Source organism: Girardinichthys multiradiatus, chromosome 15, assembly GCF_021462225.1.
Source record: "Girardinichthys multiradiatus isolate DD_20200921_A chromosome 15, DD_fGirMul_XY1, whole genome shotgun sequence".
NCBI classification, from domain to species: Eukaryota; Metazoa; Chordata; class Actinopteri; order Cyprinodontiformes; family Goodeidae; genus Girardinichthys; species Girardinichthys multiradiatus.
The window spans coordinates 16422638-16710995 of NC_061808.1; the positions used below are offsets into that span (position 1 = coordinate 16422638).

General features: G+C 38.3%; 2 protein-coding genes and 1 long non-coding RNA gene across 8 annotated transcripts in view; 2 read left to right on the top strand and 1 right to left on the bottom strand.

The window, feature by feature from the left end:
- Positions 1 to 12030: 12030 nt before the first annotated feature.
- Positions 12031 to 233878, top strand: sash1a (SAM and SH3 domain containing 1a). Of its 6 annotated transcripts, none has more exons than XM_047387678.1 (20): positions 12031 to 13578; positions 179561 to 179689; positions 190218 to 190268; positions 190457 to 190506; positions 198149 to 198189; positions 198403 to 198492; positions 199653 to 199765; positions 203267 to 203365; positions 209396 to 209531; positions 209659 to 210632; positions 215711 to 215785; positions 215954 to 216097; positions 217955 to 218087; positions 218704 to 218873; positions 220094 to 220303; positions 221481 to 221631; positions 223229 to 223357; positions 227568 to 228604; positions 232650 to 232781; positions 233042 to 233878. In XM_047387678.1, exons 1-20 carry the CDS (start codon positions 13084 to 13086, stop codon positions 233300 to 233302), a joined length of 4620 nt encoding a protein of 1539 aa, XP_047243634.1. In that variant the 5' UTR covers positions 12031 to 13083; the 3' UTR covers positions 233303 to 233878. The 6 variants fall into 6 exon arrangements, with proteins under 6 accessions (XP_047243634.1, XP_047243635.1, XP_047243637.1 ...); XM_047387681.1 differs by having other exon boundaries at positions 12049 to 13578; positions 209659 to 210077; XM_047387682.1 differs by lacking the exon at positions 12031 to 13578 and adding an exon at positions 142347 to 142591.
- Positions 233879 to 248563: 14685 nt separating this feature from the next.
- On the bottom strand, positions 248564 to 249585 carry LOC124882461. The gene is made up of 3 exons (XR_007041909.1): positions 249220 to 249585; positions 248916 to 249125; positions 248564 to 248848 (listed from the first exon to the last, which is right to left on the bottom strand). It is a non-coding gene; the product is annotated as an uncharacterized LOC124882461 (long non-coding RNA).
- A 15826-nt stretch (positions 249586 to 265411) lies between these two features.
- Positions 265412 to 288358, top strand: part of usta (uronyl 2-sulfotransferase a) — an 86300-nt gene continuing 63353 nt past the window's right edge. The window contains exon 1 of the mRNA XM_047388049.1: positions 265412 to 265958. Within this exon, the coding sequence (XP_047244005.1) occupies positions 265715 to 265958 (244 nt within the window). The 5' untranslated portion in view covers positions 265412 to 265714. The remainder of the gene's footprint in view (positions 265959 to 288358) is intronic.

Below are 288358 nucleotides of genomic sequence, written 5' to 3' on the forward strand. Positions count from 1 at the left end.
CCAGCTTCAGCAACTACAACAGACTTGGTCTGAAAAAATATCTGGCTGGTTTCATCCATATCTGCAAAACAAACTGTTTTTTAGTCTGTTTATCAAATTCTGCTTAAAAGCATTTTATCACAACTTCAACAACATGATACAAGATAATCTCCTTCCCGGCAATATTTCTGAGCGAAAACAGAAAATTTTAGATTTTGCTCTGATTATATAGAAATTTATTGTCCATATCGCTTTAGTAGGAAATATGCAGAAAACTAAAGGGTATGAACAAAAGCTAAAATAATCAGGAATGTACTATTCAGATATAAGTAAAGTGATTGGCTCTTATTTCAGAAACAACTAACAATGTACTCAGTGTCCCATTACAGATGAGTTGATCATCCTGCAGCCAACCCTACAGTGCCGGTAATGGATCCTTTTGATTTGTAATTGTTCAGTTTATGATGGAATCATCATCCACAACCATCATTGTACTTTATAATGACTGCTGGACCTTTATTTTTTCCATCTATACTGATGACACTGCTGAGATAAATACAGAAACAAAAGCCACTGTTCGATAACCCATTTACTTTTGCCTCATTTTTCACCTCCTTTCTCATACGTCATTAATGGGATTTGTACGGCAAAAAGGAAAGATGACTTGTTAAGGTTGTTCAAATTATGTACATTTACAACCTTTCTTATATGATATACTGTAGTTTTTGTTCCATCAGTTTATATTCCACTACTTACTTTGTAAACACGGAGAATAGGCCAAATGCTTGGAGCCTTCTTCATTAATATTACATTTTAACAATCCTGGGCTTAGAGCCATCTTTTATCATCTTCTCATCCATTTGAGCTCTGATTTATTGTAGTAGGACCTATGTGGCAGCTGTGGCTAATAGCTCTTTGTCTTCTGCTCTCATGTGGTACAGACTCCAAGAAAGGGTGGGCCCACTGATTTGAAAGAAATCCTTTTATCCTAATCCCCAAAACTCATTTTAGACTGTTTTTAAATATATTTCCTTATTAAAACCCATGATGTCTGCAATCTTATGATGTCTCTGTCATCAAAAAAGAGGTAATTCTATTAACATGCATTGTATAGGCAAAGTTGAAAAAGAATGTTTGCTTCCCTTTTTGTGCCGTCAGTCATTTTTGATGAGTTACTTGTTACATTTATAAGTTCTTCATATTTCTGCATAATGATTTATTCACTTTCAGTCACCTTATTTTAATTAAGAAAGGAAAAGAAGGTTATGTGAGGGTGAAAATAGCTAATCTTTATTAATTAAGCTTTCTGCATCACTGCATTGCTGAAGGCCTGTTATAAGACATTCTCTAAAGTCAGACAAGGATTCATTTATCAACAGCTAGAAACCTTCCCTTTTAGCTGATGCGTCCAAAACATGCAGAGATGTCTTTTACATTTTCCAGCATTTTAATACAATCCATCCACATTCAAGCAATCTCTGAGTAATATCTTGAAATCTCAGGTCAGGAAATTCTGAGATTAAACCCAGCTCCTCTGGGTGCCATTATGCTCCAAGGTTAGCTGCGGATCATGAGGTGATGTTGGTCACTGAAATTCATCTCTAATCGATAAATGTCAGAGATCGTCATGCTTGTTTCCATCCAGACCTTGACCTCTCAATATGATTGCGTCTGCAAATAGGCAGAGCCTATAGTGTCATTCCCAATTTATGACATAAGGGCACTATAGGCCAAACACTGGGCTTGCATTATACCCCTTCTACACATTATGTAGTTACAAATCCTCTGTGGTCTGATATAAATTTTGACTTTTTCTACAACAACACATCCAGGTGGATTTTGCATGCAAGTACTTCTGCATCATAGTTACGTGATTCATTAATGGGATTTAACATAGCCAAAGGTGACATGGTGCAGATTTCAAATGTTCTGGTTTTAACAAAATGCAACAGTTTGACACACTCAGAATGAGCGTGGATTGCACCCCTATTTCATCACCCCTAATTTCTTCATATGTTCCTCCCAAGCAGTGAGACATTCTTTTCAAAACGTTCTTGTTGAATACTTTTTCAGGCTTTCTGAAAAACAATGTTTCTTCCCACTCATTTTTAGTCAAGTACTTTTAGGATGATGCCTTTTTACTTGTTAAACCACTTAACTATGAGTGCTAGACTCTGGACTAAATATGGGTGCACCTCAATAAATTACCACTGAAAGTTGATTTATTTTAGTAATTTAGTTGAAAAAATTAAACTCATTATATGTAGATTGTTTACACCCAGGGTGATATATCCAAGCATTTATTCAGTTTCTCTAAAAATTACAAGGTTGTAAAAAGCCCTTTAAAAAGATTTTCAATAAATTAATATATTATAACTGCAGAGCCACCCCACACTAAAGTCATGGCATGGGCTACAACTGTTGTATTTCTTGATTTAAACCAGTGCTGAACCAGAGAAAAGTTAGAAGCAACTTATTTAGGGTAAGGAGAAAAAGGACTGGACTGATGCTCAGAGGTTCAAAGTTCTCTGTTCACATGAATGCAAAGTTTGCATTTTATTTGGAAATCAAGGTCCCCGAGTCTGGAGGAATAGTAGAGAGGCATAGAATCCAAGTTGCTTGAGGTTCAGTGTGATGTTTCCACTGTCAGTGATGACTTGGTGAGCCATATTTTATCCTGGTGTTGGGCCACTCTGTTTACTGATTTCCCATAGCCCCACAGAGAATCTAGGGGTCATTGTCAAAAGAAAGATGACAAACACCAGACTTGGCAATGCAGAAGAGCTGAAGACTCCTATTCACACAACCTGTGGTTCCTTAACACCTCAGCAAAGTCACAGGCAGATCTCCTCTATGTACCACGTACATGCAGAAATGTATCAAATAAATATTGACTGTATGTTGGCTGTATGCAGTATACCCAATTTCTGAGAACTTGAGCTCTGGATTTTAATGATCTGTAATCCATACTAATAGAAATTAAATCTTCAAATAAATCAGCCTATGTGAAATAAATCTGTATAATATATTTGAATGAAGTCACTGAAATTAACTTTTTAATGATTTTCTAATGTATTAAATACACCTGTACATTTTATTATATCCCACTTAAACTTTGATATATGATCAAATGGCTGCCTATGCTTGACAGAACAGGAATGCAAATTATGCGGACATGTTTGTTCCCTTTAAGCCACCAAAATGACCTTAGATCCACCTTTCCAGCTGCAAACCTGGCTGTTATTAAAGTAAGACCAAAGGCAATAAGAGTCACTCTGACTGATTATTTTCTTTCATAAAGCCGTATTTCACACGATAGAGGCTTAATGTCATAAAGCAGCAGCTTCATTTCTTCCACTGCTTGGTGTGTGTTCTGGTGGGATTTAGCTTATTTTTCTGTTTTTCCATGAGGCACCTAATGTTTTAAGATAGTCTGACCTATTTGTTGAAAACATTCTACTACCTGTTGTGAAAGAGGTTTATTTTTTTGAATGCCAAAAATGTTCTCAGCTCATTAACTTGTGGGGGTTTGATTTTTGCACAAAAAAACAATTAATTTTAACTGCTCATTTATAACAAGAGCCATTTTAATTAGCGCTTTATTGCTGTGGGTATCTCCACCTACTCTGCACAAACTTCATCCTTTTTTAAGTGCCTTCCTTTTCACTCACTGGCAGAGGCTTACGACTATAAATGTGTATCTCTAATTTATAATGTGTAGGGACAGAGAATAAGACAGCAACAACAATTTCTTTCTTTGAGTAAATAACAAAAAAAGAACAGTACCAGAGCTATGCAAAAAATTTTTTGACTTTCCTTAAATTTATTTTGCTTAGATTTTCTTCAGTCTTGATATTGAGCTGAAACACTGCACGGTCCAAGCTGCAGAAGAAGGTGATGTTGATAAAAAAAAACAGGAATGAACTTCCTCCTTCTGCTTCACTCCACTCAGAGAAATCACTTCAGTTGTCTAAGATCTGTCCATCACAAGCTGCAGCCGTTATTGGACTAAACCCCCAGAAGATCTTAAGAGGTTACCTCCAGCAGCAGGTCAAAGATGTGTTTGACTGACCATATCAGTTTTATATCTTGAGTGAGAATGCTAACGGACAACTGACATGTTTCTTTTACTAACATATTGTGATTGGCAGGTGTAGCTGACATTTAGAAAGACAACCTTTCTGCTCTATGTGAGATTTGGGAATATTTAGATGGATTGTGTTGTTTTAGAAGCAGAATGGCAGCTTTCCTTGACTTCCTTGCTTCACCTCAGCAACCTAAAGACTGAGTATATTACACGAGTATATGGAGATCTTTTTATCTCTCCTGATTTAAAATACCAAAAAAAAAAAACAGAACAGGGTTAAGCAGGTGCTCCAGACCAAAGACATCAAGGAAGAGTATATTTAGCTTTAAAGCTGCATAAGGATGTCCTAAATATATTCATATTGTTTCTCAACAAAGAAAAAATGGTAAAGTTATCACTGATTTTTTTCCCATTTCCTCCAAAATGGTTTTTTCTTCAAAATATCTGTGGTTTGACTTGTATTTTTCTAGTTTTTATTACATTTATTATGAGTAAAGTTTTGACATTAACAATGGAACATTAGAAAACTACTTATCATTATTATTTAAACCTTAAACAACCAACAATTACATGAGGGATGCCTGATATAGACCAATGTACAAATCATCACAAAAGTCCAAATAAAAAGCATAGATAACCCATGAAAATAAAGCATTACTCTTGCAATGCATGGAAAGTTAGATTTTCTAAATCAGCTGTCTAGTATTACAAACATAATCCTCAGAGCAAAGTGACAAACAAGGGAACCAGAGACATTTACTCAACTAAGGAGAGGGTCTGATCCCAAACCAGATATTTTATAACAGTTTAAAACAACTAACTTCAAAGTTTTAAGTTCATTCCGGCAGTTGCTATTAATGTAATTGGATTAATGCTGTTAAACCTGACCGACACATAGGCCTTAATGTTGTCAAAGCAACGAAAGGGAACATGGGGTATCCCAATGATACAGTGGATAATATAGATCATTTCAGAACACCCTTTAATGTTATCTAAAACCTGTACAACTTAACTGCAAAACAAACTGATTAAATAATTTGGTTGCACATCCTCCTATATCTGGGGATGCGGCTGTATTCTACATTAAGTACCACACTGAAGCTCATTTTCACAATTTACAATAAAACCCAAGTTCCATAGAGAGTTTCCAACAGGCAACTGTGACTTTACTGGGATTTGGACATCTCTCCAAAACTGCTTATAAATCAAAAGAAAAACTAGTCAGAGAGCCTAGATGCCAACTGCTATATTAATGGAGCTACAGGAATTTCTGGCAAATACTAGCTGTGTAGTACATGTGACAACAATATTCAGCATTATCCATATGTCTGAGCTATAGAGTACCAAGATGGAAGACTTTATTTGCCTTTGTCCTCACACATGTGAGAAAATGTGTTATATAATCTGATGAAACCAAGGTTCGTTTTTTTGCCCATTATTTAAAAGATTTGTTTGGCACAAAGCAACAGTGCATATGACTAAAATCAGAGTGGTAAATAACTAAAACCATGTTTTGGGGGTGTTTTTCTTCAGCTGGACCTCGGGCCTCTGTCAAGGTGAAGGGATTTAACTTTAACTGTAATTTTATTTTGACTGCCACCAATTATAGGATATCTGGAGTGCTCAGAATATAGAATTATTCAGATGTCTACTGAAAACTCATCTGTTGTCCTTGGCCTTTGTCTGAGTAGGTCATGCGTTATTCAGTTGTTTTTATCATTATAATTTTATTTTACAGTTGTTTAATTTTCCCCTTATTGCTTGCTCTTTAATTCTGTATTTCTCTAAGTGTTTGTCTACATTGCAAAGCACTTTTGTCAGGTTTTGTTCTTAATAAATGTATTATACAAATACAATTTAAAATTAGATAATGGAGCAGTCAGTGCAAATAGATTCCCAAACAATGCTGATCTTCTATTAATGCCGAGTGAATAGGATCTAGAAGAATTGTGTCTTTGCATTCCTTAAATTATGAAAAGAAATCAAAGAGAATGGGACGTGAAGAAAATTATTAATGCTTAGACAATGAAAAAGAATTGTACAGTATAAGATTTTGAAAAAATATATATCTTGTCTGTCTTTGCTTAAATAAGAGTTCAAAACAGCTGATATGTTTCACTGTATCAATTTCAGGACCAGTTACGATATTTTTTTATATTTTTGTTGAACTGTCAGCAGAGGAGTTAGCTCATCTATCTTATCCTGGAAAAAGCATCTCTAAAAGCTTCGCCTGAGATCTCACATTTATGACCTCCATAGTGCCTCTGCATTTAGGTGGACAGAAGTCATTCTCTAGTTCAAAGGATTTCAAAATTGAGGTCTGGAGAGATGCAACCTCACCAACTGAGGCCAAAGAGATTCACCACAAATACATCTTAAATTTATGATCAAGTCTTTTCTGTCAAGAAGCACAAAGGCAGATGTACAAGCTGTCAACTATCTGCATAGACAAAGCTGATGTCTTTCTTGTGTCCATCCTCTCACACTATTTCTTTCAGTTTACCTTCTGGAGGTTTTTTCACTTCGCCCTGCTGAATGTTTCAATCAACTCAGACAAAGCAGCCTATAAAAACTATTACTATCACCACCACACATTTACCAACAGCCCTGCTCAGTATATCAAAAGATGATTATTGAGTGATTATTGATGTTGCTGCAGATTTCTTGCTACAGGCAAAGACCGCTACATTCAGTAGGAAGAGTAACTGAGCTCAAAATGCCCACAAACAGCCTTTTTATTATGGTCCTATAAAACAGAGAGATTTTACACAGAGATACAATGGAAGATAGTTGTTGAAATAAAATATGATGCCTTTTTTCTCCAGAATAGTGAACCAAAAAAAGCACTTTTTAAAAATTGCGCTGGTGGAATTTTGTTAATAGAAAAGCTTAAAGCTTACAGCACTTTCCACAGTAGTAAAACTTGTGAAAGGCTTTCAAATACATTGATCTTTTGTTGAAAAACTAAAAAACTAATAAAAATCCAGCCTTTGATTTCAGTAAATTTATTCAAAGGGGGAAAAAGACATATGTCATGAAAATGTTATTTTAAATAAATCCTCAGTTCCACAGTTATGGTCCTGCCATACATTTTATACAGGATTTAGATGAAGCATTTTTAAATGTTCAGCCAATCAGAGTGTCCAGGTACTAGTAATCAATGACGTCCCGTTTACTGGGGGTACACATATATAGTTGCACATGGGCTGATTTTTCTAAACTGCTGGCCACTAAGCCGGACAAGGACCCATATTTATCTTACCATCACACATAGTCAGAAGGATCAAAAGGGTAAGAATCTCAAATGCTCACTGTTAACAAACTGCAGCAACAAGTGATAACTAGTATTACCAAGTCTCCATAAAAACAATCAGACGCTATCTACATTGGGAGCCATGGAACTGAAAAAACCTTTTCTGTCCTACAATCACAAACGTAAACATGTAGAGCTTGCCAAATGCTACTGGGACTTTAAATCTGTGTGCTCTGGTCAAATGGGACTAGAAGTGAACTTTTTGTTGGACCACTGAGCCACAGTCCTGTGCTGCTTCTCTGTAGTCCAGGTCAAGCGCTTCTGCTGCTGTTTCTGGTTCAAAAGTGGCTTGACCTGGGGAATGCAGCACCTGTAGCCCATTTCCTGCACACGACTGTGCACGGTTGGCTCTGGATGTTTCTACTCCAGACTCAGTCCACTGCTTCCGCAGGTCCCCAAAGGTCTGGAATCGCCCTTCTCCACAATCTTCCTCAGGGTCCGGTCACCTCTTCTCATTGTGCAGCGTTTTCTGCCACACTTTTTCCTTCCACAGACTTCCCACTGAGGTACCTTGATACAGCACTCTGGGAACTGCCTATTCGTTCAGAAATTTTTTCTGTGTCTTACCTCTTGCTTGAGGGTGTCAATAGTGGCCTTCTGGACAGCAGTCAGGTCGGCAGTCTTACCCATGATTGGGGTTTTGAGTGATGAACCAGGCTGGGAGTTTTAAAGGCCTCAAGAATCTTTTACAGGCGTTTAGAGTTAACTCGTTGATTCAGATGATTAGGTTCATAGCTCGTTTAGAGACCCTTTTAATGATATGCTAATTTTGTGAGATAGGAATTTTGGGTTTTCATGAGCTGTATGCCAAAATCATCCGTATTAAGACAATAAAAGACCTGAAATATTTCAGTTAGAGTGCAATGAATCTAAAATATATGAATGTTAAATTTTCATCATGACATTATGGAAATAATTAACTTTATCACAATATGCTAATATTTTGAGAAGGACCTGTAAATACTGCAAAAAGATCAATTTCTCTGTATACTTCAACATTGTGAAATGTTATAGGGGTGGGGTATACTATATACTGTTCTATTGGCAATAGAGGGTTGCACAAAGCATAGAAACCAGTGCTATTGTTGAGTGTCCCAAAAATTGTGGTAAACCAATTATTTCTTAACATGGGGTATATTCTAGACTTTTTTTTTTTTGACTCAGCATCTGTTTGCTTTATTTTTTTTAAAGATTTGTTTTGCGCCACTAGTAACCTTTATTTTGTCATTTTTCTTTGAAAGTAAGAAGATTGAAATAGGCTTAAGAGAAGGGGAAGACATACAACACATGTCGCCATGGATGGGACTCGAACCAAAGGACCGAGCCTCTCTGTACATAGGCCCTGTGCTCTATCCTCGCCAGCGCCTCGCCCTGTTTGCTTTCATTTTACACTCAGTTTTACATTATTGTAGACGTGTGTGAATGCTGCTGTTGCAATGGCTGGTGGTGGCTCACCATAATTGGAGACAGCGGGGGTGCAATCCTGGCACTGTCAGTATGCACTCAGAGTCCATTTACCGCAGAGCACTCTCTGATTTCCATCTGTCAGTATGTGCTCATATTCTTTTGCTACTGTAACTAATCTAACAACATAGATTTATAATTAACATGTAATCTGTTTACATTCCAAGTGGGTTTTAACAATGGAATATAAAGTTTTATCTTTAATAACGATCTCTATCTGCTACAAAAAAATGTAGCTATTTGTAATATTACAAGTCATACAGACATCATAGTACAAACAGTACAAATTGTGTTCTTGAATAGCTGCAGGAGATCATAACTGAAACCAAACGTTTGCCAAAAAGCTGGGGATACATGTTAGGTATTTTATATAATAAATGCACAGATGTGAAAATGATTAAAACCTTTGTTTTTACCCAAATAGTACAAAGTTAGGAAATCTAATAATTTTCCTTTTATATTTGGATTATTTTTATTTCTTCACCCACAATAACAAATTTATATCACAAATCTACATCATCAACTGTTTTGTACATTTTAGTGCATACCTTCAATCACTCTAAACCTGAATGTTCTGCAAAATGTGTGACATTCTTTTCAGATATGGTATTACAGATATTAGCAGCTGGCATGTTTATCACTTCATAATGTGCCACATGTTTTCACTGGTTGACAGCTCTGGACTGTTGATGGGCAATTTTAGCACTGAGTGTCTTACTGCAGACAGCCACCCATGCTGTTGTAATACATTAAGAATGTGGGTTTGGCAAGCCCAGTGCTGAAAAAGACGGCATCTGGACAGCAAATTTAGCAAGCACAGCATGTGTAGTGGTCCGTCTCCCATGTCATTGGTGATTATGACTTTTAATGATGAGGGCACAAGCTGGTTGGTTCTGCTATTTATTAGACAGGGAATCAGTATCCCGGATTTCAGAAGATTTGAATGATTAACTATTTTCTCTTTTCTAGTTTTGTTGCTTTGTAGCTGTGCCACATTCTGTGAGATGTTCAAAGCTTGTAATATTGCTTAATGACCTAACCCTTTAAACTATACAACTTTATCTTTTTTCTTTGTAGTGTCTTTCTTGATTTTCATGTTGTTTGTTCACTGATGTACTCCAATATCCTCAGAGGCTTTCACAGAACATTTGAATTTATACCGAGCTTAAGTTACACTCGGGTGAACTGTATTTACTAATAAAATTACTTCTGAAGTAGATTGGTAAAGTTAGAATTAATTTTGCGGTATTAGATTAATTACAAATGCACACAACACTTTTGAGATGTTTATTTGTATTAACCAGATACCATTTTCCTTCCACTTCACAATTATGCAAAACTTTTTGTTGGTCTATCACAGAAAATTCCAATAAAATACATACAAGTTTGTAGTTGTAGTGTGACAAAAAGATCAGGGGTATAAATACTTTTGCAGGACATTGTATTAGCAAATTCTAATGTGTGTGGAGTAATTACGCTGACACCAAACAGCTGGATAAACCACAGCAAAGTCAACTCACTCATGTCTTGGATCAACAGTAGAGTGAATATCTAAACTGCCACTCACCTCTCTCTCTCAGACAAGTGCTTCTGGCTTATTTCTTATGTTGTTTTCCCCCCATTATAAAAATCTGTGATACAGCTCCCTTCCCCCTTTTTACTGACTGGTGCGATGGTTCTCTAGTACTGCCACATGTCATAATGGGATGAGGCAAATCACTTCCAGCTTAGAGCTGAGATGGTGACTGTATCAAACTGACCCCTAACAAGCTGTCAGCTCACATTTGATGAAGCATGCGTCAGCCCTGACCAGTTTGACATCCATTTGGATGGGGCAGACAGGTCTTTTTCAAGCAATGTTTCTCCCCAGTTCAACCGTTTGACTTTTCTCCTGCTAATAAAGATGGCATCTAAGATGCAGCAATTTGATGGTGACAGCCAGATTCTATTACAATCAGAGCAGGAATTTTTGAGATGTTAGTTTATTTTACTGATGGATCAGAAAGATAGAATTTGTCTCTAATCAACTGTTTGTGCCTTTTTGTGGTGCCTTGTAAAATTTTTCAAATTCTTACTGTAAATACAGCAGCCTCCGAGATTTGTTAAAGGTTTCTGAACAGACAGCATCATGGAGACCTAGGAACACACCTGACAGTTTCAGGGATACTGTTCTAAAGCAATTTAAAGCAGAGTTAGGTTGTAAAATAATATCTCAAGCTTAGAACATTTCAAGAGGCACTCTTCAGTCCATCATCAGACAATGAAAAGGGTACGCAAACCTACCAAAACATGCCCCTCAAACTGAACTGACATGCTAAGGAGAGTAGTCAGAGAAGCAGACAAGAGGCTCAGGGTAACTCAGGAGGAAAAAAAGTCACTGTTAAAAGAAATTCATAAGAATGCCCATTAGCTGTGTACCGTAAAACATGTAGGGGACACAGCAAACGTGTAGAAGGAGGTACTCTGGTTAGACAAGACCAAAACAGAATTTTCTGGCCTACATGTAAAAAAAAAATTTGTGAGGTGGGAACCTAACAGTGCACATCACTCTAAAGACCTTGAAACATGGTGGTGGCAGTATCCTGTTGTGAGGCTGCTTTACTTTAGCAGGGACAGGGACGCTGGTCAGCCTAACCCGAGGGGCTAAACATACAGTCAAATAAAAGAGAATAGTTTAGATCAAAGCAAATTCCTGTGGTACATATTCCCAGCTACAATCCAGATTCAAATTTAAATTACAATCCATGGTAAGACTTGAAAACTGCTGTTTACAGCTGCTGTCCACCCAGTCTTTTTGAGCTTGAGCCGTTTGAGCTGTCAGCATCTAGACTGGTGCAGAGCTGGCAGACATGCCCCATAAGCCTTGCAGCTGTAACTGTATGACGTTTTAAGTGTGCCACCAGCCTGAGCGCGCATTACCATATAACTGCATCTACTGGTGCTTCTACAAAGTGTCACCTCAGGGGGCTGAAGACATACAGACTTTTACACCACACTTTCCATTTTATTTTTTTTATTGTAAAAGCATTTTTTTGAAACCATTTATCCTATTCCTCCCACTTCACGATCATGCACTGCTTTGGTGTTGCTTTATCGCATAAAATACCAATGAAAGACCCTGCAGTTTGTGGTTTAGAAAATGTGAAAAAGTTCAAAGGATGGTGGTAATTTTTTCATTGCGCTGTTTTAGAGGCTGCAGTGCCGCTGTTCCACAGTTACCACATAGAGGGAGCTCATGCGTGTGGATAAACCAAAGCATGGAAACGCTGAATGAGTAAGTGTGTGTGTGTGTGTGTGTGTGCACAAGCAAGAGAAGAGAAGGGGAGAGGTGCAGTCAGTAGACGAAATCACATCTTTGGGGAGTAATAATGTCAAACATAGCAGCAGAGGGAGTGATCTGTGCGGGCCGTTTCACCAGACTATTCTGTTTCGGACTAACTTCAGACAAGTCAGTGGGAAGCTGGTGACCCAGAGGAAGCCACGAGGGCAGCGCGACAAGTTCAGAGAGGGGAGAGGAGAATAAAAAAAGATTTTGGTCACTATTTTTAAATGGGAGATTCGGAAAAGGGGGCGTGGACGCCATTGGAGCGGCAGCAGCAGAAAGCGTGCTGGTTCTTGGCCGCGGCAGCTCCAGAATACAGTGAAGTGCCGGCCGGAGGAGGAACTGGACAGAGCGTAGACTCGGCGGTTTAGACGCAGATCCTCTGTAGGTTTTTTTTTTGTTTTTGTTTTGTTTTGTTTGTGTATTATTGAAGAATCCCATTCGGTTCATTAGTGGATTTATATCTCCTGTCGTATGTTGTGGTCGACACAGAGAAAGGACTCGAGAAAGACAGTAGGAGCAGTTGAAGCAGTGCTTCGCCATGCGTAACGGATGAAATCTGATTTTACAGCAGTTTGAATGACAGCAGTTGGAGACATCTGACTGTTGAAGGGAGCCTTGTTGCGCACAACAAACCAAACTGGAGGAGAAGAAATTAATCTCTAAATAAAACGAGTGGAATTTGAAAGCGGTCCCGTATGAATGTATTTCTGAAAACTGAAAAGTAGCTACAGCTGTTTTTGATGGTTTTAACGTGCTAATGCAAGCCTTTGGTATGGATTATTCACAAAGTGTTTAATCCAATTCTTTACGCCCCTAGTCTCAACGTTAAAGCCACTGTATGTCCCTGACTGAGAATGCGTTTGAGACGCAGAACGGGAAATTAAGGGCCACCTGAGTTTCCTTAATACAGCCAAAATGACAAGCAACGGACCTGTCATTGTCTTCGAGTGGCTGAAGACTCTCCAGCTATCCCAGTATGTCGAGTCCTTCGTGGATAACGGATATGATGATCTAGAAGTTTGCAAACAAATAGGAGACCCTGACTTGGATGCCATCGGGGTCTACATCCCTCACCACAGACAGAGGATCCACGACGCGGTGAGAAGGTTGAAGGAGGAAGCCAAAGAGACGGCCAGCGGACTGTACTTCACCCTTGAGCCGATGCCGACCGCGGCAGAGATTTACACGGGTCACACGGTGGAGCAGGAGTCCAAGCTGCGGGGATCCAGGTCCTGGACAGAGCCCGACCGAATCGGGCGTAACGGGGGCTACATTGGCACGCAAAGAAATCTGACGCTGGGCAACAGGAGGGAGTTGGTGATGTACCCTAAGTTGAAGCTGAAGATCATGATCAGGGATAAACTCATCAGAGATGGCATCAATCTTGCAAGACCGCCCTACTCTAATAAGGTAACTGGTCACGATTCCCTATCATCCCCTAAGCACACGCACAAAGCATGATGCCAACTCTAATCTATTTTTTATTCAGGTAGCTTTAATTGTTGGCCAACACAGGTAAAACAATAATAATAATAATAATAATAAACAATAAAATAAATGAGTATACTGAAAGTATAGATGCACCACTTTATCAGCCAGAGATTAGAATTGCAATTTTATTTCCTTGAGTCCCTCTGATCAGTGATCAGCAGGTCAAACAATGTTTTTTTTTGTTTTTCATATTGATTAAATGTTTCAAACCAAGAATTCCTATAATTTTCAGTCAGTGAAGGCATCTCAGCATGTACGTTGATGCACTTGTTTGAGCTCAATACAAATTAGATAAATGTTTGCAACATAGGGTTTCTTTCCTGTCTGCTCTCACCACATGCTTGTTCACTAGAAGAGGTTTGTGCAGAGTTAATGCCACGATACCATCAGATGGGCTTCCATAGATAGATTACTTTTTATCATTTGGCATTGTAAACCGAAATTGACTGAGATTAAATTGGAAGGCGTGTAATTGAATTTGAATCTGTTGGTTCTGATTACATTTCTGGATACGAACTGGACCCATTTATCTTGGAGCCTTGAGATGACATTCCTTGACATTTTTTGACAGACTGAGAACTATTATCAGTATCAAGGAACCTGTAGTACATTTGTTCTATTTATTGTGATGTAGTCTTTAGAGAGAAACCCCCCCCCCCCCCCAGTAAAAATCAGAATGGTAGATCAAATTTTGTATCAGCCTGTTTGGTGCATCTCTAAATATAAAAGGCATAAAAGCGTAACTTGAATGAACAGCAGGAAAGGGCAAACAACATAGTTTAAGTGCAAATTAGGTCTGCACAATATGAGTGCTTGCCATACTGCAACTGTAGTGGACTGCTTGGACGCAATTTTTGGTAGAATATTGTAATTTAAGTACCATGTATTCACGTTATTTGCCAATAATATATGTGGCCAATCTGAGAGTCGCTAAATGCCCTTGATGCCAACATGAAATATATGTTTTTTATAACCGAGATAACAAAACTCACAGAAAATACGGACACTGTAAACATGGATAATAAACAAAAGAATTAGGAAAATATATGGTGTCATTATAGTCACTGCAAAGGTGTCACAATTAAAAGTCTTTTCTGATGTCAAGTAGCACTAGTTAATTTAAGAATTATGCAAACTGATTGCAGTGATTGTATGTTGAATAAAGGATGTCTTTCGAGTTCTGGTTCTAAGGAACTGTACAGGTCCTTCTCAAAATATTAGCATATTGTGATAAAGTTCATTATTTTCCATAATGTAATGATGAAAATTTAACATTCATATATTTTAGATTCATTGCACACTAACTGAAATATTTCAGGTCTTTTATTGTCTTAATACGGATGATTTTGGCATACAGCTCATGAAAACCCAAAATTCCTATCTCACAAAATTAGCATATTTCATCCGACCAATAAAAGAAAAGTGTTTTTAATACAAAAAACGTCAACCTTCAAATAATCATGTACAGTTATGCACTCAATACTTGGTCGGGAATCCTTTGGCAGAAATAACTGCTTCAATGCGGCGTGGCATGGAGGCAATCAGCCTGTGGCACTGCTGAGGTCTTATGGAGGCCCAGGATGCTTCGATAGCGGCCTTTAGCTCATCCAGAGTGTTGGGTCTTGAGTCTCTCAACGTTCTCTTCACAATATCCCACAGATTCTCTATGGGGTTCAGGTCAGGAGAGTTGGCAGGCCAATTGAGCACAGTGATACCATGGTCAGTAAACCATTTACCAGTGGTTTTGGCACTGTGAGCAGGTGCCAGGTCGTGCTGAAAAATGAAATCTTCATCTCCATAAAGCTTTTCAGCAGATGGAAGCATGAAGTCCTCCAAAATCTCCTGATAGCTAGCTGCATTGACCCTGCCCTTGATAAAACACAGTGGACCAACACCAGCAGCTGACACGGCAGCCCAGACCATCACTGACTGTGGGTACTTGACACTGGACTTCTGGCATTTTGGCATTTCCTTCTCCCCAGTCCTCCTCCAGACTCTGGCACCTTGATTTCCGAATGACATGCAGAATTTGCTTTCATCCAAAAAAGTACTTTGGACCACTGAGCAACAGTCCAGTGCTGCTTCTCTGTAGCCCAGGTCAGGCGCTTCTGCCGCTGTTTCTGGTTCAAAAGTGGCTTGACCTGAGGAATGCCCATTTCCTGCACACGCCTGTGCATGGTGGCTCTGGATGTTTCTACTCCAGACTCAGTCCACTGCTTCCGCAGGTCCCCCAAGGTCTGGAATCGGCCCTTCTCCACAATCTTCCTCAGGGTCCGGTCACCTCTTCTCGTTGTGCAGCGTTTTCTGCCACACTTTTTCCTTCCCACAGACTTCCCACTGAGGTGCCTTGATACAGCACTCTGGGAACAGCCTATTCGTTCAGAAATTTCTTTCTGTGTCTTACCCTCTTGCTTGAGGGTGTCAATAGTGGCCTTCTGGACAGCAGTCAGGTCGGCAGTCTTACCCATGATTGGGGTTTTGAGTGATGAACCAGGCTGGGAGTTTTAAAGGCCTCAGGAATCTTTTGCAGGTGTTTAGAGTTAACTCGTTGATTCAGATGATTAGGTTCATAGCTCGTTTAGAGGCCCTTTTAATGATATGCTAATTTTGTGAGATAGGAATTTTGGGTTTTCATGAGCTGTATGCCAAAATCATCCGTATTAAGACAATAAAAGACCTGAAATATTTCAGTTAGAGTGCAATGAATCTAAAATATATGAATGTTAAATTTTCATCATTACATTATGGAAAATAATGAACTTTATCACAATATGCTAATATTTTGAGAAGGACCTGTATATCCTTCCTGGAAGTAAGAAAAATAAAATCCACAAAAAGTGTTGATCCGAGCTGAAAAGTATTTGTAAACCTTTCTGTTGATTTCCCTGTCAGAGATTTTAAATGCTATTATATGCCAGCTACTTTTCTGTTAACTTTACTAATTTTGAACTGGTAATTTTTATTTTGTACAGAAAGTTTAGAGTAAAAGAACATTGCACAAAATGTTAAAATACACTCAATATCTGTAGTACATAGTTTATGCAGAAAGAAACATTCCCTCTAGGACCTTTTTAAAGATTAAGGTGTTTGTTCATCACAATTCTGAGTTACTTATAAGTAACAAACACATCTGATCCAGTTTACATTGGAACAAGGAGTCTGGCAACTTTTAAAATCAGTGATCATGTCCTTAGTTTTTTGGACATTAGGCTGAAGGAAGTCTCTGTCCACCGTCCCTCAGCATCGATCAGAACTGTCCCATTATTAACTTCTCCATCCTGCAGCAAGCTGACTATAACAGCTTCATCAGGAAATTTTAGATAATGTCTGAGAGTATGGTTCTTGCACTCACAAACATAACATTTATAGAAGTGTAATTTTTTATCTTATAATAAGAAAGTCATCAACTATACAGCTAATAATGATATGAAAAAAAGTGCTGCTTATTTAAAGCATCTAATGTGAATTTTCTAAATTGCAAATAGAGATACACCAATCAGGCTAGGGGGAGGCAGCATCATGTTATGGCCATGCTCGTATTCAGCACGGACATGGAAGCTGCTCACAGTTGATGAAAGATGAATTAAGCTAAAACACGACAGGATAACCTGTTAGGGATTGCAACAGATTTGAGATTGTGGTGAAGGTCTGCCTTCCAGCAAGTTATTTTGACCAATTCAATTTTTTTTTCTTAAGGACTTTAAAATAAAAAATGTGCTGCAGGCTATTTGATGGAGGTATAACTTTTAAGTCCGACAAAAAATTGAGGAGTTAAAAGATCATTCTTATGTATCCACTCATTTATCATCAAAGTATTTTCCCCAACTTTTATAATATTTTGTGTTGAACCCCCCCAAAAAAAGCATCAGTGTACATGCTGTTTGTTGATGTGTTTATAGACCAAACATGGTGGGAGTTCTTAGTTTTAATGCATATAATGAACAGGAAAACCAGTTCCCATTTTTGGTATTTCACCATTAAGAGTCAATAAAGGGGATCTGGCCAATTGATCGTTACATGTCTTAAAAGCAAATTTTTTTCAGTCTAGTTCTTTTTGTGTGGATTGAATTATTTTCATGGGCAAATGTTTTCAGTTGCATCAAAAAAGATTATCCTTTACCTTCTCAGCATCAACATCATCAGTTGGATTACAGCATATTTTTTAGTCAGCTAAAGAAAATCATGTGTGAAAAGCACATTTCAGAAAATGCTCACCGTCAAACTAGCGCTAACCTGCAGGTAAAAATCTGATACCTTGAAACATTTTCAGGGCCACTGCACTTTGCAAAAGTGGTTGCTGTCAGGGTGAATGATGGGAGTGGAGTTGCTGCAGATCAATAAGTTAGAGGAGACTGGAGATTCTAAGACGCTTTCACTTTGACAGTGATTCTCTGTTGGGCAAAAAGATTTACACATTGATTATTAATCTACTCTGACCTCACATGTCCCCCCCTGGTTTATTCTCATGCCTCTGCATTCAGTGAGGATGGATCAAGCAGACCAGGCGGCATGTAAGCCCTGGCTCTATAACATAATGAATGGGCAACAGGCTTGTTGAACGCAGGGGCAGGGGATGAAGTGTGGCCAGCTGGGTCGGCTGTTGCAGTCTTGCAAGGAGGCAGACTGAGAGGGCCTTCTTGTATTCTCAGACTGATAGTGAATGCTCCTCAAGCATCTGAATCATATGTTTTACCAGCTGAGGAAAGCCTTGCTATGTTACTGTTGTGTACACACAGAGAGGTTTTTGATCTGAACCTCCTCAGGCACCCGAATAAGCAGATGTTGTGTCCTCTGCCTTTTTTGTTCTGGCTAGCTAAAACATGCTCATTTGTGCTGAAGCAGATAAAAACATCAATGCTTCTTAGGATGTGGAATAAAAACTGGAGCAGTAGTAGGTTTGTTACATATACAGAGTAAAAAACCTAGCCCTTAGTCATGATGGTATAACATGCTGCTGCTAAACAAATGGCTATTAAATGTTTATCTTTTGCTGTCTTCAAGAACCTAAACTCTCCTACCAATTGATTTAGTCCTGGTTTAAATATTTTTATAAAGTGAATAACACAAATGTCCTGAGCAATTATGTATAGATTTCATAGTGGTTCTGCATGTTTCTCTAATTTGTATAATGAAAATAGTATTGAGTTTGTAACATTTAGCATGTTTCTGTATGTGAAATGTTCTTTTAAACTGTTTACTTAGCTTTAGCTCATAATATTTACTACAGTAAAGTTTTAGTCATCTAATACGACACGTAATTCCCCACCAAATCAAATTAATGCATTGTGACTTCATTGTAAAGCAAATAGTGTACACCAAAATTTGTTTCTCTAGAATCCTTCAACAAATTCATGTTAAAATTATTAATAATAAAGCACAAATGCATGAATACACAAAACAGGTAATACATATGAAATTGTCTTATAAACCATCAACAAGATTTTCCATCATATCCTTATATGTATCCTAAAAACAGGGAACCAATGCAGTGATTTGTCAGTGGCTGATTTAATCATTTATGTAATTATTGTAGTTTTTCAGGGATCCATATAGAAATCATTATAACAATGTAACCTACTAAAATAAAAATGTGCACGTCTTTTTATTTCATCTGTTTTATTAGGAAATCCTTTATTCTAGCAATGATTTTAAGATGGCAGTAGGCTGATTTAGTAAGTTGTTAAAATTAAGTCAACTGAGTCTAGTTAAGGGCTGATTTCTAACCTTGCATTTGGGACCAGAAAATCTATGGATTCACCTATATGAAAATTTGCCCAACCAAATGACATAAAGTATAGAAAGTAAGGAGTTTCTGACCATGTTTAGAACTACAGCGGTTCTGAAACAGATCCTGTGCAGATGGTAGGGGTCTCCTTAGGTTTGTCTCAAAATGAGCATGATTAAAGAAGTTAGGAACAAATAGATATGTATGGTTTCCAATATATAGTACATTTTGAGCATTTTTCTTCTCTGTATACTAAAAATTTTTGTCCAGGACCTGACTTTTTGCATATCTTGTATAATAACAGCTTTTTAGATTCGCTTTCAGCTCCATCTTTTATTTCTCAAATGCAGAGATTTTCCCCATCTATGTACTAGCTTTTGTTATTGCTTATAATATTCAAAGTTTCCTTAACAATGACTTTGGAGTATTTGAATGATTTATAATCTTCTTTCCTCTGGGTATTTCTTGCTACTTTGGCTTACCATGAGTCCCGCAGAGGTTTGGTATTTGTGAAGGATTAACCGTCAGACTGAGGGTGAAACAAAGCATTGGTTTCAGAGAGTTAAACTATCTTTCATTTTAAAGGCTGTATTTAGTTAGAGTCAGAGCTTTGGCATTGAAGGTTGGATAGATTGGAAAGAGCAGGTTGATGTCTTTCAGTTTCTTTTGGTCAGCATGTGAGTCACCTGCAGTTTTCAACTGGCTTCAGTCCAGTGTTTTTTTCTCCTCCCCCAGGGTGATGGAGAGTGTGGGAGATAGAGCTATGACCAGCTGATAGAGTTTGACTAACTGGCCTGTGATTGGTCTGTTGAATGTTTTGCCCCTCTGTTCCCTTGAGAGAGATGTCATCCCCAGCAGAGGCCTAGGATGGAGACTCAAGACTCCAGGCAATGACAGGAAGTGAAATGGCACTTGCATTGAATGGTCATCAGGATCATGCAGAGGAAATATTAGCATCCTATTTGCTTCCTGTTCATCTGTGCAGAACTCTGTTTGTCTCCAAGAAAACTGAATGAGTAAGTGTGTGTGTGAAAAACCTTAGCTAAAACAAACACCAAAACGTAAAAAAAATCTGCTCCTGTGTTTGCTCAATGTCTTCTGGTGGGACAACCCATTATCAAGCAATTCGCTGAAAAGGCTCTACTGGGTGTAATAAATAACTGTGATCCTTATCAAAGCCACTGAGACCCCTTGTCTGAGAGGGGGTATTATTTCTTCTGATGTAAACAAACACCCGTGCTGAGGGTTGCACATTTTATGATCACTCATCGGGGAGCAATATATGCTGGAAAGACGCGGTGGCCAGTTAGTTTGATGATATAATACACTGCACTCACTAAATTATTGTTGTCTTGTTTTGAAAAGCCTCATCAACCCATTTACCTAGCAGCTCTGCCGATCTGACTTTTAAAATTTTATCATTTCAATTCCTCTTTGTCTTTGCTTCTAGTGACAGTTGTAGGACAAGGAATCTAGAAATGTTGGCTGCTGGAAAAACGGACTCATTTTGTTTTTGTAGAAAACAGCACACTTTCATTTAGAAAATTTGCATTTCAAGAACATATGTAGACTTAATGACTTAAAAATGAAAAACAAAAAAACCTCCCTGCTCAGCTCAAACCCACATGATGGTAAAATTTCTGGTAAAATATCTGTTTTTTAATGTTGAAATGTTATCAGTATAATTAAATATGTAGCTATAAATTTGCTGGATAACAAGAACAAGCTACATGTGCCCTATGGTCTGTGAATTATTGCTGAATGACATATTTTCTGTCATGAAATTTGTGAGTAGGAAAACAATTAACTGTTTGTGCTTACTTCTCAGATTAAATGAGTTACCCCAGGATAGGTTTTAGAAAGTAATTATATCTAAAAAACAGTCTGTGTTATGAACAGCTGTTTAAAATGAAGTGATCAACAAGATCTCGAAGAACTGGAACATTCCATCTCTATGCAATATCTTCAGCTATGTCGTCTAGCTATGTTTACATGCACAAAATTTCCTTATCGGATTCAAATAAATAAATCCAAGTACATCATTAATATGGATGCAAAATTAAATAATCTAATCACAATGTGTGTTTACATGCACCGCTTTATTCATAATAGAAACACTTTGACATGCGCGAAGTTGTCGGAATTCCTTAAACCAGCTGCAGAAGAAGATGCTGTACTTCTGCCTGTGCTGAAAAAGAAAAAAAAAGAAAACGGACGCAGAAGTGTGTTGGTTTCTAAGCTTCCAGAATGGAGCCTCAGCAGGTTCTGAGAGCGGTTGAGGTATTATTGCTGACCATATATAAGCTACAGGCTTAATGTGGCAGCAGACCAGTTGGTTTCCCACGATTATGTGTCCTGGCACTAAACGTGGGAATGTGTCGTGTTGGCATAGGACACACATGCACATGTCACGTCAGTTTGCCACAGTCAAAAATACATGGTACGAACAAGTGTTTACATGCCCGCTGTTTGGAATGACAATCGCCATAAACCACCCCTCTCATTCGGAATTTCATCCCAAATGAGATGAATCCGAACCAGATTCTGAATGGCGCGTTAACTTGATGTATTTTTTCTGATCGGCCATTTATTTAGAATACTTGCCTAATGTGTCTTCTTTTCTTGCTCACTGTTCATATGTCCAACTTTTTGGGTCAGGCATTGTGATTTACACTTTGAGGTTACAGTCAAGTATGTTCAAAATGATGTAGAATGTTTATCAGGTTCTTCTGGCCCGGGAGAAAAGTGACTGTGAACCATCAAGCAGTACTGGGACCTTGAGCCACAGCCTATATGTTACTTTACTTGGGCATGACACCAAGCCACATTTGCTCCAGTGCCATTCTCAAAAGCCTCTGCAACATGAATAATAACTATTTTCTTTTTAGGAAAAATGACAATAGTCATTATTCACATTTAGTTGATGCCATCTGCCTATCTGCTCCTCATTATTGATTTTCTGCCTCACTGATTTCTTAGAATAGAATTCATTTAATCTTCTCAGAGAAATTGATCACTTAATTTCAGCTCTTTGAATCAGGTCAAGCCCAAAAAATGTGAGGATGTGTTCCCATCCTGGTTTCATTTTGGATCTGGACACAGCAGTGTCAGTCATAAGGTTTTATTGTTGGCCCTGTGTGTCTGGAGGAAGTGTAGGCCAAACAGGAGCAGATTCTCCATTGTTTGTTTGGAATCTGATGTTGCTGCATGTCCTTTCACTACTGGTCTGTTTTGCATTTCCAATTTCCGTCTATTGAAATGGGTTATGGAGGCAAGTGTCCAGCATTGTGCCGATGGGTGGGTGATTACAACCTGGGTATCATGCAGAGGGAGAGAGTCGTAAATAGATGGGCATATTGTTTATTAAAGCTGGAAGGGAGTTAATGGGTGTTTAGATGGTTGGGACACACTGTCAAGCAGCTGAGGACGGTTTGTTCCTCAGGGCCTTTTTATGACCTCACAAAGCAACTGACCAAATGTAGTAGAGGACAATCTAGAGAAGGCTTGCAGTTCCTAAAAATGTAAGCAATGCAATGTAAGTCAAAGAGGTGCTGCGTCTGTCAGGGTTGGATTAGCAGAAACAAAAAAATAGCCTTTATCTAGTTATGTTTTTAGCTTCCTTTAGCCCACAGAAGTTCACAACCTAACATGACAAGGATTCACTCTGCTTCCTCTTCTAGTCCTCTTATCTTAAGTAATATCCTAACACTCGCTAAGCAGGAAATTAGAGTTTAGCTTAAGATGAACCTCCGTTGGCCTGCTGTGGTTGTTGAAGTGCCTCAAGCTGCTTCTGAATTGCTGCCAAGACTTGAAAAGACAAATAATAATTCATCAAATGCTGTGTGATTTTACTTCCAGTTTTTTTTTAAACATCTAGGCAACATCACTGAAGTTCAGATGATTTCAAAAGTTGAATTTGAAAAAGCAGTCATTTTTTCCATTTGATATTCATGCTAAGCTGTCTGGTTAACTGTTTCAGAAAGCTATTATTTCAATTTATACACTGAATGTTTATAGTGCAAATGTCTTCATTGTCTAGTTCCATTCCTATTGTTCTGGCATTTAGCCACAAGCACCAAGAAAGCCTCTTACACCATCCTCCAGGTTTTCCATGTGTTCTTCTGAGAGCACTATTTGCTTGGTTCCTATTAAAGGTCCTTAAAGGCATAAGGAAAGTTGTAAAAAAGTCAAGAACCAGTCCCATTGTCCTGAGAGGACATATACGGTCTGTGTGATAGTAGGATGCTCATATTGCGATTTGAAACTGGGTTGTAAGGAGCAATACACACAGAAAGATCTCAGATATGACATTTTAAACTACCTTCAACAATCTATGATAGCAATTAGCTTGCATAAATGAAACCTTAGTCTCACAGTGTATTCTGTTGAGTGTAATCAGTTAACCTTTGCTGAGCAAATTCAGGGTAGAAATAGCACAACTTTGTTGTAATCCATCAGCCTTCCTGATATCTGCTGAATATCTTGTTCTTTCTCACTCTCATAAATTAAATAAACCGCAGGCAGGTCTCAACGTGTATTGGAAAATAGTTTCATTTTAAATAGTGTCTTACTTCGCTTTATTACCTCTGGTTCAGGTTTTAAACACCTTATTGGTACTGAAAGAAGCCAACATTAGCCCCTTTTATGGAACACTTCAAGGAGAAAGCAAGGCACCTTTTCACCCCCTTCGTATTCTTTGTGATAGAAACTTTGAGGCAATGGGTTAAGGTTGAATTCAGACCGCCTTTGTTACAACCCTGACTCGTCAGACAGAGCACTAAATTGCCCTGTCTTTGACAAAAATATTTTTTAAAGAGTCTGTTGCCTCTTATTCCTGCAGGTACAACTCCACAATCAGTGTTATTAGCTTAGTAACATGTTTTCATGGACCAGAGAAAATATCTAACATTTTCATTTCCAACCAGCTCGTCACCCATCAAGATGCTGAAAACATTCAATAGTCTCCACATGTCTGATAGTAACATTACTTAATCTCATGCTACACTATACAGAGAATCTGTATTAAGTAACAAGATGGCAGTCTGTCGTGTTTTAAAAATATTTTAGCTAATTATTAATTGACCCCTTTACGATGTTTAGATTTAGGTATAGAGCATTTAACTTTCAGTAAAAGAAAAACAAACAGACAGTGATGGCAAAAGTATCTTAATTTGTCCTGACGCAGCAGCACACTGTACATTTCATGCACTTGGTAGATGTAAATAAGAATGTAGACCATTTAATTGGCAACTCAGACACATGGAATAAGGTGCTGTGGTCAAACTATAGGTTTTTGCCTTACATGCAATTGCTATAAGTAGTGAAAAAATGTGAAACATGGATGTGGTGGAAGCAGCTTAGGGGATGCAGCAGCAGGGATGGTGAAGCTGTTCAGAGTTCATGAGAACATGAATGGAGCTAAATACAGGGAAATTCTGAATGGCATTTAGGTTGCTAAAGACTTGAAAATGGGGTGGAGCTTCTCCTTTTAAGCTGAACAACAACCTGAAGCTAACAGCCAGAACTACCATGGAATGGTTTAGATCAACTCACTACACAAACTATACTGCATTACTTAAAGAGGACATGCATCCTAAACAATACCAAATGTCTTAAACATGACAGGGTTTGCTGTTTCACAAAATGCTCATAATTCCCTCAAGTGTAGACCAAAAAAAGCACACTTGTACATGTGCCAAAATACCTGGGAGGTTCGGAAACACTGTGACCGAAGCTTTACGATTAGCTTAGTCTCAGACTTGATGACCTAAGCATTGGCAGTACAATGTGGAGTATTTCATGAGTAATATTTCAAATCTTTGCTCTGTGAAAAAGAGTCCCTGCAGAGCTTCATCTTCTAGATGATGCTTGTATCGTGAGTCCGAGAGTTTTTGTCTCTCCCTTTGTGAAAAAAGAATGAACCGCCCATCTCCTGTGCAAATGTGGGAAGGCAGAGATTATGCTATATATACAGCCGGCCTTCTCTTTTTTACCTTAACCTTTATATATATATATATATATAAACTGACTGACTGACTGACTATATATACATATATATATAGGCCCTCATGTCTTCTGAAATGTGTTGCTTCTGTGAGACTGTATATGTCTGGATCACTTAAACATGCGCAGTCATGGTAACTGCTTTAAATAAAACAGACTAGCAAATCATGAAGGCAGTTTAATTTTCCAGTGTGCTGAGGAACAGGTTCTGATGACACATTCATGACAGATGCATTATCAGTGCTATTTCAGTCCAAGGTTTAGAGCTTCCAGACAGCCTGTCTGCATTACAAACATACTGTAGTATCACACAAGAAAGTCGGCCACATTATCAAGACAAGCTTGTCTTTATTTCTGCTACGTGCTCATTCTTTCACCCTGTAATCTTGTTTATTTAGTAAACTTTGCTTTGGTTTAAGTAATCTTTGAACTGGTGTTATGCCATGATTTCCTTTTCAGTTGGCTCTTACAGAAACACAGTACTGTTCATTTAAGGTGAACGTGGGTTTTATTTAAGTTACTTAAAAAAAATCCTCTTAGTCCCTTTGAAGTCATGTTTGTAGGCTTACAGCAATAGCTATATATTTCATAGTTGAGAAGAAGGTGTATTTCTTGTCACGGATTGCAAACAGAGACAAGAGTTGTGGCAGTAACCATGTTTGTTTTTTTGTATTTTGTTTCTCTGCATACTGTATGTGCTTGCAAATGCAGCATGCATAAACAGGAGCTTACTTTTATGTTTGAAAATACATAGAATTGTAAATATCTTGTTAGAAAAGCAACCTTTGGTACATGTCCACATTAATGGCCCCTTTGTCCTGACAAAAAATAAAAAATGTCAAGTGTTTCAAACAGTATGGATAGACAAGAAAGATGACAAGAGAGCAGGCGTTACTATTTGTTTCAGGGCCCAGATTGCAAACAGCTATGCAACACAGCATGTTCACTTATGTGTGTTTGTGTACAACTCTGCTTTTTTTAATACTTGTCATTGCACCCACACCACGTTTTCTTCTCAGACAGATTTTTCTAGAAATACTCAAATTGCAGAGTGAATACGGGATAGCAAAAAAGGTTCTGTGCAAAAGTTTTTTTCTCTTGGTTCTGCTGCCTTGTCTGAGGTGATTGTGTGTGACCTATATAGTCCAAGAGGTCTAATTATGTTTGATTCCTGTGTAGCTATGTGCCAAGAGGTCACACTCTAAAGGAGCCTTGTTAAACGCAGCCATAAAGACAAACAATGACATTAAACAATCAACCTGCGCTTTAATTCACAAGCAGATTGTTTTGTGTGTTAAACCTCCCAGGCAATGCAGTTATGATTACTACTAAATTGTAGCATTCTGCAGATTTAAATATTGTTCAAGCATTTGATTAAGCAGCTCTCTATTTCACCATTACATATAGTGTTTAATTTCACTAAAAGCGTAAGTTCAGCAATGAGCAAATTTATTCTCTGATGTAAAAGATAATGCACAGATATACTGTAGGGATCCTAGTACAGATAATTGTTATAATCTGCTCATCTTTTGTTTTTTTGTTTTGTGGCATTTTTGGCTGTTTTGCTGTTAGTTTTCATTTGCTATTATCAACTGCAGTATTCTGTGAAACTTGGATAAGTAGCTTCTGAGTCACATTTATTTCAGTAAAAAATAATTATGTAACACTTAATAATTATGGTGTGGTTAAACAATTAGCATATTTTGTGGCTAATTATATAATCAGATAAATGAAATTTTGATTGATATTTCAGAAAATTTAAACTGAGATTCTATTTAAAGATTATATGCGGTTATTATGTTACCTGCGCTACTGCATATTCATTTAGTGTAAATCCACATTACTTGTACCCTTTGGTTGATGCTGACAGTTGGTCCTATAATAGCCCAGTCCAAAGCAGACTTTAACCTTCAAACAGTCCTGTGTGCATTGACCAAAAGACCATTAAAGAGTAATTTATTTATTTTTTGCTACTGGATACAGTTAAAACCAGTAATTTGCATTTACTGTGTTAAGAGACACAAACCCTTTACAACTAATTTGGCAGTAAACTTGAAACGTCCATTGTCAAGACCCATTTGTGCCCAAGTTTTAACTTCCTGGATGATATTTTGAGATGTTGATTCAATATTTCCACATGATGTTCTTTCCTTATGATGTGATTTATCTTCTGAAGTGCACCAGTCCACTCTGTCACAAAACACACACACACATGAAGAAGCCACTACTATATTTTGCAGTTGGGATGGTGTTTTCAGGGTTGCAAGCTTCCCGCTTTTTTCTCCAAATGTAATGATGGGCATTGGGGCCTCTTCAGTTTTAGTTTCATCAGACAACATGACATGTCTCCAGAAATTAAGACTTACTTCCTGAGATTGTTTGCAGACTGCAAAATGGCTTCTGTGTTGCTTCTGGAGTAATGGCTTCTTCCTCTCTGTCTGGTCTTTCAGCTCATGTCGGTGCAGGACTAATTTAACTCCGGATAATGAGACTCTATTACCAGCTTTAGTCAGCATCCTCTTTTCTTTTACGTTTGTTCTTGGGTTGCAGTAAAACACATTCATGTTTGGGAAATGGGGCCCAACTCTTTCCTGAAAAGTGTTCTCTGTTTCGGGGTGGTAAAGCCATAACATGAAGTTGATCCATCAATGACAGACTACAAAGAGCCACGAATGCAAATGTACCATTTTAAAATGATGTAATAATGAAGATGTTTTTCTTGTTCTCTGCTTGTGTTACACCGAGAAAGAGATGGGTGTAACCTCAGGGTGGACATTACGGCAAATTAACAAATGAAAGTTAATTATTTGAAATGTTAATCAAACTTGAATGAACCAAAAGACAAAAAATGTACCATTCTAATTTGTGAAAAGTGGACCAACTGAATCGTAAAGTAAAAGGCAGTCCAACCCTTCAAGATCTTGTTTACAAACTGTTGTTTAACAAAGGCGCTCCACAAAAAGTGTGTGCCTGGTTTGGGGAAGCAAAGGATGAATGTTGGGTGGTCCGCAGCTGCTTTATGTTATGCATCATTTCCTCTCAGGTAACTAGTTGGCATCCATCAGTCTTATGGCTCCACCAGCAAATGGATAGGCCCTTGCACACTGAAATTGCTATACATTATAAGCAGCAATTTGTCTGCACAACAGTCGCACTAACGGTATGATGGCTGGACATTCCCATGCTGTTTACATGGAAGCTGGAAATTATACCCAGGAATTAATCTGATTCACAGAGGTTCACGATTCACTTCTTAATATGTTGGCTGTTCTTTTTTGTTTTTTCATGATGTCACATATGTTTGACATGTTGCTATAATGTTACCTCCATTCAGCTCAAATGTTGTAAATCATTAAGAAGCTTAAAAGGACATCTGGTATTTAAAATGTTTTGAAAGCATAGCAATTTTAGTGTACGTGAACATCTGACTGAAAGAAAAGTTCTCATTACCATGTCCCTTACAAATAGAAGTCATTTTGATAATCCTAACCGACTTCAAACAAGAAAGCTTTAGTCTGATTTAATGTCAGACTGTGACGGAAAAAAGGTGATGTGCCTTTTTACACCCAGTATGTAAGTATTTCCCCAACATGGATGAAATGATATTTTTTAATAGAAATTGCTGTTAATAATGAATTATCGCAGTATACCCTGTACTGTAAAACAAGGGCTGGGGTCACGTGATGTGCGCTACAAGATAGACGCATGGTTGCTGGTCTCCTCATGTTATGTAAAATATTATATTCTAGCCTAGAACCTTGCAGAAATAGAGTGGAGACGGTTTATAATTGTGTGGTGACGCTGGAGATGTCTTTGGAAATGTCTTCAGCATGCCCAAGAAGAGAGAAGTCCAAAGGAAGGGAAGCGTAATTCATGCTAACACTATGCAAGGTAGCCACGACAACATGGCAGCACCAGCATGTGAAGGAAACGCAGACCAGGAGTCGGACATCATGCAGGATCAAGAAGATACAATCAGTGGCCCATGTCGAGATAACTTGCTGGTTCAACAAGTGACTGACAATATCGCCAAAATACTGGGTGCTAAGTTGGAGAATGTTATTAAGCCAGTTACTGAGAAGTCTGAGAATTTCGACTCGATTATGGAACGACTGGAGACGGTTGAACAACGAATGTCCGACTTGGAGGACACAGCAGCGGTGAACGATACGAAGATAAACGCGATGGAGACAGCACTCAAAAAAGCACTGGAGAGGATGGATAATTATGAAAATCAGAGTCGCCGGCAAAACGTAAGAAAACTCGGACTGAGAGACGGCACTGAGGGCAAAGATCCGGTCACCTTTTTTGAGAAATGGATTCCTGAGGTCCTGAGAATACGAGAGGAGCAGATGAAGATTGAATGGGCATACTGCATTGGTCCTCCAACTAGACCCGGTGGGGAGCAGCGCATACGAGCAGTGTTGGTGAGGCTACATAATTATGTGGATAAACAGAAATCTTGTACGCAGCAAGAAACAAAGGCATTGTTAAGCTGGCTGACCATTAGGGGGCCTTCTATAAGGACTTCTTAGCTGAGGTTATGAAGCAAAGGTAGGCATTGGCAAATGCAAGCAGGAGGCTGCATGATGCAGGGATTCAATACACGTTCTTGTATCCTGCAGTGATAAAAGTTTTTCCTCCAAACAGAAGACCGATGTCTCTCTCTCCAATGAAAGAAGTTAATGACTACATTGGGACGCTCCCTGCTTTTCAGTGACTAGTCTCAGATCACCTTAGCATTCAGGTAATCTGCGATTACAATGCAGGATGCAGATGTTCTATTTGACTGAAGGCGTATTACCCAAAGTGTACTATTATTATAACTCTTGGTTCATATTTGAAGAGGATTGGAAAAACAGACTTCATTTAAATTGTATTCTGCTTATTGTGACTGTTATAGTTATGGCATTATTCTAATGTAATGATCTATATGGGGAGACAGGTCATGGTGTTCTTGACCTCTCTAAGCTTTAGAGCTCAGCTAGATGATAAGGTTTGTGTTTTACTTTTTTACTCTGGTTAGAGCAGGTTTGTTCTGGAATCCAATCCTTTGGTTGATTTTTTTGCTTGGATTATATTGTCTTGTTTTTTGTCCAGCTTGGTTTTATGATAAATGTCAGGTCCAGACTGTTGGATGAGGTAACATTTAGTACATGGCACACACTAAATCATAAATATGAATGAATATCAAGTTTTGCATGTGGAATATTGAGGGCTCAAATAATGTTGAGTGATGAGGAAAGTATCTTAGAGAATGGGTTGGCCAGAATTATTTTTCATCATATTTGACAAACAAAAGGGGGGTAATTACTTTAATACACAAATCAGTGCCCTTTGATTTGAAACACTGTTATAGCGACACATAGGTAGAATTATTTTTAGTAAAACGTGATTTGGAGAAGCAATTTTTGCTTGGAAATATTTATGCATCCAACGCCCATGACGAGATATTTTTTGCCTTCCTTCTCGATAAAATTGCAGACATGGACTGTTCTAATATGTTAATAGTGGGGGATTTTAACTGCAGCCTTCTCTTTATTGACAGGAACCCGCCCCATAATTATGAGTCAAGAACAAATAGGGTCGTATTAAATAAGATTGATGTGTTTGATCTCTTGGACACCTGGAGGCAAATACTGAGAACCCCAATACTAAAAATTACACATTCTACTCTCGCCCCTACCTCTTATCATCATCGACTATATTTTTGTATCTAAACATCTAGCTTACTTAATAGAACAATCTGATATTGGCTCTATTGCCCTCTCCAACCATGCCCTTGTTACTCTGACAATGCAACCTTTTAGGCCTACTGAGCAATCATTCTTTTGGAGACTGAACTCATTATTATTTCAGGACCATAATTTCATAAAATTTTTGGAAGATCAGACTGATTTATTCCTGGAATTTAGTGATAACAATGATACTCATCTGAGATCAGTGTGGGAAGCATGTAAAACAAGGGCTTCAGACTTGCTCCATATATCAGAATGAAGAAGATGGAGACATACAGAGGGACGCTGGTAGTACTAGCATTAACATCAGCTTAATGGCAAATTTCTGAAGGCAGCAAGTAGCTTTGGAATGGCTTATTCTCTACAACAGAGATTAATTGCCCCCACATGTAGCTACAGTTCGATTCATGTCAACCCATATCATATTGGCCCATGTTAGAGGGATGTAATGCTGTGGTGCTGAGAGATGAGTGAGCCATAATACCAAAAGGGTGAGTGTTAGTGAGACAGACAGGTGAGTGTGTATAATTACCTTGTCTGAAGCTGCTGCCAACTAGGTGTAGGGCATGCAGCGCAAGCAACTCTCAACCCACCCTTACTGTTAATTGGCGAATTTTCCAAGGCATGAGGGCAGGGCGATGCTGAAAGCTTTGATCACAGAGACCACACCAGTGTCGATATGTCCCTACCTGAGTGCTTTTGTAGTGGCTTTGCCTGGCAGCGGATTAAGCTAAACTAAACCCACAGAGTGTCTATCTTTCTGCCTGTCTTACCCTGGCTTCCCTGCGGCTCTGCATACCTGAATCTGAACTCTAATTACCAGGCAGTTACTACATTCCTCAAACACACCCACGCAAATACACACACAGTACAAAGTGCAGTGTGTTGCACATGATTTTTCACAAATGCACTGTATCATTTCATAGGTATGCTTTTGGTTTTTGGGGTTTGTAAGACTTCTAACTGAAAATGGTGTGATTCAGTTTTATACCCACTAGTAAAGGTTTACTACATATTTCCTTGAACAGTAAATGGAATATGTAAAGCAAGACATTTTAAAAAGCATAGAGATAAATTATTTATACATTCTATTTGTCTACAGCACTAGCTATACTAGACTGCTAAATTCATTGTGAAATTAAACCAGTCTGCTGTTCTAATTCATAAACATTTTGAATTATAGCTAATTGTCATATTTTATGCATAATTTCTCCAACGGGAGTCATTGTGTGTTCCAGTGGTTTTTCATAGCAACACTTTTTGCAGGATCTGTGTTGGTTATGAAAATTTTATGAATGAAATGGGGAGAGCATCATGCAAAATGTGAGGTTTTGTTTTTGTTTGTTTTTTTTGCTAAGGTTTCTGTGCAGCTCCAAAAAGCCACTGCCAGTTTGAACTTCAACAAGATTTTTTGCCGAAGTTTAAACTAAGCACCAGCGTGGGCAAGAAATTGGATTTAAATGGGATGGTTGTATACCAGACTAGTTGGGGAGTATTTCCGAAACTGGAATTTTCACACTCCACAACTGGCTCTTAGCTTTGCAGCGAATGATCTAAAAAAGAGAAAATATTCAGTGAGCAGCTGTTGTGAACAAAAATGCCACAGCATTTTGAACCTTGAAGCAGATGGACTTATGCTGCTGAAGACCGTGCCGGATGCTATTCCTGTCAACAATAAACAGAAAACGGAGGCTACAGATTGTACAGGTTCCCAAAAATTGGACAATGACATTTTGGATGAACATTGTCTTGTCCAATGACTCTTTAATTTAGCTTTTATATTTGGATGGTATGGTCAGATAAATGGATCTATCCTGCCTTGTATCAACAGCTTACACTGGTGGTGGTGTAGTGGTGTGGGGGGTATTTCCTTGGAACACGTTGGTCTCCTTAGTTCCAGCAAAGCATTGTTTAAACACCACGGCCTACCTGAGTATTATTGCTGACCATGCCCATCCCTGTATGACCACAGTGCAACCATCTTCTGATGGTTACTTCCAGCAGGATAATGCACAGTGTCACAAAGCTCAAACTATCCCAAACTGTTGTCTTGAACATGACAATATATTGTATGCCAATGGCCACTGCATTCACCAGTTCTGAAAGCAGTAGACTTTAGGATGTGGTGGAAAGTGAGAGGTACATCATGGATGTGCAACTGGCAAATCTGCAGGAACTGCAGGATGCTGTCATTTCAAAAGTCTAAAGTCTCAGAGGACAGCTTTTACGAGTATCTACTCAAGGCCTGGCTTGTATCCGACAAGACCGACGAGAAAGGTAAGAAGATGTACTATAATGCCCTCCAGGTGAGGCACAAACACACATGTGGTGGGAGGGTCTTCATTGGATTAACTGCTCAAGAAAAAGGGCAGCGATAGGTCAAAAACACGTATTATGCCTTTATTCAAAACTTTGGTTTAACTTTAAGCTGTCAAACTGAATACAAGGTTGGCTCAAGATGCTTTTTTGTTTTTCCTAATATTCATTTAATTTACCTGTAACTGGAATCTGTGAAATAATGTGCTGCTGTTTTATCTCCTGTACCTAAGGTAGAAATTATTTAGTCGATGTTGCAAAAATTTATACCAGGAAGCTACACAACCCTCCACATTGATCGGGATGATAAATGTGTCACAGGTACAGAAAGTGGGAGAACCACCAGTACACATGGCATGACTGTGTTGCAGCAGTCATAAAACACAATTGCTCGACATGTCCAAAGAAAATCTCTGAATATTATTCAATTATGGACAAATAATAACTCTGTGATCAGAACAGTGGATGGTCTCTCAATGTGGCCGGGGAAGAGTTTTCCAAACTCTGTCATCAATCAAACAACCCAGGACTGATGTTAGTACCATTAAGAACTTATGGCAGTTCTAACTGAATATGGGATCCAACCCAATAATATCTAGATGTATTTAATAGTTTATTAAGGCAAATATGAAGATTGTATTTTAGTTAGTGGCTTTAAGAACAGTTGGCTGCAAGAGCAGTTGCCTCACAGCAAGAATGTTCTCTGAAACATGGCTGGGGCCTTCATATGTGGAGCTTTAATGTTCTCTCTGTTCATGCTTGGGTTTTCTCCTTTTCACTAGCTTCCTCTCACAGTCCAAAAAAATGCATATCAGTTTTTGACACTATCAATTGGCCTTACTTGTAGATGTAAAGTATTTATACATGTTGCCCTGTGATGGAGTGGCAACCTGTCCAGGGTTATCCCGCTTCTCACCTACCAACCAATGTAGCTAGACACCTGCCCGCCTGTTAAAGAATATATGTCGACAAACGTCTGGTATGTGTTTCTCTGTCTGAATCTTGACAGCTCATAACCTTTTTTTCTGAAATGTATATATAACCATTTAAGGTCACTTTTTGTTAAAGCCTAATTGTTTTTTTCCAGTCCGCTCATCTTCTTTGGGTCAGACATCAATCTAAGGTTTTTGAATGAGTTTTGTGGCTAAACTAACCACTGGCAAACCAACAGTTGTTTATTTACTTACATTTAGACAAAAGCCAACTTTACAAAACACTTCAAGTGCCTTTCATTGCGCCTGACTTGCCAAGCGAGGTAGTCACAGCCCCACATCAGCTGACTTGTATAGGGGCTAGCTGGCTTGGTTGATTGATGAAGTCATATAGTGATGACATTTGGTTTGTGTCGCCAGCAAATCACTAATTGAAAGCGTTATAAGTCAGAAATCGTTTTCAACATGAAGAGTAAAAAGGTCAGCCAGTCAATCATTTTCTACCGCTTATTCCATAGTGGGTCACGGGGAAGCTGGTGCCTATCTCCAGTAGTCTATGGGCGAGAGGCGGGGTGCACCCTGGACAGGTCGCCAGTCCATCGCAGGGCAACACACAAACAACCATGTACACACTCATTCATACACCTAAGGGCAATTTAGAGAGACCAATTAACCTAACAGGCATGTCTTTGGACTGTGGGAGGAAGCCAGAGTACCCGGTGAGAACCCATGGGGAGAACAACAGAAAGACCCCCGGCCGGGAATTGAACCCAGGACCTTCTTGCTGCAAGGCAACAGTGCTACCAACTGCGCCACCATGCAGCACGAGTAAAAATGTGAGATATATCTGCTAAAATATGCTGGAGGTAAGTTTGGTCGTTGGTCGTTCACCAGTTCCGTTAAATCCCCCCATGGCAGGTATGAATTTACATTCTGTTGCAGGGAGCTACTGTTCATGCCAAAAGGTGTACACAATCTCCAAAACTGCAGTAGTACGAAATGATGAAGGAGCAAAATGACCTGCACACATCAATGTTTTAAAAGTTTCTCACAGCTTTTTTGCTTCCTCTGTCCTCATTAACAAACACCTCACTAATACTGAAAATAGTTGGTTTAGATTCTTCTTTCCACTAAAGAGCTTTTTTGTTGAATGTTTTGTTGAAAGATCAGTAAAAGATTTAAATTTGGATTTTTCCTTCCAGTCTTTCACCGGTCCAGTCCAGTCAAGCTAAAAATCATCCGGTTCTGCACTGTGTCCATCTCTAGTGATTGGCTCCTCTTTTCATTATCACCATGCAGTCCAACTTCAATTCAGCTTTGGTGTTGATATTGCACATTCAGCTGTCTCTGCTTGAGATGTATGTGTGAACAAACTAATCTAGGACTTATGTGAATGTTGCCTTTTGCATGCATTTGCTATGGCCTTGTTTGACTTCTGGTGAAAGCTGGTGGCTTGTGTAATCAGTCTTGTTACAGTTTACTTTGTGTTTCAAAGACGATTACTCTAAGTCCAATATGTTTTTCGACACGGGAGTCTTTAAAGAACCAAGCTTACAATAAGCTTTTGAAAATTCTATTTATATGATGAAGCAACAGTACTGTTCTCATGAGAAAGTGAACCACCAGACGCTCAATATCATCATAACTGATTGACAAGGAAGTGTCAGTAATTTGGTAAATTATGCCTGCATCCCAGAGAAGATCTCATAAACAAAAGCTTTGCACCGAAGACGGCAACAGGGTGCTTGCTGTCTGTCTAGGTCATGCATCACAGGGTTTCTCTGCTCTACAAAACATCCTAAGCCAGGGCTCATTCTCTACAACATACAGACAGGGAAGGCAAGTTGAAGTACAAATTGACAGACAGGCAGACCTGACAAGCTGACAGAGACCAAGAGATAAAGACTGACAGCTGGCAAGGCAGGCAGACAAACAAACAGTCTTAGACAGACAGGAAAAAAAAGCAGGAATACCAAAAGAGAGCAGCATGACTGATGGAAAGGTAAAATATGTTATTAGCATTTTCAGGCTGTTTTTAGTCATTTGCAGTATTTTATAATTGAAGATTTTTCAACAGAATTTTGATAGCCATCATTTCTGTTAAATTGACTGCTTTCATCTGCATGTAAAAGCTTGTTTTTAAGATGGACATGCAGCATACACTCCAAAGCATTTAGAAGCAGAATAATAAACCTAAGTAATTAGATTACGCATCAGTCCATGAACTGTGCAAGAATGTTGGCTTAAGTTACTATAGTGACTGCCGCTAGTCATGAATTAGCCTCTACAAAGTGAATCACCGTTATGAGATTTATCCATTCAAACTGAAATATACCACCATCTAATGTTAGCTGGTTGCATTTCCTCTCACATGTTCTTGTAAAAGCAGTGGTAGCAGTGAAGGAAATGAATGTGTTCTGCATGTGAATGCCTGGCAGTGTCTGTCTTTTGGGCGGACTGCATTGTTGTGGTGCCTTCGCCCTGTCTAAAGCCTAGAGAAGAGATTGTTTTATTTCCTTTCTGAAGAGAATACACTGGCAAACTAGAACAATAGGCCACAGGGCAGGGCTTCTTCTTTCAGCTTCCCCTGCAGCCATGGTCCCTGTCCCCTCAATGGCTTAAGAGCTAAATGCTACTTACCCTTCTGCAACTGCACTCTGAGTCACCCTCCCAGAGCAGCCAGTGCCAGCTTTATCCAAATCAGGTGAACGGCACATTGTTGGAATAGTTTTGTACTCCAAAATAGCAAGCTCCTAACAAGCAAATCTAAGTCAGACATTGAGATTATTTGAAGGATTTCAAGAAGATGACTAAAGATCTTTACTGACTCCAGTGGCAGCCATGTTTAGACTTGCTTTGGAAGCAGATTATGGTGCAGAAGTAGTAATTTAGGGTAGCGATTATGTGTAGAGACACTTTATCATTGCCATGCAGGAATTCCCTGCCTCGGCCTATATCAATTGTTATGTAAAGCAGTCATTCATTTTGTACGGTTCGCCTGGAATCCAGTTTCTGCAGTAGACTTTGTGTGCAAATGCTTTCAAGAATAGAAGAAGTGGGAAATATGTTGTTTTTTTAATCCTGCCTGGGTACAACACACCTGCCTACAAATGCACAAACCCTCATTTTGTCTCTTTTCCCCAAGATCAAAAATATATGCTGCTTTTGAGTCTGTAAAAATACATTCAGTTGACAAAACGCTATATACTGTTCATGAAAGCAAGACAAGCTGGATTTCAGCAATATATTTGGGAGAAGAAGAATTTAATTTAAATGTGTTTTCACAAAAAAGGGGAAAGGTTTAAAAGAATCACAAACTTTGTCCAAAATATCTTTTAACCAGCGTTGAATTTTCCAGCCTACTTTTAGCTAGTCCTGGGCTAGTTTTACAACCACTTACACCATATATTGGCATTTTTAGGTGACTTGTTTGGATTGTCCAAATTAAGAGTGGGCCAGTCACTCGTGTGACTTTATTCACCCTATTAGTGACCTCACTGGCCCATTAGTGTGATTTTTCTGACTAGAGCTTAGTAGCCAGACAACTCCAACACATGTTCAGAACTGAAGATTTTGGGATAAATGAAATATCTGTGAATTTATACCAATATATTTCAGCTTTCAAATGTAGAGTATATGTTTCTGGAATCTCAACTTGTATTTTCAAAAATCCATCCATCCATCCATCCATCCATCCATTCATTTTGGTCGAGACTCATCAAAAAGAGTGCCCAATGGTCTGCCAGCAAATTGTTGCTAATCGCGGGCTGATGGGTGCTTAAACAACGTGCTTTCATGAGAAACTTGTAAATTAGCCCATTGAGCCTGCCAGGTATGTTGTTTATGCTTTTGTGTAGTTGAATAACTATTAATGTGGTACATTAACATACCTGACATCTATTCAGCCTGTTGTTCAGTGTGCTGTTGTCTAGTTGCATAACTTGGCTTTCCACAAATTTCTGTTCTTTGATTTTGTGAAATTAATATCTAAATAGTCTTTCTTGTAGTTTTTCTCGTAGTCCAGTGCGACTTATGCTTTTTTCCTCTTCATGACATATTTTCTGACTGAAGCGATTTATACTCCAGAAATCACGGTATTTGTATCTTCTCTCATCAGTACCCAAAATAGTGCACAAAAATAGTTTAAAATTGATAGAGGCATCTTCAGTAGTTTGAAACAGAGTGTTTGGTCAAGCCAAAAATATTGTGACGTTTTAATATTGTGTTTTATACACTCCTTGAGCCTTCTTGTTTAGCCTCTTATTCCATCATATAAACTCAGGGCAAACAGATCATTTTAGGTCATAAATATGTTTGTCTCAAAATCAAAGTCTCTCCCTGATAGTGTGATCATTACCTTGCAATAGCACAGCAGAGTAAAAGGAGCTCAAGTGTTCTTATTGTTGATTATGAGGTGGTTTATCCTGTAATCCTAATCGGAATATTGATGATCATCCCTCTCCACCTGCAAAGTTTGAGGATGTTTTTGGTTTTAAAGCAGCACCAATCCTCAGAGGTTGAGCCTTAAATGACGTGTGTTTTAGTCACATTAACAATGCTGTTATCACAACATAGTAGCATATCCAGAGAATTTTCTAGCAGTTTTGCCTCTGAATAGTTTGAAATGTTACCATCTAGGTAAATTCAGTTAAAACTAAGCAATGCAGTTTCTTTCTTGCTATATTGTAGTTACTCTCACTGTAGATCTGAATAATCCGAGAGAAATGCTGCTTCTCACTTTAACAAGGCACTAAAGTCTGCTGTGTGAGGACAAGGAAAAGTTTCCAGTAATTGCAAAAACAAATTAAGTATTCTCTTGCATTGGTTTTTGTGTTGTTTCAGAAGACAATTTAAGCTCCTTTCAGGGATAACAAAAAAATCTTTGCCAAGTCAGATGCTAAATATGTCTGACTAAATAACCACCAGTTTTTGCTCCTGGTCAAAATACAGTAAGCTAATGTAACTGACTGGCATCTTACCAGAGTTAGCATAAAATATTATGATAGTTGAAAGTATTTCCCGCTGATGAATTATGTTTTCTTATGGATGCATCCTTGTTGAACTCAGGTAAAGTCACAGCATCTTTAATGGTAAAGGTTATATTAGTTACAATTTGTAATTGGGTGCTGAAGTCCACACTTTCGTACATCGTTATATCATTGTGTCATCCAAAACTTTCAGGCTGAGGTGTGTTGGTTTAAGCCAGATGTATTTTGTAAGGTTTAATTTCAAGAGAGTCTGTCTTAAAGGCCATTCATGCCCCTTTTACGTATGTTAATGGGTCCACTAAATTCTAAGACTGTCAAGCATAACTGCCCTCAAACTTGTAATGTGTTTATTAAGTTAGCATGGGTGTTAGACACAATATCCACTACAGGCGATTTTTGAGTTACTTTCCGAATTCAGAGGTGAGTTTCAGACAATAGCAAATATGGCAACGGTGGAAGAAATGGTGATAATGAACATTCTTTAAGGGAGACATTAAAAGTCGCACTGCTCTAGATAGAGGTGGTCTGTGTGTCCATTAAATACATTGCAGCATGTGGATGGAGGACTTCTGCCATTTCTATTTCATATTTTTGCTCATTGCACGTGAGTTATACTGTACCACACTCCCCCCACATCCACCAGTGGTTTTGCTTTGTTTGTTGCGTTTGGGAATGTTTCCACAAACTCCATTTTGACTGACTAAAATATGCATGAAATGGATGCAGAAGATTGATGGAAAGCTCATTCCATATGTGTCTACATATTTAATGATGAGCATAAATGGCCCTTTAGTGTCCCTCTGAATACCATTCTTAATCAGGCTTTTCCCTGAACCTTTTGTTATCCAAGAACTGCTGACATTGTTATGCGGTTTATGTTCTAGAGTGGCTGCATGCAAGAATGTAACATTTCCTCAGACGTTCTTAAGTGATAATGAAGCAGGTGGTTGCTCAGAGAGTTTATGGTGAAGTAGTAAGAGTCAAAATAAGAATTATTGCTTAATACATTTTTTATGCCTTCATATTATAGAGTGGTATTGATATTGACATCAACAGGGTAGGTAAGAAGCTTTCTAATTTGAGATGCACACATGAATTATAGCTGGGAGGGAATGTCTGGAGCTAATTTACTGTTTTTCAATGTTAGGTTTATGGTTTACTCATGAAACTGAGATCCACAAGTATTTTTTACTTTCTTCATTGTGTTTTTAAGATGTCCTTTAGGATTATTATGACCTGGATGGCTTGGAATCTACACAAACACTTTCTTTTAGGATCGTATGTCCTCATTTGGATAATTATTACCTCAAATGTCCTGCAAGCGTTGCATCTTGGTAATGTTATAAGTAGTTTTGAATCCATATTTACCCCAAGGATTCTGTTTTTAGTACAGCAAACTGTTGGTATATGCTTATTTTTAGGCAGGGGTATCACTGAAAACCACACTCGCAATCTTCTTAGTTGGAACACATGATGGCAAGTAGCTTTGTGATGTTTTGTTAGCAGAGGATAAAAGACTTTTCTTGTCTGGTATGTGAGCAAGTACTGAGTGTGTGTTTAGGAAATATACAAAAATACAAACAGGGTGTGCTATTAATCAGAGTATCTATTTTGATGCTAATTTGGACCGCATTTTCTGTGCAATATATAAATTCAGAACAGAAGTATTCTGTTGCTCCTGAAAGCATACAATCTTGCAACTGCATGTGTTTGCAATTACTTTAAGAAGCAGAAAATAACTTCAGAAGATCGGATGCTAAAAAGAGCCACAAGACATTCCTATGAAGTTAAGGCAAGTACTATTAAAAAATGTCCACTTTTCTCGACAACAAATTACTTGTTTATTCAATTGGAGCCTCAGCAAAACATTTTTAAATGACTTCAAATACAACAGAACACATTAACCTCTAAAACAGAAAGGATTTCTTTTGAGGAAAATCTTCTTCCAGGAACTATAAAAACCACCCAGATAATAACAGTTTAATAGCTGTTTGGTCGCTACAAACAACCCAAATGGGATAGTTAGAGGTACTGAACTAATGCACAACAACACACAAAGGTTCAAGTCTTGTGGATCCCAATTGTCTTTAAGATTTAAGTTTAAAATAGAGAAGCCTATATATGCAAACATGTTACCAATGCAAAATAAATGTAATTAGGAACTGTAAAAAAATAACAAATTGGATTAAATGTTCCATTATTGCAACTTTTCAGCTTTTATTTTCACATATTCCATTCAGTCAAAATCCTTTTCATTATAGTTGCAACAATTGCAGCTTTCATGGCCTATTTCAGTTTCTAGTTTATACTGATTAAACATTTGTACAGCTAAAATTCAACTGAAAATAATTGTTCTGTATCTTCGTTGTAGACCAGATAATAATTTGCCTTGTCAATATTATTTTGAAAAGCCAATAAAGTATTTGGGGAAAACTTCCATAAAGTGATATGTTTGTTTATGAAATGATGTATTGAATGCATCTACATCTAATAATTGTTAACATTTTACATCTTTATCTAAAACTTTCCATTTGCATTTCAGTCTCACAATGTAAGCTGATGTTGTTATATGAGCTGCTTAGGTGGCAGCTTGTGCAATAAACTTACACCTTAGCTTATATGTTACTAAATTGTAAACATGGCAGCAGACGTAGCTCCCTAAAACAATGCATTTTCTTTTGTTGCCATAGTCACTCTTAAAGTTGAAAATAGTTCAATACCAGTCACATATAGAGCAATCGGTACATTGCCACTTTGTCTTTAAGAAAATCACCATAAAATATGATGAGAATTTTGTGGCTGGTTTCAAAATAAACTCACTGAATCTTTCTCCCAGAGTCAAAGCTTCCACTCTGCAGAGTATTGTTGTCAACGTGAACTGGTAGCACATACGTATGATCTATTAACTGATCTGAAAAAGGTCAGATTTTTGAATTTCTGAGTTGGTGATCACCTAACAGGGACAATCAAGCTGAAAATCATCTGGTTCTGATCACCAGCTGATTTCTCAGCGAGTCTCTTATAATAACTTTTTGAGCGAACAAGGTTTCATCCAAACAATTTCTTTTCACTTTTGTCTCCTCATAACAGTTTTATTTGACATTTCTCTTTACATCCACCCACTGCCTGCTACTAAACTGATTTTTTTTTTTACAATAGACTCACTTGACTTAGACTGCTGCATTTTTAAACGGACATGTATCTTCATCCTTGTTGGCATCTCACAGGGCCACAGGGGTTTGGAAAATTGGCTTGTATAATTCACTCTGTGTATAAGACTCAGAGGTTTTTTAAGCAGAAAGTTGTCATATTTAGCTCCTGTGTGGGTGTTGCTGTGCATTTCATACTGAACTGAGATTAAGTGAAACAAGCCAGATGATGTTGTCTTCAGCTTGTCTCATTAAATTAGATGTTTGAAAGTTCCTGCTAAAAGTTGGATAATTTAAGTAAATCTGCTGTTCTTGGGTTTGCAGTTTATTCTCTGATGATATTTAGCCTTTTAGTCTCTCCTAACCTACCATATGTGGTTGAGTGAGTAAAAGCCTTTGCCAGGGACTGTTTCAATCACATCAGAACTCTGACTTCCTGGAGGATGGAGACTGCAAGAGTTTAGAAGCCACAAGTAAAAGTCTGATTAATCTCCCTTTTTCTTTGGGTCTCTGAGCTGAGGGTGTATTCGTGTGTGCTCTGAGATGACTCATTCTGCTCTCTGCCTTTAAACATCATAAACAGCAGAAGATTTTGATGCTGTGAAATCTCCTCTTTTTCCCTTTTCCTGTGTGACAAATTCTCATTGGTTATTTATCCTTACTGAAAGAGGGCACAAGGCTTGTGTATTTATGTTGATAGTACCGCCGGCGCTGGGCAAAGCCCCCCGCTGTACCCCATTCAGTCGGCTCATTATGGAATGTCAGGTTTGCTATCCTTTTTCTTTTTTCTATGTCCTGAAAGTAGTTTTTTTTTTTTTTTACTGCAATTGGTTGCCAAGGCAACATGAAGGAGCACCACTGTGGGATTTTTTTGCTCTGCTCTCCTGTGATCCTGTGGACAATAAGCACAATGACAGGCACCAGTGATATGCTTGCTGCAGCACAGCAATCATAATAACTGGGATTAGGTATTGCTTCTCACTTAATGCTGCCAGGGTGTCATTTATTAACAGATGTCAGGTGACATACAGTAGGTCCAAAAGAATTCATTGGAATGCTTTTTTTACTTTGCTTTTAGTTTGCTTGTCACTTCACAGATGTGCATGTTAAGCTAAGAAAGTAGGTCATTAACTGGTTGAAGACTGTGGTGTAACATGTCCTTATAAGTTTCTGTCAGCAAAATCTTTCTCCTAAATACCAAGCCCTCTGAGGACAGGATCACTCTATCTACAAAGACCTTTGGTTATTCAACCCCATAGACTTGGAGCAAGGCATGTCCTGTAGGAAATATATCCTGACTCAGCCAGTCTTGGCTTGCCCGCAGGCTCTCAGCTGCTAATGTGCCACTAACAGCGTGTCACATATCACCCTACTGAAGGTCAGAGGTTGAGTTGAATGATTCATCTAGTCTCCGTAGTGGACAAAATGCAGTAGCTAGGGGAGAAGCATGGCTGGTAGACAAGGGCCGCCTGGGGCTTGGAACATGCAAAGCTCCCATTTCCACACTTGTGAAAGGTTTTCATTATTAACACTCTGCTTATCCAGGGAAAGTGAAGCGGATGCTAGTTAGAATGGAATGGTGTTTCTAATCTTGGATTTTTTATTTAATGCAAGTAGGAGATTCCTGCCATGCTTTGATTTATTGTTTGCATACTGCCGGTTGTTTACATTGTAAGAAAGTAAGATGAAAAAAATGTTTTTAGATTACGTGTTGTAAGTATGAAGAAACTTTTTCATTAATGAATAAATTACATTATCATCTATTTACATTTTATGTATAAAACAAGAAAGAAATCAAGATTATTGAAATGGTTGTGGATCTTTCAATCCACACATTGTCAAAACCATACAGACAACCTCAAATATAAATGGAACACACCCACCAATATTGGATTTGATGTCCCTTTGCCAACTACACCTTGACCACGCACTTTGTGTTGCCATCAGCAGCTTTCTTTCGCTGTTCTTAGCAGAATTTGCAGTTAATTTGAATTGTTTGGTTTTTTGACCCAAAATCAGATTTTAAGCATAGTCCACAATTCCTCAAAAGAGTTAAGGTAGGGGCTTTGGAAAGGCCTTTTCAGAAGCTTAAAGTTGGTCTGCTTTGTTCATTCCAAAATCAATTTAACTTTGTCTATGATCATTGTTTTTGTGGAACACTAAATGATCTCCAGGTGTTGATTTGAGTTAAAGTTCATAATTGGAGATAGTTCTCCTTTTTTATTACTCCATTCACTTTGTGCGATGCACCTGTACCACTTTATGCAAAACTGCCCCACAGCATGATGCAGCCATCACTATGCTTAACAGTTGCTGCAGTGTTTAGAGTTTAATTGAGCATGTTGATGGCTTTGATAAGCATGCAGTCTTGTTACAACTTGCTAAAGAACATTATCTAAATAATACTAGTGATGTATGCACAATATTGAGCCTGTATTTACAATTTAAACCCTATTTGGTTTAGAAAAAATCCAGTATACTGTAACTTCAAAGTTTTGCTCCAAATTCATGCTTTCATTAAACGTGTTTGTTGTATAATCATTATACCTGTAAAAATGGTTTGTGACCTTTTTGCCTTCTAATCTGGCTTTTCTTTTTTCTCTTTGGGTGCATTCCATGATGGGCAATATTTAATCACACAGGTAAGACACATTTTCAGTTGTGTTAAATGGCTATGTGATCATTAATTACAGTAAATATTCTGGTTTGAATAGGTGTACATCTGACTCATTTTGCTTCAGGATTGTGATGAGTAGCAGTTAGTCTGGTACATCAATTGACATCTCATAGTGTCTTTTAATAAGATTTCCATAAGAGTGTGGCTTAAGAAGCACAAATGTAAAGTTGGTTGAGATTTTTTCACATAAAGTTTAATACAGTTATTGTGGAAAAATCATTTGATGTAATGAATGAATAACTGAAAATAAGTAACAGCCTTGGAGTCCTCCTATAAATGTCAATTTATGCAGCCAGGTGTCATCTACTGAGATGCAGCTTTACATTTTGGGTCTAAAATACATCAGTTATAAAACTCTTTGGTATTTCTTATCTGAATCAGTAACCTGTTTATTTACTTTTAAAACTTCTTACTCCATTATAATTTAAGCAAAGCTCACTGAAAACAGTTGAAACCAGGCTTATTTATTCATCTCTTTTTCTCTGTGAGGCATTCGTCCAGTGTGTGTGTGTGTGTGTCTGCCCTGTCTCCGTCTCCCTCAGTGTGCTCTGTCTCTCAGCAGAGTGAGACTCGCTGACAGAGGCTCTTTGTTAAAAGGAGGGGAGAGAGCGAGAGATGAGACTAGGTCATACCAGCAGATTATTTAGTGCTCATTGAAATCCTATAGGAGCGGTCATTTACATAGTGCAGCTTAAATCCACTCATGACCTCACCAGTGAACCTTTCCGCTATCCGTGTCATCCCCTTCACTCGTGTCTGACAGTGTTTTGTAAACAAATGTCGAGCGTCCTTTTCAGGGGCCATTTTTCAGGACACTCTGTGCTTCAAATGCGACGTTTTCAGCCACCCTGGAGTACCCTAGCGATAAAGTTTCACTCTGCTGTGATGTTTGCTTTATAGCACTTTGGCTGAGACTAGCACATTTTTTTTTCAGTGAATGCTCTGTATTGTCAGGTTCTTCAGCTTGCTGAGACTTGATGACAGAACTGACACAGAGTTAGGGTGGTAATGTTATTTTCTTTAGATAATAAAGGAATGTGATAACGCCACTAAGATGCTATGTACATGGACTAAATATAATTTCTTATTTTACTCATTCCTTTTTGGCAAATGTACCAAAGCACTGAGCATAAGCTCATAAATATGGATTACTCTAATACAATCACAGATTTTACTAGAACAAAGCAAACAACCCAGACTTGCCTTTCTATGTGTGTAAGGTTGTAAGCTTATAACCAGATTGTTTTGTTGCATGAGTGTATACAAAGCTCCCACACTTAGGCAACCACGACTAAATATCTACTTCATTTTCATTTTGCTAACTTTGGAATCAGCTTGGTCTTGTTTGGTTAAATAAACAATAAAACATGGTGAACAAAAGCTAAAAAATTTAAAAAATGAAATGTTTGTGGTAGAGTGACTAAAAAAATATATATAGTTTTTTTTTTTTTTTTTTTTTTTACTGGGTCCTATTAAGGACTAGTAAAGAGAGGTCCATGAGTTATTGGTGAGTGAATGGCTTCAGCTTTTGCCATGGCAACACTGGTGATTTTATAGAGAGATTTCTGCCAAAGACCTTTTGTTAAAATGTTAATACTTCTTTTTTACCCTTTGTACATTATATCACAGACAAAATGTTAGGTTAGACTGTTTTAGACTTGTCAAAAGCATTTGTCCTTTCATGCTCAAGTGCTTTTAGAGATAGTTCTTTCAAATTGAGCCATCAGCAAATTTTTCAAATAATCTTTTTGGTCATAAGGAGTGTACTTAACTTCATGTTCTATTTTATTTGATAAAAAACCCAGATTGTTAGCCAGGTGTTTATTTATTCTAAATAACTATCTACAATGTGGTTTGGTGGTACAAAATCAAACTTCCACAATTTAAGTTTGATTGTTGATGGGAAGTGTATTTCACCCAATGTGATTTTCCTGGTTTAGTCAATCATGTCAAAAGGAATCTGACTGGGTTTTAAGGAACTTCTGCGCTGCAGCTGCTGTTTACTTTACATAAGACAGTGGCTCTGTATGCCCTTATCACATACTAACATGCAAATTCTGTGACTGATTTGAAACAGATAAAATACAGAAGAAAATAAAGCTCTCTGAAGCTGGGATAATTTTTCTTGATGTTAAAAAAATGCATGTGACGAAAACAAATCCCCAGGATTTCTTTCCACATGTGGATAGGTGCACATAAGTACTTATGCACAATTTAATGTGCAGCTCATATAAGCCAGTCTATTTTCCTATGGGCTGCTGAGAGCCATCACTCCTGCAAGGTTTGCCTGTTTTGCATGGACGCCTCTTATTTTGGTTTTTTAATGATGCCATAATAACTCTCGATGATTGATGATGTCAGGCTAACTGCACCCATAATTCGTCCAAGTCTAACAACAACGCCGGTTGTTTTTTAAGCAACGTGCAGGGGTTATTGATGATTATCTTGCAAATAAGCTCATGCCATTCTGACTCTAATTTTCACTAAACGGTTTGGGCATGGAACAGTGTCAGTCAGGAGATTAATTCGTCTCTGCTTATGCTGGAATTGTTGATGAAGTTCCATGTAATAATAATTTAAGTAGTTTCTGCTTGATGGAAAAAAAATAAACAAAGTTATTTTAATCTTGAGTCACTGAACCATCTGATGGGAATAAAGAAGTCGCATAATAAAACTATAAATTTGAAGATGTTGCTTGTACTAAATTCAGAATACAGCGGATCTAAAGTTATGACACTGACACAGTGTGACTCAGGATCGGACAGTCTTGCTGCATTTCAAAGAAGCTGTCCTTATTTGAACATTTGTAGACTGGTAATATAATAAATGTGAGTTAAACACCTGGAGTAACAATGAACAACTGCATTTGCCTTGCATGCTAGAAAAGTACACAGAATAGTTAATTTATTCTAGAACTGTTGAAGGCCACAGAAAAATCATATTTGCTACATGAAGTTTCACTAAAACATTATTTTAGGGGAGCACAAATTAATCAATCAATATCTGCCTATTACCATACATATTAGTGGCAAATTAACTCTTAATAAATCATTAATAAGACCTTATTTTTTACTCACTGTAACTGTCTCATCTTTAGAAGTAACAAGCCACGATTTAAGAGTTTTCCCAAAGTAGTCAGCTGGTTGTCTTTTAATAATAAGTAAAGAAGCTGATTCATATTAACTCTGCTCTTAATAAGCTCTGCTTAATATGTATATCTGACTAATAAGGGAGTATTACAAGAATTGTTTTTCTTCCCCCCTATCACCTGAAAAATATGTTCTATTAATTAACAGAACACCAAACTAGAAGTGTTAAAACCACCCAAACAACAATCAACCCTTTATATGTGAAAGTTATGTTCCCCATTTTGAAGTGAGGTTTTTCTTTTTATTGATTAATTAGAAGTATGATATGTATTTTTCCACAGAGCTATTAAATTATGAAGCCCATTCTTCTTTACTCTTTGTGAAGTGATTTCTGAGTATGCAGCTTATGCAATTAAGAGATGGCTTGCACCTTTGGAAAAAATAAGTTGTTTGTGGTATTAGAGATAATATACCAGTAATAAGCATAATAAAATGCTTTTAATTAATGGGTAATTGTTTTCTCTAGAATAAAGTGATACCAAATTTACTTAATTCAAAACCCTGAAAATTGGTGTTATGGGTAGTTGTACTTGCAGTTTTGAAATGCTTTTGTTCTCTCCTTTAATGAAAACCTACAGTGACTTTAAACTCACCTCGATCACTCACTAATCTACAGTCAGTAATGAGACCATTTAGCGGACTTGACATTTACACTTGTTCCAATTTTAGTTGACAGACAGAATAACAAATGTGTTAAAACTTTTAATATTTTTCCATTTCAAATCCTCTATTAAGAGGTGTCAGATAGCATGATGTATCAACCAAATATAGGGCTATTATGGTTTTTAATTATGTTACATAAAAAGTAATTTACCACACATTATGAAAGTCTTGTTTAGATGTATAGTGTTACATAATAGCATAATTGCCTAAATCATAATTTGTCTTAGTGTTGCAATATCAATAAAAAACATAATGCGGTTGCTGAAAAATTTGTTTTTTCTTGTTTTCCAAAAACATTCAAATATGACTTAGGTGATTATGCTATGAGCTAACAATAACAGTTTAATTGTTTATATAGTTCCAGAAAAGATTGCAAAACCATTGTTTTTGAATGAAATGTCCTAACTTTCAATGTCTCCGAGTTTTTAAACTTGGAGAATTTACTGCATTGTGAATATGTTAAAAATAAACATATTACCATTTAATATACAAAACAATTTCACAAATGTTTGATTGTAACCACAGCTGTGCAGATGATGTAAATAAGTATTCACTGCAATCCCATTTCAAGTAATTACTTTAGACAGCAGTTCGTTTAGTTGGCGGTGCACGTGACATCTGCAGGTCAACTCTAGCTGAAAGGTTAATGAGCTTTCGTTTACTGGATCATAGGTCACAAGACATTTGTGACATCTTAATGAAATATGCCTCTAGAATAAAATGTTTACACATTACATTTCTTTGGGTGACATTTGTAATCTTTTTGTTCTTGAAGCATCCAAAACATCTGCATTTGTTAAGGAATGTTTAGGTATGTATAGGGTTATACTTGAACTTGGGTGATAAATACCTAACAAGATTTTGTGCCTAAAATAAATGACATGAGCAACAGTTAGTTATCTCTGGGTCACTTTGCACCTCCATACCCATGGTACCATTTTGTCCTGTCCAACTTCAATCTTGCACCCATGAACAAAACAGAAAATGAACTGGAGGTGCATGGTCGGTACAAAACATCTCATGGCAGGCCATTCCATTTTGTTCATGGAAAAAATTAGGTGTGAAAAGAACAAAACTGCATAGTACAAAATGAAGAGAAGACAAAGGAACCAGTATCCAGTTATGTAGAATTTGTACCTTTTACTACATGGGAAAGGTAAGATACTCATTAACTCATTAACTTGAATTTTGCTTTACTGCAACGCCTTCTTCTTTTCGCTTAAAACCATATTTTCCTCATAATCCAGATTAAGATGGGTTTTATCAGTATTTCCATGTCCTATGTACACAGACAAAAGAGAGATGAGCCCATCAAGCAGATTATTCTATGACCTTTGTGAGTTTGGTTATTTAAGGACCGTGTTTACGCAGATGGGTTCATTAATGTGGTATGATTCAATTCAAATTCAATTCAAAGATACTTTATTGATCCCCAAGGGGAAGTTAGAATTCCAGTACAACCCATCCAAACAGACATCATGACACAAGACAAGGGGGGGGGGTGGGCGTTGCCCTTGCTAGATGAGAAAGGAGACCACATTAGGTAAGTAGATGGAAAAAATCATATTTCACACTTTATCCTTAGCAGGATACAGTTTGAGATTGCAAAAAAACCTCAGCACAAAGAAGCAACACTTATGCAAAACAACATCATGCCGGGATCAGTGAAGGCGGTGTAAGTGGGTGCATATGTTTTTCTTGAGCATGTGTGTGTGTGCAAGTGAGTGTGTGCAAGTAAGTCCATGAAGCACTGTCACAGAGACCATTGTCCTTGATGGTATGTTGGAATGTTCATCAACCGGCCACACAGTTCTGAGCAGGTCCACAGATGTCCTCAGGGAAGGGAGGTGGCAGAGGGAGCAGAGCGTCATGTTTACATAACTTCCAAGAGAAGTGGAAGATAGCCAGCCATCAAGGCCGTGCAGGGGAGCCAGATTCAGAAAAACAATAATTATTTGGGTTAGGCTGACTCTTCCATCAGCCTTGAGAGTCTCGCTGGTGCTTCTCAAAGGCGAATCCAAAAAGCCAAATTCCTGGTCTTTCGCCAGATCCGAGTGAACAACTTTCTCCAAGATTTATCCCATTTCACCCCTGAGTCCAGGAACCACCGCAACCTGCCTGCGATTCTGTGTAAGGATGACATCCAGTCTGCGATTCAGCTCACGTAACATCTCAGTCTGAGTGCTGATCGCCCTGAAGATCCCATCACACATGCCAGGCAGCCTCACAATTGCCAGAACAGCTGCTGACATTCTCCGAATTTCTCAATATGCCAGGTAACCGCTGACTCCAAAAAGCAGAAATCCTGATATCAAACATCCAATTATATACATATCTTCCACATCCTCGACTGACATTATCAACAAACACACAATCCTCCACTTCTGCCAGGAGTCCATTGTGTATCCAGAGAAAAACGTCCCGTCCGGACAAGAGGGTTCTCCTCCACCCTGTCTTCTCGTCGAGAAAATTTGATCAATTGCTTTGAGAGACCAGTTGACCAAATCCATAACTCAGAATTTGGAAGATATGCAAAAAGAGGCTCCAAAAAGAAGACAAGACACAGAGCTGAAGCAGGGCAGATATGGGAGGGGTGCAGGAGACAGAGAAAAAGCGTCCTCCTCCACTGAGAGCAGAATGTAGCTTGGGTAGCTTGGCCAACAGAGGTGGTGCAGCTTCATTGTAACGCTTGTTAGTCAGATACACTAAAGGCAGACATTGAGAGATGAGAGGCTAAAGGAAGGTAATTCCAAGTAACATTGGACCGCTGAAGAAAATTCAGACCAGACCTGCCCAATGAGTCAGAAGAGATTCAATAACTCGAGGTAAGTTGTGTATACTGAACCTGGCTGAGGGTTTCATAGGAAAAGGAGCAGTAAATATAGAAAATGTTTTTGTTATAGTGAAAAGCTTCAGTGCTACAGGACAATGAAAACAGCATTGTTATGGTAATTCACACCAAATGCTTTAGTTTAGAATATATGTAAGTTCACTCTTTGTAAAAGGCAATGCCACTTTTCAGTGAATTTTTCATCAAAGCACCACACCAGTTACTTATCCCTATATGTTCTTTAATATTTAGTATGTTTAATCTCAGAAATGTTTGACAGCATTTTTATTTTAATCTTTTTTATCATTTTCAAGCTTTTGCATGTAGGGCAAAACAGGAATATACTGTTTATCAGGAACGGTTTTCTAATACATGTTACTTCACCCATTCAATGAAATTATTGGAAGCATATTTGATAAACATAGCACACAGTGCATCAACCAATAAATATAAAAGTTTTAAAACATTCAAAATCACTTTTTGGTTTATTTAAATAAATGGCAAAATGATTCAGCATTTATGTAACGCAACGTGAAATATTATTAAAACATTGAGTGCAAAATAAACCATAGACCATTGATTTAGCTTAAAAATCTGTATCTATGTTTTAGACTCTTATTTACAAGAAATAAAGGATGTAGTTTTTGATTTGCTCTGGTATATTGACACAGGCAATGAAAACTGCATCCTGGTTACAAAAGCATTGAAAAGCCATCCTCCAATTTCTTTTGTGTATTTCAGATATTCCATTAAAACAGTGTGATAGAGGAGATGCAAATGATTTGTAAGCAATTTGAGTAAACTGTGGCTGGCTAAACATTAGCCTAAACTAGATAATTATACACCGAATATAGATTCTTTAAAACGCTGTTTGTATTTTATAAATCCTTTATATAGCCTTTACTCTTCTGCTATTTGCACCAGCTTATAATAAAATAATCACAATTTATGGAACCGTTAAACCTGATCAAATAACCTTTTTAAACATAGTTTGATTTTAGAAACCTTTGCTCTACTCATGAAAACAAAAATGGGGATTGCTAGTTTTCAGGCTTTGCTTTAGGATACTGAATGTCATAGCAAATAATTTTATTGTCCAACGCATTAAAGGGAACTTTTAAATAAAAGAAAATCATGTGTGTAGGTGGTAAATGCTGACCGCTAAAATGTTTTAAAAGCTGAAATTATGTGGTATTTTACGTGAAGGGTTGTCATCCTGACTGACTGTCAGAAAAGTGAGCACAAGTGTACAGTAAAACAAAAACACATTTGTGCAGACTGGCAGAGTTCTGACTGACTGACTGACTGAAGGGTGTCATCCTAAATTACAAAAATAAATTTAATCTTTTTTTATAGATATATATTTTTTCAGAATTTTTTTAACACCTATTTTTTCAAATAAAATTTTGTACTTCATTCCTGAAATTAAGCTCTAAATTATTTTCGATTAAAATATGTACTTGCATATCAAATTACTTCACTTTTGGAATATAGTTTCAAGTAAGTGTAGCACATGCTTTCTGTTAGAATCTGTTGGTAAAAGGTTGCCAGGCTGCTAGAAGAAACTCAGAAATGTATCCCTTCTTGTCCTTCTGTTCTGTTTTATGAGACATTTTTAAGGAAGCTGCAGACTGCTCAGATACAGTGGTAAGCATGAGAAATGGATTGCTAGGCTGCAACCGGGAGATTTTGCTCAGCTGCTGCCTTCCTTGTATGTACTGCAAAGATTCATAATTAGTCTATTAGAGCAGGGGCGTAGTGATGGGTTATGTGATACAGAGCAATTAGAGCACTTAAAGCCAGCATGTCTCCTTCACTTTTATCCCTGCTGAGCAGTTATACTGGATGATCTTGCATGGGCACGTTATCAAGCTGTCTCAGTGGAGCAGATGTGGCAACAAAATATGCTGTTACATGGTTGACTTGGTGTGTTGCATGATATGTTTTCCATGTGTGTAATGGGCACAGTTTTAACTATAATCTGGTTCAAACAGTGCTGTTTGTCCGAAAGTGATTCAAGCCCAAATCTTAACTCCTCTGTCTGATTAATTATAAAGCAGACTGGTGTAATTTAGAATTACAGTAGTAGTAATAGATTTTGTTTAATTCAAATTTCACATACGTTTGAGTAGTATGAAAAAGCTTACCACTGTTTATCAGTTTTCATGGTGTATCTAAATGATTCATATCTATGGTGATTCAATCAGCAGTTTAGCTGTCACTCAAACCCACCAACTTTGATGGTAATTACCTTCCAGCAATTCTGTTAGCCCTGTCTGCAGGAAAAGCAGACAGCTTTAGCTGTATTTCAAAACAGACAGCTCTCGTGCAGATTATGTTGGGTACATCTAATCAGAGGGAGTAATAATGGCTGGTTTACCGGCAGTGACACATGGGTAAAGAGGTTTGGGGTTGTGATGCGGGATACTGGCAAACACTAGCGGAATCACTAAGCAGTCTGGGTAATTATTTCTAAATCAATATTGTGACAAGCAAAGCTCTGGAGTGCCAAATCCCAGCCCATCAGAGTTGAGCAAACTTATCCCTGTGGAATCTCCAGAGCTCAAATGCTGCTGTCTGTGATTGATTTTCAAATGATACCCTTCAAATGATGGCCATCTGCAATGCTAACACAGTGGTGCTGATCGATCAGGTGCTCTGAAGCATATGTGTAGTCGCTTTCTGGGGAGCAGGCTGTAAAGTGTATATTTGAATATTTCAGCTGCCAAGTGATGATCTGAGAAGCTCTAGTCTTAGTCAGTCTTATTTTCAAAAAACCAGGAACCAGGAATTAATCAGGGATTTGTTTAACTTTACAGATGCAATCCGCATTTTGTGTCTTTGACCGGCTAAGACCGGTTTATCCAATTCTGATTTGTCTTTAAGCACTAAGATACAAGAAGAGATAGGATCAGCATTCAGAGAATTTTGAATTAGATCATTCAAAATATGTCTACAATTTTGAACAATACAATTACAGGGTTCACATTCTAAATTGAATAAACTTATATTAGTGACTAGCACAGTTATAGCACAGTCATTAATCCTTTTACACTACCGATGACATGTTCAGTGTTAATGGGTTAACAAAAGAGCAGTCTGTGTACTGGAGAATGCAGATCCTTACCTTTCCAAAATGCTGTCAACATTTCAAACTCCAATATGTTAAATGATTTACAGAGATGCATTCGGCCTTCCTGTTACCTACTGAAAGTCTTGCTGTCTCTCACACTCTTGCAGCCTGAATTGAACTGTAGACATGTACTACACATGGTGCATTCATTGGTCAGAAAAAGATCCGGTTTTTCATTTTCCAACCAGCCATCCACCGTACAGGGCGGATCATGCTGACAATAGGCCCATTCTAGCCACCAGCTAATTTCTTTACTTATTTTAAATGTTTCTGTCAAGGTGATGTTAAGTCAAAAATGTTGAATACCTATAGATTTACACATATATATTGTAAAGGTCTTGAATTATTCTTCATGACTTTATATTTTGCTTTAAAGCACAATGCTTCTCAAAACTATTTCAAAAGACTTTCACTGCTTTTAGCCTTTTAATGTCTTACTTTCAAGTCCATGATGGTGTCAGAAGATGTTATTTTTGTGTGTTTTATTAAGACATTCAATTCTGTTCTATGAGTCATTCAGGCAAAAAAGGCTTCTGAACTCAGTTTTTGAATGAATCTTTAAACAGTTAGTTTTTCCCAGTAATTCACAAGGGCAAAATGTATAACCATTTAGCTGAATATTTCTCAAACACTTATCCTGTGTTCAGTTTGCCAGTTGGATCTAGGTTCTGGGATTGATGCTGCGCCCTAGAAGAGTTTGGAAAGAGCTTGGAAAGACGTCACACCTGAGTTGTTCTGGTTGCTTTATTGTGTTACTGTTAGCAATACACAACAATAGTAATATATTTCTCTCCTTTTATGTGTTAAAAGACAAAAGTAACATGATCACAAATCAGTATTTAAAAACAATATTTGTGCCACTGTTTTAATGTGATAAAAGCCATCAGAAGTACTAATAATTTATGTAGGCCACTATATTCTATTTGGGCATCAGCCATATTGGATACTGAAACATGGAGCTGCTCAGCAAGCTCTGACATTCCCGGTTGGGGAAATTTCAGTGGGACTTGGGGATGTATTTATGACTAGGAACTTATGAAATGTGCCCTTCAAGTAATGCTTAGAGTTGTGGATGACACATGACCATATACACACTTCGCATATACATTTCAAACAGAAAATAGTGTTCATCAGGGGAATTACAGGTCGGTTCAGTGTTAGTGTTTGACCCTCGTTTCGCACTGCCCAAGGGCTCTGTCTTACAGTATCAAACTTACCAAACTGTTTTACCGTTTGGTGTAAATTCTTTCTCCCAAGACAAGTGCTTGGCTGTTTATTGGTTGTTCTCAATTGCAGTTTTCTTATTGTATTACAAGTAGAATTGATTAATGTAAAGATGATATACTTACAGATTTTGTGACTGTGTGTTTGAAGTGTAACCATAAGGGTCTTTTTTCACTTAGGTTTAAGTTTAACAAGCAGCTATCCGACAGCTGAAACATACATAATATATGGATATACTCTTGATAATTTATAAATGTGCGGCCCAAATTGTCACACATTTGCCTCCCCTCTGCTTCCTTCTCCCTTCATTTTCCAGCACTGTCTTTTAGTGCGAGACAATTTCCTCCCACCTATCAGTTTGACCTCACAACTCCTGACAAACTGTATTACAGTTTCTCTCAGCTGCCTGCTTTAGTGCGGCATCCTATTTTCCCAGCTCTTTCCACAACATGCATAAACAGAGCACCCTCTCTGAGATGCAGACAGTCACATGGCAACAGTGAATCTCTTACTCAAAGGTGACAAAATGGACTTGGAGAAATCACCTCTGAAACTGCCACATCTTATAAATAGGTGTACTATTTAGGGGAAGATATATTGTCTCAATTTCAAAAGGTGTTTTTATTAATCACACCATGATGCTGCAGTAGTTATAGTACTTTCTCTGTGCAGCTGATCACTTAATCATGGCATTTTGATTGCTTTTTTCCTAGAAAGAGACCAGCTCAAAATGCATACACACAATGCACTTTATCAAGGTGCTTTTGTGACTGCAGCCATGAGGACAAAAAATAGGTTAAAATACCAGGTGTATCTCAATAAATTAAAATACCATCAAAAAGTCTGTCTAATTTAATAACTAAATCCATTAAAAATGTGCACAAAACTTGTCGATATTTTGCCAATGTCAAAAAAACACAATTTTGCAATTGCAGTGTTTCTATTAAATACAAAATAGAATTAAAATCACACGTGAATAAGTTTGTGCGTGCGATAACTAATTAAAAACATGCCGACGACGGATGTAAGAAATTGCAAACACTTGTATATGCTCGCATTTCTTTGGTTTTTGGAATCTAAAGTGCGGGTAATGCCCCAGTCGTGAACTAAATTTAAAAAACACTTCGCCTCCATGCCACGCCATCATCCTCCTACATCTTCTTTTTCATCTTTTTTGCAACTAATACTATCCGGTTGTTGATCACCTGACTTGGGTGATGGGAAAAAAAGTGTTTCCATTGCAGTTTTGCGAAAAACACCAATTGCGATACGGCCAGCAAACCACCTCATCCTAGCACCGAAACGTTTTCCGAAAAACGGGAGTTTTTTTTCAAAATTACCAGGTTTCCGTAAAGCAATTACAATTTGAGCAATTTGATGGTCAATGGAAACACAGCTACTGATTTTTTTTATGCATTTAATTGTTCATTTTGAAAGCTAAATATAAACCCAAACCTCATTTCATAAGAAAAGTCAAATAATATTTAAAACCAACACAAAGGATTTTCAATCCAGAAATATGGATCTGCTGATACATATGTCAACATGCTGTTCAGTATATGCACTACTTGGTCAAGCCTCCTTTTGAATGAATTATTGTTGATGCAGCATGACATGTGGCTCTGTGGAGGTGTTAATGAAGCCAGGTTGCTATAATAGTGACCTTCAGCTTGTTTGCATTGTTGGGTCGGGGGTCTCCTGTCTTCCTTTCGACTATACCTCATAAATTATGGGGTTTAGGTCAGGGCATTTTCCTGACCAATCAAGTACAGTGATACCATGGCCATTAACGCAGGTATTGGTCCTAATTTTATATCAAATGTTAACCGATTGTCTTGGTCCTAAAAAATATTCTAATTTTCTAAGAAACTGAATTTTGTGTTTTCACTAACTGTAAGCTATGATCATCAAAATTCATACAAATAAACACTCGAAATACAGCACTCTGAGGGCCTGATTTTCAAAATGTTTGCGTGTACAAAAACATGCCAACTGGTTTGCATGGGCAAAACTAATGTACAATTCAGGTGCAAATTGAATTGCATGTGTAAATAGGGCAGTCTGCATCACCTTTGCACCTGTTATCCACTGCACATGCAATCTTTGAAGATCGTGAGTAACACAACCACTTATTGCATGTACAATTTTTTTTCTGCACAAGCAATTTAGCCCTCCTTATTTGGAAACTTTGAAGATCAGGCCCTGTGTGTAATGAATCTACAGGTCCTTCTCAAAATATTAGCATATTGTGATAAAGTTCATTATTTTCCATAATGTCATGATGAAAATTTAACATTCATATATTTTAGATTCATTGCACACTAACTGTGCACGGTGGCTCTGGATGTTTCTACTCCAGACTAAGTCCACTACTTCCGCAGGTCCCCCAAGATCTGGAATCGGCCCTTCTCCACAATCTTTCTCAGGGTCCGGTCACCTCTTCTCGTTGTGCAGCGTTTTCTGCCACACTTTTTCCTTCCCACAGACTTCCCACTGAGGTGCCTTGATACAGCACTCTGGGAACAGCCTATTCGTTCAGAAATTTCTTTCTGTGTCTTACCCTCTTGCTTGAGGGTGTCAATAGTGGCCTTCTGGACAGCAGTCAGGTCGGCAGTCTTACCCATGATTGGGGTTTTGAGTGATGAACCAGGCTGGGAGTTTTAAAGGCCTCAGGAATCTTTTGCAGGTGTTTAGAGTTAACTCGTTGATTCAGATGATTAGGTTCATAGCTCGTTTAGAGACCCTTTTAATGATATGCTAATTTTGTGATATAGGAATTTTGGGTTTTCATGAGCTGTATGCCACAATCATCCGTATTAAGACAATAAAAGACCTGAAATATTTCAGTTGGTGTGCAATGAATCTAAAATATATGAATGTTAAATTTTCATCATGACATTATGGAAAATAATGAACTTTATCACAATATGCTAATATTTTGAGAAGGACCTGTATGTATTATGAGTTTGACATTTTACATTTAATTACTGAATTAAATTACATTTTGATGATATTTGATCAAATTTATTGAGTTACTCATGTACAGTAGAATCATATGTTTTAGGATCTCTTATTTGTTCAGACAGACTCAAACAACCAACAGTGGCAGAATAACAATATGTAGGCTACCTGTGTCCTTTCTAAATGACTCCCATTTTAAGGTCAGTGTTTATCTCTATTATATCTGAATTGTCCTGTACTTGAGTGAGTTTAAGTATTATACATTAACTAACTGGGGTTTGGAACACCCTAGTGAAATCATCAACAGATCAAGTTTAGCCCATTTTTCTATCAAAAGAAAATAAAGATAAATAAACAAAGGTAACCAAATGGCCTTATAATATGTGATCAAGATGAGATTAAGGTTTCAGAATAAATATAGAGATCTGTTGTAGAAAACAATCCAGTACCAATTAGGTAGAACTGCTAAAGCTATCCAGACTTCTCTCTTTGATGTTTAGACATGTTTAGGCCAAAGGTCTCCTATTATCTTACCAAATACTTGACTTTGTTAAAAAGGTCGTTTTACAGGATGGCTGTGGGCAGAGCTTGCTTCACATGTAAATAATAAAAGATACATGGGAATGGGGAAAATATTTAACCTTGAATTTAAATTCCAAAATAATCATGCGAAAGCTACAGCTCACTTCTGTCTCATTGTCATTCCCCCACCACCCTCCCTCTCTGGGTTCTCCTTTGCATTAAGCATAACAAATGTGACTGTTCCTTGCTGTTTGAACAGATTGTGTATTCTGGTCGGATGTCAGGTGAGTTAGCATGCAGAGCACATTGAATTAGGTGTTTCAGAGCTGTAATTTTTCTCATCAGGAGTTGGCAGTAACAAAAAAGCGAGCGTCTACTTTGAAACATTGGTCCTTGTCCTTCCTTGTTTGTCACAGTTCAGTTGTTTTTTTTTTAAACATTCTTTATTAGTTGTTTTACTGTATATTTAGACATCTTTACACAGGGAGTTGTTGCTATATATATTTATTTGTTTTGTTATACTACCCCCAAGATCATTTGTATTTTTATAAATTTTATTATTTGGTACATAGAAGTAAGCAAAATACAGATTAAATACCCGCTAGTTGAAGTAGAGGTTTTCAAGTGCTTGTCATGCATATTATTATGTCTTTTTAACATTCCACTCCTTACTACAACATGAACTGATTTAAAGTATGGTTTCAGTTTCAGTTTGCCACAAACATTTAATGCACACACCGCACATTAAAAATGAGCTCTGGATTTTGGTCTTCATGCAGAATGCCATTCTGATGGTTAAACATTGTATTGTCAGCATCTTGCTAAGAGATGCCTTTCTTCAGCACATTTAGGGAAAGACTGGTCAAAAAGAGGGATTTGTTGTGCTTTTTTCTCTTGCTCTTGGTGGAAGACACATGTGTTTTCTCTCCCTCCCTGCTGATCCCTGCTTCTGCTTTTTGTCTGTATTTTTCTCAGAGCCTCGCTTTGCATATCCTCCAAACTTTTAAATTATGGATTTGGTCAGCTGGACTCTCAACGTAATTGATAAAAAAAAAAATATTTTCGACGGGAAGACAGGGTAAAGGAGACCCTCTTGTCCAGACAGGATGTTCTTCTCTGGATACACAATGGATTCTTGGCAGCAGTGGAAGATTGTGTGCCTGACTATGATGTCGGTGGAGGACATAGAAAATGTGTACATATTTGGACTTTTGATAACAGGATTTCTGCTTTTTGGAGTTGGTGGTTACCTGGCTTATCGAGTGATTCGCAAAACGTGGGCAGCTGTTCATAGCATTCCAAAGCTGCCTGCGATGTTAGATGGAGTCTGTAGAGCGATCAACACTCAGACTGAATTGTTAAGAGAGCAGAATCGCAAGCTGGACACGATTCTTGAACAGAATCGCAGCCTGGCAGCGGTTGGACTCAGAGGTTAAAGGATATAATCTTGGAGAAGTTGTACGCTCAAGATCTGCAGAAAGTACCAGAAATTTGGCTATTTGGATTCGTAGTTGAGACATACCAGTAAAACCTTTAAGGTAGTTGGAAATTCACAACTGCCTGAACCGCAACATTTATTGTTTTTCTAAATCTGGCGCCCCAATGTGGCCTTGGCAACTTCTGCTAACTGGCTATCGACAAAATATCTCCTGGATGTTATATAAACACGACTTCCCCAGCACTCCCCTACCAGCTGTGTGCTGGTAGGACTATGCAACCTATTGATCAAACTTCCACCTCTCTTCTCAAGGACAATGGTGCTTCTATCTGTGTTGACAGTTTAATTCTTGCAAACACACTCAGACTTATATTTATTCGCACCCTCAAGATTCCACCGTACCCTTGATAAATCTTTACTTATATGTGTGTTGCTTACCCCTGCTGAGGTTTTTTGTTCTATTTCAGACTCTATTCTGCTAAGAACCAGCAAAAGCCAATTATTATTAGTATTTCATTACTTTTTCATAAATGTTTTTGAAGGATTACCAGCGAAAACCAAATATTATTAGTAATTTGGACTTTAGCTGCTCTTACACCAATGACCCAGCTTTCTTAATTAGACTACAATGGACTGTTATTACTTAGTTCAACTTCAGTACCGGTAAAAGCAATATATCATTAGCACCTGAAAACGTGGATTAAAGCTGTTTTGTACCAGTGACTCAGCTTCCCTAGTTAGAATTCAGTGGAATGATGAGACTATTAGATTTTTCAAAAGGATTCATAGATTTGTTTGATTTCTTAGAAGGATTGTAGTATCATTTGATTTGTTTATCTGTATCTGTGTTTATTTTCTTTGTGATTGTATTGTAATTGTATGTACAGCGCTTTGAGTGCCTCGTTACTGAAAAGCACTATATAAATAAACTTACCTTACATTACCTTACCTTGTCTGCATTAACTGCAAGATTGTTTGTCTTATGTGAGTTTTCTTATATCTGAAGAATATTGTGAAAACAAACCTATAGTTGAATAAGTTCACCAGATTTTAGGGTTTTAAAATAAGGAAAGGTTGAACATTTTCTTTGTGTCCAAAGACAAATTCCACCCATAAGAAATGGCAGTCTCCTACTAAAGAATCTTAAGCATTATCAAGGCTACAGCACTTATAGAGTATTCTTGGCATCTTGGTAGCTTACAGGATTCTCAAACAGGGTTATCAGTTCTCCCACTGGCCCTTTCTCCAATTCCACAAGATATCCTTCGCCGCTGACATCCTACACATGATTGGCTCAGCGCGCAGTTGGCATACTTTCCTCGTCCTCCCTTTAGCGCTGCCTCATTTCCTTCTGCTGCATTGGAGGTGATGTAGAGTTCATTTTAGAAGTGTGCATTCCAGCTCCAGGGCTTATGGCAGAGGAGTTAACAAATCTTTGAAATTATTGAAATATGGGCCAGGAGGAGTCGCTTATAAGGAACCCTAATTACTTTGGAAATCAACTGCAGAAAACCAAAGCTACAGCTTTTGTGTTAATATTTAAGCACTAGACTGTTTCTGGGTGTGTGTGTGTGTGTCTGTGTGAAGTGTTTTCGTGGGAGTACAGTTTGTCATATGCCCGTAGGTTCTGCACCAAACAGAGGCAGAAAAGGAGGATTTTCACAATGACACTCAATACATAACATGTCCAGCTGTGAATTTAGCATCAATAGAGCAGCATATATTTGGCTTTGCAGAGCTGTTCTCTTTTGCCTCTTGCTGGGATCAATACAAAATGACAAACTTTACCCCAGCATGTTATCGCATTTTCATTTAGATGTTTTACTGAATCAACATGAGCCAGTCTGCTAAAACACTTCACAGTCTATTTGAACGTATTTTATTTTGAGCCATGCCATTTGTGTCGGATTGGAGCGTCTGCTGCCGTGAGACTGGCAAAATATTACATTAGCATGACAAATGCAAGTTTATAACACTTAGAATATATTGACCAATGATTTATGCACTCCAAACATCAATTTGCAATATAAATATTACACACAAGGATATTGTGATGATTATATATTTGTAAGATATTGTGTAGCCCTACTTCTATGTTATTTCTTTGAATGTAATTGGACATATCATGAAGGCTAGGAAATTATAGTTTTTCTTTTTTTTTAATAAATAGATTTCTTTAACAAATAGAGGTCCAAGTACATATGAACTTGGGAATACATTTAGATGAATTGCCATTTTCAAATAATTTAACTAATAGTTTAGAGTGATTTTAAGCATGTATGTGCAATTTCCCCTGTGTTCCCAATGAAGAGGGGCCCCAGAATGCTCTCTGACTTTTCTTCTTGACCTTGTGCTGTGTAGTCACCACCTGGCCGCAGGAGAAATGTTGCATGACACCATTCAAACATGTACAAATACACAACCTAGCTCACATATACCTTCTCAAGAATAATCGCGGCTCCAATATCCATCATTACTCTCCTTAACAGCAGTCAGATATGGCACTGAGCCATATGCCTGTCACCAAAACCCAATAAGAAAAAAAAAAACATGCACTGTTTGTTGCTTACCTGCAGACTGTCTATTGTAAAAATATTACATCACAGCTAGTAAAATGTGCAATTTAACTATTCACCATGCAGTTACAATTAAAATAGATGCTAATTAAACAGGCAGAACAGCACATAACAAGCCTACATTATCTTTTTTGGTCTTTCAAGCCTTGCCCCCAACCCCACCACCACCCTCTTTAAAAACTCCCTCTTGTTATCCATCCTAATTGTCGAGAGATGAGGGTCAATAAAAATCGCACAAAGGACTGCTGCAGAGAGGTGTTGGACCTCAGATTAGGTTAGAGGCTGGTGTTGTTGCTGTCGGGTGGATAGAGAGGTAATTGTTGGTGGGGGTGGACAGGGTTCTATCTGCCTGCTGACTCTCAACATAGGAACATCTGCCTCGCAGACTGCAACAGATGCAGAGGCACAGAGGGAGACGAGGAGCAGGATGGTGGCTGTGGGAGTTGATGGGTCCTTCCAGACTGTTGCAGGGTGGTCCACCACCAGTCAGTTTATTACTGTGGTTCTTAAGTATTAGTCAGCTTTATTGCTTTTATCCTAAAGGCTTTAAATATGATACAAGAATAATCAGCTACATAAAGTTCTAAGATTAACTGCATTTCATATATAAAAAAATATTCATACCCCATCTTGTCACAACTGTTTTTGGGAAAACTCACTTGTTACATCTAGCTTGTGTCTAGCAGTGCCATTAGTCCTTTCAATTCTTTTAGTTGTTCAGCTGTCAGAAATGATGGGGTATTTTTGATATCTGTTAGTGCAGTAATCTAGTCTAGCTTCTACAATCTGAGATTGATCTCTAAAATCAAACACTATCTACCTCAAGGTGTTTTTGAAAGGGTGATTTACTCTTTTGTTACGTCTAGATGGGACTACTGCAACTCTCTCTATACTGGGGTGAACAACTCTCTTCTTTGTCGTCTGCAGCTGGTCCAAATTGCTGCTGCCAGTTAGCATACTGGTAAAAGACGATGGGACCACAACACTCCCATATTGCCCTCCCTGTACTGGCTGACTGTACATTTTAAGATTGTTTGTTAGATTTTACTTTTAGTTTTTAAATGTTTAAACTGTCAAGGTACCTCCTTACTTATCAGACCTCTTACACAAGCATGTTCCCAACTCTGAGGTCAGGTAACCTGCTGCTTTTTGATGTTCGTAGGACTCATCTTGTGAGCCAAGGAGACTTGTTGCGGCTCCCAAACGTTGGAATACTCTTCCACTCACTGTAAGGATGGCAATACCTTGAATGATTTTAAATCTCTTTTTAAAGACTCGCGTTTTAACTTGGCTTGTCCAGTTTGGAAAGGGGTTGCCAAAAAATGAAGACAACCTTAAGGATATTGCCAGGTTTACAAAGGAATGTTCTAAATGAAAGCATATAGGTGTATTGCTGATGGGGACAACCCCAGAAAGACTTCCTGCTGTAATGACAGAGAAACTACATTCTACAAATGTTTTCCTTGAGCGACCTAAATAGATATGCACACCACACTTGTCAGATTTTTATTTGTAAAGAAAATTTAAATCTAAGTATCCTAGTCCCTTACAACTCACTGAAGTTTGTGTTTTTAATGTGAGACGATGTAGAAAGTTCAAGAGTTGTAAACACTTCTGCAACTTACTGTCTGTAACCTTATTTAAAAACAATAGATTAAATCAGCAATTACATCTGGAAGGTCGCACTTTTAGAATTGAGGCATATTTAGAAATGCCAACCACAAAACAGGTAAGCAGAAAGTCACACCTAGTGAGATAATTTCAGAAGGTTGGGTTTGCACTTTTGGCTTGTTTTCATGCATAGCCAACCAAATTTCTGTACCAGTAAATGTTCTAACATTGGCAGAGAAATTATTTGTCAAGCGGTCCGGTCATTTTTCATTCTGGATTTGAACAGAATTCCAATTAATCAATGCCATGTTACCTCAGGTTGCCTTTTGAGTTGTTCCAAGCACCATCTGCTATGTACATTAATGCATCATTGCATCATCACCTATTGTTCTAAGATGTACACTTTACAGTTTTCAGATGTAAAGGCTTACATTCATTCAGTCTCTTGAACTCATGCATGTGTAAGATGCAGAGGCACACCTCAATTAACAGCCTGCTGCTAAATCTCAATGAGCCAATTTTCTTCATCCAATGAGATTCACTCATTTATGGCTCAATATATTAGTTTTCCAGCTGCTGCTGCTCAAAAAAGGATTATGGCTTTGTGGCGATTGGCAACAGTTTCTGTTACATCTGTTTTAATTACACCAGTGTGATAAAAAGAAACCTAAACAGGCCGTAAAAATGGAGATAAAACATCATTCTCTGCTTTTATTAAACAAAATAAGGAGACATTTGTGACCACCAAATTTAAATTACATTTCTACAGCTTGCAATGATGCTTCTATCTAGAATGTCTTACTATTTCTACCTCTGAAGCTGTGCATTACCTGTAGTTTGGGGACATGTTTGATCTCTGAGCCATGACTTAAAGGTTCGAACAAAGTGGATTTGACTTTGTTGTGAGAGGTTCCTCAGATTTTTGTCTTTTGTACAAGCATCTGCAGAGGTTTCAGGGAGATATTCCCAAAGGACCTCACCATGAATGCAGCTATCTGAGGCAGATTTCTGTCTTCATAGAGAACGTTAAGGGATTTATTCAGCAACAATAACCACGCTGATGAAACTCATGCAAACTTGTTTTCATTTCTATGTTTGCTGCTGAAAAAAAGGCATTTTTCTTGCTGGTGTTTCAGATCTTAGATTTGAATAACTGTTTAAACCATTATTGATTGAAATTCATGAATGGCTTTTTGCCACACTTGGTTCTAAATTATTATTTTTTTCTCATCATCACACTGCCATTTGCTTCTTACAAAGTTTTGTAACGATGTTTAGTGTTATCTGCCTCAGAAGTCTGGTGTGGACAGAGATGTGCTGGCAGACTATCAGGCTTGTAGCAGTGCTTATCAGCATGTTGTGGTGGCACCGTTCTAGTCTGCTCTTTATCTCTTATCTCCGATGCAGGACAAGAAGCAGAGCAGATGCTGGCTCAACAGTAGCTTAGCAGGATATCAGGAGAGTGTTTTGGTTTTTACTGTATTGTGGACAAGGAAAAATGATTAAGGGTCTCACACTGATGTAACTTGAGGTGTGTAAATGATGATTTCACGTCAGAGGGGTTATCTTGCACTAAGCAGTAAACCTGTAGGTTAATATTACAACCTATTAGTTCTGACACATTTATAAGATAAAAAGTGATTTATAACTTACTAAAAGTAAGAGGTAATGGCACTGGTATGTACAGTGGTGTGAAAACAACTTTACCTGCTGGTAGGTAAATAAAAATTATTTCTATTTCAGCTACACATGCTAGTTCAAAGTTCTGTAAATAAAAGTCAAAATTACCTACCTGAGGTTGTTTATTCACAGTTTGGAACTGGTGACCCTGGATACTGTAGGCAGGGCTCAGGATGATTCATTTTAAAATGATTTTAAAAGGTTTCTTTTGTTTGCCTGAACAACCAGCAGGAACAGGTGAAATTCAAAATTGTCTGAAAATCAGTGTAAATGTTACATAGCTGAGTAATTATGCTCAGGTTTGCATAGACTTTAGCTTATGCATTGCAGAAATCTTAGAAACTAATCAGCACTGCATTATAAGCATTGTGTTTAAAACACAGTAACTCCAGAAACCTGAATGCAACTGTACACAAACTTCTCCTGAAGAGTGTTTTTGAAAATAATACTGAACATTTCAACTCTTTTTTTTTTTTTTTCTTACACTAACCTTAAATGCCATCTATTGGAGGAGTGTCTGAGTGCTGTGTCCAAATTCAGGGGCTGCATCCTTCAAAGGACTGGTCTGCGTAGGTTGGGTGGCGGAACTGCGAAGGCCGGAGGTGATCTGTTGTGAATTTGCACGGTCTAGCCGTCTGTTAGTCTGCAGTCTTTCCGTCTATTTTTTATAACAGAGACAGATATTGTTCCCACAAGGATTTTCTAAAGAACTGTTTTATGTTTCTATAGATGAATCTGAATCGATACACACAGCTACAGTTTTCAATAAACACATTTTCTGCTTCTGCTGATGAGCTTCTGTTTGATTAGCTGCTAGGCATATGTTAGCATATGTATTCTTTGTTTTTATAGGCTTTATTAATTCGGCCAATAACACTGGTTGCAGTTAATTGTGTGTGGACAAAGCATACAGAAAATGTTCTTCATAAACCATCATACAATTCCTCATACAACTCAATAAAAATTGTTTCAAGACAGCTATGGATATCTGAACCCAGTGCAAATAGCAGGTCATACAACACAACAACAGAAAGGATACCAGCAGCCAACATAGTCCCTCATTTATTGTGAATGCCTATAAGGGGTGAAAAACACTCTATTAGAGAAAATCAGATACATCAAAATGTGTGCACCATATAAAATTCTTGTGCAAGCAGCCTGTATTTTTTTAAAATTAGTAGACCAACATGTATTGTAAGTTGTTTTTTTTCTGGATTCCAGTACCACCCATTTAAAAATGCTTTGATGAGGATATAATGCATTTGCCATTGCAAGAAACTCAACAGCCCCCTGTAAGCAATTCTTACACACACTATAATTTCTGGTTATCATTTCTAAGCCAGTATATTGTTTGTTAAAAACATACATTATGACAGGCCTAATTATCAGTTGCTACAAGTCCCACTTTTAAAGTTCTGCACCAAAGGCAACTTTACACGTCGACTCTAATGGTTATCCATGGGCTTGGAAAATACTGTCCACCAATTGTATTTGAAGAGGTAAAAAAATTAAGAGACCTGGCAGGGTTTTAAACAAATTAATTACAGAGCAGATATGCCAAGGTAATCCAAAAAGCTCTTGCATGTGTCTCACTAAACTAGATCACATGTCTGAGTCCCATTTTGCAACTTCTCACCTCTGGAGCAAAGGGTCAACATGCCCTGTCACTTGACCTTTCTGGTATTGGTGTTAACTGTGATCCATTTTGCGGATGATTCATTATGGAACCTGCTACATTACATGACCTTTCAGAAGATAAATGGGAAGTGCCAAATGTCAATTACAACCTGAGGCAACATTGTGTAGAGGCTGTGAAATCTCTTCATGTAAAAGAGGGCAAATAATTTGTTTGCCCTAGTTAAATAGAGAAATGCTGATTCGCTACTGTATTCTGCCTTGAGGAATGGATAGTGTGGCCTCATGTTGACGGTCAATTTTGCCTGGCAACAGTGACTCAGTTTTAATCAGAGGTCATATCTCTTGCTGCTGCACTTGATGACCCTTTGAAGTGAAGATTCCTTTTACAATAAATGAGCAAAATATTTCAAAACATAGCTCTTTAATGTAAAAGAGGAATCAGCATAATAAATAAGTTCCCTCTTTTTTTTAAAGATAATTTATCATATTAATAACAAATTTTCCTCTTCAATTGTGTTCAGGTTTGTAGCTCACAAAAGTTTTATTCATCTACCCCACAGAGGTAAATGACCACTTGTGACAAAAGCTGTAATCCAGAACACAAAACATCTGGCAGCATTCAGATAGATATAGATTGAGATAGATAGATTTAGATATAGCAATTTCTGCTCTGTGTTTGAGCAGCAATGTTACTGTTTGTTATGGGAGTCAACTCTCCCATTGTTCCAAACAGCTGTTTCACCAGAATACTTTATGTTAAAGAGCTAGTTATTAGGTTTGCAAGCCTCATTTTCTAAACCTAATTAGTTGTGAATGTTTAAGTGTACTACAATAGTGTAGCTGTGAAAATGTTATTTGGTGGACAAGTCTACCTTCAATTAGTTTACCAACAAGAAAACCAAGAACTGCCCAAAAAGTCGCTTCAAGATGATGCTTTATTGAAGATGGATAGTGAAAAATACTCAGCAGAACATTCTCTCCTTTGTTTGGCTCAGACAATTAAGAAAAAAATATGCTGCTTCAGGTAATTATTAGTTAAAAAACACATATTCTTATCTGATAAACTTTATGCTCACAAACAATAGCACTGACCAACCCTGGCTGTTGAGTCAGGTAGAGATGTTTGTTGTAGCTGTGGCATAATCAGTGTTCAATCCAAGATCCCAGTTGCTTCATTATCAGTGTTTCTAACAGAAAAACGTCTTTCTTGTGTTACAGGAGAAATCCGTCCCCTCCTGCCTGTGTTTATTTTATACATATTTCATTCATATTGCCTACGTCCATGATCATTGCTACAAAAGGGCTCGCTGTAAAAATTCTGTGCAATAGTAACTCTCACAGTAATCTGGGATTACTGAGAGAAATCCAGACCTTGGCGTTGTACATGCTATATCATCATCAATATATGGTGGTGGCTTCTTGTTTTGGTGGATTTTTAAATTTTCTAGCTTTAAATATGATGATATATAGCCTTTAATTGGTGAATTTAGCAACAGTTCATAATACTCAGATTCACAGGTAGAAACAGTCACAGTTTAACTTTGACTATTTCCACTTAACATTTTTCTTAATGCAGACCATACAAAAATTAAACAGAGTTTTTCACCTGGTTAATAATAGTTTTTGCATTAACAAATGTTGATTTATTGTTTTTTAGCTTCAAATCCTGAAACTGTTTTGCATTCAACACATCTTTCAAGCTGAAGTGCTAATTCAATAGTAGAATTCATCAATTTGCTGCCGAGAACATTTTCAAGTTCCATTTCTTTAGCTCTGTTTAAGAAATCAGTGTGTGTGTTCTCAAATCCTGGTATAATTATCTTTGATTTAAATAATCAAACACACCTGTGATTGGCCATTGCGTAGTTCTTTATACAGGATTAAATTTAGTGCAGTCCTCGGGGCACTGACTTCTCTCTAAGCCTTTCCTACACCCACAAAAACAATATTGCTGATCCTCCAGCTCTCACACACCCACACAATGGACTACTGAGCAGCAGAGTGCGTTAGATGTAACTGCAGCACTTTTTGCTGAGGGATAGATTAGTGCCCACACAATTAAAATGGGTCATTCGACCAGACACAGCCAGTAAGGTATTTTTTTTTGTTGAGTGAATCCTGTTGGATTAGTTATGTGTATCCTCTCAGTGACAGCCTCTTACAAAAACGGAGCAGAACATGGAGACAGATTTAGAAGGGAATAATGCTGATTCACATTCAATTAGCTTATTAATCTTTAAGGAAATGTAAGACACTTTTGACAAGACAATGTGTGGTAGCAGGATGGTTCTAAGTAAAGATACAAATAGTGCATTATATTTAGCATCAACACTAGATTTTGATATTTCTGCAACCTTTATATAAAATTCATGCAAAGTATCCATATGTGAAGTCAGAAACCTAAACATGGTACTGTTCTCTTATCGCCTTTTAAAATGCTTGAATCAAGCTGCTGCAGATAATTGATGATTCTACAGTCTTTAAAGTAAGACCACAATTGCTCTGAGTCCTGGTGCACAGTACATACCGAAACTAAATTTGCTAACATTTTAAACTGAAAAGAAATAATGAATGAAGCAGAGAGGCTAAAATGCTGATTTGTATTTCAGCTGATTAAGATCACTTTGTATCTACAGTCGAGTAAATACTACCAAGATGGCAGAAAGGATAGTTTATAAATGCTGCAAAAATTTCCAATAAATCATAATGTGTGACTGATTGCATTTGGGTTATATTATTTAACAGTGGTCCACAACACAGGGAGTGTCACTGGTGTAGCTAGTTAGTTATACAAATACAACATGTCCAAAACACCAGGAATTAGCTTTAAAGTTGACTAGGTTTCTGTCCCTTCTGAAGAAATAAACATGTATATTGTAGGTTTCATCAAGACTGAATTGATTTTTTTTAGATAATCAATGGAATTTAAGTGGTGAGTTTCGATAGTCGCAACACTATGATGTAACAGCTTAGTTTTGAAAGTAATATGTTCCAGTATTGCAAACTGTAGTACTGAGTACTGTACTGAAGGGCAGAACACTGATGTTCTTGTGTGATTGCCAGTGAACTCTCCATCCTCCCACCAGACAGTTAAGTTATTTTGGTTTGAGCAGGGATCATAAGTTAACATATTTAAATTGAGTGAACTGGTCCAAAAAGGCATCAAAACTACATCAATGAAAATCAAAAATACTTAACTACCAAGAGAACTGCCAGAGGAAATAAACTGATTATACACAATTAAACATGTGGTTATGAATTGGTTTGTTTACAACTACGAAATCAAGTAGGTTAAATCGATTTGACGATCTGTTGAGTAAGAAATTGGAGTACGACTTTGCAGGGGTGACCTCACACCCTAGAGGGCAATCATCAGTGTTTCTTTTGTTTGTTATGTATTATTTTCAGATTTTATTTTGTAAATTGACAGGCCAACTTAATCAGAAGGTAATTGCCTCAAGTGAACCATATCCTCCAGACTTTGGTAATTTGAAGCATCTAAATATCGATTTTATCCAAAGTTGTACAATTATATTGTACATTGGAAAATATTGGTTTTATCTTCCAGGCATTTATAGACCAGTCAAATGCATTTTTTGTTGTGATTAATTTTCGAATGAAATAAACTTTTCTTCTGGGAATTCTCCAACAGCATGATCTCCTTAATCATCACTTTTGAAATATGATCTGATATTGTCCTTACTCCCAATAAGACTTTCTTTGTCTTCCAGACCATATAAAGCATTATCCGTCATGACATCCTGCTCAGATTGGCTGTCTTTTACTATTAGCACCTGTCAAGCAGATTGAAGCTCCATATTGAGCTTGATGCCTTTCTCACAGCAAATGTGTTTTTGCCTGCAGCTTTCCTCTGTTCCAAACATCTTGACATTCTAAATTGGTGACTAAATGCATGGATTTATGTGTTTGTTTCAAAGAGAATGTAGATACTACTTGATTCCTAATCAGAACGAGGATGATGAGTGGGTAAATTGTAGATGAGCATAAAGCAGAGGGTGTTTGAAACAGATATATTACTTTGATCTTCTGCAGAGTTTGTACTGACTTGAAGAAAATGAAAACCTGTGAGCAAACGTGAGATTTAAGATAAAGGTGTGTTATATCAGACCAATAAAAAAACATTTCAATACAAAAATCTTGGCCTTAAAACAATGTTTTATACCTGCTTAAAGATTATTTTCAAACGATACCTTTAATCTGACAAATTAGTCTAATCAGAATGCATATTCTAATTTATTAAATATGACTACATGCATTTTACAGTTGCTTGATGGTATGAGTGTAGCCATAAAGACAGTGTATGAAGTGCTGAGATTTGGTCTGGAATGCACAGAAAAGGGCAGAAGCATATTGCTCTGGATGACTGCTGACAGACAGATTGATGTAGTGCATACTCCTTTGAGGCATGATGAATGACTTTCTGTGGTGCTTAGAGTTGCCAACTCCCCTTCAGCAGGAGAAATGTTGGCCCTAAATAGCAGAGTAGAACTTTTGGCAGCGAACAGCGGATGAGCTGTGCTACAGAACAAGCTGACTTTCAAGATGGCTCAGGTTGCACTTACAGTAGGATGAGGTTATGAAACCCTAAGCTTAACATAACACTGGAAAATCCTCTCATATATTTCAAGACAGGGAGTGGAAAGGTTTCTTCTTTTATGTGTTGAGTGTTCACTGTGCCTGGATTACCCAAACGCTCTGAAAGGAGCTATGATATCTCATATTGCAGGTAACACCCTTACGTAGTGGAAAACCTGGACATTTTTCATAAGGATAGGGATTAAATTGCTCTGATATTCCCACTAAGTTCTGGCCTATAACATTTCTAGCTGTCCAAACACGACCATTTCAGTAGTGCTTGCAAAGCCTGCTTGTGAAAATACACGTTTCAGTAAGATTATGTAGACACACTTTCTGGCTGAAGTTTGATCTTTGGAAACAGCTTTGTCTTCCACTCTTAAGTATAATGTATTGCTAATGATAGTTATACCTAGAATCGAGTTATAAAAAATAAAGAATTTTTTTTGTATGCTTGAGAAGTTGTTTTTTTATGTTTTCACAAAAAAATAAGTAGTTTTATTATTACCTTGCACTATACGGTGCTCTTTTTTCCAACTTACTGACTGCCTCTATTTTTGCATTTTTATCACACTTACAAGTTTCAGATAACCAAACAAATATTTGCAGTTGTAATTTTATCCATGAAGTTATGAGGCTATGCAAACTAACCCAGCCTTATTTGAAAAAAAGAGATAACCCCTCTTGTTTAATCAAAAATTACATGTTTTTCTGTTTTGGAAACAAACGTTAGCTACACCCAGCTTTGATTGCTGCCAGGCCTGTTGAATAAAGAAATCACTTAAAAGGAACCTGTCCACCCATCATGAAGTAGGCTGAGTTCTCAGCAAGCAACACATCATGCACCAATCTAAGGAATTCCAACAACAAATGAGCAATAAAGTTATTGACATCTCTCATTCTGGAAAGATGTTCAGTCATTTCAACATGGAACTGTGATGAGCCTTTCTATGAGTGGCCAGTCTTTCAAAATATGTCCAGCATTGTTGCCAAAAAAACTCATACAGCAGGGCACATTTTATTTTTTTTGTTTGTTTGTTAAAACACAATAAGAAGGACATTTTCAATGCTTTTTTGGCATTAGGACCACCTTTGATTGAGATATGTTTAAAAAGCACAATATATAAATCAAACGACCAAATGTGGACTGAAACATTCTATAGTGACTATGAACCGCTGTTGTTATACTTAACTTTTGTCATGAAGTTCTAATGTTGCTACCATCTGTACTATCAACAACAACAAAAAATCTATTCAGTTAGCTTAATTTTGCAGTCTAACTCATGTTACACAAGGAATAATGAAAAACAAATTAGATTTGAGACTTTACAAAGCTCAGTGTCAGCACATAGACATTTTAGATACTGACCCATGAAACTACTGCTGTAAAACATCCTGTAATGTCAGCTTGATTATTTTTGTGGGCTGGCATGGGCCTGATTATGGCCAGAAAAATATCAAATCTGGGGTTTTTCACTTGGATATACTATACAAGTTTCTGAATATGACACAGAGTCCATATGAATACTTAAATGCAACACAAATCTTTCAGTAACTTGACTATAATAGGTGAATTCTAATAGACAGTTTGGTATAAACAAAATGCTTATTGCTTTTAGAATTACTCCTTACAGTCATTTTGGGTGTTGATGAAATATGTAATAGCTGTCCCAGCCATTTATGCAGTTTGCTGGTGGCTATAATCTGATTTATTTCTGCAAGAGTTTGTTGTCTTCCCCACAAACCTCTGTGGCCTCCTCTTTAGCTGCTGTAGCCTGAGGCTTGTCTGCGGCTGGTGCACAACCGGCACATTAGGTTCTGTGTCAGCAAGAAGATGGATGGATTGTCACTACTCAGCTGGCTCTCAGATAGCACTACAAATATACAAGCGACTCTCTCACAGAAGAGACATGCCAGCAGCACGAAGGATAGATGGAGAAGACTGATGTTGAGGGCAAAGTCTGGATTAATGGGGAACGTCTGGTGACTGATGGGATGAAATCGGTAGACGGGTGTTTCAATTTCAGCCTGCTCCCTCTACATCTTGTCTTTGTTATAAATTAGGCATAAGTACAAAAAAACATCCCTGCTTTTCTACTCAAAGCGCTCATAATTTAGTGGTTCTAATATTCTTGTTATTTCCCAGTAAAAGTATTTTCTTTTGTCAGCATAAGTGGGGCCTGTGCATTCATACTTGTCAGGCTGAGACGTGGAAGCCTCCCACTTTGGTTAACTAGTCCCATGATGCCGGGTCATAAATTGTGGCCTTTGTTCCCCTCTCAGTGCCCTTTCTCTTCTTCCTCATCCTTATCCAAGCTCCCCAATGGGACCATTATGATAGTATGTGTCTACACTGGAGCCCACTAGCTCTCCCTTGCTCTCTGAAGTGGGGGGAACTTGTAGACGAGAAACCAGGAACAGAAAAGTGACAGGGATAGGGTGCAGATCAGAGATGAGAAAAGAAGTGAAGTCATGAGGAGAGAGGACACATGAGGAGGTGTAAGGAGATTGGGGTGGGACACAAGGAGCATATTAAATATTTACAGGAATTCTCCATGGCTAATGGGAATTACATCTGTTTTAATTATTGATGTTCTAACCGTCTGTCTTTACAAGCATCCCCTCTGGGACAGGGCTGTCTGACAGATGTATTCTATTGTTGCTGTTGTTTATGTATGACATGAAAGTACATGTGGATTGGTCGACAACGTCCAACTAACATTTCACCTAAATTATGTTCTTTCATCGGATTCATCCCCGCAACCAAATTCAGTTATTCCTTACATAAGAAACACAATCAGCCTCTCTATAATTGATGGCCTTGTGTCTCCTGCTGTAGGCTTTTGTGAAAGGGGAAATGGTTTAGATCCCCTTCATAGAAAAAATATGGCCATTGGCAGATGTTATAAACTGGAAATAATACAAGGCTTACGTGGATAAATCATTGAGAGGCAAAGAAATATGTGTGCACAAATAGTAAAAGATGTTCAGGTTAGATTTTTTTTATTTCGAGGGAAAAGATTTCACCTTAGTGGAAACTTGTTTGGCTTCAGTGTCTGTGTTTGTCTCTCCTGCCAGTCATCTCCTGAGTCTAGTTGTAGTCAGATTTGTTGCCAACTGGCCCTCAGTCAACTCCATTTTGAGATGGTATTAGTGAAGCAGATGGCGAAGAAAAAGCCTAAGGTATCTTCAGGAAACAGACATCCTCAGCTTCCATGCAAGTCCGAGGAATATAATTTTCATGCCACATGAACTCCAGTCTGCATTTATGGGCGTGCACTCATCTTTTATTTCTGTGTTTATGTCTCACTGCATATGTAGCTGCACTATCACCCCTCCTATAGGATTACTGTAGTTGTGCTCTGAGTGAAATGTTTGAATTCTTTAGAGATTCTCTATTAAAGTGTCAAACGTTGTCCAAGAGGTTTACGCTGTTATCACAAGCCTGGGATAGCTTGACATCTTGATTATCTATATTTGAGACTGCTATTTTAAAATAGGAAATGAAGTGGTTCTCAAGTTACCCTGCTGTATTGACAGATTCAGCTAATAATCACACCTAAGTAACGCCCGCCACTTTCAAATTGCTTATGTGGATGCTTTTTTGTGCAGAATAAAAAAAAAACGACATAGTGACAGAGTAGAAGACACAATGCCAAAGTGATTCTGTGACTTTTGTCTCATGAGCTCGGTGTGTCATTACACTCTTATTGATAAGTTTTTTATAGATGGAAAACACACCAAATTTAACCTTAACATTTATAGGGATGCCCTCTGCTTTCCAGCTTACAGTAATGGAAGAATGTGCATGGTAGTACACAAAAACATAGATGTCCTTGAGGGTCTTTTTTTTTGGTCAAATTACAGCCTGTGTCTCCTCTTGATTAATAGTGTCTATTAAAACCAGTCTGCTGGACATGCTCTATTAGAAGAGATGGAGTAGACATGTTGCTGGAATGGGCCAGGGCTTATCCTCCCCCTGATGGATTGCCTCAGACATGGTCCTTTCCACATGTGTCAAATGCCATCTAGAGATGTATTGATGTGAAATCGCTACAGGGAAGGGTCTTCAAAACTATTACGGCTGGTTACATCAATAAGTGAGGACTGAGAGGGAAAAGAAGTATGAATGAAATATGTCAATCTCAACCAAAGGAAGAAATTTTGAAATTCAGGTGAAATGAAAAGAAAAAAGGATAATGGAGCTGCAGAATGAGGGTTGATAAATTTATCAAAATATGGACTGAACTCTACTAATGAGGTGATAAGTGTAGCTAAACAGATAATGGTCCAGCACCTTACATTAAGGTTTTATCTTTCTAACAGTGCGTTATCGTCCTCATTAGAGCATGTCCTGTGGTTAAATATTGATCAACTATGCAGAGATAAGTCAGACACCAAAGGCCACATGCTGGGCTTTGAGGTTCAACACTCCTGCTTGCTGGGAGCTGACACACAGACTCACAGACACAAATAAACCTGGCTAATCATTGTTTACACTTACTCGTCTGCATTAGCATCAGCGTTAGTTTAAATATAACTCACTAACTGAGCTTGCCTCAGTGCTTTTTTTCTGTAATGGAATGATGGGTCCTAAGGGGCAAAGTTATTTATTAGTCACCAGAAACTGTTGAGAATGTTGGTGTACAGTCATAGAAGTATCAAGATAAATTGACTTCTTTTTTGCTAATATGTCTTCAGTGTTGTGTGGAAAAAAACCTCCAGTTTAAGGGGTATTGAAATGTCCTTCTCCTTAATTTCTTTGTTTGAGATACCTTTCTATTTTTAGCCTTCCGTTCCTATGAGCACATATCAGCTGACAGTAGCTGCTGTTTGCCATCTTGCCTGTTTTTGGTGAATAACCGTCAGGGTTGCTTTTCTCTGGAAATAAATAATGTTGAACTCTGTCCTTAGTTGGAGCTTTTTAGATTCTGCCATTATGTGACATTGTATGTCTATCACCTGAGGGTGGAGTTTTCACAGTTTTACAAGATAGATCCAGATGTGATATAGTTGAGTTATGCTGATTCACATCGGTGCATCCCCACTGAAAATAAGTGCAAGCAAGTATTGATTACTCAACCCTGGATTTTCATAAATTTATTTTTTAAACGTTATTGTGCAAATATCACATGCCGCCAGTGTTACGCCACACACCCCTGATTGTGTTTGCAGCTGTGGGCAGATAAAGAAGGCGTTAATGGTGTGACCGGGTCACAGACTACCTGCTTGGGGGGGGGGGGGGCTGCCATACACAGAGATAAGGTGATTAATCCAGCTCCTCTCTAGTTTGTCTATAGCCTGGCTTTGTTTGCTGCAATTTGGTCCCTGTGTTTATTCATCACTATTTTTGACAAGTGGGCGTTTATCTCCATGTACGGCATTTTGATTGAAGCAGCTGTGTCAGGGTTGGGGGCTTCTTTGAAGGGATCTTTCTTTGTAGTAGAACTAAAGCAGAACCTTTTTTTGTTGGTCCTTGATAAATGCACATAGGTCAAGTAAAAGAGATGGAGGGAGGTGCATCCTCAGCTTGATTATGCCCTTTATCTCACTGAAAACCTGGGATTTTCTTTATCTAAAATCCTAAAGTGAAAAAATTTACTCTCAATTTGCTGATACATATATACCAAGGATATGTGTTGCTCTGACTCCAGACAAGGAAACAAAGGGAGCAGTTGCTGGGTTGGCAAATAATTGGGTGTGCAGTCATTGATTTTCTTGTCTTTCTTCTCTTGCAGGTAAGTGGATGTGTTTTGCCGCAAGGGGTCCGAGGGGCTGTGGGGTGGTAAGTGTGGAATCATTCAGAACACAGTAATTTTTTAACACAGTACATGTTCCCACTCCTTTTTATGTCAACGCATGTTGAATAAACAGCAGCTTGTCTAGAAACCATAATTTTATATTAATTGTATTCTGTTAAATCTCTCCTTTTTTGCAGTCTGTCATAGTTTAACAGGTCTTCAGAATGTGTCTCTTGTGTGGCTTTAGCTTTATCCCACATAGGGGATAAAACTATTAGTATCCATTGCCTTAAAAACTAATGCAGTGTCTGACACCCGATTATAAAAAAGCAATCTTCCATTTTTTTGTTCTGTGTTAAGAGTATTGCATAGCTACATATTGTCGCTAGTCATTAGATCAGTGCTGATGTTCTACCAGACATGGATGCTCTTTTTGCTGATGATGATAAATCCACCAAAGAGTATATGGGCTGTCAGTTGTATGAACTATATGGTGCTAGAAACTATAAGTTGTGGTTTCTCAATTATTAGCCAAGAAAACATGTCTTGGCATAATAACGCATTTTCAAAAACGATGAGTGGATTTTTTTATTTGGTCGTCATATTGGTCACTAAATAAAAGTATTTGTGCAACACAAGCAGTCCACAAGAGATTATGTTCTTTCAGTGCAATGCATGCTGGCCTCTCCCTTGATACAGACAAAAGGCAACATGTGCTGCAGGTAAACACAGAGGAAGAGTGGAATACAATGTGTGTATGCGTGACAGATTTAAACAGGGCCTATCATGGACTCATGCCTAAATGTGTGTGGTCCTGCATCTGGTAGGGAAAGTTTTATGATTTCTTCAAATGCTTTAAAGCTTCAATACGTATTTGATTAAAGGCTTCGCTGTACAAAACTGCCATGGTATTGATTATGTGGTGCATAATGCTGAGAAACGGGATTCCCCAGACTTTATTTGACAATTCACTTAGGTCATTACACTTGAGTTTTGTGGCTTATCCAGGATTTTTTGCTATTTAATAAACACAGGGTAAGGGTTATTTAATTTGTTCTGTCTGTTCTGACAAATGCAATCTTTCAATTGAATAGATCGTATTTGTGTTTTGTTAAATATCTGTTCTGTTTTTTGTGCCTATAGCATTTACTACAATTATCCAATAAGTTAGGAGGTTTTGGCAATCCGCTTCAGTGTGTTTTGAATGAGTAATCTCTGTGATATTGAATGTTTTCTAATGAAGGTCAGGATGTTTGGTACAGGAAGGTAATGTAGTTTTACAAATGAAGAATGCGCCTAATTAAGTAACGCAGCATTAGGATGTGAACTTGAACTCAAGGGGAGTTTAGTTTCATTTTAGAGACTGACCTTTTTTAATTGATTTGTTCTCCCTGTTGCACAGGTGTTGTAAATATCAAGATGCTCGGAAAAGCAATTAACCTTCATGAAATGATTTACACGTGCTAATCATCTTCGACCTGATAAATTTATCAGGGGCTGAACATGCACATCTGTTTGTTCATGCAATTTCTTCCTTGATATGTTTCATCCTTTAATATTTTAAAGCGACTTCCAAGCAATTTCAAAGTCTTGGAAGTTATTTGCACAGAAATCACACCAGCCAAGAAGTTAAAGGGAAGGCTTAGGACTTCTGAAGTGAGGGTCTGTTGAAAAGTTACTTTGAATTAAGGCTTATCCAGTGTCGGGTTACACTCAAGTTGTGGATTTTTAAATCCATAAATAAATGGTAAAATATCAACAGTCATACCAGCTATAGTCCCTTTGTGTAGGCTACTGGCACATTTACCTACCTAGACACAAATTGCTGGTGCTTTGCTGACATCACCAAAGTAGTTCTCCATATCAGTTTTCAATTCAGTTTTCAATTCAGTTTATTTATGTAGCGCCAATTCACAAAACATGTTGTCTCAAGGCACTTCACAAAGTCAGGTACATACATTCAAATTAATCCTAACAATTGACCAGTGCAGTCAGATTCAGTTATTTATTCACATTGGATAAAAAGTTTTTCTGTCTAAGGAAACCCAGCAGATTGCATCCAGTCAGTGACTTGCAGCATTCACTCCTCCTGGATGAGCATATAGAGACAGTGGACAGTCACTGGCGTTGACTTTGCAGCAATTCCTCATTCTGAGCATGCATATAGTGACAGTGTAGAGGAAGAATTCCCTTTTAACAGGAAGAAACCTCTGGCAGAACCAGGCTAAGTGTGAGCGGCCATCTGCCACAACCGACTGGGGGTTTGAGAGAACAGAGCAGAGACACACAAAGAATACAGAAGCACTGATCCAGGAGTACTATCTATGGGAAGGAAAAGTAAATGTTAATGGATGTAGCTCCTTTAGTTGTTTCATCTAGAAAGAAAGAACAGATAAACTTTGAACCAGTTTTCAAGGATAGAGTCTGAAAGAGAGCACATATAATTAGTTACAGTAAAAGCTCAGTCAATTGCCATGTCTAGGAGAGAGAAAGGGTTAAACACTGAAAGACAGGACCATGTGGATCATCTGTAGAAGGTGAGCATTAAGTTGTTGCCAGCAGAAGCTCGGACAATGCCCCTCTCCAGAAAGGTGTCACAGGTAGACACATAATCAGGCCAGGTGTAGCTTCTAGGAAGAGAAAAGAGAGAGAACATAAAGTTAAAAACTGAAATAACAGCAAATAATGCAAAATTGGAGAGTAGTGTGAGAATGTAGCGAAGAGGGTGAAAGTGGTCATTATGTCCTCCAGCAGTCTATGTCTATAGCAGCATAACTACAGAGATAGTTTCAGTTTATTTCAGTTTATTTATTTATATAGTGCTTATTTACAACAATGTCGTCTCAAGGCATCCCACAAAGGGTCCGGAATGGTGCGGGGCCGCTGGGGAGGCCAGATCAAACCACCGAGTGCCAGAGCCCGGCCACCCCAGAACAGGCCACATGTAGGGGCACTAAGTAAAATAATAAACTGACAATGTTTGTCCATCTAGAGCCCACAGATGGCCATTTTTATACTAAAAGCCGCAAGGATCGGGATACCTCTCTCTGTCAGACTGATTATAACCATTGGAAAAGAGAAGGGGTCATACAGGTAGCAGAAATGGAGAGTGTGTTTGCACCTCGACCATAACTGAGCCGGTTTAGGGTAAACCTGACTCCCCCTTACTCCGTCCAACAGGGAGGGAGGAAGGCGGAGGTAAAAAAATAAGGAAGATAACCTAAGTCACTCTAACTATAAGCTTTATCAAAAAGGAAAGTTTTAAGCCTAGCCTTAAAAGTAGACAGGATGTCTGCCTTACGGACCAAAACCAGGAGCTGGTTCCACAGGAGAGGAGCTTGATAACTAAAGGATCTGCCTCCCATTCTACTTCTAGAGACTCTAGGAACCACCAGTAAACTTGCAGTCTAAGAACGAAGTGCTCTTTTAGGAACATATGGAACAATCGGATCTCTGATGCATGATGGAGCTACAGGGGTTGGACAATGAAACTGAAACACTTGGTTTTAGACCACAATAATTTATTAGTATGGTGTAGGGCCTCCTTTTGCGGTCAATACAGCGTCAATTTGTCTTGGGAATGACATATACAAGTCCTGCACAGTGGTCAGGCGGATTTTAAGCCATTCTTCTTGCAGGATAGTGGTCAGGTCACTACGTGATACTGGTGGAGGAAAACGTTTCCTGACTCACTCCAAAACACCCCAAAGTGGCTCCATAATATTTAGATCTGGTGACTGTGCAGGCCATGGGAGACGTTCAGCTTCACTTTCATGTTCATCAAACCAATCTTTCACCAGTCTTGCTGTGTGTATTGGTGCATTGTCATCCTGATACATGGCACCGCCTTCAGGATACAATGTTTGAACCATTGGATGCACATGGTCCTCAAGAATGGTTCGGTAGTCCTTGGCAGTGACGCGCCCATCTAGCACAAGTATTGGGCCAAAGGAATGCCATGATATGGCAGCCCAAACCATCACTGATCCACCCCCATGCTTCACTCTGGGCATGCAACAGTCTGGGTGGTACGCTTCTTTGGGGCTTCTCCACACCGTAACTCTCCTGGATATGGGGAAAACAGTAAAGGTGGACTCATCAGAGAACATTACACGTTTCACATTGTCCACAGGCCAAGATTTGTGCTCCTTGCACCATTGAAACCGATGTTTGGCATTGGCATGAGTGACCAAAGGTTTGGCTATAGCAGCCCGGCCGTGTATATTGACCCTGTGGAGCTCACGACGGACAGTTCTGGTGGAAACAGGAGACTTGAGGTGCACATTTAATTCTGACGGAATTTGGGCAGCCGTGGATTTATGTTTTTTGGATACAATCCGGGTTAGCACCCGAACATCCCTTTCAGACAGCTTCCTCTTGCGTCCACAGTCAGTCCTGTTGGATGTGGTTCGTCCTTCTTGGTGGTATGCTGACTGGTATGCTGACATTACCCTGGATATCGTGGCTCTTGATACATCACAAAGACTTGCTGTCTTGGTCAGCAAGATGTGCACCAACAATTTGTCCTCTTTTGAACTCTGGTATGTCACCCATAATGTTGTGTGCATTTCAATATTTTGAGCAAAACTGTGCTCTTGCCCTGCTAATTGAACCTTCACACTCTGCTCTTACTGGTGCAATGTGCAATCAATGAAGACTGGCTACCAGGCTGGTCCAATTTAGCCATGAAACCTCCCACACTAAAATGACAGGTGTTTCAGTTTCATTGTCCAACCCCTGTATATAGTAAAAAGAATTGGCCCAAGTACTGAACCCTGTGGTACTCCACAATTAACCCTGGAGTTTAAAGATGATTTATCATTTACATGAACAAACTGGAATCTGTCAGACAAATAAGATTTAAACCAGCCTAGCGCTGTTCCCCTGATCCCTACAGCATATTCCAGCCTTTCTAAGAGAATATTATGATCGACTGTATCCAATGCAGCACTGAGATCTAACAGAGCCAGTACAGACACAAGTCCATTATCTGAGGCCATAAGAATATCATTAGTGACTTTTTGACATGTTTATTGTCTATCAATACATTTCAACTTTTCTTCTTGAACCATTCATAAACAATATTTATCACTCAGTAACTGCTTGTGATGGTTGTTTTCTCCAGTAGTGCTATGTCTGCATAGTTATGCTCGCTGCTTGTCCTCCACGATTAGCCATCGCTTTGTTTTGTGATGACATTGAAACTAAATTATAAATTCAGTTTAGCTGGTCCCAGAAGCTGAAGCTAGTAGATAGTCAGAGACAAAGTACACCTTCAAAGAACTCCAATCTCAAAGACGACATACAAGTCTATGCAAATACTACTTTATGAACCTTTTAAACTGTGGTCACGTTTGCATTTTGTGGGTATTTATAGAAAAGTCAACAGTTACTTACATGGGAAATGAACGTAGGAGGTAGTGTGCCACTAGTGATATTTCTGAGTGTAAAACATTTCTTGTATGTGTTACTGTATAATATAAAAGTAAATATTATAGTGGTTTACGTCACTTTAATGATTTTTACACAGCCTTTTTTTCTAATAGGTAGTAACACTAAGAAACTTGGCACTTTGCATGTTCTGTTTTTGTACATGTTTTACGCAGACAAATCATTAGTGGCACACCTCCTTCTACTGCCATTTTTGTTTAAATAATAAATGTCTGCATAAATACCTGCCTAATACAAGCACATCAATGGTTTAAAGATTAATGAAATAGCATTTGCATAAACCATGGACATTTTTGCGATTGGAGTTCTTTAAGATTTTAGAAGTCCACTTGAGTTTCTACCTGGCCATTAGCTTCCGCCACCCAGGACCAATAAAACTAAATTAATAATAGATTAAGGTGCCATGAGAGATATGGACTGCAGGTAGGATGAAAGTAGTCCACTTTTGGTCTTGGCCTCTCTTGGACTAGCTATTAACTTCTGGTACAAACTAATTATACTGAATGACGATGCCAAGGAAGTTATATATTGCACGTAAGATTTTACTGTTTCTAAACTTTTAATAGAACTGAATATGAAGTCTGGGACTATCCCTTTAAACTGGGATAGGTAATGGTCTTTGTGGAAGCAAATTAGGAACCCACAACAGTGTCCCTGAAAACACTTGCCCACCACGATCTGTTATCACTTAACCTCACACTGTTATCTTGTGTGTGGTAAACAAACACACTCTTGTACATGCTTCATACGAGTGGGTTAGAATTTGCTTGGTTCGGTGTTTGCAACAAAAACACTACTGAGAGGCCATGTGTCCCAAATTAGACTTTGCACAATCACAAACGCTCCTAATGACAAGACTCGTCCCTCTGACATTGTGCGTGTGTGTGTGTGCATGCAACATGACAGATGTCTGTCCAGAGTCTCAGCAGCGCTAATTTTAACCCAATTAAACATTTACCTCTTCCAAAGGAAATCTTGGTTTTAAAAAAAAAAGTTGACTTTTATAGTCTTTCTTGAGTCAGAGTACTCTGACAGCATATGTAAGTAAATTTTTATGGAAAATAATGATGAATAAATTAGTGTTTTATGTGAAAAAAGATGTTGTGAAGAAAAGGCTCATCATTATTCATATCAAACCCCCATGTTTTGCAAGAAATCCCTGGGATCTCAAAGTGTGGCAGATTGAAATGAATGTCGGATCATGTTCAGACGGCCCATAGCTGACATGACAGTTTGCTAAGCCTCTTAAGCTGACCTTGTACTAAAACTGTATTGTTGATATTATCTAGGCAGGAAAATGCACAGCACTAACATCAGTGTTGGCTGTGTTACAATACAACCTACACTCGCAATGATGTGTACTCAGTGCAAATAAACATGAACTTGTTTAATGAACTGAAAACAACACAAAATACTGAAATAAGTACACAAATAAATGAAATAACAGATATCTGCATCACTGGAACCAGGAACCAGGATCAAGTGCTGGTTGCTGCTTATGTTGCATTTTATTTACCTCTGAGGTTGGAACTTGGATAGAGTTACGACATCATATTCAAATTACCCATGATTTAGTTGCACTTTGGAAAAAAATTTGGATTTATTTGCAAATAATATATATATATATATATATATATATATATATATATATATATATATATATATATATATATATATATATATATGTGTGTATATATATATATATATATATATATATGTGCGTATATATATATATATGTGTGTATATATATATATATATATATATTATGGCATGTCTTTCAGGAAATTATTTATATTTATATTCAAAAATCTGAATATATGGAATGAACCTTGAATATATGGAATGAAAGTCTGAATGTATGGAATGAAAGTCTGAATATATGTAATGAAAGTCTGAATATATGTAATGAACCTTGAATATATGGAATGAAATTGAATATATGGAATGAAAGTCATCAAGGAATTATGGGTAATGTGGTCCGTGGTCCTAAAGAGAGAAGAGAAGGGCAAAAACGTCAAGTTTTTATACTATCATGATGTTGTCGCTAAATAAAATATTTTCCAGATGTATTAAGCAAGAAAATAGACCTTAATATGTTATCTGACCAGTGAGTTTATCAACATTGAGCATAATTAGAAATTTTGTCTGGGTTTTCGAAATAGCAGAGCTCGGTTCACTGATCGCCTTGGCTGCTGAACTAACCGATCAGTTGGAGTGGGGTTTCCCCTCTCACATATTGTATGTCGGATAAGCCGGCTGTCATTTCCCGTTACCCGTTACTCGTTAGTGGCGGTTAAATTTCAGTTTTGTGGCGAATAACAGCAACAACCAGAATATAGAATATATGGTTTTTCTCCTTAAATTGTTGATATTTTCAATTAATTTTCACATTTTGTAATCTCTCAACTCAAATAAATTTTTTGTATGTCCCCAAAATAATTTTGTGTCAAATTCATAGAAACCGTATGTATGTATGTTGTATACCGTGCTGATCAAACACTTTAACCGTTCCTTGTACATAACAGAAACAAAAATCTCTAAGTTTGACTTCCTGTAAACCCACCTTGTGAGGACTCTTAATTGTTTTTGATTTTTTTCAGGAGGATAGACCACATTTCCAAATTTGAATCTCTCATCTTTTTACCTTGTAAACATTTGTAGCCAAAAGCAAAATAATCAAATTCAGTCTCTACAATCAGATAAGTGAGTTTGCAGACGTCTCGTTCTGGATAAAATCAATTGACAAACCTGTCAGGAGAAAGAATTAAATGTAATAATTTTCTAAACTGCCTTAAGATCTCCACAAGCAGAGTTTGGACCTCAATCCTTTGATCTTAAGTGGTTAACATGATCCATCCATCCATCCATCCAACCCGTTCATCTTTTTGGGGTCGCGAGGGTCTACTGGTGCCTATCTCCAGCAGTCATCGGGCGAGAGGCAGGGTACACCCTGGACAGGTCACCAGTCCACTGCAGGGCAACACAGAGACAGACAGGACAAACAAACAACCATGCACACACACACTCACACCTAAAGAGAATTTAGAGAGACAAATTAACATAACAGTCATGTGTTTGGACTGTGGGAGGAAGCCGGAGTACCCGGAAAGCACCCACACATGCACAGGGAGAACATACAAACTCCATGTAGAAAGACCCCAGGCTGAAATCGAAACCAGGACCTTCTTGCTGCAAGGGTTAACATAATACAAAGCAAAAATGTAATGCCAACCAAATCCCACACACTGCACTTGGCACTACTAAACACTTATGAACACACACATTTTTCTATTATTACCATCTGGTACGCTCATTTCACATATATAGCACAAATGTAGGAAACATATTTTTAGTAAAAACTTTACAGATACAGTCAGCAAGTACGGGGAATTGATATCTTGGATGTCAAAACATCAGCAAATAATTAAATGAAGAACATGAGGAAGAAGGGGAGTAGACAATATCAAGACATGAGGGTGAAGATGCCAAAAATGTTGGGAGGATAATGTGACAAATGAAATATGTAAATTGAGTAAAATTATTTAAAAAATCAGGAAGAAAATCATACATTTTATAATTTGGTACTTGCAGTTATTCACCTTATTCCTAAAAATGCGTACTATCTCACTTTCAGCGGCCACAAACTGAAAACAGGTAGCAGAAATGACAGCGTGCCTATCCAAGATAAGGCAGGGATGAGAGGTGAGATCCTATTCCAACTCCACTTAGTTTAGCTCAGCTTTGCAGGCTGACCGGCTTGTGAACTAAGCTGTACCGCTCCCAAAACCCCAGAACATACTTCTAAGGTTGCCCATTGTTGATGAACTGACTGGTCACATAGAAATTTTAGAAGGATGGATCTTCAATAAAATGGATGAAAGTACTCTTTTAGAGTACTTTGTTTGATGTGTACTTAGGGTTGGAACAGTGCTTGAGCCACTGCCGATGAAGTGTGAAAAGCACACGAAAACACTCTTACAGACAACTATGCATATTTTGAACCACATTACCCATAAGTCATCGAGGCCAGTCCGACTTTCATTCCATATATTCAGACTTTCATTCCATATATTCAGACTTTCAATCCATATATTCAAGGTTCATTCAATATATTCAGACCTTCATTCCATATATTCAGAATTTTGAATATAAATATAAATAATTTCCTGTATATATATATATATATATATATATATATATATATATATATATATATATATATATATATATATATATATATATACAGTGCCTTGCGAAAGTATTCGGCCCTCTTGAACTTTTCAACCTCTTGCCACATTTCAGGCTTCAAACAAAGATATAAAATTCTAATTTTTTGTGAAGAATCAAGAAGAAGTGGGACACAATCGTAAAGTGGAATGAAATTTTGTGGATGTGTCAAACTTTTTTAACAAATAAAAAACTGAAAAGTGGGGCGTGCAATATTATTCAGCCCCCTTGCATTAATACTTTGTAGCGCCACCCTTTGCTGCAATTACAGCTGCAAGTCACTTGGGGTTTGTCTCTATCAGTTTTGCACATCGAGAGACTGAAATTCTGGCCCATTCTTCCTTGTAAAACAGCTCGAGCTCAGTGAGGTTGGATGGAGAGCGTTCGTAAACAGCAGTCTTCAGCTCTTTTCACAGATTCTCGATTGGATTCAGGTCTGGACTTTGACTTGGCCATTCCAACACCTAGATACATTTATTTGTGAACCATTCCATTGTAGATTTGGCTTTATGTTTTGGATCATTGTCTTGTTGGAAGATAAATCTCCGTCCCAGTCTCAGGTCTCTTGCAGACTCCAACAGGTTTTCTTCCAGAATGGTCCTGTATTTGGCTCCATCCATCTTCCCATCAATTTTGACCATCTTCCCTGTCCCTGCTGACGAAAAGCAGGCCCAAACCATGATGCTGCCACCACCATGTTTGACAGTGGGGATGGTGTGTTCAGGGTGATGTGTTGTGTTGCTTTTACGCCAAACATATCGTTTTGCATTGTGGTCAAACAGTTCGATTTTGGTTTCATCTGACCAGAGGACCTTCTTCCACATGTTTGGTGTGTCTCCCAGGTGGCTTGTGGTAAACTTTATACGAGACTTTTTATGGATATCTTTGAGAAATGGCTTTCTTCTTGCCACTCCTCCATAAAGGCCAGATTTGTGCAGTGTACGACTGATTGTTGTCCTATGGACAGACTCTCCCACCTCAGCTGTAGATCTCTGCAGTTCATCCAGAGTGATCATGGGCCTCTTGGCTGCATCTCTGATCATGTCTTCTCCTTGTTCGAGATTAAAGTTTAGAGGGACGGCCGGGTCTTGGTAGATTTGCAGTGGTCTGATACTCCTTCCATTTCACAGTGCTCCTTGGGATGTTTAAAGCTTGGGAAATCTTTTTTTATCCAAATCGGGCTTTAAACTTCTCCACAACAGTATCTCTGACCTGCCTGGTGTGTTCGTTGGTCTTCATGATGCTCTCTGCGCTTTGAACAGAACCCTGATTCTATCACAGAGCAGGTGCATTTATACGGAGACTTGATTACACACAGGTGGATTCTATTTATCATCATCAGTCATTTAGGACAACATTGGATCATTCAGAGATCCTCACTGAACTTCTGGAGTGAGTTTGTGGCACTGAAAGTAAAGAGGCCGAATAATATTGCACGCCCCACTTTTCAGTTTTTTACTTGTTAAAAAAGTTTGACACATCCAATAAATTTCATTCCACTTCACGATTGTGTCCCACTTGTTGTTGATTCTTCACAAACAATTTGAATTTTATATCTTTATGTTTGAAGCCTGAAATGTGGCAAGAGGTTGAAAAGTTCAAGGGGGCCGAATACTTTCGCAAGGCCCTGTATATATATATATAGATAGATAGATAGATAGATAGAAACATCTGATGAGATTTGAATACAGTTCCAATGTTTATATTGTTGTCCGCAGCTATCTATTTAAATAAATGACAGCCATATTGGATTTTGAGGTTAAGGTTGGTGATAATCCTCCAACTTTCCCACATCAAGGGACTTTATATGTAAATTTTTTCAACACTGAACTAGAAAAGGACTGATTCTGGACAGTTAAACCACATGCTTCAATTAACATGCAGTGTCAGTAAATGAAAGCTTGTTTTTTGGTGACCAAAAATAAACAAGAAACAGAAAGATTTCAAGTGGTATTGTAGAACTATTTTCAAATCTCTGTCAGTTTGGTGCTACTATAGGAACAGTCGCTGAGGTGGTACTTGAAAACAAGAAAAATTAATAAAAAGCAGGTTTAAAAAGATATGTTGGTAACTTGCTTGTAAAAGAGACCACAGAATCCATCGATCTCAAGTCCAAAGGAAGACAGCTCGAGAGTCTGGGGGCCATTTAAGAGAAGTCTCCTTTTGTTTTCAGCTTAGTATGGGGTACCATCAGCAGGCCCTGTTCACATGACCTCAGGGACCTGCAAGATATATATGGGTGCAGAAGCCCTCTGATAGAACCTGGTGTCTGTCCATTAAGAGCTCTCCAAGTCAGTGAGACAATCTTAAATTGCACCCTGAAATTAACCAAAAGCCAGTCTAGTTGCATCAAGATTGGAGTCACATATGAAAACTCAGAAGATTTTTTCAGGAGCCTGGCAGCAGCATTTTGAACAACATGAACCCGTTCTATAGAGGGCTTAAATGTTTAAAGCATTGCAATAATCAAATCATGATTAAACAATAGCATAAATATTTATTTGCAGTTCAATATATAAGGCACCATCACACCTCCTCCTCCATGCTTCACGGTAGGAACCAGGCATGTAGAGTCCATCCGTTCACCTCTTCTGCGCAACACAAAGACACGGTGGTTGGAACCAAAGATCTCAAACTGGGACTCATCAGACTAAAGCACAGATTTCCACTGGTCTAATGTCCATTCCTTGTGTTCTTTAGCCCTTGTTGCCTGTCCTCAGCAGTGGTTTCCTAGCAGCTATTTTACCATGAAGGCCTGATTCACACAGTCTCCTCTCAACAGTTGTTCTAGAGATGTGTCTGCTGCTAGAACTCTGTGTGGCATTGACCTGTTCTCTAATCTGAGCTGCTGTTAACCTGTGATTTCTGAGGCTGGTGACTCAGATGAATTGATTGTCCGCAGCAGAGGTGACTCTTGGTCTTCCTTTCCTGGGGCGGTCCTCATGTGAGCCAGTTTCTTTGTAGCGCTTGATGGTTTTTGCGACTACACTTGGGGACACTTTCAAATTTTCCCAATTGTTCGGACTGACTGACCTTCATTTCTTAAACTAATGATGGCCACTCATTTTTCTTTACTTAGCTGCTTTTTTGTTGCCATAATACAAATTCTAACAGTCTATTCAGTAGGACTATCAGCTGTGTCACCTCCTGCACAACACAACTGATGGTCCCAACCCCATTTATAAGGCTCAAAATCCCACTTATTAAACCTGACAGGGCACACCTATGAAGTGAAAACCATTTCAAATGACTACCTCTTGAAGCTCATCAACAGAATGCCAAGAGTGTGCGGAGCAGTAATCAAAGCAAAAGGTGGCTACTTTGAAGAACCTAGAATATAAGACATATTTTCAGTTGTTTCACACTTTTTTGTTCAGTATATAATTCCACATGTGTTAATTTATAGTTTTGATGCCTTCAGTGTGAAGCTACAATATTCATATTTATGAAAATAAAGAAAACTCTTTGAATGAGAAGGTGTGTCCAAACTTTTGGTCTGTACTGTATTTACTTACATACTTTCTAACTTAGTAACTTTCTTTCCACTGATACAATTAGAATGACAAGGTGTGTCCAAACTTTTGGTTTGTACTGTGCATATATATATATATATATATATATATATATATATATATATATATATATATATATAGTGACTAAACAAAAAATGTGCAATAACTCTAAACATTTTTATATTTTAGATTCTTTAAAATAGCCTCCCTTTACTTTGATTACTGCTTTGCTCTCCTAGCATTCTCTTCATGAGCTTCATAAAGTGGTCACCTGAAATAGTTTTTTATAGAGTCCTGAAAGAACTTTCCAGAGGTTAATTGAGAGATGGCCAAAGGTTAATATTTTAGTCAACACAGTAATGGACGGCTATTTTAAGGTATCTAAAATATAACATATTTAAAAAATGTTTATAATTTTCTGTTTGCTACATAATTGTATATGTGTTCATTCACAGTTTTGATACCTTCAATGAGAATCTACCTACAATGTAAATAGTCATAAACATAAAAAAACCATTAAATGAGAATGGCGTTTTAAAACTTTTGACTGGTAGTGTATGTTGACCAAAATAATCATAATTATGACTTTTTTCCAATTTTCAGTTTGTATCTCCAATAAATGCTCCTTCAACTGTGATAGATTTGTTCTCTATTTGATAAACTTAATCTCAGACTGCTGTAACACAATGTACATTACTGCCTGTTAGTAACACAGAGTGCAGTTCACAAGATCATTGATCAACAAGGAACCAAGTGACATATGTTGATCAGGCATAACATTATGATCACTGACAGGTAAAATTAATAACATTGATTGGGACGGAGGCATTCCGACTTACTGCTTTTGGCCAGCTAACAGGACTTAAAGGATTTGCTAGTAACATCCTGGTGCCAGATACCACAGAACACCTTCAAGGTTCTAGTGAAGTCCGTAACAGTTTAAAGCTGTTTTAACAGCAAAAGCAAGACACAATTAGCCTATGGTCATAATATTAAGCCTGATCGGCGTAGCTTTTATGGTGCACTAAGAAAGAGAGTGATCATCCCTAAAGGAAAAAAGTAAGAAAGAAAGGCATTTGATGTGACTTAAGCGAAACCCTCATCACAACTTTGTTTGAATTTGCATATCTCAAACCTGTCCAAACTGACAAAATCAACAAGATCAAATGAGACACAGCGGTGCTGGATTGTAAATATTAAATAACAGAGCTCATTTTTTTAGATGAAGAGGATGACAGAAAGAGGTATTCGTGCTGTTATGAAAATCTTGCAGATAAACATCCTTTGTTATGGTAATCAGATGACGCTAAGGATGACAGCCAGTGGCTGAGGCGGTGAAGAGTGCTCTTCTGGAGCCAGTGGCTTTTGTTATCAGTTGCTGGCAGCTGGTAGACCCAAAAGAAATGGAAGCCTACAAGAGGCACTGGGCCCTGAAACTGATTTTCATGTGTAACTCATTTTGCCAGCTAGAGTCAAAGAGAAGAAGGAGAGATGTGGTTGTCTGCAGAATAGTCTCAAGAGTACCACTAAATTTCCTGCGAAGAAATGGAAGCCATTATTAGTGCTTCATTCATAGCAGGATCATCAGTTTCTGAGTGTTATTTTTGGCTTCTTCCTTGATGGCTTTGGATTTTATGTTGCATTTAATGTGTTTTATATTAAAACTGTGGAAAACATAATATTTTGCTATATTTAGTGCTTATTTTTATGAAATGTCAACTGGTAAATCCTATAAATACTGGGTAGGTTAATGTGTAAAATGTGCTTTCTACACTATGAACTTTTAAAACTTGTAGTATTTGCATTTATTTGTACATCTACAGTGGATTATATATACACCCTCTTGTGAGAGTATAGTCAGTTACCAAATTTGTTTGCAGAACTGTTTACAGTGCACCTCAATCACAATTTTCTGCAAATACATCATAGATGGGCGTATTTTTGTAATGAGGCCAACACTGCTGATAACTTCAGCAATCAGCCATTGTTCCTGGCAATCACACAGATCCCAAGCCGGATCGATTGGAGAGACGGAGTCAGCAGGCTGCCATCCAGCCTGGCCCAGATGGCTGCTATTAAAAATCCCTTCAAACCACTAAAACCACAGCCGCATACTATCTCTCTGTGGTTTCTTTCCTTCCATCCTCCACCGACAGATGACTAATAGAGCAGTGATTATGAGCCACAAATTGAAGTTTGTTTATTCCTCAGGAGGAGTTCAAGGGTTATTTCGGTTGTTTGTAATCAATCATTGAGGTGCACTGGAGTTTGGTTGTGGCTTGTTTTTGTTCCATCTCTCCTGCTTTCTAAACCTATTTTCTTTTTTAAAAAATACATCCAATGCTTATCGTCAGAGCCAGCGGAAGATTATATGGGGGCCCCTCCAAAATTTGATTGGTGGCCATATTACAGTTCACATCATTTAGTAACTAAATAGGAGTAAACAAATTGTGAAGATAAGATTACAGTGTATCTCTGCTAGTATTATAGTGCAGACAATGTGGCAATTAGTTTTTATTTACTGATTAATTTGTACTTTTTTTCCTTTTTTTATTAGATTAGTTTGTACTTTAGTTACATTGTCCATGCAAAGTGACCATATAACCTCTTGGCCATTTCATACATTACAGTTTTGTACAGATAATGCCTTCTACTGTGGTTTAGTTTGTACTTGCCAGAGGGAGAGTTATTACCCCCTTTGATAATCCATATTAACTTTTTATTTTTTTTACAATTTGCTTATAGTCTGCTGTAGGGAGATGTAGTTGTAGGTCTCCGATAAATAATATCTACCAGCAGGAGGCTGCTTGTGTTACTTTGGTCAATTAGGTTATATAATCTGTCATTTTTTTAAAGAGTCTGGTGGATAAAATGGGGATCACAGCCAAAATAAAAATGTAAACTGTAATATTAACTGTAATATAACGTTTTCAGATAATGCACAATTCAATAACGTATACAACAGATGCAAGCATCTATTTCTGTGATTCATTAAAATAGTTCACTGCAGTTAAATAATATCACAATGAAAAATGAACTGATATCCAAACGTTTATGCAGATGGTTGTGGAATGGTTTGATTAAAGGCATACAATGGTTGTAATGAGGGACAAAATGTTACAGCAAAATGCTACGAAGTGAAGGTTATTGATAAACTTAACTTCTTCAACAAAACTGGGGTGAGTGTGGATCAATGATAAAAGTATTACTGATCCACACTCACCCCCAACCATCTTGCAAACAAATGGTTGGGGGTTTGATTTCAATTCCTGTCCCCGCTCCTGCGCACAATATTTTGTGCAAAGGGTCATCCACTCCTGTGGTCCTCCTGCTGACCTGAGGAACCCCAGGCCACAGCTCAGGTCGCTAATGCCTTGGGTAACCTCTGCTTGCAATTTCTACCCACAGCTCTGCTGCTACTTTAATTGTAATTTTTAACGTAGGCCTGATTTTTGGGGTCACTATGATTCAGTTGTTTACTGAGAAGTCATTGTTTACTGAAATCAGTTATGAAGCTTATTGCCAACTAGATGTGGGAATTAACATCATTTATACCGTGATGTTCAAGAGAGCATAAAAAGGGTTTTTTGCTTGTTTGTTTGTTTTTTCAGCTTTAGGATCAGTGTTGGCTTGAACTCACAGGCCTTTGTCTTTTGTCATGTACTGAACCCTGAAGGGTGGATAAACAGACAATTTGTGATAGTGCTCTCTTTCCCATGGGATCATAGTCCTTCTTTGGTCTCCTATCTATGTGCCAGTTCTTCCTATAATACTACATTTAACATATAAGAAATATGGATCATGTTTTATTTTTTAATTTTTTTTTATTGAGCTAAGGTAATGCATTCTTTCATTTTCTTGTTGGTTAAACAGTTGTACTGTTTATGCAAAAGCATTGCTGGATGTTTCTCTAACACATAAACAAATCCTATACATCTCATTACAAAGGAGATTTACCTAAAATTTAGTAAAGGGACTTAGATTAAAGCTCAGAGCCTAATCCCTCTCCAAGCCCATAGCAGAGTCCTATTGATGGACAGTTTTCTCTCGAGATGTAGAGGGTATCAATAGGCAAACTGGATCATTGATCTGGACTGCTTTGAAGTCATGTCTCTCCCAGCAGAGATCTCCGTCTCTCAGATCCCCGCCGTCCCGTGTCGCCTCGTCTGGTTAATGGTTGTCATAAAACAGCTAGGCTGTTTGCAGAAATGTACCCGCACATTGAGAGGCAGAAGCCAGTTCTGCCTACTTTATAATCCATTTTATGTTTCCTTTTATGGTTGTATCAGTGTGGATTTATTGGCCATTTGAATCGCTTTTAAATATCTATTAAGAAAGAAACATTGAAGCAATACGTTTTTCTTTATCGGGCAGATATACAGTCATTTTCAATAAATTAGATTGTGTTTCATTGAGACTCATTAGTCAGATTAAAAGTACCCTTTTTGAAAAACACAACCTTTAAGCAGATATTAAACATATATTTCATTAAGCCCACATTTCTGTTTTAAAATGTTTTTTATTGTTTTGATGTAATATTCTAACCTGAAATGTTGTGTTTCTTTTAGCTGTAAGCAGAAAATCATCATAAATAACAGAAATGAAGGCTTGAAAACATAATTTTGTGTGTAATAATCTATAAATTGTGTTTCACTTCGTGAATTGAATTACTGAAGTAAGACGTAGCTTGTTGATTAAGTATGAAGTCCTAATATTTTGCATTATACTGTGTTAACATGTCCCAGATGTGAAAGCGGGACTGTCAGGAACATTTCACCAGTGACATCATCACAGTGGTCCAGACAGACGTAGGCAGCCTTGGACGAACAGACAACCATGCTATTATGTGGTTCCCTGCTGGACTTTGCTGTCTCTCTTAAAACCATTTGCAACAGAGGGGAGAATCGATTTACCCGAGTTGTGGAAATCCAAGTTTTCCAGCTCAGGACAGACTGGTGATCTTTTTTTTTTTGTTGTTGCTTGTTTGCCTAAAACCTCTTCCTTGAGGTTTCTCCAAAACAAGTTTAAAATTTTTTTCTGAGGTCTCTATTCCCTTTATTCTGACTGCACAATATGCTGACGGAAGCAGTTATCACAGTGGTGAGCACAATGCAGGGCTTTGAGAAGTCTTGTCAAATCAATTTATTTTACAACAATGGACTGGAAGCACTTAGATTTTCCATTCTATAATTAAATACACCAGAATTGATCCTTTGGTTTTGTCCAAAAAAAGAAGTGCAGAAGAAAAATGGCATTATAGGTTATGAAGCCATTTTGTTTTATTATATTTTCAGAACTTATTGTTTCCTCCAAAGGGCTTATATGTTCATTTTTACAACTTTTCTTTTTTAGAAGGTTTTGGAAGGCTTGTGACCTCATAATAGTTATTTTCATTTCAATGTCTGAACTTGAGACACATGTAAAAAAGTAGTGCACAGAAAGTACCCCAGAATGAGTGATGACATGGAACAATCATATGAAATGCCAAACTTCAGTATCAATGGGTGACAAAATGGCAAGCCAAAAAGAAAATAAGTGATAGAAAACTCTCCAGCTTGAATTTGAGTATGAAAATCTATATGGAGATTTATCCAGTGGGGAAGAGGAGATCAGGAGATATTTTGTCTGAAAATATTAACTTGGAGACATAACAAACTGGCACCCTAGCCAAAAACTATAAGCACATCTGTGGTATGCACAGCCTGTATAGAAGTGGTTAGGACAAAAAATAAGGTAAAAAAAAATTATGTTCTGGCAGTATTGAGTAAACATGGTAATTTTTGCTCCGGTTCTTATCAGTACTTTTACTCTGGGTGGCACGGGCAATATTTTCAAACAACTGTGTCACCAGGATACTTTTTTTGAGCAAGCTGTGCTGTGGTTTTGTGGAACATAGCTTCAGGGAATGGCAACAGCTAAAAGTTCTGCGTTTTTTATACATAAGCAGTTATTGTTATTACTCTTTGGGCTTTAACCTCATGGCAGTAATGTATTTGTCAAAACATTACTCTTATTCTATCACAACCCATAAAGTTAGTCTAATGTTGGTTTTCTCACAGCATATCATTTAGCTCATTTCAAGCTAATGCTACGCATGTCGAGGAGGGAAAGGATGGCAAAATACTGCTCTATAACCTACCGTTAATTTGACTGAGTCACGCTGCAGCTAATTATCATGAGTAAACATACAGGAAAAATGTTTGGAGAAAGCAGTTCTGGATTTAATTTATTATTGGCATCCATGGAAATCTGCAGAAGTTTTCTTCTGAAAGAGCACGTCTAAAAAATCAAACCAGGTTAAAACAACACATCTTACCTAGCAAACTCAATGCTCTCTAACAACACCCACAGTCGCGTCGATGGTGTGGATGCTGACTCTATTTGTTGCATATAGCCTTTGTTGCTATAGCCTGAACTGTGTTGTGTTCACCCAATCTTTAGTAGTTCCTTTTCTTTAAGCCAAGATCCCAGTTGTTTCATAATGTTGGTGCAATCAATGACTGTTTTGAGTCAGGTGAGGAAAAGTCCACCTTTTCACTTTCACATGAATCTCACCCACAGTGTTAGCTGTAAGCAACCATACATCCATTTGACATATTACATTTTGTCAAGAAAACCTTCCATTTTCTGTTTACAACATTTGATCTTCGCATTTTGCTTTAGAGGACACATCATTATCCATATATGGAAGTGGCTTTCCGTTTAGAGAAACCTGGCTTTAAAAGCTCTTCTTGTTTCAGGAAAGTGTTCTAAAATGATCTGCTTTTGAAAAACAATGTGAAGCCCTATGCTGATTTGTTATGTGTCATACATCTTTGTACTTAAGGTTTTGTAAAATAGATTTGTCCTATTCATGTAACTATCATGAAAGCCAAAAAAGATGCAGAGAAACATACAGTATGCCGAGAAACATACAGTATGTTTCAGATAAGTACACACTAACTTGACAATATAAAAGATATGGAGTGTTTCTTTGTGTTATCATTGTATCCTGACAGAGAGTAAAATATGCCTGAGCTCAGCTCATTAGTAAAGCTCTGTGCTGTACCCTGTCAGGCTTACATTGCCATGTTAAGATATCTATTTCTTTTTAGAGAGAAAAATGTGACAGAGACATTGTAGGGTAACATTTTTATCTAAGATGTGTTTTAAAATGGGAATAGGAACTTTGGGATCTGTTGTTTAAAGTACAGCTTTTAGAGTCATGCAAATACCTTTTAAATCTTAATAGGATTTCTATCAAATGTATGACTGTGCAGAGGATAAAACATTTTAAATCACCGCTCTCATTATAGTATATACGTAGGTATAAGCTGACCTTGCTGACCTTTTACATGCAGATGTATTCTGCTTCTGCCTGCTCTACAAAGCCCCACAAATATTGATTGAATAAGTGATCTGTGGAGGCCAGTCTGAAGGAGTGCCACTGAGAATCATTTTTTTCCTCCTTTCTGTGTGTGTGTCAGTTCGTTTATTGATTTATGTAAATCGTGATGGAAAATATTTTTTTGTTTTTGGATGTAGAGTTTGTGCAATCTTGCTGTGATGTTTTCAAACACTTAGCAATTTAAGTATGTAAAGTAGATAGGGATTGTGTACATTTGCATGTAAACCATTTGGCATGACAGGGTTGCATGGTAAAATGATTGCTTTTGCACCGTTTGTCTTCTCCTTTTTCAGAGCACATATTCCCCTCATGCTGTATGTCACAGGTGTGTCACCTTGTGTGAACTTAAGCTCTGCTGCAAGAAAAGTAAATGTTCAAACCATTACTTGCCAGTTAACCAAATCACATACAGCAGACCTGTGGTGAGTGCTCATTACACAAATAGAGTTTAGAAAACTTCCTTTTCGCCTTAACCTTGAGTCAAGGTACATGGATGTAATATGATGGTTTGTTTAGATTATGGGATTTTTGTCTACAATGTTTTATAGTCTGAACCTTTCTGCTTATGGCAGTCACGACCAGCAGCACCTTGTTTATTTGTAGCAGACAGTCGATGGCACAGATTGCCCAGTGAGGCTGTGATTACACTGAAATCTAAAATGGCAGCACTTGAAAATGGATTAACTGGTCAATAATTCACACTGCGGCCTTGCATTGTCAACCCCGAGTACTTTAATGCCTTGTCATTTTCATCCCTCGTCACAATTAAAAGCAGAGGAGAGCCGACTGCCACAACTCAGTGTTACACTCTTCACTGAAACATAAAGTTGTCTTGCACTGTAGATCAACTGGGTATGTTTCCTTTTTCTGGAGGAACTGAATTTAAAATTGAAGTTCCTAAGTTTTGTCAGTTGCCTGTATATTTATTGTGGGTCAGATCAATGTAATTCCACAACCACATTTCTTTGTGGAGAGAAGCTAAGTTTTTCTGTCAATTGTAGTCGTTAAAGTGGGTTTCATGAACACAGAAGCGCCAAACTTTGTGAACTTTTTATTTTCCAATCCAGTTTTTCTTTACATCCGTCTTGGACATAATTGACCACAACACTTTTCCCTTGACATCACTCATGCTGCAATCCTATCTTATTACAAAACAACAGTTTATTCATGTCAGCAACAACACTTTTTCCCTGACCCCTTTGTCCCATGGTGGTCCAGAAGGTTCTGTGCTTGGTCTTCTCTTTTTCATCCTCAGTGTTCTTCCCTTTGGCCACATTATTCACCACAATAAACTCCACTTTCATTGCTATGCTGACAACATCCAGATCTACATCTCTATGGAAATGCTAAGCCCCTCCTTTTTAGCAACACTTTAAATTCAAGAACCACATTAGCAGTATTTCCAGAACTGTCTTCTACCATCTCATAACATTGCTCAACTACACCCCAAACATACACCTCCCAACACTGCAACAGCATCCTCTATGGTTCACCCTACTAAGTCCGCGATGAACTCCAGTACATCCAGAACTCAGCTGTGCATCATTCGATGTGACACTACATCTCGCTGCCAGGATATTGAAACACCTATTTTAATGTGTAACTTTATCTTTTGCAGTTGACAATATGCAGCAAAAACTGACACACTGAAACACATTTGGAGTTATAGAAACATTTTTTCTTGCATTTGTGTATTTGAATACCTTGGTTTTGGAATGTGCAGTTTAAGATATAACTGGAGGCAATGGTCCTTTTAGAGTTTATCTGCTCATTTAATGTAAAAAAAACTTATCATTGAGTTAACATTTAGAAAGGTTTTAACTTTTATTGCATCAGATATAGCCAGATGGACACCGATGGAGTCTGACAGCTACACAAACATGTACCTGAGTGGTTGCTTGATGAGGACTCTCTCTTTCAGCACAAATTGCTGCCTTTCTGCATTGCAGCATCTACAGGTCCTTCTCAAAATATTAGCATATTGTGATAAAGTTAATTATTTTCCATAATGTCATGATGAAAATTTAACATTCATATATTTTAGATTCATTGCACACTAACTGAAATATTTCAGGTCTTTTATTGTCTTAATACGGATGATTTTGGCATACAGCTCATGAAAACCCAAAATTCCTATCTCACAAAATTAGCATATTTCATCCGACCAAAAAAAGAAAAGTGTTTTTAATACAAAAAACGTCAACCTTCAAATAATCATGTACAGTTATGCACTCAATACTTGGTCGGGAATCCTTTTGCAGAAATGACTGCTTCAATGCGGCGTGGCATGGAGGCTATCAGCCTGTGGCACTGCTGAGGTCTTATGGAGGCCCAGGATGCTTCGATAGCAGCCTTTAGCTCATCCAGAGTGTTGGGTCTTGAGTCTCTCAACGTTCTCTTCACAATATCCCACAGATTCTCTATGGGGTTCAGGTCAGGAGAGTTGGCAGGCCAATTGAGCACAGTGATACCATGGTCAGTAAACCATTTACCAGTGGTTTTGGCACTGTGAGCAGGTGCCAGGTCGTGCTGAAAAATGAAATCTTCATCTCCATAAAGCTTTTCAGCAGATGGAAGCATGAAGTGCTCCAAAATCTCCTGATAGCTAGCTGCATTGACCCTGCCCTTGATAAAACACAGTGGACCAACACCAGCAGCTGACACGGCACCCCAGACCATCACTGACTGTGGGTACTTGACACTGGACTTCTGGCATTTTGGCATTTCCTTCTCCCCAGTCTTCCTCCAAACTCTGGCACCTTGATTTCCGAATGACATGCAGAATTTGCTTTCATCCGAAAAAAGTACTTTGGACCACTGAGCAACAGTCCAGTGCTGCTTCTCTGTAGCCCAGGTCAGGCGCTTCTGCCACTGAGGTGCCTTGATACAGCACTCTGGGAACAGCCTATTCGTTCAGAAATTTCTTTCTGTGTCTTACCCTCTTGCTTGAGGGTGTCAATAGTGGCCTTCTGGACAGCAGTCAGGTCGGCAGTCTTACCCATGATTGGGGTTTTGAGTGATGAACCAGGCTGGGAGTTTTAAAGGCCTCAGGAATCTTTTGCAGGTGTTTAGAGTTAACTCGTTGATTCAGATGATTAGGTTCACAGCTCGTTTAGAGACCCTTTTAATGATATGCTAATTTTGTGATATAGGAATTTTGGGTTTTCATGAGCTGTATGCCACAATCATCCGTATTAAGACAATAAAAGACCTGAAATATTTCAGTTGGTGTGCAATGAATCTAAAATATATGAATGTTAAATTTTCATCATGACATTATGGAAAATAATGAACTTTATCACAATATGCTAATATTTTGAGAAGGACCTGTATGTGGTGGACGTCAGTACCCGACACCTACCTTTCATTCCCCATGCCCCCCCGCGCTGACGACAGGTGGGACAAAGTCTGCCTGCTAGATACAAAAGTCATCTGCAGAGGTGGTTTGTCGCTCTTTTGTCCATTAGATTGCTCCCTGCCATTTTTGCTTTTTCTCTGTCTGCCTCGTATTCTCAAAAGAGTATTATGGGGAAAGAAACATGAATGATAACATGAAAATAATTTTAAGTGTCAAATATTCCTTAAACTCTGAACTTTGGGCTTGAGTAGTAATATTTTAATTGCAAAGAAACCTGCTGTTTAAAGAGTAAGGGACACATAATACTCTTCTCCAGAGCTCCTTCAAATGTCTAATCCAGCCTTCTTGTGTAAGTATTATATTAAAACACTGGGAATGCATTTCCATGCTTCCATATTTTAAATATGCATCAGTAGTTGTGATTTGCCTAGTATTCATTAACTCTAGATAGATGTGAAAAAAGCCTTTTTAATGCACACATTTTATATTTACAGTTATTCCTGTGTATTTAACAATGAATTACATTGCCTCTATATCTAATACCATAACATAACTTTTCTCAGTTTTTGCCTCAAAGACCCTTCTTTCACTCTGGTTGCGCCTCGTCCTTGCAGCCGAGTGACTTTAGCAGACACTACCACATTGTAAAACAACAACGATGTCCGCTAATACGGTTAGAGGGCTCAGCAAGGTATTGTGATAAAACGGAAAGGGTATTTTTATTTGCTCGTTTATCTTCTCTGAGACTGCTGTGACCTCTAAGGCTGCAGCATGGCAGCAGTGGCCTGAGGAAAGCGACCGAAAATTACGGCCAAGAATGCTAGACTGAATTTGCCAAGTAGAGGGCGCTTTGTTTTTGACCTCTTTCGCACTTTCACTATAGTTTATCCAAATGCACCAACACATCAAGAACAAGACTGCTCTTATTTTTATGATGTAATAAGTTCAGCAAGCCGTGTGAAGCGAGTCACACAGAATTTGAAAGCAGTAGATCTTAGAGCGTCACATACATTTTTGTAAAATAATAAAAGCTTCTTGTTCGTCTTCTTCCTATCTACATAAATGACAAATGTTCTGGCAATGTGTAAGGAGCAGCAGATGGTGCTGTCACCTGGAGTGTGTTTTCAAAATGGCAGATGGCTACCTGTACGGGGTTCATCTCAAATAACTATTTTGCCTCTTTATTATATGTTACATACACAACTGTTAAAAAATGGCACTCTTCTTGTTCCTATCTGGTGGACACCATTGATGTTGAAAAACTGAATCTTCAATATTAATATAAATGTAGGTCTGGGGGTTAATCAAAATGTGAAAATCTCCCCCTGATTTCAACCTGTTATATCTGAACGGGACAGTAATTTCAAAGTCAAATGAAATCATTTTCAGTATTTAGCAATCTGAGCTTCAGAACAACTAGGATAAGCTGGCGTATGCAATAATTTAGTTTTGGGTTTTGGCTTAGGGATCAATTTATGGATCAATTTTCTCTTACAATTATCAAAAACAAGGCCATGCCTGCAAGCTAATTCAAGCAGTTTACTCAATTTGCTTCACCCTCACACAAGATCTTCCGGACACTCCATAAACATACATATTGAACCAATTTGGGCAGTCTATGTGAGCTGCTAGATTCCTGTTTCATTCTCTACGCCGTGCCTCACTGCTTTAAACTCCGTCCACCACCTCAGGAACCACCCATGAGTGCAGTGGTCAGTAACTGTCTCCTCATTCCCTCAAATGCTGAAAGATGTATTCAGGGTGCTGACTCATTAACATGAACATGGAGCGATGAGTTATCTGCCAAACCCAAACTTATTCTACAGTATTTTCAACACAAATGCACATACATTTACACACGAGTTGTCTGACTGAACTGTTAAAAAAAAAGAAATTGGGTTTTTTCATGAAAGCTGTACCTGACCCAAAAATGACATTACAAACAACCCAATTTGTAAGTATGGCTAACTAGTGATGATAAAATTCCCCTCATGTATTTAATGTCACTTTCACACTCAGTTCGCTGTGTATCTGTTTGTACCTGAGCTGCTAAAATCCCATAGCAGGTTTCAGATCCTGTGCCTAAAACTTCATGTTTTTGAATCTGGATACAGAAATTGAGTTATGTTGGAGAATAGTTTGTTGTTATAGTGGGAAAAGATGGTAAGTGATGCAGAAATCCAGGTAATATTTATATTGTGGGTTATATTTGGAAAGTTATCTTCCTGACTTTTGGGATTTAGGAGACTGTCAGAATATAGGTTCTATAGACGATGCCCAAGTGTGTTATTGATATAGCCTTAATATTAAAGAAGACTTGCCAACCTTTTTGAAAGAAAACTGGACAAAATTGTGTTTTATGTTGTACATTACATAGTGTTCTTGTATAAATTTGGACTGTGTATGTGAATAATTGCTGACTTTTTCAACATTAAATACCACTGCTACTTTGAGGGGTACTAAAGGAGAGATAGAAGTTAACTGGAGAAACGTTCTTATACTCACCCATGAAAGTATGATGTCATTTTGGCCTCTGCCATTCTGCACAACAATGTGCTGGACAGTTTGGTTGATTTTTGGTGCACTGCCATGATATGGTGACCTGATACAGGACTGAAAACTGTCAGGACTTCATCCAGCAAATGTGCCTGTTAAATACTTTAATTTGTCAAGTATGCTACTTAAATAACATTACACATTTGCAGAGATTTTTTTTTGTTTTTGTGGAACAATCTTCCAGAAATTGTGTGCATCTTTTATTATGAAATTAATCCTCTGCTGCTGTGTTTTCAATTTAAAATCTGAGAAAAATCCTCTATGTTGCTAATTCTGTGGTCAAGGCCACCAAAACCAAAAAAAAAAAGAGAGACACGGAATGTAAATGACGACTGTTTTCAGCCATTCAGATTTATCCACCGCTAATCTCCTCTCTGCATGTTTAGCTTTTTCATGTTGGAATTCTCCCTCCGGCAATATAATTTAAAGTAACTGCCAGGGATAAAAACATGTCCACAAGTATGCTGGTTTTTTTAATAATAATAAAAAAAATGCCAGGATACAGTGCAAAGTTTTGAATGGAACAAATGTGTCCATATCTATGTGCTTACAGGATAATACAGCCATTCTGTGCAGTCTCCTCCAACCTAAGTGCTTTAACAAAACGTGCAGATCATCTATCCTGCTCCCCTTTCCAGCCTCACCTTTCCGTCTCTCTCCAGCATAGATGGGCACTCTATAGAGAGCTGTCATGCTTTGCCATCCATTATCTCTGTGGCTCGCTGTGGATGGCTGAGCACTGTCAGCCTGCAAAGTGGGACTTAGGTTTAGCAGGACCCCAGTCAACACATTTCTCTTGCTCCACTGCAAGCCTACCAGGCATCTCAGCCAATGAAATATGCCTATTTAGCATTTTTTTATTTCTCCTGCTAAGAACTACTTAGCACATTTTGAAGGACTGCTCATGGCCATTGTTAATTAAACTATGGGCTATTATTAAATTTTACTTCAATGCGTTTCAGGTTCAGTTCATTTTCAGTTCAAAGTCACCATGGCCCTCTTGGTTGCTTCTCTGATTAATGCTATACTGAGTTTAAAATACATAAAATTGGATTTGAATTAATAGGATGACTTCTGATGGCAATTGGTTGAACTCTATTTATTTAGAGGTATCAAAGTAAATGTTGCTCAACCCCCTTATGCCACACATTTCTGTTTTTTCTTTGTAAAAAAAAAAAAGAACACGTATCATGCATTCATTTTCTTCCACCCAATTACGCTCTACTTTATATTGGTCTATCGCATAAAATACATTGAAAATACATTTTGTGGTTGTAATTTTGTTTAGAGATTATGATCAACCATCCTTATCTGGTATTTTGTTTTTAATTATTGCACTGCCAAAGTACAACATATTTCCACGGAAAAACCTCTTGAAATGTTTAATATGCGAGTGCCACTCTTGGGTGTGGAAGGTTTGGCTGCGCAATGAATGCATGATTAATTCCTAAAACGCCTCTGGGATGCACCTCCTTGGTCCTGATTCAGCTCCAGATCAAAGGGATCTGGAAAGGAAGAAAACATTGCACTTTTCCCAGTTGTAGTATTGCCCTTGATATGATTAATCAGTAAATGAATGTGATAGTGCATATTTTACTGTTGCTCATAAATCTTTGTGCCCACATTAATGGTCATTATTGTTAATATATTGTTTTGGTAGAAATTTTAAGCTTGTGGTTATAAAATGACTTGAATAACCATTGCTTATTATGCAATGGTTTATATCTAGTGTAGGCTTTGCAAATACAGTCATTTGTTATAAATTGTACAAGGAGAAAACATTTCTGCAAAAATGGAGCAAGAACTCTATATTCTGATTCGTCATTCCTTCGCATCAAACATTCCCTCTGTTCAATATTTTGGTTTCTTCAGAATGTAGCATCCCATCTTTAAAGGGAACTCTTCAGTCATTTATATCTGCCCCAAGGACTTAGAGTTTGAACTGGCAGAAAATATTTAGCAAAAAGGAAAACAAATTAAATATTCATCCAAGGGACCATGTATTGAGCTTAGAAGCATGGGAATTATGTCCAGAAGTTCATTGGTTTCAATGAATCATACAAGTGTTTTTAACTAACATGATTTACTCAGCAGGGTGTTTTTAAATGGGTTCAGCCAGAGAGTGACCTTCAACGATCTCTATCATATCCATTTTTTTTTTAAATAGTAATATTGTAATAACAACAAATGCTTTCCGAGAGTTGTCAATGATTTAATGTCTTTGAATTAATTACCACATTAACCCCAGGAATACACTTGGACTTCTTTCATTTTTCACTTCTACAGAATTATTTTTGAAGAAACAGGCATGCGTTGACTTTTCTAATTAATCTATCCTAGCAGTACATATAATTTACTTCTGATCAAATTTTCTCACACTCACTTAAATCCAGATTGACACCTTGGCCATTTTAGCATTTTAACTGAATTACTGATTGAACCACCGAAGACATTCACACAATAGCCGGGTTTACAGCTATTGTGTGAATTATACATTGTTTTCAATGGGTCATGGCAGGACATAAAACAAACCATTGCTGTGGCTCCCAAGTTTATGACAAAACCTAACAATCTGTGCAGCTGTTAGAGACTTTGTATACAATGCTCCTATAAGTCTTCTCAATTTAACAAATGTGGCAGTCCCAGGCTTTGAATTGGTGCTCTTTGTTTTGAAATAAATTGTGGGATAAAATAAAGTCACATCTGCAAAGTGTCAACACAGGGTTCCTAAGCAGTCTGGAAAAGTATGGAATTTAGTAAGTTGTTTTCCAGGTCTGAGTTTGAATATAGAATTTTTTCTAACTTTATTCTCTGTTCCATTCCATTCCATACATTCATCCAAATACTGAGAAATCTGAGCCTAGAAAAGTGTGTAATGTTTTGAGGAAAAATAAGAACCCTGCAAACATTTCTGGAAATCTAGTTTGGGTTTATAACAGATCATTGTTGTAAATAATATAATTATAAACAATTTAAGCTGTATATTTGCTCATTTGCAGGTCTCCATTTCTGCCCCTTGTGTGCAGAGTAAACATTTGGCGTTGTGCCCTAAAAGTTACAAATTTTACTTGGATTCATGAGTCTGCAGACGTCCGGCTGTAAGGCATCTCCCAAACTGCAGATATTACTGTTCACAAGCCATCCAGACCTTCAAACACATGCCAAATGGCTACTTACGAGTCAGCCTGAACAGCTCATGTTTATTGATCTTTCTTTCCCTGAGTACAGTTACAGTGTGCTGATATACATATGGTATAAAGATTATGTGCTCGATCACAAACATTAGCAGTGTCACGTAAAACAAAGTTGTGTGTGTAATTGCCCTCCTAATGGAACGGGATCATATCGATCTATGAAACTAAGCTGAAGTCTTGTTTCCGACTAGACTAAATGGAGTTTTAATGACTCTGTTCATCTGAGGTGAGGCGTCTAAATCGATTGTAATAATCAGAAACATTTAATGCAACGTAAATTGAGCCTATGAGATTTAAAACAAAACTGAGACCAGGCCTGCAGGAGTTTTGGTTGTGGGAACACGTGTTAACCTCAAAATGTTCTCATCCAGTTAGTCGTGGTCTCCAAAGCAATAATCACTGCTAAATTCACCCTCTGAAGAGATGATAGATCTCCAAGCTTGATACAGCAAGCCTTTTCAAAAAATCAAGCCTTAGATCATTAAATTCATCCACTGCATTGTGACAGATTGATGAATGACTCTGAGTGTTTAATTACAGTTTGGACTCTGAACATCACCTTCATGTTTGATGATTCTTTACCTAGTATTTTGATCCAATGTGATTATTTACTGCTTTGATTAGTGAGGTGATGACAGGTCATTTCTCACACAAGTGTGAACAGCAATGAGCATTCCCAAAAAGACAAATCATTGATCACCACGTTGTCTTATATGGCCTGAAATAATTCCAGTCAGATGTGAGTCAGAAACAGGGCTGCAGGCACTCGAAGCTGCCAGCTTGTCTGTCACTTGTCCAACATTCTTGGCTGAGAGAAAAGTGATAGACAGGCAGTTTGTTACCAGTATGTTTTTTTCTGACTGTTCTTAAAAAATAAATAAATACATTTTGGCTTTACTGCTCACCAATAAATGTAACCAATACATCTGGTGTAACAACTTGCAATTGCACTTTAAACTTGTTTAAATAAAATTTGATTTGTGTTTCTGTGTAGCAATTTTCTATACTTTTTTTTAAAATATTTTTTTCTAAAATAGGATCATAGTTTTCTAAAGAAATGAATGGAAAATAAATTACGCCCACCTACTTTTAGGTAAAAAAAAAAAAAAAAATCATTAAAACTTTAAACAGTTCACAGTACATCGGGCTATTATTAAATGTTTCAGCTTTTTGTAACATTTTGATGTTTTTCTGAGATTGCAGTTTAACTTTTGTGCTGCCACATCTTTAACAATCTATAGATCAAAACAGGAAAATGTGTCTGCTTTCACATAGTGTGACTTACATAGTATTACATCTGCTTACATTTTTTCTTTAATATCAGATTTTTATTAAAATTGAACAGTTTTAAGTTTCACCTTACTTTTGCAGTTAAACCCTGTAAACATTTCTGCCTCATTCCGGTCAGCATTCATACTGTATTTTTGCAAGAAAAAAATTTGAAAAGATTTCAAATGTTTAATTCAAATTTATTAACCTTTTATGCTTTGATCAAAAAGCAGGACTTATGTTTTTTAACATGGTTGGAAAAACCTTATGAACATAATTATCTAACTTAATTAGATAGAATTTGACCAACTCAGTTGAATAAGTAATTGTTTTCAAAATGGGCTGAAATTTAACTTATCTATTTAGCTGGTTACCTGCTATGGTTTCTACTGAGAAGTATTGATTAAAAGCTTCACAAATAAAATTCATGACAACTGTTGAAGTAATTTCATTGGGTAAATTTGAAAAGCTTATGTGTGGGCCCACCTTAGCAGAATCATGACTAACAAGTACCTTAGCTGAATGTGAAGTATTTGGCTGTCCTCCCATGTTAAAAAGAAACAAAAAATAAAAACTGGTGTGTGAATCAGACATAACACATTAACAAAATGTTAGTGACCTTTAAAAAATCCTTGCTAACATGGTGGCAGGTAAACATGTTCTCCTTTCACCGGCAACAGCTTCTTGGGTTTAGAAGTTCTTCTTATTTGCTGTCAAACCTGCAGGGAGCAAGCTACCAACTTTGACTTTAGCATTAGAGGTGTTAAAAACTGGCTAAAGCTGGAAACAAACTTATATTCTTGGTCCAACACAGAATCTTTCTCAACTCTTGTGATAGTTCTACTCAGCTGATTTATTATTTATCAATATTACATCCCATTTAAATAAACATCACATGACAAATTAACATAGCTAATGGCTAACTGAACCATCATCTAAATTGAAATTCTAATAAAAACAAATATGGCCAAATTAACAAATTTAGCCAATGTAGAACATGACATTTAACAGCTACTATGTTTGATGGAATTTTTAATGAAATAACTGTGTATACTTAACACCCTCTTAAATACCTTTTTATAGTGCAGTCTTTGCGGATTTTGCAAGTGCTGCGTACTCTGTCGTTAAAGTTGTTGGCATTTCAGCAGAAAACCAATGTTATTTTTACTGCAGTTCCACTCTGAGACAGATTAAAATCTCACAGAGCCACAATGTGTTCATCTTTCCGTCAAATGGGCCAGCTGCCATTGACATGTGTACATATCTGTGTATTTATTCATGTCGAAGGAGGCTGGTGTTTGCCGCTGAAACTGCTGCAGCCTGGCTCGGGTCACAGATCAGTGCAGATACAGTTTGACAGCGCCTGAGGTTTTTGGGCCAGCGCCTCTGCTTTGATGTGTCATTGTTACAGGCTGAACATGATGAGCCTTGTCTCCCTCCACCTTACTTCAAACCGCTCTCCTTGATCACAAATCCCCATGCCGATGATGGAGAGAGGAGGAAAATGATAACGCTATTGGTGTTAAAACAAATGTTTGAGAGAAGATTTTGTTTTCCAGATTGCAGGACCAATTTAGTAATCTGAGATTACTGTCAATTTTTATCACTAATGAAAGAGAGGTTTGAAAGTGGATTGTACCATGATTGTAACTTTTGCATAATGTACAGTATTTGAAGTCAACTCACCTGCAAACTCACACACAAGCTTGTAAACCCATACAGATTCATACATTTACACTAACATATATAACATCCTCACACACACTTGCCTCATTGCCTGTGCAAAGTCTCACACACATCCATCACCTGTCAGATCACGGTGAGCAGAAGACCTTAATGGATGGCTGGATTTTTCAACAGAGTACATGAAGGTGATACTCATGCCTCCCATGTTAGGACTGGTTTTGCAAGATCTATTGCGAGATCTCATGCTACAGGATCAACACCTATAACACCTATAATATTTATTGCTTATGGTTGAAGTGTTAAAGATGTGTTTTCACAGGGGGTTTATAAATGTTAACAGCAGATGTTAATATTTATAAACTTTTGTATAACGTTTATATATTTACAAGATAAAACATTCACAGAACAAAAGGGAACTTTTAGCAGTTTACCATGACAGCTGACAACTTTTTTTCCAAAGTTTAGTTTCTTTTAAAACTGAGGTTTAATTAAAAATCACAGAGCACAAAGGCCCCAAAACAAACAAACAACACATTTTCATTCATGAGGTGTGGATGTTGTCCCAGACTGCTGAGGTGTGAAGGTCATTCTAACAGTGTTCCTCCCTTTTTGCATGGAAACAGTACTCGATGCTGTCTGATGCAGCCCACATCATCTCCCTGCAGGCGCCAGCCAGTGACCAGCGTGCCCTCTCCCTTACAAGGCCACAGTCACACGCTGCTCAGCTCTGCCCTTTTCCTATCTTACACAGACACTTTCGCTGCTGGCACCGCCATATGTTTTGCTGCCGACTGTCATACATGCAGGGCATAGGGGGGATATGACCAGCGGTGTCACTCTGGCAGACTGCTCCACCCCATCAGGGAATCAGACATGCTGTGATACACATCCTGGTGGGCCACATACATCAACAGGTTTTAGTTATTATGTGGAAATGTAGCTTCACAGCATGGGCATATTCTGTTTGGCTTTCAAAAAAGTCTTTCACCTATTTAATAGTTAGAATTGTTTTTTTTTTACTATTTCTACATTATAGAAGTGCTATTGCTCTCATGAAATACTGAGACTGGCTCAACTTTTATACTGTTTTTCCTCTTTGTCACTGCTGTTAATCTGAATTAAACTGCTTCAGATAGTTACAAATGATACATTGCTGAATAAAGATACAGGGAGCAATGTTTCCTGTTGAATTAACACCCCAAAGGTACTTTAGACTCCTGCGTCCTGTCCTGGGACAGATAAAAGGGGAGTAGCATTATGACCTATGAAGACACTTGCCATTGTTCTACAGATTACGTCACTCACAGAGACAAACACCAGTTTGTACGTCAGGTTCTTTTTTTTTTTAATTTTGTGTGGATGAACCCACTTGATACTGGGTGTATGTGGCCTATGGCCTGATGTACTTCATCAAACACAGTGAATTTACATTTTAGCCAAACATGTTCCTGAGCCTGATTTGTGTTTAAATGGCTTTCACCAATTAAATTAGTTATGCAAAACTTAAATTATGCAGTTGAGTAATTACTCTTTTCCCATTTGCAATGGTTATATTTACTCCCACTGCAATAAAAATGCAAAATGAATAATTATGAATAAAACATATTTAGTGTGCTACAAAGCTGTTCGCAACCCTTGAAATGTTTCATATTTTGTGGTGTTATGACAAGATATTGGGTTTTGTTTAGATGGATTAGCACAAAGTAGTGCACCTTGTGAAGATGAAGGAAATGACACATTGATCTCAAAATGTAAAAATCTGAAAAAGTATGCAAAGTATTTGTATTCTGCCCTCGAGAAAATAACTTGTAGAACCCCCTTTTGCTTCCATTGCAGCTTCAAATCTTCTGACACATGTTTGCTCTATCCATTCTCCCATCAAATCTGACCAACTGTCCTGTCCCTCCTAAGGAAACGAATCTCCACATCATGATGCTGCCACTTTCATATTTCATTATGGGCATGGTGTGTTTAGACTCCTGTGCAGTGCATAGCATTTTACATTTGCGAAATAGTTTGAATTACACACAGGTGGACTCTATTTAGCTACTTGCGAAAGCAGTTGGTTGCACTCAACTTTATTTTAGGGGTATTATAGTAAATGAGCTTGAATACAAATGCAGACCACAACTTTTCTTTTTTCAAAGATTTTTTTCCAGCACTAGTGGCCTTTATTTCTTAGTAGATTGACAGGAAAAGGTTGAAGAGAGGGGGAAGACATGCAGCAAATGTAACTGGACCAGGAGTTGAACCAGGTCACAGGCTGCATTTGAGGACTGGAGCCTCTGTACATGGATAACACATTCTTAACCACTGCGCCACCGCCACGCCCATGCAGAAAATACATTTAGGATTTTGTTTGGAATACAACACATTTAAAACTCTTTAAAACAATGAATTACATTCAAGGTTGTTGTAAAATGTGGAAATGTTTCAGCGATATGAATACTTTTGCAAGGCAGTGTAATGGCAGAGGTTATAAATTCTCTGGCAATATACAAAGTGATGTCTAACAAGAGGTTGAATTACTTCTCAAAAGCCTTGATATCACAATGACCTCTAAGTAATGTCAACGAGGGAAAAATACGCATCTACCCATTCTGAAGCCACTCCTCTCACAAGGGCCTTTACCAAAATACCATCGCATGCATTTAAATAGGAATATTATTATAATGACAGGTTGTCACACCAATGCGGGTGTATGTGAACTTCTCTGTCGCTATAATTTTTTTTTCAAAAGGCTAGGTGTTCGGCCATAAAGCATCACTACACTGACAGGTTTGAGGCGGAGAGACGAGCCTGACTGCTCGACCTCGTGGCTCGATCTTTATGTTAATACCTCAAAATGTTTTACCAGTTTTGTCCTTGGGTGCTTTAGCTCTTACAGAAATTCACTTCAATCTAAGTGGGATGACAGAGTAAGAGTTGTGATTTGTTTGTTCTTCGACTATTTTGTTCTCATTTCAAATGCAGGAAATCATTAGAAAGAATGAGACAGACTTTCAAAGAAGAATCCTAAGGAATTTGCGTAGGAGGAGTCTTGTCAGAAGAGCATGGCCTAAGTTCAGTAGAATACAGTAAATCTGCAGTTCATATGACTTGAATAGATATTAATTTTTGGGGAACAATAACGGAGTTGTTCAAATGAAGTTATCATTTGATGTAACAATATATGAGGGCGAGGTGCTCTGAGATTTCTCCTCAATAATCCTCAATAAAATCCAGACTGTTATGTATTTTTGTTTGTAAGAAATTCTTGGAGTAAGAAATCAACACTAAGGGAAGCCTTCGGTTTCAGCATTAAATGAGAAGGTTAAACATAAAACTAAACAGTAAATATATTTAATTTGTTCACTCACTCGGTATACTGTGTCCTCTACATTGTGCTAGCTAATTCATAGTGGTGTTTGAAATTTTAACAATAATATATTTTATCTGCTATTCATGACAGAATGTTTGTAACTTTTTACAGGAAAAATAGTGTACAAACATTTTTTATTCAGTTAGTTCAAACCAACCATAATTATCTGCTGCTTTAGCCAACCAAGCATGCTAATGCTAACACTAAAGTCCATCTTTTTATACTTACTGAAAATACCAAAAGCTCAATAATGCCTCAGCTGCCTTAATGGTTTGTGGCTACACTACTTCTGAAGATGAGCATGATGATTTGAGAGATGATAAAGAAAATGTGTACTAAAACTTATTTGCATTTACATAAAAAATATTTTTACGTCTAACATTCATGTTTGTTTGCTAAAGGCTATGATGAAATTTGTTCATTATTAACTCATTATTAACTCAACCTCTTTACAGAATAAGCAAGAATTTGTAACAATATAAACCATCCTAACATATCAGTACTAACACTTAAACTTAATTAAACTTGACAAAACACCAAGGTGCCCCAAGACACTCTTAAACTTAATCTTATCTCTGTTATTCCTTTGACCTTATCCTACCCAGCTTCCTAGTTACTTTTTGTCTTGCTGTAGAAATATCCCCTTGTCCCAATCTTCTCTTTTCAGTTAGTGTTCCACAAAGGACCTTCTCTGGTCCATTGTTATTAATTGCCTATTTGCAACCACTGGACCCAATAATTATTTCCTGCATAAAATAATGTTGTGAAAGCCTGATTCCATGGATGTTTTCCACATTACCTGCATGCCTGATATAATAAATAAAGTATAAACTAATATTTCTTGCAACTGAAAGATTTTAGATTTGAAGTAATAATTTAAGTAACGATGATTATACACATTAGCAAATGTAGCATTTTTGTCTAAAACCCAGACCTTGTCTAATAATACTGGAAAGGAAGCACATAAGCTGGTTATGTTTTTTTTTTTTTTTGTCTTTAGTTTTGGTGGTTAAAGAGTTGGCCTCAAGATTTTGTTATAAATAAAACACATTAGTGTTTAGATATTATCAGATATTATTTTGGAACCTTTGTACAAACTGTCTTCAGTCTGTAGCTGCATTTCTGGGAATAAGAATAAATGAAACATTTTTACACCTGTTCTCTTCATTTGATATAAACATGAACACATATGCCCCCTGCTCCAGGTACGCTGACTATCATTGATTGGTATTGAAGAGACTGAGCCATTTTATATTTAGTTTTTTGTTTTTGGCTGTGGATGACACAGTTTTGGAGCAGGTATTTCTTGTGTGATTAGAAAAAGATAATTTCAAGCAAAATAAAACACGAATACAGACTTATAATGCATTTTGAAAATTCTAACAATGTACGCTGGAAAGTGATGAAGAAAAAGAATTGTTCACACACCAAGGTAACGGGCTTTAAATGTTTTCCTTTTCGAAAGAATATCCAAATGTATGACATCGAAGAAACTTGACAATATTTTTTAAGATGTTACTTGGTTCAAAGAGAAAAATGTCTGTGTTAGCTGATGTTTACTAGACCCCTGGCACCAATAAGAATTTAAAGTGACAATTACAACAAAAATGGCCTTCAAATACTACCAAATAAGCAACTAAAGCTAAATTATAAGTACAAAATAAATGTGTTTTTATTAATGCCTGAAAGGCAATAAATGTAAAGAGAAAATAGAAGATCTATTATTCATTCATTGATTATATCAGAATATGCATTCAGTTGAGGCATGTTTGTCAGGTTAGGAGTACCTTTTAAAAATACAAGCATACATTTATTAGGCCAACATTTCTGTATGTGTAGTTAATGATATGATGTGCATTTCTTGGTGAATTTAGTGACTACAATAAATGTGCTTTTCACTGATATTCTAATTTATTGAATGGGTCTGTATAATTTCTTATATTTGACTTGCTAAGGTTTCAAAGTATTTATGTAGAAATAACTGTAATAGTTATTATGAATAGTCCAACAAAAAGAGTTCCAATAAAGTGATACATTTTTCTTGAATAAGGGCTTCCCACAGTGTCAGCATGAAATTGTTAGCTGTAACTACGCAAAGGCCTCAAGCAATTTACTTCTACAGTTTGCATGAGAAACTCATTTATTTCCATTTATCTTGGTAAGCAGATCACAGTAGGTTGTGGTTTGTCATTTGGTTGTCAGAGTTGATACAGTGACATCATCTAACCAGTAGATTCACATACAAACATGCTACATTAAGTATGTGAATTTAGCTGGGTTTAGCTGTTTTTTTCACATCACCTAGACAAATACACATTTATTGTTTTCATGTCTGTTACTCCTTGATGTGTTACATAAACCAGATGAGCCAACTAACAGGCATTTGTGGCTTCCCCAAAGTGTGATGGCGCTACCACATTTGTTTACAGACAATTGTTTCTTTAACATAAGGGATGGAAAATAGTAATGGCCTTCATTCAGCCAGCTCACTGGCAGTGTGCAGCAGCTGGCAGGGAGTAGGGGAGAGAAAGGACAGCACTGCATTACTCTGTTTTAAACCTCCAAAAAAGAAACTCCAGTCAGTCTGGCACTTTTTCTATCATGACTTTAAAACTGTGGGAACAGTATGATAAAAGATTTTAGCAGATTTGAGACCATAACTTTTAAAAAGCTTTGGTATACCTTGATACTTGTAACATGCCTAGTTCTGATCCTCACGTATGATCATGAGGTATGTAGAGAACTCTTAAGGTATGAACTGGAGAGCATTGCTTAGAAGAGGGTGTTCTTAGTTTAAACTGACTTTAACTAATTGCTGACTTAAATCAACCAGTAATCAGAAGCATCATTAGCCTTTTATACATTGCACCTAACAGCATCACCAATTAAAAGCAGTGTTAATTGTCAGTGTTTTCTAATGACTGTTTATTTGCTTTAATGATAAGGATGTCTCTCTGCTGCTGTTTAGAACATTTGTTCACAGATCTGACTGTTTTTCTTTCCTTTTTTTCAACATTGCCTGATCCATGGTTCCCATCTCGGATGATTGCTCCTTTCTGTTGCACTCAGGTAAGAAAGCTTGTCTTTTATTCAGATTGACGTGCATCAGAAGAAAAATGAAAATCTGTGTGAATCAGTGTTTTCATTGTCCCTTTGTTACCACCTTTTGCAGACTGTTTTGGTCATTGTGTGCTCATTCCGGCACAATGCAACGTACCTGATGCAGTGAACCCAATTTTGTCACATTTTGCTGATGCTCATTGTCTTTGGAAGCATTGTGTAAGAAACAGAAGGATGTTTCTGCTAAATTTCACAGGATCGCTCTGTGAACCGTGAAACTAATCTACTTCCTAAGACTTTTTTTTCCATTTCGGAATCTATCTGCCTCTCTAATTTGGCACACATTTAGGCAAATAAAGATGAAAACTTAATTCAGTATAGTATCTCGGAGACAAATTAATGAATAAACAGAGGCGTATGAACAGAAGTTCCACAATGGGAGGCAAAAAAAGCAGCAAGGTCACCCCATTCTTCCTTTGAGCATTCCCATTGAGGAGTTGAGAATGGGGACAGGAGGAGAGTGTGTGAGACAAGATAACGCAGAAGAAAGGCGTGGCGTAATTGAGATATCAATCAAGGGGGTTATTTCAGTGGTAATTGCTAAAGTCCTTTAGTGTTAGTCAGTTAGAGGGACACAGAAGGAGAAAAGATACAATGTGGAAGAAATGGTTGTTAGATCTGATGAGTTGTGATTTGTCTTGATAGAGGGACCATCATATTTACGTTTTTTCTATGTGTTTATCACTCTCTTAAGGGAGGTACAAATAAATCTGGTGTCTTCACACACATTAATAACCTAATATTTTCATGACCTATTTTTACGCAAACTCACATCCCAAACCTATATTATTTTTACCCACACAACTATCTTGTGTGGGAGTTACTATAAATTTAGTTAGCTGCACTAAATAAATGTTGTTAACTAGCTGTCTTTGCTACGACAGATCCTTTTCATTTTCCTAATAGTTATGCATTATTTTATTATCAAACTTATTATGGATATTCATGTGGTGCCTAATGTTTATGCATGTTGAATTTCATTTCATTAAATGCCAGTTCGCTTTTATATCTGTACAGGCTGCTGTTGGAGACTTTTTGAGAGACATTGAGCTTTGTTTTAAGGGCAATGTTGTACTCATGAATATTCCAATTCCTCATGAGATTACGTCCTTTAATAACGCTTCCGCTCCTGTCCTCAAGGACATACTACTACAGATGCTACACAACACTTTAGGGACACACACATGGACAAAAATCTCCTAAACATGCAGGTTTTTTCTTGTGCATGTGCACACACTACAGGTAGACTGCATATTAGCATATGAATGTTCACTTTTAATTAGCCATTTTCTGCCCAAGTGCTTTCTGATGCTATACTCTGTGCATGGTTAAGCCAGAGAATCCGATTTTAATTTGTAAACTGTGTTGTTGCAGTGAGAAGAATGGCCTTGGGTAAATTGTGCATGTTTTTTTGTGGTACTGCTAAAGCAGTAAGCACCTAATTTATTGGAACTTTGTATTTTTGGCAGTCAAACTCAATGTTTTCAGGGTGCGCAGATGAAATTACATTAGCTGGGTTTTAGTTGAGGTAATGAATATCAGCCACTTAGCAAGGAAATAGCAGTTAGGGTGACTAAATGCAAAAAAAACATTTAAAAGACTCACTCTGTATACACACAAGGACAAAACATGTTGCTTCAGCTTCAACTTTGTAATTGAAGTATTTTTTAATCCTTAAATTGGCTCAGAAATATGAGATGAGATTGAGAATACCAACATATTTCTGCTCAAAACAAAGTCTGTCTCCAGGAGCTCTGTCTTGTTACTGTCAGCCTGTGACTTCACCTAGAGGGAGAGTTCACTTTATTGGTATAAGCCCTGAATCTGAGGCATGTGCTTGAAACATATCACTCTGAATCTATGTTTTAGACTCTTATTTTAAAGTAAAAAAAGGAAGTATTTCTTGAGTTCAAAGAGTCATCTAAAAAGACAACACTCAATTGGTTAAATCAGCATTGAAGAAGCCTTATAATATTCCGACACCTGAATTATTCTACACTGAAGAGATTCATAAAAACATTGAGAATCATGAAACCTTTAATCTATTTATGAAAAAGGTAAAAGGGGCCATTTTATGTAATTTTGTGTGGAATTAAGGATCACCTTAGATTGAAACTAACATCAAAACCTCAATATATGGATTGATCAAACCCAGAGCGAACTATTCTACACTGATTAGATTATTTAAAACTCAAGCCATTATCTGAATAACCTTTACTCTGTCAACATAATGCCCAACACTGACAAAAACAGGTAGAAAACACAACATTTGCAATAGAGATGTTAGAGTTTATTGAGGCGTCTCACCAGCATATGGGAGTACATTTCAGCATTCTAAAGTAAAGTTGCATTGGTAGGATTAAAATGTATGTCCCCTTACAGATTTGTGTCTGGTTTTGGTTTATTTGTCACTTACATGTTTCAGATCATCAAACAAATGTTAATAAGAATCAAAACTTCACCGAAAAAAAAAATGTCTGCCAAGATAAAGTAAGCTAAAAGATTTCAAAATGTAATACATCATGCCCTGATCTAAACACAGTGAAAAACAAATGAGAAACAAATTTATTGACATATGTCAGTCTAGAAAGGGTTACAGAATCATTTAGAAGACTTTGGACCTTCGGTAACTGCATGGAACACTGGGGAAAACGCTACCAGGAATGCCCTGCCTACCAAAATTACCCCAGCAGCACATTCACAACTGACCCACAAGGTCCGAAAGGAATCCATAACATCTACAGCACTTCAAGCTTAACTTGCCTCAGTTCAGGTCAGTGTTCATGATTCAAGAATAAGAAAAAGACTGGACATAAATGACAAGGCCAAAACCATTGACCCCTGCAATTTGGGTATCAGCCCATCTCAATGAGACTTTTGGGAAAATATTCTGCGGGCTGAAGAGTTAAAAGTGAACATGTTAGCAAGGTTTGTGTCCTGTTGCATCAAGTGCAGAACTAACACAGAATTTCAGAACAAGAACATTGTACTGCTGCTTCAGTTCATGAAACTCATTATTGTTTCTGTTGTTTTAAATGAAGGCCATTTATGATGAGTATCTACATAACAATCTGTTGTATTTAAACAAAAGGTAAACTTAAAGACAGGAGAATAGGTCGTTTATTGGAGGCATTTAAATTTCTTATTGTTGATAATCATCTACCAACCTTTTATCGTAGAGGTCCTTTAATACTTCAAATACACTAATCTGCCAATTAATAATAAAAATTTAAATAATGAAACAAAATAACGTACCTCAGTCAGCTCTCATTAAAAACATTCTTCGGTCATCTACACCCGTTCAGCGATCGCTTGACGGACACGTAAAACACCCAATTAGTGGCTACCAGCAAACAGTTATTCACATTATTCGCCGGGTCATCATCTAGGACCTGGCAATTAATGAAGGCTCCAGCCAACCATGAAGCAGACATGATGGGCGCATTACAACATCACTCGGGGGTGGTGATGTGAGGAAAATAGGAGGAGGATGTTTGAGCATGTTGTCAACAAGTTGGAGATGTGGATGACAAATGACCGGTGCTGTTTTTTTTGTTGCTGATGTCTGTGTTATCCATGGGTTAGTGTTTAATTTAATAACGTTGTTGGAAGTGAAAGCAGGGTCTTAATCTTTGTTTTCTGGTTTAAAACATCTTTTGGTCCAGTATTGCTGACACTGTCACTGACTCCTAATAGACTTGTAGATTAGCCATTGATCAGTCAATCCATTAATTGATTAGTCACCTTCATTTGTCTTTAAACTTTAATTTACAGGTCAAGGTTTAGCTTGAATATCTACCTTTCCTATCTGTATTTAATGTAGGAATATGTCTTCTATTTATTTTGAGTTTTTGGTGTTTTCTTTTTATGTTCCTGGTTTTTAATTAAATGTATTTATGAGCGTTTTCCTTTTGTGTTGATTAATATGAAGGTATTGAAGCTGTGCTGCTTCAAAGATTGCTGCCTATTTTTGGGACATAAAAACACTCACCAGTCTAGCTGATGCTGACATAAAGGCTGTCTGGTGCTTTGAAGACCTGAGCCTTTGAAAGCTGACGCTATTCATCAGCATGTTGTTTGGGCTTCAACAACCCAGGTGGTGTAGACAACCAAATATAGGGCAACATTTTGAAAAAGCATTTATTCATAAAGAATTTGTCATTTGGAGGTTTGTGAAGCTTTGCGCCATCTTTCAGACTACTTTATGGTTACCGTACCCTAGTTGTGAAGTGGAAAGAAAATTATACAGGATTCTAAACGTTTTTCACAAATAAAAACCAAAAAGAGTGGTGTGCCCTCTTTGTCAGTACTTTCCAGAACCGCCATATGCTTTGTGTATATACGTTGGGTTTATATGTCTTCATGTCTTTTGCTACTCATTCTTTAAAACACTCAGTGTGATTGGAGTGGTATTATTGCTGACATAAATTTCTAAAACGTAGGTCTATGATCTGAGATTTTTTACCCATATATTTAAGGGACCACTTGTAACACAATGATATAATTTGATTGGGGTGCGGCATTGCACAGGGGTAAAACATGTGACCCATATTCAGAGGCTTCATTTCTTGACACAGCCTGTCACAGGTTCGACTCCTGGCCCAGGCAACATTTGCTGCATTTCTTCCCCCTCTCTCAACCTATTTAATGCCAACTTACTGTCAAAAAACTGAGAAAAATAAAGGCCACAAGTGCTGCAAAAAATCTAAAACAAATAATATAATTTGATCTAAACCATTCAGTTTTAGCTTTGACTGTATGTCAAGGTTTATTGTCCAGCTGGGAGATGAATGTCAGTCCAGGCTCCAGACTTCTATAAGCACCTAACAGGTTTTCTTTCACAACTAACCTGTGTTTAGTTAGTTCAATCCGATCAACTACGTCTAGCTTCCCAGTCCATATTGAACTTCAAAGTGTGAAATATTGTTGTATAACCTAATTTGGCTTTAAACCTCTCCACATTACTCCTGACCCTTCTTGTGTGGGGAATGGGTACTTTTTCAACATGTGATAGCATGTAATAATTGACTTATTTCCAAAAAGTACAGATAAGTATGATGACTTTGTATCTGAACATAAATCCCAATTTTTTTAAGGAAGACATGGCACAAAGTCGAGATGTATTCACATAAGGCAAGATTAGAAAATTACAATTAGTCATCATAACCTCACTCCAGTCCTTGCAGCAGTGAAACAGATCAATACAGTGTACCCAGCTCTGCAGTGGAACCAGCTCTACAAAACCTCTCATTACAGCCCACACCTCTATTAACCAAGCTTACAACCACACACACTCTAGTTCCACCTCCAAGCACTTGTGTAAAAGTTTTATTTTTGTGCCATGCTTTGTCCACACATTGAACCTCTAAACGTGTTTGCTTTTACATTGGCCTTCGTTAACTAAGGCTTTGAAGAATTCAGTCGCTCACTTTAATTTCAACACAATCCTTTCTCTGTATAGAGTTACCTTAGTCTGGACAAATGGCAAGGTAGTGTTTATTAGATGAGGTTTGAAGAGCAAATCCCTAATCTGCCTTTTGCATGACCACTCTTTGTCTCATGCACACTAAAAGATGTGCATGCACCAACACTAACCAATCATTTCAAATCCCTATCTCTTTTAAATTAGGTCACAATATTTACTATGTTAACGAGTTTCTATTTTTGAATTATTAACTCAGGCTTGGTGGGTTTGAGGAGGGAACTGGGTCTCTGTATCACCCTCAATCCCTCAAGTGAATACAAATGTGTTGCATGTGAGACTGCTTGATCTTTATCCTGAACCAGTTGTATTAAGGGTGGATTAGCTGCATATTTGAGTCTCCCAAACTAGAAACAAAGGGGAAGAGATTGCTTTCTTTTAGCTATGATTACTGGTTTGCAGTTATTATCGTTCATGTTTATATACATTTACCAGCTCTGTAAAACAAAGGTTAAAGGATTCATGAACATCTGCCCTTTTTGGCATTTTCCCAAATGCTCTTCAGCTCTCGGAAGCATCTCAAAAAGCTCAAGAGCCCCCATCATTTGCATTCACCATAAAGTTTAACAAGCCAAAGACTTCTGCCACTGAACAGGGACACTGAGGTTTTTTTTCTTCCACTCCTAATCAAGTCGAGTGCAAGCTGTTTGTGCTGCAATTTGCAGACATGCATTGTTTTATTTATTTATTTATTTATTCTTTTGATGTGACTCTTGATACATCCAAAATAAAATTGGGAGCTCTCTCTGGAAGTTGAAAGATGCCAAATAGTGTCTCTGGGAGAGTGCAAATCTGATTCAGAAAATTCAGCTGTGTCACCGTGCGTTTTGTGTCATTTTCTTGCATAAATGGTGACACCCAAACAGCAGATGTTCTTCCTTGTTTTATAGTTAGCTTCCCCTGGAGAGTGCAGAGCCACCTGCTGGAGGAGCTCTGCTGCTGATTCGTCATGACCTTGGACATCTATAGAGGGATCCATCTGCTTCCTGTACCCATGGCCCTGACACGGAGCATTCAATTTAGATTACAGGAGGTGGTGTTGTGGGTTACTGATTGAGACTGTCACCTACATAGAGAAAGCTAAATGTGATGCATTCTTCCTGGCATTTTGCGTAGACTGAAAAAGTATTTTTAAAAATAATAGGCAGAGGTATTTCCTTTTAATAAAAATTGTAAAAAGATAATAAAGACACTGCTGGATTATAAAATATGAATTTCTATGGCTGTATTTTTAACACATGCAAAACTTTCTGAAGTGGAGGAAAAAAACACTTGTTTTTACTCTGAACAATAGAGTCACTGACATCACAGTGGGTCACAAGAATTGAGACTAGACAGCGAGGATCAACAGTAAGCAGCAAGCTTTAAGGTTGTCCGTTTGCTTTCGTAAATGCTGTGGTGGAGAAGACATTTTTACCAGTTCCAACATGGATTTGGTAAAAAGAAATTCAAGTAGTATAACAGCTTTTTCCCTGAAATGCAACTCAGATAGAGAAGAATGTCCTTAATCACTAATAATCTTCACCTACTTAGCATAATTTGGTGAAAACTGTCACAATGTCATATTGAAGAGTCAGAGCGAGAAGGTTACTAGTATATAAAAAGGATAAAAAGAACCCTGACTTCATATAGCATCAGTTAGAGATGGTATAGTGTCAGATAGTGAAAGACAGCAAAAACAAATCAAGAGAAAAGTAGAACACAGAAAAAATAGATGAAGAGCTCTTGTACATAGTAAATATGTTTCACGGAGACTACTGTTCTGACTTCTCTACTAATGGAAATGGATGGAAATGTCCTTATTTCAAAAGCATACTGCACACTGAATACCTACAGCAGATTTTAGATTCAGATGTTGGACATTATTAAAACCCTCAATTGCAGAACAAATGTTTCGCTTGCATTCCAGAGACTTATTCAGAAGAACAGTCAAAGGAATCTGGAAAGAAGTTTAATAACATAAATACATTTCCTCTCAGGTATTTATAGCTAAGAAGAGCAGGCTGCAATATGTTTTGAGAAATAATTCAAATTGTGGCCTCAAATATTCTGCCAAGACAGCATGTTATTTTTCAAAATGGAAGAACCAGGTAAGGAAGTTATTTTTTTTAGAATTTCACTGATTAATTATAAAAGGCAATTCCATCTCGAACAACAGCTTGGATGACATTAAACTTTTGCAGGGTCAAATCCTAAATATCTATGGAATGGCCTGATGAAATGATTACTTTAAGTGCTGTCATCTATTAACCGAACAATTTTACTAAAACTTAAAGAGTGCTTAATAAATTGAATAATATTCACCTCAGTAGGTCCATTAAAATTAATTTAATTTTTTGTTCAATTTGTTTACATAGTACCAGTTAATAGCAGATGTTTGATTTAGACACTTTAAAAAACTAACTCTTCCAGCGTTTATCCAATTACATAGAATACATTTGTTTTCTAATTATGTTTTATTCCATTCAGTTGAATTCAGTTCAGTTCATTACAATAAAATCTAATCATATAGTCAAACTCAGATCAATTTTCATACAGACCATTTTAGTTCTAATACTGTCGTGTCAAATGCAGCTAATTGTTTTTTTACTGGCAACTGGTAAAAAGTTATCTATCTTGGATGGACAAGCTGATTGCATTGATTCATTAGCTTTAAAGCAATTCCTCATCCCTAGCAAGTAGTCCATGTTGACATTGGAGAGAAACAACTTCCTTTTAGCAGGATGAAAACGCCATAATCAAGCTCAGTATCAACAGTTGCCTGCTGCAGACGACTGACAGTCATACATAATAGCAATGGGCCAGGAGTACTTTCATTAACAAAAAATGTATGAACTTCATGGCAGCAAGAGCTTCTTTAATGTTGTCCAGGAAAGAGGCAAAGCTAATCATAGGGGCACTGAGCCAGGAGTGCTTACTATGAGAAAAAAAGCAAAGACTACACAGATTTAATAGCAGCAATATCTGTGTCGATGGCTTCATCCGAGAAAGAAACACAACTAAACACATAAGCTCTCACCTAGGACTTTTGATGGGTAACAAAATCAAAGAGTGCACACAGTCAATGGCAACAGAAGCTACGTAAAAGGTTCAATCCAGGAAAGAAATGCAGCTAATCAAAGAAGCCCTGGTCTAGAAGTACTTTCTGTGGACAAAAAGCTAGAGTTTATAGCAGTGATAGTTCCATCAGTTAATTCATTAAGGAAAGAACCGGCTCTGGGTCTTGTGTACTTTCTATGCAAAGGAAAACCAAAGAAGATGTATTATTAATGGCAGCAAAAAACTCCTTCAGTGGCTTTGTCCAGGAAGAAACACTACTAAATATAGAAGCATTGGGCCAGGTGTACCTTCAAAGAAAATAAAACGACAGAGAAAACAAAGTTAATGGCAACTATATTTGCAAAAAATGCATAAATGGAGAGTAGTGGTAGAGAATAGAATGACTTAAAGGCTTCGCTAGCTATTGATAGAGACTAAAAGACTATCAGAAAGTAGTTCTTTACATTCCATCTAATAATTCAAATAATCTGGTGCTGACATGAGTAAAGCATTATCCACAAATACTGTTTGCCAGTTTACGGTTTCAGAGAAATACATTCATCCACCTTATTTGGTCCTTTTCTACTTGTGGACCAAACTAATTTGATATACAGTATGCTGTGTGATATGTAAGGATACATGGATTAAGAACGGGATTTATACAGAAAATTTTAGTAATTGCACTTGAATACATTTAATTTAGAAAATCCATAAATTTATTGCCAGTTTAGGTGAACAAAATTGTGATTTAAACAGTCCTTTAGTTTAATAAGCAAAAGTGTTAAATTAGCTGTAATGTTCAGTTTTCCGGGACAATAAAGATGGCTCTGTCACAGAAATCCTTTTATGTTATTTTTTCTGCGATGAAATAGAAGAAATCTATTACATGAAGCTGGAACAATGATGTGAGGAAGTGTCTGTGTGTGTGTTTCCCTGCTGTGTTACTCTCCTTTACACAGGAACTAAGTCCTGCTGTGCAATCATGCTCAGTGAGCCCATCCCACCCCCTGTAGACACACAAACACACTCCCACGCGAGCACACGTGCTCGCTGTATACCCACTCGCTCATGGCGTGTCGCGCTCATTCACACAGCCCAAGGAATAGAGGGTTATGGTAACAGTGATTCCAGTTCTCTCTGTGAAGGAACTGATCGAAGCTGCTTCCCATTGGCATTAAATATGCATTAGTCTCTGCCTTTCATGTGGGCGCTGAGCTGTGTTTTTGTGTAAGAAGTCCTGGGGATATTTTCTTATACTTGGAGCCCACCAATTTTCTATCTCCATCTTTTAATTAAGAACGAGAATGAGGTCTGCAAGAATGAGGGCTTATCTTCATTAAATGTAATTTCTGGGATGCTGGGCTGCTCCAGGCTTTGTTACGAAGATCCTGCTAAGAGACAATGACTTTATCATTAATTATTTGTTGTCAGTTCACATTAAGAGACACAAAGAAAAGAACCACACTGACAGAATACAAGGCAAAGGTAGCATTACCTAATAATTACAGCGACCACTCAGCGGTTTTATCTCATTTTCTGGAATAGTGGAAAGCCGATGTCTTGTCCCTGACAAAACCCCATTGTTCACCATGTCAGCTATCTACCTCTCCGGCACAGCTTGAAGGCCTCCAGTCTGGTTCTGTCTTGTGTAAAGACATTGCAATCAGTCATTTTTTGACAGATTTCTGCGGGTAGGGTGGAGTTTATGTGCCCACATAGCGTTTCTTTAGGCTCACAAGCTAAAGGTGATTCCCGAGCTGGCTTCTCTGATCACCAGCAGCCATTCTCATTTTTCCTTCTTGGGCTGGATCTCTGCTGTTCGATTATCCCTCAAACTGTAATTAAAGGTAGCCAAGGGGAACGGACATGGGGTGAGAGAGGGAAACAGCTCTGGATGGATGTCCATATTTCAGACAGAGGCTGGCCAACTGAAAATATTCAAGCTTGAGCGGAAGGTGTAATTACATCATTATAATAAAGATTTAGCCACTGAATCTTCATCCGTAATGGCTGATTGATAGTAAAAGATTGCTTTGATGTTGGTTATAAGAAAAGCAGAGCGCTGGCCATTTTGGTTTTTTGGTATTTGTACTTTTGCAGTTTTGGTAGTTTCATAGCAAACATTTTCTGGTGCAATATCTTAAAGTGTCACTGCCTGAATATTTCCTAATGGCCATGCGTCGATTTGGACTCACCAAGGGGACATTTTGTGTCATCTTTAACAAGTGACAATGTAAAGTAAATCTCTATTCTACTCATAATTTCCTTTAATGAATGAAGATTAACCAATGAAGAGACCTATTCAATAAATTAGGATATCATTGAAAGTTCATTTATTTCTGTAACTTTATCAATAAGTGAAACATACTATACAGATTAATTACACAGAGACTGATGTTTTTATCAAGCCTTATTTGTTAATTATGATGATTTTCCTCACACCTAACAAAAACTTGACATCTAAGATTAGAATATTACATCAGACCAATAAAAAAATATTTTAAATACAGAATTAAAAACAAAAGTATATTTAATAGTTGCTTAAAGTTTGTTAACTTCAAATGTACATTTAATCTGACAAATGAGCTTCATCTGTACACCTATTCTAATTTATTGAATATGACTGTAGTTTATATTTATACCAGCAGGAAGTCACCTACGGATATTTTGGTTTGGTCATGGGTGATAATCTGTCATATGTTAACAGAATCTGTAAACCTAAATAACTAAAATGAATTGGAATAGAGGGCAAAACATAATAATAAACATAGAGTGTCAGAGTGTTGCTCTGGTTCACAAAGTGTTGGCACTTTCTGTCCTTTTATTCTAAAGGACAGAGGGGTGGGAAAATATTTACAGACAAACTGTGGGAATCTAACTTCTTAGTGAATTATTGTGAGAACTGGCTTCTTGTTTGTCTATTCTGGTAAAGCTGCAGAACCAGCCCCAGCAGGTGACCTTCACAGTAGCAGAAGCAGAGTATCACCCAAAGTCTCACAAGCATAAGGAAATAAAGACATAACATAACCATAAGTTCACAGTCATAAGGTTGTGAAAAGCTCAAGTTCAACCCATGAGATGGAATCACATTTAGGCAAGAAGGAATTTGTCCTATCACATTCCCCTTTTTGCTTATAACCCTTTTTATATTAATCACAGCACAATTTTAGCATGCACATTTTAAGAGGAATGTCAGGCTACCTAATCCATAGGGATTCAAAAGTTACCAGTATAACACATGGACTGTAAAGTACAATGGGTGAAATAAGAGCAGCTGTTTTTTAAAAACATATTTTCAACATTAATATAGAAGCCTTATGTTAAAAAAACAAACAAACTGCACATAAACATAAAAAGGTGGTTCGTCATTAATAATCTACCTCTATGAAGTGCATACTAGTTGCAGAAGATGTAAAGGATTTATGGTTTGACCTAAAAATAAAGCAGTGTTAAAACAAAACATGATGGTGGTTTGAGTAAATGATGTATGATTAACTTTAAATTCTTAACAGTTCTGCTCACAGCATTTGTTGCACTCAGGAAGATAACTCGTGGCACACAACAGCCTACCGCCATTTTTTTTTTGTTTACATAATCATCAGCTTTTTGATAAAGAATGTAAAAACGTCAGTGATTTAAAAGTCTATGAACATGTTTTGCCATTTACCGCTTTGACATTTTTTAGATTGAAGTTGTTTTAAGATGTTATAGATTCACTTTGGTCTTTGTGCCTCTAAACTGAAGGGACAAGGAACTGTTTTTGATTGACAGATTAAAAAGCAATGGTGCACCATAAACAAAAACTCTTTAAGAGCACTCTATTATATAGGTTTTTCCCGTTCTTAGTTTCTATTAGGGAGTTACTCTGTTCAAGAAATACTTTACATGTTCCCTTCTAAGTTGGAGAAGATGATTTGAGGTGCACAGCCACCAACCCCTATTTTCTGTGTAAATTATTGTTACTGCCCAATGCAAATGCAGTAACAGTTAAAAGGTTTAGAAAATAGTGTTTGCATAATCCACTAATGTCTTAGAGACTGGAGTGTTTTTCAGATTTGGAGCAATAGTAATTGAATATAAGAAAAATCCTGAACTGTGCTTTTAAAATCCTAAAGTTTGACCGTTTATTTAAAAACCTGCTGGTGTTTGTCTGTCTGTCCAAATACCCAATGATGTCAGTTTCCCCTGGAGAATCATTTTGTCACAAATGAATCATAAGCCCCCACCCAAAGAGTGTAGACAGCAGCTCCCCAATCTCAGTGTGTGTGTGGTGTGTGTGTGTGTGTGTGTATTGGTGAGTGTATATAAAGATAATACTTGCTGATTCCTTTCTGGCAGCACGTGTCGAGATTCTAAAACCACACACTGTGAGCACATCCCGTTCACAACCATAAATCTTAAATCTCTTCTCAGTTTTTTGACATCTTTTCTCTGGATTTGCGAGTATAACTCCTGTTCCAGGCCTTTGTGTCTGAGCCTCACGCTGGCTCGTATTGGACAAAATTGGAACCCGGTGTGGTAATGGGGTCTGTGACCCAGTGGGGGCCATCGCAGCATGTGTCCATAGGTGAGTGAGAGTGCATAAACACAAGCCTGCGAGTGTGCATTGATATGTTGGGACACAAATCACCAAGTGGAGTCTCAAGGGCATTTAATAGCAGCCATAAACAAACAGCCATGGTTATCAGTGAGGTTGTATATATTGATTATTTAAAATGACTATTGCATTGCACTCATAAATATTCATTGATTCCTTATCCTTGGGTGGATACTCTTCGATTTTGTATTTTGAAAAATGTGAAAGAATTTGCACCTCATGAAAAATCTTGTTTATGTGGTATTTATTTCCCAAATACAACATAGTTTTAGAACAACCATGCAAAGATAAGGACTCTAGTTTTCTACGAAACGTACGAATCGCCTCTTGGTAATTGTATCCTTTGCTTTTGTAACAGTTCACTTAAAGAAAACTAAATGGAAGTCAACCCCAGAATAGACCCCATCTACCATCATCTCCATGTTTTACTGCAGCAAAAACCACCATACCTTCCAGATCCGACCAATCTGCAATCACTGTCTGCAAAATATACAACACATAATTAACTGTGGCCTACCTCTGGTTATTTAATACCCAGTTTCTTCTCTTAGTCTGGTAACTCCCCTTACTTGAAGAGCCTTGAGGATATAGATGGTTCATGTGTACCCATTCCAAAATAATTTTCTAAGAAAAGTCCGCACTTTTTCTGAGATGAACTATATTTTACCTCTAACCCATTTTTCTCAGTGTAGTTCACTTAAGAAAATTTTGTTCCACTGCTTTAATCCCCCTTCTTCCCCTCCAGCAGCTACAGGCACGCGTTGATCAATTTGAGGCACATGAGCTTTACTCACAGTGGGTGTAAATAATCAAAATTATGACAAGAAGGAAAGACGCAAGTGGAAGGAGGTGAGAATTGAAATTTTGAACCCTAGTTTTATTTGTCTGATATAAATTATTCTCAGCTGAAAAAGGCAGCATGCTCCTGTTGTCCTCATAAAAGGAAACTGAATAACTAATTTGCAACAGAGGCAAGCAAAGATTAAAAGAAAATTCAGTGACTGGCAAAGAGATTCATGCAGAGCGCCAAGATGTGTGCAGACTATCTTTGTGAGATTTGGCACTCACACTGAGGGGATAAAAAGACTCTTAAGTTGAAGCTTCTGAAGAAGGAACTGTGTTTTGCATAAAGACTTTACAAAATGTAGCCTATTGGCAAGAATGACTCTGAATTTGGGAGAGGTATTCATACATTTTTATAGAGCAACAAAAAACAGGGAAGGGTAAGAAGAAGCTGTTTGAAACAGTGATGCAAAGCAATACCTAATACATATAAGGAGGCACATAAAACCCTGTCAGAAACTTCCTTTTTACTCAGGGTTGTTAGGAGGGATTTAGTTCTAACACATTTTATTTGTTCAAAACATAACCGGTTGGACAGTTGAACTGGTTTATACTCTGTAAAAGTGCAATGTATTCTAAATTACTGGGTGCTGTATATCAAAAAGTTTATTCATGCTGTAAACTTAAGTTAAGGTCTTATTTTCAATTATGATAGATTATTTAAAAAAATGTGTTTCATCCAGAAATGCAATGGCATAATTGTTGTTTAAAGAAAATTACTATTTAAAAAGATCACTGGAAAAAAATTTTTTCTAAATACGTTTCAAAACAACTGTAATAGCTTAATTCTTACTAAAATCTTTCAGTAGTAAATGGCAAGGCACTTGCAATATGTATGCATGATGTATGCAACCGTATTTTTATTCAAAACTTTAAATTTACAGCAACTTACTTTTAGCTTTGTAAAACAGAAATGTCTTTCGATTGAACAATTAAAGGTCCTACACAGAATTAAAACATATACACTAGCAAAATATCATTTCGACAAGAGAATAGACATAAAAATAATATTAATTGTAATTTTTTTACATATTGGTATTATGGATTTTCTCATTCATTTTATTGATTTTTTATATTTCTATGGTACATGATTGTGGATATAGTTTGTAAAATACCTATCCACCCTATTCCTGGTGGTATTACTGTTGGATTAATTGTGTTTGCAATTTCAGGTAAGACTGTGAAAATTATAATAAATGTTTTTTTTTAGTAGCTGTTTGGAGTCAGGTGTATTTTTTTATAGGTGATTTGCATTTTAACAAAATTTTCTTCTGTTTTGACCCTTTTAATAATTATACATTTATGGAAATGTTTCTATGATTCTCAAACTGGTCTACGAATGTGATTATCGAAACATAACTACTTGTTCGGCTGTTTGTGGCTAATAGATAAAGTTTTACCTTCGGCTTAAGCGGGTGCATGTTAAACGTGCATTCAAAGTGAAACAGGATTGCTGCGATCAGTGGATTATTATCCATCAGTTATCAGCAGACAAGGAATCTGGCATCTGACTTTGACGCAACAACTGAAAACACTGTATTTTAGCTCTTCTCACTTCAACTTAGCCCAATGAGGAAAATTCTTATCTCCAATGAGGTTTGACTGAGACCAATCACCACGAGAGTTGTTCTACAGTTCTTCTAAGAGTTAACAGTGTTGCTGAAAGCAGATCAGGTATAATTTTAGATCTAAGAAATGACGTGAAACATTGAGATGTTTTTTGATCATTAATAATTCATTGGTGCACGACAATCCTGGTCTTTCCATTGTTGGCTGCCTTCTCAACTAACACCCAAAGATTTCCTATTAAAAAAACAAAAATGCAGACTAAATGCACTCTCAAAGCATAAAAGATGGGCCGATCAATATTAAATAATATTTTTACCTGTGTTCTTCAAAGTGCTTGTATAGAGATTCAGAGGCCATTGCTATAGGTCATCCTCACAATCTTTGAAAAACAATGCAGCTGCTATGGTTAATTATCCCATTTAAATTAAAAAAGCGAAAATCCACACGTTTCTATCCATATTTGCTCTGCAAGAGATAGATTGTTTACATGTAAGCTGATCCTGTCGCATTTTAAATTATTGCAGAGCATCATGGGTTATTGGAATAAGGTTTGTAATAGTAGCTTTATATTATTATTATTATAATTAAATGTTGCAGTTTTACATTTTCTACCATCACTTTCATGGATAATTTTAACATTGTAGTTTTTCTCAGCTGGTCACTGAGAGGAAGTGGTTAGATAAGATCGGGAAAGCCAGCGATGTCCTAGGATGCCCTCTCGACACAGTTCAGATGGTGGGAGACGGAAGGACGCTAGCAAAAAAATAACATCACCGTTGAACAATGTCTCCCACCTCACCGCAGCTATTAGACTGTATGACCATCACTGCTTACATCCCAGTGTTTACATCCCTCCTGTTATTTGCTCAGTTTTTCCATTTATTGTGAACAGTCTGCTGTCGTTTTTATTGCACAAATATACATGAACATTGTACATTTTCAAAATTATCTTACTCAGTGGCACAGTTTGTTTATTCTGAGTATGCTATCTTTAATAACTGTGCAGTATTATTTTTTTCTTATGTTATAATATTTTTCCTTACTGTAGAGTCCCATTCTTATTTTTTGTTTTATATATGTTTTGCATGGTGTGTATCCTTATGCTTCTATTTGGCTTACACTTTGCCTCTGGTACAACTGAACTTTCCCACTGTACACAATAATGGACATTTCTATTCTATTTTATGTGCTTGCCTTGCACCTCGTCTCTTGTGCTAAGCTCTCTTTCTTTTTCTGCTTTTCATTATGTGTTGTTGAATCAGTCAGGAAGTATCTGCATAAAAACATTTGTAAAAACTGTTATTTTTGAATCGCTTTGATTAAAATAAAATTACTGAGTTTACTAATGAATAACCGAAGGAACTTAACAGAGCAGGACACTTGGCAGATTCAGCCTCAAACCAATCTTGAATAGAAACAGAGGGAGAGAGAGCTTGATCTCCTTTTATACACTTTTAATTACACTTTGCTGGCTGGACTCCAATCCCCTGAGAGCCGAGGTGAAGCGCTCATCAAGACATAGTGAGTGATAAGAAAAAGCGAGGGGCGAGAGGTACCAAAGGCTCCTCTGAGGGTAATTCAGCATTTTTACGAGCGGCAGGCAGCTGTTGATCATAAGGGACATGTCCTGGAAATGAGCTGATAAACCATGGAGTAGGTCTAACTTTAAAAACAAATTATATGTTTTTTGATCCCTTGTCTGGGATTCTTGGTCCTAATTTTTGTGATGAGTTAGGAGAGAGGACAGTTATGACAGACACCAGTGAAGATGAGACAAAGCGCAGGTTTGTGTTCCCTGCCAAAGATGTCATAACAATATACCTTGAACTGCTCACTCTTGCACACATTTGACATACTCAAATTGACACAGATTCTTAGTTTTCTCATATATAATTTATACATCCCACTATCAGAAATTTGCCTCAGGAGGCTTTGCAGTCTGTCCCAACTGACCGACCCCTTCTCACACACAGTTGTTATCTCAACTTCATTGACAGGTTCTAATACTTCAGAGAACACTAAACAGCTAGAGCCAAAGGAATAAGGCTCTCCCACACTGGGAGACCTTTTATATATCACAGGCCCTTCATTCACATGATTCACACCTCCCAGAACAGTATTTTACTCTAAAATGAATAGTATAACCTCCGGGTGATGTCAAGGTGAAGGAAAGGTGTCACTGGCTCCCTGGCGAGCCTTTCATAGCCCTAGCTCTCTCCACTTAATGACTCAATCGAGGACGGTGAATTACCCCAGGCTTGGTCAGATGAGCCCAGATGAGCAGCTCAGACTGTAATCACAGGCAATCATCAGCTCTCTGGCCGGATTTCTGCTACTCTGGATTGAAAAGCATAATCCCAGAACTATAATTTGGGTGCGTGGTATACTGAAACAAGATAGACACAAGAGAGATTAAGGGTGTTCAGTATTTGTTTGGTATTCTAGCGACCATTTATTTACTAATTAAAGCTACTTTGTGCAGATATCAGTAAAAAACGTTTTTAAATGTGTAGAAAAATTGAATATAAGTTATTTGCTATCTTTACCATGTTTAAATAATTCTTACTTTTTTATCCAGGGCGGCAAACACAAACCACTGATTGAAAAGACATTGCAAAGAAAGTGACTATACTGTGTAAATTACACTTTTAAAGTTATATTTAATTTAAGTCTTGTGCTTTGGATGGACGGATGGATGGATTTATTTTGTGACCAGAAATACAACACTGTTTTATATTCTATGTGGTCATTTATAGGGTTGTGGAAGAAATAATTGCCTAAATGTGGATAACAGAAACCTCCTTATACAATATACCCGTGGGGCTATTGCTTGTTAACTTGTACTATTTCCATTGCTGTTATTTCTTGTTTTTTAATGGCTCTTTCAGGATGGGAGTTTTTCATTATGTTCACTTATAAACACAATGTCACACAGGTCTTTTGAATGACATAAAGGTCAAGTGAGTGGTGTATTATAATTGACTCCCAAACAAAAAACAAAGTACTTGATAATGATACAAAAGCATGGTAAAGGATCAGTTTCAGTTTGGATATACTCTTAGTGTCATTACTTGTGGCTAGATATTTAGAAAATGGTCTTCCTGGTCTGTCTCATACTGTCTTTTTTAACTGATCCCATTCTTTGTGTGAAAACCTCTCGATGCTCTAAAAATGTGTCTGCAAAATTGTCTTCAAAGTGCCCATTTTTCATTTTGACCTCCAGTGGGATAAATGTCTCTGTCAGGCGGTTAATTGTCTTTCTTCCCAAGAAATCACCAGAAAAAGTCATGCATCCCAACAATTAGCCACAATACGAAATACCTTCTACTTCTGCCCAGTTTCTGGTTAAATAAAACATCAAGTACTGACCCACTGTTAACAATTAATTTCTGCGGTTCAGTTTACATATTGTTTAAATATTTCTACTTGACCAAAGTGATAAAAGCTTGAGTGAATAATAACAATTTAAATGAGCTGACTTGACACTCATACCCAGAAGCAACTTGACATTCTGGTACCGCTCCAGCCGTCCACCAACATAAAACTTACAAAAAAAAAGTTATGTGCAATTTCACATGCTGGACCCAGGTTCTGTGAATTCTTGACCCAGTGGGCTAAATGTAATAGAAGCTCTATGTTTTCCAGTTCGCCTGTCTCTCTTCAACACACACACTGACCCCGACAGCCTGTAGCGCTGACACTAATACGGAATACATAAAGGATGCTCATTTAATTTTTCAGTCAAGCTTGCTGGTGCCACTCAAACAAAACATGTCCTCACAATCAAAAGCCTGATTTAGTAGCTTGATAAGCAAGAAGAAACAAACCCCCACCCCAAGCTCGATGTCGCTCCAATCATGTCAGCTCTGTCTTTGGAGCTTTTATACATGTCGTGTAATGGGATTGTGTGTGAGAGCAGCATCCTGGACTGTTTGTCTCTAAACCTCGGTTTTTCGTGCTCTGTGGCTTAGTCTGTTTGTCTGCTTTCTGCTGTGGTCTTTCATCATGTTCACTCCCTGCTCTGGCATGACTTTTAGTACACTATCTCTCTCTTCAAGTCTGTGTGCATATGAATGTGGTAAACCAGATCTTTACTGCCCCCTTGTGGCAGTATGCTTCAACCCTATCTGTTGGGTCAATAAAATCAAGGCTTAAATCAAATAGTGAAACATATACTGGGGAAGAACTGGCGTAAAATGTTTTTTTACACCTTTTGCTCATGAGTGTGTTTGTGAAAGTTGCCAGCGCATTAATGCCAGTCTATATTAGTGCATCAAGTCATTTAAGTCAATGAGCCCTGTGCTGATTATTCTCCACTTCTATGCACACCCACTTGTTTTGCATTTGCATATAAATTGCTTTAAATGTGACGTTGCTGCTAAATTCTTTGCCACTGGTTTAAAATTCATTAATTTTTTATTTATTTTGTGAGACGCAAATGGGCTGTCAAAAAAATACCTTTGGTGCATTGAAAAAACAAAAATCCTGCAGGTGTTTAAGCGCACAGGCATATGACTCAAGATCTTCTGATTCTTCTCCAGTGGGTCTGTCATAATCTGAAGCTCCGTCTGTCTGCACTGTGTCTGTGTTTGGGTCTTGGCTTGCATGAAAGAGGGAGATTTGTGTCATTGAATTCTTGCTTCGCTGGTCAGAGCAAAAAGCACTCTTCAGTAGTCTGTGTTAAAATATCAGGAAATTGTACTTAAACGAAAATATTCGAACAGTTTTTCTCTTTAGCTGTATTAACCTGTTTCTGACTCTTCCATAAAGCCTACTAGTAAATGATCTATAGCCACTTCTCTGTGGACATATCATAACTCTTTTGGGCAAAAGATATGCTCACACTTTGCTGCTGTCACACATACTGCCTAATACTGTCATCTATTCCTGGTGCATAATAAGACCTAAGGCAAGCAGTCTTGTTCTGAGTTAATTTGTGTCTCTGGCTTGATTGTTTGCCTCAGGAGAGACAAGATTATAGTAAAAAGTAATTGAATGGCCCATTTAATTTCTCCTAATTGATTTTCAGTCATCTGATACAGTTTTGTGAATAATCTTGTATCCACGTGTATGGATTCGTGTGTTTGTCATCCAGGATTTTTGTTTTATTTTATTTGTGGTGGTCCACATTTGGTTACTTGCTCCCATGATGGGGACTTTTCTGTTTAGTGAGAGCAAAAAGTAGTGAAAAAATAAACAATACGTTTTGGTTAATGGAATAAGAAGTCGCTATCCTCAAAGTGTATGTGTCTGTCTGCATGCGTGAGAAAGTAACAGCATGGAATATCAACATCTGCAGTTGAGTTTAGAAGTCTCCATCGTGGGCATGAACTACCCTGAGCTTTTATTTACTTTTGTGAACAAAAATTGTGGGCACAAGCTTGAATTTATTTGGGATTTTTTCAGTTTTCAACCAAATACAATTATGGCCAAAATGATTCATACCCCTGGCAGTTTTAGGGTTAGAGTAATCGTTTATTCTTTTTTAAAATGTTTGTTCTAAGTGTACGTAATATTAATGTTTTGAAATGGCCCAGTCAGAGTCCCAACTTCAATCTGATAGAGAATCTGTGGAGAGAGATAGGGTTAGGGTGATCACAACAAGGTCTTGCAACCTCAAAGACTTGAAGCTCATCGCAAATTGTCAAAACACAAATGAAAACAAGTAAAAAGCTGATCAGCAAATATAAGAAGTGTTTGATGGTTGTAATGCCAATACAGATTTATCCATTGGTTATTGATATGGGTATAATTATTTCTCAACAAGCCATTTTTTAAATAAAATGTGAGATAAATTTTCTGCCAACAAAATAGTGTCACAGAAAAATGATACTCCATCATGATGCTGCAACAGCCAACCTTGACAGTACAATTTTCTTAAATTTGAAACATCACCTTCTTGTCCTTCAGGACAGATAGCTGAGTCATTGTCTTACTGACTACAAAACTTTTCTTCAAAAGAGCAAGCTTATTTTGCCCCTCTCCATCCAGGATTGTGTAAAAGGGGTTAGGCCATTCCCAACCTATGTACCACCTCCCCTTGTGGAAAAATAATAGTTCTGAGTAGTCATCAAAATCCCAAGGATTAATATGACATTCATGCCCTAGATGAGTGTATGTCACCTTCTCAGTCTCAACCGTATCTGTTGTAGATCTTTAAATCAATAAATGCAAACTCATTCTATGAAGAAAGCTGAAAAGCTCCACAATACTTTCATAAGTGACATGTTCTCACTTATGGAAAATGACAACCCATTAACTAAAATGGCTTCCCTGTAAGGCTGCTATTCTACATGCATTAAAAGGCAGAACACCGGGGCTCTTTGATGTCCCATCTCCTGCTGATACCTAACATTAAAGATGCCTAAAATGCACATTTTCACTGTGTTTGTTTAGCATACTCATGTTTAGCATTAATTTTCATAATAAACACCCAATGTGTTAGTTTGTTTGGATCAAAAACATAAATCTTTTGCTACATATTTTGCATTGGCTTTCACTAACTGAGATGAAGGCTGGGATATAGTTGTGTGCAGAACACAGCTCACTGATCTCACTTTATGATTCAAAATAAAAACTTGGACGTATTATTTGACATACTTGACTTCATACACAGGAAATATGCTTTCTAACCACTTAAACCAAGCTTGCTGACCACATTTTATCAGATGGGAAGTATGTGTATACACTTTAAAAAAACAGTCTGTTTATATAATTTGGTCAAAGAGCACATCCTCGAGATTTGTTTTCAGCCTGATTTTCTGTAATTCCTTCTCTATGCATGTTTACTTGAACCTTCTCCAAATGTTGTGATGGCGGGTCTAAACAAAATTCAGGTCTGCTGCAATAGGACTCTACATGAATGGCACAAAGGTCAGTCTAAGTGTCGCTGGACTGGAAGCATCTTAAGTATGGTGCAGCAATGCAGTCCCTTGAACATGGACTTAAATCTCTTGGACTTTTCCTTATGTTGTCACCTTACAACCCCAAATTTCAGTGAATTTTATTGGGATTTTATGTGATAGATAACAGAAACACACATACATATAATGATACCTGATTTGCAAAACATTTTACATATTGTTTTATGCAATTATATTCAGTCTCCCTGAGTCAATATCTTGCAGATCTGGACTACATAAGCCATTATATCACATGAATATTTTTTGATCTAAGCCGTTCCATTGTAGCTCTGGCTTTATGCTCAGAGTCATTTTCCTGCCGCTGGGAGTTGAACCTCCACCCGAGTCTTGAGTCTGGGGTGCAGGTTCTTTAACCTGTTTTTTTTCAGTATTCTTCTGTATTTAGCTCAAACCATGTTCTCTCATAAAGACCAGATTTGTGCCATGCATGCATTTGTTCTTAGTTACCTTTGGCTGCTTCTTTGATTATTGCTATTCTAGCCCAGCCTCTGATTTTAGATGGGTGGCCATGCCTTTGTAGGTTTGCAATTACTTTCCATTTTTGGATATTGAACTGAAGAGTGACCTGTCAAATGTCCAAAGCTTGGGGTATTGTTTTATAACCTAATCTTTCTTTGAACTTCTCCACAACTTTATGCCTGTCTTATTTGCTGTGTTCCTTGGTCTTCATGATGCTGTTTAATTACTAATGTTATTTAACACATCTCTAAGGGCTTCACAGAACGGCTGTATTATACTGATATTTTATCTAGGGGTTTCAGACTAAAGGAGGCTGAATAAAGATGCATGTCACACTTTTCAGATTTTTTATGAAAATGTACAATATTTTAAGTTTCAACTATTTTGTATGCTTGTGTGTTCTGTTTATTGATTGCTTCTGCACCAGGGTCTACTCACCATCACCCTCAACCCTAACATAGTGCTGCATGTTTCTTGGTTCTGTCAGCTTGTCCTTTTGGTAAGCCGTGTCCTGGAAGGTGGATTTTAGATCATGGGAAGTTTTTGTTACCCATCCAAGCTCATGCCTATCCTCTCTTGCCCTTCCATTCCTCCTCTGTTCTCCCATTTCTTCCTCTCGCATGACCTCTGAGAGTCCTCAGGTCACAGCGCCCCAGAATGAGGCGATTTCCCCCAACTTTTCAATGTTCTTCTTTGGTCTTCATCTCCTTTCCTCAAATTAACGTTGAAATAAAAAAAGCCTAAAACAAATAATTGTTGCTTTTAGCTGTATCAGGTTCTCTGACTTTCTCTCTCTCTCTCTCTCTCTCTCTCTCTCTCTCTCTCTCTCTCTGCTTTTCTCCTCGTATCCTTCTGGGGTATCGTATTTGGGCCACTTTTGAACTGAAGCTTTTGAGTAAAAAGGCAGAAAAAGGGTGACAGAGAGGAGAGAAAAAGAGGTGGAACTACAATTTGAGTTGTCTTGTAATTTTCTGCTTTCTACATGTAAGGCCAGTGATACTTAGAGTTTCCAATCTTACTGTATGTGTAGTCTTTAATAAACAATCTTGTGATGAATGTCACTTTTTACTATATTTGTCCTTAGGTGTGTCTTGATACAACCCTGCATTGTTACCCCTGGCAGAGAGACACCTATGAAGGACTTTGTCCACTATCCATAACTCAATAACAGAGATAACAAAGAGATGCTGTGTGTGTGAGATGAAAAAATAGAAACCTTCAGCGGGTAAAGGAAAGGGGAGGGAACAAACAGAGGAAGGCTAGGCCAATTTAAAACAGACACGAAATCTGAGACTTCTGAGACAGATTTGGTAAGAAGGCTGCAAGACGTGGAGAGAGAAGGACGATGTCCCTCCCTTGGTTTAGCCTCAGTGAGACTATCCCATCTCTCTCTCTCTCATTTCCTTCTCCTCCTCCTCTGAGTGTCCAATGTGAGCAGCAGTCCCGATGCCTGGACCGCTGGATGTCTCCTCTCTGCTTACGCTTTGCTGCACACCAGCAGATATGCATTGTTCTCCAATGGGCTCTACTTGTTGCTCCTGTTCCTAAGCATTTAGTCTGCGGTAACTCTACAGACAAGCTAGGAAAGACTTCAGGAAGATTCTCACTGTGAGTACTAACATTTTCAGTTCTGGGGGCCTCTGTTGAGAATAAATAATTGTCTCATTCATTTATCGTATCTGTCAGAGGAGAATAGGTTGACCTACATGTTGTGGCGATCAAGCTGAGAGTTTTGTTTTGAACAACAACATGTCTGTGGCAAATAGTGAAAGGGACTTGGAGAAACTTTTGTTTCAAATGTCATGCTTCTATCCTGAGCTCCTTTTCCCAATTCTTGTTCCTGACTGAATAGCTCTATTAACTTAATTCACATGGCTTCATGCTTGATGGGTGTGTTTAGTCTGCATATGTGGCAGTAATTCTGCTTAAATGCTTGTGCGTGATATAACATTTTACCGTGTATGTATGTTTAAGTAACTCTTTAGGCATTAATATGTGCAGCTGTGCACTGTTACACTGTTCACTTATTGATTCAATAATCTCAAACCTGTTCAAAGTCAAAATAGGTCAGATTCATATCAACCCAAAGTTTCAAAAAGATTTTGAGTTGCAATATATTCACAAATGCAAATAAAACATGTATATATAGTGCCCCTTTAACTTATATTTTAACTAAAATTTTATCCAGTTACAACTCAGAATCTCAGAGTACCGGTTTTTCTAATTGCAAATTAGAAAAACCAGGCATCAAGAAGTGGGGGAGGGGCAACTACTACAGTTTTCTCAACACGTTTGAGAAAAACTGCAAAATCTTCAGCATTTTCTTTGCCATCTCATTAAAAGACCTTTAAACCTGAGCAACAACACAATGGAAAATCTTAGCAGTTTTGAAGCTGTAACTGTTTTGAACATTGGCGCCTCATGATTCAGGTAGCCGACTCATGCCTAATTCACAATTGTGCACTACTTTGGTTTTTCACACCATTACTATTATGATTTATTGTGACCGGAAACATTTCCAAACAGATTGATATGTCCCTCTTGTAAATGAGGGAAAAGTGTAGTAGTGTTTCTTCAGCCAGCTGACCAGCAGTGTAAAGCAACAGTTGGTGGAGGAGCATGCACATTAGTCTTGGTCCAGTACAGCCAGAGAAAACTCAGAAAACTTTGATATTTGCTGTAAATTGAAAATGACTTTAAACTTAAAAAAATTTAACAGTTTTGAAGATTTGACATTTTAAAACCTTAGTGCACCTTGATACTGGTAACCGGCTCATGCCTTCTCCACAATTATTCCCCTCTTTGTTTCAGTTTATCAGACAAAATGGAAATAAAAAAACAATGAAGTTGGTGGCTGTGACATTTGCCAAGTACTGCACAATCGGTCCTTGTTGTCCAGGTGGACTCCATTGTATGGTGCATATAATTGTTTTTGTCTATGTGTCTAAAAGGCCCGCCCAAATGGTCTTGAACAATGAAGTCTGTCTTCAAGGGGATGCGGATTTCTGTCTTTGTCCCTCTCTCCCTCTCCTTTTCCTGTCCAATTCCCTCTCCCTTCACATCTGGATCTCCCCACCAGCTGACAAGGAGCAAGGGAGCGCAGATGGAGAGAGGTCTGGTTATGGATGTTGGGGGGGGGGTGCTTACATAGAAGAGAGAGAATGAAACTGGAGGGAAGATTTTTCTTTGGCCAATGTAGCCTTGGTAGACTTCCCTTTGTGTAGGAAGAGCTGACGTATAATGTCATTGTCATTGCTCGCTTTGGAAGAGGAAACAGGAATCCTGTAATCACACAGATATGTGACACACCCCTTAAGATACATTCACTTATGTATGCCTTTTTACTGCTATTAAAAGTGGGTTGAGATCGGTGCATATGCAAGCCATGTGTAAGTGCAGTTAAAACTACACCTAGGTATCTGATCTCTGCCATCTTGATTGAGAAAGTGTTGATGTTCCACTGACAGCTTTGGCAGAACAAGGTCTTAGCTGCCAAAGCAAGTTCAGATATCTGTCTGTCTGTGAGCTCTGCTATTTTGAAACTGCATTAAACCATAATGAAAAGCTCTATCTAAAAAAAATTGCTGTAGGCCTGGATGGGATTTATCTGTTTTCTTTTGGCTCCTAGCTTCTCTGGTGCAAGAAATTGTCCATGCCAACTGTGCTGCAGTTAGTGCCAGTATTTGGCAGGCTCTTGCATGCCTGTAAATTTATGCCATGGCAGGACCAAATGCCATGGCAACCGGTGTGCACAGACATGAATAATATTAAGTCAAAGGTGAGCTTATTTGGATGTGTATGTGTAATTATCCTTTGCATGCAAATTAGAGGTCCTCTGTTGCTCATATGATCTTTTGACTTTATGTGTTTGTTATGTTGAGACAGTGATGAAGAAACCTACACTACTTCCACAGCCTCCCAAGAATTGTTTGACTGTGCAGCCTCTATCGTATGTCCATCTGTAATTCAGCCATCCTTTTCTGTCTGTGCAGCTGGTCTGTGTCTGCCTGTAACGCTACTTTTCAGTTTATGACTGGCTGTTTGCAAGCCATGCATCTTTGTGGGATGGAAAAGACGATGACGTTACGATGCAGGTGGCGTGGGCATGTGAGCGATGAGTGCCAAGCTACACCACATCACTGTGTCTCTGAAGCTGCAGCCATTGAGGTTGGGTCATGTGGCACAATGGGCAACTTGCTGTACAGCAGTGTACTGTTTGCGTGACAGCCAACAATTCAGAGTAGGGAACAGTGTAATGTGTTCAGCTGGGTGAGAACGCTTAGAATTGTTTTGGTCATGGTGATTACATTCAGTCATTGTCAGTACATTGTGCAATGCAATAATGTCTTAGTGATGGAACAAGAGCAAGACACTGTCTGGCAATGGAGATAAAATGCTGAAACCCCTGTACAGTAACATAAAGATTATTTTTACTCCTACAATAAACACTTTATTGTTAAATCCAGATTAGCATGTAATATGTCAGTTATAGACACTTTGCCCATCGTGTAGCTGTACAGAATTATCTTTTGGCTAATGTGGTTAAAAGTGGGACAGAAAAATCTTTAGTGTCATTGTGTGTCAAACAACTGCAAACCCACCAACACTGTCAAATCGGGCGAGGAGAGGAATAATCTAAGAAACAGCCAAAAGGCTCATGGTAACTCTTGAGGAGCTGCAGAAATCCATAACTGAGGTGGTAGAACCCTGTGACAGGACCACCAATTATCGTCCACTCAATGAATCTGGTCTTCACAAAAGAGTGGTGTGAAGAAAGCCATTGATGAAATAAAGTCATAAGAATTCCCATTTGCAGTTTGCCACAAGCCATGTAGGGAACACAGCAACCATGTGGAAGAAGGTGCTTTGGTCAGGTAAGACCAAAATTCAGCTGTAAAAGCAGCTGGGTTCAGGTTGAAAAAACATGCAATCAGGGCTAAAGTGAAGTTGTTTAGATCTCTGTATATTCATCATATTCATATGTTAGAATATCCCAGTCATAGTCACTTTTTGTAGGTTTATTGCATAGAATCCCCATGCAATATAATGAGGTTTGTATTTGTAATGTGTCACAATGTTCAAAAGGTGTGTAAATACTTTTGCAAGGCATTGTATTATGTTACATCTTGATATGACTTCAAAGCATGTTCTGTGAGCTCTGCAAGCATGGTACATGAATCCATGTACCCCGATTCCAAAGATAGTTTTTCTTGATCCCACTCTTTTTCTGATGTTGTTAATGCAACCTCATTCATTTCAGAAAGATGAGTTTTCTGAGCTGCACTTACAGCATCTTTGGTCCCCCTCTTGTGTTTTTTTCTCGGCTTATTCATTTTCATGTTTCTGATTTGATGTTGGCATGCTTTGACACATGCATACTTCCATTCCATTGGATGCATCTATTCCACGTCACCTTTATCAGATTATTGCATCTAGGAATAGGATCTAGTGTATCTCATGTGAAGTCTGGTTCTGTAACAATGATTATCAACAAGATGCAATAAAGCTAATAAAACCAAAATAATTAATTTATGGGGTGCGACTATGGCGCAGCGATAGAGCACGCAATCCATATACGGAGAGCTCAGGCCTCGACCAGATGTCCCGGGATCGAGTCCTGACCTGGCGAGACCTTCCCTGTATGTCTTCCCCCTCTCCCTCCACCCCTTTTTAAGAGACTGTCCACTTTCAAATAAGGGCAACTAGTGCCACAAATAAAAATATAATAAAAAAATTACCATGTTAATATTAATTATTATGCGTGCATATTTAAATTGCATGGTTGGGGGTGATACAAACATACCTGAACTAATTCAGATAAAGTGTCATGCATGTTTTGTTTTGTTTTTTTAAGAGCTGCACATATGCCCAATTTTCTGTTCAAGACTACATCCACCCTTTTGCATTCTCAAAGTGTTGCAAACTCAGGCTGCATTGTTTAACTCTTGGTGGTTCTGTCATCACTGCAAAGCCTATATTGTGAAAGCTAGGGAGCCTGGCATATTTCTGGAGTTTTGAGCATGTCACGGGTTCCTCAACACATTGAGATGAGAGGATTATAGCCATTATGGCTGGATGCATTGTAGGTGACTCTGTGTGTGGAGTGAAGGGGCTCTGATTGCCGCTGGCTCTCTTGCCTTACCTCCCTCACTTCCCAGGATTCAGTACATCAGCTGTAAGGAGGTAGTGGCGGCTTTAAAACAAGTGTTGGCAACATAAAGCAATCCTAGCCACACACTGTATTAAAATATATTAACGGTGTGCTGCCCACCTCTGACAGAGAAAAGCTTTGGCATGTTTTACTTGCATGACAGCCACTGACTTTTTCTGAATCTTGAATGATAAACTGCTTTGAAAAGCTTTTATTTTAATCAGACATATTACTGTGCAAAAGTTAAACATCACTAATCTCTTTATAAATCCCATAAAAGGAGCCAGACTTTTTGTGGTCTTTTAAAGGGGTCTTGATCAAAGCTTTCTCTGGCTTTTTGACGGTTCACAATTTCACTTTGACCTTTGGCTGCCTTTTTGCTCATTTTCTGTCCATACCATGTAGCTGACCATACCAACTTATTGTGTATTGCGAGTTTTAAGAGTAAAATGTCAAAACTGTGAAAGTAGAGGACTGAATAAGAAGGGTCAGAGCTTAAATAAATCATACACAGCAAAAGAGCAGCATCTGAAAGGCATGTCTGCCCAGATCTGATACAGGAGATTCACCATCTTTTATTGACTGTCTACTCCTGTATGTCAAGTTATGAGCCCTAATATAGTGTTTTATTTGGTATATAATTGTTTGAGAGAACTTCATATAATCATTATTACACTTGTTCATTCATCAGTGACTAGACACAGCAGTCTCTGCCCATTAAAACAGCCCGTGATTGTTAAAAATTGGCTGTGCAATTAACAATGTGTCTCGCTGTGGGTGTGGTTGACATAAAACATTCTGATTTTGATAATCAGAGACAGGAGCTCAGCATTAGGTATCAGAGGTTGGTTGTTCAAGAGTCCCTGGCCAAAATACACAATCATTGAGAACCAAGGACATCCCTAGTCAGAGGTAAACGGTTAAACAGTCGAACAAAAACTGATTGAAAAAGCAATCTAGGTCTAAAAAAAAATGTTGAAAAACAATCAGAAAGCCTAAGGAAATATTGATCACTTTAAAAATGTTCAAGAAACCATGGCTCTGTTGAACCAAATATAAAGAAATAATGGTGTTTTAAGAGTATTACATGATACTCGAATATATATCGGAAGTCCTTCTTAGAATTATTTTTTCCTTTTTCAGAGGTAAGATCTTTTAATTAGCAAATTCTTCTGTTAACCTAGTTAAATTCAGTGAGGTATAGGAAAAATACCGTCTGTGAGCAGATACATGTCACTAAATATTTACAAGTTGACTCATGGTTGAAAGAGAGAGAAACCTTTACCGTTCTTTTCTGGCATAAAATCTTTGATGCATTTATGTCCAAAGATGTTTACTTTAAACGTTATTTATGTCAAGATTAAATTTTATTATGTTGGTTTATTTATATTTTTTTAGTTATTTGCTCTCAGACTTGATGAGATTGTTAAATAGCTGTCAGCTCTGGTCATCAGGGTTTTTTGTCCATGTGTGTTTTAACCACAGCGACATACCGAAATAAAAGCTCAAATGCATGGACCCTATGCAAGTGACCTATTATACTTCCTTTTTGGTCTATGGGCTATACAAAACATATGGATTAGATTTTTTGCACAAAATTATTCTCAGATAATGAGATTTCACCTCCTTAGTTCCCCCTATTTTGAGCTCCTTTCATAATGAGCTGTTTTAGGGCTCTGTCACTTTTATGCAAATTAGCTGTATCTGGCCTTCGGTAATGTGACTAGAACATTGCCCTTAAAAAATAAAATGAATCCACAAATCTGTTATCCAACAGTGGGAGAACGTGCATAAAACCATATGGGTCTTTGCTGCCAACTACAGAACATCTGCCTATGAGGGTAGCCATTGTAAAGTGCGTGTCACGTAAAACCAGTGTGACCTCACAATTATACAGCTTTTGAAACCACAAGTTTTCTAGAAACAATTAAACATTCATTTATAGCCAAAAAATACGGTTTTGGCTATAAAGTTTTGGGGGTTTTTTTGCATTTGGACTGTTTGTAGAAGCATTAGAGACCCAAGTGAAAGTATAAAAACGATCAAAAAGTGAATTTTGCATAATAGTTCCACTTTAATGGAATTGGGATTTTTAACATAGTAGTTCATCAGTAGTAAACACTTAGAAACACCTGCAACAGGCTCACAGACATTTCCCTGTTTACGTCGCCCAGGGCAACAGCTTGGCTAAGATCAGTAGTGATGTCAGCATTGATGTACGAGTGTTGGAGGGTGAAGGATGACCTCAGCAGAGGGGATGTCCCAGAGGACCCATATCAGCTGCAGCAAGCACTTTCCTTTTGCACTTTCTCACACTCTGCATCCCAGCTAATAACTAAGGCTGCCCCCACTTAAAACCCCTGCATCTGATACTTCACAGACATCACAAATCATGGTGAAGGTCTGACACACATAATAAAAAGACACGCACCTCACATCTGGTGCTGGGAATATTTGGAGCAATGGGAGGCAGATGGCTAGGGTTCATTTTAGGGGCCTACTCTGATTGATAAAATAAATTACTTCCGTTATGAATGAAACAGTTATATTTTAGCACTTGCAGTGTAATTTTCAGCATCAATAAAGTATTTCCTACAGATATTGTTCTCAAAGGTTTCAGGCCAAGGTCACATTTGAAGGATAAAACTTTTCCAGGCCTCCCATCTCAATAAGAATGAGTGGAAACAAGTAGCTCATGGTAGTTAAAAAGCATCATAATGTAATCAAAATACAAAATTCTTCCCAGTTTCCTTAATAATTTTACTTTTTTCTTTTGGAGACTAATTTTTAGATTATTTTGTCCTCTGGATTAAATTTTCAAAATAAAATCAAGTAGTAGATGCACTTTGTAAAAAAAAAAAAACTATTGCAAAAAAGATTTTGACACTACTATTGGCTTAATGACCCCTGTCCTAGACAACTTAAAAAATAAAGATAACAACAGCTATCTAATTGGGTAATTTGAAAAACAAAACTTAAATGAAAAGACCGGAACAGAATTTTATTAACAAACATGTTTTGCAAATGTTCCTAATGTGTAAATGTTAAATTGATTTTAAAGAACAGGGTTTGAGGTTTTTAATGAGAAGCATCCTCTTCAGTTTTCTACAGCAGTGTTTCTATGTTGATATCTTGGCTTAAATTATCTGAGCCCTGTTTGGTTAATGTTGGCAAAGTCCTATCCAACTCAAACAACAGTCATTAATGAATGGTTGCTTCGTTCTTGGACATCTCTGCTAGCAGACATGAATAGAAAAAAGGCAAACTAAACACACCCATTGATGTAGATGCTAAATGTGTGTATATATGTGTTTGGGAAAAAAAATACAAAGTTCTTTCACTTGCATTCAAGACCGTGTCTTGGACTCTCTTGATGTTTATTAAATTTAGAACTGCAATAAGATGGTGATCATAAGCCAGAGATCAAAAGTCAGTACTTAACTGATCCCCTCTGGAATGGATTTCCCATTGGAAGGCAGATGTTTTGATCCCAAAGGCTGGAAAACACACCCGACAGAAAATGTGTGTGAAAGGCAATTGAGATTATTGTAAAAGTTTTGGGTTGCTTAGCAGATTTGAGTAATGTATTTTGTTTTTTTACCTCAAAGTACTTTCCTTAACTCTTGTCTTCATGAAACCAGTTTTAGAAAATCATAAAATTATCCAGAGGATTTAAGGAGGGAACCTAAACCGTCTGGACTAAGACTAAGACTAATTTATGACAGTAGGGCCATTGGGTGATATAAATTAAAATGGCCTTGCCTTAACTTGACCTTGACACAACTGAATGTATTATTTGTGCTTTGCCCCAGGGGGAGCTCTTACTTCAACTGTGGATTTTAAAACCTTTATCGTCTCCTTCCTTTTCTGACCCTAAAGCCCTGGACTCCCCTCATTTAACCTATTTTACTTTCTTATAAGCTCTCTAAAAAGTATATTTTTAAGGGGTATTCCTTTTGAAGTTTGCACGACTTTCTTTTAATGTTATACTAAGGAGCATTCAAAGATTTAATTTACATGCAATGAAAAACGCTTTTTTCCCCACCTTTTTATATGCCATTACATCATAGGTCAGAGTTAGACCACAGCTGTAAACATGTGTCCACCACATGTGCTTGGCTTTCTAACACCAGGCATTTGCCTGTATAAACACATAGAATCAGATGTCTCGGAGAGGTTGGGAGTTAAGAAAATGATGGGTACAGCATAAATCTGGCTGAGTTTCTCCCAGCTCCACCTAACTTTCAGTGTCAGACATTGCAACTCACAACTGTACTATTGTTGATGCTGTTTGAGGGCTCTTCAGTTATGCAATTATTGCTTTTAAAGCAATAGTTGAGAATTTTTTAATAAGATCATGTTAAAACATAAGCAGGTAAAATCCTACCTGCTCAATAGCTCTCTTGGTGACCTCATAGATGCAGATCAGTTGGTCCTGAAGTCTGAAAGCTAAGATCGAAGTGGACTTGAAACAACTTCAGTCTTAAAAACGTCATAGCCTATGCTAACACCATTTTATAAACATTTAAACTTTTGTTATGGCTGCATTGGACAGTGATTTACAAAGAATCCAGTGAATATTTACACAGAAAAAACACCATTGATCTTCCTGAATTGTATTGAAAGTAGCGCATGTAAAACATTTATAGTCACAGTAACTTCCAATGGAAAAGTAAGGGATGGTGAAACTGAAGAAAATAGTGTTCACTTAAATTGCTACTCTAATTGGAAACATGTTCTGTTTCTTAGTACGTGTTTCATGATGGAAATTCATTGATGGTGCACTCCCTTCAACCCTTTCTGTGAAAATAATCACTGACTTCTTTGCAAATAACCACCAAATATTAACAACAATGATGGTTTAAAGGTTTGTAAAATGTTTACATAGAAGAATTTTGCTTCTGAACCCAGCTAATTTGGATTTATACTCAATAAGGACAACAAGAAGTAACTATTTAACCTAAGGTAAGAAATTAAACACTTTTGAACACATTAAACACATCTTTCGAACATTTGATGGATTTATTTTTATGGCTTTGATGATATCTGTAATTTATAACTAGAAGAAGCAACACTACATTCCATAAAGGGAGTTTAATATAACCTTTTTTTATCACATCTCATTGTGTTTAAAACTTGATGTAAATACCAGACTTTACATAATCACAGTTTAATCACTCTGTCTCCAGAAATACTACAGATAATGACGCCTTGTTTCTGACTGTTTGATCTCTTCATTCCCACAGATTTATTGTTCACAGTTAAATTGGTTATGATGTGTATTTTTTTTATTTTGCCGTTAATACGAAACAATAATAACCCTGTGAAGGCAAAGGAAGGTAAAAACCATTCTACAAAAAGCCAGCTTTGCACCACAGAATATGGATCTTTTGGGGGGTTTTTTAGCCAGCATTGGCTCACCATCAAACCCTGCAGCTCAAAAACGTCTCTGCCAACACCAGCCCCCTGTGACTGTAAAAGTGTGTGTGTGTGTGTTTGTGTTTGGACGTCCTTTAGGTACGCCGTTTGTCTGATACCATCCTTTATGTATTTTTTTGATTTGTTTCAACATGTTTTCTGACCTGCTAGATCAGTTCCGCTGCTTTTTTCAGTGTTAAAGTTGTAGTTCTCTCTAAATATCGGTCCAAATTTCTGTTCTATTTGAAAACGAATGTTTTTATTTATGTTTTCAAATTGTAAAGAATGAATTTAAAGTGCATTTTCTTAATCATATCATTGGCTTTTTAAGCATGTATTTATGTTCACCATCCATTATTCAAGTATCCAGATAAAAAAAAAAACAGTCTAAGGCCCTGTCTCAATACCCACACTACACTCTAAGCCCCTCTATGAAGTGTGTACTTTGTACAAGTGCACGTAGGGGTTGAAGTGCGCAGGTTACAAGCGTGCAAAATCGGAGAATTGGGACATCAACTTGCACCTCTGCACCGTAACTGCAACATCAAAAAGGGCGGGAACCGGTGCTGTTTTCACAGTTTTGCTGCTAAAAAAACATATTTTAAAACTGCAATAAGCAATTGTTTTAAGGAGAAGAAAGTGCAGGAAGCAAAGGAGGCTTTTACCCCAGACTCTCGCTGCGCCAGTGTTTGTTTGTAAGGTAACTTCAGTGTTATGGCCTACTGACTGCCTAGACTCACTCTGAACCCAGTGGTATCTTACAATGTTGAGCCTGGAAAACCAGTAAAAAAAATATTTGTCGGCTTGCTGTCTAAAGTTTACGCAGTTCTTATTATTCTGATTTGATGGTTGATTACATTGATGGTTGTGATTGGTTTTTGCTCAGAACGTCATCAGCAGCAGTGAATTGTGGGTAATATACTTAGGTGAAGTCCGCTTAGATGCGCGCATAGCCGAAGTGTGGATTGAGGGCACAAAGGGGCCGGGGCTAAGGACCACTCTGGAGAATTGGGACACACTACGCACTCGAACCCATCAACTGGAACGTGCAATTCAGGGACACAAGGATGGATGTGCGAGTATTAGGACATAGTTTAGATTAACAGCGCCCTTCTCATTCATTGGCATCCCTGGTAAAAATTTAAATGGTCGTCATAGAGACTTGCTGACCCGAAGTTGCCACTCTTCAGTTGTCTAACAGTAAACGTATTAAATTCTTCTTGTCTTGCCTTGTTTGTTACAGTTTCAGTTGTTTTAAACTTGTTATTTATGCTGTAGATATGCACAAGTTTGGATGAGTACTTGAAAGTCATGTTCTTACATCTTTGCCATTTTGAGGAGTTGCATAGAAAAATAAGCCTCTGTGTCACATCATATTTATACCCTACAGAAACAGGATGTTTGAGATTGCTGATTAAAAGTTATCTAAATGGTAAATGAAATGAACTTGTATAGCACTTTTCCAGTCATACTGACCACGCCAAGCGCTTTACACTAGAGCCACAATCACCCAGACACAGTCACTAACGCGCACACATTCATACAGCGATATGCAGAGTGGTAGTGCCTTGCCCAGGGGCACATTGACATGTGGCAGGAGGAAGCTGGAATCGAACCCACAACTCTCAGATTGCAAGACAACCACTCTTTAGTCGCCTCTGAAGCTTTGGTCAACTAAAATGGAAAATATAACAAAAATGCTTCAGGTGAATTAGTTTTACAGGAATCAGTAAGGGTGAAAATAAAGTAACACTAGTGATTTTGTTAAAAATTATTTTTTAACATTTTCCACTGATTTATGTAACTTTACTAAGGCCGAAGGTTGGATTTATAAAACCTTTTCTATCTAAAATTATGTTACAGATGAATTAATTCAAAAACATTTTGACACATCTTTAAAAATGTGCCAATAATTGTGGATGTAAAATCATATATTAAGGAAGTTGTGCAGAGCTGAGACAGGACTGTTTGCAGACCAGTGCTCTTTCATCCAACATTAATTCAGTGTCAGTGAACCTATTAACCTTTATACAGCCTCTGGTCTTGCTTAGCTGTCTTGGATCCAGGAAAGCTCTCCTCTTCCAGAAAGGTGATGGGTTAGTAGACCAGTCTGTTCACTGATGTACTGACTGGCTCCTAACTGGAGGATAAGAATTGAAAACCACTTATGATCACTGACCTCTATCCAGTATTTGTTTAGATTATTATGGTGTTTTGCGTGTTTGTATTTGATGAAAATTTGAGGGGATGTGAATGCCAGGTAGCAACAAAGGGACTGAGATGGTGCAAAGCAGAGAGGTGTTTTAATTAGCTCCCAGAAACTGAAGGAGAGCTTTCAGATAGGGACTCCCCACCAACTCATAATGAGCTCTGGTTAGGCTGAAGCAACCCTCATCACAGTTTCTGTCAGGGATTGGGCAATTGCCATAGTAACCTTTAAGTCTTTTTTGCCTCAAAGGTTTTACATACAGCCATTGAAGATACAGAGTTTAGTTTAATTTCTTTGGACAAATGAAAAAGGTTACTGCTGCATTTATCTTTTACATAAACATATATGACAATCCTACAAACCCCCCAATGCAGGAAAGCGAAACATCTAGTCCAAAGGAATTTATTCTCCGTTATCAGTCTTTACTCCAAAAATTAAAGTGTGACATTTGTTATACACTTTAAATGCCAAAAAGGAGACAAACAATGGAAATATACAAATATACAAAAATACAAAGATGATCATGCAAATGCTTTATATCAGCTGTGTGCAATGAGCAAAAAGGCAAAGTGCAAATTACACAGTAAGTAAAATGATCTATGGAATGATTTCTCCGATCTGGAGGTCCTGCATTTTACACTTCTGTACCTCTGGCCTGAGGGAAGAAGTGTGAAGAGTCCATGCCGAGGGTGGGTGTGGTCTTGGAGGATGGAGGCAGCTCTTCTGTAGACCCTAAGTGGTAGATGATCTTTTCTGCTGTCTTCACCACTCTCTGCAGGAGGGCCGTGCAGAGACCACTAAAGGGCCAGGTGCTCAAAATAAAACAAGGGCACAGATAGCCTGATTCTTGGGTGGAATATTAGCAAGAATCTCATCCAGCTTTTACACTTCAGTGTACTATGATGTACTACAAAATGGTAAACATTGAGATATATAATCAAATCTAGGGAAAACTATAATATACCACACAACACCAATTATATATATATTAAATATTTCATTAGAGACCTAGGCCACCAGACATATTTTTACACATATACACTGTTGGAAAATATAAACACAGGGGCACAATACAACTTTTTAGTGTACTGTAATAAAGTGTACCCTAATAATAATTAAAGCAGCCTGGATGTTCTGTAGTTACAGTGGAAGTGATGATGGTCCATTCAGAACAGCACAGGTGTATCAAACTTTATCATGGAACCTTAGTGTTACATGTCACCATGAGAAAACATAAAGCCTACTGACACTGATAACTGACCATCAAATTTTAGGTTAAACCTCTTCTATTTTGTTGTGTTTATGTTTTATGATTACTTATGTACATTTTATTCCTTCCCTCTTTTTTTTCTTGGTCTATTCACTCTTTTTCCTCATTGTCTAACCTTCCCTGTGTTGACTGCAGCTCAGTGTCTCTTGTTATTTCTCTCTCTATCTCTTTTTGTTCCTACCTGTTGTACTCTTTCCAACCCAGTTGGTTAACAATCCTCTATCTTTGGTTGCTTCAAGCAGCTTATTCCTGGTTTGTTTGACACCTTTGTTTACAGTGTATCTTGAAACTAAAACAAAACATATGAATTATTATCTAAAAAATAATTTAAAATGCACTACTTAAAATTCACCCACTACTATCTAATCAGGCTCCTAAAAATCAGTCATTATACATTTATTGAATAAAAAATATAATAACATATTTTTTAAATCATCTCTTAATAAACTGCAACATAAAAATCCACATTATTAGTTGAGGGGACACATTTTGAAAGAAATGTGATAAAATTTACAAATTGATTTGTTAGTGACAGGCTATTTACTTCATTCTACCCTTTAAAACAGCTGATTGATAGATGCATAACTGCATTTTCATTGGCCCCAAAAAGGTTAAACATATAAATTGCAGCACCAATGCATCTCATCAACACACATCTCCTCACAGTAGCTTTTCCAGGAAAATTATAGTGATACTGCCTAGTGAAAGTTTTTTAGACAAATACAAAGTATTTAGCTAGCAGCTAGTTCATAATGCAACAACAATAGCTTCTCCTCACCTGTCTCCTCCCACTCAGAGAGTGCAACGCCCTCTCCTTTCTTTCTCCCCCTGCATGTATGTTGTGTTTTAGCCGCCTCGCTCAGACTGTTCCTCCGTCTGTGATGAGGCAGATACGATACAAAGTTGTGATCTTGTCTGAAAGGTTTAATTTCTTATACATTTACTCACTTATCAGTTTATTAACCAACAACCGTCTTGGATTATAGACGAAAAGCGACATATACTGGGCTCTGCTTCTTTAATTAATTAGGCAAAGGGCAGTTACTGCCCGCGTCACAGGGGATAAAGGCCAAAGGTAACGGGGTGACTTCGGGGCATGGTCATGTCATCTCTCCTACGAAATAACATTAAATAGCATTAATACATGTTTTCATTGGGTGTCAGAGAAGGGCATATATGATTGAATAAATAAATAAATCTTCTGACCAAAAGGGCACTTTTGGGCAAGGAGCAAAAGGGGCAGATGCTCCAGCCCCCCTCCCCCTCTGCACGTGACTTCTCTGCAGGCATTTTCTGCCCACTGCAGTAGTGCTGCCATACCAGACTGTTATGCTGCTGGTCAAGACGCTCTATACAATGCAGCTGTAGAAGTTTCTAAGGATCTTCGGAGACAAACCAAAGTTTCTCGGTCTCCTCAGAAAGTACAGCCGCTGCTGAAAACAGCTGTTGTTTATCTTCACTTCATGTGAACACCAGCTTTAGTTGTTTAAGGACACAGAGCACAACTTCAAACCTCTTCAAACCAACGTTTTTTAAGTAATTTGTAAAATCCACAGTTTTGTTTATGGAATTTTGTGGCTTGACATTGACACTGGGTTCATATTTTGCGCGCAGGATGATCTGCTAAAGTGGGGAAATTCCTGTAAAAAGCAAGGGCTGCAGTGGTTAGGTTGAGTTTGCTTTATAATTGTGTGGTTGGGTTTAGAGTCAACAGTCATCCAGCTGGAGAGAAGCTGTACATAGACTCAAATGCAAACATAGAAAAGCATGTTAACATTTTGCACTTAATGATCCTGTGGCGAAGCTGCTGATTTGGGGCCCAGCCATTCATACAAAATGTTTCTTGAAAGAAGAGACGTTTTTTAAACATATTTTAACTTTCAAAAGATATCTTGAAATCATATATTGTGAAGTCATAAAAGTTGCACCAAGATGAACTGCACTCTTAAAGCAGAATTTCAGGTTTATGGCTGGAATGGTCTTAATTAAAACTGATGCAATAGAAGCATCTGATTTGAAGACAATGAATCCCACTTCCTTTTTTGATGTTTAAAATTGAAGTACCACAGTATAACTTGACTGATGAGATACATGATTATGTTGATGATACCTCTGCAGTAATGACTTTATTTACAGTATATTCACCTGTATGAATAAGATTTTTTTTTGTACAGCATTTATTTTACCAAAGCCATTTACTGTAATGTGCAAGTGACCAAATCCAGTGTATGCAACAGATTGTGTTTCGTGGGTTGTGTGTGTGAAATATATGGTTGCAGTGTGGATTCTGACAGTAATTATAGAAGTCTGTACCACAGCAGCCTGGAGCTGGCTCAGTAACAAGTCATTATAACATCTGATACATAACCAAATGTCAGCTGCGTCTGCAGCATTTGCTGCTAGCAACAAGATATAAATCAACAGGGAGAGCTGAGCTTTGTTTGCTTTTGCTACATAACTTTTTATATATATATATTTTTTTTTGTTATGAAATAATTAGTTTGAGTTTTACTTATTTTTAGAAAATATTTGCAATTTCCATTCATCCTAATTATGTGGTGTTTTCCAGTGTCAGTTTCAGTGTGTGACAGGAAAAATTGTGCCTTACAAAGATTTCAGTAATTAATCTAACTTTTTTAGAGTTGCATTCTATTTTTTCTACAGTTATATGTGTTCAGATTTGTAATCAGAAGGCCTTGCACTGCATGTGTACTTTTCTGAGTTCAATATGTTAGAGCACAACCAATACTTGTTGCCTTTCTTTAAAGCAACAAGTATTGGTTGTTCACTAACCAGTAGCAATAAAACATCTAAAACGTAGTTATTCCATGTTAACCTTTGTAAAACATGAGTAGAGCAGGAGACACTAGGCCTATTTACCCTTGGGTTGCTGGTTGCAACATTTACAAAGCAATCCTGCTTTGTAATTGTGAGCTAAAAAGTCCATCCATGCCAATGTTCCTGTTTGTTTTGGTTTTGCAAACCATAGCAGAGAACTATAAACCTGAGCTTTGGGTGAAACTACAAGGCATAATTATACAGTGTGTTCACAGCACACATGGTCATTAATAACATTTAGGCCAAGCCTATTTTTACAGTTTCTAGCTTAGAGGCTAACATATGGCAGACGGGGTGACTGTGTATAACAGGATGTACATCTAAGTTTAATAGACATTGCCCTGGCTGGACGGGCAGGGCGTTTCATTTGTTCTGTGGTGTGTAAGTATATCTGACAACAGCAGGGGGAACCACACTGTCCTGGTGTATCAACTCAAACTCAGTATCATGTGAATGGAGACACTAGGAGTAAGACGAACTCTGACAAATTTTTAAAAAACAAGGCTTATAATAAAGCAGTACTACATCATTAGTGTTTCTAGACATTTTTATGTTAAAGGTGCAATTAGTCAGTTTAGTTAATTGGATCTTATTCTACCTTTATGCCACTTAAAGGCAATTAAATATTTATTATACTGCCTTGCAAAAACTGGAGTATTCTTGCAGATTAATTAAAAAAATTTAATATATTTCAAAATTTCTTAAACCAACCATATTTTCTTAATTTCAGAGTACATTGTGTGATTTTTGTTATTTGACATTCTTAAATAAAATTTGATTTAAGTATTAGTAGCTATAGACTGTATGTACCTGACTGCTGTGAAGTGCCTTGAGACAACATGTGTTGTGAATTGGCACTATATAAATAAAACTGAATTGAATTGAATTACCAATATTACAATATATCAAGGTTTAAAAGAGTTTGCCAAACCACAAAATAAATGCTGTTATGCTGTTTCTATTTTTTAAACCCCTTTTAATGAGATGGCAGATAAAATGCCAGAGTGACTAGAGTTTTCTCTGCCTGTATGAATCATAATGCAATGCAGAACTTCCTCTCCTCCACCTGTTGCTGCACACTGTCAGTTAACTGGCTGAAAGGAGACTACTAGATTTTTATCTTTCTTACAAGAAATAATATATATATATATATATATATATATATATATATATATATATATATATTTTTTTTTTTTTTTTTTTTTTTTTTTATGTTTCTGGTTGTGACAAACACAAACTCATGGCATGGAAACTAAAATACCCATGTCCATCAATCTTATTAGGGTGACAATGCTTTTGAAACTGTGCAAATGCATACGTTCTGGCAATTTTTCAATCATGCTCATCATACCCTGGGAGTCCATAGATGTGCCCATAAAGGTTTGGGAGAGTCTGAACCTCTTACATTCATTTTTCACACTGTGAAACCGGATAACAACAGTACATCTCATCCAGCACACTAACTGAGATGACACACTGCACATTAGCTCAGAGCCTGGCAGTGCCAAACAGCTACCAGCCAAGTCATATGACCTCTGACTAGAGTAAGACCAATCCATCTGCTTCATCTACACTCATACAAACATGCAAACAAACCAACATTCAGAGAAGTAAACAGCGGACATAAATTATTTTGAAAATATTTTGTCTTTGTTAACAACGGTATTTGCAAAACCTCCTGTGAATCATTGAGAACCCTGTGAACTACAGGGGTTCCTTTGAATTCCTGTGTCACAGTAAAATGATGCGGATATCTAGATTTGATATTCCATGAAAGTACCCACCCACTTCCTGATGGGTTTCACTGGCATACCAAACACAGTATTCACTGTTTGTGAAGTGTTAATGTTGTTTGTTCCTGTTCACAGCAGGTCATCATCACACGCATCTCATACCCCAGATAAATCTTCATACCTTCATCTGTTTACTGTTGTGTTCAAATATATTACTTTGTCTCTTTATCTTACACTCCTCAGTTATCTTTCTCCCCTGTTGCCCAGAGCTAAATCCATTGTTGAAATAAGAAATTAAGATTTCTCCAGATTTTAAAAGAGTGTAGGTGTAAGGCTTGACTACCCTTTGAAAGGTGAAACCTAGAACACACAAACAATAAAAGCCAGTGGGGGTCCCCTGAAGCTTTGTTTTTAGAAGGAGCACCAAAGTGTTGATTTAATTTAATGTACTGCTTAACTGACTGTGTGCATGTGTGTGTGCTGGGGAGGATTGAGGCAAGGAAACAGTAATTAGTTGTCATGCTAATTGGACCTGGTTGATAACTCCCTCACATGCGTGGAAAGCCCAATGGGCCAGACCAGCCTGCTCATTTCACACAAACATGGTGGAATACACAAAAGAACACAAAAAGTATTTGCAAAAATAAATATAGAACCACAAATGCTTGAGTTCAACAGTTGAAAGAAAATGCCCAGGGACTGTCAGAACTTTACAGCTAAATTAATGGTGTGAATTTCTTGATCTGAGTTCTAGTATTTGTCAAAAGAAAGCAGTTTAGGTGATCACATCCAATTGCATTTGTTTAACGCTATAAATATCCATCTAAAGGAACAGAAACAATATACAAACATGTTTGAAAAAAGGTGTGGTAATCAATGCTGTAGTAGAGAAGGGTTAGGGGTCTTGGATCCTTATCAACCTTGAGGAGGGTGCAGGCTGTACAACACAGTTGCTAGACTGCTATCAATCACTATCAAACTACTGAGTATGTAATTTGCATCAGTGATGTGTGGTCCGGTACAGCATTCCTTAAATGCACTGGTTGGGTCCTTGATGTCAATCCGCCATGCTGTAAATCTTTCTGCTGTTATGTTCTTGACTCCCTTTGGAGATATTTCTGAGCCCAAGGGTCACTGACCTTCAGCTGGGGTCACTTTCACTATCAGGGGAGGTTCAGTCCTGTTTTGCTTTAATGATACCTACATTTCTTTGTATCTGGATTTATTTTTCTGTTTTTGGGTTGTGATCCTCCCAGTGTCATTTTCTCTTAACTTAATATCTAGTTACTGCTTATTTTTAAAGGTTTATTTGGTGAAAATGAAAGTCTGGGTTTGTCTCTCAATGTTACAACTGAAAAATGTTGCGGGCTTGAAACTTAATATTATGTAATCAGTGTTATACACTTATTATAACTTCTTGGTTTTGTCATTATTTTTTCTATCTCCTGCTGAATCTCCAGTGTGATAATAGCCAGTGTTGAAGTTTCTGTGAGTCTTTGAGATTATCTAGCCTGTGGGAATATTTGAGAGGCTAATGAAGGAACTCAAGTGGGAGATTAGGTGATTCTTTGTAACTTAACTCTTGACTCCCTTGACTCTCCGATATCTGTGAGACAGATATCTATACTCCTGTCTTTATAAATGGATTATGAGATTGAAATTTACAAACTTTATAAACTCTATCTTTTTTCCAATCCTAAGTTTACTTCTGAAAGCTGTCTTTAGCGTCTGAATAGTATGGTTACCGTTGTTGGCATTACTAAAACCATATTCTCTAGAGAATGTAGACCATCATTTTAACTAAGATTTTCAAACGGTTTCTAACATTTTGAAATCCAGTATTTTCCATCACAGACAGAAGCTGAAAACTCAAATGGTTAAAAAAGACCAACTTTGCTGTACTTGTTTAGCCTTCATGTTATCTGCTTCAGATCTCACTCTCTGACACTCAAATTGAACTCATAAATTTCAGGCTGGACCTGCTGTAGCTTAAAGGTGCATTCACTAATTAAAGAAAGATGTTTGTAATGCTTATGCCTAGCTGGTCACCTTTCAGAGTCTATCAAGCTGAGAACTAGCTGATTTCTGCATAGGTGCATTCTGATTCATTGGTTACAGTTGTTGGACAAATCCTGAACATGCTTTTAATCCAGCTGGAAAGCCAGACTGACCAAAATGTGAAAGTAGCCTAAATGTATTGGAAAATTATTGTTAACAGAAATGCTTTTCCAAAATAACCAGTAAGATGCAGTGTAATGCCCGAGACTTAGGTTAACATAACATACTGGATCATACACTGGAAGGTGGTAGTAATTACCAAACATGACTTCACTTATTTGTACATTGTAGCCCTCAGGATACTGAGGGAAAACATGCTGCTACAGGTGCTGGAAAAAATGTTGGTTCAGGATGTTTTAGCAGGTGTATATGTAGTTAAAACCACAGTGTAAAAAGGGTGTGCAAAACTAGAATATGTGGCAATGAAAACTGAATGCATTAATGCATTAAAAAGGAAAATCCCAACATATAATGGCATTTCTGTTAGCAATTGCTGAAATTAGTAGAATTGCATGTGTGCCTTCTTGTCTGGCAGTGCAGAACCTTGATCTGAACTGTGAAAAGTGGGAAAGATGGGCGCACGCATACAGATTCAAACATCAGCAGTGTTTGATGATCATTTACTGAGTCAACAGGCTTCTCTCTCTTCTCCCTAATAGTTTGACCCTTTAGTTTGTGGCACCCTAGGTGGGAGTCATATTGTTTTGCTTTGGGCAGACACTTTTGTTTGTAAAAAACATATTTGTGCAAAGGAGCGTGTTTCAAGTTTTTCAAGCATTAAGGATCATGTCTACAAATTCCAACATGGTCACTTCTCCAAAGAGGAACACTGTTGGACACATCAAACTCTAAGCAACAGTATGGACCCACTGCCATTTACAATAGAAGCCTTACCAGCCTTTGCTAATGCCCCACCAACATTACAGATTAGAGGTTGACAGTGCAGACCTCCCACACTGTCAAATCGCTGCCCAACAAAGCTGCTCTTGTGAGGGAGTGTGTATTTCTGTGTGTTTAGACTATAAGCAGGACACTGTTGAGCAGCGTCCACTCATCCAAGACCTTTAAAAGTCCCTCCTCACCTACACAAACTTTGAAACCTGATATTGTGTGCAAAAGAATGCGGGGTGCCAACAAAGAAGGGGTTCAGCCTTTTGAAAGTTCTCCTGCACTGGCAGTGATGGCTGGAGAAGATGTCAAAATCTTTAGTTATTAAGTATACGTTTTTAGGCTTTTATTTATTGCTGTCTTTATGCTAAATACATTGAAGATCTTGGTGATTTACTAGACTTTACCTAACGAAAGGTAAAAACATTGATCTCATTAACATTAATCCCCAACTAGTTAAATTTTAATTGAGTTTTTAACAACAATAAAATCTAAAGGGGTATATGCTCTAGGTCTTATAATTTGATATTATTTTGGTCCAGACTTAAAATCAGAGTCACTACTATTACTTGAATATACTTCAAACTGACCAACTTTGTGGTTTTAATCATATGAAAGCTGAATATAGAGTTTGGAGGGGTAGAAGTGGTTATTAGACAGCTCTAGTGGGAAACTGTTGTTTTCCTGTCTTGGGTAGATCTACTTGAGGCATTTTTTAATAACAAGTACTTAAATGCCTATGGGCTTTATTTAAAGAGCAGAAACATTTCAGCCCTGCATTTTTTGCATTTTTTCTGACCTCTGAGTTCTATGGTGGATTAGGCAAATTAAATCAGTTGACATGTGAATGTTTCTCGTTGCTCACAGGTTGGGGAACCTTTGCTGGTCTCTCAGCAGTCTATGGAACATGCTACCAGGAATGTTAATGTTACACCTTTCTTTCTTTTTGGTCATGGGTGCTTTTATTTAATTTTAAGAAGATAATCAGGGATTAACATTTTATGGCTCAGTGTTACTTTCTTACCATGTTCAAGACCTTCTGTCCTCATTTGTGTTTGAGCTTTCTTTATCACCACCAACATGTCATGTGCAATGTCTGCAAATCTGATTGAAACTAGAATGAATACCTGAGTTAACACATTGTGATTCCTGGTTTCTAAGCATATGGAGATTAAATGTGAAATGATTAAGTCAGAAAGGCAGAAATAAAATGCTGGGAACACCCAACCATCAAGAAGTGTTTTTTGCTGCAAGCGCACAGCAAAGGCAGCCATCTACACCTTAATGTTAGTAGAACAAAGAAAGAAAGCTAACGAGAACATTACCATTGAACACCAGACTATAGAAGTAGTGAACTGCTTTAAATGTCTAGGAATCAGACTGGACAATCAACTCACCTTCAACCAATATGCCACTGACCTCCAGAGAAGGTAACAAAGACTTTCTGCTATTGGAAAACTTAAATTGCCCTCTTCTCCTGATTCTCCACCAGAGCATTGTAAAAGTTGCTCCATGGTTCCACCTGCATTTACAATATGGTATTGATCTTAAACCAGTCCAAATACACACATCTCTTATCTACCATGTTTATTGGACCTGAACAACAGGTGCATTAAAAAATGCATTTCTACCAGAACGGGTCAGACCATCTCACGTTTACTAAACTGTCACCTGAGCTTTGAGGGGTTTTGAGGGGTCAAAATATTTCCCCTAGCTTCTGAAATAAATAACCTCAAAATTTACCCAATGATTTCTAGCAAACATTCACTTATGGGGCCAATATTTGTGAGACATGGGCTAAAAAATGAGCCCCAGATGGGATTGTCCAGGAGTTGTATAATGATATGCCTTAATAGGATTCATGCAAACAACTGGTTAAAACGTGGGACCCACATGGGTCCCAGAGGTGTTGTGCATCTCAAGTTGATTTTCCTAAAACCAATTTGAGAACAAGTTAAGACCTTGAACGCCCACTGGTTTGTTGATTGTGGTGGTAGTTATTCAGCCCAAGTGGATACAAGAAGCCCATTGTGAGCCCAGGCACACATAATGCTCATCCAGACTGCACAAACTCCATATGGGGAACATACAAACCAATTAGGTGGGTAGAGGAACTCAGTGCTGGGAAAACCAAAGTAATAAAAACAAATGAAAGTGCATAGTATCAAAAGGGAGGTCAATTTTAGGCTAACTGTACCACATTCACATATTAAGCAATAAAAAAAAGCACCTTCAAATCAGTTACTCTTCTATCTCTACTCTTCTCCTAGTAAGATATTAGCATTACAAACAAATTAGTATAAATACTAGTAATCATTATCCCTCAAGTGCCACAATGCTTATGTTCTAATGCCGCATTTGTCTCAGAGGTCAGAGCTCGGATCTGGGAACAGCCCTCAAACCCATGTTAAGCAAGTTTTTGCAGCAACTCGTGAAAACCATAGTTTGATATATGTTGTGGTGCAAATTGCTGCAAGCCAATAAGTCTCATGACTTTATGCTTTTAAACACGGAACCATAGGTAATATTCTAATAAATAGCTCATACCTAACCCTTTTACCAATGTTTGTGTGTGCTGCAGCCAAATGCTTAACTAAGGGCTGCTTGACACACCGTAGCTTTCCAAGTTGGGCTTCCAAGTTGCACTTTTTGACTGGGAAGTCTGAAATCTATGTTCTGAGTACAAATAGAGCACACTATAAGTGTTGCTTGACAGACAATGGCTATAGTGATAGTTTTTATGCCAATTAGCTATATACAGTCATTCAACACATAAGAATATGCATTCTGATAAGGCTCAATTGTCTGATTAAAGGTATATTTTGCAAATAATAACAGATATTAAACATCCTTTTCATTAAACCAACATTTCTGTATTAAAATGTTTTTTTTTATTGGTCTGATGTAATATTGTAATCTTTAATGTTTTGTTTTCATTAGCTATATTAAGTGGAAAATCCTCATAATTAACAGAAATACAGGCTTGAAAAGATCAGTCTGTGTGTAGTTAACTGATATAATGTGTTTCACTTAGTGAAATGACTGACTGAAATAAATGAACTTTTCAGTAACATTCTAATTTATTGAATATGACTGTATGAGTGAAACATTTCATATATGCACACAGATAAACAGCAAATCATATAGTCATACATGATGTAAAAATTCACATGGATGGTACAGTACTACAAAGTATGGTACTTCAGTGACACTAGTGACACACTACTGTACACTTGAACTGTTCTACTATAGTTGACAGTACACCTCACATTACACACGTTTGGACTGCAAGTGAAATTGGAGCTTTGGGGGATTATTGTGTAACTGATCCTCGTTTGCACAGTTGCAGAAAAGAATCTGGGGTGAAAAGTTTTCTTTGGTATCCTTTCTATCCTTTTCCTTTGTTACTTTTAATTTGAGTTCTTTGGCTTCATTTGGTGACTGGTCTAGTAAACGGCAAATAATGCAGCGTTTTAGGTGGAAAAGTGGAGCTGAATGAGCAAAGGGGAAACACTTTGCTTGCAGCCTCTCCATCCCTGGTTGTGTCACAAGACCTGGCAGCTGGAGCTGCTCTGAGAAAATGCACTCTTTACAACAACAGTGGGAGCCAGAGACAGCTTCAGAACTTCTTCATTTTAAAAGAGAAGCCTTCAGGCAGGGCATGACAAATGGCTGATCAGACAGGAGAGCTATGCAATTTCATGCTTGTACATTAAGTGCTCGTCTCTGTGCTACTCATATTCAAATCATTTTGCAGCTCAAAAAACATGCCTGTCACACCACACAGCAACTACTGTTTGTGTGTGGGTGTGGGTGTGTGTGTTAATAGAAGTAGATTCTTAGTGACTAAGATGAAGTCATTGCAAAGGTGTTTTAATAAAGGTTTTGTTTTGCATCATCTACAAGCATTTGGCAGATTTGTGCAAACATAAGGAAGCTGGGCAAATATTTTTCCTATGTTCAATTTAATTGTTTTTCAAATAATCACATTAAGCTTTGTTCAAAGCTTTGTCCAACCAGTCCATTTTTGTAAATCTCCCTCAAACTCTTGAACAAACTTTGCTTCACAATCCTCTTTAACCTGCAGCTATGCCCATTGTATGGACACCTTTTTATGTCATACTTTTTTCTTCCACTAAGCTTTTCATGCTATACAGAACTCTGTGAACTCCCACTTCCTTAGCAACAACCTTTAGTGGCCTACCCTCCTGATGGAGACACAATATAGAAAGCAAAAACTGACAAGAGTATAAATTGCATGTGAAATTATTTTTTCCTGTTAAGAATAATATTAGTAGTAGTAGTAGTAGTAAAGGAAATTTGGTTCATTGCAAACAGTTTAAAAAGAAATAAAACAAATATCCAATAGGACAAGGAAGGAGAACAAATGCATATATATATATATAGCTATATACACACAAACACACACACAAACTATCAGAGTTCTCACTTTTAATCATAGAAGAGGCACTAAGTGTTGTTGATTGTATAGTGTAATAATAATACAATAAGGAGGAAGGAAACACACGCATACGTGCAATAAAACAGATGGTTTTTCTTTTTATTGGAATTATACATTAATGAGTAGTTAGCGGCGTGACTAAAGTGTTTTTCTTCCTGTTATAGGGAGGAGTGTGAGGGGGAGAGAAAGGGAGGGAGACACAGCGGGTGAAGTGAGGGGGGAGGCGCACTGTTTGGAGCTGTTGATCTGAGAATCGGCGGATCTCTCGCTCCAGCTTCTTTTTATGGAAATGCGCTTGTCTTTGCTTGTTTCGTCACTTTAGACAACTTTTTGTCACCTAATCAAAGGATTGCATTTACTTTTTGGAAACTTTTTGTGAGACGACCATAACTTCTGCTCCCCCAATCGGTTTTTTAGGGGTTTGGTTTGTGGCGGGGCACGGATCCGCGCTGTGCAACTGGTTTCAGGAGTTTTCACTCGAGTTGGGTCAGACTCGTCATATTTTATTATTGATTTAAATTGATTGTTTTTTTGTGTTTTTTTTTTTGTTTTTTTTTGTCGTGGAGATTTTGCCAACATGTCAGGACGCAGTTTATTCACCAAACCTCGAATTGTGCCAAGCAATGTTGGAACACTTAACCGGTGCGTCAACTTATAAAAACAGCCTTGGCACCAATCTCGAGTGTAGCTCCGGGTCTCAACCTCCCTGCCTGTAGGTTTAGTTTCTGGATTAACACCTTACTGCGGACACTTTTTCCCCTAACATGGAAGGCAATCAGGGGGGCGAAGCGTCCTCCGAGGAGTCACAGACAGACACCGCCGCCGCGTCTGATAGTTTCTCCCAACTGTGGACGGACGTCATGGGGATCCTGGTGAGTTTTTAGGGGGAAGGTTGACAGGATAACAAACTGACATCAGACTCACTCTTCACCACCTTAACCTCTAAGGTGCCACTGATTTACGCGTCTGCTTATTGTGTAGTGGCGCATGCAAATCAGCCATAAAACAACACGTCCTTGCAGGCCCCAGTCTCTAATCTGTCCACAGCACTCTGCTGTTAGTCTTGTGTCCAGGTGGTTCGTTCTGTTGCGTCAGGACTGGCTTGGTAGGTTTGGTATGATTTTGTTCTAGCATGCATGTTATCTCCTTTGTGGTTGTGTTTGTTCTGTCTTATTCTCCTTTCAGGTAATTTTCTTGTTATTGCGCCACAGATTTAGGGTTTTGTCAAACAGAGTGGGTATTTTTTAATCAGTAATTCCCAAAATTGGAGATGACAGAAATATATTGGCTGTTGCCGCTGTTTGTGTTGTTATTGTATTTTTTTGTTTTATTTATAGTTAGAAAAGCTTGTATATTCCACCAATGGTCAGAGTGAGGAATATCTTCCACTGTTATTGTGTGGGTCAGAGGCTGAAAAGTTAAAAAATCACTGTCACATTTGATCGTTTTTTTTATTTTTTTTTATCAACCTTGATTTTAAAATAAAAATAAATTTAAAAGTAGAAATGATGATCATTGCAGGTTATGTCATTACACAAATCTGCTGATTAACATTTAAAGTATTCTGTATAATCCATGCATAGACCACAATATGAGATTTTTATGGATTGATAACCTTGAGGAAGAATACCACAATTTCATAATACGTACAAAGAATTATCAGAATGTACTGATTATTAGAGTAATAATGATCCATGGCATGTTTAGATTAATTTTATTTTTTATAAAGACCTAAAAATATAGAAGAAACACCTACCTAATTTAGTAATAGTACTTTAAAGATAAGCTGTTATAGTTTTTGCCATTCTGCTTTATATAGAGGAATATTTGGCGTCAAATAAGCCCCCCAAAAAAGTGGTATTTGAGGCTCTTCTTACTGTTTTTACGTTTGTCTGCCAGGTACTTTTAAACCAATTGATCCTCAGACCAAATGTCCTGCAGTTACTTCCAGTATGTGAAAAAGCCTGAGGTGTTAATTTGGTTTGGTCTGGCACAGAGGATGTGAATAAAGTGGGAATGCTGAATTGTGTGTGTGGGAATGTGTGTGGGAATGTGTGTGTGTTTGTGTGGAAAGGGTTAAGAGTGAAGGGTGGGTGGTGTGCTGTCCTGCCCTTCTGACACTAGGTGGGAGTTCTGGCTCCCAGCCAGGCAATTTCTCCAGATTTATTACTCTGGAGGCAAATGCCTCTGAGGATGATGCTCATCTTTGTTGTTCTTCCCCCCTCCTTGAACTGAGAAACAAAAATTAGCAGAAAGTTTATTTAGTCTTTGCTCTGAACTACCTCAACTTCGGTATCACAGCCATGCTTCAAACATTTTACAAGTTTGTAACAAGTATAAAAACAGAATGTTAATGTATTAATGATTGGCTAAATGTTTTTGATCATAATCTTTTAATCTTTGAACAGACTTAACATTTACTTTATTTTTTCTGATGAAATGCATACAATGACACTTTCTAAAATTACTTTAATATCTCCAGCCATCTTTCCAGTATTAGATAATGTTAAAGTTATTGACTTTCTCACTGACTCTACTGCGCAAATTTGGGTTTAGGTATTGTATCTTTGGTAGATTTACATAGGTTGAAGTGAAAATATGCTAAAAAAGGTGTAAATGTATTGTGGTGTGTTTTGACTTCTAAATAAATAAAAAACAAAGATGGTTGTGTGCCTTGGAAAGTCAGAAAATGTTAAAATATCACATTTACTTTAAATTAAATGCTAATTATTTTTGGAAAACCTTGTATGTAGGTAGCTGTTACTGGGGCCATGTAACCAATATTTCTTAAAATAGATTATGAGTAGAATATTCAATTTAATTCAATTCATGTTGTCTCAAGCAACTTCACAACAGTCAGGTACATACATTCCAATTAGTCCTAATCATTGAACAGTGCAGTCAGAGTTAGTTATTTATTCAAATTGGATAAAAAGTTTTTCTGTCTAAGGAAACCCAGCAGATTGCATCCAGTCAGTGACTTGTAGCATTCACTCCTCCTGGATGAGCATGTAGAGACAGTGGACAGTCACTGGCGTTAACTTTGCAGCAATCCCTCATACTGAGCATGCATGTAGCGACAGTGGAGAGGAATAACTCCCTTTTAACAGGAAGAAACCTCCAGCAGAACCAGGCTCAGTGTGAGCGGCCATCTGCCACGACCGACTGGGGGTTAGAGAGAACAGAGCAGAGACACAAAGAGAACACAGAAGCACTGATCCAGGAGTCCTTTCTATGGGAAGGAAAAGTAAATGTTAATATAAAAGGTTACTTCATATTGTCGTTTGTCAAAGTGGTTAAGAAATGTCCCCCTGCCAGGTACGAAACGTCCCATGGTAGTCGACACCAATGCTAACTCAATAAGTGAATGACCAAAACTCCAAAGGCAAAGAGACGTAGTAACCAGCACCCATTGGAATCCATAGAATCAAGACACATAAGTTACTATAATTATTATTAATTAGCACTAGGGGTGGGTGATATGAACTTAGTTTTATCACAATATTTTGTGGTATTTATTGTGATACAAATAAAAGTGACAACAAAAAAGTATTTACAACTTCTTTTCAGTCTTTTTTTAGGCAACTGTATGGCTGTGACATCATAGCCCTATAAACATAAATATTGCTCTTAAAAAACATCCATTTTGAAAAGGCTTCTTCAGAACAACAGCTACTCAAAGAAGTGTGATTTTTATCAATAAACTGCACACAGTAACTGCATGTAATCATATTAATGAGGTTTATTGATATTTTTTGATGTACTCATGAAACCAACAGTGTAGATAATATTTAAAGTAAAAATCCCAACAATACAAATAGTTTTCGGGGTTTTCAGAGATCAATAATTTTAATATATCGTCATGATGAATCCAAATTCTTTTCATGATAAAGAAAATTCAGCATAAAACTGATTTAAAAAAGTTTAACAACCATGCTATGCTTACAATGCCAACATCACTGTTACTGGAAACATGTTGACTTACGTTCCTTCATTTGTGATCAGGTTTAAACAATGTTCCTTCATTTGTTTCAAAGCATATTGTAGAATTTTCCTGAAGAAAGGTCACAGTCTTAACTAAATTGGCCTTTATTATGAACTTTATCTTGACAGTTTGCTCTGAATCTTATTTTTAAACACATTGTGAGATTCTAAAAACAGTGAAGGCAATATCTATGGTACAGCTAAATAAACAAATAACCAGCACTCTGACTTTCAATGGCTTTTGTTTCGCTTAAGGTTCCGACAAAGAAATGGCCTTTTAAATTTGAGTTTAGTCATCCCTGGCTGTTGGACTGAAATCATTGTATTGACCTTCTGCACATGAAACCTTATCTTTACAGACCGTTATCTAACTTTCTTCAGCATGCATACTATAAAGTCAGAGCACACAGTAAACTGAATATTAAAATGACTGTGCAGACAAAGCATCAAAGCAGCCCTCAGCAGAGATGTTATTCACCCAGTAGAATCAACATTTGCAGCTTTAAAGGATATGTTCATCTTGTTTGGACTGTAAATCCAATAATATGTCAGTCTGCAGTATCTTCCTCAGGGGTCCCCAGTCAGTGATGTGTGTTTAATATGATCCCTAAGAAAGACAGTCACTTATTTCTAGCGGTGGATAAAGTTAGTAACAGTTTAGTATGCAGATGTATGAGCTGTAGTTTTTAAGTGGTTGGGATCGACATTACAGATCACTCAATAAAAACTTTAAACTTAAAGAAGTTAGTCTCAGGGTGAATATAAGGCCTTTTTGAAGTAGCATCTGTTTTCCTGTCTTTACTTTTAGTTCTTATGGCAAACACTCCTTATATATGTGAGATTCATTTGTTTGGAATACCTGTTTTATTTCTCGATGAAGCTATCAAGAGAAACACTGACTTTCAGTTTACAAACCTGGATAGCTGACATTGACTTACAGCTCCCCCACTAGATAATTTCCCTGTTTTTGCTTGACAAACTGTCTGGGGGTAGAGCCTTGTGGAAATATTTTACCTGCCTGCAGAGAACTTATCTCTTCTTGAAAAGTGTTTTGTGCTGTTTAATTCAGTGTGGGAGGAGGAACGTGTCCATTTCAAACCCACCGACTATGTGAGAGAATCTGTGAATATGAGGTTCTACTTGGAGATAGGATTTTTGATTGTATGGAAAATGTATGGTTTTATTATGTTAGCAACGTGACCCCACGTTCTCATGAAACCTTATACATGTGACAGTATTTGTGCTTTCAAAAATATTCTCTTTTGGCATTTTGTCTCTTTTCATGAAGTGTTTCAACGCGGGCTCATTTATAACTCAGTCCTTCTAGCCTTATTTTAACTTTACATTCCCACCGTGTCCAGGCTCATTATTTAGGTCAGACAGAGATTCTGCAGGTTTCCTCTTCTGGAATGGCACTGGTATGTTCAGCTGAAGCAGGATATCCTAAGGAAACGTTCTGAAAGACTGAGCTATGACTTCTGGCCTCACCCTCCTACCCTATTGTCAGCAATCATCTGGCTCCTAATTGTTCCCGTTTCCCATCTGAGTACTTTTTGTCAGACCATAAAACGTGCCATAAACAGCTCACTTATCCAAATCTATCGTCTAGTTTGCCCAGTTCCGGCTCATCAGCGTCATACTGTTTGTTGGCACATCTCAGAATGGTGATTCTCCAGAAAAATAAAACACATGGGAATAGTCTTAATATCTGCTGTATGGTAAATCTGACATTGGATCTATATTATAGGATTCATATCAGCGTTTATAATGTCAGAAATGTTTTGGAAATGATTTTTTGTTTTTAATTAGCTGTGTAAGGTGCATCGTTTGTGACTCATCCTAAATTGAGATACAATTTTAATAATAAAAAAAAAAACAACTACCTGCCGTTACAATAAAACCTGCTTTCAAACTGGCCCTTCCTGTCCTGAGTTTGTGGTGTATATGAAAGTGATCACTGCCCATGTTCTGACCTTATGGGGCACGTCTCTGTTGTAAATTATTCTTGCAGTTCTGTGGTTGAAGTTCAAGTAGTCACAATAATTACACCAGGTACACTACCATTTAGCCTGTGTGTAACAGAGTCCCGCTGTGATGAGCAAAAAGGTTTACCTTTAAAGTATGGAGTAGAATTTGTTTTGCTTGTGGCCTTTTATAATGTTTCTTTTGGCTTAATATATATGCGCTATCTATGAAATACTTTCCAATATAATGTAAAAAACTTGAGATGAATGTAAATTAACTGTGAGATTGAATGAAAGTAAAGATATTAGTTCCTTCATGCTATCTGTGAAAGGTGAATACCTTCACCGGAGAAGGCATTAATAGAAATTCTGTGTTTCAACGAACCTTTACTTAATCTTGGAAATGCTCCTTTTTTGGCCCACAGTAACAGTATAAGGGGAGCGTTACAGTTGTGGAGAAATGCTATAACCCAACTGAACTAATGACCAAAACAATAAAAATCACAAAGCACAAATCTTTTCATTGAGTGCTAATTCCATATTGTTTAAAGAAATCCTCACATTTTACCAATCTGTTAAATACAAGATTTCTACAAGATGTCTTGATTTGTGGGATTTTTCCTGCAATTTCTGTAAAGCCTTTCATTCTGACAGTACACTACAACAATGGGTTGTTTTGAATTTGTTACTAGTCAAAGGGGTGGTTGTGTAAAATCCATTGAGTTCTCTATCTGTTTACTGTCCTAATTGTAGCAATGAGGGCTCCAAACATGCTGTCAAGTTTGACACTGTATATTGTATCAAGTGTCAATGTCAGATTTATTTTTATAGCACATTTTAAAACAGCAGTTGACCAAAGTGCTTCACAATTACACCAACAATCATAAGAAAGCAAATAGAATAAACCTGTATTGAAAATAGCTAAAACACAGCAGAGTTAAGATTTCTAAGAACCATTTAGCACCTCATACTCCGTAAGTTAAAGGCTAAAGTGATTCATTTTTAAAATACATTTTAATGACTCTATGCAGTGCTGACATGTAGAGGTATATTTCCCACAGTCTTTGGGCTGCAGGCTGCTACAGTGAATGGTCGATTACCTCTACGTTTTAACCTAGGTCTTGGAACATTAAAGAGAACCTGACTGGTTAATCAGAGTGCTCTCATATTGTGTGGATGTTGGGAAGATCATGCAGATAGGATGCGGCTAGACCATTTAAAACTATCTTCTCTTGATTAACGTCATGGTTCTTTGTCATAACATACTGTACTGAAGTGACAGAAAATGTTTAGGGCTTAAAACCTTGGTATACTCTGATACCAGTAACCCGCTCAGGTCTATTCAAAACTTATAGTGTAGAGGTTTAACGCTACAGATTTATCACCTTTTGATTAAAGTGGTGCTTCAGTGTAATGATGTAAGTGGATAAAAGTGTTACTTAGTAAAAATTCGAGGAATTACCTTATCTGGGTTCACTCTCACATATATCCCGAGATAATGTTAGCTAAATTTTATTATATTTGCTTATAAGAGATGTTAAACTTCAGGTTTTTTTTACTGTGATTGACATAGATGCTAAATAAATTAATTCATCTAATGGAATATTTATTAAAAGCTGCTTTTATCGCTTGGTAATTGCAGCAATATTGCTACTGAGCAATAAGCGGCTGTTTGTGAAGCTTGTAATTTGCACGTATTCTTGGAACACAACTGTAGGTTGATCAAACCTCAGCTGTTCATAGCAATTACTGTTTTCATGGAGCTTATAACAAATGCAACCCCTTTACTGTAATTACAAATGAAATCACACACATTCTTGTTTGGGTGTTGTTTCTGTGGAGCTATTGTTGCCTTTGTTCAAGTCATAATGGGGATTTGGCCTCCCTTTACATCCAGGGTGGAGTAGCTGTTGCGTCAGCTGGAAAAGCATTAGTCATTAATTCAAACATCCACTGAGATAGACAAGTTTGTTACTCTGAATATTTTATTTCTTTAACAGATTTAGATTACATGGGTTGTTTAGCTAGAGCTTATGACACAAAGTCTGTTGAAGCTGTAGGAGAGTTTGCAATTTATCCAATGAGTCATTAGAAGTTATTTGTTCTCAAACTGTAGTAAATGTTAGTATTTACCCTGATGGTCCCAAAAAGTAGAACATTTGTTGTTAAAGTTTTAGAACAGCTTTGATTCTTGTTGCCTAAATAGAATAGCTCCATCTGCAGCTGGTTGTTAGTTCATAGAGCTCTGTAATGAGAGCATGCTTTCTGTCATTCTGAGGAATGAAGTAGAAAGCATGTTTCTGCTGTGTCAGGGAGCACTCCCACAGGGATTCTACATCATCCCAAACCATACAGTACAGACCAAAAGTTTGGACACACCTTCTCATTCAAAGAGTTTTCTTTATTTTCATGACTATGAATATTGTAGCTTCACACTAAAGGCATCAAAACTATGAATTAACACATGTGGAATTATATACTGAACAAAAAAGTGTGAAGCAACTGAAAATATATCTTATATTCTAGGATCTTCAAAGTAGCCACCTTTTGCTTTGATTACTGCTCCGCACACTCTTGGCATTCTGTTGATGAACTTCAAGAGGTAGTCACCTGAAATTGTTTTCCAACAGTCTTGAAGGAGTTCCCAGAGATGCTTAGCACTTGTTGGCCCTTTTGCCTTCACTCTGCGGTCCAGCTCACCCCAAACCATCTGAATTGGGTTCAGGTCCGGTGACTGTGGAGGCCAGGTCATCTGGTGCAGCAACCCATCACTCTCCTTCTTGGTCAAATAGCCCTTACACAGCCTGGATGTGTGTTTGGGGTCATTGTCCTGTTGAAAAATAAATTATGGTCCAACTAAACGCAAACCGGATGGAATAGCATGCCGCTGCAAGATGCTGTGGTAGCCATGCTGGTTCAGTATGCCTTCAATTTTGAATAAATCCCCAACAGTGTCACCAGCAAAGCACCCCCACACCATCACACCTCCTCCTCCATGCTTCACGGTGGGAACCAGGCATGTAGAGTCCATCCGTTCAACTCTTCTGCGCTGCACAAAGACACGGTGGTTGGAACCAAACATCTCAAACTTGGACTCATCAGACCAAAGCACAGATTTCACTGGTCTAATGTCCATTCCTTGTGTTCTTTAGCCCAAACAAGTCTCTTCTGCTTGTTGCCTGTCCTCAGCAGTGGTTTCCTAGCAGCTATTTTACCATGAAGGCCTGATTCACACAGTCTCCTCTTAACAGTTGTTCTAGAGATGTGTCTGCTGCTAGAACTCTGTGTGGCATTGACCTGTTCTCTAATCTGAGCTGCTGTTAACCTGCGATTTCTGAGGCTGGTGACTCGGATGAACTTATCGTCCGCAGCAGAGGTGACTCTTGGTCTTCCTTTCCTGGGGCGGTCCTCATGTGAGCCAGTTTCTTTGTAGCACTTGATGGTTTTTGCGACTGCACTTTGTGACACTTTCAAAGTTTTCCCAATTGTTCGGACTGACTGACCTTCATTTCTTAAAGTAATGATGGCCACTCGTTTTTCTTTACTTAGCTGCTTTTTTCTTGCCATAATACAAAGTCTAACAGTCTATTCAGTGGGACTATCAGCTGTGTACTGTATCCACCTCCTGCACAACACTACAGATGGTCCCAATCACATTTATAAGGCTTGAAATCCCACTTATTAAACCTGACAGGGCACACCTGTGAAGTGAAAACCATTTCAGGTGACTACCTCTTGAAGCTCATCAACAGAATGCCAAGAGTGTACGGAGCAGTAATCAAAGCAAAAGGTGGCTACTTTGAAGAACCTAGAATATAAGACATATTTTCAGTTGTTTCACACTTTTTTGTTCAATATATAATTCCACATGTGTTAATTCATAGTTTTGATGCCTTCAGTGTGAAGCTACAATATTCATAGCCATGAAAATAAAGAAAACTCTTTGAATGAGAAGGTGTGTCCAAACCTTTGGTCTGTACTGTATGTATGGACAAAACCAGGTTTCTCAAACAAGGAGGGTCGAATGATATTGAATGCTGCCAGCCCAGGCAAAAAAACAATGTGTGTGATATTGTGTTAATCAAATCGTTAATGAGCACTTTTCCATTACTTTTTATTCAACTGAGCTGCTTTGTTCACCACTGGCCTGCCTCAGTTTGTTTTGGTACGATGTGTTTTAAATCCCCTGCCTTCATGGGTGTGCATGCCAATGTGCATTTTCTCTGACTAGACAGACAACTCTGAGTGAGGCTTTATGCCCTTGTGTGTCTGGGTGTGTGTGTGTATGTGTGTGTTTGTGTGGCACTATCGCCCACACTCACAGGGATCCATTTATTTGTGGCCTGGCACCCAGAAAGGGAGTTTGATTCAGAAAAAACAGAAACTGAGGGATACTGTTCAGACTCTGCTCACTGACTCAATGCTAGCTGTCTGTCTGGCACAGATTAGATCAACACTGATGAATATTCAGCAGCTGGCCATCACTGCCAGAGTAGCCCATATTTTGACCAAGCCAAGTGATGGTGTATGGTCGTTGCTGCCACTTTGCACAAGAGGTTAGTTTATTTCCCTTTAAAAATCTTGGTATTAAATTTACTCTATATCAATCTTTTCCTTACCAATACTGATTCATGGTTTTCTTGAAGGATGGCTCTGCCTATTCTGATTGACTGATTTGAAATGTTTTCTAAGGTCCGTAACACATGTATAACAAAACAATCTGCTAGGCAGTAGTTTTGAACCCAACAATAACCCAGGACTTTTTGCTAAAAGGCAACAGTGCTACCAACTGTGCCACCGAGCATAACTGATCTGTGCATATCTATATCATTGATTGGTGTATTGGTAATATTTAGTTGTCTAAGGACTGAAATCCATTATTCTGAGTTGCGTACCCAAAACATGATAGAACAAATGCCAGCCACATCCCAGTTATTTGAAAATATTGCTTCATGTCACAACCATTCACAGTTACATTGTAATCATTGAGTGTTTACAGTCGGGTAATATCTTTACTGTTTTGAATACTGCTTCCTCCCTCTTTCCCAAACATGCCGTCCTCCACAAAGGCAGGAACTGTATGAATCTAAACTATAGCCAGCAGGAAAAATGTGTTTGGTTCAGAGTTAAGTGAATGACTGAGGAGGGAAAGGGCATCCTTGAAATGAGCCTCAACAAAGACAAAACCTAGGAACAATATTTGGCTTAGTCTGAGATCCAGAATGGAGCTAGATAAGAACAAATAAATGGTCACAATATTCACCCATGGTACTTTAGAGTATTTTGGTTTGTAGGTCTCAGAGCTGATTGGAGAAAAATTCTTAACAAATCAAAGGACACATTTTTTTTTTCTTTTTTTATGAAGATCAGTAGATTCACTTAGAAGGTAGATCTCAAATACATAAATGCTATCGTAGTCTAATGTCCAGAAAAGTAAATATTCAGATCGTTACATATGCAGCAAGATTTGCGCATTTAGGAATGTAATGACTTCAGTTGATGCTTCCCGAAGTTGCTGTTTTTTCCTTATTGGAATTCAGTTTTTGTTTCCCAGGCTGTTTTAGTTCCCATTCTAACCCATTCTCTAACTTTTTCATTTTAGGATGGTTCTCTGGGCAACATAGATGACCTTGCCCAGGAGTACTCTGAGTACTACAACACCTGCTTCAGTGACGTCAGTGACCGCATGGAAGAGCTACGCAAACGCCAAGTCTCCCAAGAGCTTGACATGGTAAAAGCACAATTTAAAATGCAACAAAAAAACCTTGGTGCACAGTTATTATTATAAACTACCTCACAACTTATGTGCCTGTTTGATTGTGTGCAAATTTGAAATGAGAAACTAAAATAATAGGAAAATAAGTCTATATAGATCTGAATGCAGTGGTGTTAATGGAGATTGGTGAGAAAGAACGAGGGGTTCCTTTTTACAAGGATGTAAGGCAGTGGGGTAGCCCTTTTGGTTGCCATGCTGCAAGCAAATGAAGGGTGGAATGCTGCTGGTATTGCTGTGGAGGACCAAGCTTTGTGCGGCATTCAAACACTGTAGGTCTGAAAGATTACAAGAGAATGTATAGAGTCTTGTTCCACATGACTTAACTGCACTATTTTTGGCAAATATTTGCAAGCACTATGTAAAAAAAATAAATACAGATTCTAATACAGATTTTGTTCTATTTCATATAATGTAGCTGTGGTGCTGCTCTGCAAGAAAGTAAAATATAAATAAAATAAAACCATTAGAAATGACCAATGTGAGACCCTGCCATTGCATATTTCTCATTGCAGCTAATATAGATGTTGTGTTGCTTTAATGGAGGAGAGAAATAAAAACAGAACAGGTGGAACCAAATCTCAGCTCTTTTTTACACACAAGCTAGCCTTAGCACTGCAGCACAGCTAGCAGTTCCAAGAAGTAAGAAAAATGGCAATTTTAGATGCTTAAGAACCTTTGCCTCGAGATTGAAGAAGCTGACTGAACCTGGTAAGAATGCCAATGTCCAAAACAAAAATTTGTTATTTTACGACGAGGCGTAAAAGTCAACTCAGAAAGGAAGAAGCCAATATTCCTAAAGCATCACAAAATGTGAAATTAAAGTTTGAAATTTCATTTTTGGAGACCTGTCTAGAGGTCTGATAAAACATTTTTTTTGTACTTCTAACTGACATAAAGCAGGACATGTTTAATCTGATTTATAGTCAGTGGAAATAACATCATTTTATTATTAATGCCCTCCTTGCCCGGTCTGTGTGCTTTGATAGTCTTCCCTCTGGATTATAGAAAGAACTGGAATAAATTATTCATTTTAGAAATTGTTAGAAGTTATGTATTTTACAATATCAAACAATAGTCTTAATAAATCATTACAATTCCCTTATTAAAATCACATTCATGCCTGTACATTTATAACCATAGCTGTACCTTTTCCCACCAAGTAAGTAATTTGCAAAGTAAGATAGTATAACCTCTTGGCATGTTTTAGTTTTGGAAGGGGTCATCTTGAGTACATAGAACTGTGGAGGGTTTTAATTTGTTTTTCATATTAAATCACATTTCTATTTTTTCACCTATCTTCAGGTATTTCATCTTTTTTTTTCATTTGTTTAAATCTTTCCCCATTTCTTTATTTTAAATGGTGAATGTATACATGAGATCTGACTTTAGATGAACTGAAGAACCATTTGGTGATGATACAAAAGATAATTCCCATTAGAAACCCCCCTCTGTCTGCAGTTTAGCTGAGGTAACACCAAAAAGAGAGAAGAAGCCTTCTTTTTTCACAAGTTTCTGTTCTTTAAACTGTTCCTAACCTGGTTTGGCAAGAGTACTGTTTCCATGTGGGCTTTTTTGCTTTCAGTTTGGACTTATTTTCTTCAAGAAAAGCAGCTTTTTATGTTTGTTATCACTTTCTCACTGGCTCCATGGCTGACAAATCATTTGACTTTTTCTGTTGTAATAAAGCATGGGGGTCTCTGTGCATTAAAAGCTGATGATGGAGGCTCTTTCTGAGATGACTATCATGCAGCCACTTCCTGCCTGCTCGGCACTCTGTTGTTTCTATACATCTCTTTGTTAGTTTTGTACTGTTGGGACACAAGTGGTTAAGTAAACATCCCCTGTGGATGGAACAGCGCTACTGCTCACAGTTTTCCACCAATTTTGGGTGGATCTTTTTGGCATTCTGATTTGATAATGCTGAAGAATTATTGCTTGAAATGACATGACATGCTGAAGGAAGGAAAATGCTTCAAGGTTTGAGCAATTGATTAACAAGTAAAGTTATTATCTTGAGATTATTTTGCAATTGAAATATGAATTGTTTTCTGCATAGTGTCTTGCAAAAGAGCCTTTCCACATTTTGCTATGTTACAACAGCAAACCTTAGGGTATTTTATAATGTTATGTGTGGCTGATAACTGACACCACATGTCACCCAGAAAACAACATCCCTTAGGTGAAAGAAGGTGGTGGAGCATCATGCTGTGGGGGTTCTTTTCTACAGTGCTGTTCTTCAATGTTCTCCAGCAAATCTCACTGAGCTTGAGCTATTTTTCAAAGAACTGGCTAATAATTCAGTCTCTATATTTGTAAAGCTGGTAGAGACATATCTCTACAGACTTAGATGTGTTGGTGTAAAGCACACTGCCACTGGACTTTAGAGCAGAGGAGAGGCATGTTGTCTGAAGTGATGAATCATGCCTATCTGTCTTTGGCAGTTGCCATGAGAATCGCTCTTAATTGACTGCATTATGTGTACAGTTTGGTGCAATGGAAATGGCCCCTTCCTGTTTCAACATGACTGTGTCCAGTGTACTAGGCAGGGTCCATAAAGACATGGGCGTGTGAGCTTGGTATGGAATAACTTGCCTGCACAGAGTCCTGACCTCAACCTGATTTTAAAAAAACCTTTGGGATGAATTCATGATGACTGAGAGCCCAGCCTTTTTGTCTAGCATCATTGTCTCACTTCACAAATCTTCTTTTGACTGAATAATAAAAAATCCCCCAAAAACACTTTTCCTTTTGTCATTGAAGTTCATGATTGTGTGAAGGTAGATTAGCAAATACGTTTGGTAATATAGCATACATTGAAGTTTTTAATCATAACATAAAATGTGTGAAAACAAAAATGTCACATACCTTACTGACAAATAATTGAGAATTAAAAGTTTTCAGGTCGATTCTATTTTTATATCATTAACTAAATGTAAAATAAAGCAAGATGATTAAGCTTGCATTCAGTTTTGTCAGTTTAATGCTTTTGCCCGGATTGGCTCTTTATATCATCTATATAAACAGCTACTGTGCCGACCCCTTCAATGTCAGTGTTTTTTTTTTTTTTGTGAGGGGGTGGGTATTAGGGTTAGGGTAGGGTAGGGTTTCCATCACATGGGGTGATGGAATGAATGAAGACATAAATCAAGATGGTTTGTTTAAGAGTTTGCAGTGATTAAGCACAACTTCTAAAACATTTGCACATGCAATGTAATTAAATATTGCAACAGCTTCTGCAAGGGTAATTTACAGTTTGTGGGTAGACAAGAAGCCCTGTGAGATTAATTCAGTTAATGCTTTTGCCACAACCCTCCAGTTGTTAACTTTGTTATGGAAACTTTTACTTAATACTCTCACACGTAAGTCTGATTGACCATCCCACCTTAAGGAAGGTTTTTCTAGTGTAGGATGTTGACAGCAGAGGGTTGGGACTCGAGCCTTACTTGTTGTTTTGATTTGCTAAGAGGCAAGGAAGACTCTTGATTAATGTGCTAATGTCTTGATGGTCTCCTTTTGTCCAGCTGGGTCGGTTGAGCTTGGTTTAAAAACTACATTGTACAAGATATTTGTTCTCGTGCTTGTTTGTCCTTTCTACCTGGGTTTTGTCCTGAAATAAAGAGAGCCGACGTGCTCAGACAGCTGCCTTTGTGGGAAGTAGATTGATTCCAAAAAATGTTGGCAGCACTCCCTTGTTGGCATAACCCCTGTGGAAAGCATGTGGTGTATTTGTAATTTTATTAAATGATTTATTTTTCTGTGTTGGACTCCTGACTGTCATTGGAATTTGTTATAACTGTGGTATTAGTCTGGAAATGCCAAAACAATGACAATCCTGAAGGCTTAGAAATCTCCCCCCTTGAAAGGAATACTTTGTTGTTTGAGGGTCCAAAGCATTTGCTTATTCACTTTTACACATGCACCAGCTCCAAGCTGAAATAGTAGGCTGTCTACTGCAGTATGAATGTGCATATCCTGTTCTCTTATGCAAGAGTTGAACAGCAATGCATTTTTGTGCATTAAATCATTAGTGAGTTTAAACTGTGTGGAGTTGATTGCCGCAAATAAACTGGATATACAGGCTCACACTGTGCCATACTGGTTCTACAGCTAACGGCTGAGCTCCCGCTTTACTTTCAGGGCCTGTCTTTCCACATTCACTTTTCATACCTAGAAGCTTCTCCCTCGCCCACCCAGATTCAGCCGGTCATGCCAGCTGGAGTGCCTACACTAAACAACCTCTCTGTTTGCTTTTGCGATATCCACCTACTTGTGCTGGCTAAGTTCTCGTAATAAACTGCATAAGATGTAATAAACTGTCCTCTGTCTTGTTGTCCCTCTCCATTTGCTATATCTGCTCCTGCTCAGGCTAAAAACTTTCAAAATACAGATGAAAGTCAGCGTGGTGTTTGGAATTACAGCTGTTTTTCATTAATAGTTTTTAGTAAATGCATTGGGGTATGCCGAGTGTCCTGCCTGCTGACATCGTGACCCTCATTGATCAAAGCACCCCATTTGCATCCTTTTAGTCCAACTTAGCTGTGTCATGCTTTAGCAGTTAGAGATATAATACATTTGCCTCAGACATGTGTGTCCATACCAACAGACTGATATCTGGGCAAATAACTGTTGAGGCCATCTGGTGGGAAATCATATGCATGTTTAACACATGCGTGCAAGTTTTGGGTGATAATATAAGGTAATGCTGGTAAGTTCACGCAAAGGATAGCGTGCTCCCTTAGGGAGTGGATTTGTGAAATCTGAGCTTTGCACTCACTCACAGATAGCTCTTGGAATTGTATTGATCTGATGTTCTGGTCCAGAAACTGTGGCACTGTTACACTTATCCATTTGTAAAAGACATATAGTGTTACATATGTTTGTAAAAATATTTACAACCTTTGAATATTTTCACAGTTGATCATATTTAAACCTCAATGTATTTTATTGGGTTTTATGATAGAACAACACAAAGTTAGGCATAATTGTAAAGTGGCAGCAAGGTTATACAAGTTTATTTTAATTTTATTATAAATAAAAATATGTGACATCCACCTGAGGCGCAGATCCTTGCAGGTCCTCCAGTTACCATGGGCCTGTTGGCTGCTTCTCTGAATAATTTTCTTCCTGCCTAGTTTAGGTGGATGGCCATGTCTAGACAGGCTTGTTGTGGTTTACAGTACTCTTTTCATTTTTGGATGATGTATTGAACAGAGTTCTGTGAGATGTTCAAAGGTAGGCATATTGTTTTGTAACCCAACCCTGGTTTAAACTTCTCCACAACGTTGTTGTGACCTGTCTAAAGTGTTTCCTTGGTCTTCATTTGCTGGTTATTCTCTACTATTGAGAAAATCAACTCTGAGTCTATGATAGAATAACTGTCTTTATTCAGAGATTAAATCACTGACTGTTTACTGTTTCGGGTCTGAATGCAAGTGCACATAACACTCTTTTCATGCCAGAGATGGTACTCGCAAACAAACTGGGGGCACATGTTTGCATGTGTGTCGGTGCTCCTCGGTCTGTGTTTAAGTCTGTTGTTGCATGTTGTTCAGATTGGGTCTCTGTGTCTCTGTCCCCCCCACCCCGCCTTTTCTTGGCATAGACCTGCATATCTTCTGTGTTGCTACAAGCTGGAGAACCCATCAAAAAGGTTCTAATAGCAAAACCAGCCTACCGCTACCTTTGTGAAAGTGTTCCTGAATGTGCATGAGCGCCTTGTTTAATGCTTCTCCCTGTTATTGTGGCTTTTTTAAAAACACAAAGTTTTGCATAGTGATTTTGTTTGAACAGAAACACCAACACTGTGCTTGCTTAAGGGATGTATGTGTTTTTTCTCTGTCTCCAATAATCTCTACTTTCAAGAGAAAGGCAAACAGTACTGTCCTAGATTTGTCTGTCAAGTTAATTAAGACATTTTTAGGACTGTAGGAATATACCTATTCTCTGATTTATGGGAATCCTTATATTCCCTAGATGAACAGTCTGTCTAAAGGCTGTTCTGACTTAAGATGATTTATCTCGCCAACAAACGTCCGGATACATCTGCTTGACCAGAGTAACAGACATTTGGACATACGGCTTGTAGGATCTTTGGAAGCAAAGTCAGCCAGCTATGTTGTCTCACTAACATCTTTGCAGTTTGGCTGCAGCTGATTAATGTTATCGTAAGTGTGGGGTGAGGCTAATTTGAAGCCTTTTGCCAGCTCAGCCTTTTTGGGCCACTGCTCATTTGACTCATACACTTGAGGCACTTAAAGAGCTCATGAGGAGTTTATGTCACCTTTGACTGAGCAACTCAAGCCTTAAAGTTGATGATGTGGAAGAATTGCACTTCCCTGCATAAAGCTACATTAAGTATGAGAAACTTACTAAAAATCTGCCTATGTTTTTTCAGTTTCCTGTTACTATTGTCTTATATTCTAATACACTGCTCAAAAAAATTAAGGGAACACTCAAATAACACATCCTAGATCTGAATGAATGAAATATTCTCATTAAATACTTTCTTCTGTACAAAGTTGAATGTGCTGACAACAAAATGGAGGCCTGGATTTGGAGTCACACACAAAATTAAAGTGGAAAAACACACTACAGGCTCATCCAACTTTGATGTAATGTCCTTAAAACAAGTCACAATTAGGCTCAGTATTGTGTGTGGCCTCCACGTGCCTGTATGACCTCCCTACAACGCCTGGGCATGCTCCTGATGAGACGGCGGATGGTCTCCTGAGGGATCTCTTCCCAGACATGGACTAAAGCATCCTCCAATTCCTGGACAGTCTGTGGTGCAATGTGACGTTGGTGGATGGAGCGAGACATGATGTCCCAGATGTGCTCAATCAGATTCAGGTCTGGGGAACGGGCAGGCCAGTCCATAGCTTCAATGTCTTCATCTTGCAGGAACTGCTGACACCCTCCAGCCACATGAGGTCTAGCATTGTCCTGCATTAGGAGGAACCCAGGGCCAACCGCACCAGCATATGGTCTCACAAGGGGTCTGAGGATCTCATCTCCTAATGGTAGTCAGGCTACCTCTGGCGAGCACATGGCGAGCACCTCCAAAGAAATGCCACCCCACACCATTACTGACCCACTGCCAAACCTGTCATGCTGAAGGATGTTGCAGGCAGCAGATCGCTCTCCATGGTGTCTCCAGACTCTGTCACGTCTGTCACATGTGCTCAGTGTAAACCTGCTTTCATCTGTGAAGAGCACAGGGCGCCAGTGGTGAATTTGCCAATCCTGGTGTTCTCTGGCAAATGCCAAGCGTCCTGCACGGTGTTGGCTGTGAGCAAACCCCCATTTGTGGACGTCGGGCCCTCATACCATCCTCATGGAGTCGGTTTCTTACCACTTGTGCAGACACACACCTCCTGGAGGTCATTTTGCAGGGCTCTGGCAGTGCTCCTCCTGTTCCTCCTTGCACAAAGGCGGAGGTAGTGGTCCTGCTGCTGGGTTGTTGCCCTCCTACAGCCTCCTCCAAGTCTCCTGGTGTACTGGCTTGTCTCCAGGCTCTGGACACTACGCTGACAGACACAGCAAACCTTCTTGCCACAGCTCACATTCATGTGCCATCCTGGATGAGCTGCACTACCTGAGCCCCTTGTATGGGTTGTAGAGTCCGTCTCATGCTACCACGAGTGTGAAAGCACCACCAACATTCAAAAGTGACTAAAACATCAGCCAGAAAGCATAGGTACTGAGAAGTGGTCTGTGGTCCCCACCTGCAGAACCACTCCTTTATTGAGTGTCTTGCTAATCGCCAAAGATTTCCCCCTGTTGTCTATTCCATTTGCACAACAGCTGTGAAATTGATTGTCAATCAGTGTTGCTTCCTAAGTGGACAGTTTGATTTCACAGAAGTTTGATTCACTTGGAGTTATATTGTGTTGTTTAAGTGTCCCCTTTATTTTTTTGAGCAGTGTATATGTGCAGACAAAGGGTGATGCATGTTTCTAAAAAAAAAGAAAAAAGAAGCGACTCATTTCCTATTCCTGCTCTCTATTTGGGGAATTCTAGATTACATTAGTCTTAGTGGTAGCAAGTTCAGATAAAATGGATTTTAGAAGGCCAAGCACAAAATTTCCCTCTGCTGACCTAACCTACTTGGCTAATCATAACTCTGTGTCCTAAACAAAGTGTTTCTGTGTTTAAGATAACCCATTAAAATGCTTTGGCAATTGACAAGAATAGATTTCTGCCGACTTTGTACAAGATTAGAATATCCAAAAGACCTTCAGCTTTGACCTAATTAAATTTTCCTCACATGACGTAAATCCCCAATTCTCACAGTGCTGTTTAAAACACAAAGGGTTCAGAACAATGTTTCAGTTTTTGCAGCATGGTGCATCTCCAGTGATTCTTTTCCTTGCAGGTAATGTCGAACAGAAAGAGGAAGCAGGAACTCAACTGAGGTTATGATTTCTCTTTGTACAAAAGCCTCATGAAAGTCAGCCATGTTAGTGGCATTGACACTTCCTGAAAAGTGTCCCAAAATAAATACAACCAAAATGTTCACCTTTATTGTTAATTTGCTTTGCTGTGCTCACTCTGGCTATTATTTTGTGTTGGTAGCAAGAGAGTTTGATAACCACTGATCTACTTGATTTTATTTAAAACAGAAAACAAATAATTTCTACTGCTGCAAAGGTTGTAAAACATATTGGTTAGTGTTACCTACAGATATTTTAAGCAGTTTTGAAACCTTAACTCTTCAGTATACATTGGTGGTATGAGATGCTCACGGTATGATAGTCCTGAGTGAAAGTACCATGATGTTACAGTATTATGGTATTTACACAATTCTTTTCATATATTAAAACATGACCCCAGTAGCAGAACTAAGCTTTGTATAAGGGTTGGCCAGAGAATGGGCAGGTCTTTATCAAGATGCTTTAAGCTTTAAGCTGAACCAGCAAGCCACTATAAAAGTAAGCTGAATGACGTAAGCTTGTCAGATACACAAAAATGTTCACAATGAGGGACGAATAAATGATTGTTCTATTTAGAGCTACAACTTACAATTATTTTGATAATCAATTAATCTGTCGATAATTATTTCGATTGATCGATTAATAATCGGATAGCAAAAGGTGCTTAACAGGAGTTTTTTTTTACAGAATTTGAACCAAGTAAAACTACAGCTATGCTCCTTGAGGAGCTCTGGATACAGCATATTTACTGACACAGAAAGTCGGTACAATTTTGGTCTAAATGCTGCTCTGAGTGTGGTCCAATCAAATGTTTTCAGCAGCAGCCCTGTTCAGTTTGTGTTTCTGGTAATTATTCTTTGGTGATCCACTATAGTCAGCAGGGTAGATCGCTACTGGTTCTGACTAGTTTCTGCTCTACTTGTCCTCTTCTGTCTGGGTCCACCATTTGTTAATGTTTACTTGCATTATTATTTGCCACATTGGCCAAGGAATAATGGAAGGGGTGCGCTTGTCATTTTATTTCTAATGTTGAAAAGTGTAGTAGGCTTCTTTTAGCCAGCTCATCAATAGTGCCCAGCAACGGGTGGGAAAAGCACAGCACTGCAATACTCTGACCCATACAACCCAAGAAAACTCTGGTTACTACAGCACATTCTCTGGCCTTTTAATTAATAGGATTTTAAGTTGTAGGTGCATTATGATGTTAATTTTTTATTTTGAAACTGTAGCTTTTTAAAAACTTGGTATACCTTGATACCAGTAACTGTCCCATGACTAAAAAGATATAACAGTGTTTGTCTTAATATTAAATGGATACACTGGAGTAATTAATAACTTGTGGAAGATTTCGTCACTCATTTCTCTTGCTGCAATGAGCCAAACAACCTCTGTCAAAGATAGCTGTTGACCTGAAGTCAACCTTTTAGCTCCCGGTATGGTGCACACTTTTAAATGCTGCTCACTACCCTAATTACTGGCCCCATGAGTGTCACTGCAGCTTAAACACACCCAGCTAAACACTCTGTAACTCTGTAATAATTCCTAAGCACTCAAAATACAGACTAACTTTTAAAATCAAACAATATATTGGTCTGATAAATTGTATTCTAATGATATTGGACAAAACCAGCAAGGGGTTGCCTTAAGTCAAGTGAAGTTCATGCTAATGGTACAATATTCACAGAGTGGAGTCAGCAGAGCCATTTTTTTTTTTTTTTGTAATTAAAAGCCATGACTTCACCAGGCTACAACACCACTGCTGCCACCAAGTAACATTCATCAACATTTAAACAGAGCCCTGCAGATCTGGCTACCTGGAGCGGGTCTTGACTCTGATACTTATCAATTATTTATGCGCATGCATGGGTTTGTTTTGACTGATATGTAGGTACGTCCCAACTATGCTGAGGAAAAAAACTAAACATCTTTCCCTCAGGGAAGTTTGTTTTTTCAAACTGACATTATCACTTCTTTCTTAATGTATAGACACTGTTTACCTGCCTAAACCTGTTCAATAATATCTAATAGTTTGTTTCTTTTTTGATTTTCAGGAGAAACAGGACCCAAGCAGCACCTCTCTCCAACTGCGCAGTGAGATCCAGGTAGAGAAATATGCTTTATATAAAGTATGAAAAAAGTATTTGCCCCGTAACAGATTACATTTCTTTCCGTAAAGAAAACCAGGGAACTACAAAAGGCCGTTTTGAAAAAATTCCACTTATACGTCCTGTTTTATTCTGTGTCATATCATTTATAAAAGTAACACTATTGTTTGTCTCTCTTTCCTCAGGAATCTCTTGGCTTTAGCAGTGAGATGTCCACTCCTGAAACAGACAGAAAGTATGTTTCATTTTTTTCTACTTTTCTACTCAACACATGTCCACGGTCAGTGTTGAAACCCAGAAATGTGTGCCTGTTGCATGTCCAAACTGAACAGAACGTGTCTGGATTGTATAAACCCTTGTATGCTTGCACACACAACAAACAATAAATCACACTTGGACTTTCTACAGGCCACAGCTCAGATGGAGGAAGGCAAATAGAAACGTGCCGGCCTCCTGAGACACCATCTGAATGACAGATATCTTGTAAGGGAACGTTTACAAAAGGTAGCTGACCTTGTCCTGGGGGAATAGATAATATCTCCTCCATCAGAAGGGGACATTTTCTCTGAGGATGCACAGTGTTGTGTTAGAACAAGTAACAACTGACACCGGTTTTGGATACTTCCTTGCATGGATAAAATGGTTTGATTCACTTAGACAGGTAGGCTTACATAAAAATGCAAGAAGTTGATAAAGGGGCGGAGCGGTGGCGCAGGGGTGAAATGCGAGGCTTCAGTACTCAACACAGCTGTTGCAGGTTCGCCCTGGCAACCTTTGCTGCATGTTTTCCCCCCTCTCTCCACCCCATTACTGTCATCTTACTTTCCAAAAATTTAGAAACATAGGCCACTTGTGCCAAAAAAAAAAACATTAAGAATGATCAACAGCACTCATTGTGTCCACATGAACTGGCTAAAATCTGGATGCTAAAATTATATCTGGTCCAAATGTGTCCCCAGTTTAGGCCCCACAACACGGTTGATGTGCATACAAATATATTTGCCATAAACCCTTTCCAAATTTGGTGACTTTTACTAGTTATTTTTCATTGCTGCTTCCAGAGCGCAGTCAATTGTGCTGGCACCCTAACAGCCACGGTTCAGCTGACTGTACACATAAAGAATGTTAAAATATAAATTCTTAAGTAGATGAAGCTATCTGGCTTTTTACGCACAGACATCTCAATTCCGATGCAGTTTGTAATCTGAGCTTCCTCGGTGATGTCCCCACTGAGGTTCGAGGAAACTGACAGCCTGCTTCCTTAGGTTGACCCACTCACTTCAGTGGCCATTCTCTGCCCCTTTCCTTCCTGGCTTTGTGTCCTGCAGGGGAAGAGGGGGGAGACAGAGAGAGTGATGATCGAAAGATTATGGCATAAAGAAACACGAGACGAAAAGCAGGATTTAATAGGGCATGGGTGGGGCTGTCTTTCAAAGGTTCCTGTGCAAAAACAGTTAGTGTTTGCATCATAAGACCTCTTTTATACCCCTAAATAAAATCCACTTTAACCAGTTACCTTTACGAGTCACCGAATTAGTATATAAATCCTATATTTATTCAGTTTACTCTGAGCATAAATACAGCTGTTCTCTAAAGGCCTCAGAGATTTGTTAGAGACCATTAGTCAACAAACATAATAAAGACTAAGGAACATAGCAGACAAATAAGGAATAAATTAGGGATAAGCTATGAAACAATGATAATTTTGAACACTTCCATAAAGGAATGTTCAACCCATCATCTAAAAACAAGAGTATTGCACAACAAACACTGCATAAATCAGAGAAGCAGCCAAGGGACGAGCGTATCTCTGGAGGAGTTGCAGAGATCCGCACATCAGCTAGGGAAACCTATTAACTGTAGAGAACACAGAAAATTCATTTCAGGTTCTCTGGTCAGATGTTAACTACAACAAGCTCTATAGCCCACATGCATAACACAGTGTCTGTCAGGAAACTAACACTGCTCATCAGCATGAACACACCATTCCCATGGTAAAACATAGGGGTGGCAGCATCATGCTGTGGAGATTCTTTTTTTTCCAGCAGAGACTGGGGAACTGCTTGGAGCTGGTTAGAAGATGGATGGAGCTAAATACAGTGTAATCTTGGAAGAAAAGTCAAGAGGCTGAGGAAACCTAAACATACAGCCAGAACTACAGTAAAATGGTTTATATCAGAGTGCATTTATTTTGAAATGGTCTAGTCAAAGTCCAGATCTGAACCCAATTGAAAATTTGTGGCAAGTCTTGAGCATTGCTGTTGACAGATACTATGTCCAATCTGACTGAACTTGAGCTATTTTGCAGAGGAGAATGGACAAATTTCAGATATGTATAGCTGGTAGCGACATACCCCAAAAGACTTGCAGTGAGTGGTGTTTCTGCCAAGCATTGACTCAGATGAGCTAAATACCAATGCACTTTTTAGATTTGTATTGGGAAAGAATTTGGAAAATGTCTACTCTTATATTACAAAATGAGGAAGCATTATGCAGATCTATTTTCAGCAAGGCCATTTTTTTCAAAATCAAACACTATGAGGTCGTCCCTTACTTTGAATATTCTTTATATTTGTTTCTAATCGTCACCCAAGTGTGACCTACCCTGTTTCATGTTCATGTGATGACCACGTGCAGCAGAGGAAGTGCATACCACAGACATGATCTCTTTTTCCCATGGCTGTATATGTTACACAGGCATTTGGCGAGGATGATAGAAACCAGATGCCAAAGTTTGAATGACGTTTCTCTGCCGTTCAGTGAGGCCCTAACTGAACCATTTACTTTCTGCACTTTTCACTTATGCCTTTTTCTGTTTTTCATGCTTCACACAGATATCATCAGATCCCTTTTTTTTTATCAGGAAGATCCAGACTTTGGCAGACCTGTGTTTTTCAGGAAAGCTCTTATCAGAAGGCTTTGCATTCATTTACACCCATTTTTCTGCTAGTCTGCTCACAAGAATCCAGATTCTGTTTCAGGTGTTAAAAGTTGAACATAAAAACTTTATAACACCTTCATGTAATTGAAGTTTTTCATGCTTCAGGACAGAATCTCTCACACCAATGCTCTCTGAATCCTTTTTTTTATCTATCATCCCCTACAATCCCCTGTCCGCCTAATCTCCCCTCCTCGCCTCTCTGTTATGCTGCCCATTGTCCACTTTCCATTGTGCACGAATGGATTTCAGGTAGAATGATTTATCACGTGAATGCTAATGTATGGACACATTCCTCGTACCGCCACAAAAGACATTCCTGATCCCCCCATCATCACCTCCCAGCATGAGAGCTGAAAACTACCCAGACTCCATCCAGTTGTTGTGCCACTCCTCCATCTCTGCGTCTCTCTTCTCGATTGTTGGCAGGAGGTGGGCACAGCTCCCACTATGCTTGGTATGCAAGCAAGCGTAGATGATAGAGTGTTCTGAGAAGGTTGTGGGGTTCAAGCTGCCCGACTTCCTGTTTTGGAATGCAATTGATTGGCTGATATTGTTACAAAGAGGAGAGGCAGCTGGCTTATCAGGAAGATTAACAGAATAAGCAAATGGATCTCGATGAAAGCGTACATGTGCACAGATGTGAGAGACAAGTTGTTGAGTGCTGCTGGATGGGAGTGGTACTTTTAGGGGCAGTTTGGAACCGGAAATTCAGCTTATGCAAAAATCTGAAGATTTGTAAGATGTGCCATGTGAAGAATGTTTTCCTGACAGCAGTACCATATTAACAGACTTGAACACCTTGTCAACATACTTACAACTTCTGGCTGTGTTGCAAACTTAATTGAGCTCTACATACACTGTGCTTAGAGCACAGTGTATGTACAGTTGACAAATGCTGCCAAAATTTGATATTCTAAATTCTGCATGTTTTATTTGCACCTTTTTCAACTTTCCTGAATTGTGAGCATCTGACCTTCCTTTTGTGTGACCTCTGCAACCTCTGGGCCCTGAAGATCTCATCCTAATGTTTGTCCTGTTCTGCCACCGTTATGCTGTTACCTTATATTGTTCCTACAAGAACAGAGGTGTCTAACCTTTTGATTGCACAAAAGCATCAGTACATTTGCATAAAAAGGAAACAAGTTTCTCTTTTTTATGAATATATTTTCTATCCCAAGTGCTCAAATAATAGGCAACTGGACAACTTCTCTGGCCTTCTCCTTAAACACTTGACATGTCCTGGATGACTGAGAAGCTGCAGTAGCACATTTTTTCTAACACATTCTGTTTAATGTATCTCTATAATTTAGTTTTTAAGTGTGGTGTCGGTATGATTTTTGTAGTTATTACATTTTTCTGTCATATTTTTTTTATGCTTTATGCAGTCCATTAGTACATTATTTAATTAAATTCCATTCAAAAATACTTTATTAATCCCAAAGGGAAATTAAATGTTGTTATAGCTCATATTATGAAGGTTTCCTCAAAGAACCGTTGTAGATGCTGATGGCTGTGGGCAGGAAGGATCTCCTGTAGCGCTCCGTCTTACAGCAGATCTGAAGAAGCCTCTGATTGAAGACACTGTTATTGTAGGACAGTCTCATGAAGAGGATGCTCAGGGTTCTCCATAATGTTCTTCATTTTATGAAGAATCCGTCTTTCCACAATGATCTCCAGAGGTTCCAGAGGAGTCCCCAGAACAGTGCCAGCCTTTTTTATCAGCTTGCTGAACTTTTTTAAGTCCCTGGCTCTGATGCTGCTTCCCCAGGAGATGATGGAATTATGATTATGGAAGTTAAACCAGGTTTATGACATTATCTTAAACAAGCTTTGCTTGTTTTCTAATGATAAGACTAAGTAAGGTAGCTATGTGCCTTAGAAATGTTTATTTTGGAACTGGTCATTTTGCCATTTTGTGCTTCTACATTTATGATCTTTGATATAGTAAACAGGTCAAGTTATATGTGCTTTATATTATTCGCAGAGTTTGCTAGCTTTTGACTAAAAGCCACAAGGGTATGTCAATGATTTCATGAAGCGTCAACCGTGACCTGTTCCATTTGTGGTGCACTTACAATAAAGTTGGTCAGACACACACACAAAAAACACACACAAACTTAACAGTACTGACACATTGTAATTTTGGCCATTGCTTATAAAAGAATGATCAGAGGGGTAAAGCACAGTTTGGGTGCCAGTCATGTGGTTAATAAGCTATCAAATCTTATTTTTGTTTTGCTTGTTTGATGGTTAGGCCATTGTATTTTCTTAACGTGGTAGTATTTTGTCAAAATGAGTTGAAACACATGATATATACACATATGTGTAAGTGTAATAATAAATAATATGTATGTGTGTATATTGTATACAGAGATACAGAATACACTACTTATTTTTACTAAAACTAGACAAAAATCTTTTTGAGTTTTCGTCGACTAAAACTCACATATAAAAATGACTAAATGTGACTAAAACTAATAAGCATTTTTGTCCAAAAGATTAAGGCTAAAACTAAGATGGCTGCCAAAAACGACACTGATCAGCAGTCATTACAGTGTAACATAAAATCCTCCCATAAAAGTTTTGCAATTAAAGCAAAGATGAACCAACTAGGTATTTTCTGGCCTGTACCAATTTAGAGTTTTCTTTGTGGTCTTACCTGCAAATTCGGATAGATTTTTATTTTCTAAGAAAAGGAAAAAATATATATATATATATATCCTGCAAGTTCTTTAATATATGATGAATGACATATTAATGTGCATAAAAGCATGTAACTAACCTTTACTGATTGTTTTTTTTTAAATAAACTGAACAAAAAATTGCATAATAGAACATGCTGTTTGGAGATGCATTTATGGATCCAAAATGTGGTATTTCTTAGATCCAATGCATCAATGACCGTACAAAACCAATAAAGAGGTCAACTGTTTAGCACATCTCTAAGTTAAATTCAGTTTTACGTGAGATTTGTGGGTTTGTATAATTATTTATTTCAATAATTTGTACAATTAGAAATAAACTGATAAACAATTCTTAATCACATGGACGCAAACTGACAATTGACCCAGAGCCATTTGTTTTCTTGTGAGCTCAAAAATATTTTGATATGATACAAAAAAGTTTCTTTTTTATCATAAAGGTAAAGGGTCACACCAGCAACAGATTCAAAATAAGTGCCAGCACAGACATTCTCTGCTTGCATAGACAATGATTGTAACTCAAGCTAAACATCTCCAGTCATTAGACTATAAAAGGGGCCAACTTCCATCTGTCCTGCAAAGCTAAAGCCGAAGTTCACGAATGTTTTGTATTTTTTATATTCATATATCATGTTCCAGTGCTTTTTGGATTAGATATCCTATAATAAATCTACAGAGGCGAACTGATACTGAAAACCATGGGAAAGATTCAAGGTTAAACCAATTAAGGTACAGAGCCACACAATGTCTGAGCTGCTGAACTCCAACTGAAAACATCCATGGACTTTAAAAGCCTGTTAGTGTGTGTATGTGTACGAAGCGGGGGTTAATTTTCTGTCACAGAAAAGCTTCTATTGAGTGAGTTCCATTAGCATTAGGTTTGGCTCTAGCCTATCGGGAGGAGGGGAACCTTACAGGCCTCCATTCAATTAGCATCACATTATGTTGCCATAGCAGCCAAGCTTTAAGCAGCGCAGAGATTTCACACTGCACCATGAGAGGACTGCCATGTTTGAACAAACACGTGTTCCTGTGCACATTCACACACGGACATTTAGTTACATTGCAGAGGGGGAAATGAGCTCTTCATTCAGCTTTGATCTTGTTGCATTTTTTTCAAATCGCTTCAGTGTCTGGCTCAGCACATGCTCGTGCTGTTAGCCATATTCATGAAAGGTGCCCTAATCTAAGCAATTTAAAGACTGGAAGTTGTAACAGCAGGAATATATTGGTTTTCTGAATTTGAAGTTCTTTTTTCTTCAGCTTTCTCTTTTATTTTGAGTATATTCAGAATAATTCATTCACGTCACATTATAGTCATTCAGTACTAGCCAACTGAACCAGGAAAGGAGGTCAGTTTACATTTCTTCAAGCCTTCAGAATTACTTCCTCTTCTCACAACTAATCACACAACTTAACATCTTCAACATCTACTTAAAGCTCAAATCTATAAACCGTGTCCTTTTTTTTAAATGAAGTTGACAGATAAAGATGGGATTTCTAATCTTTGTCAGAGCAAAGGAGAATCAGCCAAGAGCTGTCATGCTGCTGAGTGGGCTAGAAAATAGGTTCAAGCTGCTTTTCCATGACTTTTTGATTGGACGTGAATGTAGTTCAAGAAAATAGTTTTTTTTAACTTTCTGTTTGCTTTAGTCCATACAGATAATGGGCATATTTTTTCAGTCAAATATGTTCTATGTCTGTCTGTCTGTGTTTTGCCCTCTGTTTCCATCCTCTCCCCCCCCCACCAAGTGTCTGTTCTGTGGATGGAAGTGGAAACACAAACAGGCTGAGTCTGCCCTGTGGTCTATCCCTCCGCTTCCAACTTCTGGCCACTTTTCGTCCGTATATTTATACTTTTCCTTGTATCTCACTTGTACAGTTTATCATCCAGTTTTCTTTTCAATTTATTGAACTCTATTTATTATTTTTGAAGGATTCTAACAATATTCTACGATGCAAATTTGTTTTTCCATCTTCTTCGCATTCTCCCTCTCAAACCTCGGGAGCCTGGTTCACTATCTCTCAAGTACCATCACTGATCTCAAGTGGCGAACAGGCAGAACTGCATCACCACTTCATTAAAAACGCCCCCACACTTGTGTGCTCAAACAGGGCTGATGCACCTTTTTATCACTTTTATTAATTCAAACACATGAAAGTATGCAGAGGTAAATGAAGCATTGCATTTGTAATTCTTCTGACTCCTTTATTCATCTTTGTTTTCTCTGCAGAATGCCTCTGCACAAGTCCAGCTCTGAAGATGGATCTGGAGGTAAACTAAGATTCAAACTTAAGTTTGCCTTCAGCTTTGTAAATAGATTTCGAATCTGAAGGGGAATATAGTCCTCTCTGATGTATTGGTTTATGTAAATTTATACTAGAAAGCCTCTGGTATAAGCAGTAGCTGACATTTGGAACACATGGAGGCACAGTAGTCTAGGGAAGATTTTGTGTATTTAACTGAGTTAATCTCTTTTTCCTTTAGGCAAATGGGACAATAAAAAGAAAAACAAATCTTTTTGGCAGAACTTCCGCAAATCTCAGCACAAACCTGTTACTCGACAGTCATCCAAAGGTTGGTGTGGCTCTTACTTTACACGCCTGACTTTACAATGCTTTGCAAAAGCAATCATACACCTTAAACATTTCCATACATATCAGTTGATTTTATGTGATAGATCAACATAATGTATCATTGTGGACTAGGAAATCATTGCATTTTCAAATAATTTACACCAAAAAAATAGTGTTGTGCATTTTTGGCTCTTTTACCCTGATACCCCAAAATTAAAATCCATTGCAACAAGCAATTTAGTGCTTGAGAAATCACTTAATTTCTCAATAGTGAACCCGCATGTAATTTATGTACGAGATAAACAATTTAATTGATTTTGCAGTATATTTTTGTTCCAAATCTTATAAAAATCCTTGTTTGGGTTAGACACTTGGAGAAAGAATCTTAGTCTGATTCTGAATCCAGCTGTTCTGAGAGACTTGTGAACAAAGACAGGTCACGGGCTTATGGCTTCAGTAGGTCACCCAAAAATGAAGAATATTAAACAACTCCAAACCAACCATGACATGGTCGCCCACCTAAACTGACAAGTTGGGGAAGAAGAGCATTATTTAGAGAATGGGAAGATGGATGAGGCTACATACAGGGAAATCTTGGAAAAAAACCTGTATGAGGCTGCAAAAACTTGATACTGAGACAGAGATTTATTTTTAAACAGGACAAAGACCCTACATGTACATCTAGAGCTACAGTGGAATGCTTTAGATACAAGCATATTCACTAGTTTGAATGGCCCAGTCAAAGTTTAAACCTAAATCCAATTGGGGATGGCATGATTTAGAAATAGATTTTCTGACACACAGGAAAGAAATATGGGCAACAGTTTTCATCCCTAGATGTGGTACAGGCAACTACAGTTGCAAAGAATTTGGACCTTTAATTTAATTTGATTGCAGTGAAAGGGGGCACTAAAATTAAAAGCAAACCATACTTTTCAGATGTATATTTGTGAAGAATTTGAAAAACGATGTATAAGTTTCCTTTCATTTCACAAATAAACACTTTTTGTGCTGGTCAATCACATAAAATCTCAATAAAAGTCATTTAAGGTTTGTGGTTGTAGCGTGACATAATGCGGACAAGCTTTCAAGGCATAAACACATTTGCAAGACATTGTACTCTTTCTTGGTTGCCTCATGTTTGCTCTGTGGTCTGATCAGGAGAAGATATCGGCTATGTGGCCAGCGAGATCACTATGAGCGACGAAGAGCGGATTCAGCTGATGATGATGGTGAAAGAGAAAATGATCACTGTAGAAGAAGCTCTGGCTCGGGTAGGAATCAGTTTGCTCATTGCTTTAGCTCCCTCCCTCCCTCCCCAACTCCATCCCAACTTCAACGACTTAAACAATCTATAAACCAGACTCAACCTTCCCTTCCTCCTGGATCCAGTTCCCTCTTCCCCTTGTGCTCCATAGTCTTACAGTGGTTCTGGCTTACTAAAACTCACTCTTACTAACCCAACAAGGCCCCATATGCTAACACTGCATTGTGTCTTTTACCTCCACACACACAGAAAACACACAATCAAACTCCAGATTAGCTGGTGTTTCCTGAGGTTCAGTATTGGAGGAATTTTAGGGTTTGTGCTGTGGGAGTTTGTGTGGGTGTGTTGTTCAGCTCCTATTTCGAGCCTTGATAGTCACGGTGAATCAGTAGCTCAGTAGTACTATTCGGGTGCGTTGTGTTTTTTTTTACTTGGACATGGTGGATAATCATTTGACTTTCCTGTGTGTTTTCTTGCACTTCTGAGTGTCCAATCAGTTGATTTTTATGGCTTTTTTCTATTCTCACTATCCTGCTTCCTCTTCTGCCTCCTTTCTTACCTCCTCTCTTTCTGTGTGTGATAATCTATATTGCTTTGTTTTTCATAACATGACTGGTTGGCCAAAATTAAGACCTGGATTAGATATTTTTACCGTTATCTACATTTTTTCTCTGAATGTTTTTATTTTTATGTGTCAATAATTTGATTTTAACTTCCTTTTTTTTTATCTGATTCGGTGCAAGAATGTTACTGAGCTTAATCTTAAGATATAGTCTTTTATATATTAATCTAAGTTTATTAGTAATGGTTACTTTGGTTTTAAAAGTTTATGTGAATTCAAATAGCATATGTTTCATAAAAAACACCGAAAATATTTAAAGATACCAACTTTATTCACTTTCTAAAATGGGAGAGGTCATGTTGTCATTATAATGGTGATGTTTTTCATTAAGATTCTCATTATCTCACAAAGACAACATATATTATTAAATCAGACTCTTCTTGTAGAACATTTTTAGGTTAGGCTGCAGTGTTTACTGAAATGTCCAGCATTTATAAACAGACATTAAACATTAGAACATCATTCATGATATAAATATAGCACAACATAATAGATCATCACTTTCAGTTTTTCAGATTATTACACATCAAGTAGATTTTAAATAAGATTTTGTTTAGATGATTTTTTCATATAAGGCCTGGGCTGGTATGATAAAATTGAGCTTGTTCATGAATGATTGCTGCAAAGTCAATGTTTCGATGCAATCAGCTAGGTTTCCTTAGATCAAAAACTTTAATTTTTAGAATAAACTGAAATTTACTGCATTATTTATCAACTTGGAATCTAAGAAATCCACTTTGATTCTGTCAATAATTGGGTTAAATTGACTATATAGTTATGTGTGTAAATTGTGTGGGTTTTTTTGTGTAGTGCCTCGAGACAGCATTTGTTGTGAATTGGCGCTATATAAATAAACTGAACTAAGTTAGAAGTAAAAATATAAATTTTTGTTATTTTACACAAAAACTTAAAAGAAAATGTATAACATGATTTATTTTAATATGAAACGGGAAAGCAGCAATTATTCCTGCTGTAATCTATTGTATTCATTATCACGGTTATAATAATGTTGTCTTCTTCTTATTCATTTTAGTTTTACCATGAAGACTTGACCAAAACATTAGTACCAGTTTTCAAATGTTTATTGCACTGAATACTGTGCCTTTTTGTCATTCTTCTTTTTATATAGTAAAATTTGTCTAACTTGTCAATATTAACTTAGCCTCTGTTTAATGCTTCATCTCTCCACCGTGACTGTCCCAGTTTGTTATGACAGGAAATCTTCTATTGCCCATAAAGTCGGAATAATTTTATTTTCAGACACGTTCCTTTTCTTTTGGTGTTTTAATTTTGACTGTAATATGTTTAGAAGAAATTGTTTAACAAAGGTTGGGAGAAATTGTACACTTTATCTGTCAGGAATAAATCACATTATCGCAGTTTTTTAATTAGAAGAGATAGAACAAAATAATAATTCAGTTTCAACTTTTTGGGCAACCAAATATTTCTAAACAGCCTAATAAAAAAGAAAAGTATATTAGAAAATAAAAGCAGTGTTAAAACTGTAACTTTGGTCAGTTGGCCCGGCAGAGCTGAGTATTGGCCTCAGCATTTTGTTAGCCCATTATTAAAGTATATGTAAATAAGGAAATAAGACAGATCAAGACAACTGATTGGGATACAGTTACATATCACTTATTAGTTTCCAGGCAGTTTTCATCTGCAACAAGTTGTATTTAACTGTAGAGCCTAATAGGACAGCGTGTTACTCACCAGTGCAGAGATTTTCACCCAAAGCAACTTGTACCTACTCTAATTATTACAAATGTTTACAAAAGTGGTGTCCTGTGGAGTTGTTATCAGTAGTCAGCATCTTACCTGAAGTATACAGTTCCTAGAGTCTTTTCAGTTTTTGCAAAACTGGAGAGACTAGCTCAGGGGTTGCACAGTGTAACCCGGGGATCATCTGCAGACCTTAGAATGATTTTCTGCATCCCCCAATTGCGGTTCAAAAATGGTACATGATTAAGGCCGTCAGCACAGGCAGTTGATACAGATAAACAGTTTAGAAAAAATTTTGTTTGAGTTGAGTTTTTCAGTGACAAAACTTTTTTTTTATCAAAATGGAAAATGTTCAGTACAAAACAAAATATTTACCTTTTAATAACCTGGGTTTTTTGCTTACATTTTTTAATTTCAGGGTAAATAGGACTACATACATTCATAGGCACACTTGGGCTTCTTTAAAATCATTAAACTTTGCTAAATACGGAAAGCATTTTTAAAGAAACAGTTACCCACACTGAATTTTACTAAATACCAAGGCCTTTTTTTCAGCAGTCTGTTAGCAATAAAGTTCCATGTGAAAGATATTTCTCACTAGGCTAGGAAACTACTTGAGGCAAAAGTAATCTATTATTAAAGTAACAAAACAAATTGTGTTTTTAGACTGGAGTTGTTTAAAAGTTATAATAATCTGCTTCCGATGTGCCTCCACTCTGATTAGCTCATAGCTCAACTTACTGGCCAGTATTTTCTTTTTCATTTCTGTGTTTTCTCTAAACTGATTGGTCACTGAGCACCATCAGCTGCAGGTAAGATACTGATAATAACTCCAAAGAAATGAAAACACAGAAAACAAACTGCAGTCACAGCCATAATCCATAAACTACACTTTGTTTGTCTAGACATCGTTACATGTTATCAGATGGGTTTTGATAAATAACAGATTGAAGTTTATGATGATATTTATAATATTTAAAATGAGATCCTGGTTTCTAGCTCCAGGTTGTAGTGTTCAGTTGTCACTGAATCACTGTGAATGAACACTGCTGAACGTATGTTTCTCTCTGGTCCGGTAAATTAAAGCGAGACGTAGTGTTACTGGATGAGAGTGGGTGGTCCTCCCAGTCCCTCTGTCTCTCTAAACTTCTCTTCTCCATGTAGCTTAAGGAGTATGAGCGCAGCAAACAGTCCAGCAGTACTGACACTGCAGAGTGGACTGACGGATCTGCAGCCAATCTAAACCAGTCCTCAAATTGCAATGTAAGTACGACCCCTTCCTGCCCCCCCTGTCACCCCTAGTTGCTTCTATCCTCACTTTCTTAACACCTCACCTTTAATTTTTTTTTTAGCCAACAAAATTGCGCTGGGAGTGGGATGTTTTAAAATAAAAATTACATGTTTGTAAACTTACTTACCTTGACTTTCTCTTTTTTTTATTAGTCTTTCTTTAATCGACTAAACTACAGTGTATCTATCTATAAAAAATACGCTCTCCACCATGTCACATGTGGCTGAATTAAATTTGTGTTTTACCTCAGAAAATGTTGATTCCATTGTTTGTCACATTTTTTTGAAGCTGCTTTCCTGATGTGACAGTCCATCAACATAAGAAACATCCAATTTGGCACAAATACTGACCAATAATTATATAGGAATATTATTCATCAGTTTTATCCATCCATCTAATTTGAGGTTTGTCCTTGCAGAGTTACAGCTGGCCTCATAAAACAGAACATTTGCCTCATGGAAATTAAATGCTCAAATGGTTGGAATTGTGACATGTAAAAAACTGGGTTGAGGCGTAGTCCTAATCCACTCAAATTCTCTCACCACAAATATTTTTAGCTGTGTTAGGGGTCTTGTGAACTATAATCCGTTTAGAGATCAATGGAAAACCTCCCTGGGTTACCTGGAAGAGATTTGAACCCCCCGAAGGAGGCCAAATGCTGTAAAGCCAATCATAATAGATGCTGTGAATTGTTGAATTTGGCTACAGGGCCTTGCAAAAGTGCTGTTTCCACCATAAACATATTCTCATTTGTCACCTTAAAACAACAAACGTCAATATATTTTATTAGGAGTTTTTTGTAAACAATCGTTAAAACTGTGGCGTGCATGCATCTTTAGACCAATTTACTCTTCTACCTCCAAATATAATATAAGACCATGGCACGCGTCCTACCAGGACCTGGCTCCAAAGCTGACAGGCCAGTTAAGAAGACCATTAATCCGAGTAGTCAACAGGCCTGTGGTAGGTCTGGAGGAGGTGCAGAGATTCACAGCTCAGGTGGGAAAATCTGTTGACAGAACAACTAGTATTTGTGCACTGATAATCATTGTTGAATAATAAGCCAGAACAGGTGCTGTTTAAGGTTTGCCACAAGCTATGTAGGGGACATCTGCAAGAGGGCAAACATTTTGGCCTTCACGCACAATGCTATCAGTGGTGAAAAAAGAGCACCCTGAACACACTTTGGTGGCAGCTTCATGCTGTGAGGATCCTTTTATTCTTTAGGACATGGAAGCTGGTCACAGTTGGATGGAAATACAGGGGAACATACAGGGGAATCCTGGTAGAGAACCTTTTGGAGGCTCCAAAAGACTTGACAGATAGTGAGATACAATGTCAGATACATAGAAACATAGTCAGTTGTGCAAAGGATAGATTTAGATCCAAGCCTGTTCACATATTTGAATGGCCTGGACTTCAATCTAATTGAGAATTTGTGACAAGATTTCATTTAATCCAACTAAAATTTAGGTAGTTATCGAATAATTTTTCTGTCTAAATGTGGAAAGCTGGTAGAAACATACCCAACAAGACTTCCAACTATAAGCGCAGGGAAAGGTTGTTTTACAGAGAATTAAATAATGGGGCTGAATACAAACATATGCCACACTGCAGGTTTTTAGTTGTAAAACATGCATCATTTTTCTTTCTCATCACAATGATACATTACTTTGTGTTGGCCTGTCATAAAGTATCCCAATAAAAATATGTCGATGTTTGTGGCTGGTGCATGACAAATGTGAAAAAGATCAAAGAGTATTTGTGAATACTAGTTGGCACTTTTGTTCATTTAATGTTATGGTTATCATGGAAGTAACTTTCAGCCAGACAATTTCATACAATGATCCACTTTTTTATTTTAAGGAACCGAATTTGTCAAAACATAAACAAATTCCCAAGTTTGCTGGAAATATCTTCCCACCATGTCTGTGTTGATATACTCCATTGCAGTTTTTTCAGTAAGCAGTCCACGCTTTTTTCCAGAAATAGTCCCGATTACAAATGTTTACTTCTTATTAATATAAATTAAAACATAACCTCATAGCCGTCAGATGGATACAAGTTCAATTTAAAGAATAATTTCAAAGGTTACTTCATCAAACTGGGGGAACTATTTGCTGGACAGCTCATAAACTCCAATTATTTCTAAGCCACTTATTTATAAGATTATCAGATGCATATAAAAATTAATTGCTTGAAAATTACTCAAATTCATGCAAAATAATTCTTTTTTTCCATTCTGCAAAGATTAAAATATTCTTCTCTGTAGTAATTCATGATTTCCTTCCACATCAAAAAGTAGGTCAGTTATGGTATTCATACGCTAAGCCTAGGTCCTGTGTGCTCTCTGGCTCTTTGATGTGGGTGCTTGAATTGTGCATGAGTGTGCTGATTGCATTAATTAGTCCGCTGAAACTCGCCGCTGACTTCCTGTTGGAGGAAGATAGATCGATTTGGGATTTTATGGACATGAGCGGGGGCTGGAGAGTTACAGTACTGAAGGAGTATTGTGTGAAGGAACACACACTTTGGCTCCAGAGGCAAGTGCTGAAGGCAGAGAGGAAGCAAGGGTGCTAAGGAGATCAAGGATAAAGGCTTTACATTGTCCCTGAGGCGTGAAAAATTGTGAAACTCTCTGCTAAATCTCATATTGCCTTAAGTTCCAAAATTGGCCTCTTCAGGAAATATTTCCTCTCTGCTGAGGCCTCTGTTGATACTCCTTCTCCTTTCCAGAAATGTATTTAGGTCAGTCCCAAATCCAAATAGTCAACAGTATTACTCATCTAAGCAGGCCTGCGTTCTATTTCCAGAATCATGCATTTTTGAAGTTGATATATTTGAAGTCTCCTGCCCTTTTGTCTGATGCTCTCTTTCACTGCTCCCTGGGCGATATGAGACCAACATTCCAGGGCTGGCTATTAGCAATTTGGGGGCCAAGGCAGGGTCAGAGGGGCTCAAACACTGGGATTGTTCTCCACTCACAACATGCCTTTTCTCTGCTGGCTGTGCAGCCCCTCATTCCTCTCGGCTGAACTCACTGAAGAGACTCCATCTGCCAACATGCAAACAGGCATGCAGATATAGTTTCAGATGCATGATGGTGCGGTCAGCCTGGACGGATTTACTTGTTTTGTTCTTGGTAAACTGGAATTTTAGCAAAGGACGTGGAACCCCGCTTTTATTAGTGAGGTGGTAAGTTTTTTGCTTGTAATGAATATTGCTGATTTTGTTGACAATGTAAACATTTCAGCAGTTACAAGTAAAACTGTGCAGAACGTTTTTAAAGTTTATTGCAAAAGTTTGTGAACAAGCCTTATGGAAGTTTGTGAAGTCAAATGGAAATGGTGGAGAAGGAATTTCTCCTTTGACCTTGTTTACAATAGCAGCCATTTAGACCTCCTTGATTCATGGTCTCATATGTTTGACTCTTTTTGCCTGACTCTTTCCCCTGATTATCTAGTCATTTGCATGGATGACTCTCTTTGGATCTGAGCTGAGATGGAAAATCTTGTGAAGACAGCTGTACTCTTCTAAACTTACAGCCTTTTTGCACTTTGTCTTTTTCTCCGTCCTCTGCAGTATATGTTCTGAAACGAATAACCTCAAATCTCGCCCAGATTAAATGAAAAATTTAAGGAGTCAGCAGAGCGGTCAGAATTGCGTGGTTCAGTTGGAGGACTGTCCGGGCCGGAGGCTCAGTGGATTTATGGATTTCTGCAGATTTGGCAAAGGCCTAAATGAATTGCTGTAATGCTTTTGCTGTTGTCTGCAGGCCAATATCACCTTAAACCGAGAGTGTTTTAGTATAAGTCTGTGATAAATGAAGTTGGGCAAGTTTTTAAAGTACAAACTTCATGTGTTTTTTTTCCAGCTTGTTAAAGTTTAGCCAGTCATCATGTCGGAATATTGAGTGTTTTGGATGTTTAATTAGAAATATATATTATTGCATTAAACAATATATAACAAACAATATTTATTTATTTTTCAAGATAATGAGCTGGTATAAGATTTTGCAAAACCTACCGTAGTATACCAATGGCAGTTTCTCAATAATTACACAAAAATAATCACGTTTTTAACATTATCTAGAGATGCATTGTTTAGGATTTTGTGGTCGATTTCCAAAGTCAACTGTACTTTTTTATATATATTTATTTTTTTAAGATCAAGGCAAACCAAAGTGCATTGTAGAGAAACACCAAAACATTAAAAAGATAAAAACATGTATTTATTTACAACACAAAGTTAAAATAGGAGGGAAAACAATTTATATTAAAAGCAGCTGAGATGTCAGACTCTGAGTGTGAGAGAGCAGTCACTGTGAAACAGGGTTCTGATATTTTAAAGAACAAAAACAGCAGTCTCCACAATAAAGATCCATATCTTACATGTGAGATTTAAAAAGGCTGCCATCCATGACAAACATAGGTTGGAAGCTCAAAATGAAAAACATTGTAAAACATTTCGGTACTCTGTTCACCCTTCCTGTTATCAACTAAAAATCTTTTTTCTTCTAGGCTCTCTCGCAGTACTGACTGAACTGCAAACATATCTTGACATGTTAAAGTTACCTTGAAATACCTTCTTACATTGCTGTTTTTGGGGTTTTTTTGGGTTAATTTTTAAATGCCTCAATGACTCGGAAAACCATTCTCAATAAACTTTCAGTCATTTTCACTCAGTATCAGTATCCACACTGAAGAGCGTTGGTGTTAGCACAACTAGATTATTGACCTTACAACATTCCCATCAGTCCAGCTCTGGTCAATAGACGAATTCTCAGTGCGTCTTTAACATAGCAATACAGAAAATTAATAATTATTCCTATCACTGCTAAAATGACATTGATTATTAGATTGTTAGATTAGCATTATTGTTAAATGTATCGATATGTACTGTGAGACATTAAAGTAGGCAGTAAGTGCTTATTGTGCAGTGTTCTATACTTTTTGCCACAGAGTTTACCAATTTTAAAGTAGCTTGTTAATTAGTCAGGCTGTTGGCTCCAGCGGACAGCTTACAGTCAGCTGCTTAGCAACATGTGGCTGTAGTAGCTTGCCAACTAAAATTTTAAGTGTTCACTTTAACAACAGTTATGGGTGTTGCTCCTTTGCTCTTCACACAATGACTGCCCATATTTTTCAGGAACAGAAAGGGACAGTTGTAGGAGTCTTGTTTGTCAGTCAGTTGCTCAGCAACAGGTGGGAGAGCGATGGCAGTGGGTTACTCTAAACTCTATACTGATGAAGAAAACTCCCTCCAAAATGTTATCTAGCATCTGAAAGGACTTTAAAATGTGGGAAGAACATTACAGAAAATGTAACTGTATCTGGCCGATGCATAGGTATTACCAGCGTTTTGTCGTTACATGTTAACAGCCAAATGGTTGTATGATTTGTTTTGTAGCCAGCATCTAAGGCTCGTGACAAGATGATTCACAATTTCACATTTAAGAAAGTTAAATCCTGCAAACTAGGCTGCAGAGCTGGATGTGTGTGTGAGACCGGTGAGGAGGTGTTGCTTTGGAAACCAGCAAGAAGCAGACACAAAAGAGGCTGATTGCTTTATGTCCAAAACTCCCACTTATCACCAAATGAGAGAGGAGCATAAAAATGCAGCTTTGGGAGGAGCTGTGCTTGTATGTGTGTTGGTATGTTTTTGCAGGAGCTGTTTGTGAATGAGTTTTTTTGAGAAATCAAATCTAAATTGGTAAAATAGTTGAGGATTTCAGTGAAATTCATTCTGTGTTTGCCAGGAACTACAAATTCATACAATGCAGTGTGCCAACATCCATCTCCTTCAATCTTTCACCTCACTAACATTGTTGCCATCCTAAACAGAACTTCAATCTTGTTGCATCATAAAATCATTCTGAAACATTAGAGCGTATGAAAGTTTTCTTTTCTTAATTAATTTTTAAGATTGAACCTTAAATAAATGCAATGAGATTTTTGATTATTATTGTTATTTGATCCTGATCTCATTCTTTTTTCCACCAGTCCCGTGAACAGTCGGATGATGAGCAATCTGAGGACTCTGTGAAGTTCAAAAGGCTTCACAAACTGGTCAATTCAACACGGCGAGTCAGGAAAAAGCTCATCAAGGTTGAAGAGGGCAAAAAACATTCTCCTGAAGGTTTGTTATTCTGACTGATGATAAGAAAAATAGTTTTACACAGTTCAACACATTTTTAGTCTTCTATTATTTGTTATTGTGTAATGTCACTCCCAACCATTGTACACTGATCTCTTGGTCTCTTCAGATTTTCTAAATTTGGAAACACCCTGTTGTGAGGACAAGACAGCTCTGTACACAGGGGTTCTAAAAAAAAACCCTTTGCCTCAGGAGGCCTCCCTGCCCTCTCTTATCCATGACCAACTGTCTCTGGATGGAGATACAGACAGTTTGACAACATCCCCTTCATCCAGCAGCCTTGACACCTGGTCTGGACACAAGCTTGTAAAAACCTTTAGTAAGTGTTCCAGCACCCACGGCCTCATCAAGCCTCCGAGGAGAACTGCAGCCGACTCGAGGGACTTGGGAGGCTCCATCTCTGGTGTCGCAGGAAGTGGCTCTTCCTTTTCACAGCTCGATGGATGTGGGCTTGACGACGAGGAAAAGCTGTCACGCTCCACAACAGACAGCGAGATGAGGAAGGCGCTGAGCTCCATATCTCACGGGGTAAGTAACAACGAAGCCCTTTACGCCTTCTATGGCCTCACCAAACCTCGCCCCAAACCCCATTCCCAGTCCCGTCTTCTGATTTCCGTGGATGACGGCCAGCAAGGCAGTCCCAAACATCAATCATCCAGCCGCCACCATGGTAGCTGGACCCACCGGAAACACGACCCCAACTATGCTTACTCCACCAAGCACCTTCTGTACCAGCGCTCACGCAGTGCCAAGTCCCCCATGTCACCCCTGTCTGTCAGCCCCTCCTCCCCTGTCCGCTGTGACGTAACAAAATCAAAAGGTTTCGCAACCGGAGGAGGGGGCTGGGTGTTCCCTCCCCGGAGACTGCGAGGCCGAACTGCAGTCAGCGAGCTGAACATCACCTACGTTGTAGAGCGAAGCCTGTATGGTCACCTGAACTGGGCCCAGCTGGTGCGCCCAGTCACCCTCAGCCGCACTGAGCGTCGCTGTCTGCTCGAGGAGGACCGTGAGGTGGACAGGAAATGGGCAGCCAGCGTGGACCGCTGCACCAAGCGTGTGCTGTTGCGCATCCAGCAGAAGTCTGTGAGTTTGGACCATGAGGTTTCAGTCGGCCGCCGCGTGTGAGCAGGACTTGGTGCTTCAAAGTTGCAGAATAGCTCAAGGGGTTGGGATGATGAGAATTTGTAAAAAAAACAAAAAAACATTTTTAGACTGTTTGTTTAGAAAAAAGGCAAATAAACTTTTTCACATCTGCTAATGTTATTGTCCTAAACTTCAATGTATTTTATTTGGACTATGTGATTGAACAACACAAAGCAGAGCATAATTATGAAGTGGAAAGAAAATGATAAATAGTTTTCAAAACATTTCAAACATAAATATCTGAAAGAGTGGTCTGCATCTGTTTCCTTCCCCCTTTACTGTGATACTCCTAAATAATGGCAAATCCGGCCTCTATAAAAGAAGGTCATTAGAAAGTGAGCCTTGAAAAAAATCCGTAAGAAGTTCAGATTGTGCTGTGCCATGTAAGGGACACAGCAAAGATGTGGAGGAGGGTGTTTTGGTCAGGTGACGTAATAGAATGGAATTTTATAGCCTATATGCAAAATGGTATATGTTGCACTTCACATGACCCTGAACACATCATCCCCACAGTGAGACATGGTGGTGGCTGCATCATACTTTAGGTATGATTTTCTTCCTTGGAAAGATCCTGGAAGAAAACCTGTTAGTCTGCAAAAGACTTTAAACTGGGACTTGTTACTGCAGTGGAATAGTTTTTATATTCATGTGTTAGAATGACCAAGTCAGAGTCTAGAGCTAAATCCAAATTAGAATCTGTTGCAAGAGTTGAAAAATTATGTTCAAAGTTGTTTTCAATCCAGTCAGATGGAGAAAGATTATTTTCAAAGTAGAATGGCCAACATTTTCAGTCTTAAGATGTGACACTTCTTTAATGGGAAACACTGCAAATGCACCAATCTACGAAGTATTGACTCAGATAGGCTATATATAGATGCCACACTTTGCAGAATTTTATTTATAAAAAAAAAATTTCAACATTGTATTATCATTTTCCTTCTACTCCAAAATTATTCACTATTTTCTCTTGGTCTATCTCGTAAAAAACCTGATTAAACATTAAATTTTGGTTATAATGTGAAACAAATATAAATCAGTTGTAGTGGTTAGAATACATTTGTGAGGCACTGTGGCCTAAAGGGAATGGCTTCTTCTATGACCTTTAAGTGAAGGTCTTAGGCTTTCATCTTTTATATTTCAGATAAATATCAAGTGATTGCTCAATGTGCAGTGTCCCACTTGGGAGGTTAAGTTTCATAAGTGCCTTTTAGAAATGTCAGCTCCCTGAGGAACATGCTCACTGTCGCACTGATCCCTTTGGGTGTATGAGATGTTATACAAGCTCTATGCTGCTCATCCTAAAATGCTGCACGGCACACAACCTCAAGTTCAAAGACTGATCCTTCGAGCGATCTCATTAATTTAGCTTGAGTGACTAAACTGTCTTTATGCCTATCAGTTTTAAAACAGATGCGACAGGCCAAAAATAGCATCAAAAGATGGATAGGAAAAAAACATTTATCCTGCAGGGGATGCAAATTGGAGAAATAAGGTTTTGGAAGAAAATAGTCCAATCCATAGCCTCACCATTCTAACAGAAGAAAAGGCAAAAAGAGGAGGAGTGGGTGGATGTATAGTAGAGCTTTCCTGCAGCTTTGAGGGTACCTGAATCCTGTCATGTTCTAGTGAAGTCACTGGAGATGGCTCTCATCCAGATACTCTTTGAATCCACTTTTTTGTCGTTGCTTTTAATCTTCTTTTGTGGCTCGTGCCTCTACTGCAGATGTCGCTTTTTGTTGTTTTGGTTTCTTATATACTTTTTTTTCTGGAAGACATTTTTTCTGGGTGCATGTCCATTCCATTCAACACTACAATTACATTTTTTTTTTTTTTTTTCATTTTGTTCTCCCAACTGCTTTTGCTCCCAAGCTGTGATGAGAGCTGCAGCTGTGGACATCCGATACAACAGCTTGTCTATGTGCTGCGCTATCTCAGTTGGGGATTGCTTGTTCTTATAGGGCTAGCTAAACTCTCTTTGTTTTAAAAAGGAAAGTAATAGAATAGATACCATCATACCATCAGCCCCCACCCCCCTGCCGTGCTCAGATCCTTTATAACTGCCTTTATGAATTGTTTTTGTGTGTAATATCATACGGTCAAAACCAGTTTCCCTTCATACCATTAGCCACCCCCCTTTGTGTTTACTTTTATTTGCTTAGGGTCTCTAAAGAAATGTGAGACTCACCAGTGAGAATGTTTTGTAGCCAATTTCCAATAACTGTTACTGAATTTAGACATTCCTGATTTCTCTTTTAAAACTCTATCAACAACAAAATACCCTTTCACTTTTTTCAAAACAATAAAATGTTTATATTGAAAAAAAAAATACTAGATTATTCAAACAAGCCTAAAATTACAGATCTGTTTCTCAATGCTTCACAAAAATTCTACAAATGCATGAAAGTCATCGCGTTAATGGGAAAGAGGTATTTATAAATAAAACCTAGCTGGAAAGAATTGCAGGTGCACATCATAAGATATTCAATAGTTTTCTACAAGACCCATCAAACTAAATAAGAGCTTTGTCCAAATTTATATTTGGGAAGACAAAGCAATTAATTGCTGTTATGTCTTCGATTGTTGAATCAATTTTTAATTTTTGTTACTATACAGGAGCCGTAACCCTTTTTATACTAATTAAATTCAAATCAAAAAAATACTTTATTAATCCCAAAGGGTAATTAAATTTTGTTGTAGCTCATTTTACACAGGTTTCTTCAAAGAGCCATTGTAGATGCTAATAGCTGTGGGCAGGAAGGATCTCCTGCCGCGGTCTGAGTTACAGTAGATCTGAAGAAACCTTTGACTAAAGACACTCTGTTGTTGTACAACCATCTCATGAAGAGGATGCTTAGGGTTCTCCAAAATGTTCTTCATTTTATGAAGAACCCTTCTTTGCAAAATCATCTCCAGAGGGTCTAGAGGAGTCCCCAGAACAGAGCCAGCCTTCTTTATTGGCTTGTTAAGCCTTTTTAAGTCTCTGGTGCTGAAACCATCTGAACCTGCATCCTTATTCCGGTTCAGTCCCTTCAACTGCCTCTTCAGCTGACTTCTTATCTTGACTTTAAGTTGCTTCTATATACTCCTCAATAATTCCCTGTCTCCATCTCTAAAGGCTCCTTTATCATGTTAAGCACTTACTTCAGGTCACTGGTGATTCAGGGTTTGTTATTGGGTAATCATCTCACCATTTTGTTTGGGGATGGTGTTATGCACACAGAAGTTTATATAGTTGGTCACACACTCTCTCATGGCATTGATGTCCTCTCCATGTAATCTGATTTGATCTGGTCTTGCTTTAGAGATGAGTATGAGTCCTTGACATTTGCATAAAACAAATCCAAAGTTTTGTTTTCTCTCGTAGAGCAGCTAACAAACTTAAAATGTTTGAAGTCTAGCAGAGTGAAATGTGATTAAAATCACCAGATATTGCCACAAAGCCATTAGGATGTTGTGTCTGCAGCTTAGCAAGAACTGAGCTGATGACATCACATGCAGTGTTGACAACAGCTGATGATGGAATGTAATCCGTTGCCAAAATAACACTGTTGAACTCCTTGGACAAATAATATGGACGAAAACTATCTGGGCTGCACAGATGACGATTTACATTATTGTGCTGGAGACCATCTGTTGTTCACAAATACTGCTAATTCACCTCCTTTGCGTTTGCTGCTCCTCTTTAAATCTCCTATCTGCTCGTATAGTCAGAAAGCCTAGCAGAGAGAGACGCTGCAGTCGGGAATATGATCCAGCAGGCATGTCTCAGTGAAACACATAATACTGCATTCCAGATACTCTGGCTGGGTCCTTGGAAGGGCTTGGAGTTCAACCAACTTGTTTCTCAATGATCTCACATTGCCCATCATAATCGAAAGAAGAGATGGTTTGATCTTCCTCCTTCTCTCTTTTCTCTTTGCTCCTGCTCTCCATTTACAACGCCTCCTTTTCAACTCATCAGGGATTTGGGGTCATAGTTGAAGTATTATTTGTTAATCAGCTGCTCCCGGTTGTAATAAAAAAAAAAAACACCCTGTTGCCATGGTTATGCATCATAACAAATGTCCAAAAGTAAAGATGCATCACAGAAAAATCTTTCCAGCTGCACAGTATCTAACATCAGAGGAAACAATCGTCCAAAAAAAAAAACTTCATCCTCAAAAGGAGAAAATCGAGTTTTTAAAATAAGACATCAGAACAAAATAACAGAGCTACTCCAACATGCAGCCACCCTGAGTGGTGCATTTAATAGGACTGATGAAGTGACTATTTATATCATGAGCAGAGGAAACATCCCACTGTGTAAGATAGAATAGTTAACATTGAATTACAGAGCTCATCATCCAGAGCAATGTTGCCAGTGTGATATATTAGCACTAACGCATGGAGCATTCACTCATTGGAAGGTCAGATTTATTGACTCCAACTGGCTAACTGTCGATCAAGGACTAAGCTTAACATTGTCTGATTGCGGTCACCAGCAGACTTCTTGGTGCATATCTTGAAAAAATATCTATTTTGTCTAATCTTAGATAAAATAGCTGTAATATAAAAAAAAAGTGTTTGTGTTGTCAACTCCTTGGAACCATCTTAAATAATAATGCAGCTTTGCAAATGTAAACTGCAATAATTGCTTTGTTGTGTGGTTATAGTTTGTTATATGTTTTAGTTTTTTAACAGATGAGTAAACATCTTTTGTCCAGTGTTCTCCCTGGAGATTAAATTTTATAAGCCCTCAAGGAGCGACATTATAACAGCCCATTTTCTTATTACCGTGCTTGTAACCCAAATTTTTAAAAAGGAGTTTAATACTTTGTTACATCATGTTTGTTGGCCGTCTTCAGTCTCCCATGACATCATGCCACTTACATACAAGCCATACAGCCATGTACATTACCCCAACTACTGCCTGTGTTCAAACCAAGCATGAGTCATTGTGTGCAGATTGGTTGGGTGTGGGTTCTTTAAAATGGCCTTCTGATGACTCACTTGATTGTGTTTTGGCTCCCAACACACAGAGAACATGCAGCTTCGGGGGCTTCGACCTGTCCAATCGTTCTCTCCATGTGGTCAACACAGCCTCTGAGGCCAATGTAAGAACTGGAGCATAAGCTTAATTCCCCTGTTGCAATAAATTATCTTTGGTTTTGACCCTTCCTACTCTTGATTAGCTTTCTTTTCCCTCTTGCTTTTCCGTGTAATCTGCTTAATTTTTCCCCCTTCATGTTCATCATTCCCTTTTGTTCTCCTTAAAATGACAGCATAAGGAACAGGAGGCAATATACAGAGAAGTGGTGAAATCTCCCAACACCACTCGGATCTCCCTGGGCAAGAAAGTCAAGTCGGTGAAGGAGACGATGAGAAAACGCATGTCAAAGAAGTACAGCAGCTCGCTTTCTGAGCAGGTTAGACAGGCCTACCTACACACACACACGATAGTTCAAACTTAACTGTACCGTATCTTGTTTTAAGGAAAAATTTATCATATTCAAACATTTAGAACAACTGAAGCATAACTTATTTAAAATGTAGCAACAAAGAAATTGTTTATCCTTTATGCATTCAAGTGGAGCAAACATGTGGATGATGTTTGCAGTGAAAGCCACATGTTCTGTCCACAGGCTGTGAGTGGGTGGAAGTATTTGTGTTAGAGACAGAACAAAAAAGAAGAGATTTTGATTTCGCTCCCTGGTCTCCTCTTCTTGGACCCGTTCTGTTGGGTGGAGAGTGTTTTTTCCATGTTGAGCTGACCTAGTGATGTAAGTGTCCCCTGGGCTTGCTCTCTTCTTAGCAATTGAAAAGCATATAAAGGCCGTCTCGCTTACTCTGGACCAATTTTTTGGTGGGCGTTTAGAGTCTTTGACACTTGTTCAGCTGTTGAATTTGCCTGCACCTGGGGGATATGCCACATTCAGCTGAGCATTAATATACCGAATGAAGTGACCCTGGTATCCTTAAGTGGTTGGTTAAATATTGGTAAAAGAAAACTACCACACCCATTTAAAGTAATATTTAATCCAAGCAAATTAATGGAGCTACTAATGCTGCAGAAGAAAAGCCACAAAGTGCATATAGTACATTGAAAATGTAACATTAGAAAAATTGCAAGTAATTTTACTTAATGTCTTAAATTATCTCCTATTATGGGTTAAGATAATGGCTCCAAATTTGTTTATGTTGTTGTTAACTTTGCTGTACTGTGTGAAAGTGGCAATCGGCAGGAGCAGCCGACATGCCGTGGAGAAAATACAGTTTCCTTTCTAGAAGCTTTGAAAACTAGGATGGAAGAAGCACAAAACGTTTTTAAACACCTCACTGACACCAAAAATAGCTAACCCAGTCCTCTTCACTGAGTAACAACTTCCGCTTCAAGGAGTCTCTTTGTTAGTGTGACCTGATAGCTCTTGGTATGGGGTGTTCACTGATCGGAAGAAGATGGCTTTTTTAGTTTCTGACTGTCTGATTAAAGGTAAAACAGATTAAGTGGAAAATCACCGAATTCCAGTCACCAGTGGTTTCCCAGTCCATTTCTATAAAAGACATGAAATACTCCAGAGATTACTTTGAACAGCTTGCACAATAGTTTCTATACTCCATGCCTGTTCACTAAATTAAAATATATGTACATACAAATTATTGGGTAGGTAATTTTTTGATACATTACTTGTATGTGTGTTCTATGTGTTTTATCATTTAACGGGTGGAAACATGTTCTTAAACAATAGCTCTTTCTCTGTTTTTTTCCTTTACATCATAAACCAAGCACACCTGGGGGCGAACTGTACATTCCTATAATGGAGAATGATGCCATAGATTTATACCCCAAGCCAAAAACATTATATTACACCAATGGATTTATCATGTTCGCATATTTTTGTTATTACAGAAAGAAATGTAGTGTAGTGAAATTTGGTGAATTTTTAGGGCTTTTGTCAAGGTATTGCAGCTATTTAGTAGACTACAGTGCCACCTAGTGAATTACTTCTACATGTGCAACACATTATGTCAGTATCTTAAAGCTCAGCTTCATGTCACAAGACAGGTAATCATATATACTAAATAATTTTGTAAAATAGAATAATATATTGCAGAACCTAGTTATTCATTAAAATCTTTGACAAATTCCTTATGAATCAATTCTGGATGTCTATTACCTCATGTTTTCAACCCCTGAACCACTCACTCATGTTTCTTTCTTGTTTTCTCTTGTGTATTCTATTATTCTCCCATCTTCATTCCCCTCCCTTCATTCCATCTCTCAGTCCAGTCCTGACGGAGCCCCTGGTTCCCCACAGTCTCCTCTGCCAGACACCGACTCCTTGGAGAAACCGAAACTGAAGGCCGGAGGCTCCGTGGAAAGCCTGCGCAGTTCACTCAGTGGCCAGAGTTCAATGAGTAAGAAAGCTCTTTTTAAAGAAAGTCGTTCTCAGAAATGATAGCTCCGGTGTTAGAATAAGAGAAAGTGGTTTTATTTACGTACTCCATGTGTTAGATTTGTGGATGACACATAAAATTAGGATATGGTTAGAGAACCATTTATGTTTGTAAATCCAAACTTCACAATTTAAATAATAGAATTACTACATGTATTTGGATATCTTGTGTTATTTTAACTAGTTTCATACCGTTCATCTTTTTTGCCTCTGCCAACTGTCAACAGATTATACATACAGGCGCGATTTGGTGGGATCTTTTCTTTCTGGTTTCCTAATCACCTAAGCGCAAACAGAAATGTAAAAAAAAATTGGGAGCTGTATGAAGTAATCATAAATTCAAACCTGTATTTATAAAGCTTATTGACACTTGTATGTTATGACATTGTCCATAAAGAGATGATGTTTAGAAGAAGGTTTTAGTCACGATGAGCTGTGTTTATGTAGGAGGAAAATCTACAGTTAATCGTCTTTTTAACTGTGTTTTTTCTAGTATAAAATGCGGCCACTGAAAAATTTACAGGCAGGTTTTAAATAGCTTTAAATAAATATTAATACGTGTGCATGTTTGTCTCCAGGTGGTCAGACAGTGAGCACCACTGACTCATCGGCCAGCAACAGAGAGAGCGTGAAGTCAGAGGAAGGAGACGACGAAGAGCCGCCTTACAGGGGACCCTTCTGCGGCCGTGCTCGAGTCCACGCAGACTTTACTCCCAGCCCCTATGATACCGACTCCCTTAAACTGAAGGTGGAGAGACTTTCTGTTCAGTTCAGGATACATCCAAAGTTATATAAACTTGTTGACTCTTTATCTTTGGTTCATATTCAACTTTTATCTTCATCAGTTGATCTTCACATTTATGATTAGAAAAAAGTGGAGCTTAACCTTTTAAAAGAGAAGTAAAAGTTTTCCCTACACAAACAGTACGTTTCTTTAAAAAGCCACAAGTTTGAAACAGTGAATGAAAAATTAAGTACAGCCTTAAAATTGGATATATAAGTGCCCTTAAAAGCAATGATATAAAGTAATATTATTTTGTATGGATTTATCAACCTCCCATGTTGCTGAGGAGGCCTCTTAAGGAACATGCCTATTTTACATTAAGGTCCAGCAGTCTGAGATCTGGACTTCGTCTTTACAAAATCTTGATTCTTTTTTTTTTTTTTTTTTTTCTGCCATTTTGTTGCAGATAGACAGATATGCAATTCATGCAAAGGGGTTGACGGCTATCTAAGCCCTGCAGCATATATATATGCACTGTTGCCTTGCAGCAAGAAGGTCCGGAGTTCGAATCTCGGGCGGGGGTCTTTCTGCATGGAGTTTGCATGTCCTCCCCGTGCATGCGTGGGTCCTCACCGGGTACTCCGGCTTCCTCCCACAGTCCAAAGACATGCCTGTTAGGTTAATTGGTCACTCTAAATTGCCCTTAGGTGTATGAATGAGTGTGTGGATGGTTGTTTGTGTGTTGCCCTGTGATGGACTGGCGACCTGTCCAGGGTGTACCCAGCCCCTCGCCCATAGACAGCTGGAGATAGGCACCAGTACTTTCACAACATTTAGTTAGTCATAAAAATGTTTAAATCTAAGGTTTATTTTTATTAATTGTATAGTTTTTATAAGCCTTTTTATGACACCCTATTCCCAGTTCTTTTGGTTCTGATCCTCACTGAGACCTGATTAAACCAGAATATCTATGATACCTCCTGGTGTTAGTTGATTATGCGTAAAGGTTAAAGAATTACTTTTAGTCATTGGTTGTCAAGGTAGCTGCAAACTGGTGTGTCGCTATGAAATGTCTTGTGGCAAGTGAACTAACCAACCAAATGCATACAATGGCACAGGTTTTTATATCGCAAAGTATTTTGTGTCTTTTATTTTCATGGACCAATTTTAGGTTCTCAAGATACTTCACTTCAAATCAAATTGTTCATGTCCAGTTACTCTGTTCACATCTCTGTTTTCCTCAGAGAGGGGATGTGATTGACATTATCAGTAAGCCCCCCATGGGAACGTGGATGGGTCTGCTCAACAACAAAGTGGGCACCTTCAAGTTCATCTATGTGGATGTGCTGAGTGAGGAAGAAGAGAAGCCTAAAAGGCCCGTTAGAAGGAGGAGAAAGGGCCGACCACCCAAACCCACGTCAGTGGAGGATTTACTGGAGCGGATAAACCTCAAGGTGGGGTACCAAGCATGGCAGAAAATTATAAACTATTATTTAATGAGATTTCCTTAGGCTTCTCTTTACTTAATAGAGTTTTCAAAGTATAAAGCAGCTTTTACAGACAAAATTGTCTGTGAGACAAATATAGTGTACTCAGTTACAGGCTGCACTGCTCAGGATGTTTGACTTGACACTTATTCACAAACATTAACACCCCCATTGGCACAACCGCACGCCTGCAAAGCGGTCAGTCTCTTTTTTAGCCAAACCTACACATTGCTCTGGGCTCACAATCATCTCCTCCCACCCAGGCAGCTGGAGGGCCTCCGATTCCCCAAATAGAAACAGACTTCCAGTGGGTTTGTCTGGTTTCATCTCCGGCAAACTCAGTGGCCAAGTCAGAGATTAAAGCTCGCTGGGGCTAAGCTGAGAATCTGCTGGTAATAAATGCACCACAGCATTAGAATGTAATTGGTCAGCACCAGATCCTTCGAGTTTGTGGGTTACATTAGCAGTACACAAAGCAGTTTATAGCAAGTCCTTTCAAGCATGAATGCATTTTATTACTTAGAAAGCAGTTATAAACTTTTTTATCTTATAAATGAAACAAATGTATGGTTTGAAGCACATATGCCACCTAAGAAATAATAAACCCTGAAATCAATAGGATTTAGTTAACTCAGTTTAATATTAACAACTGTGTATCACAATGCAAATCAGTCTTAGTAAAGGCTTTAAGTTCTCTGACACTGAAGGTGCATCATTTCTCACTAAATATCTAATATTATGTACTTGCTTCCAGAAATGGAGATAAATACACCACAAAAGAATTGGCTATAGGTTGCAAAGATCCACAATCTGTATTTATTTTATATTGCATTATCCAGAAAGACATGGCATGGAGACACATAGCTCTTTTGTTCACTGATTCGTAATTAATAGTTTAATGTTTGTGACATGCGATGTTTACTCACACAGTCAGTGACTTTTCTAATGCTGGATCATATAGGACAGTGGCCATGTGGCGTGTTTGTGTGTGGCCAGAATAATTTAAATAAAATGGTTTTCTATTGTATATTATCTACTTTTTCTTCATATATTCAAAGTGTATTTGCATATTTCTGTCTATGCCCTTTCACACCTGACCCTGAGCTCTTCTCCTAAACCTATCTGCTCCAAATCCGTTCCACAGGAGCACATGCCCACTTTTTTGTTCAATGGCTACGAAGACTTGGACACGTTCAAGCTGCTGGAAGAAGAAGACCTGGATGAGCTGAACATCAAAGATCCTCAGCACAGAGCTGTGCTGCTTACAGCTGTGGAACTGCTGCAGGAGTATGACAGTAAGTAGAATATGGAGCCCAGACGATGCTTATGTTTAGAAAGTTTTCAGCCTTTTCCTTTGTACCTTCATTCGTTTATTTATTTGACTGCTTATATTTATATTCCCTCAAAAAGAGACATTATTGAATGACTGGATGCCATTCTTACTTTACTGCAGGCACATAATGTAACCATATTACCTTTGTGCATTACAAAGTTTACTCTTGTACTTTAGTACTTGCATTCATATTACAAGTACTGTGCCTTCCCAAATATACTGTTACTTAATTTGGATTTTTATGTGATAGACTTAAACAACACATCAACAATGGAATACATGGTTCCTGCATTTAAAAATAATGTGTGAAACGGGTTGTGGACATTAGTACTCAGATCACTTTGCTCTGTTTCCCGATGATGAAATCTAGTCTAACCCTAATTGCTTTATGAATCACCTAATTAGTAATCAGATTCCACCTGCGTGTAATTTAATCTCAGTATAAATACAGTTGTTCTGTGAAGGCTTCAGAGGTTTCTTAGAAAATGTTAGTGAACAAACAGCACCATAAAGACCAAGGAAAACACCAGACAGGGCACGTATAAAGTTGTAGAGAAGATTAAAGTAGTGTAAGGTTATAAAACAATCTCCAAAACCTTGACCATCTCACAGAGCACTATTTAGTTCATCATCCAAGTAAGGAAAGTGTAAGGCAAAACTGTGAACCTATACACGGTCACCCACTTAGACTTTTGGGCCTGTCAAGGAAAGCATTATTTAGAGAAATATCCAAGAAACCCATGGCTATTTTGGTTGAGCTACAGAATATACAGCTCAAGTGGAATAATCCGTTGACAGTATACATTTTATTTGTACATTCCATGATTCTGGCCTTCATAAAAAATAAATAAATAAAAATGGTTGTGAGAAGAAATCTGTTGTTTATAGAAAGTCATTGGTCCATTTTGCGATTTGCCTTAAAGCCATGTGGGGGACTCAGCAAACAAGTGGACAAAGGTGCCCTTGTCATTTAAGACCAAAATTGAACCCTGAACACACACATCTTAACAGTGAAACATGGTTGTGGTAGCATCATGCTGTGGGTTTGCTGTTCTTCATCAGAGACAGGACAGTGGCCCTAAAAATACAGCTCCAACTACAATGCAATGATTTATGACAAAACATATTCATGTGCAAGAAGGGTTCAGTCAAATCAAAGCACTTTATCTAATTGAGAATCTCTGGCTCTCCATTCAACCTGTCAGAGCTTTGAGTTGTTATTCACATTGAAATGGTGAAAATGTCAGCATCACTTGATTTGCAAAGCTGATAAAGACAGCCCTCCAAAACCTTGAAGCTGTAACTGCAGCAAATGGTTGTTCTTTAAAGTATTGAATTAGGAGGGCTGAATCAAAATGTACACCACACTTCTCAGATTTGATATTTAAATAAAATTTCATAATTATTTATCTCTTTGTGTTGTTTTCCATCTTAAATTCCAACAAAATACTCTGAAGATTGTGCTTGTAATGTGCCAGAAGGTGAAAAGGTCCACGTATTTTGAAAGTACTGTACTACAGCGGGGAGTTTTGCCTTGAAGATTTTTCCTCCGTTTCCAGGCAGCAGTGATCCAGAGCGCAGCGGATTGTCGGGTTCCCAGGAGAAGCTGTTGTCGGAGACTCGAGGCCTTGTAGGGGACTCCCCGAGGGATTCTGGGTGCTATGAGAGCAATGAAAATCTGGAAAATGGTAATGATTTCTTTGCTTAGTCCAGCTATGTCACCCCCAACCCAACAGGAATTACTTTAGGTAGTTTTATCACTGTTTTGCTGTTTCTCTTCTTTGGTTTCCTTCCCTGCTTCAATGCTTTCTACACTATTGCATAACACCCTCCCATCTCACTCCTTCAAATAAGCTTTTATGCCAACATCACCCCTGAGTCTTACTTTCTTATCTTAACCTCTCGTAGTGTGGGTGCTTTAGAGAAAAAAAACAACTTTTCATTGTCTTCACTGCACTTTCTTCACCCCTCTTTCCACCCTGTAGGCATTCTGTGCCGTCAGTGCCAAAGTCTGGTTGTAGCTGTGAGGGAGCCCAGCTCCAGACCACTAAGCCTAGTCCACCCCACAATGTTCGGAGCACAGACGGAGAGACTTGGCCCAATACGCAGAACTGTTTTGATGAGGGCAAACTCGTTGCCCAATTGTGGACATGTGTTCCCTACTGGCCCATGTGTGGCTACCCAGCCCGTAGATGAATATCAGGAAGATGATTGTGAACTCGTAGAATTTTTCTGTTGAGGCTTGTGAGGATGTGGTAATCAGAAATATGTAGTTCTGAATGATAAAACCAGTGCGCGAGGATTCCGATCAGTGCTATCATTTTATTTATCTTCACCAATTTTTGTGTTAATAGGTGAATATATTGCACAGTACAGTATGTGCCTAAAATGATAAATATTTTCATTTGTAGTATGAAGATTGTAAAAGACCGATCATCAAGAATACTGGGGTTTTATATATATATATATATATATATATATATATATATATATGTGTGTGTGTCTATCCATTATTTATGCCCCATGACTCATAAAACACTGCTTTGTCTCATTTCTGTATTATACAGCTCCAGTGTAACTGCTGGTTTGCCCTTCATGTTTAATGTGTCTCATTCGGAAGCAACAGTAAAGTGTGCAATCTACCAACACAGACCCAGAAGTTGTTCAAAAAATAATAAAAGGGACTCTGGCACTGCTATTTTGTTTTGTTTTGCCTCTTTTTTTTTGTCTGTTTTTATTTTCCTTTCATGCCACTAAACTGTTCATAAACAAGCCGCATAACATGTTTGAAATATTCTTCATTTCTTTCTGCAGGTTCAGGCTTCCACAACTATGCTAGATAAACAAATCCACCAATTTTTGTTGCTTTTACTTACTATTAAATCTAGACATGCACCAATTAGAGTTTAGTGGAAGATTTCAGATCTCTGGTTTTGTAGATTTCATATGTATGTATATATATATATATATAAGTTGGAAAAACAGTGGGATTTGCTAACTGTTTTAGTAGTAAGTGCCAGTAGCACGTTAGCAAAATAAGCCAATAATAAGGCATTTTCCTCTAGTATATAAGTTAAACACCAAAGGAACATGTGCAATGAGAGATTGTACAGCACTGTGTGTGCTAGTGGTGCGATGAGATATAAACAGTCTGAAAAAATAAATACTTAATACTTTTGACTATGTTTTATATGAACAGCCGCCGTATTGGACATAGAACTCTGGGCTGTCTGGACACCTTTGACACTCAGTGTCGGAATTCCGGCTTCAGGAAAGCATCATTGTTGTATTTCTGGATGGGAACTGGGAAATTATGACTTCAAATACAAATATAGTCTTTAAGTTGTCATGTGAAACAGCAGCCTCAGTATGTATTCCCTTACTTTAATTAAGATTTCCAAAAAGCTCCCAGCATTTCCGAATCAATCATGTTCCATGACAAATGGAGTTTGAAGGCTCAAATGGATAAAACAGAATATTTTTGTTATACATTCAAACTTCCCGTTTTTCACATTTCCTGTTTCTTGCAGAAGTCTCAGTTCCTGGTCAAAAACAACAGACAGTATTTTCTATTCAGGCTCCTTTTTTTAGTGGCTCCTTTTGCACCTGCTGTGCCTTCTCTGACTTAAATTTACCCCTTAATGGAAATAATTATGTTGGAGCGTTCTCTCTGTTACAACTTTCACACAGAAGACTGTTCTCAGCGCAACCTATTATGGAACGTTCTATATTTCAGAGAAACCCCCGTGTTTAATATCCAAATGGCTGCCAGACATGAAAGCTCGCAGTATTTAACTATTTATAACTACCTCTGATAGTTTGTATCTCACCAGAAATCCGTAACAAACTCAGGACTGGGCTCTATTTGTAGAAATGTTTTCTGTATTGTTCAAGTACAAATAATATACAAAATACATCAATATTGGCATGTATTGCTACTAGGAGTTAGCAGATTCCACTGTTATTTCCCCTTATTATAATGCACATAACTAGGGTGTTATTGCCAGATCCAAGATCTGACCTCCAGGGTGGGCATGATGTAAAAACTGGACAGAAAAAGATTGGATTTTTTTAATTTGCTACCAATCGTTCGCCAATCTGGGCCTATCATGTTCTCTGTGCATTTTCAGGTAAATTTGATCTAATCTTTTATTTGTTTTAGGTAAATAACATCATTACACAAAATCAAGCTTCCATATTTGAACACAAATACTGTGGAGGTCTGAACTGTTTTTTCAATAAACTCTTCTTTAACTTACACATCTCCTTTCTGTTACTAGATAAAGCATATCTTCCACATATCATCATGTGTACTTTTGTAATGCACTGATAAGTTCAGTAAATGGTTGTTGAAGGTAAGATGTGTGATCTCCATAACAAAGCTAAAAGCAAACCTTCTTATTTGCTTTGTTTAATTTTTATAGTATATTAGCAAGTCAGAATATAGTGATTGAATAGAATTGGCCCTAAATATTTTTTTTAAGTTGATCAAGTTTGTCACATCTTAAACACATTATCACATTGTTAGCAACATTTCAAAAGATATCACTGATTATGCTTCGGTATAAGCTACAGCAGAACTGAATTGTGCAATCTGACATCGTTTATTGACCATAAACACTTGGAATAAAGTCACTACCGGCTGTGGATTATCTCATGGAAATCCGTTTATGTTCACATCAAACATTTTATTTATCCATTTCCCTCTGTAAGCTAAAGGATAAACGGTAAGTTGTTTCATCCTTTTGTTCCACTATTTCTAAAAGTTTCCCATCAGAGAATCTATACTAGGAATTTCCTCTTTTGACAGCAGTGAATCAGTCTGTCAGACTGTGAGTCAAAAAGCTCTTTTCCCAGTGGCACTGTAATGATTCTTTATTTGTCTTTTTCTGTGAATCACAGAAAGGCCTTGAACAACAGTAATGTTGCTGATCATTATTTATTTTCGCAATAAAAAACAGACTGGATGGGAAAAAAACGTTTTAAATGTAAAATTATACGGGGTGATGTGATGAATAAATCCTAACCCTTTTCTTTGCATATGGCATAAAATAAATTAGGAAAAACATACATTGATAAATAAATGTGTACAGAAATATCTAAATGTATCAATATGTTTTGAAATCTGAAATTCAGTAGTTAACAATAATGATAATGATAGTTTTATTTGTAGGAGCCTTTAAAGAATATCAAGGTCACTTTACATTATGAGCAACAGTGTCAAGACTATTAAACAACATGAAAAGAAAGAGTCACCAAAGAAATACTGAATAAAAGATACACACAGAAAGGAGTGGAAGGTGCTGTAGTGGTAGTTAGAATGTTGTTTTGAGTTAAGTTTAATTATATGTTAAAATCATTATGTTTATATGAAGATTTAACAGTTAACAATTTAACTGTAAAATTGGCTTGTTAAATAGACCTTAACAATCAATTGGTTAACTGCACAGCAAGTCAACTGGAGACCAATTATTTACTAGATCAATGATAGCCCTGCCCAGAGTTTCATTAGTGAGGCTGACAGATAAAATAAATTCAGTATGTGTTTCAGCAAACAAACCCTATAATAATGAAATTGTATAATGAATGAGCTTTTTGTATAAAAAAGGTATTTCATTTATTATGTTTAAATGATTGAATATTTAATACATTATCTATGCATTCATATACAATTTTAATTTTTATAACACATTTAAGTAAATAATTTAGGATTTATTTATTGGATTGTGGCACTTTCAACCTCCATTCAAAGGGGGCCAAAGTAGCTTGAAAAGAAAATTATTCAGTCAGGATCAGGACTAATTGATATGATTTTTATATTAGTGAATGTGTTGTGTTTATCTATTTATTTATTAAAAAAAAGGTTAACTTCGTATGAATGTCACTGTTATTTTTCAGGGAAAAACAGAAAAGCATCCCGATCCAGTCGCTCTTCAGCAGGAATGCAGTCTCCTGACTATCCTACACTGCCTATGACACTTTCTACAGAGGCTCTGCAACAAAATGGCAAAAACCAGCGTTCAAAGTTCCCTAAAAGCTTCTTCATCAAACCCTCCCTGAAAGGTTTCAACTTGCTGGGACTCCGCAAACCCCACAGACGATCCCCTATCCCGGCTAGCCGCAGTTGTGAGGACCTTGATGGTCCCGCGCAGCCATCTGGGCTCTGGAAACGTTCTCACTCTCTGGGAGATCTGCACCACCTCGAGCAGACCAATGATCTTAATATGGTGGTTAAAACACCAAAGCAGGTAGCCAACCCGGGCAGCAACAGTCCGGTCAAGGTCTACAGGGAGGAGCGTTCTGCAGTCCAAAAAGGAGTTACAGCAGTAAGTCCTAAAGGAAGGTCTAACAGACCACCCATACCCTCCCAGCTTCCTCTCCGCTCCCAGTGTCCAACAGCCCATTCTCCCAAACGTCCAGAGCCTCTTTCTAGTCCCACTCCAAGTCCTCCTGATTCTAGTGCAAGTGGAGAGAGAATCATCCTGACACTTCCCAAAAAGCCTCCCATTCCACCTCCTGTTCCCGCCAAAAAATCCAGAGAAAGACTTGTCAATGGAGTTCGTCACCCGTCTCTCTCCCTGCCCTCCTCCCCATCCCCCACCGCCTCACCTACACACTCCCTTAATCGTTCCCAACCGAGTAGCCCCTTAATTCACGGCATTAGCCCGAGCCCTGCTCTCAGCGCCCCAGCTCTCCCTGCCAAGACCCTCAGCCCTCCTGTCAGTCCATGTGCCACCTTATCTTCATCGTCTATAGGTGAAGAATCAGGCTCCCCTCCAGCAGTGCAGCCTCCCTGGCTCTCAGATCTTGGAGGTAAAATGGCTGTGACAAGGAAGCTCTCCCACACCAAGATGATTCCTGATCTGCACACCCTTCTGGAGCAACAGCTGCAGGCTGAAAGCATCGATCTGACTGAGGAGCCTTACTCTGACAAGGTTAGAAAATCAACTTAAAAAACTATATATAGACCTTCTGTTAAGCCGACGTTTTACACATTGGTTTTCTCATTTTATTTCTTCAGTAACCATTTTTAGCTGAATTAGAGATGTAAAATGTTAGCATATACAAACAAAGTAACTGCTTAGAACATCCAAGCTAGAAGGATGCCCAGAGAGTGCTTGGCTTCTTACTAAGAATACATACTATTTTGCCCAAAGTGTTGGGTCACACCACCAGATCAGTGAATTCTGGTGTTCCAATCACTTCTATGGCTGCAGCTGTATATAGTTTGGTGTGGAGAAACTTCACTAGCCTGCACAGTCTGAACCTCAACCTTCTTGATCACCTTTGGGATAAATTAGAGCAGAGGCTGCAATTCAGGTTTTCTTATCTAACTATGAACACACACCTAAACCTTGTGGAAGATGTTTACAGAATATTTAAGGTTGGCTGCTAGTTCATGTACATGTAAAAGTAGACAGACAAATACTTTTGGCAATATAGTGTGGATAGAAAAGCAACTATACTGCAATTGTTTTGCTTTAGAAGTTGGAGCTTGAATCTGGGAATGATGTCACACCAAGTCTGGTGATTTATGGTTGCAGGCCAGAAAACTAGTGGGATTTGTGAATGGTTGTGTTGTTTACTTCTATTAGCAATGCAAGACGAAAGGGAAAGGGAGAGTGTCAGGGTGGTTTCCGGGCTTTGTTAACCAGGCTGGTGGCAGATGGGAAAAAACTGTTCTTGTGCTGTGAGGTTTTGGTCCGGATGGACCGCAGCCTCCTGCCAGAGGGGAGAGTCTCAAAGAGTCTGTGACCGGGGTGGGAGGGATCAGCCAGAATCTTCCCTGCCCGCTTCAGGGTCCTGGAGGAGTACAGTTCCTGGAGCGACAGTAGACTGCAGCCAATCACCTTCTCAGCAGACCGAATGACACGCTGCAGCCTGCCCTTATCCTTGTCTGTAGCAGCGGCGTACCAGATGGTGATGGAGGAGGTGAGGATGGACTCAATGATGGCTGTGTAGAAGTGCACCATCATAGTCTTTGGCAGGTTGAATTTCTTCAGCTGCCGCAGGAAGAACATCCTCTGCTGGGCTTTCTTGATGAGGGAGCTGATGTTTGGCTCCCACTTGAGATCCTGGGAGATGATGGTTCCCAGGAAGCGGAAAGATTCCACAGTGTCAATTGTGGAGTCACAGAGGGTGATGGGGGCAGGTGGGGCTGGTTTCTGCCTGAAGTCCACAACCATCTCCACTGTCTTTAGAGCGTTGAGCTCAAGGTTGTTCTGGCTGCACCAGTCCAACAGATGGTGTCCAATAGTTATATTACCACTTTTCACTGGGTTTTGTGTGCGCAACAGCCATATTGAATGCGGATTTTGGGACTACTTGGAAAACCTTTAACTTCGAGATGGAAATCAAACTCCAGGTGGTGTTCTTGTTGCGTTTCAAATTGTCATAATACAAATAAAAATTGTGTTGCCCTGCAAAGGACTGGCGACCCGTCCAGGGTGTACCCCACCTCCTGCCCATAGACTGCTGGAGATAGGCACCAGCTTCCCTGCGACCTACTATGGAAGAAACGGTAGAAAATGACTGACTGACAAATGAAAATTATATAGTTAACAAATTAAATGCAAAGTAAATTTTCCTTAGGACCCTATACAATCGGGTCAGTTCTGTTTGGGTAAAGCTCACTTTTAAATCAATCACGTAGATGGCCCATAACTAAGACATTTCCACTCATATTTTCCATAGTTAAAATGAAAAGTTGGATTCCAAGACACCTTCAGGCTATACTTGTCTGGCGTCGACCTCCTTTTAGCCCCCTCAAGGCTGTAACATGCTTAACTTAACTCAGTCATAGTTTGACTGCAGCTCCATTCCAAATTGTTCTGTGTTTTATACCAATAAGACGAATGTGTTTCTTGTTTGTATTGATGCGTTAAGGTGTCAGGGCATTTATTTGGCCTGAGGCTGTATGTGTGCAATGATAAATACGCTGCTTGGAGCTGAGAAGGCTTTGCTCTCTCTGTGATGCGGTTCAGACTGTTAAGTTTATGTGCTGGATTTACTGAAAGCAGACACGGTTGTAAAAACTTCTAGCACTCACCAGACCCCAGGCTCAGCCCCTAAAATATTGGAGGCCCTAACGCTGGCGGAAAAATAAACACAAATTCAAACACTGGGGCATCAAGGGATGAGGTGTGAAATAGTGCCTAATAGCTCAAAACAGCTCTGCTGGATTACTGTAAATCAGCAGAGAAAAGGTACAGAGTTGAGGGGCTTGTTTTTGTTTTATGTTACTATGAAATCTTTACAACAGAGAACCAATCTTTGCTGAAAACTTGCTAAAAATCAATATGCCTAATAAAAGAAAATGAAACATCATATTTTCTTATTTTTAATCTTTTTTATTAGGGCTCCTGGATCAGGGCTCCAATCCATACTTTTCTAGACTAAAATTTCAGATTTTTTCCTGCTAGTTTCTAGCGATTTGAATGCAAAATGTTTACAAACAGCATTCAAAATCCTTTTTTTCTAGCCTTGCTGCAATAAGCATAAGTATGTGTATTAGTTTTAAAAGAAGAAAAAATATGAGAGTAGACCCAGCTAATTTGATACACACTGATTGGCTTGGCCCCAAGCTCCATGGCTACTAGACCAAGGTTATTCTATCAGAGTATTTGTTGAGCCTAACTCCTTAACTGCTCTATTTTGTGTTTCATCTCCTGAGCCGGTTCTGTCATAACTGCAAAAATCCTCATTGGCTTTTAAGACTCTTCTTGCACGTAGAGCCATATTGATGGGAATCCCCTCAACCTTCCTTGTATGTCCATTGGCTTCAGGATGTCCTGTATTTTATTAGGTTCGAAAGGATTCGCCTCACCTTGAGTGGCTCCTCTGTCAAATTTTCTGAATTCTGGAACCTTCTTATTAGTTACCAGATGGATACATTTTCCTGATATCCAGAACTAAAGAGGGCTCATGTGTAGGTTGACTGTTTTTCTCCATCAACATCGGATGAGATAAGAACGACAAGGTCCCCTGGTACTTGTTTTTTTTTTCTCTTTCTTCCAATCTCTGCAGTGTCGTGGTTATATTAAGCTTGATATTGTTATCTATAATGTATGTCCCCGTATGTATCTTTGTGTGTGTGTGAGGGGGCTGTTCTTGGTTATGGTTGTATAAATCATTACTTTGTTCATTCAATGTGTAATATTCCTTTACTGTTACCTTGTACCGCAATTAAAACCAAGGTTTACTGTAAGATGTTTTTTTTCTAAGATGACTTCCTGTTATCACCTGATTAAACAGCAGACATGCATCTGTAGAAAAATACAGGTTTCTTTCTACAGGCTTTCTCAATTTTTAAACTCCACAGTAATACTACAGATTGCAAAACTTTGAGTCTTCTTCTCTCAGTATCAACTTTCCTACCTAATATTTGTTTTCAATGCAGTCTGTTAGGACTTTTGTATGGTGTGAAAAAAAAATCCATGCTTTTCCATGGCTATATTTCTGCTGTTTATGGTACTTAAGAACAAAACATTTTACTAGTTCATCATTTGTATGCTTTACAATAGTCAATTTCTATACTGAATACTCGTTAAAGCAGAGTTTGTGACATTTTTAAATTGTTTTTAATAGAATTCAATAAATAAGCAGATTTTGGTTTAAAAATTAGAATAGGGAATACAACAATATGGAATAAACTTTAAAAATTGAAATAATTTTCCATATTAAATTTCTTTGTTTTCCATTCTTTTCTAGACTTGAAAATGTCTCACTTTACATGTCAATTTTCAGGACTTCGAACATTGTCAGTGGCTGCAATAACATCCCCAATCAGATAGTAATCTCTTGGCTTTTAATATGTTTGTTTGTTGATGAAAGTATGAGTTGGGATAAAGATGGGATACATCTGACGCTTAGCTTCCTTGATGTTCGCTAATGTTTGCCTGTTTGAAAACAAAATAGAAATCCAGATTTTTGTGGTTTAAAATGTGTGCTTCTCTCACCTCATCTATTCTTCACATACAGCACGGCCGATGTGGCATTCCACAGGCGCTGATCCAACGTTACTCCGAGGACTTGGAGCAGCCAGTCAAAGACGTGGCCTCCACCATGGACCAGCTCAGGGTCAAAGAGCTACGAAAACAGCACCGTATGGCTGTAAGGCAACATTTTATTTACCTGACAATTATTACTGGCAACAGTTAGTTAAATAATAATGGTGTTGGTTGTATTCAAGACATATTTTAATTCATTTGAGACCAGTGGCAATGAAGGTGCTCAAAATTGTTGCTTTCCTTAAAGGTTTTTTGAATTACTTGACTTAGTCATTTACCATTGTTTCACCATGAACCTACTGTACTATATTCAGAGCACACAGTAATTCAGATAACCCAAAAATGCCTTCTTGTTAATTTCAGATCCCCTCTGGAGGTTTGACGGAGATGTCCCGGAAGCCCTTAACCTTGGGCAACATCAGCACGGTCTCCAACTGGCTTGTCTCCATTGGCCTGCCCATGTACGCCCCATCTCTGGCGGCAGCGGGCGTTGACACACTGAGGCGTGTGGCCTTGTTAACGGAGAGCACCCTGAGGGAGGCCGGGGTGCGGGACGAGAGGCACACCCGCCGCCTTATCAGCGAGGCCCGACTGGTCAGTGTGCACAGAGGGATACAGTCCTAATCTCAGAGCCTACCCGCTGTTCAAACGAACCAGGAGGTAGACACACAATTAAGTGAGCACAGCACTAAAGTATACTCAAAAGAGCTATCCCTTCTTTAATGTTTACGGCGTTAAGAACCAAGAGAAGATATCATATGCCTTTCGAAAAATAAATGAAGACTGACTACTCTGTTGGATTTCTTCCATTCTAAGGACACCCCTAAAGTCTATTTAAAGACTTGGATTTGCCTTTAAGGATGATAGCACACTCTTTTTGTAAGATTACATTTTTTTTTTCCTTTTTTGCTAATCTATATAAATGGTTTACTTACTTCCTACATATTCCATGGTTGAACCATTTTTCATCTGTTACAGCAAGGCAGGTCAAAGTCTAAATGAACAGAACACACCAAACAGTGGATTACAGGTGGCTTATTTTGTATCATGTTTCTGTATAATAGCACAAATTACATCATAATTCCAAAAATAATCTACATGTTAAAGTTTGTGTTTGCTTTTGGAATGTTGCAGCCCTTTTACAGGTCCCTTTGCAGTCATTTGGAAAAAATAAAAACCCACGATGTCTTTATATTTCAACTTTGATGATACGTCTTTTTTCACAGCATATTCTGGTGTTGAGAGTCTTACCGAGAGCTTTGTTTGCTGCAGCAGTAATCACAATCAGCTTTTACTGAAAGTACATTCCTCGATGTGGAAAGGGACACTTGAAATTGCCTTACCAATATGATTGATTAGCTACAAGAACCTGTGCAAAAACATGCTTTTTCTTCTTCTGATTGTGTCTGACAAGTAAACTGTTTTCTGAATAAATGAACACATGCACAATATTTTGGTGGTCCACATGGACCAAAGAACAAGACAGCAAGTCACCCCATGTTGAATCTCCCTGGACCATGTTGGAATACTTTGGAAGAAAATGTTGCTGAAAAAAAAAGATTCAGCTGAGATCTTGGCCGTCACATCTGGAATTTTATTGGACCATCTATACGTTGGTGAGCACATTCAGGAATTACAGCTCTTGAGAAGCATTTTTAAACTTTCAATCAGTGCCGGTGCAGAATTGGACCCTTGACACACAAGATTTGAAATAAACTGTCAAAAATTCAGGGACCTTCTGAGGGAAGTCAGACTGTTAGAACGTGTGAGAAGAAAGTAACTGAGAACACTTGGTTGTGCACTCTGCATTTAACTGAGCAAGCAAATATTCCGAGTGTGCATTTCTCCTATGTTTAAAGTCATATATTTCATTGCCAGTAGTGAACTGAAGACTTATTCCATCCATTTATTTTGTTTTTCAAGCTCTGACCAGCTGCTGTCGCTGAGTTTAGGAGCTTGTATCTTCAGTGGCCCTTGATGTGGTTACTTGATGCCTTCTCTCATCAATCAAAGTGGTGCTCTGGGAAAGTGAGAATGGGAATCACAGATTAAACAATAAAAAGACCCAGGACGCATTCTGTAAAAGAATGAAAATACTGACACTGTAAATGCACTTTAGAAGGTTAAACTAGCGGTTTTATAGGCAAAATTGGCTACATATTTTCAAAGGTCCATAAATGGACACTTATGTCAGGTATTGTTAAGGGTTTCAATGAGTTATGCTGGAATTTTATTTGTATTAAGTTCCCAATGCCAATTTACCAATCATGTGTTAACACACACATGTGTAAGTCCAGTTACTCATTTCCAGCTTTTCAGTCTTACAAAACTAAATTCTTCATTACATACATGAAATGCTTTGCCGAAGTTGCACATTATCTATGTGTAATTGATGTATTAATAACTTATTTTTGCTTTTTTTTTTTATTCATATCAACTGTAATTAGCTGTACCATATGAATAGCAATACCTTCCTGCACGTCGCTCTTGTCAGTAAGGAACCACAGTATGTATTGTAAAATATGTGTACAAATTATTTTATTTGGTTTTCATCTACCTAATGATTGTCCATACAGATTTTGCTTGTGTATTGAAACAACAAAAAGTAATGTCCATAACTATTTGTCATTCTGAAATATAAATAAAAATGGTTTCTTGCTATTTATGGACCCTCTAATGATTTCAGCTCTTGATTTGGCTAATATGGCTCTCCATCCAGGGGGCCAAAGCCTAGGAGTTGAGTCTTACAAATAGCTTTTCTGCTGTGCATTCCCATGTCCGTTAAATGAAGAATGGATACCCCCTAACATTGTGCTCTGAGGTAGAAGGCAGAAGGACATGCTTGCCCAAGGCACCATGCTTGCTGGAACTGCAACTGAATAGCATGCAGCAAAGGAAATATGTTAGCATGACTCTGAATTTTTTATTTTAAAATTACCTTAAAAAACTGGGGCACTGCAATATGGCATATGCAGACATTTCTAAATGAGATGTTAAAATAAAAGTATGTGGACTCGCAACACAGAGGTATTAAAACCAGTCTACCAAACATACTATAATATCATCTTATATTGGATTTTAGTGGCTGCAGTTTATAAAAACTAAAAGGAAAATGTGATCTGTAACCATGGTTGCATTTTGCATCACAGGGAAACTACTTGTACCGTTGAATAAAAAAAAACAAAAAAAAACACATATCTGTTTGGAACCGAGACAATATGATTAACTATGCAGGTTTTTTGGCTCTTGTAGTAACGCAGCTGTAGTCAAAAGCACTTTGAGACTTTTTCCTCTTATTCATGTTGGTGCTTAAATAAGTACAGACCAGACCCGGAACCCTACTGGGTAATATTTAGTCTCAGGTGATTTTACATGCTTGACATTTATCTTGTTGAATGTCTAGGGAGTCCTCTTACTTCATCTGATAAAGGAATACAAGCACATACACTGTGGCATGCACTTTTGCATAATATTTAAAACATGTTCCTTTGTAAAGATACTTTCATCAAATAACTTATGTCTTATGTGATGTCTGACAAACTGTGTTTAAAAAGCATGTAAAGTGTTTTTAGGTTAAATCCAGCTTTCTTAACTACCAGTTCCAAGTATTATTGTGATTTCACTGCACGCTGATTCTTGCTAACGAAATTCAACTGGATTAAATGGCTGTGTAATTCTAAATCGTGTGCCCTTAATCCAAACATAGTGGGTCATTTTTTTCAAATGTACATTGCTAATGAGAGATCCAAGTTTCTTTCTGTACAACTATTTTCATTTTATAATATTTAACTATTTCTTATCCTGAGTGTGTAAGAAAGAAAAAATTCAACAAATCTTCAACTGATCTCCACCACGGTGTACTGACAAATAATTCACAAAGACATAATTTGTCCTATGGAGCATAACTACTTACACTTTTTGGTTAGAGGTTTATTTAAACTTATTCAATTCAATTCAGTTTTATTTATATAGCGCCAATTCACAACACATGTCGTCTCCAGGCACTTCACAACAGTCAGGTACATACATTCTAGTTAATCGTAACCAATGAACAGTGCAGTCAGATTCAGTTATTTATTCAAATTGGATAAAAAGTTTTTCTATCTAAGGAAACCCAACAGATTGCATCCAGTCAGTGACTTGCAGCATTCACTCCTCCTGGATGAGCATGTAGAGACAGTGGACAATCACTGGCGTTGACTTTGCAGCAATCCCTCATACTGAGCATGCATGTAGCGACAGTGGAGAGGTAAAACTCCCTTTTAACAGGAAGGAACCTCCAGCAGAACAGGCTCAGTGTGAGCGGCCATCTGCCATGACTGACTGGGGGTTTGAGAGAACAGCAGAGACACAAAGAGAACAAAGAAGCACTGATCCAGGAGTCCTTTCTATGGGAAGGAAAAGTAAATGTTAATGGATGTAGCTCCTTTAGTCGTTTCACCTAGAAAGAAAGAACAGATAAACTCTAAGCCAGTTTTCAAGGTTAGAGACTGAAAGAGAGCACATACAGTTAGCTAGTTAAGCTCATTCAATCGCCATGTCTAGGAGAGAGAAAGGGTTAAACACTGAAAGACAGAATGTGTTGGTTATTTGGTGTGAACCTCGCCTTGAAGCTTATCCATACATTTTCAGTAGGGTCGAGGGCCATTCCAAAAGTGTAATGAAATCCTCCTTTATCAACTGTAAAACCCATTTTGATGTGTTTTACATCACTGTCCCGTTGTTACACACAATATGTCCACGTTTCAGTCAACTGACCCATACCATCCTCCTGAGATGAAATAAAATTGCTCAGGATTGTGTAAGAACAACCCAAGATCCACCAATTGTCAAGTAGATCATAAACTGGAAGATTCTGGAAAACCAGGCTTACTGCTGTCTGTGAAACCAAATTAACATCAACATGGACTGAACGAGTAATGGCCAAGACAACAGCTACTAAATTAACACCTTTAAGCTAGACAGACAGAAATTTGCAGATGCACACCTGGAAAAGCCAAATGTTTTCTGAAGAAAGTTTCATGGACAGATGTATCAAAGATTTTGCTATTTGGACACAGTGACAAGAAGGCTGGAAACAAGGTGGCACTTTCAAATCTAAAAGCACTTTGGTAATGGTTAAGCAAGGTGGTGGCACCATTATGCTAAGGACTTGTTTTTCAACCAGTATGAATTGAGTCATAAAGATGGAGAACTACCTCAGGCATTTTCAATATCAACTTAACAGATAAATTAATATAATGCCTGCCTGCCTGCCTCCTTAACCGGCAAAAGACAATTCCAACAACTCCACAACAATATTATTCTATGCCTCATTACTTTTGCTCTTTAAAGCCAAATTTTTTTTATTTTGCTCCCTTGACAGCTGTCACCCTGGAGGGCTGCTAGCAAAGTAGTTATGAATAACCTCTAATTGAAGGTATGGTCTGATGGGGGGTTCTGGTACTGCTCTGGAAAAATTTATAGTTCAAACGAAGGTTGTAACAACTGCCCTAAGGGGGAAGGAGAAAGTTTAAAACACACAGACACACGCATACATTCATACACTCCTGCGTCTTTTTATCTAACATCCACACCAGTATTGTGACATAAAGACACATTTAATAATTATATGCAAAACTACCATTTAAAGACCAGTTTTAGATATTTTATTTTCTCTCTTTCTAAACTATTAGAGCTTTTTTTGGGTTTTATTCCTCATCAAATGGAGTATTGCCAAGGTTTGACTGTTTCTCTCGGTCCAATGCTTTTATGACGTACAACAGATTACTGCTGTGTATACTATATTGCCAAAAGTATTCACTCAGCTGCCTTGACTCGCCTATGAACTTAAGTGGCATTTCATTCTTAATCTGTAGAGTTCAATATGACATGTTCCACCCTTTGCTGCTATAACAGCATCAACTCTTCTGAGAAGGCTGTCCACAAGGTTCAGGACCGTGTTCATGTAAATATTTGACCATTTTTCCAGAAGAGGAAGGGGCCATCTCCAAACTGTTCCCACAAGGTTGGTAGCATGAAATTGTAAAACATCTCTTGGTATGCTGATGCATTCAAAGTTAATTTTCCTGAAACTAAGGGGCCAAGCCCAGCTCCTCAAAATAAACCCCACAGCCTAATCCCCCCTCCAACAAACTTTGCTTCTGGCACAATACAGTCAGACAAGTACGATTCTCCTGGCAGCTGCCAAACCCAGAATCATCCATCAGATTGTCAGATGGAGAAGCACAATTTGTCACTCCAGAGAATGCAACACCACTGCTTTAGAGTCCAGTGGCGGGCTGCTTTATACCACTGCATCAGATGGTTTGCAATGCACTTGGTGAAGTATGGCTTTGATGCAGCTGCTCAGCGATGGAGGCCCATACCATGAAGCTCTCTACGTACTGTTCTTGAGCTAATCCGAAGGCCACATGAAATTTAGATAGAGGTCTGTAGCAAGTGACCCTGCAGAAAGTCTGTGACCTCTGCGCACTATGCGCGTCAGCATCCGCTGCCCCCGTTCCGTCAGTTTACCGCGTCGTGGCAGAGTTGCTGTCATTCCCAAGTGCTTCAACTTCCTTTTAATAACACTAATAGCTGATGGTGGAATATTTAGGAGGTGAGGAAATTTCACAACTGGACATGTTGCACAGGTAGCATCCTATCACAGTACCATGCTGGAATACACTGATCTCCTGAAAGCGACCCATTCTTTCACTAATGTTTGTAGAAACAGTCTTCATGCCTATAGATGCTTGATTTTATACAACTGTGACCAAGTGATTGGAACACCTGATTTCAATTATTTGGATGGGTGATTGAATACGTTTGGCAATTATAGTGTAGCTCCTCAAATGGGGTATTGCCAAGGTTTGACTCTCTTTGACTCTTTGATTCTCTTGGTCCAGTGCTTTTATTATATGCACAACCAAATACTGCAATGTAGTTCCTTCACAGTTGACCCAAAATGCAGCTGCAAAAATCCCGACAAAGAATAGATAGCTCACATCACACTAGTGTTAAAGTCTGTATTGGCTGCCAGAGTGCTTTCATTTTAAGTTATCTTTCATAACTTTTAAAATCGTCAATGATCTTAGTCCCCACGTATTTATAGGACTTGCTCTTTTCGGTGTTCTAGAAAGCATTTATTAGGAGTTTTGATTTTATGTTACAATCGCAAATTACATTGTTTCATATGGATTTAAAGTCGTGATAATTTTGAGTTGAAAGAAAATATGGTGTGGTTTTGTGTTCAGCCCCCGATACCCCTGAATAAATACAGTGCAACCACTTGCCTTTAGAAATCACCTACTTAGTAAATCGAGTTAACCTGTGTGTAATTAAATTCTAAAACAGCTGTTCTCTGAAGGCCTCAGAAGTGTGTTAGAGAACCTCAGTTCACAAACAGTATCATGAAGACCAAGGAACACAGCAAACGGATCAGGGTTAAAAGTGTGGAGATGTTGAAAGCAGGGTTAGCTTATAAATTAATTTCTCAACTGTCGAACATCTAAAAGAGCAATCCCAAACCAGTCTGAAAATTGGAAGAGTATAGCACAACTGTAAAGCTACTGAAGCCCCTTTTCCATTGGCTCGATTTGGCCCTACTCCACTTGGCTCGCTATGCGAATGTTTCCATTACTGTTTTTTCCCTACCCGTACCTACTTTTTTGGTCCCTGCCCCTGAGCAGGTACGACCGGGTCTGAGTAGGGACTACATGTGACTGAACAGACTGTTGTTCACTGATTGGCTGTAGGAGGAGGATAAATGAGAAGGTTTTTGTTGAGACAGTGCAGGGAAAAGTTAATAAAACTCAAGAGCAACTACCATAATATTAAGGACCACAGTGGCCGGAGCAGTTCATACATGTAATTTTACCATTTAGAGATCAAACCAGCTTTCCAAATTATACGCAGGCAGATTGACTGTATTTAATAACATCCTAAATCAGCTACTCACACTTAAAATCAGCTGTTCAGAGGCACAAACATTTCCCACAAAATTATAACAATATGAAACAACTGTTTGATTCGAACATTTATTGAAGGTCCTTAAGCAGACCAGCGTCTGCAGGAGGAGGGAGCAGGCAGAGAGCAGCTGCCCATAGCCAGACTGCCTGCATCAGACCAAGGACAAGCCCGCTGAATCTGCGAGCACTATGCAATATCCAACCTAAAACGTTATGCATATAACTACTGTTCCCTGAAGGAGAGTAACAAAGTACAACACATGAGTATTGGATATCACACCCTGTCCTGGCTGAAGCTACCTCTAATCACGCCTCCTAGGCAAATGATGTGATGACGACAGGCCCCGCCTGCACTATATACCTGTCTGTCATCGTCGTCATTTCTCAGTTCGATAGCTGCTATTCAACGAGCCCAGCAGAGCAGCGGGGCAGCCATGTGTTGTACTTTGTTACTCTCCTTCAGGGAACAGTAGTTATATGCATAACTTTATGTTCCCTTTCAGTCGATTCACTTAGTACAACATGAGTATGGGACATATATAAACGCCCCGCAGAAAAGCCATCAAACCTGGATCATGCACTGCATATTAGTGCAGCACTTCAGACCCAGCAGAAAGAACAGAGTGACCCCCAGAAGGGGTTGTCACATTCAAATGATAAAACTTTACAAATGTGTGCGGCGAAGACCAGCTGGCTGCAGCACAAATTTCACTCATGGTCACCCCTCTAAATAGGGCCCAGGAGGTCGCTATGCCCCTGGTGGAGTGAACCCTCACACCACGTGGCATTGGGAGACCCCTGTTGCTCACACAACCTCACAGTTTGTGTGTGGTCAGTGTAACTGCGCAGTGCACATAAATGGCACAGGAAGTGTAACCTCCTTTGTTCCTTAGATGCAAAAGGAGGTGGACAAAAACTAGAAAGCTCCATAGTCATAGAGCTGTAGTCCGCAGGTATAACCTTAGGAAGATAAGCTGCATTAGGTCGCAAGGTGACCTTGGAATCATCAGGTGAAAAGTGTATGCAGGTAGGATTTACAGACAAAGCATGGAGGTCTCCAGCCCACTTTGCAGTTGTCAGAGCAAGAAACAGAGCAACCTTATATGAAAGGAACTTCACATCTACTGACTCCAAAGGTTCAAATGGAGGGTCACAAAGAGCTTCTAGTACCAATGTGAGATCCCAGGAAGGACATCTGGGTTTAATCACAGGTCTGAGTCTACGAACCCCCTTTAAGAAGCGTACAGCCAGAGGAGGAGCACCTGGTGTGACTCCATTAAAACCAATATGGCAGGCAAAAATGGCAGCTAGGTAGACCTTCATTGTGGAAAAGGATACTCTCTGGAGAAAAAATCTGCACCCTGATTCAGTCGTCCCAGGACATGAGTAGCTCTGATAGACAGAAAGTGTATGCTGCACCACTGCAAGAGGGTGTGTGATAGCTTCAGGAGAGGAAGTGAACGAGTCCCTCCCTGTCTGTTTATGTATGAAATCACAGTGGTGTTGTCTGTCCTGACCAGAACATGTTTGTTTAATAGAACCTGGCATAAATGTTGCAGAGCCAGCTGAACTGCTAAGAGCTCCAGGTAGTTTATGTGGACTTTGGATTGTACTGGTGTCCAAACCCCCATCATTGCCATGCCATCGCACAACGCCCCTCACCCACTCAGGGAGGCATCTGTGGATACCACCTTGTGAAAGGTTACTCTCCCTATTGGCGAACCTCGGCACAACAGTCCTGGTTCCCGCCAAGAGCTGAGAGCCGACATACAGGCAGTGGTTATCGTTAGCTTTCTGCTGCAGTGACACCATGCACACAACCGGTGAGAGCGGGTCCACCGCTGGAACGGGCACATCTTCAATGCGGACGCCTGTTTCTCTGAGAGGTGCTAGCGCTGCCTCTACACATTTTGTAAAATTACGAGGTGACAGACCGAAAGGCAGTACGAGGTACGAGGCCTTGCCCTCGAAGGCGAATTTCAGAAACTGTCTGTGGTCTGTGTGTATCACTACGTGAAAGTAAGAGTCTGTCAGGTCGATCGTGGCGAACCAATCGCCTGGGCAGATAGCACTCAGAAGCTGCTTGAGTGTTAACATTTTGAACTTGTATGTTCGGAGGTATTTGTTCAGAACTCTCAAGTCCAGGAATGGACGAAGCGCGCCCCCTTTTTTCGGAACAACAAAATATTGGCTGTACCAACCTCTGTTTATTTCCAACTCGGGAACCGCACAGATAGCTCTTTTTGACAACAGCATATTTATTTCCTCTCTAAGAACCTCTGCTGCTTGGGCCATTACCGCCGTGTTTACCACACCAGTAAACAGGACCGGGTGGTCTCCGGCGAAACTGTAAATGGTAACCCATAGCAACGGTCCTCTCCACCCAAGGTTGGAGTGCGCATGCGCGCCAAATGTGGAGATGTGCAGCTAGGCGACTGGCCTGTGGCACTGTTGGCAGAATGGTGCTGCCCTCTCCCGACGTGCAAGAGAGGTGCAGCCTCATTTGGCTGTCGCCTGCAGCCATTTGATTTTGACTTTTATCCATAGAAAAAGCTGTCTTTATTGAAACATTTGGAGCATACATACAAACTCAGGGCACAAGCGGTGGTCGCTCGAGCCCTGTAGATTTTTTCCAGTTGAGCAGCGGAGAACCTACAGTGCTTAGACGGAAGCAATGTTGGCCCACCCACACCATGATTTTGGGACGGGCCAGATATGCTGCCAAAGACCATAGGTAGAATATTCACCAGTCCGGCTTTTTCGCCGCCTTCCAGGTCCAGATACTGTCCATAACTCGGCACCGTGACGCGGGTGGACAGTGGCTTTTTCCACGTAGACGTCAACTCAGAAACAAAGTCTGGGAACATGGGTAGATGGTGCTTAACTGTGGCCGGCTCCGAGGGGAGATAAAACCTGGCAAATCGCGATGGCTTCTCCGCAGGAGGTGGAGAGGGCCATTCCACGTCCAGGGTATCAGCTGCACGATGGCAAAGAGAGAAAAAAGACGTGTTGTCTGGGTCTGCTGGCGCAGCAGCGGCAGCCTGACTCCGCAGAGACTCATCCTCATCATCGGACAGACCATGAACATCCATACCGATGTCCAGTACGTCCTCCTCTCCCTGAAGCGGTTCTAGTTGAAGCTGAGACCGAGGACCTTCATTATCAGCTAACCTATCAACATACTCCATATGGTCCGCCCAGCTGGATGTGGGGATTTCGACCGAAAAGCCGCCCTTGTCAGAATCGGACAAAACTGGGCTTCCCGACTCGGAGAGCAGTGGGTCTCACCGTGAGACAGCAGCCCCTCCCAGCACCTTCTCAAGGAATTTAACCCGCCTCTCCAGGGTTGAGCGACGAAGCTGGCAACAGAACGCACATGCTTCGGGCTCCGCCAATGCTCTGCGAGTGTGTACAATCCCGAGACAGACGGGACAAGCCTCATGCTGGTCCTTCTCATGAAGCGAGAAGCCGCACCCTTGAAGATAGATGACTTCTGCTTCGCTTGCGTTAGCTTTGTGCTCATCCCAAACCACGAAAGCCAGACCGAACTGCTTGAAATTAGCGATTCGCGGGCAGACACGCTTACCAGCAGGCAGCAGTGACTAACTCCAACAAAAGCAGTTGAACTAATTCCAAGTAGCCTTTTGAAAAGAGACACAGAGCTAAACAGCAGCAGCTAGCTAGCCTGACTCAAAGAGGTGTTCTTAGTGAGGTGAAGAGCGTAAGAACTGAGTAATGACGACAATGACAGACAGGTATATAGTGCAGACGGGGCCTGTCACCTGTCGTCATCACATAATTTGCCTAGGAGGCGTGATTAGAGGTGGCTTCAGCCAGGACACGTGGGGCATGATATCCCATACTCATGTGTTGTACTGAGTGAATCAACTGAAAGGGAACTAACTTCAAAGGTCATAAGTCCGCAGTTTTGCGCTTTTCAGTCCTTGTCCTCGTTATTGCCATGGATAAGACAAAAACTTCCTCATAAAGCCCAAAATTGTAACTTCTTCAGGCAAACTTTGGAGCTTCACAAATCCAGACAGCAGCGTCTCTCCTCTCTGCTTCTCCTACCCCACCCCCTCACAGCAGAACCCCTGAGCTTTATTTTATAAGTTCTGGCTGGGCTGTGGTCCAGATAATTATCCTAGTGGATCACTAGGGATAAAAAACATAAGACATTCTTGCATATATATATTAATACAAACGTTATTAGTATTTAGTTTATTTATGTTATTTGCTATTTATTTTTTATCATTTCATGCAGATTACTTTAATGTGACAATGTAATACAGTAATGTTAATAGCAGCACAGCGCACTACACTCCTGGCTAGAGGCAAGGTTTCAGCAGCCATACCTTCAGCCGTCGGTGGGTCAGTGGAAACACAACTGATACTGTACCGAGTAGAGCGAAACCGAGTGGTGCAGAGCCGCGCCGACTACATTGAGCCAGTGAGTTGTAAAATGGGAGTGTTTGATCTCTTTCTTCCCTGTGCACACCGGATCCGTGTCTCTCCAGTTTCAAGACCCAACCAGTAAAACCAGCAAAGTATTTACCTTTTGAAATAATGAGAAATGGTTAAGTATAAAATCAAGATTCAATGCCAAAATGATTAGTGTACAGAGCATACAATTGAACAGATACAGAGTGACATTCACCTTCGGGATTGGGCTCCGCTTAGGCCCATCTTAGGGATGAACCAAGAGGAGCAAAGAATGGAGCGTGAGTCCTTCTTTTATCTATGCCTGTTCTTAACCCTCCTAAAGGATGTCATCCTCTTGTATCAGTTTTATCCTTGAATATGTGCTGCATTTTATGTGATCAGTGGTTATGGTGTGTAAGCATGCAGCAGTGAGCGGTGTGACAGATAAGCAACAAGGTCAGCAAAGAGATGATTAGAAAAGGCCACAGAATCATACATCAATAACAATCCCCGTTGAGGTGGGACAAAACCCACCTCACATCAGTCAGTGTCTAGTGCATATCGACCTAAGCTAGAAAATGGCAGGCAGTTCCTTTCGGCCGTCGCGTAACTGCCCCCCCCATAACGGAGGGCCATTTCTCTGTAACTGCCTGCAGCCCTCAGTGTGTACACCCCCTCTGTTTTCCATAGAACAGTTCTATGAAATGTGTGTCTAAAATCTAAATGATTAAAAACATTGCAAATATATAATAATGCCCTGTTGAAAAATTCAAAACAACAAAAATAATAAAAACCTAGAAGCACAGCGGAAATGAGCAGCACAATGTGTATCAGTGTATTGTAGGCCCTTAATTGTAGACCCCGTTCAATTATCTATTGCAGTCGTCTGGTCCAGTCCCCCTCCAGGCCACAGGAAAGGGTTGGTCACCCTCCTGGTGAGGTATCCTTGGCTCCCCATTCCTGGTTGGCCTTGGGCAAGGCCTTGTGTTGCATCCTCGGTTTATGGCTGTGATTTAATTTTGCTCCCTTCATCCTCCTCTCCACTGCACAGTATCATAATTTTTCATCACATTGGTTTGGTTCCTTGGGGTCCACATCATCACTTATGCTCAAATATTCAGTGGACAATGTCGGTGTGTGTTCAGGCACCACTTCCATTAGATATTCTGGTAATCTCAAACCTCTGGTACCACTGGAACCAATCGCACGATCAATATACCTGAGGATGAGAGATCTTGCAAAAGGCATACAACAGCAACCACAAATAGAAAAAACAGTAATTGCAATAATAATAGATATGAATATACTTACCATTATGGGTCCCCACTTACCAAACCATTTTCCAAATATTTCAGAGAATGGATTTTTTGTTCTTGAATATTCCTTCATTTCATTTGACAGGGCTCTCAGCCCCTGTAGTGTTTTTGTCAAAGAGCCATCTACAAACACCTCCCTTTTCTGCTAGGATCATATCTAGAGCTAACCTATTCTGTTAGGCTACAAGGGAGGTGGCTGACAGTTGTTCATGCACAGCTTCAAATCCACCTCTAGTGAAATTAACCAATCTCTGCGCATTATAGTGAATATAATTTATTCTATCTACATTTTTGTTAGGCGTTATACAAATAAAAATAGATTCAAACCCAGCGGCCACCTGATCTACCAATTTGAATTGGTCAGGCTCTCCTCTCGGTACCCCTATAGCATCCAATCACAAGGGGAGCCCTCCTCCCATGAAATGGAACGTTTGTCAATATTATTGGGATGCAGGTGTATATTTATATTTAGATCTGTTATTGGAATCACCTGGATGGGGGAGAGAAGAGAGAAAAGAGCACATTGTTCTGCCTAATTTGCAGGTAACCATCCCAACAGTTTATTTTCTCCACAGTACCACCATACACCTGCTCTATTGACCGTTAATCTTCTGGCTATAACAGTACATGTGAGGGGAATAATGGTTTTGCAGTGTCTGGGGTTTAGCTAACCAGCATTCCACTTATCTGAGACAGTATTATTATTACAGAAACAGGTTACCTTAGAGACAATTAGAGGCTGAAAAATGGGCAGAGTTGTGTTTTGAGGTGCCACATTAAAAATTGTATCCCATCCAACACAATTATTATCCAAACTATCCTAGACATTACTTGCAACAAACATGCCATATCACTTTGATTTGTTTTAGATTTTGTTCCATTCACAGAGTTTTCAAATGCTGTTTCTATTAATAGGAGATTTGGTCTGGCCTGGGCACAGACCATACAGTTACCTTCATTTGCTTGTTTTGCAGCATCCTGGGCCTGTGCCAGCAAGGTGTTCTTTTGAGAGTATCCTGTTTCCAGAAAAATCCTTTGGTCTAAGGAAATTCTATCAGTACTAATAGCTTCAACTTTCTTGTGTTGTCCACCAGAAGATTGAAAGGAGCCCTTTGTGGCTCGAGAATGCATATTAATTTGTATTAGTCCCATGGGATCCTTCCCCGTAACCTCTACCCCCAATACTAGATACAAGTAATTTGCATATTCTGTACAATCTTTAGTTATTCATTCCTGTTAAACATTTGATCACTATAAACATTTTTCACCAAAAAATCAATTCCCAATTTTTCCATACTATGATTATTATTATTATTTCTTTTTCTAAAGTCTTAAGGTCAGTCAGACAAACATTTGAGACAAACATTAAACAGATATTTAGACACACACTTAAGACACACAACACATGCCGGCTTCTGTTTCCCCTCTTAAAGAAGACTGAGCGGCCAAATCTTTTACCATCAAATTATTCAACCAGAACCCTATGGCAGAATGACAGGTTCTATTTGGTTCTGTTCCCATCCCAAAGAGAATTTAGATCCAATTTCACCTCAAGAAAATTCATAAGAAATTTAAGTTTTCACCCTCTGAAACTAAAACCCAGAAAATTGTTTGAACTTGTGAGCATCTGCACACATATAGGGAATACCGACATTAGAGAAAAAACAAATGAAAAACAAACTTGGTGCACTCTAAAACGTTCATTAGTTGTCCAAATACAACTATGAATCAAAACCCAGAACAAATAATGAGCTCATAGAAACTAAAACATACTATTCGATTCATGAACCTTTCACTCATGTGGCCCGCATCATTCATCATTCATACCTTGGGCCTTCATTCATTCCTGCCACACCCTTCTCAACCACACGTCTTCAACCCTCAAACACAATCTTTCGATTCCTATTGTTCCTGAACCCCAGAGATCTTATGTCCTAAGTAATAAAGTGTAAATGGACCCATTTGTCAGGCTGGTCCCAGCCACCTTTTCAGGCCTTCTTCACCTAGATGAAAAATAAATGTTTAGGGTTATCTCTCACATCATCAGGCAATATAGTGGGACGACTCTTCATCAACCTTTCTAGAGAAATCAAGAGTATTGTGACCGGCAATGCCTGAAAATGAACAATTTGATCATCCCAGTACAAGAAATGAACACGAACAAGAAATCACAAACATGGGTTGTGAAATCAGCATTTTTCCTTTCTTTCACCATCTTTATTTCACAACACAAAATCATATTTGTACATTGTTATTTCCATTATTATTATATGCAAAGAAGACAAAAATAAACAACATTGCAGTCTTGCTGTTTACCAGCTTATGAAGGAATAAAAGAAGATACAAAATCAAATAGATTAGTTTGTCATAGTTTTTAAGGCCGACTTGACCCACATGCAGAGGACACTCAGACAGAGAAGAGTAAATTAAGTTTTTCTTTTATTTTTTTTCGACTCAGGAACGAGCGATCAGGAGACACACTGCAAAAGAAGAACAGAGGTGAGCGGAGGAACAGATTGGAATATTCAAGCAAGGACCTATGCTCACTTTCCGGAAGGCGATCGATCCGCCAGGGGGAGAAGCCGGTTCAAGTCTGTGGTAGAGCCTGCACGGAAACGATTGGAGCGATCTGATGTTCCAGGTAACAAAGTGGTGGACAAGTTGCGCTTCCAGCTGGAGGACTCGCAAGGGCAGCAGCAGATTCCAGTCTTGACAGGAGGTGGATTCAGGAGGAAACCCCAGCTTGGCGTGAACAGCCTATGACGAAGGAAACAAGACGGATAATTAATCAAGGCTCAAAAAACAAGTGGAGCTTCCAGAATTTAGCAGATAGTGGCCAGGTAAACACTACCACGGTAGGCAAAACACTCAGGCGTAGACAAGCCAGCGAACCACCCTCATATAGTCCTCCAGCTGATGAAGCAACGACGTACACCTGTCAACACTCCGGTCTGCAGCTCCAGCGCCTCTTAGGGGTGAGAGAACGTTAGTAAAAGGCAGGTTGACAACAGACTGTGACATAGTTATTAACAGAATCATTCTGTTTGGAAAAAGGAAAGAATAGCCTACCTTTGTAGCACCTGGTGGTCTGACGCAAACACTATGGATACTTGGCCTCTCGTCACCCTTTTGCGGCATCAAGTAGTGAAAGTTGAAAAATGAATTTGTACTTCTGCCTACCACAATAAACATATTTATGCATAAATCGGTATGTATAATCCGGCAGGGATTTTATTGTTTTTAATTCCATCAATTAAATCAACAGTTTTAAATAGAGGACATTAATTTAAATCTTGTCAGAAGGCAATGGTAGGTTTTTTCTTTTCAAATTATAGAGTTAACAGCATTTTTCTTCCTACTGTAAGTCTTAAATGAGTGAAAGTTTTTCCAAGTTTAATCAATGCAATTATGTGTTGTAAATGTTGTAAAGTTTTCGAAAAATAATCTTTTGGAGTCGGATAAAATCTGAGTCTAACTGGTCGAGCTAAAATCCTTAATTTAATATTGTTTGGAAGCCTGTTGCCTTAGAATTGTCACATTATCGTTCCATCTGCTTGGAATACTTTGCCTCACTTACTTAGTTGTATCACTGCTATTCATATTTCTAAGTTGCCTTTACTTACTTTATTGTAAAACATCTTGCTCTTGCTTTCAGTAAGAACAAAGGTTCATTTATTCTGGCCTCACAGAGATATGCACATGAACTCATCTGTATGTGTTGTCTTATTTTGTGTCTTGATGTTAAGTGTATGTGCCATGCAGTTTCTATGCTGGTGGTTGTGAGAGTGTGTGTGCGTGTGTCCTTGAGAATGTTGTGAGTATTTCTGTGTGATTTGTTTCATATTTGTTTGATTCATATTACTGTTCTTTAACTTCATGTTCTGCAAGGACCCTCTCAAAAATGAGATGGTACATCTCAAGGGGTTACCCTTGAAATAATCAGTTGTCAGTGCTGCCATTTATACATTTACAGGACACACCAAAAGTTTGGACACACCTTCTCATTCAAAGAGTTTTTTTTATTTTCATGACTATGAATATTGTAGCTTCACACTGAAGGCATCAAAACTATGAATTAACACATGTGGAATTATATACTGATCAAAAAAGTGTGAAAAAACTGCAAATATGTCTTATATTCTAGGTTCTTCAAAGTAGCCACCTTTTGCTTTGATTACTGCTCCTCACACTCTTGGCATTCTGTTGATGAGCTTCAAGAGGTAGTCACCTGAAATGGTTTTCCAACAGTCTTGAAGGAGTTCCCAGAGATGCTTAGCACTTGTTGGCCCTTTTGCCTTCACTCTGCGGTCCAGCTCACCCCAAACCATCTCAATTGGGCTCAGGTCCGGTGACTGTGGAGGCCAGGTCATCTGGAGCAGCACCCCATCACTCTCCTTCTTGGTCAAATAGCCCTTACACAGCCTGGAGGTGTGTTTGGGGTCATTGTCCTGTTGGAAAATAAATGAGGGTCCAACTAAACGTAAACCGGATGGAATAGCACGCCGCTGCAAGATGCTGTGGTAGCCATGCTGGTTCAGTATGCCTTCAATTTTGAATAAATCCCCAACAATGTCACCAGCAAAGCACCCCCACACCATCACACCTCCTCCTCCATGCTTCACAGTGGGAACCAGACATGTAGAGTCCATCCGTTCACCTCTTCTGCGCCGCACAAAGACACGGTGGTTGGAACCAAAGATCTCAAACTTGGACTCATCAGACCAAAGCACAGATTTCCACTGGTCTAATGTCCATTCTTTGTGTTCTTTATCCCAAACAAGTCTCTTCTACTTGTTGCCTGTCCTCAGCAGTGGTTTCCTAGCAGCTATTTTACCATGAAGGCCTGATTCACACAGTCTCCTCTTAACAGTTGTTCTAGAGATGTGTCTGCTGCTAGAACTCTGTGTGGCATTGACCTGTTCTCTAATCTGAGCTGCTGTTAACCTGCGATTTCTGAGGCTGGTGACCCGGATGAACTTATCGTCCGCAGCAGAGGTGACTCTTGGTCTTGCTTTCATGGGGCGGTCCTCAAGTGAGCCAGTTTCTTTGTAGCGCTTGATGGTTTTTGCGACTGCACTTGGGGACACTTTCAAAGTTTTCCCAATTGTTCGGACTGACTGACCTTCATTTCTTAAAGTAATGATGGCCACCAGCAGAATCATTGAAACCCTGTCATGTATTCACAAGAGCACAAAGTGCAAAAACAGGACTGGACGAGCTGCCCTTCTTTGCGGAGTCTCTGGAAGCAGAAGTGGGAAAGACTAAGAAGTCTAGCGCTCAGAAAAGAAGATATAAGTTCAAAGGGTGGACAGCACCGTTGTCTACACTAAATAGCCTATTTGAGTTTGACTGGCAGTTCCAGTGGCAGGGTGTGGCATCCTCATGGCAGTCTTATGGCCTGGGACATCCAGCGTGTTTTTAAGCATTTATTTATAATTTTCTGTGAGTGATAATTCAGAATAACCGCTCGTGCTCTATAATGAACCGGCTGTTTGTGCAATAAATCTTCGTCATCCATTCAACACGTCACACATACACATAATGCTATTTATTTTCCATGTCAAGTAAATACAATCACCTTATGTTATGGGTCTAAAGCTGTTTATTAAATAATAATCAATAATGAAATCATTATTTAAAGGTAACAGGCTATAACAACAATGACATCCCGTTTGCCGATAATCAGCAGTGGCATCACATCCGGTGGCAGCTCCACAGACACTATTAACAATAATGACATCCCGTTTGCCGATAATCAGCATTAGCTTCCACAAAAACAGCGGCAGCCGCATTGGCAAGCTTTTACGGCCGGTCTGGCACCTTCTGGCATCCTCGCGGAATCCCCTGCCACCCTGCGGCAGGCTGTGGCAGTTCCGGTGGCAGCTTCGGTGGCAGGCTGTGGCTGCCACCGAAGCTGCCACCGGAACTACCAGTTCTGCCTGCCACTGCCACAAATTGAGCTCGGGCCCGCTGCAATTCAATCAATTTCTCGGCACGTTTGCAATTTAATGCAATGCAGACATGCACAGCGCCCCCTACCGAACAAGATGGGTAGCTCGGTCAGCAGGGAGTTGAGGAAGAGCGGCTGCTGACGTCACTCTGCTGCGCCCGCAGCTCGGAATGCTTTTTAATTTTCGAGTTCTGGGCAGTACTTTGCGGGCAGACCACGAAAACGAAAAAGCAATGTCTGCTTTGTTTTCTTTTTGATTATGGCATAAAATGTGCAGTCGTGAAGAAGAAAATGCAAATGCAAATAGGAAGATTGATTACTAATTTTATTTATGGGTCAAATAACGCAGCCGCATTCTTAAAATAAAAAAGCATTTCTGCAAATGCTTTTTCATTTTCAAATTTTACATTTCAAATTGAATTTTGGTATCTATTTGCTGGGGTACATTTTGAAAAATAAATCTCAAATGTCTTTTTCATTTTAATTAAGTGAAAGAATGAGCAGTCTTGAAGAAGAAAATTAAAATGCAAATAGGATTATTGATAACTAATTTAATTTATGAGTCAAACAATGCAGCCACATTCTTAAAATGAAAAAGCATTTCTGAAAATGCTTTTTCATTTGAAATATGGTAACGATTTGCTTCCATACTAAACTGTAATGTCTTCCTCATGTAGTCTGCTAACGTCGCATCTTGTTGTGGATCTTTTAGGTCTTTTTGTAAATCAGGGATATAATAAGGTCTGCCATGTATTACTTCAAAAGGTGTTAATCCACCCTGACCTGATGGGGTTATCCTCATATTAAGTTTTACTATATCTAAACATTCAACCCAGTTTCTTTTTGTTTCTTCCATTGTCTTCCTAAGCTTACTTTTAACTGTCCCATTTGTTCTTTCTACCAACCCAGCACTTTGGGGGTGATAGCTACAGTGCGTTTTCAGATCAATCTTGAAACATTTACCAAGTTCTTGTATAACTTTGTTAACAAAATGTGTTCCATTATCACTATAAATCCTTCTTGGAATTCCAAATGTAGGTATTATATATTTTCAAAGCGCTTATGCCACTGTTATAGCATCTGGTCCTTTGCAGGGAAACATTTCCACCCACTTTGAAAATGCATCTATTATTACTAGGCAGTATTTATACTGTCCTACCCTATTTAGTTCAATAAAGTCCATGTGGATGGTATGGAATAGATAAGGTAAGTGTGGAAACCTTCCTGCTCTAGGACGCAGATTTCCTTGGGGGTTATATTTCAGACATGTCAAACAAGATGCACAAAATCTTTTGAATAAGTATTAAATCCATATGTAGTGAATTGTCTGTTTACTAGGCCAACCATTCCTCCCGTTGAGACATGGCACTGCCCATGGCTAACATTCGCAGCCCATTGAAACATGGATTTAGGTAGTATTGGTTTTCCTTCAGGCCCTCTCATAAGTCCCTCATCATCTATCACAGCGCCATGCTTCAACCAGTATTGTTTTTCACTCTGTGGGGCTTGTTCCTGCATTTCTTTTAATGTATTATCAGCAAAAGGCAAGACCGTGTTTCCCATCATTTTGTTTGTAAATTTAGTGCTGCTGCCCTTGCAGCTTTGTCTGTGCTACAATCTACGCTGCTTGTGCAGAGTATGTAGATGGTAACGGTTTCGCTTCAACTGTATCTTTCAGGGTTACTACTGAGTAACCTACTTTATTTTTCCCAGTGTAATCTTTGCTCGCTGAGCCATCAACAAACACTTTAAGTGAATCTGGAATTGCTGTGTCTTTTAAATCAGGCCTGGGTAGAAAAACTTTTTGCGTTTCCTCTATACAACCATATTGTTCCCCATCATCAGAATGTGGTAACAATGTGGCTGGATTTAGACATGTGCTCCTTCTAATTTCCACATGAGGTTGTGTTGGGAAAATGTGTATAAGTTATCATTGTTTAGTTTAAACAAGGTTTATGTTTTAAGTTCTACTCTAAGATGATTCCTGTGATTGTTTTTTAGTGTGTAAAAGGAAGTGGAGAGTTAAGGAATGTGGTCTGGAATGGATCAATCCCCGGACATGACATGCTTATGACCACTATTCTAACTTGAAATCTCTGTAAGAATTTGCTGAACCGATTCCTGCTTTTTACTTGTAAGAATGTGAGTTGTAAATAAAAGGCTGGTGCAAGGACTTCTTCCTTTGTGAGAAGGAAGTCGCTATTTGGCAGAGGACTGTCTCTCCCTTGCCAGTAAAACTTTCTTGGTTCATCTGTGCCTTATTCATACACTTGTCTGTAATTATCAACTTTTTAACTCTAACAGGTTGTGACATCAACGTTGCCATGCATGAGAGGTGTCTTGCAGGCGACAAAAAGGCCATTTTAGTTTGAAGAAGGAGAAGTGATACTGCATGCGGGACCAACAACGTTAATGGGTGATAAAGTACCACTTCTGAAAGGGAATGTCACCGCTTGTGCTGCTGCAACCACAGCTTGCACACAAGGTGGCAATGCTTGTGCAACTGGGTCTAGCCTACTTGAATAGTAAGCTACTGGTCTCTTTTTGTCGCCATGTTTTTGTAGCAACAAAGATGTCATGTAACCATTCCTGCAATCTACTGTTTGAATAAATGGTTTTTCATAATTTGGGAGTGCTAGAATGGATGCTTGTTTTATATTGCAGAATGTTATTTCCCCCTCATCTGTCCAGGTTATTTTATCAGAGGCTCTCATGGGTTCAGAATAGATCATTTTTGAAACTGCCTCAACTATTTCAGCATAATTTGGCACCCGGGACCTGCAGTAGTTGCACAGTCCTAAAAAGACATCATCTGTTTTTTTGTTACAGGCTTAGAAGCTTGCAGAATAGCTTGTTTTCTGTCACCAGTTACAGCTCTACCCTCACCTGAGAGTTGATGACCTAGGTATTTCACTTCTGTTTTCCACAACTGTAGTTTATTTTTATTTACTTTATGACCTTGTGCGGCAAGGAAAGCCAACAGTGCTAAAGTGTCAGTTCTACATTTATATTCACTTTTGGAGGTTAACAAAATGTAATCTACATACACAAGTAATTGGCTTCCATTTGGAGGGCCAAAATTAACCAAACAATTTTGAATAGCTGTGGAAAATATAGTGGGACTTTCACAATACCCTTGAGGGAGCCTAGTGTACGTGTATCTTTCCCCTTTAAATGTAAAAGCAAACCAGAACTGACTGTTTTCATGTAGTGGAATAGAAAAGACTGCGACTTGTCCATAAAGATTCTGGAAGGTTTTCTAATTGCTGTTCCTCCTGTGGTTAGCATAAATCACTTAATTTGCACGTCCTGCGGATGCACTGTTGGGTCCGCTGTCACAACCCAGTTTAATGTTATTTTCATGTAGCCTGTCTGCCTGGACACCAAGCAGTGATCTACTTGTGTCCAATCTAAAGCTGCTTGCAACATTTCAGCTTCGAATCCTAAATCTTTCCATTTTTGTCTCTTTCTTTTTATCAGGGACACATTAGGAGGGGTTAAACTACTCCTGATATTCATGGCTTGGGGGGTTAAAGATACTAAGCCGAAACAGACTCCATTATCTGACCAACACAAGTCTGTAAGCACCACATGCTGGGGTCCCAGCTTATGAATTGGTTTGTCATACTCTTAATCTGGGCCTGGGTTTTTTTTATACCTCATAGTGACATGAAGCTCAGTGGGAGACACCTGGTTATAACCTGTCCCCACTCTCTCAACTGCTTGTTTTAGCAACATTTGGGACGTACATATTAGGTCTGGTTTTAGATCTAATGTCCAAAAATAGTGTGGCTCCCCCTGTCCTTCCTGGACAAGGATTTCTGTCTCCCCTTCTCTCACAGCCTCCATTCCACCCTGGGTGGTGGGTTTGATGGCTATCTTAAGCCAGACCATAAAATCTCTGCCCAAGAGATTGAAAGGGCATGAGGGTGAGAGAACTACCGGTCCCACAGCTTGTACACCGGTTTTGTGGTCGGTGATAATGGGTACTGATAAAGGTTGGCCTGTCACCATGCCATTGGCTGACCTCACTAGCACCTGGTTATAAGATTGCCTTAAACCTAAATTATTCCTGAGTACTGTTCTACACCCTCCAGTATCACATAAGGAAACAACAGGTTCATTGTTCACCATCAAAGTCACTTCAGGTTTTCCATTTATATCCATATATGCTGCAGCAATGTGTATCATTTCTTCATCTTCATCATCAGCATTATCCAGTGTCCCCTCTATCATCTAGTCATAGTTGACTGGGGTGCTCATTTGGACAGTTTCTTGCCCAATGACCATGCTGTCCACAAGCCCAGCATGCATCATCTGTACTGTCATCTCCCCCTCCACTTGCCTCGGTCCACGCCCCCTAAAGCCTCCTCTTCCTCTGAAAATTCCTCTCATTCTACCCCTCCCCCTACTTACTGGTCCTGCATAAAATATCTCATCTTCCGCATAGAAGGTATCAGTAGGGGGTTGTTTTTCTTTCCACTGACCACCTTTTCAGCATGCATTGCCCAGTTATGTTGGCTGTCATGAGCCAGAGGCTGCCCCGGATTATTATCCTCCATCGGATTCCAGACACCCTGCACTCTCCCCCAGTCTATGCCTAATTTTGTCATTAATACTTGTTGCATCTCCAACCCATTTAGATGATAACTTCCTCTCAACATGTCCATTCCATTAATAAACCCTTCCGGATCCCCTTTTGGGTGAGGAATACCCTCCACTGCCTTTTTAATGTCCTCTATGGTCCAGGTTCTATAGACTAACATAGTTCTAGGTACACCGGCAGCAACATTGGGATTTGGAACTTCTATCATAGGAAACAGATCAGCAGTGTCATTGAGGCCATCCAGTTTAATTGCCTGTTTTATCCGCCTAGTATTTTTTTGCTACTGGGAAGCTGGTTATTAAATTTGGGGATCCCTCTCTCATAGTTTGTGAACTCGGAAAAACTGGTGGTGAATATGGTGGTGCCTCTTCAGTTATTTGTCCCACTGGCGCTGAGGGCTCAGGCCCTCTCACAGCTAGAGCAGCAGGCTGGGGCTGTGGCTGCCTGCCCCTCCCCCTTACTACACAAGTGTCATTATCTTCTTGTCTGGCGACTGCTATATAAACCTCCTTGCTCTTTTTATCGTTCCCTGCCTTTCTTTTATGAGCCAATTTTTTGCCCTTATTAATTCTTGGCTGGGTTTTTTCCTTTTCCTAAGTTTGTCTTTGTGTTGCAATCTCTGTACCAAATGGGTACAAGCTGGAACCGAAAGATGTCCTGTAAAATCATAATCTTTCTGCCATTTAGCGAGATTTTTTATTGTATCTGGATCTTTTGAGTGTATAAACTTTGCATCCCCTTCCAACGTAGGCTGCTTCCGGACGCAGTTCCCCATTTTAAGAGTTGTTTTTTATTTTTATTATTATTATTTTTTTATATATATGTGTTTTTAATCTATTAAAAACTATTATTTAGAACTGAGTTCTACTTCTATTAATTCATATTAGCGCTATTTATTTGATTATCTTTGCTTTATTATATATGCTTTTATCCTATTTACTCTTGTTTATCATTATTCAGACTCCGCTCTTTTTTTAATATATATATATATATATATATATATATATATATAACAGAAGTTCATTTATTATACATATCTTGTACCATCAGATCAAAACAGAATTCCTCAACGGGCCCCCAACATCTCCCGGAAAACAGGCTTCTAGATCAAAACCTAGTTTTGATCCGGTTTTCCGCTTTGAGTTTTAATCTCGGAGAATGCAGGAGTTTTAGACTGAGATATGATGGCACCTAATATCCAAATCAGAATTCCTTACGACACCTCTCAGCTGTGAACAACTTTATGTTAACACCAGCAAGGTTTCGGGTTGTCTCACTGAGAGTGCTGTATGATTCTGCAGACACACACACACACACACACACACACATGCACCAACACACAATTACTTATAGACTAGACTAGGTTTTCTGTTTTTTAAGCGCTTTTCTTTTTAAACTCAGAATTTTTCCATGGAGTTGGTTTGCTTTTGAATCTCCTTAGGGGAAATTACGAGTACCTCTAAACTCAAAAATCCTATTTATTTTTATTTTTCTATGGAGTTGGTTTTGTCTCACCTGTGCGTTCGTTCACACTATCTGTCGAAACGCGTCGATCCACCCTCCCAGTGCCCCTCGGCCGATTCGGCAGTTACCAACACAGAATTCACTGTGCAGGATTTTTGTTCTCCAGATGTTCTGGAGGCTGCGGAGACTGAAACCCCACACGCACCGCAGGGCCCCGGGGCGACAGATTTCTAGCGCTCCGGCTCGAAGGACCAAAAAAATGTTAGAGTTAAAAAGCTGATAATTACAGACAAGTGTATGAATAAGACACAAGGTGAACCAAGTAAGTTTGACTTGCAAGGGTGAGACAGTTCTCTGCCAAACAGCGACTTCCTTCTCACAAAGGAAGAAGTCCTTGCACCAGCCTTTTATTTACAACTCACATTCTTACAAGTAAAAAGCGGGAATTGGTTCAGCCAATTCTTACAGAGATTTCAACATAAAAAGCAGTCTTTCCCATATATGGTATGAGCATGTCATGTCCAGAGAGTGATCCACTCCAGACCGCATTTCTTAACTCTCCACTCCCTTTTACACACTGAAAAACAATCACAGGAATCATCTTAACTAGAGTAGAACTTAAAACATAAACCTAGTTTAAACTAAACAATGATAACTTATATAAATTTTTCCAACACCCCCTCTTTTCCAATGGTTATGGTCAGTCTGACAGAGAGAGGTATCCCAATCGTTGTGGTTTTTAGTATAACAATGACCATCAGTGGGCTCTAGATGGACAAACTGTCTACTTTTAAGGCTAGGCTTAAAACTTTCCTTTTTAATAAAGCTTATGGTTAGAATGGCTTAGGTTATCCTGAGCTATCTCTTTAGTTATGCTGCTATAGGCTTAGGCTGCTGGAGGACAAAATGACCACTTTCACCCTCTTTGCTACATTCTCACACTACTCTCCAATTTTGCATTATTTGCTGTTATTTCAGCTTTTAACCTTGTTCTCTCTTTTCTCTTCCTAGAAGCTACACTTGGCCTGGCTCTGTCTACCTGTGACACCTTTCTGGAGAGGGGAATTGTCCGAGCTTCTGCTGGCAACAACTTAATGCTCACCCTCTACCGATGATCCACATAGCCCTATCTTTTAGTGTTTAACCCTTTCTCTCTCCTAGACATGGTGATTGACTGAGCTTAACTGTAACAAACTCTATGTGCTCTCTTTCAGACTCTAACCTTGAAAACTGGCTCAGAGTTTATCTGTTCTTTCTTTCTAGGTGAAACAACTAAAGGAGCTACATCCATTAACATTTACTTCTCCTTCCCATAGAAAGTACTCCTAGATCAGCGCTTCTGTGTTCTTTTTGTGTCTCTGCTCTGTTCTCTCAAACCCCCAGTCGGTCGTGGCAGATGGCCGAATTCTCTATCTTATTCAACCACTCTGAGAAATTTCCTAATTACTCTCAATCAACATCAATACTACTGTTTACCATGAGGCACGCCTGTGAAAACAGGTTGGGACTTCATTTGTTTAACTTCGTACGCAGTTTGTACGCAGTTTCCCGGAGTGTCAAGATCATTGAATCATCAATCAATTAATCAACCAATCCACAGATTAAATCCATATAGATCAATTCACCAGTTAAATCAATCAATCAATCAAGCAACCTTGAGGTCAACCGATCCCTGCTCCTCGAGCCAAATCCGCTATCTTATTCAAATTTTTCTTTGTTAAATCACTGATTAGTTTTTTCTATCTCATGCATGATTCTCTATTTCTGACGTATTTTTACCTCTTCATCTTTTTCACCATTTTCCACAGCAATATAGACTAAGTGAATGTCACTCCGTACTTAAATTTGGATCAGTGGAAGTCCAGAAAAAGAGAGGTGAGAACCAAGCCTTGCAGTGCGGCGTTGTCTGATACATTCAGCTTGGGAGAAAAAACGCAGACGCCAGCTCAGCTTCTCGGAATGTCCGCCATTCCTCTATTTATTTTTCTGCAACAGGTCTCACGCTGCATGCATGCGCAGATCATTCAATACAACAACTTTATTGAACTTCCTTTACATGACATCTCCCCTCTAAAGTAATTATGTCCTACGCCTAGAAACTTTTCTCCATAAAACAACCTCTAATAATAAACAACTTTCTGAATCATTTTTTTAATTACTAAACTAATTAAAACAGGTGAATATCTCCATCAAACTAACAAGGAGTGGGTAATCTACCACAGTCTCTTCAGAGTGAAAAGGCAGAGATTATTCTGCCCTTTTCACCTTCAATCTCCTAACTACAATAATGACTGTTTGGCTTTACCACTCTTCCACTCCTGGTAACAACAGGACCTCCAGGAGCTGTTGTCGAGCCATCACTCACAGTATGGTTGAAGTTCAGTTCTGAATGTACTGTCTTTGAGTCTACTGTTCTGGAGAAGGTGCTGGTGAATCCACTTGATCTTTCTCGTTCACCAGTTGGATGTTTCTGCAGTTTCTTCTCGGTGTGTCACCCTGGGGTGTCTGGACGCTGAATGACCTTTGTGTTGCTTCCTCATGCTGCGCCACAGCCGTGGTTGCCCATGTTTTCTCTCCATCAATTTTGAGATGAACACGTCACCGCGGGTAGGAGGGGGAAGTGGTCTTGTAGAATATCGTCGGTTATAGAATCTCTCATAGGACAGCTTGGCTTTCTTGTCATTCTTTCTCACCATTTCGATGTCAGGCCAAGCAGGTCTGAGATTTTCCTTGAGGATTGGCAGGGTTGTACGTAAGCTTCGTCCCATCATTAGTTTGGCAGTGCTCTCTTGTGTTGGCTCTGTCGGTGTAGAACGGTAACTTAGAAGGACAAGGTGAGTGTCATCTTGTTTAAGAATAGCCTTGGCTGTCTTGACAGCACGCTCAGTCATGCCATTAGACTGAGGGAAATGAGGATTGGATGTGATATGCTGGAAATCAAACTCCACAGGAAACATTCGGAACTGTTCTGCAGCAAACTGTGGTCCATTTTCCGACCGTAATTCGTCAAGTATCCCAAAACAGCAGAAGATGCTCTTCAGTTTTGCCATCACGGTTTCAGTGTTTGTCCTTGGCAGGTTCAGAATCTCCAGCCATCTAGAAAAGTAATCAGTGACAACCAGATAATGTTTTCCTTTGTACTCACAGAGATCGACTGCAACTTTCTGCCAAGGCAGCTCTGGTAGTGGTGTAGTGAGTAAAGGTTCCCTGTGCTGTCTGGGACGGTTGATGTTACAGTGTTGTCACGACTGTATGAGTTCTCTGACATCTTTGTCAATGTCAGGTCACCAAACAGCATTTTTATAGCGCTGTCTACATTTTGTCGGCCCCTGATGACCTACGTGGATCTTTTGAATCATATCAGCACGCATGCTGTAAGGTGTGACGATCTGATTTCCACATCTCAGGACGCCATTCAGCTCACTCAGTGCACCACGCTCATGAAAGTATGGTTTTGCTGATAGAGCTATGCTTTTAATGTAGTTGGGCCAGCCATACTTTATGTATTTAAGTATGGCCTGCAGTTCACCGTCTTTTCCTGTCTGTTCTTTTATCTGCTCAAGGACTGGTCGTCTCACTCCCACATATTCCTCTATAGCACACACATATGCTTTGACCTCCCTTTCCAGGTTGTTTGACCCAGTGTTCTGCAATGGTTGCCGTGACAGTGCATCTGCAACAATGAGGCTTTTTCCCGGAACATACACAACCACAGGGTTGAACCTCATCAGTCGGATAAGGAGACACTGACAATGAAGAAGCGCCATCTCCAGATCTTTCGAGATGATCAGCGTGACCAAGGGCTTGTGGTCTGTGGAAAGCTGAATGGCTTAGCTCCCTCCTTAAGTCCAATCTTCATGGGATCTCCCTTTAGGATGCCCACATCACCAAAAACGTTTGATCAAACCTAGCTTTGTAGCTATGGCTCGGCCCAAAAGATTTTCTCCATGTGATTTAACTACAACTATTCTGAAGTAGCATTCACACCACTTGTTATTGACCTCAGCTCTAATTTTGGCCATAAACTGCCCTCTAGTGGTTAAACTGCCTCCTGGGCTGTCAAGCTGTTGTCCTCTGATAGACGTGAGTCTGGGTCTTTCTAATAATAATCATCTTTAATAATCATCTTTATTGGTCCTATACATGTACATTACAACAAAATTTGTCCTCTGCATTTAACCCATCCCTTACAGGGAGCAGTGGGCTGCCATTGTGTGGTGCCCGGGGAGCATTCTGGGGCTAAAGGTCTTGCTCAGGGACCCAGAGTGGTAATCTGTGGGATATGAACCTGGCCCCTTGTGTCCCCTCTGGAACACAAACATCCTGTTCTAACCACTAGGCCACCACTCCACCACTTCCTTTAAGCCGTTATAAGTAGCTTCAGTGATCACCGAAGTATCTGCCCTTGAATCAGTTTTGAATGTCACTGGGGTAGTTGCAATGTTAAATGTGGTGTGCTACGGTGGCTCATCCTCTGTGATGACCTCATCTAATGTTTGCTCTTCAGTGAGTGATCCCAAAAAGACCAGATCTTCATCATTTTCATTTTTTTCCTCTTGCTGGGCATTCTGCAGGGTCAGAATGTTCTCTGTTGCATCGTCCACATTTTCGTACTAGCTCCTTTCCTGCTCTGTATGTTTTTGATGCACTGGAACCATATTCTCTCTTTCCTTTCCAATTGAAACATTTCACTTCAACCACATTACTGAATGGCCCCTGGTTCTGTCCTTTAATTCAGTGTCTCGCCATTTCGATTACACATTGCAATGTTAAGTCATCTTTCATTTAAAATCTCTGAGACAGGGCTTTATCTCGTATTCCAATAATAATTCTATCTCTCAACTGCTCTTCTTTCTGTGCTCCAAAGTCGCAATTTTCTGCTAGCTCATAAAGCTGTCTAATGAAAGCCTCCACACTTTCGCTAGCCTGCTGAGTTCTGGAGTGAAACTTAGCCCTCTCAAATATGACGTTACGCTTGGGAATAAAATGTTCATCAAACTTTTCAAGTACGACACCATACTTATTCTTATCACCCGCCGTGGTATGGATGAACGACTTAAATATGTGCTCAGCCTCTACCCCCATTGAATATATTAATGCGCTGACCTGAACTATTTCATCCTCCTCGGTTAGCTTGGTCGCTACTCTGTACCGGGAAAACTTTTGCTTCCAATCCGGCCAGGTCTCGGGCCGTGAGAAGTCCAACGGTTCAGGGGGGGAAAACTTCACCATGGCAATGCACGCAGACTTGCTCACGAGCGGCTGTAAGATGAACCTATAATCTTTCGTCTTGTCGTTTTGACTTTTGTGGCGTTTTCTGATACGTTCAGCTTGGGAGAAACAATGCATACGCCAGCTCAGCTTCTCGGAATGTCCGCCATTCCTCTATTTATTTTTCTGCAACAAGTCTCACGTTGCGTGCTTGCGCAGATCATTCAGTACAACAACTTTATTGAACTTCCTTTACATGACATGCAGTAAAAGCGTCTAACAGCCGCCTTGCAGAAATTTGTTTTAAAACAAGTATTTCTGCCTACCTGATGAGATGACCGCGGTCTGTACTAAAACCCCCCCCCACCGCTGTCTGAGCCTGCACAGTCGGACGAGCTCCCACTGTTGTAAAATGGGAGTGTTTGATCTCTTTCTTCCCTGTGCACACCGGGTCCGTTTCTCTCAAGTTCTGAGACCCAATCAGTAAAACCAGCAAAGTATTTACCTTGTGAAATAATGAGAAATGGTTAAGTATAAAATCAAGATTTAATGCCAAAATGATTAGTGTACAGAGTATACAATTGAACAGATACAGAGTGACATTCACCTTCGCGACCGGGCTCCCCTTAGGCCCATCTTAGGGATGAACCGAGAGGAGCAAAGAATGGAGCGTGAGTCCTTCTTTTATATATGCCTGTTCTTAACCCTCCTAAAGGGTGTCATCCTCTTGTATCAGTTTTATCCTTGACTATGTGCTGCATTTTATGTGATCAGTGGTTATGGTGTGTAAACGTGCAGCAGTGAGCGGTGTGGCAGAGAAGCAACTAGGGCAGATATATTTAATTGGGGCAGCAAAGGGATGATTAGAAAAGGCCACAGAATCATACATCCATAACAAGTGGAAAAGGGGCATAAGACAACAGAGTACCAGCCAAGAGTCCCATGGTAACTCTGGAGGAGCATCAGATATCCACAGCTATGGTGGGAGATTAGTCAACATAACAAAAGACCAGTTTACGGTTTGCCACAAGCATTGGGAGACACACAAAAAGTGGAAGAAAATGATCTGGTCAGATGAGACCAAATGTGAACATTTTAGCCTGCATAAAAAACACTTTGTGTGGGAGAAAGGTAACACTGCACATCATCCTTAACACACAATTCTCACAGTGAAACATGGTGGTGGCAGCACCATACTGTAGGAAGGCTTTTCTTCAGGGACAATGGAGCTTGTTAAAGTTGATGGGGAGATGGATGTAGCTACAGTAAGTACAAGGTAATGTTGGAAGAACATTTGTCAAAGGGTGGAAAAGACTTGTGAGTGGGCCTGAGGTCTACATTCCATTAGGACAACAACCCTGAACATACAGGCAGAGCTACAATGGAATTGTTTAGATCAAACTATATTCTTGTATTAGAAAGGCCCTTTCAAAGCCTATAGTTAAATCCAATTGAGTATTGGTGGTGAGACTTGAAAATTGATATCCACAGATGTTCTAACTGAGTTTGAGCTAAAAAGAATGGGAACAATTTTCAGTTTGCATAGAGGAACATTACAAAAATATGTACATAAAAGTATGATCTGAATACAAATGCTCGCCAAACTTTTCAAAATGTTCCTTTTAACAAAAATGTAAAAATAAAATAAAAAAATAAAAGACAGCTTCTACAATCAAAATTCAAAGCCCACCAACTGCTCATAAAGAACCCCTCCACTGACGCTGGTAGGCGCTGTTTTACACTCACCTATCCAAACTAAATATGAGGTAGACTTTTTTCCTCTTTCCACGTTCAGTAATCTGACACCGAGAGCCTCGAGGAGAAGGATGAACCCTTAACTCTGCTGGAAGGACGGAAGGAAGGAACACTCATCCAACGAGAGGGAAGAAGCAAGGACTGAGCAGTAGCAAAGTGGTGTGCACTATAAAAACAACAAGAACCCCGTGGCAGCAGAAGCAGGAGCGACAGCAGCAGAGGAGATTCCAGAATTTCTTGCGCGTCTCCAAAATTGAACTCACTGTTTCCCCCCCACCCTCAATCAAATGATCCTAAAGCGGCAACTTTCACTTCCAAGAGGCGGATGGGTGACTTTCCACGTTGCTTTATGAGGAGGAGATGATGAAGAATTTCGGCGGCAGTTCCTCTCACAACAGCAACAGCAACCACCACCAGACTCCAAACCACATCAGAGAGCGACACCACCGAAAGCACGGCTTGCTCTGCGCTCTACCGTGGCGCTTCTCCTTGCGAGGTTATGGTTTCTGCATGGCTGCGCTGTTCCTCTTCTGCTTCGGCTCGCTTTTTTACCAGCTAAACGGCGGAGCTCCAAGAATGCTGCTGGACATCAGGCAGTATCTCGGTAAGAACTTTTTTTTTTTCCATTCCCATCTCCACGCTTCGGTGCTGAAGTTCGCCATCAAGCGCATTCCGATCGTTTAAAGTTGCACGTAAACTCAGAAAGTCTTTAACGGGACTTATAAAAGTAATTATTAGCTATGTATCGTTTCTAACAAAATAACACCTAGAAGCGACATCAGACGCAACTCTGGGGAACTATTAATGATTTCACTATTTTACATTTCGCTTCGCTTTTAGAAAGCTGAAATATTTTTGGTATGACGTGTCAGAGCACGACTGAGTGCTCAGAGGTGTTTTGATTGATATGTAATGTGGACGATAAGTGACACGTCCTCCCTGAAGGTTCAGCATGTGCGCTCCAGACACGCAGCGCTCTTTACGCACGGCTGGCACCGCTGGAACAAGGCGCAATTCTTGCCAGCTGCCTTTACATATGACATGCAGTTCAGAACATCATTAGTTTTCATACTAAGTTTCAAATGTATAAATAGTTTGTTTATAAAGGTTTATCTCAAATAGCTGAATTCTTTATGCATTGACTGAAAGTCTCTCTTATGGGATGATCTATCAACAGTGGCACCAGTGATGGGCCGGGGCAAGGGTTGGCATTGGCCACCCCTTTATATTTGCAGGACAGAGAAATCCAAAAGGTGCCACTTTTCACTAAATTAATAATTTGGTGATTAAAAATCTTAACATTGGTAATCATACCCGTAATTATAGTAATATGTCAATAATGTATTAGAAACACAAACAATTAAATGTATATTTACTATAGTATTAAATTATCTCTAAATTTGAACTTTTTATTGTATGGTCAAAAATACACACTTTTTGTTGTATCATAGTTGAATGATTAGGTGTTTATAGTTATGTATTTTTTACAATTTCTTAACCAAAATCAAATATTCTGTCGCTTACAAAATCATGGCCCGCTTCAACAGCATTTACCACATTACCTTCAGTAAATCATGCTATTAGGGAACATACTAAATGTGTTAATGAGAAAGTGGCCATAAAAATATGTATCAAAAATAATATTTTGGTTACTATATTGCTGTTTTATGTTTTCTTTGCATCCTGTCCATCATGAAATGATTGAAACTCTGACTTTAACATGTCAAATGGAGCCTGATTGGTTAAGGTGCACATCAACTCAAATGCAGACCAGTTACCTTTTCCATAACAGTGTTAGCCTCTCCATTTAGATATTAAATAACAAAGAATGAATACCTTTTTTAATACATTTTATGTGTAGTTATTTAATGATATATTGAACCAATTATTGAAATGCTGAAATAATTTTGAATAAACGTATTTGTTTAATGATAATAATAATAAGAAACTTTAATGCACACACAAAGTTGTCCATATATAAAAGACTGACAGAATACAACAATTATTTAAACATACTCTTCATCTAATGATTCCTCAGAACGAAGGTGGGAACGACAGCAGCTCAGCTGAGGGTGGGTCAAAGTTTGTATGATGGAGTTTTCCTCCATCACTCCTCCAATTGCTGCATAAATTTAAACATTAAATGTGTTAAAAGTGCCTCACAGGTGTGAGCATCCACAAGCAACTGACAGGTACTGTGCCACCTGGGCACCCTCATCAGCAGCCTGAAGGTGTCATTATAGACCACCGTCAGCCTACACATTGTGCAACGCCACAAGGGGGCTGTATACAGTGGGATACAGAAGGCTTTGTTTAAGGCACGCTTTACATCAAGGGAACACATACTAAATTTATGCAACAGCATGTTAGCCTGAGCAAACAGTTAACAATATTGTCTTTTGATGTCTCTGTCATCACACCAGTCATCAGTCACAAAATGTCCAAGGTATTTGAACACAACACTGCGTGAGCAACTGATCACACAAAGAAAAAACAGGAAATATCATATTTTGTCCTGCTTGCTTCACACAATGATCATATTGCTCTTAATAGAGTCATACATAACATCATGTTCTTTCCCAAACAGAACAGATATTCAACAGTTGTTTGCATTCCCGGAATGTATGGGCATACATGTTAAGCCCTAAGAGTTTTAGAAACAATTTCCGCCTAAAATTACTTACCTGAAATAAATCAGGTAAATCTCAAGTTATAAGCTCTACATGCAAACTTTTGGTACCTGTGTAAAGGTAAGACATAACATAATATTTTACAAGTAGAAGCACTATTGCAACTGTTACTCTGATTTATTTGTGATCAAACAAAAAAAATATAAACACACCACACACAGCTCAGGTTTGTCGGGCTTAACAAGTTAACAAGTTATCCACATAGATGGTTGACGACTTTTGTTCCAATGACAGCCTGTTTTACAACTGTTCAGCTTTGAGGACAATTCATCAATATATACATTAAAAAGAGCTGGAGAGATAATTCCTTCTTGTCACACACCATTACTAACATGAAAGGGTTCAGAAGTACTTTACATTTATAACCTGATTTGCATTGTTCATAACTTTGACCTCATTCCAAAATTCGTAGTAGTCATTACCCTGAAGTCTTCTAGCAAGAGAATCTGCTCTCATTGTGTTGTCATTTCCTTTAATATAATGAAGCGCTTCCTTAAATCTGGAATTTAGATGAGCATATTTCCAATTTTATTTAAATTGTCACATTTATTTATTTATATATCTTTTTCGTCCTTGAAAGCTTGCTAATGTTTAATGTTCGAGGAGGAAAATTCCTGAAATTCTGTCTTTTGGTTTTGGTGTACTATCCTAAAAATATAAAGCTCCCACATGACCACCCATTTAAAAAACCTTTTTGTGGTGACCTCTGCCTTTCGAAAGTAATAAAAAAAAAAGTTTATCCTGTTTTTGTGTGAGCATATTGGGATCTTTTGACCTTATATTGTTCTACTAAGCAGAATCAGATGCACAGGAAATTTCCTATCAGCAAACTTCTCACTGGGCTGCAACTTCAGCAGCAGCTGGAATGTTTGTGCCTCTGTGTGTATGTAGGCATGTGTTGAAAGGAGGTTGTGTTCCCTACCTACTACTCACCGAGAGCTTTGAGGGCTTTGTGACATGATAAACATCTGGAGCAGAATGAGAGTCACTCTCCAGGTCCGCCGCTAATCCCGTGGGTCAGATTGGTTTCCTGTAGACGCACAAATTTCTTCCAAATTCACACATTCCTGCACAGAACAGCTGCATAGTATTGTCCCAAGAAAGATGATCCACTTGGCTCAAAGCATAAACACAAGTAACCTCTACTACATTAATTTGTTTTGCATGGAAGTGAGTTTTTTTTAGCTCTGTTCTTGCCCCCTAAACTTTTCCACATTTTGCCACAGTACAACCACAATCTTCATTGTATTTCAATGTAATTTAATTATAGACCAAATAATTATATATAGAAATAAATGGAAAAGAATAAATCATTTGTTGTTTACAAACCAAATTCTGAAAAGTGTGACCCCTCTTAATCTGATAGCACTAAATAAAATAAATTGTAAATTAAAACTCTGCTAATTAATAAATAGAGTCCACCTATGTATGTAATCTTGATGTAAATACAGCTGCTTTGTTAAGTTTAAGGTTAGCTTTAGAACATTAGTGAACAAACACCATCAAGACCAAGGAACAAATCAGACAGTTCAGGTATAAAGCTCTAGAGAGGAGTTGAAGTTTTATATAGCACAGATCAATCTATCATCCAAAAGTAAGCCAGAACTTCAGTCGAGCAGTTTACAGGCTGGGCAGGGTAAGCAATAAACAGAGAGGCAAACAAGAGACCCATGGTGGCTCTGGAGGAGCTGCAGAATTCCATGGCTCATCTAGGAGAAGCAAATGACCAGACAGCTGTGTACTCCAAAAAACTGGCATTTATGAATGAGTGGCAAGAATAAAAACACTGTCAAATGAAAACCATTAGAAGCCATGTCTAAAGTAAAGTCTTCAGTTAACGTTTATTGTTTCAATAAACAGCATATATTTTAAGAAATATACTCTTTTTCTTCATAAATGCAATTGTTGACTCAATGGAAAGGTGTGATTCAAGCTTTAGATAAAATACATTGTATGAATAAGTCATGAGGCCCAATGAGATGCGTTGTGAGATGGGTTATTAACATTAAAGTAATTTAAAATGGTTGATAATTTAATACACCCATATGGGTCTTAGAGAGAAATTGTAATTGGCAGATCAGTGCTTTACAAAAATTGGCCACTAGGATCAGCCTAGAAAAAAATTCAATAAGTGCATATCTGAAAGAAACGTTGCATGTTGAGGAGATCTGAGAAATTTGAGACTAATAAAGCAAATAGGAGACTTCATAGCAGGTGCTCGAGTTTCAAAAGAAAGTTCTTGATCTAGATGTTTTGAGTGCATGTATCCATAGTTCCTTTATGATCGGCTTCACCCCAATAGCTTTTTATCACCATCAGTGACTAAAACTTTAACAATGTTAACAAGCTGTTTAAATGACTTCCCTCATTGATTCAGGCTGAATATAGAGAAATTATTTTGAAGATTCTGTAAATTTCCTGTTTTAGCCACTACTCCAACACATTTAAATCATTCTTGCAATCCTACTACTAGTAATTAATTAATTCTATTCCGATTTATTTATTCAGACTACTGGCTATTGGAAATGCATCTGAGCAAAGACAATTGTGGGTTAATACAGTGTGATCGTGTATTTCTGTCAGTCAGATATAGAGTAGAGAGAACAGACTGTGTTTTGTTCAGCCCAATGGGGAGGTGAGTGTTCGAGGTGGTCATTCAACATGTAGTCGCAGGAACTAGTGCAGTTTAGTTTTACAGCCTAGTTGTTGCTGCTGAGTGGTACCAGTCTCTAATTGTGTCTAACACTTTCTCAAGTCTCTTTCTCTACTACACACATTAAGATTGATATGGCTGCTGTGCCCTTGAGTGAGGTGTCGTCGTGGGGAAGATGTGAATATGTACTGTATGTGGGTGTGATCATAGGATCATGTCTGAATGTGGACCAGTGATTCCCCCAACATGTTTGAGTTCGCTGAGCTTAATGGTCTACCTTAAATATAAATACATTTTTTTATGTATTTGCTGAAAAAATGTGGGAATCACCTTTTTAAACTTAGAACTGGCCCTGTTAATAAATAAGATGTGATTTATGACAAACTTTATAGTTTTTTTGTAGAGAAAACTGTCTTTATTCCTGCCTCAAACGTCTGATGCATAAACGTTATATATAACAGCTTTTGGCTGCAAGAGTGAAGCAGATTTTTTAGCGTTTAGTCCTGTGTTTGTCTCCATCTTCTACTTAACCTTGGTTCTGCAGAAATCGCGAAATGCAGGCTCACTTTTAATAGCTCTATTTTATCTAAGGTCAAAGCAAAAAAAAAAGTTTTGTTAAGATTGAATCACCCTTACGTCTAAGAACATGGATAGCTGTAATAGATGTTTAACCACTTTTGGGCACACATACAGTATTTTCCTGAATGTAGGTGCTCCCCAGCAGTGTGTGATCATCGTAAATGCTACACAAGCTATGTAATGCTGTCTGTCCCTCTTTAAAAGTTGTCTGCTTCTCAGAAGAACTTAGTAACCTTAAAATCTTTATACTTTTAAAGTTTCAGAAGCTGGCAGGTAAAGTGTTCAACTTGGAGACTTCAGGGCGGTGTTTGGGGATTAGACAGGTATGTATGGGCACAGAGGAAGCTTTGAGAAGATTTTAGGAAAGACTTTGGCTGTAGTTCAAAGCTTATTAAACCTGTAACTAGCTGTAAAAATGTTTGAAATGTGAGGACATTATAATATGCTACCTTCTTAAACCAAGCTACAGTCTTGAAAGCTGCCCTGCAGACACAGAATGTGTCCTGCCTCGAGGTAATGGCAAGTACACACATTAATTTAAAAGTATTTTCCTTTTCCTGAGTTTTCCTCTAAATCAGAGACGTTTATAGGTCTGCACCAATAAGCTCTGTGACCTGCTGTACACTTCTAAAAGTGTTCAAATACATTTTGCGAGCCCACATCTGCGTTTTCTTCTTGTGTACAATCATACGCTGGTGAGGAAAGCGACACACAAGCTGCACATTTTCAGGACCGTTTTTGAACAAGCCAGCCATGTAAGTGTGAGCTTTGGAGCAACATCACCACTCCAGCCCAACACACCCTGTCCTTTTAAAGGAAATTAAAAACAAGTCATTTTAAAATTATCGTATTTTTTGCTTTTAAACAGATTTATTGCCGATGGACTCTTTACCAGAAATGACAGAACTGCTTTCTTTTTTAAGCAGTATTAAGAGTCAAATTGAATTGAAGTTAGAGTGATGCAAGCCGAGAAGTTTTACGGCATCTAGAACTGGTTGCCAGGTGTGCACCAGTTTGAGCCTAAGTGAAGATGGTCATGTGGAAAATTGAACAGCCACTTTGAGATTTTTCTTACTTACTCATGCAGCATTTTAGCAGGTGTTGCAAGACAACACATATGCACACTTTATACTTAACGCCAAAGCTGCAGTCTTAGATAAGCTCATCTTGCATCCATGTAACATTTTCAGCTGACAGATCTCCTTAGAAGGTGAAAGCAAGACTGCACCGCCTACTTCCTCTGTACTGTCATTGCAAAAACAAGTTGAGGTTTATCCTTCGACAGACTCCCTACATGACTCTGAAATCTTAATACCAAAACAGTCAGATGGGTTGTAATTTACCCACTTGGTAAACATGCAGCACTTCCTGCTGAGTAGAGGTGAGACTTTCTCTGTTTATGGAGCTGCTCTTTGTCAGACAGTTCAACTTCTAATTGGTTTAAGGGTCAATAAAAGGATAGAAGTTTGTTTGCTGGAAACTAAGAATGACTTAAAAAATTTTAAGATAAATGAGCCAAAACAGATTCCTGATTTTAATTGCGATAATTATTTCCTCTTTGCATTATTTATCGTGTTGCCAAGATTACTACAGGAAATTGAAAGCATCCCCACGTTGCCACTCATTGCATAGCAACAGCAGTTAGCATTGCCAATTAGCATTGGCAAGCCTGGCAGGCTATTGTCTCCATCTCCACAGAGACAGGCAAACACTAAAACAACACAAGCCAATTATCTTTCATTAGCATATTTGTTTTCGCCATATGAAAAGAAGGCAGAGGGAAAGAACATTAGCAATCCAGAGGTTCTCTGAAACTGCTACTGTTGTTCAAGGCTTGCTGAGTAATGGTGGCCATAACCCAGGAGAAATCCCTGACAAATTGTTAGGAAATGGTTTGTGACTGCGCTTAAGTGCTTGGATGCATTATATGTTCTGTCTCTGCTATGGACTTATGTATTCTAATCATACAAAAAAAGTGGTAAAACGAGAATGTGTTCTATGAAGTTTAGAGTTCCTGTTTTTACTTATGGGCTTTTTAGAAAACCTGCTATTTGTAGACATGGTTAAAAATATACTGCACTGTGTTCATTTGCTATATTTTTAAGTGTAGAAAAAGGTCTTAAACAGTGGTTATGTTGTGTCAAATTAAGCTATAAAGTGTAAAACCACGTTTCCACTTCAGGAACATTTTCCAAGAACCAGGTTAGTATTATCGGGCCTTAACAACTGTGTTTTCACTTCATTTACCAGGGTAAATACAAATGAGCAGGGTAGAAATTTACCACAGAAAAAGGCCCAGCCAAGGAGGTGGAACCTTTTAATTTACTAGGACCTTTTGGATGGAGTGTTACAAAGGGAGGCTACTAAGCAGATCAAATTGGTGGATTGTTTTTTTTTTTGTTTTTTTTCAAATTATAATTCATATCAATTAAAATAATTTAAAGCTCATAATTTCTGTAAGCTTTAAGCTTTAAACATTGTAAATCTTTAATGTTTGTTTACAACTGCCTGTAGCAAGAGGGAAGAAATCCTTCATTCAAATTAATATTTCAGGGGTTTAGAGCATTTATGTTTTAAACCACAAATAAAAACAACCAAAACTAAGAGGTATCAGCAATAGTTTTTATTTTTAAAGATTTTTTGGCACTAATGGCCTTTATTGTACAGTAATCAGACAGGAAAGACATGCAGCAAATAGCCCGAGACTTGGAATCAAACCCAGGACACCATCTGCAAGGCCAATAGCCTCTGAAGATGGTGCGCGCACTATACCAACTGAGCCACCAGTGCCTCCAGCAATGGCTTTTAAAGTAGCAATGCACTGCTGCTCTGTTTGTATGTGTTTAATTCTTATTTAGCAGGCATCTCTCGGGGTTTATTTAATAAATATCTGTGAATATTACAAACCTCTGAATTTTGAAGCATTTCTCAGACAGTTTCACAGTGTAAATACTGTGAAATGCTCACAAATTTACAGCTCTCAAAACAGATTTTAATCCTGGCTGTAGATATTAAACTTCTCTTCTTTGACTTACAAAGTGACAGAACATGAACATTTTCATCGGCGCAAATCCCTTTGAAATTTGTAACAGTGACAGCTTTCTGTGGACTTTTTACTGACTCTATATAAGTAAAAAATAAAGTTGCTGCCAGAATAACTGCTACACTTTTATTGCTGAAAATCATGACTTTGGCAGCTTCTGTGGAGCTAAATTGGGGCCATAAAGTTTGTCAAAAACATTTTTATTCAAACTGAAGAAAAAGGATTTGAAACCGAAAAGTAATTTGTAACTGAAAAAAGAATTGAAACTGAAAAATATTTTTGAAACTGAACAAAAAGATTTAAAACTGAAAATAACTGTTTAAAACTGTCTTAACCTACCTGTGCTAGAGCTTTGAGTTTGTGCTTTGATTATTTCCCCTGCTCTGCCAGTGTTAGTGTTTTTGTTTACTTTTCTCAGCCAGGTGTTTTCTGTTCATTCAGGTTTAGTAGATGTCTTGTTTAGTTTTTGTTACCTTCTGATTCTGGTGTTTCATGTGTCTAGTTTCATTTAACTTTAGATCTGTTTTCTAGTCTAGTTTCTTTGTTTACCTTCTTTTCAGTTACTCATTTCCCAGTTAATTCCCCCTGCTACCATATTAATCAGTCACTCCCTCTGTCTCCCTGCAGCCCTGGTGCACACCTGTGCCATATTCACTTCTGATTACCTTGACTCCCAGCTCATTGGCTTACACTCCACTCCCCTCAGTACTTAAGCTTTCTTGTTTTTCATGTTCATGTAAGTTTATTTTTTGTGAAACCTGTTTTCATCATTTCAACCTTATTCTACTTTTGGTCCTACCTCCAAAACACAAACCACGACAAAAGCTACTTTTCAAATTCAAGTTTCTTTTCAGTTTCAAACTGCTGCTCCCTCGGTGTGGGGGTGAGACATAGATGACATGGGGCGTGGAATGATGACTGACAGCTTAGGTGCCTAAAGGAAATATTCCCAGGTGTTGCATTCATCAACTGTGAGAACTAGAAATGTCTTTAAAACATCATCAATATTCTATGTTTATGTGATTGGTTTTGAAAAATAATATGCTTCACTGATCCCAGCTGTTTATGTCAGCAAACGACACAAATGTAATTTGAGAAATTATGATCTTGACAAATTTGCTTAGCATTTTCAGTCCGCGTTGAACCTTTCCTGTGCTCTCAAAGTAAAGCAGATCTGCCAGACTGCAGCAGCGGCGGCCGGCGGGAGTAGGACAGTATGACTTCCTCGTCGTCTGCAGGCGCAAATGACCAGAAAATAATATAAAGGCTGGTTGTCATATATCGCACGGGAAACATGGAGAGTGAGAGAACCGCTTTACTTTGAGAGCACAGGAAATATCCAACACAGATTGAAAATGCTGCACAAATTTGTCAAAATCATAATTTCTCAAATGATATTTGTGTTATGTGCTGACCTAAACAGCTGGGATCAGTGAGGCAAATAATTTTTCAAAACCAATGACATAAACATAGAATATTGATGTTTTAAAGACATTTCTAGTTCCCACAGTTCTTCAATGCAATACTTGGGAATATTTTCTTTAGGCGCCTAAAGGAAATATTCCCATCACTCCCCATGTCATTTCCTGCCCCCACAGCAAGGGAGCAACAGGTTGAAACTGAAAAATTAATCTGAAACTGGAAAAAAAAACATGAATCTGAAAAGTAGTTTTAAACACATCTTTTCAGTTTTAAATCTTTTTTTTTCAGTTGCAAAAATATTTTTCTGTTTCAAAAAATATTTCTTCGGACCAACGTAAACAGGGCAATATTTGATCAGGAAGGATTAATAATCTGTCAAAGCAGAGAAATTGGGATTTCATATATAGGCAGATTCTCTCCATTGCTGTTTTGTTTTTTTTATTTTATTTTCCACTTTTTCTTTAGCTTTATAATATAACTTTATCTAGCAAAGGTGCACTTTACTTGAGTGTTTTTGTTTACTTTTAAAATCAAAATTATTTTTGTAGTTACGCAAAAATGTGACAAAGTGACGAAAAGATGTTCTTTGGCCAAAATGGTCCATCATGTCATTTTTCACATAGGGAATTTGTGATTTTGTTTTAAAAACTTTCCTTCTCACCCACACCTACATTTAAATTAAGCCGTTAATCAAAACGTTAGTATACCTTATTTACTTCCAGAGTCTTGATGCTTTGCTTCACGAAGCCCAAACAGATACAAGAATGTAGCATTATATCCAAAACTAAGCCATGTTTTAGGGATCTATAGTTTAAAAAATATTGGTTTATGAATGTGTTTGGCAGATTTAGTAAAGCACTTTGTGGAGTCCATATAACTAAGGAAGTACCATATACATCTATTTATTACTTTTTGAGTCTATTCATCTGTTTACATATTTGGCCTATGCTGATATGACATAAAGGCAAAAGCAACTTAATGATTACTTGAAACTGCTTGGATACATACACATATATTATGGGAGGAAAAAATATTTTCTCCTCTAAGAAAATATTCTGCATCATTAATAAAGTATCAGCCATTAATTAAGTGGGAATCCACCTAAATGCTTAAAACTAAATCTAATTTCTTAGAGGTTATATATATATATATATATATATAAGACCATCATCTCTAATGTTTGTCTTTTAAATTAGCTGTATTACCCTTAATGTGATGAAATTTGCTGATGGCCTGTTAATTATAGCTGTAGACTCAGCTATTTATCTTATATCATTATAAACTATCAAACCCAGAACAGAGTTTTTGTAAGAAATTTAGTTGCCTTGAATAATATGCCTTACTTCACTCAGTCAGTTCCGTCCTGTTCAAAACCTTTAATCTAAATCTGAGTCCTTTCATTACTGATCTGCTTTGCCCTTCCTCATATCTCTGTGTCCTGGTGTTGGCAGCATAATTAGAAATGTTCTTCCATTTCTTGGGAGTGTTAAATCAATCAGCATTGTTAAACATGATGTTGGAGCAATGCGATACCATCAGCAGCATGTTGAGATTTTCTATCTGTTCAGATGGCCATAAACGTAGGACACATTAAACAGTAGTCCTGCTTGGTTGACCAGTTTAGTTTTGTCACACAAGTCCCATCTGACATTTTCTTAACAGAGTCCAGGATGGCATATACAGCACATTAACCACAGAAATGCTTGTTACTGAAATGGATATGTTTAAATAGAAACATGTTTCCTGGTGACTAGTGACATTCCTGACTCAAAAACCTCTCTATGATTTTATTCCTGAACTTGTTTACCACAACTGCTCTCCTCATCTCCCGGCAATGAAAACGTATATAGCGGCCTTAAATATATAGTGGGGCAGATAGAGCAGCATTACCCAGCCCATGTTGTTTAAACCACTATGTTCTATTTTAGGTAACTGCACTACATTGTAAGTTTTTACGTTTTCTACAACGTTTTGTATTTCTTTAGGTTTAGCTGCTCCAAATAAAATGTTGGTTTTTCAGATTTTTTTCTAGTAAGAGGTAATGTGCTAAAGAATTAGATTTACCAATAAACTTTCCTGTAGTTTTGGTTTAATCTAAAACAGCATACTAGTTTCTAGTATCATCTTTTAGACTAAGCAGCTGTATCCAACCGAAATACATAAAAACGCTAAACCTTTGCTATCACACAATAAATGCTTTTTTTTTTTGCATTAGATCCTGTCATACAAACTAGAAAGTAGGGATGGGTACCAAAATCAGTACTTTTATAGGTACCGGCCTTCATGTAAAATCAAACGGTACCGTGTTTCGGTAGCTAAATGCATCATTGTAACACTGAGGGAGTGGAAGAGTCGGCGATTTTCCATGCCGGACATGAACACACCAGTGCACACACAAGAACGTAATGACTTCAGTCAACAAAGGATGGTTAATAGAAAGAGCTCAAAAGTATGGCTCCACTTTCAAAATGCAAAGCAGGTTACACTTGCTGCAATATTTGTGACGCAAAGTGCAAGGCCAGCAGCAGGAATAACTTATCTGAGGAAGCACAAGATTTTTCTCAAGCCTTAAGAGCAATTTTCATCAGCCTCAGCTCTATGGCTACAACTCCTGCATTCTGCACCGATAGCATTCCTTTTTCCGTTAGCGGCTCGTCATCTGCAACATGTTTGGGTTTTAATTTGTGACTATTAAGAAAGAAAACACTGCATAGTCAGTTAAGGGTTTTCATGTTGAAATATTTGAAAAAACTGCAATGTTACAATACAAACAGCTGGATGTTGTTTTGATATATTCATTAAAGTTTATATATTGAGAAACCATTATGTTAACTTGAACAATTTTGTTGCCTTGCAGCAAGAAGGTCCTCGGTTCAGCTCCTGGCCGGGGGTCTTTCTGCATGGAGTGTTCATGTTCTCCCTGTGCATGCGTGGGTTCTGTCGGGTACTCCGGCTTTCTCCCACAGTCCAAAAACATGACTGTTAGGTTAATTGGTCTCTCTGCATTGCACCTTAGGTATGAATGAGTGTGTACTTGGTTGTTTGTCCTGTGTGTTTCTGTGTTGCCCTGCAATGGACTGGCAACCTGTCCTGGGTGTATCCCGCCTCTCGCCCATAGACTGCTGGAGATAGCCACCAGCTCCCCCGTGACCCACTATGGAAGAAGCGGTAGAAAATGACTGACTGACAAATCAACATTTATTAGCACATAAACACACATAAAAGTACTGAAAACTGGTACAGTTATCAATTCCCAGGTACCGGGTATCAGTACCGTATCGGTTCAAATGTGAAAAGTACCCATCCCTACTAGAAAGAGAACATTCCTTTTTCTAAAGACACATTTTTCAGAAGCTCTCCACATATCTAAAGTTCAGAGTAAATTGTAAAAAAAACCTTCAGCCTCCATTGAATCAGGTTATTCTTTTTGTGACAGGTCTATATTTTTGCTCGTCTCACAGGTCATAACTGAGAATAATTTAAACGTCACAATAGTGTTGCTCACCATGTCTAATCTTTTATGTGCACCGTATATCAAATTTGTGATGGCTACTTTCAGTCCAGCCCAATATTTGCAAGGTAAACTGAAAAAAAGTGGCCAGATAGTGTATATCTCTTTACCTGTTTTGCAGCCAGATTGACAAAATAAAGTTGTATCTTTTCCAAGTTTGAAAAGATACAACAAGAGGTTGAAGGTCAAGTAAAGATTCTGAATAAACCTGGTTTAAAGTTCGATGGTTAACTAGGTTTAATGTTGTTCCTTAGTCACCCTTTATAAAGCGTAACAGTCATCTTGTCTGGTTGTCTGGCCCAAATTTAGGTTGCTTTTTCTCTCTACTGACTTGTTCAGATCCCCCTCTCCTCCCCAGGTGAGAAGTTGACCAGCACCTCTTTCCTGCACCAGACAACACTAAATTTCTATCAATGTGACCATCAGTTTAAAAACATGTCTGTCACATATTTGACTCAGATTCTCAAGAATTGTCTTGTTTTATTCCTTCCTTCAGACCCTGACCACTTCCTACATCATCTTCCCTTGCACCTGTCATTTCCATGTAAAGATTATTTCCTGGAATAATATATGAGCGAACAGATGTTTTCACTGAACACTGCTGTGTTCTTGTCTGAAATGCACAGAGCAGAACAGTGCCAGTGGGTGATTTGAGTGTATGGTACTGCCAGCTGGAACTCCTGTGTCTCTAATCACTACATGCAGTTGTATTACACATGACCGCAGGACTTACAAACTGCTGTCTTTCTGAAGTTTCCTATATCTAACTCCCTTAGTCTACTTCAAGAAAGCATTTTTGCTCATACTTTTTTTAATCTGCAAGTGCGAGTGTGCAAACTTCAATATTTATAAAGGCCATGATTTTATTACTGCACATTTTTGTTTGGATCTTGGTGAAATTAAATATGGCTCATACATTTTGATGGTTGGGTGGTGGGGGTAGTTATAGAATATTAAATTACAAAAAAAGAAAATGTCAAGCTGTTGTAACATTGAAATAATTAGCATATATTATTTGCCTTTGTTTCCAATATGCTTTCTTCTTAAGAGTATATGCCATCCATAGTCTCAAGCTACATTTCCCAACAACTTCCAAAATTAGAAACCGTCATTATCTATTTTCTGAGCAAAATTACTTCCATTTCTTTCTCTAAGCCTTTGTTTTATTATAGGCGCTTGTTCATTTAGTGTGCAACTTTGTGTTTCTATAATTAGATATTCAGTTTTAATGAGGCTGTTCTAAAAGGCTGAAGAAAACCACCGACCACCAGCTAGCAAAGCTAGCCACAGCAGCTAAATTACAGAGCAGCTTTTCTTTTCAAGGCCAGGCTTAACTGGGGCCAAAAGTCACAAATGGCAGCCCAGTGCACTTTAGTCAGAAGTTCAATTGTACCACATGAACAATGTTAAGAGAAACATCCGTCACTTTACATTGTTGTTTCTGTTAAGATCCAGATGCTGAAATCAAACACGAAGTATTATTAGGCAAATTTAGTTACGTAGCATCACATACACAAGGTAATTAAACATGCGTTTTCAGGAAAAGGCAGGCAACAGGTGTAATTTTGTTAAACATAAAATACACATAAAGAAATTACTAACATTAAAAAGCAAATTCAAACCAGACAAATAAATAGGTAAGAAATGATCCAGAAAATGTTTCCGCAAGGAATAAACAGAATGGAAGTGTATATATAGAGCGTGAACCAGGGGAAGCAAAGAGACAGATTAGCTTGGAGCAGGTGAACCGAATAAAGTTAATTAACAGACAGGAGAGAACAAAACGTGACTGGAGCAAAACAGAGACTCTCGAATACAAACTAATAGAAACTAGAAAAACATGAAACTAAAGGCGAACCCTCGGAGACAGGAGCAGAGCCGCCGGGACCCTCGGAGACACAATCCTTCGGCGCTTCCTCCTCGAACCCCTCGTCTCTGGGTTCAGGGGCCAGAACGAGGACAAGCTACTCCTTGAACCCCTCAGGAACAGGATCCGGCAGCACTTCCTCCTCGAACCCCTCGTCTCTAGGTTTAGAGGCCAGAACGAGGACATGCTAACCAAATCCAAAAACCAAACTTGACAAAACATGAACAAGACTAAAACATGACCACAAAATAATAAACAGAAACATGATTCAGAACTTCAACTGTGAAATAAGACCAACAAAACCCAAAAACACCCACAAATCATAACATCAAGACAATCCAGTGATGCTTTATTAAGAAAGATGTCTTGGTAATCTGTCCTATAACAAACAGGAAACAATTTTAGTAATTTAAGGACTAGTTCGTTTTCTGTTTTCCTGGTGTTGGCCACGACTGACAGCTGCATTTTGCATGAGCTTCAGCTGCGTTTTTTAAAATGTTTTTACAGAAATTGGTAAAAACATAATGTTCATAATGTAACCCATTTAAATACAAGAATGCTCCAGTTTTTTTCCTTGTGCGCTGTTTCAATAGTAAAACTTTTATTCTGGCAATATTTATTAGATTAAAGTAGACTAATTTAGTAACAGAGTTGTGGTTGTCAAAATGTAGGTTCATGAATACATCTAGGTTTTTGCAAGCTCTGTGGCCTTTAGCCTCATCAAGACAAGCTGAGTGCTGATTTCTTACTTTGAATTTTTGAGACCAAACACAATAACGTTTGCCTTTTCTGCAATAAGTAAGCAGTAATAACTAATTCTAAACCATTCAGTAATTGATTATGGACATCTTTACTAATGTGACTGTAATTCGCTGTGATCATGTGATGAAACAGACATGTGTTTCTTGTGTCATCAGCATATTACTACATTCTTTATATGTAGTAATGTGAACTGAAGGCTTGTTCTCTAATCATCTAAACTACACATAGTTTCTGTTGTCACTATGCAGACAGGTAGAGAGTTTACAGGTACAGCAGGGTCAAACCCAGGAAAGAAGTAGCCACTTAATGCACTTAGTCAATACTAACTTTGCTCTCTGTATAGTCTAAGAACTCCACAGATTTTGTGTTTCATTTTCATGAGTGATTTCTTTTCTGCTTGCATATTTAAAAAGAAACAGGATTTTATCAAAGAGAACACCAACCTTTTTAGTGTTTTAAATGTGATTGCACCTAAAAGAATGTAGTCTTAATGGTCAAATTTGTCTAACTATTTACTATCAGGACTGTGAACATTGCTTATACTGTTTAGGTGCTAACATATGAAACATTTTAGATTTTATTATCTAAATGCGATGGAAATGTATCCTACTTATAAGTTGAACTACAAGCATTTCTTCTCTAAGAAATTCTCAAATCTGACACATTGATTATAGGCTAGGACAGACTGTCTGTGACCAGCAGTCTGTGGACAAAAATGACCAAAGTCTGTGGCCAATTCTCTTATATTCATGCATGAGCAGTGCCAGCATGCGGTTTATTGCTGACGTCTATAAAACAAATCATACATGTATTGAGGTGAAAATGTTTGAATGATTCAAACCAGTATTTTGTTAATTTGTCTTTTGTCTGTTCTAGTTTATGCTGCTTTTATGAACTCATTTTAAGTCCAGTTTATGCATATTGGTCACAGTTAAAGTATTAAAGCTTGGCATCCAAAACCACACTGTCTAACACCAATTAAGCACCAATTGTCATGACAGCCCTCAATTGACAAACAGCTGACCATGAAATGATGTTTATGAATGAAAGCTGGTGGTTTGGTTCTGCAGTTCCTCTGTGTGGTTTTTTCCTGAGTTTTGAGCCATGCCCATGTTTCCAAAAGCCCAGTCAAGGGTGAGGGAGTTCCCTTTACCTTACGGCAAGGGAGCTCCACTGCCATGTATGTCTGTTTTGTCTGTTTGCCTCTATCTTGTTTTGATGTGTACAGTGGCAAGATGTGTGTCTGTGAATAAGAAGGATTTGCAAGGCTCAGCAGGGTGCCTGCTGAGAGGGTGGATAGAGTACACAGTTTTTAGTGTCCTGCTTCTAACCACAAAGTGATGCACTGGGCACCCTTGCCTTAGCACAGTGACAGGCACATTTAGCACCCCACACCTTTCCAGATGCCTTCCCTCTGCCCCTGATGACAAAAACAGGAGAATGACTTTATTTGGGACTCCAACGTTAATATAAGGAAACCAACTTTATGAAGAAAATTAGTTTCCTAATGACCCGTAATAGGTGTATATTTCTTCATTGCCTCTCTTTAGAGCTTGTGGTTTGGATTTCATTGCTAGAGAAGGAGGTCACAAATAAAGTGCAGAAGTGTTTGGTGGAGGAAAACCCAAATTGGGCTGTGTAGATCCCTGTTCATAAAGAGTAGTGATGTAAAAATATATCCTCATCCTCATTGCTATTACGTTAATGAACAACATCTAAATTAAAGCTATGTAGATTACTGGTAACAGTAGTTTAAAACTCTTTAGTTCCAACAACAGTGTGTCCTTCTTTGCTAATGTCATAGTTACAGGTCTGCAAACAAAAGGATTATCTCAATTATCTATGATTTAGGCATCTAAGAGACTGGAGGACCAGATTTGCCACAATCCAGTAAAAACATGAATCATTCAGTGATTATTTCCACATTTTTGTATGTGAAATCATTACAATAAATACATTGTTTTTCATACACTTTTATTAAACGATATTATTATAAATTTGATTTAATGTATGCTAAAAGCATTATTTTGTTTTGGTTTGTTTTGTTTTTTAACTTCTGTCTGCCCCTTACTTCAATCATATTGAGTGGAGGAGTTTTAGGCCCTCCCACTGATTTAGCTAAGGCTGACAAATGAAACAAAATAAAAATAATTTCATTACGTGCTGCAGTGTATTACTATAAATAAAATCAATTGTTTTCTTAATGACATATGCCTTTATGGTATAAATTTTATTTCAGATGTCATTAATTACTGATGCTTTTGTTGAATTGTGCAACGTTTGGCCCTCCATTGTTGGGAAAATGTGCGAAAAGAAGGATAATTGTTTAGAAAGAAGCAGAAATGCATGGAATTTACATTCATTTGATTGGCAATTCCCATGTAACATAAACTTCATCATTCAATTCAGTTTAGTTTATTTATATGGTGCCAATTCACAACAAATATTCAACCATTAAATTCCAGTTGGTAAAGTATTATCTGTTTAAGGAAGCCCAACCAATTGTATCTAGTCATTGATTTTGCAGCAATCCCTCATCTTGTGTATTATCAAGAGTCATCTGGGATCCTGTAAATGGTCCTTTCCTGCTATTGGGTGTAAGCTGTGCCAAACACTTGTTGGTGAATGGCAATCAGACAAATCAGATGACAACACTGTATTTCACCTTGGTTAAAAAAAGGTGATGCTTTTGTCCATAAAGCAAATTAGTTTTCAATTTTGCCTGCTTGATGTATGCCATTTCAGGTGTTCAGGTCAGCTTCTTTATTGGGACAGATCCCCACCATGTGTTTAAGACATGGCACAGTCACTATTTTTGGCACTTAATGAGAATAAGGAAAAAAAAAAAAACTATGTAGTGATGTGTGTATTTTGGTTTTTGCTCCTGCATTTGTGTGTATTGAGGTTTAGGGGGCACTTGAATGATGTCATGGGTTTCGAGGTGGTCTGTTGCCGACGCACATCCTGTGGTTTCTGGTACTGGGCACACTGTTTTGCACACATTTTTACATGCACACACAGATTTTAGTAGTGTCTCTTTGTTTCCCTCATATGTTCTTTTTCAGGGACCGTGTAGATAAACTAGAAACAGAGACAGAGGACTGGGGGAAAATGTGTTAGGTTAGATTTACAAAAATGACAAGAATAGCTCATGACTTAATAAAAAGCTGACCTACAGAGCAAGAAAGTAAAATGAAGGAAATAAGATCTCTCAAACTGAAACAGGTGAAACATTTAAGCCGGATTATACCTTATAAATTGAGAACGGGTGAGTAAAAAATAAAAACAAAATTATGTATCAAATTAAAATTGAAATTACAAATGATTTCAATTGACCCTTAAAAAATGAATAGAAAACTAGTCCTGCTAACTAAGCCATAACCCTCTCGTTAAATCCAGAACATGGTACAGCCAATTTAGGCTGCTCTGAGGCACTTCTTTCATTTACTAGGAAAGTATTTCCATCTGTAATTCTCTCAGACCTTGGAACTCAGCGAATAATACATTAATTTAAAGGTAAAATTTTGCACAGGTTGACAATTTATTTTTTTATGAAATTACTGTTAGGTATTTTAGATTAAATACCACATGGTTTCACCACTGAAGTCACTCTATTTAATCTTTCCTTTGATCTGTTTTCTTAGCAGCTAATTCATAACCATGCAATTATCCAAACCTTTTGAGAAAGCTATGTAGTACTGAGCCTGACTGTTCATGATAACACACACGGTACAACAAAAGCAGAATAGCAGACAGCTAACTGTTTGGGAAACAGATTTACGCTAAAATTTTTACATTCACAGTTTCTGCAGTTCGAGTATAGACGGTTTCTACTGACAATGCATCATGCACAATCAGTGTTGTGCATGGATGTGTTTGAAATATTGCATTTTTTTTTATTTAGGTTTAATATTTAAACAAACTGTGAACTAAATTAGGCTTTTTCTTTAATTGACTATCTGAGCAAATGTCACTCAGGCAATCAACAACATTCTATTTGTTAGTGATGGCTGCCATAAAGCAAGAACCTATTTGGATAAACTTGAATCATTTCTTGTACAAAAGAATATCATTGTGTCTTGTGGTGGGTAGGGTTGTATGTCCATATCTTTATAGTGACCTATTAATTAATAAAATACATGGCTTGAACCTTCCTTAAAATCCCATCTATAAAAACAGAAGCCCCATTCTTTAAGCTTCAAAGCTAAAGACGTATGTGAAGTTATGTCTGCATGCCTGGTTCTGTATACAACCTATGTGAGCTTCATAGTCCAATCTATCTTATTTGCAATGTCAACTTATGTAAGTGGAGGCTTTGTCTCCATGTTGGTAAATAGTGTCTAGATTGTATTATTACAGTAGCTAACAGTGCTTTGAAAGGGATCAGAAACAGAAAATTATATAAAAGACAGAAATTTTACTGGGAGTTCCCACATAGTAGAATGGAGTATATGTGAGAACAGAGAGCAAAAATTAGATACATTAGGTGGCAGAGACCAGATTTGAAATGCTACATGCAGATATGCAGTTAAGTCCAAAACTGTATTCTTAGCTTTTCCAACATATTTCTTCCAACCACATAGGAAGGAGTTTTGGAACGGCCCAGTGAGAGTCTCTATTTGAGTCTCAGATAGAATCTGTGGAGCAAGATAACGATTAGGGTAATGGCAAGGAGGCCTTCCAACCTCAAAGACTTGGTGCTCATCACCAAAGATAGATAATTTAAATACCACTGGAAACCTGCAAAACATATAAATTAAGTGGACATTAAGATGAGTAGGCAAGATATTAAACTTGGGAGGCTCCAACATTGACAAGGTTGTGCTTTTTATTTTTTATTTTGTGTCTAAGACACCCAAATGTAAGCAATTTAGCATAAAAAGGATGGGTATTTTCCGTAATATTTTTCTTAAATGGAACTCGATCAAATTGGTTTTTCCAAATGGTCAGCCAAACTTTCTAAAACTTCCAGTACAAATACCAAAAAAAAAATATGTCATCTAGATCAAAGAGTCCAGTCATTTTATGCTGTTTTACAATTTAAGACATGTACCCTTCACTTAATCCTGACATGGCACTGACCAGCACTTTAGACCAAGATGGAGCCTCACTACACTTTGCGTCAAAACAGTAATGATGTAACAGTTGATACAGACATGAAGGTCAGGACTGTGCCACCATCCAATGTGTAATTAGTGAGAGGTTGTAGGCTTTGAGACTCATGTAAGAACTCAGACTTACATGAATGCACTTGTGTGCAAGTTAAACTTCACGTTTGCTTTTCAGAGTGGACAAAATCTCAACCCAGTTTGCAACAGAGGCAACTGTAGTTTTTGCAGCCTTGAGAACAGAGGATGACAATTCACAAAGTGCTGTTTTGTATAAAAAAAACTGTTAAAATGTAGAGAAGCACGACAGGCTTGGAAGCATTTAAATCTTCTAAAGTTGTAATTAGGAAAAACACTGCCACAATATGATTCTAATGATGATATATTACCTAAATTAAAGTGAGATGATTACCTCATTAAAATATCTGACTAACCAATGTCCATTTGTGGGAAACACATTGGCATTTCAACTTTTGGCAGATTCATGCTGACTGCTAGGCCATTTTCTTTTCAGCAATTACAAGAAACTTTAATTTTTTATTGTGCTAAAAATTAAACATTGGTCTTAATATCCTGCAAAATGATGGGATTTTTGTTTCATTTAAATGTACAGAGCAATATAAGTACTAAAAGGAAATGCACCCTAAGAGATTCACAAAGGTTTTTTACCAAACCATTCGACGTTGTTTTTATATAACAATTGTTTTGTTCTATCTAGAATATTGATCACTGTCCCTTATGCCTGAAATGTAGGTGAATGCCTTATTCTTGATTTTTGCATAGAACTTTTCAAACTGCTCACCAGAACGGGTCTACAAGTTCAAAACGGCTTAGCGTGCATTTAGGTATTTTATCCTTTGGGTGAACTCGGATTTTTCTGAGGTGTTGTTGAGTTTGGAGAGCACTGAGATGTTGTGCTTGAAAAATGTCATTTGTTTGTTCCGACACTTCCTCCAACGTTAACTCTTAAAATTAAAATATGACATTTCCCAACTACAGTGCAGTAGACTGAAACTCAGAACTTGTTATGAATGGAAAAGATCACATGCTTTCTATTTTGGCACTTAGGATTACTATGACTTAAATGACTAAGAATCCTAACACTTATATGCTGCTCTGGAAAAAGATCCTGAATACAACAATTCAATTCAGTTTTATTTATATAGCGCCAATTCACAACACATGTTGTCTCAAGGCACTTCACAACAGTCAGGTACATACATTCCAATTAGTCCTTATCATTGAATATTGCAATCAGAGTTAGTTATTTATTCAAATTGGATAAAAAGTTTTTTCTGTCTAAGGAAACCCAGCAGATTGCATCCAGTCAGTGACTTGCAGCATTCCCTCCTCCCGGATGAGCATGTAG

Coding starts and splice junctions, on each gene's coding strand:
- sash1a (XM_047387678.1), top strand. CDS start 13,084: ATGACAAGCAACGGACCTGTCATTGTCTTCGAGTGGCTGAAGACTCTC. Junction 190,269..190,456: donor AACTGCGCAGTGAGATCCAG/GTAGAGAAATAT, acceptor CTCTTTCCTCAG/GAATCTCTTGGCTTTAGCAG. Junction 215,786..215,953: donor ACACAGCCTCTGAGGCCAAT/GTAAGAACTGGA, acceptor TTAAAATGACAG/CATAAGGAACAGGAGGCAAT.